Below are 288,358 nucleotides of genomic sequence, written 5' to 3' on the forward strand. Positions count from 1 at the left end.
TCTGCTGGTTACTACTCTTAAGCACCATCTACTGAATTTCAGCCCAAATTATAACACTAAAAATATTTTGCCAGTATACAGCATCTGTAAAACCGAAGGCAAAAATCCAGCCACAAAGATCCTGCACAGAGCATTAGCCCTCTGAAAACAACCAGAAATGAAGCCAACTGACTATACTCAACTTCTATCACAGTTAAAGGAACACTAGCCCTCACACATGAGAAAGAATCAATGCAAAATCTCTGGTAATTCCAAAAACCAGAGTGACCCCTTACCTCCAAATTAACAGACTAGTCCTCTAGCAATGGTTTAAAACCAGGTTGAAATGACAGACATAGAATTCAGAATCTGGATGGCAAGGAAGATAATTGAGATTGAGCAGAAAGTTGCAACCCAATCCAAGGAATCCACTAAAATGATCCATTTTAGGAGCTGAAAGACGAAATAGCTATTTTAAGAAAGAATGAAACTGAGCTTATGGAATTGAAGAATTCACCTCAAGAATTACTAATACAGTTAGTATCATTAAAGCAGAACTGACGAAGGTGAGAAAAGAATATCAGAGATGGAAGACCAGTTTTTCGAATCAATTCAGTCAGACAAAAAAAAAAAAAAAAAAAAAATTAAAGAAATGCGTAAAACCTCCAAAAAAGGTGGAATTATAAAAAGAGACCAAATCTATGACTCACTGGCATTACTTAGAGAAAAAGTAGAGAGAATAAGCAACTTGGAAAACAGGGTTAAGGATATAGTTCATAAAAATTTCCCCAATCTCACCATAGGTGGCCATATAAATTCAAGAAAAAAGAGAACCCCTGTGAGATACTATACAAGACAACCATCCCCAAGGTACATAGTCATCAGATTCACCAAGATGAACATAAAAGAAAAAGTCTTAAAGGCAGCCAGAGAGAGAGGTCAGGAACCTACAAGGGGAACCCAATCATGCTAGCAGGACACCTCTCAGCACAGCATTCTTAAAGAAAAGAAATTCCAAGCAAGAATTTCATATTCCACCAAACTAAGCTTCATAAGTGAAGGAGAAATAAAGTCCTTCTCAGACAAACATATGCTGAGGGAGTATGTTTCAACAAGACCAGACTTACAAGAGGTTCTTAAAGCTTCTAAAGATAGAAACAAAATATTAAATCATGCAATCATAAAAGCACACTAAAACACATAGTCTACAAACAATATAAAGCAATTAATCAAGTCTACAAAACAATCAGCTAACAACATGAGAGCAGGATGAAAATCTTACATATCAACATTAACCCTGTACTTTGTGCTGAATTCAAGAGATATCTCACATACAAAGACATACACAGGCTCAAAATTAAGGGATGGAGGAAAAATTACCAAGCAAATGGAAAGCAGAAGAAAGGAGAGGTTGCAATCCCAGTTTCTGGCAAAATAGACTTTAAACCAACAAAGGACAAAAAAGACAAGGAAGGGCATTACAAAAGCGTAAAGGGTTTGATTTAGCAAGAAGAGCTAACTCTCCTAAATATATATGCACCCAATACAGGAGTGCCCAGATTCATAAAACAAGTTCTTAAAGACCTACTAAGAGACTTAGACCCCCACACAACAATAGTGGGAGACTTTAATACCCCACTATCAGTATTAGACAGATCATTGAGACAGAAGATTAACAAAGATATTCAGGACTAGAACTTAGCTCTGGACCAAGTAGACCTGGTAGATATCCACAGAACTCTCCACCCCCAAAAAACAGAATATCCATTTTTTTTTTTTTGGTGTCACATGATACTTACTCTAAAGTTGATTACATAATTGGAAGTAAAACATTCCTCAGTAAATGAAAAAGAAGTGAAATCATAACAGTCTTTCAGACCACAGTCCAATCAAAATAGATCTCAAAATTAGGAAACCCACTGAAAACCACACAACTACATGGAAATTGAACAACCTGCTCCCGAATGACTTTGGGGTAAATAATGAAATTAAGGCAGAAATCAATCAGTTATTTGAAACCAATGAGAACAAAGTGACAACATACCAGAATCTCTGGGATGCAGCAAAAGCAGTCTTAAGAAGGAAATTTATAGCACCAAATGCATATCAAAAAGCTAGAAAGATTTCAAATTATCACCCTAACATCACAACTAAAAGAGCTAGAGAATTAAGAGCAAATAAACATCAGAGCTAGCAGAAGACAAGAAATTTCCAATCTCAGAGTGGAACTAAAAGAGGCAGAGACATAAAAAAGCCTTCAAACACTCAGTGAATTCAGGAGCTGGTGTTTTGGAAAAAAAAAAATCAATAGATAGACTGCTAGTTAGAGTAATAAAGAAGAAAAGAGACAAGATTCAAATAAACACAATCAGAAATGATAAGGGGGATACCACCACTGACCCCACAGAAATACAAACAACCATCAGAGAATACTAGAAGGTCTCATACTAGCTGACTTCAAATTATACTATAAAGCTATAGTAACCAAAACAGCATGGTACTGGCATAAAAACAGACACATTGACTAATGGAACAGAATGGACAACTCAGAAATATTTCCTTGCACTTACAGTCAACTCATTTTTGACAAAGGTGCCAATAACATATACCGGGGGAAAGAACAGACTCTTTAATAAATCATGCTGGGTAAACTGAATGGCCATATGCAGAAATAAAACTAGATACCTATCTTTCACTATATACAAAAATCAACTCAAAATGGATTACAGACTTAAATGTAAAACCTGAAACTATGAAAATACTAGAAGGAAACATTGGAAAAATGCAATGGGACATTGATCTGAATGAAGATTTTTAAGTAAGACCTCAAAAATACAGGCAATAAAAGCAAAACTAGACAAATGATATTGCATCAAGTAATCTCAATCTAGCTTCATTAAAAAGAAGCTTCTCTGCACAGCAAACAAAATGAGTTAAGAGACAACCTACAAAGTATGAAAAATATTTTCAAACTATTCATCTGACAAAGGATTAATAACTAGAGGAACTCAACTCAACAAAAAATAACACAACTTAAAATAAGCAAAAGATTTGAATATACCCATCTCCAAATAAGACATACAAATGGTCAAGATGTATGTGGAAAAATGCTCAACATCACTAATCATCAGGGAAATGCAAATCAAAACCACGATGAGATGCCATCTATCCTCAGTTATAATGGTTATTATCAAAAAGACCAAAAACCAAAAAACAAAAACAAAAAAAACGAACCACCAAACAAACTAAGTGCTGGTGAGGATATGAAGAAAGAGAAATACTGCACACTGTCGGTGGAAATGTAAAGTAGTATAACCGCTATGAGAAACATAACAAGTTTTCTAAACAAAACTAAAATAGAACTACCACATAATCCAGTAATTCCACTGCTAACTATATTTCCAAAGGAAAGGAAATCAGTGTTTTGAAGAGATACCTGCACTCCCATGTTTACTACAGCACTGTTCGAAAAATCCAAGGTATGGAATCAACCTAAGTGTCTATCAGCACATGAATGGATAAAGAAAATGTGGCATATATATGTAATGGAATACTATACAGACATAAAAAGAAGGAAGTCCTGTTATTTGCACCAACATGGATGGAATGGGAGGTCGTTATGTTAAGTGAAATAAGCCAGGCACAGAAAGATAAATATTGCATGTTTTCACTCACATAGATCTAAAAAAGTGGATCTCATGGAGGCAGAGAGTAGAATCATGGTTACTAGAGGCCAGGAAGGGAAAAGGAGAGGGGAAGATGTAGAGAAATTGGTTATGGGGTACAAAATATAGTTAAAAGGAGTAAGTTCTAGTATCTAGTACAGTAGGAAAATTATAGTTAACAAAATTTTATTGTATATTTCAAAATAGCTAGAAGAGAAGAATTATAATGTTCCTAAAAGAAAAAAAGGTAAATGTTTTAGGTAGTAAATATCCTAATTATCCTGATTTGATCATTACGTATTACATATATGTATAAAAATATCACATGCACCTTAAAAATATGTGCAACTGTTATGTATTAAGGAGAAAATTACAAAAGCAAGTAAGGTGAGCCACTGTAGCTACTTCTATTCAGCATAAATTAAAAAGGAGATCCCTAACCAGTGCACTGTATCAGTCAGCATTCCAACAGGAAATGGATGACATACTTATAATAGAATTCAATGAGAGTTTATTTATAAAGGGGTTATTTTAAAAGAATTAGGCATAGGGAGTCACATGGAAAAATATAGTAATCCAAAGACAGTAGCAGTTGAACTTACTTTAGGGTTGAAGGGTCAAGGAGAGAGAACATTGCTGGAATACAGAAAAAAATAGTCATGTAAAATAAGATGCCTTGAGACAGCTTAAGACAAGCAGATCAAGGTAACCTCATAGGGGAGAAGCCGAGGAGAATAAACCTGAATTCACTTGCTTCCTTCTTATAATCTTCCTCCAGGGTTTCCCATTGGCTCGACCCAATTGCAAGTCAGAAGGAATGAGAGCTTGTTGATTTGGTAATTCCAAGTTAGTATTTTTGTGGTAGAGAAGAGGGGAAGGTGGATCTAAAGAGTCAAAGAGAAGATGTATAATACATGCAATAAAACAAGGAGGAAAAAAGGAAAAGAATTGTAAAGGTCAAAATAAAACTGTTACTATTTATGTATATCTGTAGAAACACCTAAAGAATAAACATATGTTATTGGGATTAATAAATTTAGTAAGATTGCTGGATGTAAGATTAACAAAAAGCTCAGTTTTACTTTGTACAAGCAATTAGATACTAAAATTGTAAGTATTTTATTTACAATAGCATAAAATATGAAATACCTATGAATAAATTTATCAAAAGAGATGTAAACTTTTATGGAAACAATGACTGTACTAAGAGAAATTTTAGAAGATCTAAATAAATGGAGAGGATAACCAATTGGAAATACTCATTTTAAAGCTGTCAAATTTCCCTAAACATCTACAGATTCAACACAATCCCAATAAAAATCCCACTACTGTGTGGTTGTGTGTGTACATGTTTGTATGTTTCTATAACTTGACAAGTCAGTCTAAAAACTGATATGGAAATACACAGGTCCAAGAACAGCTAAGGCACTTTAAAGGAAGAATAAAGTGGAAGAACTTGCTCTACTAGATATTAAGACATTGTAATGCACACTAACTAAGACAGTCTTGTTCTGAAGCAAAGATGGACAAATATACTATATAATTCAAGTAGAGCAATATGGAAGTTATAGTGATTTTACTAAAAGGGGCTTGGTCAACTCAATATCTGACTGGAAGAAAACGAAACTTGATGCCACCTTACACCCTGCACAAAATCAATTCCAGACCAATTGTGGATATAAATGTGAAATGCCACAAACAAACAAACAAAACCAACCCAACCCCCTGCTCTTTAAAAAGGCCAACCACAACGAAACTTTCATGAGATAATATGGAAAACTATGTTTGACTGGGCACAGTGGCTCATGCCTATAATCCCAGCACTTTGAGAGGCCCAGGTGGGAGGATCATTTGAGGTCAGGAGTTTGAGACAAATTTGACCAACATGTTGAAACCCTGTCTCTACTAAAAATACAAAAAATTTAGCCAGGCATAGTAGTGCATGCCTGTAGTCCCACCTACTCAGGAGGCAGGAGAACAGCTTGAACCCGGGAGGTGGAGGTTGCAGTGAGCCGACATGGTGCCACTGCACTCCAACCTGGGCAACAGAGCCAGACTCCATCAAGAGCTTGGGCTAAGGAGAAGCTTCTAAAATACGACACTGGAAATGCTAATCATAAAACAAAAGATTGTTAAATTTGACTACATTAAAATTAATTTCTGTTCATGCAAAAATACAGTTAAGAGGAAGAAAGGGAAGACATAGTGAAAAGACACCTGCAACAAGCATAATCAACAAAAAAGTCAAAACCAGGATATATGGAAAACTGTTACCAATGATTAAGAAAAAGACAAACAATACAATAGAAAAATAAGTCTTTCCAAATGGCCAATAAACAAATGAAAAGATATGCAACTGCCTTAGTAATCAGGAAAAAGCAAAATGAAACTGCAATGATATATTACTATTCACTTATCAAAATGGTTGATGCTAAAGACACTGATAGTAGTAAGCATTGGTAAGCATGTGGAACAACTGGAACTCTTACATACTATTGGTGGGAACGTAAATTAGTATAATCACTTTGGGAAATTGTTTGAAATAATCTACTAAAGCTGAGTAAACACATACTCTATGATCCAGCAATTACTCTTCAAGGTATGCATTCAAGAGAAATGTGTTACCAAAAGACATGTGCAAGAAAGTTTATAGCAAAAAAATTTATAATAGCTCCAATTTGGAAACCACCTGAATTCCCATCAAAAGTGGAATAAATTATGGTCTTCTACACAATGAATACTATACAGCAGGCTTTTCCAACCTGCAGTTTGTGCGCTGCATGTGACCCAGGACAGCGCTGAATAAGGCCCAACACAAATTCATAAACTTTCCTAAAATATTATGAGATTTTTTGCATTTTTTATCATCAGTTATCGCTGTTAGTGTATTTTATGTGTGGCCCAAACAATTCATCTTCCAGCGCGGCCCAGGTGAGCCAAAGGTTGGACACCCCTACCAATTAAAATAAATGAACTAGAGCCACATACGGCAGTATGGATCAATCCCAATGACATAATTTTGAGCATAAGAAACCAGACACAAATGATTACATACTATACGGTTCCCTTTATATACAGTTCAAACGCTGACAAATCTAAACAAAAGTGTTTCATGATTTAGGTTTAGTGATAAATTTTTAAAGAAAAGTGAGAAGATCTTTATCATAAAGGTCATAAAGAATCCCTTTGTGGGAAGTAATAACTGTGAGGGAAAGGATGGGGGCTTCTGGTATGCCGGTCACGTTTTATTTATTTTTTAAAAACTTGAATGGTAGTTACAGGTATGTTTACTTCGTAATAATTCAGTTGTACATACTTTGTTCTATACACTTGCTGTATGTGTGCTGTATTTTACAATAAAGAGAATAAAAAGGTTGTTCTTTTTCTCCAATTCTATACCTGGCACAGCATAAAATTCAGGGGGTCCTCTGGCTTTTCATAGACTAAGTTTTCAGTAATCTGCTGAGAGAGAGAGCATAAGGCATCACATTATGGCTCTGAGAAAAAGTTATGTGGTCAGGTTATATTTGATGCTATCTTTTCCACTAATCTAACACATACCATAGCTTTTGTTTTTTCAGAGATGGGGTCTCACTCTGTCACCCAAGATGGAATGCAGTGGTACTGTCATAGCTCATACATAGTTCACCGCAGCTTCAAACTCCTGGGCTCAAGGGATCCTCCTACCTCAGCCTCCCGAGTAGCTAGGACTATAGGTGCACACCACTATTTCCAGCTCACTATGGTATTTTGAATAAATTCATGTATTTCTAAAAAGTAACAGCTTACTTTATTATTACTAAGAAAGTTAAGCAAATGAAGGTAAAATTTAGAAGAATAAACGTTTTATAATAAATAGCAATGGATATTTTTACTGGTTTCTAAGATCAAAGAGATAGTGAAAAGATTTGGAAGAAAATCTTTGTTTTGAGAATTGTGATCTTGCTAGATTGAGAAATTAATAAGTCATTTGCTTTGAAGAACAGTAAGAGGAAAGCATTTTGAATAAAAAATTTAAAACTGCATAATTTTGCATAGAAACTTGCTTCTGAGGCATTTGATTCTAAATGGTAAAAATGATGTTCAGTACAGCAATATTATGAAGTATATATAAAACTTTAGATTCACTTCAATTTTTTGTTGTTATTGAATAAATTAAAAATTGTAATAAAGCACAATTCTCATTTGCAGAACATAACAATCAGGCAAATTTCAGGATAGAATATTCAGGTCTACTTAATACACCAGCATCATTCCATTATGTATTTTATATTTATTTCTATTGAACACGTATTTGATTGCTATTTTTTCTTACAACAATGTTGCATGCATAAGCATTTTTTCTTCACAGGTGAAGAAAATTATGAAATGATTAAAATTGTACTGTCTCAACAAGTTTCAGCCTTCAGTTTAATAATTTGTAGTTCCTTAATTAAAGCCAGAAACCAGGCCATTAGTACTCTTCCAACCAGAAGACAGTTGAAAAAGGAAAAGGCATAGACCAGGGTTAATGAAGTAGGCTTCATTTATCCTTATTTTATATGAAGAATCTGAGGTTCACAGAAGTTAAGTAATTTTTCCCAAATCACAAAGATAAGATGTGCAAAGTTACAATTTGAGTCTTGGGCTCAGCCCTAACTGCAAAAGATTGTAAAATCTGTGCTGTTTGTTCTATGCTCTACTTTTTTAAATTAAAAAAATTTCAGTATAAAGGTTTTCGTTTGAGGTAAGCCATTCTTGTTTTACACCTTTGTTGTATATGTTCATGTACATTGCTGGGGGTACATAATATTAACATAAAAATAAACATACCAGGCAATTATCTCTTGTGAGGTCAAGGGATATCATAAAGTTCCAGCACCACATCCTGAGATCAATGAGATTTGTAATTTGAAGAATTAGAAGCAATTTTAAAGTATTTCTTTTCCCCTCTAGAGAATGTAGATTCTTAGATGGTCATGAGATTGGTCATCTTTTGAAAGTTTAGTCATGTTCCATATAGAGATGTAAAGATTCTGATGGAGCTGAAAAATTCCTATTGTCCAGTGACGTTGTAGCTGTCTTAACATCATAGTGCAAAACATTACTCACGTGTTTGTGGTGATGCTGGTGTAAACAAATCTATTTTGGTGCCAGTCGTATAAAAATATAGCGCATGAAGTATGTACAGTATGTCATACTTGAAAATAGATGACTATCCTGCTGGTTTATGTACTTACTATGTGATTTATTTAGAAAGTACTATGTCTACCTATTTAAAAAGTTAACTGTAATCCATCAGGGAAGATTTTAGGCGGTATTCCAGAAGAAGGCATTGTTATCACAGGAGATGCAGCTCCATGCATGTTATTGCCTCTGAAGACCTTCCAGTGGGACAAGTTGTGAAGGTGGAAGACAGTGATACTGATGATCCTGACCTTGTGTAAGTGTAGGCTAATGAGTGTATTTGTGTCTTAGTTTTCATAAGAATGTTTAAATAGTAGAAAAATAAAAGTAAAAATAATTAAAAATGGAACCAAGATTATAGAATAAGAATGTAAAGAAAAATATTTTTGTATAGCTATACAATGTGTATTTTAAGCTAAGTGTTATTACAAAACAGAAGATTAAAAAATTTTAAAGTTTATAAAGTAAAAAATCTACAGTAAGCTGTTATTTTTGAAAACACAAAAAGTTTAAAAAAATTTAGTGTAGCCTATGTGTACAATGTTTATAAATTCTACAGTATTGTGTGGTAACATCTGAGACCTTTACACTGACTCACCACTCACTCACTGACTCTCTCAGAGCAACCTGCAGGCCTGCAACCTCCATACATAGTTAAGTAATCCATAAAGGTGTACCATTTTTTATCTTTCGTATGGAAATTTTACTTTATGTTTTCTTTTTTTTTAATTGCATTTTAGGTTTGGGGGTACATGTGAAGAACATGCAAGATTCTATGTTTAGATATGTTTAGATATACAAATACTTCCCATTGTGTTACAACTGCCTACAGTATTCATTATAATAATGTACAACACAGGTTTGTGGCCCAGGAGCAATAGGCTATACCATACAGCCTAAGTGTGTGTTAGGCTATATCATCTAGATTTGTGTTAAGTACACTGATGTTCACACAGTGACAAAATTGCCTCATGATGCATGTTTCAGACCTCTCAGAACATATCCTCATTATTAAGCAACACGTGACAGTATAATACTTCTGCCTGGATTGCCGTTTTCTCTTCTTTTCAATTGATAATATTTTGTCCTTCCTTCCTAGACTGGCTATAAGTTTAACTCTTGGCTAGGTTTTTCCCTATCAGCCAACCTGCCTGCTCTCTAATCCCTCTGAATGGCTTCATATGATGGTATCATCTATTTGGTGTTTATCATTTACTACTACTTACGGTACCTACATTTTAATGCACTTATTGTCTTCTCAATTAGAATATATCCCTTTTTACAGAATACACCCTTTCTTGTACCTCTTGAAAAACTTACAATTATAAAGAGGAATTGAGAGGTTTACCTGGAATATTTGCAGAATGTGGTGTTTTTCCATGTATTGGAGTGAAACTTGATAAGGATCTTCATAAACTATAGAAGGGAACCTCCTATAAGCTTGATTGGATATACGATGACTCTTTCTGCGCTCAGTTTCTGAAAATTCATCCTGAAATTTAAATCCCCCCACCAAAGAGTCCTCAGTAAACCTGAAGGGCCTAGGAATTGTCATTATCAGCGAAATCTGATGTTGATGAGAACTTAACATCATTAGATGGAGAAAAGACACATTTTTATGAGAGACTTCGATAATCCTCCAGGCCTCCAGGTGCAATATAATGTACCTCATGTCCTGGGCCGTACCCTAAGCATTACCAATCTACTTCAAGTACTTTTCCCTCATAGGGATCTCTAATTGACTCCAAATTCCCTTCTCCTGGTAGAAGCCCAGAGAGGGAGAATGACAGTATCACAGAGTTAGCTGCAGAACCAGGACTTAAAATGCAGGTTTCCTGAACCCTGGTTTAGTAATCCTTCCTGAATGGCCTTTGGGTGGTAGAGAAGGACATACTTATCTTTTACTTCCCATCCTTCTCATGCCCTTTCTGAAATTATGGGTCATACCTACCACAACATGTGGGTTTATTCTTTATCCTTGAAGCAATATGTGCCCTTTCATTGTTTACCCCTATTTCTACTCCCCAGGCCCCATCTTGATCTCTGATCTCCCAGGTAGGTTTCAAATGCCCATTTAACTTACAGATTTGGTTACTAAGGCTTGAGCTTTTTCTTGACTGCTGGTATAGTTCAATTTGGATGTAATGGAGGGGAGTCTTTGGAAATGGGCTTGGTCTTTTGCTTGGAAATTACTGGTGAATCTGGCATCAACTGGGTTGCAGGCTGGGATAGTGGTTGCATGTTGAGTTTCCATTTCAGCTGAAAGCTTGGACTTGGGGTCTACTTGGCTATTCTCAAATTTGCAGGATTGTACTCTGCAGTCAGTCTCTTTGTGTTCCTTGCCATTGCCTAACAGGGGAAATGTTCTGCCTTCAGACTGGCCACGTGTTCCATAGTAAGACAGTTGGACTTTGTGATTAGTTTGTCTGTCTGCTAAGTGGTCAATCTGGTAAGTTTCACTGTAGTCAGGGTTGTCAACTGGAAATTGATCAGCATTACTATGAGCTTGGTCAATAGCCTGGTGTTCATCTATTTGAGTGGCTTGGCCATACACTTGGTGGTGAGTCTTCATGGATGTTTTGTGGTCAGCCAGGCCATACAATCTGACGTCAGTCTGCTCAGAAGTTCCTTGGTCAGCTAGGCCAGCCGATCTGTGGTGAATCTTCACAGAAGTTCTTCTCTCAACTTTGCCTGACATTCTGCGGTCAATCTGTACAGAAGGTCTTTGGTCAGATGGTATGGATGATCCACTGTCAATCTTTCCAGAAGTTCTTCCCTCAGATAGGCTGGATAATCTGTGGGGAATCCTCTCAGAAGTTCTTTGCTCAGCCTGGCCAGACATTCTGCGGTCCATCTGCTCAGAAGCTCTTCTCTCCGACTGGCCTGCCATTTTATTGTTGGTCTGTTCAGAACCTCTTTGGTTAGACTGTATAGATAATCTACCACCAGTCTGCTCAGAAGTTCTTCTCTCAGCCTGGCTAGGTAATCTTCGTTCGATCTGTTCAGCCATTCTTTCCTCAGACAGGCCAGACACCTGGCCATCACTCTGTTCAGACTGTACGTTATTAGGTTGGCTAGATGCCTTGCCTTCAGTCTGTTCAGACGCTGTTTGGTCAACCTGATCATATGCTCTAAGCTCAGAAGCATTAGCAGGGTTGGATACTCTGCTGTCAGGCATAGTACCAGGTGTACTATGCCCATTTTGTTCAGCTGCTCCATTGGTAGCTTGGCTAAATATGTTGGATTCAGCCTGGCTAGGCACTCTTAGGACAGACTGGCCAGCTATTCTGTGAGCATTTTGGTTATCTGCCTTCCTTTCGGCCTGGTTCTTCTGGTCGTCTTCTTCCTGGCCATTAGTGTGTCCAGCAGTTGAGGGAGCAGCTGGAATTTCATGTTCCAAGGGTTTATCCGGAGCCTCCTGGGGAGGCTCTTCCATTTCCTGCTGCGTCCTTGACTGGTCTAGGTTGCCAGGCGCCGTGGGTGGGGCTGGGCTGGGTCGTCTAGGCGATCCTCCAGCAGCCGGTAGGATTCCAGCAGGCTTTGTTCGGGCCTTCCTGCACGTATGGAGTGGCCGCTCCACTGCTGAGAGGGGAGGAGAACGCAGGGACGGAGCCATCTCCTGAGAAGAGGCGGTTCCCAGGCTCTGGCAGGTAGCCGGAGCGATCAGGCCACGGGGCTCCATGCAACGCTGCCTAGGACCTTACCATCTTCCCCGTTCGCGGGGGTTCTTGGCAGTGTGTGAGAAAGAGGCCCTCTCTCAGGTACCTCTCCTCTGATTAACATCCCCTACCGCACCCCCAAGTGTTAACAGGTGAACATGCCACCAGCTGCACGAGGACCATAAACCGGAACCGAGGCTGCTGCTGTTGTCAATAACTCAGATTCACACTTTGGTACTGAGTTTGTCTCTCATCACAGATGTAAGCACAGTATGATGTTAGACTGGGCACCGTGCTAGTAAATAGTCTTGCTAAATGTTATTCTTCTTTAGACTCTATTTGGTGTTGAGGCGACATAACCGTATTATATTCTTTTACATTTTTCGGTACTGTCTTTACAGTGCTAGTGCTGTTTTCAGTCACACCAGGAAGAGTTTAGTCTTACTAACACTCACGCTATTAAAATCTTAGGGATCTGCCCTCACAAGAAAAGAGTGTAAAGAAGAGTTTTGCTCTCCATCACCCCCCCACCCCCACCCCATACCCGTTGGCAGTTTATTCCTGCAGGAGCCTCCTCCCCCATCTCAAAGGACAGGTCAGCAGTTATTTTCCATCCCCTCTTGTATAGCTGTCTTGGCAGTGGAAACTCAAGCTCCAAGGTGTTTTCTTTCTGAATTAGACATGTGATCTGGCTGGAGAGCCAGAGAGAGGAGAGAAGATCCAGTGAGAATGGGTTCTAAGATTGCACCATCTAGTGGTCCTGCAGCAGAGAGGAGAGTTAGAAGGAGGCCAAACCAGAGTTCCAGAAAGGAAGAGAGTAAGGAAAGTGGGAGAAAGATACCAGAAGGGATATTTAACAAGTGGAGAATTTCTATTTGATGGGGTTGGCCCTCCCTCTTTGCAATAAACCTTAAGAACGCACCTCAGAGTCAGCAGGCTATCTACTTTCAGGAGTAGGCCAGTACAGAGGTGGTGGTTGATGAGACCTATTACTTTGACCTTGTAAAGCCTAAAATTACCGAGGCAGGCCAAGGGTTGGTAGTGTGATACCAGATATTCCTTTAGTAGGGATTTAATTGCATTAAACAATTAGAAGTGAGACTTAAAATCCAAATGCAAATACTTGTGATCAAAGTGTGACAGGGAGAGTGAATCCAATGGATGCCATACTTAGGAATGGAAAAGGGAATCTAAGCAGGCTGAAGTAAAATCATCTATGTAACAGTGCCTAGAACATAGTAGGTGTTCAATAAGTGTTCGTTGAATGTAATTTTATGAATTATCTACCTTAGTTATTTAAAAATGCACGACACCCTTGGATTCTGTGTTTAGAGTAAAATATGTATTGGGCTATGGCTCGTAGCTTCAAAGGTTATTGGTTTTGTGAATTTATTTTTGCATTTTATAACTTAAATGTAATCATTGTAGAAATATAAAAAAGAAAGCATAAAGAAAAAATTACCCAAACACTTAAGAGAGAACGTTTATTGACATTTTGATGTGTATCCTTCTGGAATTACCCCCATGCAAATCTGTGTCTATATCTATAGGTATGTATACAGATTTTACAAAATGATGATTTATTAATTAGAGATCTTTATTCTTTTTAATGTAGCTGTTTTGTAGTTACAAATTTCCCTCTGAGCTGATGCTTTTGTGGCATCTCACAAGTTTTTGGTGTTATTTTTTCATTAATCTCAAGATACTTTCTCAGTGACTTTTTTCTTTGATACATTGGTTGTTTAAAAGTATGTTGTTTAATTTCCAAATATGTATGAATTTTCCAGTTTTCCTTCTCTTATTGATTTCTAAGTTCATTCTGCTGTGTTCAGAGAATATACTTTGTATGATTTCAATATTTTAAAATATATTAAGCCTTGTTTAGTGGCCTACCTATGGTTTATCTGTGTATTTGCTATTGTTGGGTGGAATGTTCTTCATATGTGTTAAGTCTAATCAGCTGATAGTGTTCAAGTCCTGTATTTTCTTTGTGGTCTTCTGTCTAGATGTTCTATTCATTATTGAAAGTGGGAAACACAAAAAATTAGCTGGGTGTGGTGGCATGGACCTGTGGTTCCAGCTATTCGGTGGGCTGAGGTAGGAGAATTGCTTGAGCTCAGGATGTTTAGGCTATCTGAGCTGTGATTGTGCCACTGCTCTCCAGCCTGGGTCACAGAGTGACACCTTATCTCAAAAAAAAAAAAAAGTAGGATATTAAAATCTTTAACTATTATTGTAGAACTGTCTGCTTTTCCTGTCAAATCTGTCAATGTTTGTTTCATATAACTAGAGCTTGTTGTTTTCTACACCTAATTATTTTCTATAAAATATTATAAACAAGAAAAAATGAGTCTTCCTGTTTAATTGACTCTTTTATCAATATGTAATATACTTCTGTATCTCTCACAATGGTGTTTGACTTAAAGTCTATTTTGTCTGATATTAGTATCACAGGTCCAGCTCTTTTGGTTATTATTTCCATGGAATGTCTTTTCCATAGTTTTATTTTCAACTTATCATGTCTTTGAAACTAAAAAGAATCTCTCACTATATAGTTGGATCACGTTTAAAAAAAATGTATTCTGCCAGTCTGTGTCTTTTCACTGGGAAGCTTAATCCATCTATATTTAAAGTAATTACTGACATGAAAGGACTTACTTCTATCATTTTGCTGTTTATTTTTATATGTTATATATTTTTTGTTCCTCAATTCTTCCATTACTGCCTTCCTTTGTGTTTAATTGATTTTTTGGTAGTGTACCAAGTTGATTCCTTTCTCATTCCTTTTTGATATATATATTTTTAGTTATTGTCTTGGAGGTTACTTGGGGATTACAATTAACCTCCTAAACTTATAACAACCTATTTTGAATTAAAACCATCCTAGCTCAGTAGTATGCAAAACTCTGCTCTTATGTAATACTTGTCTGTCTCTTTTTTTGTGTCTTATTATTGTCACAAATAGCATCTTTGTACATTGTGTGCCTATTAAGATATATTTATTATAATTATTTTATACATCTGTCATTTAAATCATAAGTTCAAATCAGAAGTTCAAACCAAAAATACAATGCTGGCTATTAAATTACCTATATAGGTACCAAAACCAGTATTCTTTATTTCTTCATGTGGCTTCAAGTTACTATATCTTTTATCTCTGCTTGATGATATCCCTTTAGAATTTCTTGTATGGCAGGCCTACTATTGATGAACCGCTTAGGATTTGTTTATCTGGGAATGTTTTAATTTCTTCTTTATTTCTGAAAGGTAGTTTTGCTGAATGTAGTATTTCTGGTTTAAGGTGTATATTTTCAACTGTAAATATGTTGTCTCACTGCTTCCTCACTTCCATGAATTCTGCTGAGAAATTGGCTATTAATCTTCAGGATCTTTATATGTGAGGAGTTACTTCTCTTTTGCTGCTTGCAAGATTTTCTCTTTCAAAAAATTTTTCTTTTTTGGAAGTTTTATTGTCATATATCAGTGTGGATCTTTTTGTGTTATTCTTGGCATTTTCCTCAACAAATGCCAAAAGAATAACACAAAAAGATGTGTGTACATTCATTTCATTTATCAAATTTGTAACATTTTCAGCTATTACTTCATATATATATATATTTTTTTTCTTTCTCTTTCTCTCTCTCCTCTTTTAATGGAGCTTCCACCATGCATACGTGGTACATTTAAGGGTGTCTTAAAGGTTTCTGAGGCTCTATACATTTTTCTTCATTCTTTTGCCTTCTTTTCAGGCTGAATAATTTCAATTGACCTATCTTTCCTTAGCTCTTTGAACATTTTTAAGACAATTGATTTAAAGTTTTGGTCCAATATCTGTGCTTTTTTAGTAGCAGTTTATTTTAATTTCTCCTGGTGATACTTTCTTGATTCTTTACATACTTCATAATAATAAAGTAGAAGGTAAAATCTGGACATTTTGTATATTACATATATCCTTCCCTGGGCATGCATGTACTTATCTGGATATCCAATACATGCAGCAATTTTTGATACACTTATTATTCAAATAATCTCTCTCCTCAGGTTTTCTACCATGATTTTAGTCTTTTTACCCAGATGTCATCAGGTTGCCTTTCAATGTTGTTGACGAATGCCCTCTTTATAGCCACTTTTCCATCCTGAGAGAGTTCTGTTAATGAATACTTAGGTTGTTTCCATACCTTGGCTATTTATTCACAATAATACTGAAATAAACACAGCAGTTTTGATATTTAAGTCTTTCTGAGAATTTGTCCATTTGTATTAGATAATATCTATATATTAGATATATAGATATTAGAAATATATATTAGATATTTTATCTAATATATGTAATGTGTTAGATAATATAGATAACCTATCTGGTAATATCCCTTTTTTCATTACTGAATGTAGTCATTTTTTTTCATGTGGTCAGTCAGTTAAAACCTTGTCAATTTGTTGATATTTTGAAAAACACAGCTTTAAACTTTTTTCTGTCATTTTAATATTCTCCATTATATTAATGTATCTCTAATCTTTATTATTTCATCCTTCTGCTTGGTGTGGGTATAGTTTTCTCCTTTTTTATAGTTTTTTAAGTTGAAAATTAGGTTACTGATTTGGGCCCTTTGTTGTTTTTAAAATATAGGCCTTTATAGCAATAAATTTTGTCTGACAGTAGTGTAGCCACTCCAGCTCTCTTTGATTACTTCATGGATGGCATATTTTTAAAAAGCTTTTTGCTTTCAACCTATTTGTGTCTTTTGATATAAAGTTTGTCTGTTGTAGATAGTACATATGTAGTGGTATAGTTAGATTTTTTTGAGTGGGGGTTCCATTCTGACTATCTCTGCCTTTTGATTTATAAGTAGGATATACATCTTTTATTTTGCTTATTATTTTATATATGTCATATATTTTTTGTTCCTCGTCTTTTTTTCTTTTATTGTTTTAAATAGATATTTCCTAGTGTACCTTTTAAAGTCAATTGCTGTTTATTTTACTATTTGCAGAGTTATTTTTTTACTGATTTATCTGGGTATTATAGTTAGTTTAATCTTAGCTTAAAATAATATTGTTTGGATTTATACTAACATAACTTCAGTATCATACAAAACTTTACTCCAGTATGTCTATGTTCCCTTCAGCATTCTTTGTATTATTATTTTCTTTTTTTTTTTTTTTTTTTTTTCTTTTTTTTTTTTTTGAGACGGAGTTTCGCTCTTGTTACCCAGGCTGGAGTGCAATGGCGCGATCTCGGCTCACCGCAACCTCCGCCTCCTGGGCTCAGGCAATTCTCCTGTCTCGGCTTCCTGAGTAGCTGGGATTACAGGCACGTGCCACCATGCCCAGCTAATTTTTTGTATTTTTAGTAGAGACGGGGTTTCACTATGTTGACCAGGATGGTCTCGATCTCTTGACCTCGTGATCCACCCGCCTCGGCCTCCCAAAGGGAGGCCTCCCTGGGATTACAGGCTTGAGCCACCGTGCCCGGCCTGTATTATTATTTTCATACAAATTACATCTTTACAGATTATAAATCCATTGACACAGCTATTATAATTGATTTATGCTGTTATCTTTTAAAACAGGTAGGAGAAGGAAAGAGTTACATAGAAAAATGTGTTTATAATGTCTTTTGTAATGCAGCATTAGTCTATTTTCACACAGCTGATAAAGACATACCCGAGACTGGGCTATTTACAAAAGAAAGAGTTTTAATGAACTTAAAGTGGCTGGGGAGGCCTCACAATCATGGCAGAAGGCAAAGAGAAGAAAGTCACATCTTATATGGATGGCAGCAGGCAAAAAGAGAGCTTGTGTAGAGAAATTCCTGTTTTAAAACCATCTGATCTCATGAGACTTATTTATGAGAATGGCATGGAAAAGACTCAGCCCCATGATTCAGCTATCTCCCTCCAGGTCCCTCCCACAACACATGGGAATTATGGGAGCTGCAAGGTGAGATTTGGGTGGGGACACAGGGCCAATTCATATCAAATACTTATGTACTTACCTTTACTGGTTCTCTTTATTTCTTTACATGCATTTGAATTATCATCAAGTATGCTTTCACTTTGGCCTGAAGGACTCATTTTAGTATTTTACATGGCAGGTTTCTTTGATAGTGATTATGTCAGTTTTCATTTACCTGGAAATATATAGCCTTTTCCTTCATTTATATTTATTTAATTATTTATTTTGGTAACAGAGTAGGTGTATATATCTATGGGTTAAATGAGATATTTTGATATAGGTATGCAATGTGTAATAATCAGATCAGGGTAAATGGGATATCTATTATCTTAAGCATCGATACTTGTGTCTTAATCCAAATATACTCTTTTAGTTATTTTAAAATGTAGAATTAATTTTTTTTACTATAGTAACCCTGTTGTGCTAGCAAATACTAGGTCTTATTCATTCCTTGTATTTTTTTGTACTCCTTAATCATCCCCATTTTCCCCCAATTCCCCACTATACTTACCAGCCTCTGTTAACCAACCTTCTAGTTTCTATCTCCATGAGTTCATTTGCTTTTATTTCTAGCTCCCACAAATAAATGAGAACATGTGAATTTGCCTTTCTGTGCCTGGTCCATTTCATTTAACCTTATGACCTCCAGTTCCATCTAGGTTATTGCAAATGACAGGATGCTATTTTTTTTTTTCTTGAGATGGAGTCTTGCTGTGTTGCCCAGGCTGGAGTGCAGATCTATCTGCAGGCATATCACTTGAGTTCTTAAGTTCCTTAGGATTACAGGCTTAAGCCACTGAACCTGGCCTCATTCTTTTTTTAGAGGCAAGTAGTACTCCATTGTATATATATCTATGCCAAATTTTAAAAATCCATTAATCTGTTGATGGACACTGAGGTTGCTTCCAGATACTGGCTATTGTGAATAGTGTGGCCATAAACATGGGAGTGAAGATACATTTTTGATATACTGATTTCACTGATTTCCTTTCTTTGGGGTATATACCCAACAGTGGGATTGCTGGATCATATGGTGGCTCAATTTTTAGTTTTTTTTGAGGAACCTCCAAACTTTTCTCCATAGTAGTTGTACTAATTTACATTCTCACCTACAGTGTACAAGGGTTCTCTTTTCTTCACATCCTCACCAGCATTCAGTATTGCCTGTCTTTTGGATAAGAGCCATTTTTGTAATTCCAGCACTTTGGGAGGCTGAGGTGAACGGATCACTTGAGGTCAGGAGTTCCAGATTAGTCTGACCAACATGGCAAAACCCCATCTCTACTAAAAATACAAAAAATAGCCAGGCGTGGTGGCATGCACCTGTAATCCCAGCTATTCAGGAGGCTGAGGCAGGAGAATTGATTGAACTTGGGAGGCGGAGCTTGCAGTGAGCTGAGATCATGCCACTACATTCCAGCCTGGGCAATAGAGTGAGACTCCATCTCAAAAAAAAAAAAAAAAAAAAAAAAAAAAAAAAAAAAAAAAAAAAACCATTTTAACTGGGATAAGATGATATCTCACTGTAGTTTTCATTTGCAGTTCTCTGATGATCAGTGATGTTGAGCACCTTTTTATATTTCTGTTTGCTATTTGTATGTCTTTTTTTGAGAAATGTCTATTCAGATCTTTTGCCTATTTTTAATTGGATTATCAGATTTTTTCCTAAGAGTTGTTTGAGTGCCTTACCTTATATATTCTGGTTATTAATCTCTTTTTCAGATGGGTAGTTTGAAAATATTTTCTCTCATTTTATAGATTGTCTCTTAATTTTTTTTTTTTTCTGTTTGAAAGCTTTTTAACTTGATGTTGTCCATTTGTCTATTTTTGCTTTGGTTTCCTCTGCTTACTCAAGAGCTCTGCTCAGTCCAGTGTACTGAAGAGTTTCCCCAAAGTTTTCGTTTAGTAATTTCATAGTTTGAGGTCTCAGATTTGTCTTTAATCAGTTTTGATTTGATTTTTATATATGGTGAGAGATAGGAGTCAAGTTTCATTCTCCTGCATGTGGATATCCAATTTTCCCAGCACCATTTATTGAATAGACAGTCCTTTCCCCAATGTATGTTCTTGGAAACTGTTAAAAATGAATTCAATCTAGCTGTATAGATTTGCTTCTGGATTTTCTATTCTATTCCTCTGGTCTATGTGTCTGTTTATATGGCAGTACCATGCCATCTTGATTACTATAGATCTGTAGTATAATTTGAAGGCACGTAATGTGATTCCTCCACTTTTCTTTTTGCTTAGGATAGCTTTGGCTATTCTGGGTCTTTTGTTGTTCCATATAAATTTTAGGATTTTAAAAAATTTATGTGAAGAATATTATTGGTATTTTGATAGGGATTACATTATATCTATAGATTACTTTGGGTAGTATGGACATTTAAAAACTAATGATTCTTTCAATCCATGAACATGAAATATTGTTCCATTTTTTGGTGTCCTCCTCAATTTCTTCAGGTTTTATAGCTTTTATTGTAGAAATCTTTCACTTTAGTTAATTCCTAGATATTTAATTTTATTTTTAGTTACTGTAAATGGGATTATTTTCGTGATTTCTTTTTCAGATTGCTTGCTGTTGGCCTATAGAAATGCTACTGACTATGTTGATTTTGTATTCTGCATCTTTACTAAATTTGTTTATCAGTTCTAATAGTTTTTTTGTGAAGTCCTAAGGTTTTTACAAGTGTAAGATTATGTCTGGATCTGCAGACAAAGATCTGAATCTTATTTGTTGATTTTCTGTTTGGAAGATCTGTCCAATGCTGAAAGTGGGATGTTGAAATCTTCAGCTATTATTGTACTGGGGTTTATTTCCCTCTTTACCTCTAATAATATTTGCTTTATATATCTGAGTGCTCCCATGTTAGATGCATATGTATTTATGATTGTTATAGCTTCTTGCTGAATTGACCCCTTTATCTTTCTATAGTGACCTTCTTTGTCTTTTTAAAATAGTTTTTGTCTTGAAATCTATTTTGTCTGATATAAATATAGCCACCCCTGCTCTTTGTTTCATTTCCATGGACATGGAATATCTTTTTCCAGCCCTTTATTTTCAGTCTGTGTGAGCCTTCATAGGTGAAGTGTGTTCCTGTTGACAACAGATCACTGGGTCATGTTTTTCTTTTTATTCATTCAGTCACTCTATGTTTTTTTATTGAGGAGTTAAGTCCATTTACATTCAACATTATTACTGATAAGTAAGGACTTACTTCTGCTGTTTTGTTAATTATCTTCTAGTTGTTCTCTTCCTTCTTTCTTTCCTTTCTGTTTTCTTTTTAGTGAAGGTGATGTTTTTTCTGGTGGTATGATTTAATTTCTTGCTTTAAATTTTTTAAATTTAAATTTTACTTTTTTTTAAGACAAGGTCTTGGTCTGTTGCCCAGACTGGAGTGCAGTGTAGTGATCATGGCTTACTGCAGCCTTAACCTCCTGGACTCAAGCAATCCTCTCATGTCAGCTCCCTGAATAGCTGGGCCTACAGGCATGTGCCACCACACCTGGCTGATTTAAAATTTTTTTTCAGAGACGCAGTCTCACTATATTTCCCAAGCTGGTCTGGAACTCCTGGGCTGAAATGATCCACTTGCCTTGGCTTCCCAAATCATTGAGATTACAGGTGTGAGTCACTGTACATGGTTGCTTTTTATTTTTCGTGTGTCCATTGTATGCTTTTTATTTGAAGTTACCATGAGGCTTGCAAATACTATCTTATAACCAGTTATTTTAAGTTTATAACAACTTAGCAAAGTTGGAATAAGAAAACAAATAGGTAATAAAAACTCTACACCTTAACTTCATCCCCCAGCTTTTTAACTTTTTGTTGTTTCTATTTATATCTTATGGGTACTATCTTTGAAAAGTTATTATTTCTGAATGGTTCAATTTTTAGTTATTATTTTTGATTGGTTTATCTTTTAGTCTTTCTACTTAAGATAAGGGTAGTTTACATACCCCAGTTACAGTGCTATAATATTCTGTGTATTTTTCTGTGTACTTATTATCACCAGCGAATTTTGTACCTTCAGATGAGTTATTTTTCTTTATTACTTAAAAAAAAATCCTGGGATACATGTGTAAAATGTGCTGGTCTGTTACATAGGCATATGTGTGTCATGATCTTTTGCTGCCCCTATCAACTCATCCTCTTAAGTTCCCTCCCCTCACCACCAACCCCAGAATAGGCTCTGGTGGTGTTGTTCCCAACTCTGTGTCCACGTGTTCTCAATGTTCAACTTTTACTTATGAGTGAGAATATGCGGTGTTTGGTTTTCTGTTCCTGTGTTAGTTTGCTGAGGATGGTGGCTTCCAGCTTCATCCATGCCCCTGCAAAGGACACAATCTCATTCATTTTTATGGCTGCATAGTATTCCATGGTTTCATGGTGTATATGGACCACATTTTCTTTATCCAATCTGTTATTGATGATAATTTGGCTTGGTTCCATGTCCTTGCTATTGTAAATAGGGCTGCAATAAAAATACATGTGTATGTGTCTTTATAGTAGAATGAGCTGTTTTTTCATGTTTGTTGGTCATGTAAATGTCTTCTTTAGAGAAGTGTCTGTTCTTTTCCTTTCCCCATTTTTTGATGGGGTTGTTTTTTCTTGTAAATATGTTTAAGTTTCTTGTAAATTCTGGGTATTAGACCTTTGTCAGATGGGTAGATTGCAAATTTTTTTTTCCCATTCTGTAGGTTGCCTGTTCACTCTGATGATAGTTTCTTTTGCTGTGGAGAAGCTCTTTAGTTTAATTAGATCCCATCTGACAATTTTGACTTGTGTTGCAATTGCTTTAGGTGTCTTCGTCATGAAGTCTTTGCCCATGCCTAAGTCCTGAATGGTATTGCATAGGTTTTCTTGCAGGGTTCTTATGGTTTTGGGTTTTATATTTAAGTCTTTAATCCATCTTGAGTTAATTTTTGTATAAGGTATAAAGAAGAGGTTCAGTTTCAGTTTTCCCAGCATCATTTAGTGAATAGGAGATCCTTTCCCTATTGCTTGTTTTTGTTGGGTTTGTCAAAGATCAGATGGTTGTAGATGTGTGGTGTTATTTCTGAGGTCTCTGTTCTGCTCCATTGGTCTCTATGTCTGTTTTGGTATCAGTACCATGCTGGGTAGCCTTGCAGTATAGTTTAAAGTCAGGTAGTGTGATGCCTCCAGCTTTGTTCTTTTTGCTTAGGATTGTCTTGGCTATATGGAGTCTTCTTTGATTCCATATGAAATTTAAAGTAGTTTTTTCCAATTCTGTGAAGAATGTCAATAGTAGTTTGATGGGAATAGCATTGAATCTATGAATTACTTTGGGCAGTGTAACCATTTTCATGATATCCTATTCATGAGAATGGAATGTTTTTCCATTTGTATCCTCTCTTCTTTCCTTGACCATTGTTTTGTATTTCTCCTTGAAAAGATCCTTCACACCCCTTGTCAGCTGTGTTCCTAGGTATTTTATTCTCTTAGTGGCAATTGTGAATGGGAGTTCATGATTTGGCTCTCTGCTTGCCTATTGTTGCAAAAAAAAATGCTTGTAATTTTTGTACATTGATTTTGTATCCTGAGACTTTGCTGAAGTTGCTTATCAGTTCAGGAAGTTTTTCAGCTGAGATGATGAGGTTTTCTTTTTTTTTTGAGACGGAGTTTCGCTCTTGTTACCCAGGCTGGAGTGCACTGGCGTGATCTCGGCTCACCACAACCTCTGCCTCCTGGGTTCAGGCAATTCTCCTGCCTCAGCCTCTTGAGTAGCTGGGATTACAGGCATGCGCCACCATGCCCAGCTAATTGTTTGCATTTTTTTAGTAGAGATGGGGTTTCACCATGTTGACCAGGATGGTCTCGCTCTCTTGACCTCGTGATCCTCCTGCCTCGGCCTCCCAAAGTGCTGGGATTACAGGCTTGAGCCACTGCACCTGGCCCGATGATGAGGTTTTCTAAACACAAAATCATGTCATTTGCAAACAGAAACACTTGACTTCCTGTCTTCCTATTTGAATTTACTTCTTTCTCTTGCCTGGTTGCCCTGGCCAAAAATTCCAATACTATGTTGAATAGGAGTAGTAAAAGATGGCATCCTTGTCTTGTACCAGTTTTCAAAGGGAACGCTTCTGGCTTTTGACTATTCAGTGTGACATTGACTATGGGTTTGTCATAGATAGCTCTTGTTATTTTGAGATATGTTCCATCAATACCTAGTTTATTGAGAGTTTTTAACATGAAGAGATTTTGAATTTTATCAAAGGCCTTTTCTGCAACTATTGAGATAATCATGTGGTTTTTGTCTTTGGTTCTGTTTATGTGATGAATTATGTTTATTGATTTGTATATGTTGAACCAGCCTTACATTCCAGGGATAAAGCCAACTTGATTGTGGTGGATATGTTTCTTGATGCATTATCAGATTCAGTTTGCCAGTATTTTATTGAGAATTTTTGCATCGATGTTTATCAGGGATATCAGCCTGAAGTTTTCTTTTTTTTTGTTGTGTCTCTTCCTGGTCTTGGTATCAGTATGATGCTGGCTTCATAAACTGAGTTAGGGAGGAGTCCCTCCTTTTCGATTGTTTGGTATAGTTTCACAAGGAATAATACCAGCTCCTCTTTGCATTTCTGGTTGACTTTAGCTTTGAATTTGTCTGGGCTTTTTCACTTGGTAAGCTGTTAATTACTGCCTCAATTTCAGAGCTTGTTATTGGTCTATTCAGGGATTCAGCTTCTTTCTGGTTTTGTCTTGATAGGGCGTATGCATCCAGGAATATATCCATTCTAGATTTTCTACTTTATTTGTATAGAGGTGTTTATAGTATTCTCTGTTGGTAGTTTGTATTTCTGTGGAGTCAGTTGTGATATCCCCTTTATCATTTTTATTGTGTCTATTTGATTGTTCTCTTTTTTATTAGTCTAGCTGGTGGTCTATGTATTTTTTAATATATTCAGAAAAACCAGCTCTTGGATTAGTTGGTTTTTTTGGAGTTTTTAAAATCTAGCTCCTTCAATTATTCTCTGATCTTAGTTATTTCTTATCTTCTGGTAGCTTTTGAATTAGTTTACTCTTGTCTCTCTAGCTCTTTTAATTGTGATGTTAGGGTGTCAGTTTGAGAGCTTTCGAGCTTTCTAATGTGGGCATTTTGTACTATAAATTTCCCTCTTAACACTAATTTAGTTGTGTCCCAGACATTCTGACGCATTGTGTCTTTGTTCTCATTGGTTTCAAAGAACTTCTTGATTTCTACCTTAATTTCATTATTTACCCAGGAGTCATTCCAGAGCAGGTTGTTCAATTTCCATGAAATTGTGTGGTTTTGAGTGAGTTTCCTAATCCTGAATTCTAATTTGATTGCACCGTGGTCTTAGAGACTGTTTGTTATGATTTCTGTTCTTTTGCATTTGCTTAGGAGTGTTTTATTTCCAATTATATGGTTGATTTTAGAATAAGTGCTATGTGATGCTGAGAAAAAGGTCTATTCTGTTTATTTGGGGTAGAGAGTTCTGTAGATGTCTACTCAGTCCACTTGATCCAGAGCTGAGTTCAAGTCCTGAATATCTTTGTTAATTTTCTGTCTTGATCTAATAGGAAAGTGGGATGTTAACGTCTCCCACTATTATTGTCTGGGAGTCTAAGTCTCTTTGTAGGTCTCTAAGAACTTTTTTTGTGTGCTCCTGTATTGGGTGCATATGTATTCAGAATAGTCAGCTCTTCTTGTTGAATTGTTTCCTTTATCATTATTTAATACTCTTTTTCTTTTTTGATCTTTTTTGGTTTAAAGTCAGTTCTGTCAGAGACTAGGATTGCAACCCCTGCCTTTTTTTTCCCTTCTTTTTATTTGTTTGGTAAATTTCCCTTTATCTCTTTATTTTGAGCCTGTATGTGTCTTTGCATATAGGATGGGCCTCCTGAGTATAGCATACCAATGAGTCTTGACTCCTTATTTGCCAGCCTGTGTCATTTAATTAGGGCATTTAGCCCAGTTACCTTTTCTTTTTCTTTTCTTTTCTTTTTTTTTCTTTTTTCTTTTTTTTTTTTTTTTGAGACAGGGTCTCACTCTGTCACCCAGGCTGGAGTGAGTATCATGATTTCAGCTCACTGCAACCTCCACCTCCTGGGTTCAAGTGATTCTCCTGCCTCAGCCTCCCTAGTAGCTGGACTATAGGCACCTGCTATTGTACCCAGCTGATTTTTGTATTTTCAGTCGAGACAGAGTTTTGCCATGTTGGCCAGGGTGGACTCAAACTCCTGATTGCAGGTGATTCACCTCCTTGGCCTCCCAAAGTGCTGTGCTGAGATTACAGGTGTGAGCCACTGTGCCCAGCCCCATTTACATTTAAGGTTAGTATTGTTATGTGTGGAGTTTGATCCTGTTTTCATGATGCTATGTGGTTATTTTACATACTAGTTGATGCAGTTTCTTCAAGTATTATTGGTCTTTATATTTTGGTGTGTTTTTGCAGTGGCTGGTACCAGCTTTTCTTTTCTGTATTTAGTGCTTCTTTCGGGAGCTCTTGCAGGGAAGGCATGCTGGTAATGAAATCCCTCCTTATTTGCTTGTCTGAAAAGGATTTTATTTATCCTTTGTTTATGAAGCTTCGTTTGGCTGGATATAAAATTCTGGGCTGAAAACTCTTTTCTTTAAGAATGTTGAATACCGGTCCCCAATCTCTTTTGGTTTGTAGAATTTCTGCTGAGAGGTCTGCTATTAGGCTGATGGGCTTCGCTTTGTAGGAGACCTTCTCTCTGGCTCCCCTTAACAGTTTTTCCTTCATTTCAACTGTGGAGAATCTGATGATTATGTGTCATCGGGTTGATCTTCTCATGGAATATCTTAATGGTATTCTCTATATTTCCTGAATTTGCATGTTGGCAAAGTTGAGGAAGTTCTTCTGGATTTTTCCAGAGATAATATCCTGGGAGGTCTTCCTGAATCATATCCTGAAGGGTGTTTTCCAGCTTGTTTCCATTTTCCCTGTCTCCTTCTGGTACTCCAATCAGTTGTAGATTTGGTCATTTTATGAAGTCCCATATTTCTTGGAGGCTTTTTTCATTCCTTTTCATTCTTTTTTTTTTCTTTCCTATTCTTGTCTGCATGTCTTATTTCAATAAGGCAGTCTTCAAACTCTGATATCCTTTCTTCTGCTTGGTCAATTTGGCTGCTAATATTTGTGTATGCTTCACAAAATTCTTGTGTGTGTTTTTCAGCTCCATCAGGTCATTTATGTTCCTCTCTAAACTGGTTATTCTAGTTAGCAATTCCTCTAACCTTTTATCAAGATTCTTAGCTTCTTTGCATGTGATCCTCCATCCAGTTCTGTGCCCTTGATGGAGAAACACTGCAATAATTTGGAGGAGAAGAGGCACTCTGGCCTTTTAGGTTTTCAGCATTTTTTGATTGATTCTTGTCTCCATGAGTTTGTCTAGTTTTGGTCTTTGAGGCTGCTGACTCTTGGAAGGGGTTTTTATGGAGGCCTTTTTGTTTTGTTTTGTTTTGTTGTTGTTGTTGTTTATGCTGTTTCTGTCACTTTCTGCTTGTTTTTCTTTCAATAGTCACGTACCTCTTCTGTAGTGCTGCTGCAGTTTGCTGGGGATTTGCTTCAGGCCTTGCCTGATTTTCTCCTGTGCCTGAAGATGTCTTTCTAGGAGGCTGGAGAGCAGTAAAGATGGATGCCTGCTCCTTCTGGGATCTCTGACCTTGAGGGGCACCAACCTGATGTATATAGGATTGCTCCTATATAGGGTATCTGACAACCCCTATTGGAGTGTCTTACCCAGTTTGGTTGCACAGGGAACAGGACTCATTTAACTCCACCTTTGTCCCTTAGTGGAGAGACTGTGTTTCACTGGGAGAAAATCCACTTGTCTGGGCTGCCTGGATTCTTGGGAACTACCAGGAGGACCAGCTAAGTGTGCTGGTGCACAGGGACTGCAGCCACTCCTCCCCCAGGGGCTCAGGCCCAGGGAGATCCAAATTCTGTCCCTGAGCCTCTGGCTGGAGTTATTGGAGATCTTGCAGGAAAGCACCACCTACCGAGGAAGGACGGGTTAGGGTTAGACCTGAAGAGGCACTCTGGTTGCTGACTGCCATAGCCAGTGTGTTGGGCTGTGGGGACAAGTCTTGGGACCAAGCTGTCCAGCCTCCTTGGCTACAGCAGGGGGAAAGCATAGCCTGGAGCTATAGAAATGGGTGCCACCCTTCTCCTACCCAGGGAGCTTCGCATATGAGGCAGTTGTGAGTCCCAGTGCTGGCTGCTGACCCTCCCCCAAGGAGCTCAAATTGATTACACAGCAGGTAGCAGCAGCCAGCGCTAGTCACCCCTCCCGTAGGGAGTTCAGTAGGCTTCAGTGGATTCCAGCTGAAAAACTGTAAGAATCCACATGTTCCATTCCAGGGTTGGGACACTAGGCCCTGGTAGCATGGGTTTGCGAGTGGGGTCTTTCAATCCATGGGTTGCATGGTTCCATGGAAAAAGCACAGTTTCCCCAGTTGAGTAGCGTTCTCACTCACTGCTTCCCTTGGCTGAGGAGAGGGGTTCTCCTCCCCATGTGGCTCTCAGATGGGGTGCCACTCCACTTATCTGATAAAATTCTGAATTCCATCTCTATCTCTGTGATAGAATTCTGAATTCCTTCAAAGAAATATCAAATTTCTTTGAGTTTGCTCAACACAGTTATTTTTAATTCTCTGTCTGAATAGTCACATATCTCTTTTTCTCCAAAGTTTGTCCCTGGTGCCTTATTTAGCTTGTCTGTTGAGGTCATGTTTTCCTGGATGGTGTTGATGCTTGTAGATGTTCATTGGCATCAAGTCAGAAGACAGGTATTTACTGTAGTCTTCATGGTCTGGGCTTATTGAACCCATCCTTTTTAGAAAGGTTTTCCCTGTAATCAAAAGGACTTGGGTATTGTGATCCAAGATCCAACATCTGCATTAGGGGGCACCTCGAGCCCAGTAACATTGCGGTTCTTGTAGATTGATAGAGATTTTACCTCAGCAGTCTTGGATATCATCCAGAAGGATTCTCTGGATTACCAGGTAGAGACTCTTGTTTTCTTCTCTTACTTTCTCCCAAACAAACAGTCTCTCTTTCTGTCTGTGCTGAGCTGCCTGGAGCTGGGAGTGGGAAGACACAAGCACCCCTGTGGCCACTACCACTGGGACTGCTTAGTGGGTCAGACTTGAAGCTAACACAGCACTGGGTTATACGTAAGGATGTAACCTCTCCCTGGCTATTGCTTATGTTTGCTCAGGTGGCAAAGCTAGTCAGGGTTGAGTTCTTGTCTTCAGGTCAGTGAGTTACCCTAGGTGCCAGGTGGGTCCAAAGATGCCATCCAGGAGCCAGGAATTGAAGTTGAAAACCTTAGAAATCTACTTGGTGTTCTCTTGTACTGCTGTTGAGCTGGCACTCAAACAGCAGGACACAGTCCTTCCCATTATTTTCATTTTTCTTCATTATTTAGAGGCAAAGACACCTGACCCTGTGGCCATCACCACAGGCCCACAGGGAGTACTGCCAGCATCTATCAATATTCACTTAAGGTGCAAGGGCTCTTCAGGAAGTTTGTGGTGAATGGTACCAGGCTGGGACTCCTTCTTCAGAGTGGTGGGCTCCCCTCTGGCCCAGCATGGGTCCAGAAATGCCACTGAAGAACCAAGACCTGGAATCAGTATTCTTAAGAGCCCACCTGGTACTCTACCTCATTGTGGCTGAGCTGGTACCATTTACTCAGCTGGTATCATTTACGCAAGCCAAAGTCCCTTTACTTTTTCCTCTGCTTTTCTCAGGGAGATGGAGCCTCTCACCATAGCCACCACAGCTGGGAATATGCTGTGTCTCACGTGAAGCTGGCATGGTTTAGACTCACACAGTACTACCTGGGTATCACTGCTGGTTATTCAGTTTCCAAGACCTCTTTAGTCTGCAAGTGATGGGACCTTCAAGGCAGTGGGTTCACTTCTGGCCTAGGGTGTGTCTAGAAACATCTGGGAGCTAGGACCTCATGACTCTGACCAGTGCTCCATCCTAGAGGCTAAGCTGGTACACAAAATGCAAGATGAAGTCCTCTCTTCTTTTCAAGAGGAAGGACGGAGTTTCTTTTGAAGCTATGAGCTTTGCAGCGTGCAGTTGGGAGAGGGGTGGTGTGAGCATCCCTTAGCTGCATGTAGCCTGTAGTTGGGTGAGGGGTGGTGTAAGCATTCCCTTAGCTGCCCTGGCTGATGTTCAGTCATGTGCTCCCCCAGTCCACTGGCTCTGAGCCCAGCTTAGCATTAGGACTCACCTGAAAGTTGCAGTCCTTGTGGCCTAGACTTTCTTTCAAGTTTATTTAGGGCCCCAGTGCCTTTTCAGCCCACAGTGGCAAGAGTTTCTAGAACTTCAGTTCTAACTGTGGGATGGGCCATTTCCCTCTGGCTAGGGCCAGTCCAAATGCTTTCTTTGTGGACAGGCATCAGCTATATACAGTTGGGTTCTGCTTTCTTCTGTGAGAAGGCAGCACTGAGTTCAATGCAAAGTCCTACAATTGCTGCGTTCTCTCTACCCAAGTGCACAGATTTTCCATGCTCTGCAACTGCTGCCAGGGGTTTGGGAAGGGGTAACATCAGCAATTCAAGATGATCTTTCCTGCCCTTTTCAGTGCCTCTTTCAGCAATATGAAATTAAACTCAGGTACTGTGTGATGGCTTACTTGATTTTGGTTTTCATGAAGCTACTTTTTTTGGTGTAAATACTTACTAAATTTGATGTTCCTACATGAGGAACAATTAGTGCAACCTTCTATTCCACCATCTTACTTTACCTCTCTTCTTCATTTTTAAATGAGGTAGTCTCTGGACGTAGAATTCTTAGTTGACTGTCATTTTCTTTTAACACATTGAAGATCTTATCCCACTGTCTTCTGGCCCCCACCGTTTCTTCTAAGAAGTCAGCTATTGCTGAGGATCCCTGTATATGGTAAATTGTTTTTCTCTTGCTGCCTTCAGGATTCTCTCCTTGTGTTTGACTTTGTTCCATTTGACTAGAATATGTCTAGGTGGGAATCTCTTTGAGTTTATTCTGCTTGGAGTTCATTGAGCTTCTTGGATTTATAGATACATATATGTTTATCAATTTAGAGTTTTTAGTCACAAATTTTCATTCTGTTCCATTCTTTTTTTCCTCTTTTTCTTGGGCTTCTGTTATGCGTATGCGGCATACTTGATGGTTTTTTTGAAGATATCTGAGGCTCTGTTCCTCTTCTTTTCATTCTCTTTTCTTTCTTCTCCTCAGACCGAATGATTTCAGTTGACCTATCTTTAAATTTGATAATTATTTCTTCTGCCTGCTCAAATCAGCTGTTTAAATATTATAATAATTTTTATTTTTTTATTTTTTTATTTTTAGACGGAGTTTCGCTCTTGTTACCCAGGCTGGAGTGCAATGGCGCGATCTCGGCTCACCACAACCTCCGCCTCCTGGGTTCAGGCAATTCTCCTGCCTCAGCCTCCTGAGTAGCTGGGATTACAGGCACGCGCCACCATGTCCAGCTAATTTTTTGTATTTTTAGTAGAGATGGGGTTTCACCATGTTGACCTGGATGGTCTCGATCTCTTAACCTCGTGATCCACCCGCCTCGGCCTCCCAAAGTGCTGGGATTACAGGCTTGAGCCACCGCGCCCGGCTTATAATAATTTTTTTATTTCAGTTATTGTACTTCTCAGCTGCAGAATTTTTATTTGGTTCCTGTTAATACTTTTTGTCTTGTTATTCCTATCGTTTATTTGTTGACACATGCTCTTGACTCCAATTAGCTTTTTACTCATGGTTCCTTTGCCTCTTTGGACACACTAATAGTAGCTAATTTAATGTCTTTTTCTACTAAATCCAAAATGGTCCCCTCATGGATATTTTTATTTAGTTGCTTTTTTCAAGGTACATGTGGCAGTTTCCTATTTTTTTTTTTTTAATAAGTGTCGTAATTTTTTGTTGAAAGCTGGACATTTTTGAAAATATATTACAACAACTCTGGTATCAGATTTTTCCACCTCATCAGGTTTCTCATTATTGCCATTTTGGCTGTAGTTTTTCTTGTTGTTGCTTATTTCTGTGTGACTTTTCTATGTTAATTCTGTAGGTCCTGATAATATAGGAGTTATTAAGATATTATTTTTAGGCAGTTAGAAAGGGTAAAATAATTCTCAGTAGAATTTTCCTTTAATAAAAAGCAGCCCCAAACCATTTTTTCTGTAATAGAAAGCAGCCTGAAGAGTAAGGCATAGATATGTAAACTAGGAGATTTTATATATGAATTCTGGCAGCTTTACTTTGAAGCCAGGTATATTCAATATGGCGTCCCTCGCCCTCTTTTCCTTGTCACCATGTGTGCTGATGTCATGGCAACCTACAGGTAAAACCACATGTACAGGTAACATGGCGACCCACCAGTTAGAAGCCACATTTGCATAATAAAAGTTTAGAGTGGGAGGGCCAGTCTTTTCACAGGCTATATAAATGGCAAACCTGGTAAAACTGATCCCCTGATCCCAATGTAAATCAATCACCCCCTCCTAAGCCTCTGTACAAAATTGATTGCATTCCACTGCAAACCACAGACCTTCTCTTGGGAGATCTGCTTTCTCAGCCTGAGGAAGCCTTTTCTCTCTCTCTCTCTCTCTTTTGTCTGTTAAACTTTCCACTTTTAAAACTACACCTCATGTGTGTCTGTGTCATGAATTCTTTCTCCATCAAGACAAAGACCCAGGGTGTATACCCCAGACAAAGAAGCCATTTCACTGATTTCTTGTAATATTGTAGTGTATGACCACAATTCTTTGCTGCTTTTTAAAAAAGTTATTATTTTTGTTTTTAAGCCCTGGCTTTCTAGGGATCATTCTTGGATTAGTATAATTTAGTGGCTAACTGATAATTGTTTAGATTTTCTGAAATGTTTGACAGTAGTCTTTGATCCTTTGCCAAAGGGTTCTTCAGCCTCCAGGCACTTTAAGACTGCTTTATTCCCTGTTTGGACAGGACCTTAAGATCACTCAGAGATAAATGACTGATGTCATCTTTGCCCAATTTTTCCTTGGCATTTGCACAATCTTAGATTTTAGTAACATGTTGAAGCTTTTCAGAATTCCCTATTGTAATCTAGTTCTCAAGAATTTTCTTTTAAATTCCTAGCCAAGCTCTTCTTTGCCCCAACTAACATAATAGGCTTAGGCAGTTGTAATGTTGCCAGCAGCTTGCTATTGTTTTGGTAATTGCCTGAGAATATCCCCACTTCCCCAACCTGCTGAGCTGAGTTCTGAGGAGAACCAGAGTGAGGTAGTCACCATACTCTGAGAATTGAGATTTTTCTGGGAGATGCATGTTAAGACAAAGCATTGACTGGGTTCTGGGGATGGTTCTTTTAATGGATTTCCAAAAGCAGTCAAGTTGCTGTATTTTGGCCTCTGCCCATGAGCTGGAGAGGTTGGAGTCATGAGACCCAAGTTTAAGATGTCACAGACAGCCCTGATATTGTTTGGTTGTGTCCTCAACCAAATCTCTTCTTGAATTTCCATGTGTTGTGGGAGGGACCTGGTAGGAGGTAATTGAATCATGGGGGCAGATAGTTCCTGTGCTGTTTTCATGATACTGAATAAGTCTCATGAGATCTAATGGTTTTAAAAAGGGAAGTTTCCCTGCACAAGCTCTCTTTGCCTGCTGCCATCCATGTAAGATGTGACTTGCTCTTCCTTGCCTTCTTCATGATTGTGGAACCACAAGTCCATTAAACCCTTTTTGGGTTTAATGTGGAACCACATTAAACCAGACATGTGGAACCACAAGTCCATTAAACCCTTTTTTTCTGTGTAAATTACCCAGTCTCGGATGTCTTTATCGGCAGTACGAAAATGGACCAATTCAGTAAATTGATACTGGGAGTGGGGTGCTACTGAAAAGATATTGGAAAATGTGGAATTGACTTTGGAACTGGGTAACAGGCAGAGATTGGAAGAGTTTGGAGGGCTCAGAAGAAGATAGAAAAATGTGGGAAAGTTTGGGATCTTTTAGAGATTCACTGAATGACTTTAACCAAAATGCTGATAATGATATGGACACTGAAATCCAGGCTAAGGTGGTCTCAGATAGAGATGAGGAACTTGTTGGGAACTGAAGCAAATATGACTTTTGTTATGTTTTAGCAAAGAGACTGGTGTCATTTTGCCCTGTCCTAGAGATTTGTGGAACTTTAAACTTGAGAGAGATTATTTAGGCAGAAGAAATTTCTAAGCAGCAAAGCATTTAAGAGATGACTTGGGTTCTGTTAAAGTCATTCAATTTTAAAAGAGAAACAGGGCATAAAGTTTGGAAAATTCACAGCCTGACAATGTGATAGAAAAGAAAATCCCATTTTCTGAGGAGAAATTCAAGCTGGCTGCAGAAATCTGCATACGTAATGAGGAACCGAATGTTAATCACCAAGATTAACATATAGGGAAAATGCCTCCAGGGCATATGAGAGACCTTTGCAGCAGCTCCTCCCATTATAGGCCCAGAGGCCTAGGAGGAAAAAATAGTTCTGTGGGCTGGGTCCAGGGTTCCAGTGCTATGTGCAGCCTAGGGACTTGGAGCTGTGTATCCCAGCTGCTCTAGCAATTGCTGAAAGGGATGAATCTAGAGCTCAGGGCATGACTTCAGAGGGTGCAAGCACCTTGGCAGCTTCCATGTGGTGTTGAGCCTGCAAATACACAGAAGTCAAGAATTAGGGTTTGGGAACCTCCACCTAGATTTCAGAGGATGTATGGACATTCCTGTATGTCCAGGAAGAATTTTACTGCAGGGGTGGGGCCCTCATGGAGAACCTCTGCCAGGACAGTGCAGAAAGGAAATGTGGGGTCAGAACCCCCACACAGAGCCCCTTCTGGGACACTGCCTAGTGGAGCTGTGAGAAGAGGGCAACCATCCTTCAGACCTTAGAATGGTAGATCCACAAACAATTCGCACTGTATACCTGGAAAAGCCACAGACATTCAATGCCAGCTTGTGAAAGCAGCTGGGAAGGAGGCTATACCCTGCAAAGCCACAAAGGCAGAGTTGCCCAAGACCATGCAAACTCACCTCTTGCATTAGTGTGACCCAGATGTGAGACATGGAGTCAAACTAGATCATTTTGGAGCTTTAATATTTGACTGCCCTGTTGGATTTTGGACTTGCATGAGCCCTATAGCCCCTTTGTTTTGGCCAGTTTCTCTCATTTGGAATGGCTATATTTACACAATTTCCGTACCCTCATTGTATCTGGGAAGTAACTAACTTGCTTTTGATTTTACAGACTCATAGGTGGAAGGAATTTGCTTTGTCTCAGATGAGACTTTGGACTGTGGCTTTGGATTAGCGCTGAAATGAGTTAAGACTTTGGGGGACTGTTGGGAAGGTGTAATTGATTTTGATATGTGTGGCCATGAGATTTTGGAGGGACCAGGGGTGGAATTATGTTGCTTGGCTGTGTCCCCACCCAAATCTCATCTTGAATTTTCACATGTTGTGGGAGGGACCTGGTAAGTGATAATTAAATCATGGGGCATGTCTTTCCTGTGCTGTTCTTGTAATAGGGAATAAGTCTCAGGAGATCTGAAGATTTTGAAAAGAGGAGTTTCCCTGCATAAACTTTCTTTGCTTACTGCCATCCATGTAAGACATGACTTGTTCCTCCTTGTCTTCTTTCATTATTCTGAGACTTCCCAAGTCACATGGAACTGTAAATCCATTAAACCCTTTTTCCTCTATAAATTACCCAGTTTCGGGTATGTCTTTGTCAGCACCATGAAAACATACTAATTCTACCCCCTCCCCCATCTTACCAAGATTCAGTAGTTTTTCTTTCTTTTTCTTTTTATGGATATTTTCCAGTTGTTTTTTGGCCTTCATGTATAATCCCCTGAGGGGTTCCTTCTGCACACCGCATAAAGAAAGATCATGAAATTGTAGCAGATAAATAGTTTAATAGACATGGGGCTTGCTATATTATTTGGGAGACGCAGTTTGTACTTAAATCAGCTCATTCAAAGATCATAGGTTAGGACTTTTTAAAGGGCAATTTGGGGAAAGGGGTGGGGCTAGCCAGGTACAGGTGCTTGCTGCTGATTGGTTGGGGCAGAAATGAAATCATGGGGTTGAATCTTTCCTCCTGCAGGCCAAATCACTTCTGGGTGGGGTCACAGGAGTGGGGTTGTTGGTTCAGTAGAGCCATCAGGTCCAGGTGGAGACACGGATATCAGATATGCAAAAAATTCTGGAAAGATATCTCAAAAGGCCAATCTACCATAGTGGTGTTATTTGCAGGAATATTTGGTGAAGTTGCATATCTTACAAGCCCTAGAACAAATTCTGAATCTTAGTAGGACTCAGGCTCCTCTCCTCTCTTCAGCCTGATGGCCTCCTATTAGCTTTACAGAAGCAGTTGAGTTTTGGACAAGGCCTATTATTATTTAAACTGTAGCCTAAATGTCTTCCAAAGTTAACATGGCCCAATAGCCCAGGAATTATTAAGGAAAGGCCAGATGGGGGTTGGCTTAACTTAGTTTACTGTTATAATTTTCTCACCGATATAGCTTCTGCAAAGGTGGTTTTACATGTAGCAAGGCATTGACTCATGTGATTATTAAGATTGAGTAATGCCATGATCTGCTGTTTGCAGGTTGGAGATCCAGGGCATGTTGATATAATTCCATCTGAATCCAAAGGCCTGAGAACCAGGGAGAACCAGTGATGTAAATCCCAGTCCAAGAGCAAGAGACCAATATTTCAGCTCAAGGAAGCAGGCAGGAAAAAAAAGAGCAAATTTCTTCATCTTCTGCCTTTTTCTTCTGTTTAGGACCTCAATAGATTGCATGATGTCCACTTATATTGGGAAGGCTAATTTACATTACTGAGTCTACCAATTCAAATGCTAATCTAATCTAGATCTGCCCTTCCAGACACACCCAGAAATAATGTTTCATCTGAGCACCCTGTTGTGAAATCAAGTTGACACACAAAATTAACCATTACAGTTGTTTGGCCCATAGTTTTATTGTTTAGAGGTAGAATAAATTCACTAAGCTCCTCATTTTGCCATATCAGAAGTAGGACCTTAATTTTTATAATCTTAAGACATACAATGTTTTCCTAAGGCTTTTGTGATAGCAAATAAAGTTTTTCACCACTTTTATAAAGTTTTGAGGGAATCAGCAGACATCAAATGGTAAACGACTGATTTTTTTATCACCTCATTTTGTAAGTTTATATAGATTGTACATTTATTATTTAAGATTTCTCTATTTTTGGAAATATGGAATCATATCAAATTAAAAAGCTTCACAGCAAAGGAAACAACAAAGTGAAGAGACAGCTCAGAGAAAGGGAGAAAATATTTACAACTATTTACCTGACAAGGGATTAGTAACCAGCTTATACAAGGGACTCAAATAACTCTGTAGGAAAAAATCTGATAATACAATTAAAAATAGGCAAAGGATTGGAACAGATATTTCTCAAAAGAAGACATAAAAATGGCAAACAGGTATATGAAAAGGTGTTCAACATCACTGATCATCAGAGAAATGCAAATCAAAACAACAATGAGATATCTCACTTCAGCTAAAATGGCATATATCCAAAGATAGGCAATTAACAAATGCTGCCAAGGATGTGAAGAAAAGGGAACCTTTGTACACTGTTGGTGGAACTGTAAATTAGTACAGCCACTATGGAGAAAGGTTTGGAAGTTCCTCAGAAAACTAAAAATAGAACTACCTCATGATCCAGCAATTCCATTGCTAGGTATATATCCCAAAGCAAAGAAATCAATGTATCAAAGATATAGCTGCACTTTCAAATTTATTGCAGCATTATTTATAATAGCCAATATTTGGAAGCAACCCGAGTGATATGATTTGGATTTGTGTCCCCACCCAAATCTCATATAGCATTCTAAATCCCAGTGTTCAAGGAGGGGCCTGGTGGAGATGATTAAATCATGAGAATGGGCTTCCCCTTTACTGTTGTGATAGTGAGTGATATCTGGTTGTTTTAAAGTGTGTAGCATCTCCCTTTTTGCTCTCTTCCTCCTGCTCCAGCCATGTAGGACATGTCTGCTTCTCCTTTGCTGTCCATCATGATTGTAAGTTTCCTGAGGCCTACCCAGCCATACAGCCTATGGAACTGTGAGCCAATTAAACCTCTTTATAAATTGCCCAGTGTTAGGTAGTTCTTGATAGCAATTCAAGAATGAACTAATACAGAAAATTTGTACCTAAGAGTGGGACATCACTCTAAAGATAACTGAAAATGTGGAAGTGACTTTGAAACTGAGTAACAGGCAAAGGTTGGAATATTTGGGAGGGCTCAGATAAAGACAGGAAGATGAAGGAAAGTTTGGAACTTCTTAGAGACTTGTTGAACTACTGTAATCAAAATGCTGATAGTGATAAGGACAAGGAAGTCCAGACTGAAGTTGTCTCAGAAGGAAATGAGGAATTTATTGGGAACTGTAGCAAAGGTCACTTTTATTATGTGTTATCAAAGAGGTTTGAGGCATTGCGCCCTTGCATTAGAGATCTGTGGACTTTGAACTTGAGAGTGATGATTTAGGGTATCTGGCAGAAGAAATTTCTAAGTGGCAAAATATTCAAAAGTGACCTGGCTACTTCTAACAACCTGTGCATATATTTGTAAGCAAAGAAATGACCTAGAACTGGAACTTACATTTAAAAGGGAAGCAGAGTGTAAAAGTTTGGAAAATTTGCAGCTTGGCCATGTGGTAAAAAGGAAAAGCCCATTTTTCTGGGGAGGAGTTCAAGCTGGCTGCAGAAATTTGCATAAGTAAGGAGGAGCCAAATGTTAATAGCCAAGACCATGGGGAAAATGCCTTGAAGGCATTTCAGAGACTTTTGCAGCAGTCCCTCCCATCACAGTCCTGGAGGCATAGGTTTCATGGGCCATGGGCCTGGCCCAGGGCCCTGCTGCTCTGCACAACATCAGGACATTGCTCCTTGCATCTTAGCTGTTCCAACTCCAGCTGTGGCTAAAGGGCCCCAGATATGTCTTAGGTCACTGCTTCAAAGAATGCAAGCTGTAAGCCTTGGTGGTTTGTACATGTGTTAAGCCTGTGGGTATACAGAGGGTAGGAGTTGAGGCTTGGGAACCTTCACTTAGATTTCAGAAGATGTGTGGAAATGCCTGGATGACCAGGCAGAAGTCTGCTGCAGGGGCAGAGTCCTCATGGAGAACCTCTGCTAGGGAAGTACATAGGGAAAATATGGGGTTTGAGACCCCACACAGAGTCCCCACTGGGGCACTGCCTAGTGAAACTGTGAGAAGAAAGTCATCATCCACCAGACCCCAGAATGGTAGATCCATTGACGGTTTGTACCATGTGCCTGGAAAAGCTGCAGGCATTCAATACGAGCCTCTGAAAGCAGCCACAGGGGCTGTACTCTGCAGAGCCACAGGGAAGAGATGCCCAAGACCTTGGGAACCTACCTCTTGCATCAATGTGGCATGGATGTGAGACATAGAGTCAAAGGAGGTTATTTTGGAGGTTTTAGATTTAATGACTGTCATTCTGGGTTTTGGACTTGCATGGGGCCTGTAGTCCCTGTTTTGGCCAATCTCCTCTTTTTGTAACAGGGGTATTTATCCAATACCTATATCCTCATTGTACCTTGGAAATAACTAACTGGTTTTAAGTTAGGGACTTGCCCTGTCTCAGATGAGACTATAGACTATGGACTTCTGAGTTAATGCCGGGATGAGTTAAGAATTCGGGGGACTATTGGGAAGGCATAATTGTCTTTTCAAACAGGAGAAGGAAATGAGATTTGGGAAGGAGCAGGGGTGGAATGATACGGTTTGTATTTCTGTCCCCACCCAAATCTCATGACAAACTAATCCCCATTGTTGGAGGAGGTGCCTGGTGGGCTGTAACTAGATCATGAGGGTAGACTTCCCTCTTGCTGTTCTCATGGTAGTGAGTGAGTTCTCATGAGATCTGTTTGTTTAAAAGTGTGTAGCACCCCCCCCTTTGCTCTCTTCCTTCTTGTCTAGCCATATAAGACATGTCTGCTTCCCTTTCGCTTTCTGTCATCATTGCAAGTTTCCTGAGGCTTCCTCAGTTATGCTTTCTGTATAGCCTGCAGAACTGTGAGCCAACTAAACCTCTTTTCTTTATAAATTACCCAGTCTCAGTCATTCTTTATAGCAATGTAAGAATGTACTAAAACACCGAGTATCCGTTAACAGACAAATGGATAAAGAAAATGTGGGACATATATACAATGGAATACTATTCAGCCATATAAAGAATGAGGTCCTGTTATTTTTGACAACATGGATAGAACTATAGGTCATTATGTCAAGTGAAGTAAACCAGGCACAGAAAAGCAAATTTCTAAATTATTTGTGGGAGCTAGAAATGAAAACAATTGAACTTATGGACACAGAGGGTAGAAAAATGGTTACCAGAGGCTGGAAAAGGTAGTGGGAAGTTTTGGGGGAAATGGGGATGGTTAATGGGTACAAAAAATAGAAAGAATGAATAAGATCTACTATTCGATACCAAAACTGGGTGACTATAGTCAATAATAACTTAATTGTATCTTTAAACGTAACTTAAAAAGTATAAATGGATTGTTTGAAATATAAATGACAAATGCTTGAGGTGATGGATATTCCATTTACACCAATGTGATTATTATACATTGTATGCCTGTATCAAAATGTCTCATATATCCCATAAATAAATCAGAAGGATGCAGGGAATTACGGCAGACATCCCTCTTAACATGGAAACTTAAATGTACAATCCCTTGGCTCTCTATATATTTTGCATTAGATATGTTTGTAATACAACAAATAAATGCGAGCCAATTTTTTGCCTCTCTGTAGAAAGAGATTCAGAAAGCTTGTTGGTTGGGGTTCAAGGGAAGAATAAAAAAGAAAATAAGTATAATTTGAGTTTTGGAGTAGGAAAGGGTGAAAAGGGACCTCAGCAAAAGGGAGAGGGAATTTAGATCTTTTGTGGTGGTAGGCCAAAGGAATCTAGATTGAGAAAGACCTGGATATGGGCATTGGGAGTGCTCATCCAGACTGAGGAAAGAAACCAGCAAATGTCATCTTACAAGCTGAAGGACTTCAAGTATTTGTGGTTTCCTAATCTGAAAGAGCTTGCAACTTGTTAAACTTCTCATCATTGATGTCAGTGGAGGTTTTAAAATTACTAACAAAAATTGGATGAGTGTGTTACTGTTCTGATAACTTGTTGTAATTGATGCAGATGGCCTACTGCAAGGAGTAATAGAGGAGATAAAGTCAAGGGCTCTGGATGATGGTAGCCATGATGGAAAAGTAGTATCCATCCTATTACCCTAATCCATCTTGATACAACTGTGGGTAATCCCATACAGATTTAGATTGGGGTAGCTCTAGTTCATCCATTCTTATATTAAAGTTTCTGTGTGATTAGTTGGTCTGATGAAATGGTTTCTATTCTAATATTTTGTTATGGCTCCAAATCCTGTACCCAAGAAGGTTTTCCTAAAAGAAACTATTTAAAGTTTTTTTTTAAATATGAAATTTGTATAAGGTTACTATGACATAAAGTTTCTCTTACCCTGTTCTCACCTTTCTCAGGCAAGAATAATAAATGCCTCTGGTGGAACTTTTGCTCTGGTGGAACTGCTTTTCTGGAACTGGCGAGTAACATGACACTGGAAAAGTTTTATTACTATTAGTAGTTGTTATCTCTTATGGCCTGGCTGAGGGAAGGGTTTTTTTTTGTGATACTAACCTCTACTCACATTCTCCTACTACTAAAAAAAATCTTCCATTTCTGAATCCTGGGTAAAATAATTTTTCTTTCAAAAAATATTTATTGAGCACTTGCTATGTGTCAGGCAGTGTGGATTCAATAGGAAATAAGACAGAATTCTTAACCTTGAGAATTCATATGCTGGCGGGTGTGTCTGATAAGAAAATAAGCGATGCAATTATAACACATTGTGTTAAGAGCTATTATGGGAGAAGTATAAACAGTTCTTGATGCCTGCAGAAGAAGCACATAACCCAAAGCTGAAGGGTAAGGAGAAATGACATAAATAATGTAAAATGCATAGTCAGTTTGTTGTTATAGTGCCTTTGGAGTGCTGGAGTTCAGTTGCAGCTACAACATTTACTAGTTCTGTTCATCCTTATACAAGTTTCATAACCTGTTAAAGCTTCAGTTTTCTTATATTTAAAATAGGGACAATAATAGTACCCACCTCATTGGCTAGCTATGAAAATAGATGAGTTAATACATAGAAATTGCTTACCACAGTGCTTTTGTAAATAATAAAAAATGGAAGCTCATTATTACTATGCTGAGATCTGAAGGGTTATTAAGATTTAAGAGTGAATGGGAGTGATCAGTGTCAGGAGAAGTATATTCCATGCAAAGAGAAGAGCATATTACATGCTTGGAGGCAGAACAGATTATGGGGAGTTTGAATAACTAGAAGAAATTTAACATGCTGTAATGTTGAGTGTGAAGGAGCTGAGTAAAAATAGATGAGGCAGGAGAGGTAGATGGGCGACGTATGGAGATGCTTGGCTTTTATTCCGAGAGTCTGCGGAGTCATCAAATTATTTCTTGCAGGGTACTGACACAATTAGACTTGCATTTTAGATCACGCTGTTTGTAATTCAGAAAAACGGATTGAAGGAAGAGATTGGAAATGGGGCTTTTAAGATGACCTTATTATAGAAATTTCTATTGTTCTCTTTCTTTTCTTCTTCTTCTTCTTCTTCTTCTTCTTCTTCTTCTTCTTCTTCTTCTTCTTCTTCTTCTTCTTCTTCTTTTTTTGAGATGGAATCTCACTCTGTCACCAGGCTGGAGTGCAGTGGCACAATCTTGGCTCACTGCAACCTCTGCCTCTTTGGTTCAAGCGATTCTCCTGCCTTTGTCTCTCGAGTAGCTGGGGCTCTTGGCATGCTTTGCAATGCCCAGCTAATTTTTGTATTTTTAGTAGAGATGTTGTTTCACCATGTTGGCCAGGATGGTCTTGATCTCTTGACCTCAGGATCTGCTCACCTCAGCCTCCCAGTGTGCTGGGATTACAGGCATGAGCCACTGTGCCTAGCCAGAAATTTCTATTCTTGAAATAGCTAAGTAAAGATGGTACTGTCCTCCTATTCTTTCAGAAATCAACCCAAGGTAAGAAGAACAAAAACAGAAATGTAAACGTCCATCGTTTTTAAAAAACTAGATGAAACCTATAAACCTTAATCACAATATATGAGGGGGCATTACCAAGAGCAGTTTCGGGTGAAGAGGAGTATAGGCAGATACAGAGAGGTACTGCTTGCATCTGTATACCTCAAGCAAAACTGGGAAAATACCCAACAATTCCTTATTTGGAATAATGGGAAGGTGGTAGTGGAAGCCTCTCTAGCCCACTCAAGTCAATACCAGTAAGAAGCAGGATTGGTAGGAATGAGGGAAAAATCACACTAATAGACTATATCTGAGTTTTACATTTTATTTTATTTGTGGTACAGGGTGGAGGAAAGACACTGTGAGTTGGGTGCAGCACTATAGAAACTGGTCTTTGATGACTTTGGAGAAGTTAAAAAAAAATAACACAAATGTTGACACAGGGTTATATTAACTAGGAAGTCACTGTTAACTGGGAAGGATTTCTGCTAATCCAGACATTCTTGGCTTAGCAGAAAGGAAGGTCTTACCTTCTTCCTCTTATAAACCTCCTGCCAATAGTGATCATAAGAAAAACTCATCACATTCAAACATGAGCAGTAATCAAAGAGGAATTAACACAGGATCTATATAAGTATAAAAAAATAAAGAATGAAAGAAACAGTAGACACCAAAACAAGTAGAGAAAGAAAAACTTATCAGAAAAGAAAGTTGTCATAGATCACATAAAAATTTTGGCCAAGCATGAATTAAAATATAAAACAAAACAACAAACCTTAATGATGTACCCTCTGTAAATATGAACTTAAAACAAAGAACTCCAAGGGCTCAGAGAAGACATACTAAGACCACAGAGGGACTTGAAAAATGAGCTCAGGGAAGAAATGGATAATCAAAATACCATTATAGGAATGAAGGTCTCATTGGAAGAAGCTCAAAGAAAACTAGATATAACTTAAAACACTTTGGAGATGCAGAAGATGGAATGAAGAAATGAAATGCCAAAAAAAAAAAAAACAAAAACCAAAAACAAAAACAGAATCCGCAAAAAGTTTAGAAGTATTAGGGACAAAAATAATTGATAGGAAAGATAGGAGGACCAATATAAAACAATGAGTATAGATTCCATGGACTAAATGTAATACTTAAATATATAATTCAAAAATATTTTCTAGAAACAAAAAATGTCTTAGATATATGTATGGAAATGGTATCCTAGGAAAACTTGACATGAAATTGTTAACATTTATGTTATATTCAAGCAAAATTAGTATTCCTCAAAGATTAAGACTCTTTTATGCAACGAGGCAAAAAATCCTAATTGCATGTGAGAAAACAAATTCAGACTGGCTCAGACTTCTCCACAGTAACAATCAATGCTAGAAAACAATGAAATAATGTTAAAATTCCTCAGGGAGAGAAAGTGTGGACTCCAGAAATGCATTTCCAGATAAGTTATCCTTCTAATAAAAAGGTAGCAGACATCTTTGACAATGCAAAAACCTAGAGAATAGAACTTTCATGAATTTTTATAGCAGATGGAAAACCTCAACAACCACAGGTAAATGGAGAAATTATGGCAAAAAGAGTGGCAGTCAAGTACCAGTATGATTAAATGTGGGTTTAAGGTGAAAATAAACATGGGGGTTACAGTTAGAAAGGAATTTATTTTATAAACTCTGACAAAGTGGAAATAATACAACAAACAAAAGATGGGAAGGGGGAGAAAAATGGGAGGCAGTGTAAATACTTTTTGTAATTACTGTAGAAGCTAAAATTATTTAAAATATAAATGAAGTAATTGAAGGTAAATATATTTAAAACTTTAAAGACAAGTACTAAGATAAATCTTACAATTCACTAACATTAGGTACTGGAGTAAGAAGGAAGTGAAAATGAAATGGAAATAGACTAATTTATTTAATCGTTGTTGATACTATGGAGTCAATAGATACCATCCAATGAAATAGAGAATTAAATATGTTTTACACTTAGGGTTAGCCCACAGATATATTAGTAAATGTGAGAAATAAGGTATATGAAAGGTTGTTTATTGCAACATTATTTGTAAAAGCCAAGGATTGTGAATCAGGGAAGTGCCCATTAATTGGAACCAGTGAAATAAATTATGGCATATCCATTCAATACAGCTCAGGGGTGGGAGGGATACATTTTATTGTATACCTTTTTGTAATTTAACATTTTTTTGTGCCATGTATGTATATGCTTTACTTTTAAAAATAACTTTTATTTTTAAAAAATTTAATTTGTAAAAAGAGGCTATTTAAATCATTTGTATTAGACATGATGATAGCCTGTGTTAGACAAATGGCAGTGGCATGGAAAGAAGTGGATGGATTGGAAGTATTATCAGTTGAATTTGGTGTTAGAATGATGAGAGTAAGGAAGAGAAAGGAGTCAAAGACAACATCTATATTTCTTCTAGTTTGGGTAACAGGATAGATAGAGGTGGCATTCCACAAGATAGGATATACTGATTCTCCGTGGATCTGTCCTCAGGATTCATCTCTCATCTCCCTCTATAGAATTCTATCTAATTCCATTCCATTACTTTAGATATTACATATTTGTGAACAGTTTCCAGGTTTTCAGATGCCCCCTGGATATAACTTACAGCACTTATACTTAACTAAGGACAAGACCCAAGATCATAAATATTAGATCTAAAATGGACCTTAGAAACTCCTCATGGTCCAGCCCTTTTATTTTACCAATGAAAACCCTAAGACACAGAGGCATTATGTGACTTTTGGATTTCTGTTGTAAATTTAAATAAGTTGGAGTATGAAATCAGATATTTTTGATCTCCCTACTTTTTATTTAAATAATAAACTAAAACATTTCTGAGCAGTGAATACTGCAACAATTTTGTCCTTGTGCCATGTGTGGCAAGTAGGCAATGTATGGGAATTAATGAGAAATTGTCTTCATCTCTGTGATCTCTGCCACACTGGCTTCAAAATCTTTCTAGCTGCCTATACTTAAAGCCTCAGAGACGTCCTTATTCTCTTATTCTAAGGATCTTCTCATGTCTAACACTCCACATCAATCCACTGTTGAGTGACTTTGGTTCTCTTTTTCAAACATCTTATATCTGTGTCTTTTTCTCCATTGCCATTATTACAGCTGTGGTTTACATTTTCCTCTCTGGATGATATCAGTGGCCTTCAAATTGATCTCCTTGAATTTAGGCTTTATCTTTTTCCATTTATCTTCTAAACGACAGTAGTTTCTCTTTATCAATACTTTTCTTTTCTGCAGTTTCGGTTACCCACAATTGCAGTCTAAAAATGTTAAATGGAAAATTCCAGAAATGAACAATTTATGTTTTAAGTTGCACAGAGCTCTGAGTAGCATAATGAAATCTCATGTCATCCCACTCTGTCTTACCCGGGATGTGAATCATTCCTTTGTCCAGCATATCATCACTGTACACTCTGCCTACCCATTAGTTTCTTAGTAGATGTCTCAGTTATCAGACAGAGAAAATGCAGTGTACGTTGGGTTCAGTACTACCCAGACTTTCACGCATCTACTGTGAGTCTTATCACCAGTGGATGAGAAGGGACTAATATATAGCAAAATATTTCTTTGTAAAACCATGGATCTTTTTGCGACATTTTGTAAAATTTTCAATGACTTTTCAAAGCAGATAGATAGATCAAAGTCCAGATTTCCTGCTGGCATTCGAGGCCCTCCGTGAGTTTGAACTAGCCCTTGTTTCTGATTTGATTTCTGAATACACTTGCCACTGCAGCCATATCTGACTAGTCATCTTTTCCAAAATCCAAGCCGTACTTTTCCACTCATGTGTAGTTCACCTTTTCCCATCTATTTGAAGTAACTTATTTTTGTTGACAATTTAAGTATCCTTAAAGAGCTTGTTCATCTGCTATCTACTTTAGGAAGCACTTTTAGAGCAAGCTTTCTTTCCCTGTGTTCTCATGTCTCTGAATTTGTATCACCAATAGAATCATGTTTTCAGTTTGCTTTCCATTTTACTTAGTGGTATTGTGCCCATGTCCCTTCCGTCATGCAGAGATGATGTATTTTTCATTTTGGTATACTACACTAACCTTCCCTTTCCCAATTTTTGCACCTTCTCAGGGCTCAGTAAATTTTCTGGATTGAATTGAGAACTCTTTGTGACTCCTCTGCAGAACTTCCGTGATCTGAAATTGGATTAAAATCTGAGGTTAGACACCAGAGGGATTATCCACAAACATTTAAGTAACAGTAGAACAAAAGTACCCTCGAGATTTCTTGTATTTCTAAATGTTATTCTGCACCTGTGACTTTTTCTCCCCAGTTTTCATAACCTATTTATTTTGCAATTTGTTACAACTGGGGCAAATTTTAAAAAGCAAAACATTATACTTAATTTGATTTCCCAAAGGGACTAAATTATGAATGCAAAGAATTTATTACCTGAGATAATAATGCAAGTTTTGAAACTTCTTTTTTGAAAACATATATAAGAGTAGAAAAATTTTGGTTTTTAAAAAAGATATGCCAGCCAATTGAGAACATCACCTTTGTGTGCTTCACATTTTCTTCCACTAGAGAGCAGCAAAGATTCATGATCAAATCAGGCAATAGCTGAAACCGCTTTGGGATTACTTTTGAAATATAATTTCCAATGCTAAATTGCAGAAAATGCCTTTTCCATTAATTAAAAAAATGTATTTTATTGACTTTCTGGCTAACTGGAAATTAAGCCCTGTAAAGGCTTTAAGTTTAGTAAAGCGAATTGTGCTATATGGCAGAACATTTTTCTTACCTTAGTTCTTGGCTTCATTTTTCATTTCATTTATTCATACAGAAAACATGTGTTAATCTCTATTGTGCTAGCCCTGTGCTGTTCTTGAGGGAACAAAACTGAATAAGACATAATCCCTGCTGCAGAGAACCCTGTTTGATGAAAAAAATTGTTTTAGTATTTCTATACTAAATATAATGGAATAGTAGTCACACTCTAAGAAATAAGAATTAGTATTCCCATTTTATTTTATTATTTTATTTTATTTATTTATTATTATTATTATTTTGAGACGGAGTTTCACTCTTGTTACCCAGGCTGGAGTGCAATGGCGCGATCTCGGCTCACCGCAACCTCCGCCTCCTGGGTTCAGGCAATTCTCCTGCCTCAGCCTCCTGAGTAGCTGGGATTACAGGCACGCGCCACCATGCCCAGCTAATTTTTTTGTATTTTTAGTAGAGACGGGGTTTCACCACGTTGACCAGGAGGGTCTCGGTCTCTTGACCTCGTGATCCACCCGACTCAGCCTCCCAAAGTGCTGGGATTACAGGCTTGAGCCACCGAGCCCGGCTAGTATTACAATTTTATAAGTGAGAAGCAGAGGCACAAAAAAGATATTTAATACCCTGTCACACATCACACGACATATAAATGATGGAGTCAGCATTTGAACTAAGGCAATTTTAATACACCTGCATGCTTCATCACTGTGCTGTACTGTTTCCCACATAACTTTGTTCTCAAAAAGAAAACCAAGCTCGCTAGGTGTGGTGACTCACACCTTTAATCCCAGCACTTTGGGAGGCTGAGGTGTGAGCCCAGGAGTTGGAGGCCAGCTTGGGCAATGTGGCAAAACCCTATATCTCTTAAAAAAAAAAAAATTAGCTGAATGTGGTGGCACGTCTGTGGTCCTAGCTACTACTTGGGAGGCTGAGGTGGGAGGATCACTGGAACTTGGGAGATTGAGGCTGCAGTAAGCTGTGTTTGCACCACTGCACTCCAGCCTGGGTGACAGAGCAAAACATTGTTCCCCAAAAAGTCAATCACGTATGGAGAAATGAGACATCCTGGAAAAATAAACAGTATCATATGAAGTAAGTGCTTTCTCTTGAGGTTTGTAATGGAGTCTTAATGAAGGTACCTGGATTCTTAAACAGTGTAAGTAATCAAACAAAAGAGTTGGGCGATGGGGTCAAAATGTCACCCTTTTTACTGATAGAGGCCAAATTGGAGATTTGGTTTTAGATTTGTTAGCCAAATGATACCAAGTCCTCAACTTAGCAGGCTCTCTATCACCCCACCCCAGGAAGGCCAGGTTTGGGATGAGCCACACCCCCAACCTGTGCTTGCTGGGGTACAGTCCCTGGAGGAGTAGTGAAATGTGTGCTCTCCGTTAAGTGGTTTGCTCCCCAGAGGAAAAATGGGAGGTTCTGAGCCAAGCATGCCCAATTTACTCTTCCTATGTTTACCAATAAGATAAACCACTTCATCTCCTGTGAGCAGAGAGAAGCCATAATTATAGTTACTGAGCTCCTCCAGGGAAGGAAATATCAGAAGTAGTGGAGATGATGCATTCCTCCCTAATATTTCCTAACTTCTGACAGCTACTTCCTGTTTACTTTTTTTGAGAAAGCTATTATAGTAGACAAAATAGGGGCTTCCAAAGATGCCTGCATTCCAGTCCTGAAGCTTGTAAATGTCCTGTTACATGGCAAAAGGAAATTAAGGCTGTATATGAAATTAAGTTCATCGACCATCTGACTTTAAAATGAGAGAGTATCCTGGATTGTTTAGGTGGACTGGTGTAATAAATATTAAAAGTAGAAGAGAGATACGGAGAATAATAGAGATGGCAGCATGAGAAAAACTTGGTGCTGAAAATATGAGAAAAGAGCTGTTATAACAAAATTGGAACTTCTGGTCCAGAAGAAGGGATTGTATGCATTTGAAGGAGTAGAGCTCAGTGTCTTGAAAGTTAGAAACTCTTGGCCACCTTCTTTTCCTGTCTTCGAAAAATGAAATTGGGCCTGCAAGAAAGAGGTAGTTATAATTTGCATAAACCAGTCAAGGTCTCTGTTACTCTGTCTGTTTCCCTTTTGATATGCCTTGTCGTTTAGTTAAGGCATGTTTGAATTTCTAGTCTTTCCCCAGTGTGCTACTGGACACAAAGAAAACGTATACGTTCACAGCATGGGGTAGAGAGTTAAATACAAGGTAGCACAACTTCATAACCCGGAGGCAGATATGATGATGTCATTCGTGATCTGCAAGAAGATTCAAAGGCGTGGAAAGAGTCTCAGGATGAAGAAGTGTAGTTCAGTTGCCTTTCTGCATTTGAAGATTCCTTGTTATTTCTGGACTGTATTATCGTTAATGTAGATTGCATTCCATTTTAAGAATTTACAGCCATATATATGTATATGACTGTGTGTGTGTATGTGTGTATGTATGTGTGTGTGTATATATATACGTATATATGATATCATGTGCGTGAATGTATATATGTATATGCATATATGTGTGTGTGTGTGTGTGTATATATATAATATATATATTCTACTTGAAGTCAGAGCCATGTTTCCCACTTCCACGGGTATGCCCAAGAGCCTGGGCCATAGGGATAGACCAGTTAACAAAGCCTTGAGGATGAGTATGCTCACCAGTAGGTTCCCTCCCATCAAGAAGATGCTTGAAAGCTAAGTCACTGTAACCATAATAGAGTTAATTCAATACATCCATTGTTTTCTTAGAGTTACTACTAAGTAATACACATGTGCTAGGTAGTTGCTGGAGTTAAATATAAATAAATAAGTAAAACAGTTTTCATCCTTACGGAGTACTAAGTATACTTGCAAAGAAAGACGTGTAAGTGGATTGTTAGAACACAATATAAGATACGTAAAAAAAATCAGTTTATAAGATGCAATTTTCCATGGGCCCTGAGTATCCTCATATACTCCTTCTGGGTATACTAAGAATGAAAGCTTCTGATTTATCTCTACCTAAGCCATTCTCAGGGTTGGGTTTGCAGCATACAACCTTGAGGGATAAGGTAATTTCTTCCCCCAAGGAATAGACTTGCTTACTGCTCACTGTAAAAGTGCTGAATCTCCAAGTTTAGTGTTCCTCTCCTCTAAGGCAACCTACTGCATGTGTAGGCCATTGTCTCTAACTCATGTTATTTTTTTCTGCAATACTTGGAGGATGTGAGGGACTGGCATGAACATGAAGCTTTGGCTACTACTTTTGCTGTAAGTAATGAAGTCCTTGGTCTCTGTCTAGGAATCTCGTGTCTTCTGCCAGGATCCACGAACAGTAACAGGTTAATTTGTTAGCTTGTAAGTAGGGTAAAATCCTGGATACTTCACAATCCCTGACTATACTCTTCCTTGAGAAAGTAAACTGATATTTTAGCTGAGACTTGAAGAATGAATGTGGATTTTTAGGCTGACACTAAGGTCACCTGTACCATGTCAAATAACAGAGTCAGGCAAAGCTACCCTGTGAATGTTTTAGCTCTCTTGTTAACTCCTTGTATATCTACTTGGTTCATTGTTCAATTCCTGGAAATATGGTGTATATTCTCTTTGTGCCAGATTTTTTAATAGTCTATGGCACTTAGTGTGAAGAAAAAAACCAAAGATTATACATTCTCAAATATGAGCATGAGCCATCCAAAGTGTGTAGGTATCAGATTCAGCTTCTTCTTGTCATTTTCAAATACCAATTTTGTTGGAGTTTTTACTTTAGCTCATGTATCAATGTGAAATTACTTTTTCTAAACTTTTGGAATAGGGTGAGTTTCAGGAAAATTTTTCATAATGTTACAGAGCTCCTTCCTTTATGTGGTGTTAAAAATATAGAGACTTGCTCTCTGAGGTTTTTCTGGCTTTGTTCACCTATGCTACTTTGGAGTAGATTTCTTGTTCCTTTTTTCCTATTCTGTTCAACTTTGATAGCACTCACAGCAGTTTCTCCCTTTGTCCCACCCTTCTCTAGTCCTCCTCTTTTCCAACATCTCCTTCCTGGAAGACGTGAACTGATAAAAGGATTCTGTTGTTATAACTGTCAGAAGGTACCTAATTGCTTCTTTATCTTTCCTATCAAACAAATGCTAATACTATACAGGTTTTCTGGCTGTTAGTGGTTTGGTTCCGGACTACCCATTTTTATGTTGTGATTATAGGAATACCTTGTGGTACTATTACTATCATTAGCTTGGCCAGTATATTTCTGCTATATGTTATACCTCATGAGGTGATTTACCGAGATACTCCACCTTTACGAAAATGTCTCTTAAAATCTCTTAAGATCATATTTTCGGATTGTATCTAGGCTATCTTCTGATCTTAATTGGGGTTCTCCCTTAGAAGTGCTCATATTGATTAGCTGAGATGTATAAATGCTCTTGGATATTCTATTTTTCATGATAAATTATTCATATATTCAATTCAGCCTTCTTTTGGGCCTACTGTCTGTGCCACGCAGTATGAGTTGGAAACAAGAGTCAGAGAGTTGAATAAACCGTGGACCCTACACTGGAAAAGCTCAAAGGCAGATGATTTGTTCGCTGGCATTAGGAAACTGTCTTTACCTCTGATGATGTCAGACCCCTGAAGCAACCTCTCATGAGGAAAAGGAACTTGGGCTTTTTGACTGTCAAAGCTTTATGAAACTATCTAGTGACCTTTCTGAAAAGTGGAGGGAAATAAACTGCTGCTGAGCCTCAAATTCATGTGGAGGACAATATTTTGCTTTCAGTATTGATATTGAAGATACCTGGTAGTTATTAAAGATTCGTCATCCTAAAATATCGTTGGGTATAGTCATTTACAGTCACAAATTTTTCCTAAGAAGTGTTTTCAACCAGAGTAAGTTTAATGGTCTGGAAAAAAAAAAAAGATGGGGGTCTCAGAAGCCCACATATTGAATGGCCAGCAGCTTCTTCAGAGAGTTCTCCATGGTAGTGTGTTTGGCTCAGTCTGAGCTCATTCCATTGACATGAAGCTGATGTAGTGTAATTCCTGGGAAGTGTACAAAAAAAATACAGTGCTAATGATTGAAGGTGACATAGATAGGCATTGCAGGCAGAGGTAGCTCAGCAATCTTTAGTGTCTTCTGTGATGTTATCACAGTGTGTACATTGTTCGATAGGGCATTTTTCTGTTATTCACATTTTAAATATACCTTTGTGTTGATTTATTTTTATTTTTTTGTGTTGACATTTTAATGTACATTCATCCGTTACTTGATGACAGTGGTACTCTCTGAGAAATGCATTGTTAGACAATTTTGTCATTGTTTAAACATCATAGAGTGTACTTACAGAAACCTAGATGTGAGAGTCTACAATATACCTAGGCTAGCTCACACAAATCTAGATGGTATAGCTCTACTAAACACCTAGCCTATTGCTCCTGTGCTACAAAATTGTATAGCATGTACTGAGTACTGTAGGCAATTGTATCAAAATGGTAAGTATTAGTATATCTAAACATAGAAAAAGTACAACAAAAACATGGTATAAAGATTAGAAAATGGTATACCTGTATGAAGCTTGCAGGACTAGAAGTTGCTTTGGGTAAGTTAGTGTGTCAGTGGTGAGTGAAAGTGAAGACCTAGAACATTACCATACACTGCTGTAGACTTTAGAAACACTGTCCATGGCTGGGTGTGGTAGCTCACACCTGTAATCCCAGCACTTTGGGAGGCCGAGATGAGTGGATCATCTGAGGTCAGGAGTTCAAGACCAGCCTGACCAACATGGAGAAAGTCCATCTCTACTAAAAATACAAAAATTAGCCAGGCCTGGAGACACATGCCTGTAACCCCAGCTAACTGGGAGGCTGAGAAAGGAGAACTGCTTGAACCCGGGAGGCTGAGGTTGCAGTGAGCCGAGACTGCGCCACTATACTCCAGCCTGGGTGACAGCGAGACAAGAAAGAAAGAAGGAAAGAAGGAAAGAAAAAAGAAAGAAAGGAAAGAAAAAAAAGAGAAAGAAGAAGGGAGGGAGGGAGGAAGGAAGGGAGGAAGGGAGGGAGGGAGGGGAAGGGAAGAGAAAGCAAAGAAGGAAGGAAGGGAAAGGAAAGGAGGAAGGAAGGAAGGAGAGAAGGAAAAGAAAGAAAAGAAAGGAAGGAAGTTCATCACTTGGGCTACACTAAATTTATTAAATTTTTTTTCTTTAACTTTGTTTAATCTTAACTTATAATATTTTTACTTCAGAAACTTTTTGATTTTATTTTTTTTAACTGCTTTGTATCACTTAGCTTACACTTAGTGCAAACACAGGGCATGGTGGCGCAGACGTGTAATCCCACATACTCAGAAGGCTGAGGCTTGTGAAGCGTTTGAACCTGGAAGGTGGAGGTTGCGGTGAGCCGAGATTGAGACACTGCACTACAGCCTGGGTGACAGAGTGAGACTGCGTCTCATATAAAAACAGAAACAAACAGACAAAAAAACTTACCCGAAACCCAAAACCAAAACCAAAACCAAAAAAAAAAAAAAAAAAAAAGAGAGAGGAAAAAAACACAAGCACATTGTATAGTTGTACAAAAACATTTTCTTTATGTTACACTCTGTAAACTTTTTTCTATTTTTAAATTTTTTTATTTTTATTTTTCTATTTTTAAAAAAACATTCAATATTTATTTTGCATACAGAGAGCACATTCGCAGGTTTATTACATGGAAATGTTGTGTGATGCTGAGGTTTGGAATATGGATCCCATCACCCAGGAAATCAGCACAGTATCTGACAGGATGTTTTGCAACCCAAGCTCCCACTCACTTGTTCCTCTAGTAGTCTTCCGTGTCTGTTCCCATATTTATGTCCATGTGTGCTCAATGTTTAGCTCCCAAGTTATAAGTTGAGAACATGCAGTATTTGATTTTTCTTTTCCTCCATTAACTTGCTTAATATTATGGCCTTCAGCTCCATCTATGTTGCTACAAAGGATATGATTTCATTCTTTTTAGTATTCCATGGTGTATATGTACCACATTTGTTTAATCCAATCTACCATTGATGGGCACCTGGGTTGATTTCATGTCTTTGCTGTTGTGAATAGCACAGCAATAAACAATATGAGTATGTCTTTTTGGCAGAAGGATCTGTTTTCTTTTGGCTATATACACAGTAATGGGATTGCTGGGTCAAATAGTAGTTCTCTTTTAAGTTCTTTGAGAAGTCTTCAGACTGCTTTCCACAGTAGTTGAAGTAATTTACATTCCCATCAGCAGGAAAGAAGCATTCCCTTCTCTCTTCAGCCTTGCCAGAATCTGTTATTTTTTGACTTTTTAATAATAGTCCTTCTGACTGGTGTGAGATGGCATCTCATTGTTGTTTTGATTGACATTTCTCTGATGACTAGTGACGCTGGACATTTTTTCATGTTTATTGGCCACTTGTATGTCTTCTTTTGAGAAGTGTCTATTCATGTCCTTTGTCCATTTTAAAATTTTTGTTGTTGTTGTTGTTAAGTTCCTTGTAGATTCTGGATATTAGACCTTTGCCAGATGCAGAATTTATAAATATCTTCTTCCATTCTGTAGGCCATCTGTTTACTTTGTTGGTGCAGGAGCTCATTAATTAGGTCCTGCTTGTCAATTTTTGCTTTTGTTTTTATAGTTGCTTTTGGGAACTTAGCCAAAAATTCTTTGCCAAGGCCGATGTTAAGAAGAGTATTTCCTAGGTTGTCTTCCAGGATTTTTATAGTTTGAGGACTTAAATTTAAATATTTGATCATTTTGAATTAATTTTTGTATATGGTAAAAGGTAGGCATCAAGCTTTAATCTTCTGAATATGGCTAGCCAGTTATTTGAGCACAATTTATTAAATAGAGAATTCTTTTCCCATTGCTTGTTTTTGTCAACCTTGTCAAAGATTAGATGGTTACAGGTGTGTGGCTTTATTTCTGAGTTTTCTGTTCTGTTCCATTAGTCTGTATGTCTGTTTCTGTACCAGTACCAAATTGTTTTGGTTATTGTGGCTTTATAGAGTAGTTTGAAGTCAGGTAGTGTGATGCCTTACCTTTGTTCTTTTTTTTTTTTTTGAATTGCTTTGGCTATATAGGTTTTTTGTTTTTGTTGTTCCATATGAATTTTAGAATAGTTTTTTCTAATTATGCAAAGAGTGATGTTGGTAGTTTGATAGGAATAGCTTGGAATCTGTAAATTGCTTTGAGCAGTATTGCCATTTTTACAATGTTGATTTTTTCCAATCTATGAGCATGAAATGTTTTTCCATTTATTCATGTCATCTCTGTTTTCTTTCAGCAGTGATTTGTAGTTTTCCTTTGTAGTTTCTTTTCACCTCCTTGGTTAGCTGTATTCCTAGGTATTTCATTTTCTTTATGGCTATTGTAAATGTGTTTTTATTTCACTCTCATCCTGGAGATGGTTAGTATATAGAAATACTACTGATTTTAATACATTGATATTCTATCCTTTTTTGTTTGTATGTTTTTGAGATAGACTCTGGCTCTGTTGCCCAGGCTGGAGTGCAGTGGCATGATCTCAGTTCACTGTAACATCTGCCTCCTGGGTTCAAGTGATTATCCTGCCTCAGCCTCCTGAAGATTTCGGTAAAGTTTAATTTTTTGTTGTTATAAATCTTTGAGCATGCAAACACTTAAGACTAAACATGGCTGAGCATAGTGGCTCACGCCTGTAATCCCAGCACCTTGGGAGGCCAAGGCAAGCAGATTGCCTGAGGTCAGCAGTTTGAGACCAGTCTGGAAAACATGGTGAAACCTGTCTCTACTAAAACCACAAAAATTAGCCAGGCATGGTGGTGGGCACCTGTAATCCCAGCTACTCAGGAGGCTGAGGCAGGAGAATTGCTTGAACCCAAGAGGCGGAGGTTGCAGTGAACTGAGATTGTGCCTCTGCACTCCAGCCTGGGTGACAAGGTAAGACTCAAAAAAAAAAAAAAGCAAGTCTCAAAAAGAAAAGATTAAACATAAACTGAATTTTATATTGCAACCAATGAAACTTACTGTGACATTAATCTGAAATATTTAATGATGAGCATGATTGCTATTGAACTTCATGAAATTTAAAGATAATTATTGAACTTTGTCATAATATGTGGAAGAATAGTAACCCATAAAACATGGGTTACTATTATAGTGGAAGATGTAACCCATAAAACATGTTATTGTATTGACTGTAAGGATGTTATTGAGGATAGGATTTAATTCATTATATATTATCTTCTGTATGAATACTCATAGAAGAATTTTCTCTCAGTTATTAGAACCTAGTTCTACTGCTTATAAACTATTGTTTTGTTTACCTTTTAGAGGCCCTGTATTTTATAACTGATCATATTCCTCTTTGCATTGCCTGCCAGGAAGCTCAGAGCCAAATTTCTGGCCAATCTGTAGTTAAGTGTGGAGGATATTATGGCATGAAGTATATGTACTAACCTCACACTTCATCTTACTTTTATGTTGCCATTTTTTCTTATCTATTACATTTTATAACTTATTATATTGATTTTATTTTTGGTAAATAAATTTGGCCATCAATTTCAATTAACAAGAGGTCTGGATAAATAGAGTGAATATAAATAATTACAAGTGGGAGGTGTTTACATAGTCAAATTTCAGGATTGGAGCTAACTATGGGCAAACTGAATGAAGCAAGAAGTTTTTCTATCTGAGGATCTCAGGACCCTGAATATAGGGGAATTAAAAGATCAGGCTTTATAATTTCTCACATTAGAGTTTCCTACATTTTAGGTAGTCTGGGTACTGTGACCTCAAACTCCCTTTTTTCCTTATTCTTCATTCTCAGTGCTTACCTTGGCCTCACAGGCAAGAAGTGTTTCTTGTCCCAAAATAAATTTCCTAAATTTCCACCAGACACAGATTTATTTGGGCAAGCAAACACCCATGGAAGGAATAAGAATTAAATTTTTCTACCGATCATTCAGAAGTGGGTATGAGTAAGTAATAGCATCATAAAATTGAAAGGGTCTTTAGGAAGCCAAAACAACTCTCATTTTATAAGTAAGGAATTGAGGCTCCCTGTGGTAAAGTAATTTGCCAAAGGGCATACAGTTTGTGTTAAAAACAGGACTAGAATTCCTAAATACAAATCCAGTGTATGTTAGGAAATAGCTTTTTAAAAGAACCATAAGACATGGGACAGTTCTTTATATATATTTAGTCCATACTTAATATATATAAAATACTCTATCAAAGGAGTGTCACCTTTGGAGCTGGTAGGGACCCATGCTGCTCTTGTGGATTCAATACCTATTCACATAGGTATTACTGTCATTATAATGAGAATAGGTATTCAATACCTATTCACATAGGTATTACTGTCATTATAATGAGAATAAAGATCGAGTAGAGCACAAAGAAATAGAACAGGAAAAAGAATATCTGGAACAAGGAGCAATAAAAAGTAGAGAGAAAAGAAGTAAAGGATAAGATTATGAGGAGAGACAAGGAAGATGGAAAGATGGAGACAAAAACTAGAAGTGAAAGAAACAGGATAATAAAAATGAGCAAAAGAGAAACAGAAGAAATATGGGACTATGAGGATGAAAAGTAAGAAAGAGATCATAAGGAATATAATATTAAAGAGATGAAAAATACCCCTTAGACAGCCAAATAATCAACTCTTGTAGATAACAGGTGAAACAACACATGACACAATTAGTGTTTAAAAACACTGAGTATTCATTTTACTTTCCAAGTTATTGAGAGGCATCAATATATTGCCCTAAAATGAAAATTAATATATTGGAAAAAAAAACCAACCAAATAAATCCTGAAACTTTTTGGGTAAAATTTTAGTAGGAAAAAATTCATTAAAATATTCATAGATTTTTGATTTGCAGAAAAGTAGTTAAACTGGGATAAAAAGCAACCCTCACCCTAGGTCTGGGCTGTCTTCCTTTAAAGATGCAAATTAAGCATGGACTTTCAAATAGTACTTAGGATAGGAAAGTTACAATTAGCTGCTATAATAATTGTGCTCTTTGGTTCTTTCTTTGTTTCACAGTGGCTTTAATTAAAGGCCTAGTTATGTAGGAAAGTCACATTAATTATTCATCTGCAAACATTTACATAGACTTCCCTGTTCCCCTTCAATAAATTATCAACTTCACATCTCCATAATTTAATCAAAATGACTAAAAATACACCATCTTAGGCTTCTGCCCCTCCTCTCTGGGCTTTTTCTCTTCAGTGTTACTTGTTATTGCAGGAGACTTCCCACTGTTATTAAGAAAGAAGAGAAGAAAATCTGTCGGCTGTAATTGTGTAGATAGTGTTTACTTTTTGCACACTGTCATATTGATCAGTACAAAGCTGTGGTTTGCAAATTGTCCATTTTTTTTTGGAGTAACATGAGAAGGACTATAGAATTGTGGTATTATTAAAAGCCAACATGATGCTAGAATGTATTAACAGAAGCATATTCAAGAATAAAGAATTTTTTTCCCATAATCCTCAGAGTGTAAAGAATCAAAGCTTCCTTTACTAAGCATAGAAAAATTATAAAAGGGAAACTTCCAGGGTTTCAGCTAAGCAAGTGTAGAGAGTCATATGTAAAACTAGAAATGTGATTTAAGAAAAATTACCTAAGGAGGCAGATGTGCAATTTGATAGATAAATAATTATCTTACTTAGTAGGGCTGCAATTTGACCTAACCCTTTTTTATTTCCTTCTGACTTATTTTAGGTTCAGGGCAGTACATGTGCAGGTTTGTTACATGGGTAAATTGCATGTTGCTGGGGTTTGGTGTACAAATTATTGCATTACCCAGGTAGTGCCCGATAGGTAGTCTTTTGATCCTTATATGATTTTTCTTTTTATGGTTGCATAGTGTTCCATGGTATATATGCATCACATTTTGGTTATCCAGTCCACCATTGATGGAAATCTAGGTTGATTCCTGTCTTTTCTATTGTGAATAGTGCTGCAATAAATGCACGTGCATATGTATCTCTGTGGAAGCATGATTTATATTCCTCTGAGTGTATATACCCAGTAATGGGATTCCTGGGTTGAATGGTAGTTCTCTTTTAACTTCTTTGAGAAATCTCCAAACTGCTTTCCACAGTGGCTGAACTAACTTACATTCCCATCAACAGAGTGTAAGCATTCCTTTTTCTCTGCAAATTTGCCAAAATCTGTTATTTTCTAACTTTTTTTTTTTTTTTTTTTTTTGAGATGGAGTTTTGCTCTTGTCACCCAGGATGGAGTGCAATGGCACAATCTCGGCTCACTGCAATTTCCGTCTCCCCAGTTCAAGCAATTCTCCTGTCTCAGCCTCCCAAGTAGCTGGGATTACAGGTGCCCACCACCATATCCAGCTATTTTTTTTTGTATTTTTAGTAGAGACAGGGTTTTACTATGTTGGCCAGGCTGAAGTCAAACTCCTGACCACAGATGATCTGCCTGCGTTGGCCTCCCAAAGTGCTGGGATTACAGGTGTGAGCCACTGGGCCCAACCTATTTTTTTTTAACTTTTTAATAATAGTCATTCTGACTGGTGTGAGATGGTATCTCATTGTAGTTTTGATTTGCATTTCTCTAATGATTAGTGATATGGAGCATTTTTTCATGTGCTTGTTGGCCACTTATATGTCATCTTTTGAAAAATGTCTTTTTACTTCTCTTCTGTCCTTTGCTGATTTTTAAATGGCGTTATTTGCTTTTTGCTTGTTGATTTGTTTAAATTACCTACAGATTCTGGATATTAGACCATTGTTAGGTAAATAGTTTGTGAATATTCTCTCCCATTCTATAGACTGTTGGTTTACTCTGCTGATAGTTCCATTTGCTTTGCCAAAGCTCTTTAGTTTTGTTAGGTCCCATTTGTCAATTTTTCTTTTTGTTGCAATTGCTTTTGGAGTCTTCATCATGAAATCTTTTCAAGGGCCCATGTCCAGAATGGTATTTCCTAGGTTTTCTTCTAGGGTTTTTATAGTTTTAGGCTTTACATTTAGATGTTTAATCCATCTTGGGTTGATTTTTGTAAATCATGAAAGGAACACATCTAGCTTCAATCTTCTGCATATGGCTAATCAGTTATCCCAGCATCAGTTATTGAATAGAGAATCATTTCCCCATTGCTTGTTGTTGGCAATTTTGTCAAAGATTAGATAGTTGTAGGTATATGGCTTTATTTATGCATTCTCTAACCTGTTCCATTGGTCATGGTCTCTGTTTTTGTGCCAGCACCATGCTGTTTTGGTTAATGCATCCTTGTAGTATAGTACTTGACGTCAGGTAGTATGATGCCTCTGGCTTTGTTCTTTTTCCTTGAGATTGCTTAGGCTACTCAAGTTCTTTTTTGGTTTCATATGAATTTTAGAATAGTTTTTTCTAATTTCATGAAAAATGCCTTAGTTTGATAGGAATAGCATTACATCTGTAAATTGCTCTGGACTGTTTGGCCATATTAAAAATACTGATTGTTTTCTAATCATGAGCAAGGGATGTTTCTTCATTGGTTTGTGCCGTCTCTGATTTCTTTCGGCAGTGTTTTGTAATTCTTGTTGTAGAGTTCTTTCATGTCACTGGTTAGTTTCCTTCCTAGGTATTTTATTCTATTGTGAATGAGATTGCATTCTTGATTTGGCTCTGTGCTTGGACATTATTGATATATGAAAATTCTACCGATTTTTCTACATTGATTTTTATCCCGAAACTTTGTTAAAGTTACATTTGAAATCTAGGAGCTTTTGGATAGAGACTTTGGAGTTTTCTAGATATAGAGTCATATCATTTGTGAGAAGAGATAGCTTGACTTCCTCTCCTTTTTATATGGCTGCCTTTTATTTCTTTCTCTTACCTGATTGCTCTGGCTAGGACTCCAATGCTATGTTGAATAGGAGCTTTTGTCCCTTAAGTATGATGTTGGTTGTGGGTCTGTCATAGATGGCTCTTATTTTGAGGTATATTTCTTTGATACTTGGTTTGTTGAGGGTTTTTAACATGAAGGGATGTTGAATTTTATAAAAAACTTTTTGTGCATCTATGGAGATGATCATGTGGGTTTTGTTTTTAGTTCTGTTTATGTGATAAATCACATTTATTCATTTGTATATGTTGAGCCAATCGTGCATCCCAGGAATAAAGCCTACTTGATCGTGGTGGATTAGCTTTTTGATGTGATGCTGGGTTTGGTTTTCTAGTATTTTGCTGAGGATTTTTGCATCTATGTTCATGAGGGATAATGACCTGAATGGTTTCTGTTGTATCTCTGTTGGGTTTAGAATCAGAACGATGCTGGCCTCACAGAATGAGGTAGGGAGGAGTCCTTCCTCTTTTTTTTTTTTTTTTTGGGATAGTTTCAGTAGGATTGGTACCAGATCTTCTTTTATGTTTGGTAGAATTTAGCTGTGAATACATCTGGTCCAGGATTTTTTCTGGTTGGTACTTTTCTTTTTTAAAATTACTAATTTAATTTTAGAACTCATTATTGGTATCATCAAGGTTTCAATTTCTTCCTAGTTCCATCTTGGGATGTTGTATATTGCCAGGAATATATCTGTTTCTTCTAGGTTTCCTAGTTTGTACGCAGAAGTGTTCAAAGCAGTCCTTGAGGAATTTTTGTATTTATGTGGGGTCTGTGGCAATGTCCGCTTAGACATTTCTAATTGTGTTTATTTGGATCTTCCCTTTTTTCTTTACTTGTCTAGCTAGTGGTATATCTATCTTACTTATTCTTTCAAAGAACCATCTTTTGGTTTTGTTGATTAGTTTTTTTTTGCATTTCCATTTCATTCAGTTCAGTTTTGATTTTGGTTATTTCTTTTCTTTTGCTAGCATTGGCATTGGTTTTTTCTTGTTTTTCTGGTTTCTCTAGGTCTAACATTAAGTCAATTTGAGATCTTTCTAACTTTTTGATGTAGGTGTTTAACACTATAAACTTTACTCTTAACACTACTTTAACTGTGTCCCAGAGATTCTGCTATGTTGTATCTGTATTGTCATTATTTTCAAAGAATTTGCTGATTTCTGTATTAATTTTATTGATTACCCTCAAGTCATTTAGGAGCAGATTGTTTAATTTCCATGTAATTGTATGGTTTTGAGAGACCTTTTTTGGTATTGATTTCTGTTTTTATTGCACTGTGGTCCATGAATATGGTTGGTGTGATTTCTATTTTTTTTAAATTTGTTGAGAACTGCTTTATGATTAAACATATCTTCAATGTTAGAGTATGTGCCATGTGCAGATGAAAAGAATGTATATTCTGTTGTTGTTGGGTGGACTGTTCTGTAGATGTCTGTTAGGTCCATTTGGTCAAATGACAAAGTTAGGTTCCAAATATCTTTGTTAGCTTTTTACCTTGATAATCTGTCTAATATTGTCAGTGTGGTGTTGAAGTCTCCTACTATTATTTTGTGGTTATCTGAGTCTATTTGTAAGTCTCTAAAAGCTTGTTTTATGAATTTGGGTGCTCCAGTGTTGGGTCCATATATATTTAGGTAACCTAACTCTTAAAGATACATACGCAAGCAATTAAAGGAGTCATAAAAGATGGTAGTGGGAAAAATACAGATATTGTAGTTAGCTGGATCTGAGTTCAAATCTCAACTTTGCTCTTTAGTACTGCTCTGATTTTGTGACACTTTCTGATCTTTAAAAAGGCGTATTTGTTAATCTGTATAGATAATACCTTAGCTCACGATCCTTTGCTTGCAAGGAACAGAAACCCACTCAAGCTAGATTAATATAGTGAACTTACTGTATGGAAACAAAGAAATCTCATAGAAGACATGTGCTAAATATAGGCAGACTTTATGGAAATTGGAAAGTTTTCAGGCAGTTTTTCTTTTCTTGGAGTACTCTCCTAGAGTCTCTTATTTCTGATTCCTATGCAACACTTGTATATCCTGAAGAAATTAAAGAATAACTAAATAAGTAGAAGACATTCCATGTTTGAGGTTCAAAAGACTTAATATTTTTAAGATGGCAATACTCTCTAACCTAGAGTTTCAACACAATCCCTCTCAAAGTTCCAGCTGTTTGGTTTTCATTGGCTAGAAATTGGTAAGTGGGTTCGAAAATCCATATGGATATAATGGAGGCCCAGAGTAGCCAAAACAATCTTGGGGAAAAAAATGAAGTGGGAAGACTCACACTTACTGATTCCAAAACCTACTAGAAAGCACTGGAATCAAGACAATGTGTCTCTGGCATTAGGATGGGCATATAGATTAATGGAATATAGTTGAGAGTTCAGAAATTATATATATGCTCATATATATGGTCAATTTATTTTTGACAAGGATGCCCAGTTATCCAATAAGAAAAGAATAGTCTTTTCAACAAATGGTGCTGGGACAACTATATATCCAAATGTAAAATAATGAAGTTGGACCCCTACCTCACACCATATACAAAAATCAACTCAAAATCGATAAAAAACTGAATATAAAAGCTAAAACTATAAAACTCTTAGAAGGGATAATAAGTCTAAATCTTCATGACCTTGGATTAAGAAATGCTTTCTTAAATATGACACCAAAAGCACAGGCAACAACATAAATAATAATTGGACTACATCAAAACTAAAAATATTTGTGCATTAAAGGACAGTATCAAGTGAAAAGACAATATATGAAAAGAATGGGAAAAAACAATTGCAAGTTACGTGAGTAGGACTCTGGCATGGTCATTTATGCCCATTTTGCCTCTTAGCTTTCCCTGCTCTTGCAGAACTTCATCCTCCTCTCAAAAATTTCTTTCAGTTGTTTCATAGAAGCTCCATGATTCTGGTGTTTCACATGTGCTCATAAATACTTCTGTCTGTGCTATTCCACTCTTGTGTAAGCCTCCTAATTGCAAGCCACCTGGGAGACACATTTCTCCCAACAGTTATTTTTTGAGGATGCTGCTTGGATGGGTATTGCTGTTCTCTACCTACTGGGGGCCAAAAATATGTTCATGGTAGAGTTGGAGGAAAGGAAAACTAATCTGTGTGATTCTGTATTGCACATGATCACTTGGACAAGAAGTAGCTATGTTGTGTTCAGAGTCTCCTGTCATGAATGTACTTCCTTTAGCCTTTTGCCCTAATACTGCTCTTGGAGGAATTTGAACCCATCCACCACCTATACATCTCTCCATGTATAGACATGGAGAGAAATGGCACAGCATCTTGATCATTGTCCTCAATTTCCTCTTGTCTTTATTCCACAGGTGCCTCTATACCACTCTATATTCACTTAGGAAAAAAATTCAAAACCCCAAACCTCAAACCAAAACAAAGTAAACATCAACAACAACAAAAAACAAAGAAGGAATGAATAAAAAACATGCACATAAACTCTAAAGATAGATACTTGAAAGTTATCTGCACACCAGAAGATGTGATCCTTAGCTGTCCAGATAGGACACAATTTAATAAATTATCTTAATGTAGCTAAATTTTGAGACTGCATAAAATATCCTTTATCAGTAGTTATTTTGGTATGCTTTCTTAGTTCCACTCCTATCACTTTATATTTTCTTCCCTTATGTATTTCAAATATATATCAATATTTTAATTAGAACAATATTATAATACATTATTTCAGGCATAGGTGTAATTACTAGCAATTCCTATATGCAGGCACCCAGGAAAAGTGGTTGGTTGAAGATTCATTTATTTTTGGTTGAAGATTCATTTAGTTTTGTTTTCAGTTTTCATAATAGTAAGGAAAAAACACATCTGAAATTCTTGTGGAGGGCCTGGGGTTAAAAATTATATGATCTATTTTTTTGATCTAGAACAGGCATCCCCAAACTACTGCCCGTGGGCCGCATGTGGCCCCCTGAGGCCATTTATCCAGCCCCCTGCCACACTTCAGGAAGGGGCACCTCTTTCATTGGTGGTCAGTGAGAGGAGCACAGTATGTGGCGGCCCTCCAATGGTCTGAGGGACAGTGAACTGGCCCCCCGTGTAAAAAGTTTGGGGAGCCTAATCCAGAAGAACTGTCGTAAAGGGAGTAGAGCATGAGCTCTAAAGTACACAACATCTGAATTCCAACTTAACTTCTTATGTATTCTTGATCAAGGTGCATTATGAGCCTGTTTTCTCCTTTGCAAATGGAATATATTTCCCAACGTTAATGATATACTGCAACGTGCCTAGCACCTAGTAGGAGCTCAACAGATGTTACTTCCTCCTACCCATTGCTTTTTCTTACAGAGTTGTCTCATATTCGAGTGAATCATTGCTATACAGGAATTTTAGAACTGGGAAGAAATAGGTCTCAATTTTTATTGCCATGACAACAGAATTCGAGAAGTAAAAAATTTTCTCCTGAAACAGTGAGTGACTGTTAACAAAGTAGCACCTTTTTAATTGGTGGCAAATATGTGATTTCCCCCCCGACTTTTTGCTTCAACTAGTTTTCCTAATTTTGTTTGTTTATTCTGAAAGGACCAAAAAGGGAAGTTGGTTCTTGAATTTCTATTTACTGTGAAATGTTAATAATAATATCTAGCACTTTGAGAGCATCTACCCTGCTGCTTGCAGGATATTGTGGAGGGTACCTGGGGTTTTATTATTATCTGAAAATAGGCCTTTTCATAATCAATGTATGCATTTGTCAGGTATCTTTAAGCCATAATTATATTTTATTCATAAAATCTCAAAGACTACAATGGTCATGTAGTCTTCCTTCACCCTCTCAATAGGATCATTTCCAAAAGGATTTTTCTACTCAGTGTTTTAAAATTTCTAATGTTGACTTAATTAATTTCCATATATATATTTCACTCACTCATTGTTTTTGTGGTCTTGATTACCAACACAGCCTATTAAAATGTAAGCATGTCGTCTGTCGTCCCTCTACCAAAGATACAGAAAATAATCATTGTCACTAGTAAATCATACCTTTTATTCTCCAATTACAAGCTTTACTTAAGAAAGACTTTAAGTTGTGATCTCTTTTTTAGAAGAAATAAATCATTGTCCTGTTATCATGTGAGTCAGGACAAAGCTATTTTTAACTACTGTTCTGTTTAAAACTTATTTTTAAAAAAAGTTACTTTGAAAGCCAGAGTCCCCAAAAGCAGTTTGGCAGAGATCAGTAAATAAATGATTTACAAAAAAAATTCTTATTAGAGAGAGGAATTGAATGGCAGAGAAACATGTTGCCAGTAAAATTATTTCCTTCTCATTGATAAAGGACCACTACAGATATGGAACTTGTGCTGCTTGCATGCAATTGAAATGGCAGAATGTTCTTTGGGCTTTTGATAAGGTACTTGGAGCAGAAAATAATTTTTCTCTGGTGAAATTATAGAGAGTAATTTATTAGTTAGATAAGAAAGAAGCTAAAAGAAGTGCTAAGAATGGAACTGTGGCAGAGATTGCTAGCTGCTCACCTAATATCCATTTTCTCTTTTTCTTTGCTATGAAGTTTTCATGGGGGCAATAATGTATTCAAGTTTAAAATATCACATTTCCAAGCCTCTCTTACAGATAGAAGTTGACAAATAATATGTTTTGGGTCAACACTGTAAACAAATGGAAGTTTATGGTTAGGACTTCTGCAAATACTTCTTAAAAGTTGGCGATCCACTGGTGGTATGCCTTTTCTGCTCTGTGGATGGTTTATTTTCTCCTGCATGGAACATGATAGGCATGGTAGGTGAAGACCCATTTATCTCATAGCAGTGAAGGAAAGCTGAGAGAACCTAAGTAATTCAGCCTGAACCTCAACCTTATAATAGTTTCTTAGATGTAGTCAGTATTGCTTAAGATTGGCTACTCATCAGAATCTACAAGGGATATTGATTTTTACTAATAAGTAAGATGTATATAGATTGCAGCAGGCCAACATTTCCATTGCAATGGCCAGATAAATTAAAATATGTTTTTAAAGGTATCAGATAGCTGTAAGAGCAAGTTTTTAACACTAAAATCCTAGAGCAGGAAGAACCTAGAGAGGGTAGATGGATGAACAAATGCCTCCCTCTGGGGCCTTTGCCTGTTCTAGACATGGGTATGAGTTGAGGACATTGCTTGAGGGACCAAAATACAGAGACCAAAATACATGAAATAAAGTTTTTAGTGGTCATACAGGGTTAAAGAAACTTGAAACACTTAAATATAGATCTGATTTTTCTCCACAGTACATTAGCCAAGTTTTGGTGTTGCACAGGGAGCTGAAGAGCTAAGCTGAAAGCTTCTAAAAGGCAGAGTGAAATTCCCTGCATAGTCTCATTTTATTTGGGAAACAAAGACCCACCAAGGGAAGGGAACTTCCTTAAAGATACAGTTGATCTCCTCCTGAAGACATTTGCTAGATTTTAAAATGTAGGAGGCAAGAGGCTGAAGGTGGGCTGAGGACCTTAGAAGGACAGAGCTAGATCTTCGACAGTTTGTCAGAGCTGAAGAAATGGAAAGCTCGCCAGGATCTCAATAAGAAAGCTCACGAGAGCCTGAGGAAAAGAGGGAAGCCAGAGGTATGCTTGACTTTTATTAACACTGAAACTGAGCTCCAACCCAGCTCAGTAATTGGATTGCAATAATCAGCGAACCACTCATCCTATATGCTAGTACAGGACAGGAGAAACACTTTGGTGAAAGGTAACATTACTTGGAGCTTTGTATTTTATTTTATTTTTAATACATGGAGTTTGGTATACAATAAAAAGCTACTAGACTTACATTGAGGCAAGACAAATAGGACCTATAACGAAGAAAAAAGCAGACAGTTATGCTAGGGCCACACATGGTCCAGATACTGGAATTTACAGACAATAAATTTAAGTAACTATGATTTAGAAAATAAAGGAAAATGTAGACTAATAGATAAGATGATGGAAAATTTTGCCAGAGAATTAGAATCTATAAGAAATGAAATAGATGTATAAAACTAAAAAGTATAATATCTAAAATCAAGAACTCAATAGACAGGTTTTATGGACACAGCAGAATACAGATTAAGTGAATGGAAGACAATTCAAGAGAAAATATCCAAGTTGGAGCACAGCAAGACAAAAGGGTAGACAGAACAAACTAGAATATAGCAAACAGGTATATTGGTATGATGACAATCCAGTTCTCTGGGAAAAATAAAGTATTAACTTGCAGTATTTGCTGGCTGTCATGGTGTAAATACTATCTCCATGGATGATTTCAAACTATCAATGATTTAACAACAATCTCACAGAGTTCCTGAATATTTAACACTTGGCTCTGACAACCTGGTATGAGCTGCTCCAGCACACCACTTTGAATGAATCATACTTAGAGTCTAAAATATGTTTAATTAGAGATCCAGAAAGAGAAGATAGAGATGGGAAAGGAGGAATATTTGAAGAGATTACAGCTGAGAATATTCCAAAACTTTGAAAATAAATCAAGCTACAGATTAAGGATCACAGCAAACTATAAATATGATACATGCAAAAAAGACTATAGTAAGCATATCATCATAAAACTGTTGCAAACAAAGGTTTAATGGGCTGGATGGTGATACCCCAAAAGATATGTCTATGTCCTAACAAATGTTACCTTGTTTGCAGAAAGGATCTTTACAGATGTAATTAAAATGTTGAGATGAGGGGAGATCATCCTGGATCAGTTGATCCAGGTGGGCTCTAACTGTTGTCTGCTTGTTTTACCATGATAAAAAATAAAATACAAATACTTATATTAGTTATGAAAAAGGGGACATTACTATGGATTTTATAGACATCAAAGTTTTGATAAATTATGATGAAATGGATGCATCTTTTAAAAATACAACTAATTGAAGCTGACAGAAGAAATAAAAAACCTGAAGTGTTACGTTTTTTTAAAAGGTTGTCCATTAAAAAAAACAGCCCTCCCATGATGAAAATAATGGATATACAAGTCAATTCTTCTAAGAATTTATGCAAAATTAAATAAGTATTTCAAAATTCTTTTTTTTTTTCCTTTTCTTGAGACAGCTTCTTACTCTGTCGCCTAGACTGGAGTACAGTGATGAGATGTTGGCTCACTGCAGTGTCCACCTCCCGGATTCAAGCAATTCTCCTGTCTCAGCCTCCCAAGTAGCTGGGATTACAGTTGCACACCACCATGCCTGTCTAATTTTTGTAATTTTAGTAGGGCAGGATTTCACCATATTGGTCAGGCTGGTCTTGACCTCCTGACCTCAGGTGATCCACCTGCCTCAGCCTTCCAAAGTGCTGGGATTATGAGTGTGAGACACTGCACCCAGCTGGCTTCTTTGCTTTTTGTGAGGACAGCATAATTTTGATTCTAAAACCTGACAAGGAAATTACAAGGAAAAAAGATTATAGACCACTGTCTCGTGAAAGTAGATTCATTAAAGAAATTCAATTGTATTTAAAAAGCATATCCCATAATGATGACCAGGAAGATTTCACAGACACACTGATGGTTTAGCATTCAAAAAAATCAACGAAGACAATCTATATATTACCAAGAAAAAGTGAGAGATGACATTATCAGAGACAGAGAAGGCATTTGAGAAAATTTAGTGCACATTAATGATCTTTTAACATCTTGGCAAACTTGCAATAAACTGGAATGTTCTTAATTTGATAAAGATATCTATTTAAAACCTACATAATATATTACTTGAAAAGATAAAATATTCAAAACTGTTTTTCTGAAATTGGGCATAAGTCAAAGAGGCCAGGTACCAATACTTACATTCAATGCTTTCTGGCAGTCTCAGGAAGTACAATAAGGCAAGAAATATAAGTGAATGAAGATTGAAAGGGAGGATATAAACTTATTTTCACATGACATGATTGTGTATGTAGACCATTCAAAAGAATCTATAGACAAACTATTAGAATCAATAAGTGAATGTTGTAAGATTTTCAGAAACAAGTTAGATATATGTTATTTTTTTGTATGCCAGCAATAATCAAATAGAAAACTAAATTTAAAAAACAGTACTATTTATCATTGCATCAAATAACATTATATACTGGCAATAAATTTAACTACAAAGGAACAAGAAACTACAAAATATTATTGCAAGAAATGAAATAATACTAAATGCATTGATTGGATTGGGAGCCTTATTATAAAGATATTTTGTCCCAAATTAATCTATAGTTTCAGTACAACCCCAATCAAAATCCCAGAGGTTTTATTGTGGAAATTGAGGTGCTGATTCCAAAATACATATGTAAATAAAAGAAAAATGAGTAGTCGAAGCAATCTTCAGAAGAACAAAGCTGGAGGACTTATACTACCAGACATCAAGACTGATAAACCTATAGTACTTAAGACAGGGTGGTATTGGGAGTAGTATGGAGTAATTGACCAGTGAGAACAGAATAGAATGAAAAACCCTTACACATACTCAGTCATCTCATTTATGACAAAGGCTGTGCTGCAGTTCAGTAAGAAAAGCCTTTTTAACAAATGATGCTTAGTTACATTCAATATTTTGACTATTCCTATCTTATACCATTTATAAAAATTAAATCTATATGGACTGTAGAGATAAATGTGAAACGTAAAGTAAAAAAGCTTTTAGAGTAAAATGTAGGGGAACTTCTTTCTGACTTCGTTGTAGTACATCACCTGTGGTAATTTTAATCCAACTCAGGGTTCCTCATTTTCTTGGCATCTCAGAGTCTCCTTCCTCCTTTCAACCAAGGACTTAACACTACTCTGCACTTTCTGGACCACTATAATGGAACACGTCCAGCTCCATGAGACCATCTGTTTGTCCACCTATCAAGACATTTTCCCAACCATCACTCTTCCACAGCTCATTTGCTTAAATGCAGCAATGCCTCCTTGCACTACTACACATTACAGAGAAAATAAGGATACTCATATTTGACCTTCTGGCCTTCTCTTTCTTTCTCTCCTTTTGTTCCTCTTTGAAAAACTCTTTTCCTTCTTGCTGGGGTTAGAACATCATCTGTATAATATCTTCTGGTTTGAATTCAGGAAGACTTATGATATAACACCTTTGTGCTAATACATCTGACTTGTCTCTAGATAAAGAGAAACTATTGAAATTAAAAACAAACAAAACTATACACTGTAATAACAGGAACACAACAGAAGTAAGAGGTCCCCTCTCTTGAAGCCTGCCGAAAGTATTTTTGCATGGACTGAAACAATGTAACCATTGCACTCAAAGCAGATGACTTCTTTTTTCTAGATACCTGCATTTTTCATGTCTACGCACAAAAACAAAACAAAACAGAACCCTCATGGCTTGTCCTCAGAAGGAAAAATTTGCAAGAAAACATGATTTGCAAAGAGTAATTAAAATGCAGAGTTTTGTTTCAAAGTATCTCCATTTTTTCACCTGTTCCAAAAATTATTCACTTTCCAACCCTCAGTTTTTGTACAGGAATCATGTCTTCAGGGAATTCTTTCCAGCTTTCTTTGATTATGTCAAATTGTTCTGTTATAGGCCCATTCAGAACTCAGCCTCTCTCCTTGATACCACTTTTCACATTTGTTTGTAGGATTACGCAATAAATTTCTGTCTTTTCCACTAGACTGAAGGTTTCATAAAAGCAAAGACCTGTTGATTTTTACTACCTAATGTATTATCATCAGTACCCTGGACAGAGCCTGGGAGACGGTATATTCCCAAAATACTGTAAAACCTTATTACAGTGTACCTCATTAATAATGAGAATGAATATATAATTCTATTGACAATTAATTCTTGTCCTATGTTCAGTCCTTTTCTCATAGTGAGGGAGGGGAGTTAAAGGGAGTGGAGGCTAAAGTGGAGGATGTGGTGGGGTGAATGAAGTTAGAAGGTTAATCCTTCCCAATCCTGCCTTGAGAAGCAGAAGGTGGGTCCCTGTATATAATGGCCCAGTATTCTTGCATCAAGCTGATGAAACAAGTGCCAATTCACTGTTCCTGGTATCACTAATGCAACCCTGGAAGTAACAATCAATATAGGGACCCAGAAACATTTCCATCAATAGCTAAGCTTTAGTTTGAAGTGCCACCAGGTGGTGCTAAACCATAGCTAGGACATAAATAGATACAGATTCAGCAACACGAATTCTGGAATTCTTGGCCATCTTGCTAGGCAACTTATTACCCCAGTCATTTTAGAACCTTACGATAATATGACTATACATTTTGTATCATCTGATTGTTTAGTTTACACTCAACACATCATAGCAGGATTTTTATATAGTTGTTGAATTAATGAAAGCCTGCACAAGAGCAGTGCAAATTCAATGATGGCAGAACAGAGTGGGTTTGGTTATGAGACAAAGGCATTTGCTGAAGTGATAATGTTTTGCAGCCTCTCATTTCAAAGATCTATACAGAGGTATTTTCAGTTTATTCTGTGGAGATATCTTGATTCTAAGCATTAAGGTAATTCAAATATTTGCTTATGGCTGCAAAGTACAACACAGTGAAATGTTTGGGTGGAAATATCAAGTCAGTGGATCTTGTATTCCCATGATGGCAAACTTTCAAATAAAAGCAATTTTACTAATAATGGTAATAATAATAGCAGCTAATCGGACTTGCCAGGCTGCTTATCAGCTAGACTCTGTAATGGGCATTTTCATACACATTACCTGATTTAATTCTAATAACCTGTGAAGTGGGAATTATATTCCATTTTTATAAGGTGGTAGTTGAGACATATAGTGGTTAGGTGACTTTCCAAATTTATTAATAATATATAGAAGAGCTGAAATTAAGCAAACCTTTTATCATTTAGAAGGCCAAATGCAAAGGCTCTATTTTGTTTATTTATCTTATTGGTTCTAGACATCAAGAAATACACACTATAGAGACATACCCAAGTCTCTAGGATAAGAAGTATACTATTATCATAATTTTGATGTATATTTTAAAAGAGCTGGTCACTGGAAAAAAAAACTATAGGTAAATCTTAGTAGGAACCATATAGATAGATACATAAAGTCTATTTAAAGTTAGTTGTCTTAGCTTACATTCCCCTGAAAGTATATTCTGAGCTAAAGGCTGATATAAAGTTAGTTTATTTAAGAAGTAATTTCAGGGAGAAAGAATAATTGATGGGGAAGTGAAAAAGGCAAGAAGAAAAGCCAAAGATGCATTTGTCGTTGGTTGGTTGCTATTGATCATGCCAGGAACTTCTGGGGAGCCTGATGAAACATGGCTAAGAACTGCCACTTGGAGGATGCAAGGGAGAAGGATTATCTATTGACACCCATCCTACGTTGGTCAAGAGTGGCCCCTGTGCTTCCAGGTTGCACGTGTCTATGGCACCAGATTCTTGCTGGTGTCAGACAATCTCTGGAGCAGGAAGAGAGAGGTATTTGAGATGGGCCAAGGCAAAGCAAGACACTGTTAGGTTATACCCATGAGATGCTGATCTAAGCCTGCAGCAGAAACTAGAATAAGAGGTAGGACTGAGAAGTTATGAAATAGTACATAAGAAGAGTCTAATACTGCAGCACCTTTAAGAATACATGATATTAATATGTGGATTTTTGTAATAATGATTAGATATATATTGATTTTTCTAAAAATGATATTAAAGCTATGAACTTATTTATTTGAATTAAAGTATCTTCTAGGCCATCTAATTTTTTTCCTTATTGTGTTACCATAGAAACAGCATAGCTCATTGTTTTTGAGTTCCAATTTTTAAGTTATTCCTGATTTTATTAAAAACATTTAAAATCCAGATATTATTTAGTCTTTCATGTTTACAAAATATAATATTTCTGATTAATTTTTAAAGAGGGTGGTATCTATTTAATTGTATATGTCTGTATCTCTTAAGGAAGAGTGTTCATTAACAGATACAAAAGATAGGCTAAAATTTGAACAAAAGATATTTTAGTATTAAAAGTAGCAGAAAGGTTATCAGTTTCAAATTGTCAATCAGGGTGCTAATTCAAATGGAGGTATCAGCATATAGTAGAAAGAACACTAGCCATAGAGACATAAAACTTTAGTTTTACTTTCTAAACTTTACTATTTATAAGCTGTATCATCTTGACTTTGCAGTTTAAAGCTTCTTTGAATCTCAGTTTTCTTCACCTAGAAAAATGAAGAAAACTACTTATATCACAGAATTGTTGTGAAGATTTAAATAAAACTATGTGTATTAAAGTGTACAGTATAGTTACAGTGCCTGGAACATTGTAAATATGCCATAAATATGGATTAAATTTAAGTGTGAAATGTATACCCCTCACCAGCTCTGATCCACATACTGGTCATATATACTATCAGACTGGAGGCCGTTTTTTCAACCTCTTCTGGTTCTTTTCAGGGTTGTTTCTTCTAATCTTTTGAATCTTTTCTTAGATGTTGCTGGTTTAGAAAGATCTCTGATGGCTCTCATCAGGTAGGACCCTCCTCACCTCTTTTGAAGTATAAGTTAATCAATATCTCCAACTTTCTGGAAAGACAAGAATTTCAGCACACTTTAATCCTAAAGACAATGCTCTTGGATGCAAGTAACAGAAACTGATGGTGGTTCATTAAAGAAGAAAAAGCTGTTAAGTAGCTCATAGAAAAGACGGGAAGTCTAAAGGATCTGAAAATATGCAGCAGCAACCAAAAGAGGATGAATAGCCAAATGACACCATAGAAACACTCTGGTGGGGACTCACTGGACAGCTCCTGGTGCCACCACTACTGCTAGCACCACAACTACAACTGCTTCTGGTCAGTGCACAGTGGAATGAACTTTTCTTCACCTCTTCCTTCGTTAATGTCTTATCATTCATTTCCTTTTCCTTCATATTTCTTTATCCCTAAATTTTTTTTACACATGCTCAAGACTTACAATTCCAGAGACGAGCCTCTCTAGTTGGCTGAAAACTTATGTTATGTGATTGCACCCTAGTCGCTAGGGGATATTTCTGGCCTGTGTAGGGGAAGGTGGACTCTACTTTCCACCAAAAATCAAACTCTGGAAAATTGTCTGAACATTGAAATAAGGTCTTGATGCTTAGCAGAAAAAAAAAGTTTGGCAGTCAATATACCTAGGTTGTAAGTTAATCCAAAATTTGAGAATGTTGTTTTAAAATATTAAGTGGTTCTTTTAGGTCAACATACAATAAACACTTGTTGGTTTGCCTGCTGTCTTACTGTAATGATGCAACTATTTTCTTCTCCGCTTCTTTACTGTTATTTTAGAGTTTTTCCTGACTTTTTGCAAAGAGTGAGGGGGAGGGAGAAGAATTCCTCTCAAAATTTACTCCTAAAAGTACCATGCTGTGCTCTAGACTATATGCTGGCTCTAAGCAGCTGGGTTAAAATATACATAGAATGAGTTACTGGCTCAAACAAGGATCAAACAGGTTTTTCCTAACTTTAAGAATGATGTTCTTATAAAACACTTCATAGACAAATACCGACCAAAACTTAAATGCAATTAACCTTTAATTTATATACATGAATGAAGAGGGATCTGAGGTATTAAAAATTTAAAATAGCTAATTCAAAAATAATTTATACTTAGCATTGGAAATCCTTATAATTCCCTACATTGTTTTTCTTTCTTAATTACGTTCCTCCTAAGCTAATAATAAAGTTAATTTTCCATTCTTAAATGAAGATTAACTGATTGTGCAAAGAGGTGGTCCAGCATTTTGACGGGTTGAGGAGAGAATCTTGCCTAGAATTAAAATGTGAACTTTAGAAGTTGACCTAGTTTCATGTCATCAGTGTTTCTGAGTCAAAGGTGCTATAGCATCTTCTACCAGGGTTCCTTGTCCTGATCATTCCCCTCTCCATTTCTTTCTTGATAAGGCTGACCAACTTTTAGCTCCCCTAGAGATGAGGTGGGGCCTATCTCATCAGAATTTTACAGCTTCTGAGGTGATGTGTGGGTGTGGTACGGATGGTGGTGGAGCAGAGGTGGGATACATGGTTACAAGGCAAGTACAGGGTTACCCTCAGATAACTTTAAGGCACTATGATTTATAATTTTTTAGGAGTTGATCTATAAAGAGATAAAAGAAAAAGACTTCATGGTGTGGTAGGAAAAACTACATGGTAAATGTCAGAAGACCCTCGTTCTACGTCTCCCCATTGATGTCTGCAATCTCTGAGATGTCTCTTGATCTTTTTGAGACTCAGTATTCTCCTGTGTGAAGAGAGGGTCATCATATGCGTCTTACCCCTCCACCCTGGGGTTGCTGTGAAGATCAAATCAGATAACGGTTGTGAAAGCACTTTAAAATTTGTAAAGTGTTATACAAGTATAACATGTTGTCTGTGTCTTTAGTACTCAGAATACTTAAGGGATTTAACGAAATCCTTCTGTAGTCACAAAGCAGATTAGAATAAAAGAGCTGGTGAAACTAATCATTACTAATAAAAAATTACCCAAAGTATATGCCAATGGTATTATCTCCATGAATTTTTTTAAAAATACACTTTTTTTTTTTTGTTTCCTGGGAGAGAGTCCTTGGCAGCCTCCACATACAGCACTTGGAACTTCCAGTACCCCTGATCGGCTTTCTTCTGGTCCACCATCTACCATCTGCCCTGATGCTTCTGGGCAGCTGGATTGCCTCCTGAAATATGATCATCCTCACTCTCCATTCAGAAGCCACGCTCCTTTTTCTATTAAAAGGGTTCCTCCAACCAACTGTGAGCACTGTCCTCTTATTGAGTCAGTAGCTCTTCTCTGGCAAGGCAGAAGTATCCTTAAGTGGCAAAGAGGCAGGACTCTATTTTGCTGATTCGTGATAGTACAAATACAGCCCATATGCAATTGGAACTTATTTGGGGTCAGGGGTCATATTTTTTTTTGGTTTAAACTTCAACCTGGTGCCTGATAAAGTGTAGATACTTGGTAAATAGTTGTTAAATTGATGTGATAAATACATCAGATAACTTGCTTTATCAGGGCTTTTGAGCTCAGATTATTAGATTATTTATTTAAAGGATAAATATTCTGTATCTATATTTATATCTGGGATTATGGTGAAGAATTGCTTTGAGTAGTTCCTATCACTTGACAGCTTCCTTGTTTTTCTTCTTATATTGCTTACTCTAATATCCTGCTTATGACTGGATTAGACTGCAGGAATATGTACAAGAGAGGGTGAGGAATCGATTAGGATGGACAAAAGAAACTCTAGTCCTTACCCTAGAGTTTAAAAGAATGAACGTGAGCCTCATTATGACATAATAGTTCGAAATTTAACCTTATTATTAATATGAAAAACTTTGCTGCCATATCATTCATTTCTTGCCATTAGAGATATAATAGCGAATTCTAGCAAGTTGGGAGTAGTGAGCAATAGTTGAGGCATCTTTAATTCATAATCAAAATTTATCCTTTCAGGATATTCTTGTTAAAAGTCATCAACATTTCTTAACGTTTCCTTTTTTAACCTTAAAAATATCCACATTTTCAAAAAAAAAAGTACATCCATAACTCCACCATCTTGATATTTTAATTTTACATATATCTTCCAATCCTTGTCCAAATGTATGTTTAAAAAATGTTTTACATATTTTTCTCCTGTGCATATTATTTATGTTTCTGAGTTTCCCTGGGAGGACTGTATTTGCCAGACAAGGGCTCAATTTCTGAATGGCTCCAAGAATTCTAATTTTTGCTGCCACAGAAACTGACTAAAATGGCTTGCCATTCCCTCAGCAGGTGTGTCCTCAAATTTAGAAGGCTCAGTTTGGAGGCTGAAGCAGGAAGTGACTAGGAACTGTACAATAAAGAACAGAGCCTAGTATGAAAAGGGAATAAAGGCAGGTTTTATAAGAAAAGATGTAGGTAGATACTTAAAACAATTTCAGATGCCGGGAAAATCTTTCTCCCCATCCAACCCCAAAAAGAAACAACAACAAAAATCCAACTAACAACCATCACAATAAACGCACCTCCCCACTAGTTAACACATACTTAAAATCAGTTTAAGAAAGCACTAACGTTTAAGATGGAAAATTTAAAATATTAGAAGTTGTCATGAGGTTTAGAAAAAGATCAAGAGGAGATGGCAGTCTCTGATAAGAATGAGGAGTGTGGGGCATTACAGCTCCTATCCACTTTTCAAGGAGGAAAGGTGAAAAGGTATTCAGGAAACAGCACAAAACCAAAAAAACAAAACAAACCTGTAAAATTAGGAATTCCTAATTTAGCCAGCGTCAGGTTCTTTGAGATTATGTCGGTTTTAGAAGAGAGTACTGAAAGTCAAATGGCCAAATAGATTATCTGAAAACCGCAACAGGAAAGACTCTGGCAGGCCGTGGAAAAGTCACTCCTAGAGCTCCCCGGGATGCATCAGGCCACCACCACCTGTTCGCCTAGGGGCTCAGAGCAAGGGACGGGTCCTCACTCCGGCGAGGAGCGCGCCCGCCCCGCGGTTCCCGGCGCCGGCGGAGGCGTGCGGGGGAGCCGGCGGCGCGAAGCACAGGTGGCGGGGGCCGCGCCAGCTGCGCGCCGCGCTCTTCTCCGCGGGTGGGCCGCCAGGCGTCGCGCTGGAGCCGCGGTTGCCCTGGAGACCGAGCGAGGCGAGTGGGCGGCGCGGCTAGGAGACTAGCCGCGGCTGGAGTAGCTGGGTGTGAGTTGGGGGGAGTGGCTCCCCGAGCGGAGCGAGGGGTCGGCGGGTCCTGGGGCAGGGCGAGGGGGCCGTGGCGCTGCGGGGCGCGGCTGGCGAGCCCGGGACGCCCCTGGTTACAGCTCCGCGCCCGCGGAGCCAGGCGGCGCTGCAGCTGCACTGGGCTGGTCCGTGCGCCCGACGGTCCCCGCTCCGCCTGAAGGACAGCGGCCCGGCGCTGCGTCTGGGAGGACCAGGCTGCCCCAAGAACCCGGAGAGTCACGCCCGCGCCCCTCCTGCCGCGACCGGGAGCCGGGTAGGCGGCAGGTGCGCTCGTGGCGGCCCCGGGATGACTTCTCGGCGCTCCCCTCTGGCGTCTTTGCTGCTCCTCTCTCTGCACGGTGAGTAGCTCCAGCCCTTTCCTCCCGGTGGGGCCAGGCTGGGTCGGCGGGCCCGGGCGGAGCTGTTTGGGGAAGGCAGAGAGCCTCCTTGCTTTTCCGAGCGCCGGGAGCCCAACTTTCTCGGGGGCCGTGTTCGTTGCCGGGGCCGAGGCTGGCGCGCCCCAGCCGCCGAGCGCCTCAGGTGCTCCTCGTCGGAGAGGTAACTACACTCACCGGCTGCCTCCCGTCCTGGCAGCGCCCGGACTCTCACCTCGCTGGGCTCTGGGGAGGGCAGGATCCCTTGTAAATAACGAAGTCCCTTACTCACTGGTCCAGTTAGAAACTGTATTTAGAATTAGTTGCCGTTACTAGGCGGCCCTAGAAAACTACAGGTACTTTTAAAATCATTTGGAAAACTTTAAATGATAGCTTTAACGTAACCTTTTAGAAGCCTATACACGCTTGGGTCGAAAATAGTCTTTATTTAAAAAATAATTGTATACTGTGCTATACTACATTCGAAAACAAGAATTTATTTATACTCTAGCGTCATCGCCAAAGGACTTAAGTTGTAAGTTGGCTCACCAAAAAAAAAAAAAAAAAAAAAAAAAAAAAAACAATATTGGAACAAAAGACATAAATGTCTTTAAATTTCTTGTTAACGGTTTTAAAAACACCTGTTTATAAATTTGATTTTCTACTCTCTGTTTAATCTTTCTTACATTTTATTTTCGTTGAAGAGCCATCATACTAATTTAGGGCCTGATTTTCATCCTATAAAATGTTAGTTTTTTGTGTGTGCATTGTCCTGTGGAATCAAGTTTTCTGTCCCATTTAATTTATTGCTGAGGTTTACTGAACATTTTTCTAAAGGATGTTATTTAAAAAGCAGCTTCAGTGATTTATGGAACGTTGTGTTAACGCTGTTTTTTTCTGGAGACATCAGTATGTTTCCAGTCATTTTATGGCCTTTTCAAACTGATATTGAAGTGACCTAATTCTAGCCAACTGAAATTGTGCAATTTATTAAATAGGGGAGAAGAGAATACGAAAACTTTTTGCATGTCTTCTTCACAGCAACTAGTGAAGATGTAATCATAAAAATTACAGATAACTTATAGAGTTCAATATATAATTTTTAGTGATGATGTGCAGACGATATCAATATGTACATGTTATGAACTTGTGCTTCCAAATATATTTTATACTGTTACTAGTTTGAGATGGCCAGTGTTTCTCTTTCAAACTACTTTTCAGTGTGAAATAAGAGAGTAAATACGCTTTTTATACAATCCATGGACACAACTGAAAATATTACCAGTATTACAAGAGCAGCCCAAATTTTTGGTAGAACGATCTATTGTTAAACTCTTATATTATAATAAATGCTACTCTTTTTTTGTAATTAGCATTTGCGTAGTTTGTTCTTGATTTATTAGGCAGGGCTTTAAAAGAGTTGATATAATTTGCAGAATTAGCCTTGCAAGGTCATCTGATTTGTTCCTTTTTCTTTCGCAAAACTATTCCCAAGCCATGCAAGAATGTTTTTAAAGATTTCCAAGGACATTTCAGTCTTTGCAATAAACTGTTATGTAAAGGCATTTTCCACTTTCAAAAACAGCGTTCATTTGTTCAACAGATATTTACAGAGCCATCACTCCGTGCATTTGAGTATTTGGTGGAGAAAGGTGGTGGTGGAATACAAAGACACTTGTGAGTGTCTGCAGCCCTTGAGGAGTTTGCATTTTTAAAACAGGCTATAAGCATGCACAAATAATTTGTGATACAGGGAGTATATGATGAGTTCCATTTGTTAATGGTGATATCAAATAAGATTTCTTGGAAAAGTTTACCTTTTTATCTGAATATTGAATGAGTAGTATATGAATTGGCTCAGATGGGAGTGGATGGGCTTTCTTAGCCAAAGGAACAGCCTGAAGGAAGGATATGAAGTGGAACAGGCAGTAGTACATTCTTGAAAGACCAAGCTGCTAGAGCAGGAGATGTGTGCAAGGGAGAGAGGGCCAAAAAGTAGTTGGGGAAAGATTGTAGAGAACCTTGAATGCTGAGTTTGGGCTTTATTCACCTGTCCATGGAAAAAGTGTGGATGTTCAATTTCCTTACTATGGAGAGGAGGAGACGATGAACAGTTAGCATGCCTGTTGGTGCTAGCATACCTATCTCCAGGAGAATATCATGCCCTAACCAAATTTACTTCTTGAACTAGTCAAGGGCAAACTTGGTTTGAATGAATTATGGTTCATCCCTACAACTTTCAATGTGGAATAAGCAGGAGGGATTGAACAAAGTTGGTTCCATTACAAAGGGGTAAAGGGAAATGGATGCTAGATAAATAACTAATAGCAGTGGCCACTGCAATAAAGTAATACTAAAAAGGTAGAAATAGAGAGTCTTTTAAATAAATGAAAGAAAATCTATGTTAATAAGTTTCTGTTTCTATTTGTTTTAATTTTGTTATTTTGTTTATATTTGTGGAGTAAGTTTAAAGGGAATTTGAATTGAAAAGTTGACTTCTATATAGTTCTACCAATGGGTTAGATAGAACTAAAGTGTTTCTCTTACTTGTAATTTCTTGAAATAGCAGATAACTTTCCAGAATTTGAGAAAATGTATTAAAAGAAACGACCATATACAATGAAATGAAAATGAAAAAAGTTGTGAACCTTTTCAGTGTTAACCACTATTAAAAATTTATTGTAAAAATCCAATTTCTGAGCTCTAAATTTAATACTGTAATTGTTTTAGAAGGATTCACCTGTTAGTAAAAATCTCTAGTTTGACCTGTGTGAAAGGTGACAACTACGGGATGAAAATTTCAGAGACCTTAAGCTTATTACACAAATATATTCAACATGGACTATTCAGAAAGCAATTTAAACATTACATTATCAAGCACTTAAAAAGCATCATGCTTAGAATTGTTGTCAGACACAAGGTAATGATGCAAGAGGTAAAAGTACTTGTTTTGGCTTCCCCTCCCCGGGTAACAGTATGTGGCACATTTTGAAATGTGTTTTCACACTTTTATAGTGGAAACATTTATAATGAAAATTCTCATTTGAATCTTCATACTTATGCCATGTGATTTAGTGTCAAACAAGGTGATGGGTTGGTGCAAAAGATTCTTTAGTTGCAGTGAATAATGTAAAACAAGGGACAGGCAGTACTTGCTGATGTGGGAGAAAGTTAAGAAAATTGTGGCCTTCCCACTAAAACTTTTCATCTATAACTCGTTTGTTTGTTTATTTATTTTAGACAGAGTCTGGCTGTTGTCACCCAGGCTGGAGTGCAATGGCGCAATCTTGGGTCACTGCAGCCTCTGCCTCCCGGGTTCCAGCAATTCTCCTGCCTCAGCCTCCTTAGTAGCTGGGATTGCAGACATGTACTACCACACCAGGCTAATTTTTGTATTTTTAGTAGAGATGGGGGTTTTTCCATGTTGACCAGGCTAGTCTCAAACTCCTGACCTCAAGTGATTTGCTCACCTTGTCCTCCGAAAGTACTGGAATTACAGGCCTAAGTCACTGTGCCCGGCCCTATAACTAGTTTATTTAGAATTGGGATTCCAAATCTATTATTATCTAGACTAATGATAATTTTTTATACTCTGTCAACACTTACTTATTTTAGGCAGTTTGAGGAGGGTTTGCTGAATTTCCATTTTCTAATTCACTTCAAGTGAACACAGTTGCCTCAACTTTCTTTTTTTTGTTCGGTGAGGGCTAGCTGGCACTAACACATCTCATCTTTGCATTTTGAGAACTGCCCCCACACCATCTGGAGGATCTGAAATCCTCTCTTGATCATACTTTGTGAGCAACTGGCTTAAGAGAGGTTGTTGGTTCTTGGGTGGTTTTCAAAAAGCCATCTGATTTGAGCTGAGTTTGGTCTTAAAAGTGGAAAGTTAATTAGTTTGCTTATTAGTTAAGCCTATCTTGCTAAACCATGGAAGGATTTTTTTTTTCCTGTTAAAGTTTGGGTAATTAATTTTCTGTGTACCTGGTTTCCTACCATCCAATAAAAAGACCAGAGTAGTAGTTGCATTTGTAATGGCTTTAAATTGTAGAAGTATGAAGTCCACCACAGAGAGAAAATTTAATTGTTTCCAATTTGCAAATAATAAGACTCAGTCAATGATTTACCAGGACATCATTGCCATTATCAGATGTTATATAGGTACAGTATGGCTCTGCCTCACTCATATATTACAGAAAGAATAATAAGTTTCACTAAAATTTTTATTTATAGAATAGGATTAAACCCATACAAATTTACCAGGGCAAACAGTATTTATTCAATAAAGAGTTATTTGAAAAAGTCTACCTACTGATTTGTTTTCATCTAGCAGTTAACTCTCCTGATCTTGAAAGAGATATAAGCTGATGGTATTAGAGGACACTTTTATTTAGAAGAAGATTCCTGGAAAGAAGTTGAGGTGCTAGAAGCACCAAGTTCAGAAAATTCTTGTACCACATAGAGTTCCTTGTGAAGATCTTCAGAGAATTAGATTAATGTTAGCAGCCATGAATGATAGTGGACCAAAGTTGAGGGTTGGAATAGGTGGTTAAAGTATAATAGGTTTGTGGGATTGGAAAGTCAATGCCATTTTTTCACTGAGGGTAACAAATGTGTAATAATAAAATATGACGTTGTGAATGTAACTCTAATGCCATTTGTAGGTTGGTCTTAAAATAATTATCAGTTCAATATTTTTAGAAATTTAAATTTGAATATTTACCAAAGTCTGTTGAAGATTGACAGTGGAAACATGACAGTGTCCTAATGTAGGGAACCCCTCTACTCACTTTTGCCCACAGTTTTACTGTTCACAGCAGTCACACACATAAAACCTTTCTCTCCTCTATTTCCATGAATGATTCTTTTCCCTTTTTACTTGTCATTCTCTCCTTCCATTTTGGAAGATGTTATGTTCTTCTGCCAGCAATAGTAACATCAGGTTCTTCTAAGGTAATCTACTCCTGGTTCTTTCCAATTATTCAGCTCTACCCATTTCAAGGATTGATATTGGGGGGGGGAAGTAACCCTGGAGCCAACCACACAGACACAGAAATCATCACAGAAGCTGGGCATTAGTGGGAGTATGTGAGAGTGTGGGAGTGTGGGCATAGATACATGCTAATATTTTACCCTTGGTTAATGAAGTTAACTTTATAATAGAATTCCCTTTCTGCCCTGCACACTCGCTCTCTCTCTTTCACTCTCTCTCTCTCTCTCTCTCTCTCTCTCATCTCTCTGTCTTTGTCTCTCTCTGTGCATGTTTGTGTGTGTAAATATATTTTCCCCAAAAGGCAGTACTATGTCTGCCATGCCAGGCACTATGGTAATGCTCAGTAGATACTTGTGAATGAAGGTTTACCAATATAGGTGATACTCCTGTGTGTTTAGAGCACCTGTGAAGATTATCGTTTTCTTTTTTTCATATTTTAAACTTTTTATTTTGAAATATAGATTCATAGGAAGTTGCAAAGAAATGTACAAGGAGGTCTCATGCATCCTTCACCCAGCCTCTCCTGATGTTACCATCCCCCAAGACCAGAGTAAAAATCAAAACCAGGAAATTGGTGTTGGTACAGCCCACAGAGTTTATTTAGATTTCTCTAGCTTTAAGTACATTTTCTATTTTAAAGAAAAATAAATTTTTTGTTAAAATTTTCTTTAGGGATTTGGTGTGACTATGTCAGCCTCAACTAATCTTTACACCTTGGGAAATATTTTGTGGAACAGGTGATAGAGAACAATTTTCACAGTTTGTTTTGAAGTTCTATGACTTCTGTGGAAGTTTATTCAAAATTGCAATACTTAAAGATCTTTTGAAATTGATTTTTAACTTTTCTGCAGTCCTAAAGTTTTGAAATATTTTTTTCCTAAGGAATTCTGAAGCTTTTGCTTCATATAGTAAGGAATGATCTTGGACTTTTGGCAATTTCTTTAGAACCTTGAAGTTTGCCATTTTTATGTCTGGTATTCTTAGTCCTGAGGACCTGTGTATTAGAACTAGTCTCCCAAGAACAGAGATAATTAGTTAAAATAACATCTTTTGTAGTCTGAGGCCTCCCTTTTCTCCCTACATTACTGTGTACAAAGTACTGGAAATACTTTTTTTTTTTTTTTTTTTTTTTTTTTTTTTTTTTTTTTTAGAAATAGGAGCATTAACTATAAATCAGCCTTATGTTGGGAGAGTTTGGACAGATTGGCAGTAGTCTGTCTCTTCTGTTCCCTTCCCTTATCCTGAAGTCTGTATATATTTCCATTCATAGTTTATTCCAGCCATGATTTATACCCTTATGGACCATAGTCGCAGTTTGCAGTATTGTTTATGCATCTCTCAAAATGTCAAAAGTTGTTTACTAATTATAAATCCTCAACTATATGCTTAAAGATGGCTTAAATAATAGCAAACATCAAACATCAAGGCCTAATACTTAATCTTTTTTTCTTTGGGTCAGGTCTATCGCTATGAGGTATACAACTTCTGTTAGCCCCCATGAGTCAAGATCATTTTCCAGAACCCAGAATACATGGCAAAAACAGAGGCTGCTGTGCTTCTTCTTGCAGAACATATTCAAATGAGGCTAACATTTTAGGCTGTTATTGGTTAAGAAAGTTTATAGTACAGCTCATTTATGTATATTGCCCATGTGTAAATACAGATAGCCTTGTTGATCAAGACTTAAGATAGTATACAGGGCACGTGAAAAATTGATTAACAGTGTACTGCAAAGATTCTCAAACTTCTGGCCTTAAACTATTATTGGGGCTTTAAAGATTATTGAGGACTGCAGAGCTTTAGTTTATGTGGATGATGTCTATTGATACTTACTATATTAGAAATGAAAAGTGAGAAAATTTAAAAGCATCTGTTCATCTGTTTAGAAACAACAAGGCATCCATTACATGTTAATATAAATGCTTTCATGACAAGTAATGTTTTTTTCCCCAAACTGAATAATATTAGTGAGAGAAGTGGCACCGTTTCATATTTTTGGGACTCTGTTTAATGTCTGGCTTATTAGAAGATAACAGATTCCCCTATTTGCTTTTGCATCTCATTTATTGTGATACATAATCTTGGTTTGGTGGAAAATGTGAAGAATATCTGGTCTCACACTGATACGTAGTATTTTGATAGCATTTTCAAATAATTTTGGATATTCATCTTTGGTATTCTACCGGAACATGATATGCAGTAGTTTCTTAAACACTGGTTGAAATGTGGAACTAGAAACCAAATATCAGTAAAGATTTCCTGCTTGCCATATTAAAATCCATTGGTTTATCTTGTACTTTGAATGGATCTTTTACTTATGCATGATTTTTCATAAATATGTGCATTGAACATTGGAAAATATTGGTTCACACAAATCTTATAAATGTTAATATATTAAGTTATATAACATTTAAAAATTACATTTGTCAATATCACCACTGGGATTATCAGAACAGTCTTTTAAGTATTACGAAGCTGTTAAGCTCACAATGTCAGATATAAGTTTTCCAAAATTTTAATATTTGCTTGAATTTTATCATTGGCAGCAGATGACTGTCAGTTATTTCACTTGAAGTGGTAGTCTCTCATTTTGTAAAGTTTTGAGAAACGTCTGCTAAGTATATAAGTTTGAATGGCCATAGTCTTTGAGTTGTTTATTCAAGCATATAGAAAATGATTAGTTCTTTCAGCTTTGAGCTCAAACAGTTGCACCAGTGCCTTATCTTGGGATGACCATTTTGCTTCAGTATGCGGCTTAAGTGGTTTTATACTAACTATTTTGTCACATAGAATGTTATAAAAGGTCAAGATTTAATGAGATTATTGTTAATGTTTCATTAAAGACATTCTTCAGTGAAACTGGATTTTCTTTTTTAATCGTGAATACATGATGGTGAAGACTATGATGACTACACTCTAATGCCAAGGCCTTGATGTGTGTTAAGGTGCCAGCAGTTTTACCCACTGCTGCTTTTGTACCATCAATGCAAATGTCAACCCAGGGAAAAAGGCATAAAACTCTACTATTAGTAAGAAAATTAGTTTTTACTACACAGACTTTCTGAAAGGGTCTTGGGAATTTGCATCAGTCCATGGACTATATTTGAAATGCTGGTATCCATAATAGAACGTTAGATTTATTATTATTATTTTTTGAAATTGCTGTAGAGACAACTAGCCATACAATAAATCTGTGCTATATGGGGTGGCATTAAATGGAATATACATGTGTTATTTTACAATAAATAATGAACTCATTTGAAATTCTTTATTTTGTATTATAATTTAAAAACATCTAAAAGTAACATATTCTGTGGTAAAATCTCAGTGGCGAAGTGTTTGTGAAAATGGCCATATTGCCCAAAGTAGTTTATAGATTCAATGCTATCCCCATCAAGCTACCATTGACCTTCTTCAGAGCACTGGAGAAAAACGCTTTAAACTTCATATGGAACCAAAAGAGAGCCCACATAGCCAAGACAATTCTAAGCAAAAAGAACAAAACTGGTGGCATCATGCTACCTGACTTCAAACTATACTACAAGGCTACTGTAATCAAAACAACATGGTACTGGTACCAAAACAGAGATAGAGACCAATGGAACAGAACAGAGGCCTTGGAAGTAATGCCACACATCTCCAACCATCTGATCTTTGACAAACCTGACAAAAGCAATGGGGAAAGGATTCCCTGTTTAATAAATGGTATTGGAAAAACTGGCCATCCATGTGCAGAAAGCTGAAACTGGACCCCTTCCTTATACCTTACACTAAAATTAACTTGAGATGGATTAAAGATTTAAACATAAGACCCAACACCATATAAACCCTAGAAGATAACCTAGGCAGAACCATTTAGGACATAGGCATAGGCAAGGACTTCGTGACTAAAACACCAAAAGTAATGGCAACAAAAAGCCAAATAGACAAATAGAATCTAATTAAACTTCAGAGTTTATGCACAGCAAAAGAAACAATCATCAGGGTGAACCAGCAACCAACAGAATGGGAAAAATGTTTTGCAATCTATCCATCTGACAAAGGGCTAATATCCAGAATCTACAAAGAACTAAACAGATTTACAAGAAAAAAATAAACCCATTCAAAAGTGGGCAAAAGATATGAGCAGACCCTTTTCAAAAGAAGACGTTAATGAGGCCAACAAGCATATGAAAAAAATGTTCATCATCAGTGGTTGTTAGAGAAATGCATATCAGAACCACATTGAGATACCATCCCACACCAGTTAGAATGGTGATCATTAAAAAATATGGAGACAACAGATGCTGGAGAGGTTGTGGAGAAATAGGGATACTTTTACACTGTTGGTGGGAGTGTAAATTAGTTCAACCATTGTGGAAGACAGTGTGGCAATTCCTCAAGGATCTAGAAATAGAAATACCATTTGACCCAGCAATCCCATTACTGGGTATATACCCAAAGGATTATAAATCATTCTATTATAATAAAGAAACATGCAAACGTATGTTCATTGTGGCACCGTTTACAATAGCAAAGACTTGGAACCAACCCAAGTGCCCATCAATGATAGACTGGACAAAGAAAATGTGGCACATATACACCATGGAATACTATGCAGCCATCAAAAAGGATCAGTTCATGTCCTTTGTAGGGACATGAATGAATCTGGGAACCATCATTCTCAGCAAACTGACATAAGAACAGAAAACCAAACACTGCATGTTTTCATTCATAGGCGGGTGTTGAACAATGAGAACACATGACCAGAGGGAGGGTAATGTCACACACTGGGGTCTATTGGGGGGGTAAGGGGCTAGGGGAGGGACATCTGGGGAGCGGGGGAGGAGAGGTTGGGGAGGGATAACATTGGGAGAAATGCCTGATGTAGGTGATGAGAGGATGGAGGCAGCAAACCACCATGGCATGTGTGTATCTATGCAACAGTCCTACAAGATCTGCACATGTACCCCAGAACTTAAAGTATATATATATATAAAAGAAATGACTCATGGCCCTACCTCCTCCCACCAAGTACTCTAATTTTACTGTTCATTGTTCCAGACTTTTTCTAATTACAAAGTCTGCACATGCATGTATTTTTTAAACCACAGCATGCCATAAAAAATGTTTTTAAAACATAATTTAATAGAGGCTTTTTTGTTTTTTTGAGACAAAGTCTTGCTCTGTCACCTAGGAGAGTACAGTGGTGTGATCTCAGCTCACTGCAACCTCTGCCTCCTGGGTTCAAGTGATTCTCCTGCCTCAGCCTCTTGAGTAGCTGGGATTATAGGCACATGCCACCACACCCAGCTAATTTTTTTATTTTTAGTAGAGATGGGGTTTCACCAGGTTGGTTAGGCTGCTCTCGAACTCCTGACCTCGTGATCTGCCTGCCTTGGCCTCCTAAGTTCTGGGATTATAGGCATGAGCCACTGTGCCTGGCCTAATACAGGCATCTTATCACATCTGTTACATGGGTCTATCTCATTCTTTTTAATGGAAGTTTAGTATTTCATGGCAAGTATGCCATAATTTTTAGCTATTTCTACATTATGCGCATTTATGTTGTCTCTGATTTTTTCATATTCATAATGTTTTATTGATCATCTTTGTACATATAGCCTATACGTTTGTATGGATATTTCCATAGTTTAGCTGACCCAAAGTGCAGTTGTTTGGATGTACACATTTAACAATTGGGGGGAGACAATAGCATTGTCACAATTCAAATCCAGTATGTCTGACTATACAATCCCATGTAATTAATAACCCTGGAGCCAGCCAGACAGACACAGAAATCATCTTAGAAGCTGGGCATTGGTGGGGGTTATGTGAGAATGTGGGGGTGTGGGCATAGTTATATGCTAATATAGGCATGTAGAAGTTGATGGGCTTTGTAGAGTCTGACATAATGGGTTTGAATTATGACTCATCATTTCCTTGCTCTATGACTTTGAGAATGTTATTTAATGTCCTGAGCTTGAGTTTTTCTTGTGAAATGGAGATGACCTTCTTACTGTGTTGAGAAGTACTAAATTAAATGAAAACTATGATCTCTAAAGTGTCTAGCATAGTGCCTGACATACAGCAAGTGCTCAGTTAGTGGCAGTTATTGTTACAAGGATTGATCAGTCCCAGTTTTTAAGTCAGGAGAGGAGTCTATTCAGGGTGCGCCACTGGAGCTGTCGCCTACGGTGTATCATGTAATTCTCCAGGCCTGCTTTCATTTGCAGAATGAGGGAATTAGACTAGGTAATCTCTTGTTCTTTTCCAGTCTATAATCTTGTGATTCTTTGACATCGTTTCCAGTATTGAAAATATCTGTAATAAGATAAGCTGGAGATATTATGTGGCTGGTTTTAACATGTTTGTAAAACTTTTCCTAAAATAGTTACTTGAATTTCCTCTCTCCTTACCCCTACCAATATAATAAAATGTTATAGTAATTTCTATCCTCAGAATTAAAGCTATTTCCATCTGTGGTAGAAAGATTTTAAAAAGTCATTCAAATATAATCTTATTTTTGAAATTTATTTTAAAATTGATTGGTGCTCACTTTGACTTAGGCTGTGTACACTATTTTTTTCTCCTCAATCCTTTATATCATGGAGAGATCTTGTATGTCAGGAGAGGGTCAGTTCAAAGCAGGCTGTAAGTATAACAGTATCTTCTTTTCACCTCAATCACTGTATTCTAATCCTTTAACTTGATTTCTATGATCTTTCTATGTTTTTCTCTGATAATGAGCTTTGTTTGTCTATGCCAAGCATACATGTCTAAATTTTATCTATACTATATGTCATGATAAATACAGACATTTTACTAGTGTTATTATTGATTAAAAGGGAAAAGCCTGTGAACTTTTAAAAAACAAGTTTTAGGCAGGGATATGGTGATACTTAAAATGAAAGCTTTGGAGGGGTGTGGTTAAGGGCACATCTTAATTTTGATTTTATGTTGTTGTTTATATCGATAGTGTTTCCTAGCTGTTCTTTTTTTTTTTTTTTTTTTTTTTTTTTTTTTTTTTTTTTTTTTTTTTTTTCATTTTCATGAGAGAGGTGGTTTTTGTACAAAGCCAGGTGGTCTCTAAAATGGACAGAGTTGGTTACACTGACAAAACTAAACTAGTTCTGAGATTCATAAACTCACTGCCTAGCATTTTATCTTGGTAAGTAGAATCTGTTTTCAGGTCATTAAATTTTTCCTGATACAACCATATGGATAAGAGATGATTCTTGAATTTTGTACTTTAAAGTATAGTTAAAGAAATTTAAACATGATTAATTTTCATGAGAATATTTTCTAAAATTGATGACTTTTGATTCTTTCTAATTTGTGATTTCATTGTTCTCAGAACAGGACATGTTTTAGTTGCCTGTTGATTAATATGTATTTTCATTTTCAGTCTTAACATTTGCATTACTTTGAAAAAATTAATTGCACTCTTGTCCTCCCAACCCCTTACTCCCACCACAGTTATTTTTGAGTTTAGGGGGTTCAGTTGCCTTTCTCATTAATAAGAAAGTATAATGATGTGAGCCACAGGGAGCTGGACCAGTAAGGTCTCTTAGAGCCCTTTAATTCCATAATGTCCTTGATCTGATGAAGCCGCTCAGTAAATCTCTTCACAATTTCCATGACCAAGCCATCTGCCTGCATTAAAATAAATCAAATCTGCTTACTCCTTCAATGTCTAACAAATATTCTATAAACTGATGATGATGAAGACCATGAACACAAAAATAATTCGCAGTCTTCAGCACTTCCTTTTGAGTTCTCAGCTCAGACTCTCTTGACATAGTGGGAGTTGGTATGTCAGCTTTTTCCTCCACTTGAGTGGAGAGTAGTGAAATCCATTCCCCTAGTCCTTTTCATTATATTTATCCCAACTGTGGCAAGTGAACTAATTCAGCTTTTTCATGTTTAGGTTAAACTTCATAAAACCTTTACTTTTTTTTCTACTTCATGTATGTTAATTAGGTAAACGCACATAGATTTATCTAATTTTATATGTGGCAGTTTACATATATGGGGTGTGGAGGGGTGCATACATGTGCATATGTGTTTTTAAATCTCTGGCAGACTGATTTTCTATCTGGTTCAGGCTTCGGATATGGTCCAGACTTTAGGAGCTATGTCAATTGTAATAGCACTATGCTGTAAAAGTGCATGATCCCATAGCCCATTTGTAGGCAAAAATAGTTATTTTTTTTTTAACATCTTGAAAAGGACTGAATTTTTGAACTATTTCTTCTTTGTGATCTTACTATCCTTTCCTTTCTCACCACATTTTTTTTTTTTTTTTTTTTGAGACAGAGTCACACTGTGTCGCCTACGCTGGAGTGCAGTGGGGCCGTCTTGCCTCACTGCAACCTCTGCCTCCCAGGTTCAAGCAATTCTCCCTGTTTCAGTCATAAAGTAGCTGGGATCACAGGGGTCTGCCATGATTCCTGGCTAATTTTTATGTTTTAAGTGGAGACAGGATTTCACCATGTTGGCCAGGCTGGTCTTGAACTCCTGACATCAGGTGGTTCTCTCGCCTCATTCTCACCTCAGCTTCCCAAAGTGCCAGCATTACAGGTGTGGGCCACTGCGCCCGGACTTCACCACATTCTTATTTAATAGCTTTATCATTTTAAGTTTACATGATTCCAACAGTTTTTTTTAATCTGCTTTTTCTTCTTCTCTTTGATCCATTTACTTTCTGTCAGATTTGTTTTCTGTCAGACACTGCCCTTGTTATATTCCCCCCTTCCTTCCACAATAATAGCAACAGCAGACTCCCAAAATCTTAGTGGATAAATCCCAGAGTTTTTGGATTATCATTCATTGTCTTTTATAGCTTTCTATTCTTCCCTACCTGTTTCCGTAGCCCTTATAACACTCTGTTCATATCTACCTCTGAAGTGCTGTTGCTGTCATTTCCTTTCCTTTTCTGGTTGGTCTAAAATACTTCAACCTCTAACCATGATATCTGTGCCACCTGTCTTTCCAAGGCCTAGCTCAAGTCTGTTCCTCTGAGACTGCCTTACAGTTCTAGTCCAACTTCACTATAAAAGATATTTTTCTTTTATAATGTCCTAAGCAATTAGAGTTTGGGCTGCCCCTGGTGCCCATTCCCAAACTGCTGTGCCTTGTCTTATACTTTCTTACAAGCTCCTTAGGATGTGCATTTTACGCTGTGCCCATGAAAGGTGCTTAAATATTGAGTAAATGAATGAATTTTAGATGTTTGCTTTTTAGCAGCCTTTTGTCTTACGTTAGGTAATAGATAATCCAATATAAAATTCTCTCATTTTATGGGTAAAAAGTTAAAATTCTATACACGAAATTGAGATATTCATATGAATTTTATAATTTTTACTAAAACAGACATTTCTTATTCACAAAAATAGTTTAAAACAGTAGGTTGTTTTATGTTGTGAATTAAAATTACATTTCATTTATGCTCCAATTTTGAAAAGGTTAATGTGGTTTTTCAGCCTTTTCCTTTATATGAACTAAGTTTACTTTAGCCTCCCACTATCTTCTAACATGTTCCTGCTGTCTTTCTTTTCTTGTTTTTTTTTTGTTTTTTTTTTGTTTTTTTTGAGACCGAATTTCACTCTTGTTACCCAGGCTGGAGTGCAATCAGGCAATTCTCCTACCTCAGCCTCCTGAGTCCTGCTGTCTTTCTAGAATTTGTACGTAGTTCACTCTACTGAAGAACATTGACTTATGTATAGTGATTTATTTCAAACTTGCTATAGTTACTGAAAAAGGCAATAGTGGCAGAGTAAAAATTTTTAAAAGTGTAATATACTTAGAAATAGTGTAGAAATCTTTAGAGCACTACTTAATCAATTATCATAAGTGAATATACTTGAGTAAAGACAGTATTACCAGCCTCCAGTACGCCTCCCCCATGACCCTCTCAACCCCTGTACCATTCCTCGCTCCCCCAAGGTAGCACTTTATGACTTCTAATGCTAGAAATCAGCTTATGTGTTTTGGAAATTTATATAAACAGAATAATTCATATTTCTTAAGCATCCTTTTGTGTCTAGCTTTTAAAATTCAGCATAGTTTACGTGGTTTGTATATGATGCTGTGTGTAGCTGTGGTTCCATCTTTATTGCACTATAACATTTCATTGTATGAATGCACCGTGATGTTGATTTATTGATCCTACTGCTGAAAGGCATGTTTTTGTTTGTTTGTTTGTTTGTTTGTTTGTTTTTTTGAGATGGAGCCTCTTTCTCTCACCCAGGCTGGAGTGCAGTGGTGCAATCTCGGCTCACTGCACCCTCGGCCTTCTGGGCTGAAGCGATTTTCTTGCCTCACCCTCCAGAGTAGCTGGGATTACAGCTGCATGTCACCATGCCCACCTAATTTTTTTAAAATTATACTTTAAGTTCTGGGATACATGTGCAGAATGTGCAGGTTTGTTGCATAGGTATACACATGCCATGGTGGTTTACTGTACCCATCAGCCCATCATCTACATTAGGTATTTTTCATAATGATATCCCTCTCCTACCTACCCACTGTACCCTCTTCCACAGGCCCTGGTGTATCATGCTCCCTTCCCTGTGTCCATGTGTTCTCATTGTTCAACACCCACTTATGAGTGAGAACATTTGGTTTTTGGTTTTCTGTTCTGGTGTTAGTTTGCTGAGAGTGATGGTTTCCAGCCTCATCCATGTCCCTGCGAAGGACATGAACCCATCCTTTTCGATGGCTGCATAGTATTCCATGGTGTATATGTGCCACATTTTCTTTATCCAGTCTATCATTGATGGGCATTTGGGTTGGTTCCAAGTCTTTTCTATTATGAATAGTGCTTCAGTAAACATATGTGTGCATGTGTATTTATAGTAAAATGATTTTTCATTCTTTGGGCATATACCCAGTAATGGGATTGCTGGGTAAAATGGTATTTCTAGTTCTAGATCCTTGAGGAATTGCCACACTGTCTTCCACAATGGTTGAACTAATTTACACTCACACCAACAGTGTAAAAGCGTTCATATTTCTCCACATCGTCTCCAGCATCTGTTGTTTTCTGACTTTTTAATTATTGCCATTCTAACTGCCATGATACAGTATCTCATTGTGGTTTTGATTTGCATTTCTCCAATAACCAGTGATGATGAGCTTTTTTTCATTTGTTTGTTGGCCGCATAAATGTCTTCTTTGGAGAAGTGTCTGTTCATATCCTTCACCCACTTTTTGATGGGGTTCTTTTTTTCTTGTAAATTTGTTTAAGTTCTTTGTAGATTCTGGATATTAGCCCTTTGTCAGATGGATAGATTGCAAAAATTTTCTCCCCTTCTGTAGGTTTCCTGTTCACTCTGATGGTAGTTTCTTTTGCTGTGCAGAAGCTCTTTAGTTTAATTAGGTACCATTTGTCAATTTGTATTTTTAGTAGAGAATAAGTTTTGCCCTGTTGGCCAGGCTAGTCTTAAACTCCTGACCTCAAGTTACCCACCCACCTTGGTCTGCTAAAGTGCTGGGATTACAGTCATGAGCTACCATACTCGGCCAAAGACTTTTGTTTTTTTCTAGTTTTGGCCTATGATGAGTAACATTGCTGCAGATGTTCTTGTATGTGTCTTTTGAAGCGTATCAGAATGTGTTTCAGTTGGGTATATCCCTAAGAAAGAAGTTGCATGTATTTAACTTTACTAGGTATGGCCCATTTTCTGAAGTGGCTGTGCTGATCTTTCTCTCACTAGCACTATATGAGAGTTTCATTTCCTTTACATCTTTGTCAGTGAACAGTAGGTATTGTCAATCTATTTTATTGCTTCAGCCATTCTGATAGGTGTGTAATGGTATCTCATTGTGTCTCTGTGTGTATGCATGTAGGTGTTTTATACTTCCCTGATTACTAATGAAGTTACACATCTTTTCCCCTTTTTACTAGCATTTAGGTGTTGTCTTTTACACGTTTTCTGTTCTAGTCTTTTGCCAGTTCTTAAAACAACTTTATTGAGATTTAATTCACAAATCGTATGGTTCACCCATTTAAAGTATACAATCCAATGATTTTTAGTATTTTACATTATTTTAAAAATTTTGGTAAAATATATATGACATAAAATTTAACCACTTTAATCATTTTAAGCATATGATTCAGTGGCATTAATACATTCGCAGTGTTGTGCAGCTATCACCACTATTTTCAACACTTTGACGTTGCCCTAAACTGAAGCTATACCTGTTAAGCAATACCTCCCCATTTCCACTAACCACTGGTAACCTCTAACCTACTTTTTATCTCTATAAATTTGCCTATTCCAATTACCTCATATAAGTAGAATTATACAACATTTATCCTTTTTTGTCTGGCTTATTCCACTTACCATAATGTTTTTGAGGTTCACACATGTAGCATATACCAGAGCTTCATTTCTTCTTATTGCTGAACAATACTTCATTGTGTGAATATACCACATTTTATATGCTCATCTGTTGACGGATACTTGAGCTTCTTTCCAGCTGTTAAAATTAAGGAGTTGGTGTCCCCTCCCACTCCCTTGGTTTCAATAGGTTTATAAAACATGGTTTTTGGAATACCGGCACATTATTGTTTATATATGTTGTGAAATCTCTTACTCTGAAACTTTTTTACTATATTATTTTGATATCTTTTAAAGAACATACGTTTTTAATTTTAGTTGATTAATTTAAGCAACTTTTTTCTTTTTTACTAGCATTTTTTTGTGTCTTGGCTACAATTTTTTTTTTGCCTTTCCCAATGTCATAAAGATATTTCCTGTTATCTTCTGCAAGCTATACTGTTTTACCTTTCATATTCCAACCTACAGCCCACCTGGAATTTATTGTTTTGTATGCAATGAGAGTTGGCGGTTAAGCACAAAAATTTATTTTTTGTGATGGCTACCTTATTTATGTTTAGCCTTTATAGGTAAGTAAGATGTGGTCTTATACTTTGTTACAGTCTTACACTTTGTTTTACCTGTAGAGTCTAGTACAGTGCCTTGCATATGGTGAGTGATCGGTAAACTCTTATTAATAAATAATCAAGTCATGAAGACTCATCTCTCAAAAGATGTATAGAGGCCCAAAGAGAATTCTATGCATGACTGCTTTATAAGCATTATTTTTTTCCTCTTTTTGTTGTCTTCTTCCTCTTCCTCTGTTGCCGCCATCATCTTTATCATTGTCACAGCCTTTTACTTCATTAACATAATCTTTGTATCTGGAGTTGAGGTTAAGGTTTTAATCTCATGATATTTTTCCATTATATGGTAATTAGTTTTAAATGGTCATTTTAGTTTTAAATGACTTTTTATATTTTTGAATCCTTTGCATCATATAACCACTGCCTACATTTGTACTGTACAAGGGATTTTAACTTGTGGCCAAAAGATGGTTTTCAGGGAGGTCACAGAAATTTTATTCCAAATTTAGTGTTATGTGCATTTGACATTTTTCTTTTCCCTCAGGAGAGTTTCTCATCAGTTTAAAAAAATATTTTATTTTCCAACAAACTATTGAGAACCTATTCTGTATACACCACTGTGATTTATGAAGAGATGTTCAATATGGTATCTGGTATTAAGTAACTTTATACTTATACAACTATAGTTAGAATTATAACTGTAACTGTAGTTACAGTTTGGAGATTTATGTGAATCAGAAAAGAAGTAGTTGCAGAATACTTATTGTCAGGATTGTACAGTGAAACAGAAGTATAGATATAGTTAAAATGTCATGTGGAAGAAGATATAGCCAGACAGTTAATATACTTATGTATTTCCTGCCTGGTCTTTATCCCAGGCATGGCGCATTTGATTCTTATGTATTCAGTGGTTCGTAAGGAGAAAAACAACTGAAGGCTTATTATGCTCATCTGGGGATAGAAGAATGACAAATGTGTATGATCCAGTCTTCAAGTTTACAGGAAACTTCCATGATTTGCTCTAAAAGACAAACATGATTTAGCTCATTATGGTGTAATGTGCTACGTTTGTGGAGTGAGTGAAGTATTATTTCCTGCTCAGTTCTCATTCTTGTTCTCACCAAGCCATTTGATTTTCCCAGGTAGTATGGTTCTTTGGAGTGTGTAAGCTGTTCAGCTATACGTGAATATGTAAGAGTGATGACATAGAGGCAGTGGCAGAGAGCAGGTGGAGTCTGAGGCAGTGCTCCTGGTTACTCAGGACTGTTTGAACTGTATGAGAGACCTAATAGTGTCTGTGTGTCCTTGCAGGGGTATTGATAGAGGCGTGTGTTACAATCTAGAGGTCTCTGCAGGGATTTCAAGATCAGTGTCTTCCTCTGTTAAGGCTGCAGTAACAGAATACTATAGACTAGGTGGCTTATGAACAGCAGAAATTTGTTTCTCTCAGTTTTAGAGGCTGGAGAGTCTAAGATTAAGGTGACTTCAGATTTAGTGTCCAGTGAGATCCTTCTTTCTGGCTTATGAACATCTATCTTCTTGCTGTGTCCTCAGATGGTGGAAGGGGCAAAGAGCTCTCTGGGGCCTCTTTTATAATGGCATTAATCTCATTTATGAGAGCTCCACCATCATGACCTAATCATCTCCCAAAGGCTTCTCCTTCAGTTGTCACCACTTGGGGTTTTAGGTTTCAACATAGGAATTTTGTGGGGGATAAAAACACTCAGTCTATAACAATCAGAGACAAATGGCCAGGGTCACAGTATAGGGGTGGGAACCTGCACACACCCACCACTGTTCCTGTTCAATAACAGCAACAATGGAAAGAATACCCTCACAGAGGAGCAATTATATTTTACTGGTTACCAGTCTGGCCTAGTCTGTCAAGATATTCTGCAGCAGAGGCAGGTAGAGAAACCAGAGAACTTGGTGTGGCTATAGGGCCAACTCTTGTCTTTTCTGACTGGGGGTAATTTGAGCACTCTCCTTCATGCAGGAAGATACTGTCTTGAAGTAAAGCAGGACAAAGGGAAAGAAATCTGAAAGAGAATTTTTCTGAGCTATTGAAAAGAGAAATCTAGAGGTTTCTTAGGCTGTGCAAATTCTTGGATCTGCCTGAGATAACTAAATTCATTCTGATCTAATCATCCTCCTGACCCCTGTCACCCATCTAGTATGGGGGTGAGTTGGGGTGTGTGTGAGTGAGAAGTGGTAAGATCAGATCAGTTAGAAAGAAAATAGACTCTGTTTCTTTCCATATGCCTATTTATTAACAAAAAATGTAAATGTACTTACTGCTGTCCTCTTCATAAAATTTGCTATAGATGTATGGCTAATCCCACAGAATCAAGGATCCTTATCTGGCCAGATGCACCAATTTTGACCTCTGTCCTAGTTTTTAACTTAGCTGATATACCAGTGGGGCAGCAAATATAGAAGCAGTTGCAAGAACTGCACTACAATGGTTTATTGAATCTCAATAAGTGATATTTTCTTTTAAGAAAAGCCTCTTTATTCGCTTGATCGCTTGGAGTGCTTTTTAAAAATACTTGGATTTGGCAGGCTTTTTCTGATACTGAGGTGCTCACCGTAAACTGAATGTGGTTAAACAGCTTGGAACACTGGAGTTGAATAGTTTCTGGGCACATGTGCCAGAGGATGGCAAGCCAAGTCTTCTAGCCCCCCAGTGCCAGCTCTGATGAGCTTTAGTTCTGCTGCTGCTACTGCTTCTGCATGCCTCTCTGAGTCTCATACATTTCTTCTTTTAGTGTCACAAGTGTCCAGTTGATGTCAAATTTTCATTAAGGACATAGCTGTCATTATTGGGTACCCACCATGTGCCATGCATTGCCTAGACATTTTATATATGTTTAGTCATTAATCCTTAAACTAAGCCTGTGAGATAGATGAGTATTGGTCCTATTTCCAAGTGAAGAAATAGATGATTCAGTTGTAGAGCAGAATGAACTCCAGTACCTGTAGTTAAGAGCCTGGAAGATTAAGTAAGATAGTAGGTAAAGATAATATGTAATATGTAAAAATAATAAAGTGCTTAATACTGTGTCAGCCTCAGGTGATCAGTAAGCAGATTACATTTTCTTTCATAAGCTCTCCTTTGTGGTGATGTTGTCTGCATTCTGGGGCCTAACTGGAGAATTTGGGAAACATTTACAGGAGTTATGAGCAGATCTTGTAACAGACCTTTAAAACCCTAAACATCAAAAAGCATTAGAATCTTAAGCACTGTGAAGCTGGAAACAGTAAACTGTAAAGTACAGATGAGCAGGTAACACAGTTCTGGTTTTTTATCCTCAAGAGGACCTCTCTCTCTCTCTCTCTCTCTCACTCATCTGCGTCTATCTCTCTGCCTTGCTGATGCCTTAATTCTTTTTGGTGTGCCTATTGAGTAATAAAGCACTAGCTGTGAGAGTTTAACATTTTATTTTAATTTGTATCAAATAAATGGTATCAAATTCAAAGGGGAATTATTAAAAATCGTATTTTTGAGATTACCAGTCAATAGGAAATTGTGCTCAACTGTTGGTTAGACATTGTAGGCAATAGGGAAGAGGTATAAAACTCAGTTCTTGCCTTCACTGAGTTTATACTTTTATAGTAGAGAAGGGAAATGATATTTTTTGAATGCCTGACTAGTCTTTGAGTATGCATTATATAATTAATTTTCACCACAACCTGATATTGTTTTCATTTTATAAACAAGAAAAATGATGATCAGAAAGGTTAAATAAGATAGCACAATGGCTCACTTTCTTTGTTTTCCAAAACCCATCATCCTGCCTCAAGAAACAAAGAGGAAAGTACAGTTACAGTTGTGAGCTGCATGATGACATTTTGATTAACAGTGGACCACACGTACATTGACAGTGGTCCCATGAGATTATAACACCGTACAAATAATTACTGTACCTTTTATATGTTAAATATGTTTAGACACACATACTTAACCATCGTGTTATAATTGCCTACTGTATTCAGTACAGTAACATGCTGTACAGGTTTGTAGTGTAGAAGCTCTACCATATAGCTCAGATGTGTAGTAGGCTATGCCATCTACGTTTGTGTGAGTACCACTCAGTGATGTTCGCACAATGATGAGATCACCTAACGATGCATTTCTCAGAACATATCCCTGTCATTAAGTGAAACATGACTATTTCACCTTCAAATTTCCCTATTTTTCTTTCTGGGCCTGAAAAATAATGCTTATGCTTTAGTACCAGCTTGGATATCATATCCCAAGTGACGTCTTCCCCAGAGTTAGCTTTTTTCCCCCCCTGCATCCATATAACTTGGCTCATACTTTAGCCCATGTCTGTTTACTGTAATTTATGCCCTTAACTGTCTGTTTAACCCTCTTCTTCCTTTCCTAGCCAGTGCTTAGTACACATTTATTTCATAAACAATACATGATAATTGCATTGTCAGGTTAGAAATACAGCCAGAGTCAGAGACTTTGGAACAGTCAGGAACCAATTGAGTCTTGCAGGATCTGAGTGGGATTTAGACTAGCACAGAGGTGGCCTGGCACACAAGACTGGGGAGGGAGGAGGTTAGGGATACTCTCAGAAATAGTCATGGGGAAAGGAGCGTTGCTAGTTCCTGTTAGGAAGTAACTTGAGTTAAATTTGGATTCCATGTTTATCATTTCAGCTCTGAAAACTGCCCCTAATGATATGTCTTTTCTTTTGTTTCCTCGAAATTAATTATTCTCTGGTAGCTATGGTAACTCATTTGAAGCTCTGTTATGCATGTAATCTGTACACATTGAACTATTTGCTTCAGCATTCTAAATTATTTTCTTGCATAGTCAATAATCCTGTATTTACAATATTCTCTTCCTTCTGGTGAAAATTGGTTTTTCCTCTTAGATTTCTAAAGATTATTTTAAAAAGAATTAAGAATGATGGTTTGAATAATAAATTACCATAAATGACCATCATCTTTGTCACTCATGTTCTTGCTGTTATTTGCTGGAATTGACATGTTTCTAGGCAGTTTTTACTTTGAGAATTTTGGAACGCGTGACACATGCCACCTGGCTTCCCCAGCTTTGCAGCTCCCAGGGCCCTTAAAGTCTCGCTCGTGAGGGCTGCCACACCTCTCTTCCTTCTCTTCTGTGCCCCACAGCCCAGTGTGACACCATTTGTGCCTCCTGCCTGGCTCTGGCCCAGCCAGTTACACCTCTGTGTTTGCAGCTCCTATTTCCTTGTGCTGCCTCTTACGTGATCCCTAACCTTCCTAGCTCAGCCTTTCTGCCTGGTCTGCTCAGACTGGTTTTCTTTTATGTCCTGCCTCTCTCTTTCATATGGGCTTTGCACCTGCACCCCAGTTCAGTTGGTTAGACTAGATGGTCCCATATTTTCTTCTCTTTGGTCAGAGTATTGTTTAACCTTGAAAGTGGGACGGGTAATGCCTACCCCACCAAGTGGATAGCCTAGATGAACTGATGGACTTAAGGCACCAGGTGCTTAGTGAATAGGAGTCTCTAACTTTCCTTTCCCCCAGCTTTTAACATTATAAAACAGTTTTTTTTAAATAAAACATTTATTCATTTATTCGGTAAATATTTATTTAGTGCCTGCTTTGTGTTAGGCTGTGTTCTAGGTACTGAGGATATAACAGAGGCAAAAATAGACTAAAGATGTTTTATAACAACATCTAAGGCAGTAAAAAATGAGATAGCACTAAATTGTTTTTTCACAAATCCCTGCGTCTTCTTAAAATGTTTACTTATCTCTAAAACAGAGGCATGCGAAGAATACCATAATACAGAAAAAATATTATGTTAGGTACTTAGGTGTCCTTAAGTCATGGTAAATATACTTTTTAAAGCTTTTACAACCTTTCAGTTTTGTTCGTGTCCTCCAGGTTTATAACGGATTCCTTAGTGAAGTGACAGGGTTGTAGTGGGTAGAGGGTCTCTGTCTCTTGACACCCCTGCAATTAATTGTGTTAAACAAGGTAGATCTTACACCAGCATTGTTTTCGTTTCTAAATAAATGACTGTTTATTGCTAATAGCAGTAATGAAACTTTAATAATTTTGTCTGAGACTATCATTGTCCAGTGTTGCTTATACTGCAGTGCCTTACACAGGGAAGGTATTTAGGAAAGATGTGTGGACCCAGCAAATGTTTATTTCTGGAGGTACTTTTATACTTCCATTTTGGGGCTTTATCAGCAATTACATGTGATGTTTATTTGCAGTAATAAACATCATTCTAGATAATGTCTGTCTCACTTTTATTTTTGTAATTTAGACAAGTAAACTTTTTCTGTTTGAATTGTGTGTATTTTAAAAATAGTTCTAAGTTGTGTTAGTACTAAAAAGGCATTTATTTAACTTACTATAAATCTCTCCTACACTTTCTAGGTACATAAAATATGTATAAATAGGTATTTATTGATTTGCTTCTGAGGGTTTAGTGTTGATAATTCCAAGCCAGAAAGTGAAGATTTTTTCCACTTACAATGGTTTCCTTGTGAAAATTTATATAGCTGTAATACAGCCCTGGAATTGTAGATCTGGAAAATACCTTCAGTCTTCTGGGTTCTCCTCTGTATTCCACTCTTTCCTCTTTCCTCCTCCTGCTTCTATTCTTGCATGTCATTTAATAAAAACCCAGGGAGGTAGAGTGATCTCTCAAAGCCACACAGCATGTAAGTGGCAAAGTTTAGGTCAGAATCCACATTGATGCTCTTTCCAATAACATGAGTGAAATACTAAAATGAAGCAATATTTCAGTTATTTTTTCTGTCTTAGTCAAACTAATTTTAACTTCTTTAGGGTCAAAAATCATTTCTTCTTAGGGTCTTTCTGCCTCTTAACTTTCCATCTCAACAAAATATTACACAAGAAAAATGTGGATGTGCCATGAATATACACAGATGTATTTATGTACTGTGTATAAATAGTGTATGTGCTTGTGTAATTGTGGCAGGGTTATTTAGGCACAAGGGGGATGTTGTGTGATAGAGTAAAATATATATTAGGATACATTGCCTGTAGCTACCTTTTTATGCTTCTGTCATGCCATTGTATTCTAGACTGCGTATGATGAAACAGAAGAAAATACTCAAATTTCATTTCAGAATCTGCAGCAGCTGGAGTGAACGTCAAACAGATGGGCTTTTCCACCCTGATTATCCTAACTTCCTAAATTTAGAAATACATGCTTTAAAAAAATGTAAATTACCCGAGGGGGTGGTGTAGCACATGCCAGGCAGTGCTAACAAGTGCAAATAGATGTCATCTGCTGACTTAGATGACGCTCAGCTTCCACTGCTGGGTTTCTGTTATTTCATCCCCTTTAGATTTGTTTTATGTTGCCGCTTTTCTTTCTGTAAAAGTAGTGTCAAGCCTCTTTTCATATATAGACTAATATTATTTTAAACCATTGAGATGTATATAGTGTCTAAAACCAGAAATGGTGTTGAATCTTATTGCTCAAAATTACTTCAAACTGGTAAATTAGGTTGGAAAGTGAGAGACATTGGATGAGAAAACTCCTGTGTCTTATCTTTGCTATTAACTAGCGGGGTGAATTTGGGCAAAACACTTTGTCCACTGTAAAATGGGTGGATTGGACTCCATGGTCTCTAATGTACCTTTTGTTATAAGTTACAAAGTTCTTTGTTTTTATAAATGAATCTGTGTCTGTAAATTCTTTTGTATACTGTTGTGTCCCCAGAATCTACAACAGTGCCTGGCACACATTTATTAGTAGATGTCCGTTGCCAAAAGAATTGATACTGTTTGCCTTATATTTTCAATTAGCAACATTCATTGGGAAACTTATTTAGGAACTAAGTGTTTTGTGGCCCCTCTGCCACCGCTACAATACATTACTTCTCTCTCTGTTACAGTTAAGTTGAGGAGACCAAAAAAGGGATCCATGGAGATTAAAAATAAAGCAATAAGGAAACAAGTGAGGAGGTTTGTATATGCAGTTCACCTTTCATTGGAGTGTGAGTTTTGTGAGGAATCACTTTTTATACAAATGAATATTTTGACAGAACCACTGTTATTCCAAAGTTCCAAGAGGAAATTGCAGAAAACAATCTGTGAGTCTATTGCTAAAGGAAGTCAGGTTTGCAAGATGAGGGGTAGAAGAAGTGAGTCTAGAAGGATGGACTTGCTGACTTCTGTTTATCCTCCAAGATGTGATTAGTCTTCATAGAACTCCATAGAAGTTCAGGAAGCAAGGAGGTAATGGAGAAAGGAGGAGGCATGGGAGAGTTAGCCTTTCTGGGCACAGAGAATGGGTAAGCAGAGTTACAGAGGCATAAAATAGCCTGGGAGTCACAAGTAGTTCTACATGACTGGAGAGTAGGGTAGGGTTTAAGGGGAGCAGAGGCTAGAGATGGGTCCAGAAGGATAGGCAAGCACCAGATATTTGGACTTTATCCGGTGAGCAGTGGGAAGGCTTCCAAGGTTTTAAACAGAGTAATAAATTGCTTAAATTTGCTTTATTAGCAATTTGACTTTAGCAGCAGTGTGGAGGATGGATTGGAAGTGGACCAGGAGGGAGATGGGAAGATCAGTTGAGGCTGTCATGGTCTTTAAACATCATGCGAGATTCCTCAAAAATGCTGGTAAATTAAGTTTAAGAAGAGAGATGGATTTTCAGTATAGTTTTAAAACACTTATTATAATTTCTGTTTCAAAGCAAAAAAATGGGCGAGTGGAAAACTCCTTAAAAAGATTTCCTTTTAAAATGGGGGAAATGTACAAAGGGAAAAAATGTTGATGGGAATGTATTTAAGAAATGAGAAATGTGAAAAGCTGAGAGGTTCATGTTGTATTGAGACTGAATTCTAGCTATTTTGTACATTTTCTAGTTCTAGTGTTGAAGTCCCAGCCAGACGTTAGAAATCTAGATTGCATGGTAAGACTGGAAATTCAGTTTCAGCTTGCTAAATGCTACACCTCTGAGCACAAACAAAGCCATCTTTTTTTGGAGGGTCGGTATATATATTGCAGACATGTTGAATATAATCCGTAAAATCGTAGTTTAGAACTTATTTGACAAGCTCATGAAAGGTTTGGAGATGCCGTAATAAATAATTCTGAGAATTGTGGACCTTTGTAGTTTTTTTCTTCTGAATTTGCCTTGAGAGACTACTCGCTGATAGTTTGCTAGTTTCTCCATATTTCTCAGAGGTCCCCAAGAATCTGTGACAATCTCTTAAGAGTCTTTTTGGGGATCTTAAGTTGCCTGTGTATCACTTTTCTATCTTATGCTTCCTGGAATGGACCCTTTCGATGCCATTCCTCAACTTTTCTCTAGTGATTCCTCCTAGCGTGCTCTCTCTCTCTCTTCCCCCTCCCCACCTCCACACACATGCATACACACTATATTGCCAGAGAAAAGAATATATGCTTATAAATATGTGTGTCTGCACACACACACACACACACACACACACACAGACACACACACAGAGAGAGAGAGAGAGAGAGAGAGAGAGACAGACAGACAGACAGACAGAACACTGACTAATAAAGCATCTGTTGATTGTCTTTTTCTTTGAGAATGAATCAGATTTTCTTAACTTCTTTTAGAGGAATAATTTTAGATCATACATTCAACATTTTGAATGCTGTATTTTAAGATTCTGGTTTCTGTTTTCTTGATCCAAAGTATGTTGAATATTTTCCTTTGTAAGCAGGCATTTAAGTTGGTTAGACTTAAGCTGCAACCTCTGTCATGCCTGCAGTGGATGGTGACTCACATCTAATTTCAGGCTGCCTTGAGTCTGGCCTGTACATATATGGCTCATTGCTCAGTCAGAGATTTACAGAGTATTTCTCTAAAATTTTGGGTTCCACTTCTCGGGCCCTCTTTTTTCCAGGGTTCCTCTTTCTCTCTCTGGTAGCCTGTGTTGCCTTGGGTCCTGGTTTCTTCTGACAGAAGGATGGCAGATTATTCTACTAAAGTTTCAGCCTTCATGTGCTGTGGCCACAGTAAGTGGTGGCTCTCCTCACAGATTACACTAATTTTGGTTTGCCCCATGCACACATGCTCCAGGGGTCTGCCAGAAACTTGGGCAGAATTTTTATATAGAATTTGATGTTCTCCTTCTCTGGCTCTCTCTTTTCCACGGTTTTTCCTCACTATTTGGGGGCAATGGTTTCTCTGAGTTCTTTCCCTTGGTTCTACAGGCCACTTAGGTGTTTTTTTTTTTTTAAATGGGAGCTTAGCTGCCCAGTGCCACCATCATCACTGTCCTCAGGGAAAAGCTGCAAAAACCTGAAACTGGCCCCATGCCAGTCACTTCCACAGTTTAGACTTTGTTCCCAAACCTGCTGCTTTTGTTCACTTGCCAGAACTTTCAGGTAATTGTTTTTAATATGTTGTCCAAAGTTGTTATTTGTGGAAGGATTAATTTTTTAGAAGCTTATTCTTCCATACGAAACCTTGCGATGATTTTTTTTCTCCAAGCACTTTTTTTTTAGTAACTTCTAAGTAGGATCAATGAATTGAATGAATTCTTAGTTCATTTTAACTAGTATGATTCCTTGAGTCTAAAATTATATTTACTTAAGAGAGTCAGATATCCTGTTTTGGCTGTCATTCTTGAGTACACAGGTGTTAAGAGAAACATCCTTGGTGCTTGCTAACTGGGGAAGGTATACTATTTATCATTCTCCAGAGAAAGGAAACCATTATATAGCTATCTATAGCTAGCTATCTGTCTGTCTGTCTGTCTGTCTATCTAATCTATCTATCTCTATCTATATCTAAGATAGATCTATATCTATATCTATATCTATATCTAATTCTATAAATAGACAGATGGATATAGAGATATGTAGAAAGAGACTTATTATGAGGGATTGGCTCACACAGCTATGGAGGTTGAGAGTCCCATGATCTGCTGGCGGTCAGCTGGAGGCCCGAGAAAGCCAGTGGTGTAGCTCCAGTCTAAGCCTGGAGGCTTGAGAATCAGGGGAGTTTATGTCCAAGGGCAAGAAAGAGGGAAGTCCCAGCTCCAGAAAATCGTTTAGTTCACCCTTCATCTGCCTTTTGTTTTATTTCAACCCTAAATGGATCGGATGATGCCCACTCACTTATGGAAGAGCCATCCTCTTTACTCAGCTTACTAATTGAAATGCTAATTTCTTCCGGAAATACTCTCAGAGACACACCCAGAAATACAATTTACCCACTCTCTGGCTATCCCTTATCCTAGTCAAGGTGACATATACAATTAACCATTGCAGAAGGGCTCTCATCCTTTCCTGCTTTTCTCCTTGTTGTATTTCTATTTTTTATTCCTTTTAAACAAGACAGTGGAGTGAGAAGGTTGCTGGGGAACCCCAGCTGAATTGCAGTAACCTCATGTATACTTCTTTGCCAGAAGGAGTCCTGTTCATGGGTTTGGTTCCTGTAGGAATCTCTGTGGTTCCTGCAGGGAATCCTCCTGGTTCTGAAACAGGAGTCTGGAGGAAAGGAAAACAAATGGACACTTTACAGCATCCCAGAATAAAGCCAATAGGATGACTCTTCTCTGAATGACTTTCTCTACTTTTTTCCATCTGTCTGTCCATTTCTTTTCCTTTTTTTATTACGCCGCTTCTCCTCATTCTGATTATTAATTTTATTAAATTCATATTCAAAATATCAAAATAATATCTTATTCTTTTAGCAAATAAAACATGATTTTATGTTTTAAACTATTTAATTTGTAATCTAGGTATTGTGTAATTCAAGGCAGTTGTTAGGTTCCTTGTAGTAACCTTGCCTTTTCCCAATTTGTGTGGGACTTCAAATAGCATGGCAAAACAGAAATAAGAAAGCAAAAGGCTATGAAACTTCCCAACTATTTGACAATCAAAATAACTATTGAGGCTAAATTTTAAGGAAAATAATCTTTTTATCTGTTAATTCCTGTTGCTTATTGTGTTAGTTAGTTGTCACACTGCTATTAAGATACTACCTGAGGCTGGGTAATTTATAAAGAAAGGTTTAATTGACTTGCAGTTCCACATGGCTGGGGAGGCCTCAGGAAACTTACAATTATGGTGGAAGATGAAGGAAAAACAAGTACCTTCTTCACAAAGCAGCAGGAGAGAGAGAGAATGCAGGGAAAACTGACGCTTTTAAAACTATCAGATCTCATGAGAATTTCCTCACTATGAGAGCAGCATGGGGGAACTTCCCCCATGATCCGGTCATCTCCCACTAGGTCCCTCCCTTGACATTTGGGGATTGCAATTTGAGATAAGATTTGGGGGGGGGGACACAGAGCCAAACTATACGAACTGTTTATAGGTGCTTTGTTTATGGTCTTCATTTTTTTTTTTCTTTTCTTTTTTGTTTTTGGTAACATGGACGTTGCAAAGGGCTTTATGGAAGATGAGGAGAAAGTTTGGGTAACAGAATTTCAAAGGTTTTACTGTATGGTTAGTGGTTGACCTCTAAAATTGAGTCTGAAAGGGTGAACATTGGAGCAAATAGGTTAAAGAATATATATACTCCATGCTCAGATGGTGTTATTAGGATTCACCAGCGAAATATGTGTGTGTGTGTGTGTGTGTGTGTGTGTGTGTGTGTGTAAAGAAATTTAATATAAGTAATTGGGCTTCTGTGAATATGGAGGCTAGCAAGTTCAAAATCTATAGAGGCAGTGTCCTAGTTTGACTCTGAAGGCTGCAAGCTGCTTATAGAACCAGGAATAAGTGATGTACCAGTTGTCAGGAGAATTCTCTCTTGCTCTTGGGAGGTCAGTCTTTCATTCTATTCAGGTCTTCAGCTGATTGGATGAGGCCCACCCACCCATGGAAGACAGTCTTCTTTACTTAGTCTGATGACTTAATTGTTAACCTCATCCAAAAACACCCTCACAAAAATACCCAGAATATTTGACCAAATATCTGGGCACCTCATGGCCCAGTCAAGTTGGCACATTAAATTAACCCTCACAGGTAGGTGATGGGCATGTTTCTTTGTAGAAGAGGTTATACCCTAAATCAGGAATACTGTAGAAACATTCAGAATGACTAAAAATGTGAACTATAAACAATTCACATCTGTAGGGGAGAAGATGTGAACAATTAGCTTTTAGCACTGTTGATTGCTTCCTCTGCCTAAAAACTTTCTCCTCCTCATTTCCCTGATTCTCTTTCTACTTCTCTGAAGAATCCCTAGATTTCTGTGCAGGATCTTTTAATATTCAATTTTAGACTGTGTGCTATAGTGCATGGCAGATGGAGAAGAGGAGAAAAAAATGGCCTTTCCTGAAAAGCCTTCACAGTGGAACTTTATTATTTGGTTTGGAGGTCTTGGAATTCAAAAAGCGCAAGGAAGGCCATATTTCAAAGACAATTGAAATCGGTTTTGGATGAGTTCTTGATATATTCCTATTGACTTCCATTTTAGACAAATGTGGATTTTTATTTTGTGGAGATTTCTGAAATAATCTTGAGCTTTTATTTACTTGTTTTTTTTTTTTTTTTTGTATTTGTTTCTTAACCAAGAAAAGTCTGTTTTTCTGGATGGAAGGCTGTTGAGATTTCAGCCTACAAGATTCACTGTTATATTGGTAAAATTAATCTCTTGTAGGTCTCAGCTTCCTTGTCTGTAGAGGGGAGTGAATGGAGTAGATTAACATGGAGGTCACTTTCACTTTTGAGTTCATCATTAGAAGGATATTAGGGAACTTTCTTAAGGCTATTTTAGTAGAGGATTTGAAGCTGAAGTATTTATTTTCTGAGGGAAGAAGGTAGAGGCTATGGGTATGAATTACATATATAAGCAGCTTGATTAGAAAAAGAAATAGAATAAATAGTTAAAGGAGGAAGCATGATCAAGATACATTCTTCAAAATATCAGAAGATCTTTGGTTTTTTGAAGGCACAAAGCAAGGGGCCAAAGAAAGGGAAAACTTGAAATGTTGATTTGTAGGATGATTGAACAAACAAGATCTTGGTAGAGGTTGGGAGATGGGCTAAAGCAGGATGGGACTTAGCATACTTCCTGTGGGATGGGAGAGAAGGGGAAAGTACAGGTGAAAAAGTGGACACACTGACGTGGTGGGAGGAGAATTCCTTCAATTTATTCTAATAAAGATAAAAAGTGAGGTGTTTGCCAAAGGTTGGAAGGGTGGTGTGTAGGAGTAGAAGTTTAAGAATAATGAATCTTTCGAAGACCTTTTAAAGCCAATGTGTTAGGAACTCAGTGAGGAATGAATGATGGGAGTATACATTTGAATTTAGATGGTTAATCAAGAAGCCAACCCTTTTTGTTCATCTTGTTTTACATTTTTGATTTTTGTCAGTTGCTGGTACTGTAGTCATCTTGCTTTGTTCTCAACTTTTTTGGCCCAAGAGCTTATTTTTTAATTACTGCATTACAAATTAATTTTTAAGAAGCGTTCTGTCATTTTGGTTCTATGAAAGATAATGTTAATAAGATACAGACTTTAAATGGATATTCTATTATTAAGTACAGTATTATGAAGTTTATTTTTAATATATGATTTAATATAGCATTATGAATGAAGAGACATTTTGACTTCATTTAACAAGTGACATACAGTGTGATGAGAAAAATGGAATATTTTCCAAATTTTTCGCTCAGTCACTTCTTAAGGGGCTGTGTCAAGAACCTCATGTTTGGTGTGTTTTTTTCTGAGACCTGAGGAATGAAGGAACCCATTGCTGTTGCTCTTTCAACTATTGTTGGAACATCTAAAGAAAAGGTTTGGGATGAAATTAAATTAACTCTAGAATTTTTATATGTCATACAACTCAATGGGCACATAGTGTGAAGTTTTAAGAGAAGACATAATTATAGCAGTTTCTTTACACACTGGTTTTATCTATGTAATTATATATAACCTACTCATTAAGGAATATGTTTTTGAAAGTCTTCATTTCTTTTAAAATACTCTTATCTATGGTTCAGTTTTTTAAAATGTTATTTATTTTAACCATTTCTTTCTTAGAATAGCTAATACATTCACATGACTCAAATTTCAAAAACTGTAAAAAGATGTTTATTAGTAAGTTTTTCTTGCATCCTGGCCCCATTCACTCAATTTGTTTCCCCACAGGGAATTAGTATTGCTGGATTTTTTTTTTTTTTTTTTTTTTTTGAGACAGAGTTTTTCTCTTGTTGCCCAGGCTGAAGTGCAATGGCACGATCTCGGCTTACTGCAACCTCCGCCTCCTGGGTTCAAGCAATTCTTCTGCCTCAGCCTCCCGAGTAGCTGGGATTACAGGTGCCTGCTACCATGCCCTGCTAATTTTTGTATTTTTAGTAGAGACAGAGTTTCACTATGTTGGCCAGGCTGGTCTCGAACTCCTTACCTCAGGTGATCCACCCGCCTCGGCCTCCCAAAGTGCTGGGATTACAGGTGTGAACCACCACACCTGGCCCAGAATTTTTTTTTTAAAGGATCATTCTAGAGTTATGTTACCCATATACAATCAAATATATTTACATATTCCCCAATGCATTCTCATTTCCTACACAAGAGTAGCACACTATACTCATTTCCTTATTATTAAAAAATGTCTTCATAACATTTCACTGTGTTGATGTAACATAACCTGCACCCTCTATTGATGGATACGTAGATGGTCTCCGTTGTTTTATTATTATAAACAATGCCAAAATGAATAACTTTGTACATACTATAGCTTATGTAAAGATTGCTTAATTTACTTGAACCACATAAAGTAGATACCATTTGTCAAATTTTAAAATCATATGCTTTTGGAAATGAGTGTAGCTTAAAGGGCAATTTGAAATTTAAGGTTATGTTGAGGCATCAAAAATAAATAAAAACCTTGGTCTGTCACACAGTAGTTGAAAGTCTTATATTTTCTGCTTATTTTTGAAAAATAGATTTGGGGCTTTCTTTTAAAATGCAGTAAAATATAACATATTTCAAACTGCTGTTTGCAAACTTCTCTCTCCCTCTCTCTCTCTCTCTTTTTTTTTTTTTTTTTTGCAAATAATACATTGTGGGTGCAGATAATACTTAATCACCAAAAATGAAAAAAAAGTCAGTTTGATGTTATGTTTGCTGCATTTTCATTTTTTTCCCCAGTGGATTTTGAAATACTGGAAACATTTTATGTCTTAAGAAATTTGATCAAATAATACAATATACAGAGCATTTATGTTCTTTATTGAATTCAATAATTAAAATATTTTTTCTATTTAACCAGTAGTCCTTTATAGATACAAAACAATTGATATACAACCAAGCATAAAATCAGTGTAAAACCTTAGGATGGACAAAGTTACCAGGCTATCACCTGTGATCACCTGAATAATAAACCAAATTATTAGATCATAAGCCAACTCATCTGACACTTAGCATTGTACGCATTCCCTGGGTATGTAGGCAGAGGTTCTGAGAAGCTCTGTTTTAAAAGAAAATATATGATTATTTTATATATTGACTTAAAAATCAAAATAGTGGTGTCATTACCAGATTACTGAACTTGACAGGTTTGTATATAGTAGTTAAACACTCATGTTGGGGAAAGTTAAGGAGGAAAAGGGTATTAGATATTATAATCAGTGTCTCCTACATGTGTCTTTGGAAAAGTAATGGTTACTTACTAGAAACCTGGAAGCTCTTAGCATTTGCCATGAACAGTACATTATATTAAATATTTTTGTGTAGCATTAGAGGAAACCTGCAGTAAATTATAATTTTATTATTGTTTGAAAGTCCTTATATCAGTAACATTCTAAGGCAGCTATCTAGCGTCAGTTGAAGAGAGGAATAAAGGTAACTTTTGCACATGTTCTCTAAACTGTTAACTTTCCCTAGACTGAGAAATTGCCTGGTATAGTTGTCAGAATACAGGTTTCCAGGCACCACCCGAGATCTGCTGTCTGAGAGTCAGGTAAGATTCATGATTAACTAATAGAGAAGTCATTTGGAAGTTGGTGAGGACATCAGGGAGCAGGGAGGGCAGAGGTGTTGTGAAAATATTTTGAAGGAAGTGGGCAAATCACAGGCTTTGCTGCCAAATAGCTTCTTGTAAAGATTCCACCACAAATCTAGTGCTAGGTCAGTGGTTTCTGTTGTCCTTGAAATGCTGACCTAGATCTGACCCAGAGCTGCAGAATTCCAGATTAGAGAGACACTTTAATCTTTTTAAGAAGCTGAGCTTGCTTCAAGCTTTGTTAACTTAGTTCATGATTACCTAAAATAGTCTTAGTCCTGTTTACCATAGATAACTCTACTTATTTAGTCTTGAAATAGTGAGGCCAAATGTGAGTTTGGATTCATGTTCCTACTACCAGTTGCCATAGGGTCACCTCATGTACATCCCATAGACACATCAAACCCCAGGATCCTGAAACAAAACTCATCATCTTACTCCGGGCCTGAACCTTTCTCTTATTCTTTTTAAGGATATTTATTGTCTACAGTGTACTAGGCACTGAGTGTCCCAAGATGAATAAAACAAGACATGTTCTTTGTCTTTAAAGGGCAGTGGAAATCCACTGAAGGGTTTTACAGTTTAGAAAGCCAATTTGTGTGTGTAGAATGGTTTGGAGTGAGGCAAGGATAGCAACAAGGAAACTGGATTAAGAGGCTGTTGTAGAAATCAAGGTGTAAGATGATGGTGGCATCGAAGTAGCAGGGTAGCAGTGGTGATGGAAGTGGTGAATAAATGAAACAAATTTTGAGATAGGAGTTGGTGACACTTGGTGAGGGACTGAATGTAGGGAATGTGGAAGAGCAGCTGTCAAAGGTGATTCTGAGGCTTCTGGCTCAAACACCAGCATAACCTGGTGCAATGTACTGAGATGTGAAACTGCTAACACTGGGAACAGGTTTGACGAGGCCAAGAGAGTTCAATTTTGGGAATTACTAAGTTTGCAGTATCTTTAGGTAAGCCAGGTATCCCTGTCCATTTTACCAACAGAGTCCTTTCCCTTCGCCTAAACCATAAATCTGCTGGGTGCGGTGGCTCACACCTGTAATCCCAGCTTTGGGAGGCAGAGGCAGGTGAATCTCCTGAGATGAGGAGTTCGAGACCAGCCTGGCCAACATGGTGAAACTCTGTCTCTACTAAAAATACAAAAAATTAGTTGGGCGCAGTGGCTCACGCCTGTAATCCCAGCACTTTTGGAGGCTGAGGCAGGCAGATCACAAGGTCGGGAGATCGAGACCATCCTGGCTAACACGGTGAAATCCCGTCTCTGCTAAAAATACAAAAAATTAGCTGGGCGTGGTGGCATGTGCCTCTAGTCCCAGCTACTCGGGAGGCTGAGGAAGGAGATTTGCTTGAACCTGAGAGGCAGAGGTTGCAGTGAGCCAAGATTGTGCCACTGCATCCCAGCCTGTGTGACAAAGTGAGACTCTGTCTCTAAAAAATAAAATGAAATAAAATAATAAAGAAATAAACCATAAGCCTGGAAGTCATCCTTGATTCTTTCTTTTCTCATGCTACATCTAGTCAGTCTTGAAATTCTGTCAATTGTTTTTCTAAAAGAGCTTTCTGGACTCAAATCTTTTCTTTTTTGTCTGTCATGTTAGGTACTGAATATTTTACCCCTGGACTATTAAACTGCTTCCTAATTAATCTCCAGTCTCCCATTATTATTAATATCTCTCTTTAGTTCAAATTTTTCCACACCATCTTCTGCAGAGCCTTAGGTGTTCTTCAGTGGTGGAGGCCAGTCGGTGGTCATCGCCTGTATAAGGCTCCAGGCCTTCCAGTGTTGCAAGGTGATTTCCCTATTGCTTTCTTTGTCTGGGGTTACTATGTAACGCTGCATTTGTAAGCACATTAGAAGTGATTACTTAGGTAAATGAAACCTGGAGAACCCTTGTTCTAGTGAATCTTCATTCTGCAGATGATTGGCTAGGATGATACTTCTAGAATAAATCTGATAATTTCTTTTTTTTCTTTTTTTTATTGTATTTTAAGTTTTGGGGTACATAAATCTGATAATTTCATTCACCTGCTTAAAACCCTTCAAAGCCCCCCTGTTGCCTTAGAATAAGGTTTGAAATTTGTAGCATACCCATAATCTAGCTTAAATCCCCAAACTCATATTCTGGCGTTTTTTTGCACTACCCTTTTTGTTCCCAAATTTCTTTCAGCCCTTCAAGTTGCTTTGCTGTTACATACCCCTTTCATTGCCTTGACTGTGGCCTGCTTTCCTTTCTCCATCTTCTTCCCTGTACCATTCCTCTCCTGTCTACCAATCCTTTAAAGCCCTGCTCAGGTATCCTTATTCTTGTGAAACCTTTGTGGGTCATATCAAGATAAAATTAGCTACTCCCTTCTCTGTACCTATTTATCTGCCCCCATGCTTATTCCTGTAGTTTGCACACGGTGTACTGAACTGGAACCATGTGCATATGTATTTGTCTTAGACCCAACAGGCTGTGAAATCCTTGGGTATTAGGCCCACTATTTCTTTTCTTTTTCTTTTTTTGAGACAAGGTCTTGCTCCATAGCCTAGCTGGAGTGCAGTAGTGCCATCTTGGCTCACTGCATGCTCAACCTCCCAGGCTCAAGTGATCCTCCCATCTCAGCCTCCTGAATAGCTGGGGCTATAGTTGTGTGCCACCACACCTGGCTAATTTTGTTTATTTTTGATAGTGATGAGGACTGGCTATGTTGCCCCAGCTGGTCTCAAACTCCTGGGCTCAAGGGATTCTCCTGCCTCAGCCACCCAAAGTGCTGGGATTACAGGCATGAGCTACCATGCCCAGCCCCACTATGTCTTATGTCTTTGTATTCTAGAGATAGTCCTTAGCCAGTGATGGGCCTCAATCAATGTTTACTGAAGTAAATGGAACTAAAACTGGCAGTAAGTGCTATTAGGCTTTGGTATTTTTAGGAATTCATAATGTATAGAATATATATTTTGGGTTCTCTGGTGCCCCCAGAGCCAGTCCAACTCTAGGTTAATGCTTGAGATGTAGACACAGGTCGATAATAGATTAATTGCTCTACTTTGTATGTACCTTGCCTCATCAGGTATCAGGTAGCTTGAGGAACTGCTTTCAGCAGTGTGTAAAGGTTTTCAGTTAGGCATAATGCAAAACTGTTTTATTGACATACAATTTATATACCACAACATTTACCAATGTAAAGTATACAATTTGATTGTTTGCAGTATGTTTAAAGATTTACGTAGCCAGTACCATTATATAATTTGAGAACATTTCTATCACCCTTCAGAAGAAAACTTGTATCTATTAGTATTCACTTCCTGCACCCTTGCACCCTCTCTCAGTGCTTGGAAACCTCTAACCTACTTTCTGTCTATAGAGACTTGCATTTTCTGAACATTTTATATCAATGTAATCATGCCATATGCGGTCTCTTGTGACTGGCTTCTTTCACTTTATATAATGTTTTTGAGGTTCATTTGTGTTTTTGCATTTATCACTACTTTATTCCTTTTTGTTGCTGAATAATATTGCATGTATATATATATGATTCTTTATCTTTCCATTCATAGGTTGATGGATATTTGGTTTGTTTCTACTTTCTGACTATCACGATGTGAACACATACATATGCTATAAATATAGGTTAAAGTTTTTATGTGATATGCTTTTAATTCTCTTGCATATATAACTAAAGGTGAAATTGCTTAGTAATTACAGAATTGACAACTCTGTTTAGACACCAAACAGTTTTCCAAAGTGACTGCACTTGTTTACATTCTCTGCAGAATTGTGTGAGAGTTCCAGTTTCTCCATATCCTTGTTAACACTTGTGATTGTCTTTTTGTTGTAGCCATTCTAATGGATTTGAAATGGTATCTTGTGGTTTTGCATTTTTATAGTGATTAATGATTCTGGATATCTTTCATGTGCTTACCTATTTATTTACTTAATTTATTTGGACCTCGCTCTGTTGCCCAGGCTGGAGTGCAGCGGCACCATCAAGGCTCACTGCATCCTTAAGCTCTTGGGCTCAAATAATCCTCCCACATGAGCCTTTTGTGAGTAGCTGGGACTGCAGGTATGTGCCACCATGCCCAGCTCATTTTTAAATTTTTTGTAGAGCCAGGGTCTTACTGTTTTTCCTAGGCTGGTCTGGAACTCTTGACTTCAAGCAATTCTCCTGCCTTGGCCTCCCAAAGTGCTGGTATTCCAGATGTGATACAGCTGACATTTATCTTTTTGTTACCGAATTTTAAATTTCTTTATATATGCTGGATACAAGTCACTTGTGTGACTTCCATTCTGTTGGCACTCTTCACTTTTTCGGTAGTGTCACATTTGAAAAACGAAAATTCTTAATTTTCATAAAGTTGACCCTCAGTTTTTTCTTTTATCACTTGTGCTTTTGGCATTATATCTAGGAAATAATTGCTTTAACTCTGGTGAAATTTCTTGTGCCTATTTCCTTGACCTTTGTGTTCTTCAACACCAGGGTAGCCATGGAATCATTGTAACTTATTTAAGGACCTGCAAACTTCTATAATTGCAGGATCAGATTCACAAAACCAGATCCTTACATCACATAGGCCATAATTGTGTGTGTGCTTAAAGATTGGAGTGAGGTTGGTGATTATTTGCCCTGCTAGTCTTGAAGAGGTATTTGCAAGAATCTGTTAATCTGGTGAACAGACATTTTTAAAATGTAGATTCAAATGTTGTATCAACAGACTTTGCACTTTCTGCTAAATGTTTAAAGAACACCATCTAAATTAACCATATACTGAAATCCTGGCCTACAGCTTAAAGTTGTATGTGATAAGAAATTTAGAGAGTAGTTGGGTAAAATGTATCAGTATAAGTTGATAGCTGGGAGACTCATAACATCTAGATTTACCTTATGTCTGGTACATGAGTTTCTCAAAATGCTAACAATAGTAATCTTTCTTATTTCTTTCACATTTTGGAATACGGGTTGGGATCATTTTTGGTACATTTCTCTGTTCTTCCTTTTAGTGCCAGTTTAAGGAATTGCTAATTGTCCATTCTTGCTGGAAAGCACTGATTTCCATTTGAATATAACAGTCTTTTTTGCTAAAACTTTCCTATGGTTGATTCGAGCAAATACAGAAGCCTTCTGTTTGTGCACTGAATGTTCAGCCAGCTGTGACGTAGTCACTATTATCAATGAAGCTTATTCATCACTTTCCATGCTACTGCATTGTACGGGACTTGCAGAGGATCTTGGAAACTGTATGGAGAGCTTCTCCTTGCTTACCTCCATACACTGGTGGTATTAACTGATTCTGTTCTCGATCTTTTCCAGACCTTGTGGATAATTAGATCATTTTGTCTTCCATTGATTCCCCATAGTGTCTTGCAGATGGTAGGCACTGATTGAGAATTTGTTCATTTTCTAAAATAAAAAAATGGTAGTTACTGCTCTTAGGAGATTATTTTATGCTCTGTTCTTGTATATGTGATTATCTTATATCCATTGTCATTTACAAAGGTGTAGGCTAATAATGTTTTCACAAAAGAAAACGAAGTGGCAGTTGACTATTTTGTTAAAAGTTTATTACTCTTTAGGTAAAGTAAACTTTTAATATTTAATTTTGTATACTTGTTGAATATTTAGATTAAATTCACAGGTTAATTATGGTATTTCACTTGAATAGATGCAGCTGTGGAGTACAAAAAGGCTTATTTGTCCCAGTTCATGACTAGAATACAGTGGGTGTTGTTATAAAACTAAGCTTATTAAATACTTTCGTAAAATCATGTGCCCTGAAATATAGTAGGCGCTTATGAGAGCCTTGTAAGATTCAGTCAGACCACCATACCATAGATATGGGGTCTGCCCACAACAATAGTGTTATGATAAGTAGTGTTCCCTGTATGTGTTATGGTTACTGTGGGTACAGAATATTCATGATAGGACAATAATTGAATTGTTTCTGACTCCCTCTAATTGTCTGTTACATTTTTAAAAATCCTCCAAGAAGAATGGTATATGTTTGCCCAGTGCTCCCACTTCTGGTCCTTTCTAAGTGAGTTTCAGGGGCTTGCTAAGCCTGTAACCTGTATTCTTAGGAGATGTGATTCCCTGAATCTCTGTGGAGTTTACATCGGATTTGAGAGGGCTATACATTCTCTGCAGACTCGGTGATTCCAGAGGAGCTGTGTGATTCAAGAGATTTCATCCAGGGGACTCATATTTTCCTTGGGAACATTTCAGGAAATATTTCTTCTAAACAAGAAACTCTGCCTTCCTACCTACACATATGTTCATACCCTTCCCCTTTATAGATTCTCTGAACCCACGTAATTTCTCTGGGTTGAAAATGAGTCTTGGTTTGATATCTGCTGAAATAAGTACATCGGGCTTCTGTGGTCTGGAACTAACTTCTAGGTGGAGACCCTCAAGTTGCCCAGGGGTTAGAAACAGTGAAAAGGACTATTATGATTTCCTTTTGTGTTTTCCATAGTGTCTACGATACTGCTCTGTACATAAAATGTGAAAAATAAATGTAATGGCTATAACTCTTTATCCATTTTTCTTCTCATATATATATATATATATATATATATATATATATATTCACATATATATATATGTGAATCTGTGTAAGATTATTAAAACCCATGATTATTCCAGAACTTTATATTTCACTCCCAGGTCTATCTCCTATGTCTCAGTAACTCACTTAGCATCTGTATGTACTGATCTTTCTTTCATATGATCAGGACACTTAATTGAGTGAACAACTATCTAATTACAGATTATGACCCATCCTAAGTAAGGCACATTATACATCCATACCTTTGAAACATTTCTCTGAGCTATTCTTTATGGCCTGATTTCCTTGATATAATGCAGGTTCTCTTCACGTCATACCTAGGTTATTTCAGTATGTTCACAACTGGTCTGCGTTCCTCCCTTTATTCTCTCTCCCTTTCAAATCTCTCTACCACACTGCTGTCAGAATAACTTTGATGAAAACATAAATCTAACCTTCTTTTGCTTATACAACTCTTCAGTGGTTCCCTATTGCATTTTGGGGAAAGCCCAGAGCCTGAACTGTAAAATCATACCAGTCTTTGTGAATCTCCTTGTAACCTAACTTTCTGCACTTGCACTGTTTATTACTGTGCCTCAAAGTTTATTTTTCTAAACATACCATCTACTAGAATGACTCTGAGCCTTTGCAGATGCTCTTCCTCTGCCTGAGGCCTCTCCTGAATATCTCGGGAAAACCCCTACTTACTCTTTGCTGCTCAAAAGTTATCTCCACTTTGAAGCTTTCTTAAATCTCAAATACCATTTCTTTTCATCTGTATTTGTATGGGATAGTATAGCAAATAGTACTTCTGTTATATCACTCTACCCATTGCTCCTTAAACTATTTGTGGACTGATGATTTTGTAAAATGTAATAAAAATCAAATAGTAGAAAAATGAAGTGTAAAAAACAAAATAGCTTCATTTAAAAATTGTTAGCTTCAGCAGACCTAAAATTACTATTAAAATGCTATCTAGGTTTCTATATATTTACTCTCAATGTGTGTATTTAGCCATCTTTGTGTGGATCAACAACCAACAATTTGCAGGTCTGCACTGGTCCAGGGCCACATTTTGAGTCACATTGCTTTATAACATTTATCAAACAGTTTTACAATTCTTTGCTTGTGTATTTGCTTTCCTCACTAGACAAGGATTGTGTCTGATTGATCTTGTGTTTTGCCTTCCCATCTTTTGTTTCCTCCTCTCAAAAACCTTAGGTCTTGACATAGTTCATGACACAGGGTTAGTCAGCAAATGTTTGTTGAATGATTAAGGGTAACATTGGTCTCATTACTCTGTAATCATAACTGGCTTGCATTTTGTTGGGTAGGGTTTTCTTTTGGTTTATATGGGACTTAGAACTTCATGATGTCATAGTAAAAGCCGAATGGAGAAAGCCTTCTAATTCAGTCCGAAGTAGAGATATTAACGTTGTAATATGCTCTAGTTTTGCTGAACTTTGAGAAATACTGAGTTCAGGAAGGAGACATTTCCACATTCTTAGCAGAAGTGATGAAACAGTGCTTTGCTGTAGGAGAATAGAACTAGCAGTGCCATTGAAGTAATTTTTAAATTAAATAGTTGCTGAGTAACAAATGCAATGCTTTTTAAGTTTTTTTTTTTTTTTTTTTACTGACTAACCACACGCAGATGCTACTCTGTCCTCCGAGTTTCCACCCTGAGGACAGCCAGCAGCCATGCACTCCCCTTTCTCATTCACAGATCATTAATCAATATGTCTTTAGAATCTGCACTTTTGAAAGTCATATTTCCTGATTCAGAAGCCTGGAACTTGCCCAGTTTCCTGTGATTTTGGAAAAGTGTTCTGCTATGGTGGAAAACACTGGAAACCTGACTTCCAGCCTAGGTTTTGCAACCAACTAACACTATGACTCTGGGCAGGTCATTCCCCCTTTTTAACATGTGTCCTTATTTGAAATCCAGACTAAATTATCTCTAGGGTAGTTTTTTAACTCTTCCTTTTAGTCCTCACAGGGGTTGATTGACATTTGCTTTCTTTGCTTTTGGTCTTTTAACTCTGGCTAGTAATCTTCATACACTATTATGAACATACTATGCCAGCAATTAGAGTATTATATTGATATTCTGTTTGCGTTTTTCCCCTCCTACAGTCGACTGTACCTTCCTCAAAGATACCTTATTCATCTTTGTATTAGCTGCTCTTGGCCCAGTGTCTTAATTCATGCCCTATTAATGTTGGTTGACTTGAGCTGAACTCTGTCCCTTACTGTTGCTTCAGACCTTTGTTTAGCATTCTGCCTATCAGGTGAGAAAACTTGGATTGGTTGTGCATTTGATACCCAATTAATATGTTACAGAACTTTTTAAGGTTGTAAAAGTAATAAAGCCCAGTTAGAGTAATGCTGAACAGTCATATGCATGTGTCAAACAGATGAAAGTTGTGATTATTCATTCATTGTTTTCCTTAGGAAGGTCTTACTGATTATTAGCTTGATTAAGGATCTGAATTGGTATTCCTCTGTCTGTGCCTTCTTGGCTTCTGGCTACAGGAAAAAAATATGTGAATTTTCTGCCCACAGACTGTCCAGCCCTGCCAAGGCAGCCTGCCAAGTCTCAAGTCACATGCGTAGTGAAATCCTGCTACATTTTTTCTTCCTTGTCTTTTTCAAGGCTACTGATGTTGGGCTTTTTGCCGGGTGTCCCTGAATTGTAGCCCTTTTAGCTTTCTGACTGATGAACTCCAAACATTGTTTAGCAGCAGAAGCAATTTTTGTTGGGACTAGATTACCTCCACTGATTAGGCCAGGCATGTTTTTATGGCTCCACACTACCAGGCAGGACTTCTAGAAGTGGCAGGCTTTGGACTTGGTTTAGTCCTTGCTCCTGAGCTTGAAGCACTGATTCATACCACATCAGTTCTCAATGTCTACCACCTGTTCCTAGTGTCCCCAAACCTAGAACGTGTGTGGGTATCGTGTGAGAGGCAGCTTGTCCTCACCCATTTCCTGGAGAAGAGGTGTTCTCACCTTCTGGGATGGACACAAGAAATAACCCTCACACTTATACTTATCTGGCCTTGCTTTCTAGTTAGACATTCTGTTTTGCATTCCATTCACAGAGTTGAGCCTTGTGTCTCTTTACAGTGTCTTTCAAATACCAGAATGGGAAAGCACCTTTAGGAAGGTTAGTAATTCCAGTTGTATTTGTAGTGATGGTGATGGATTTAACCTGAACTTCTACACGTTTTCCTAGTCCATGTGTTTGTAGATGGGTTGAAAGGGTTTAGTGGACAGATGTCTAGTGGAATGAAGCTAATGAATGCTTAACTTTATGGAACTGCTAACTGTAACTCTCCTTTCACACTGCGTTCTAAGAAACAGTTGTAGTCTAAGAGTGACCTCATTACCTAGAGTCACATATTCTGCTGAGGGATATGGAGAAAAGAGGAAATAGTGAGACTGGAGGAGAACTTAGAACATTTTATTTACTTTGTATCGCCTTTTCTTTCGGCTCAATTTCTGTGTTCTTCTTTTTCTTATGTGAGAAACACTAGTGCATACATGTAAAACCTATATTTCAATATTAACCCATCCTTTCCTGCTAGTTAACCTTGAAAAAGTTTACTATCCCCCTCTGACCTGTAGTTTCCTTCTTTGTGAAAACAGGCTATAGCCACTACGTAATATGCATGGCTATATTAAATGTGAAATAACATGGTGAAAGTATGTACTAGGCACCATGCACTGCTGACCTGGAGAACACTTTAGTAAAAGCTGCTTTCCATTTTCCTGTTAAATTGAGCATAGAAATTATTATTTACTATAAATTCCCCACTCATGCCTATATTAGAAACTAATAGAAAATGTTACAGATAGTATAAAATAGAAATTGAGGCACTTAATGGATAAAATTCAGTTCAGTTCAATGAATATTTATTGCATACCAGTTACTGTGAGTGGAGGAGACAGCTTCTTTTAGAAATTTACAATCTAATGAGGAAAACAGATGAACGAACAGACATTTAAATGGGATGTGATAGGTGCTTTAGAGGCATGACTGGTTGCTGTGCACATAAGGTAGAGGATACTTGCTCTCATCAGGTGGGAGACAGGTGAGGGGTGGCACAAAGTCAGGGAGGTAAAACAATGGATTTTGGAACTGTGGCTCCTTGAAGAGAGGGAACACATTCCAGGCAGAGGGAAGTACATGAGGGAAGATAAAGTATGAAGCTGCATAACAAGTGTAACTGCAAATTGTTGGGGCTTGCTTAATTGCAGATTGTGACATGGCAAGTGTCAGGAAGGGAAGCTATTAATGGCCAGCCCATGGAAGGCCCTTTGTCATGCTGAGAAACTTGATTTATATCCTATAAAGAATGGGGGCCATTCATTCCAAGGCTCTATACTGAAGTTGTGACAAGATCCAATTTGCATTTTTTAAGAATCACTCTGGTGCTGGTGCTCAGAATGTATTGCAGGAAAACAAGGGAGAAGGAGGACTAGACATGTCAAGAAGCTGGTGCTAGGGCTTCAGAGGAGAGATGTTCAGGGCCTGGACTGAAAGAGCAAATGGCAGAGGGATAAAGAGGAGGAGACCAAGTGAGAGTAATTTAGGAGGGAAAATGAGTGATAGTTTCATGTAAAGGATGAAAAAGTGTCAGGGTGAATCTCTTAGGTTCTTTTGTTGGGTATATGTAATTGGAGTAGCAAAGATCAGCTTTGGGGGGAAAGATGATGTTAATAAATTCAGTATCAGACAAATTGAATTTGTTCTGCTTGTGGGATGTTATGCAAGGGGAGGAAAGACCAGCAGGCAGTTTGATAGGTAGGTCTAGGGCTTTACAGCGGTCAAGGCCAGAAATACAGTTTTTTAACCTTAACCTTAATTGATAACAATGACGTTAGTAACAAGTAGAATGATTCCTTTGTCCTTGCATTGTGAGAGGCAGAAATTTAGACTATGTCTCAAACAGGGATGTAGTTAAAAACGTCCAGTAGATTCCCCGCTTCCCTCTTACCTTAATTCTTTCATTAATGGAGATAGAATATTGTTATCTCCCTGTTCTCTTTCAATTCCCATAGTGCCTTTTGATTTGAGATATAGCTTTGAAATTAAACAAGATTGAATTTTGAAGGGTTTTAAATTTTAATGTGATACTTTACATCACTCCAAGCTACATTTTAATGTGGCTCAGCATATTTTCTGATGCCTTTGGGAGTGCTTTAAAGTAATTTATTGTTATTATTATTATTATTAGATCTCAGGCATAAGTTTAGAGAAAATTATTAGAAAAAATCAGGATGTATTCCTTAGACTATGGAAGGGATATATGTAAATGTCTTGGTGGCAGTGGCTTTTTATCTTCTCATGTGACTCATCCTGCCTTCTCTTTCCTGGAAGGGCTCTGTGGCTTTAGATCAGAATCAAGGTGTCACTGAGTGACAGCTTTCAGTGAGTTTTTGGAGCTCTGCATTTTTGGGATAATCTTCTACATCTTCACCTTGTTCCTTTACCATTCTCTCTTCTTTTCTCAGCATGGAGGGCAGACTTTATTTCATGAGATCTTAGCAAATCATATTATTGAATGTTCTTGATGTATTCCTTTACTTTCTATACACATTTTTCCTTAGTTATCCTCTTGTCAATATTGAGATTTATGCCAACCTGTCTCTTCCTAACCTCTTTCATTTGAATGTACATAGAACATCAGCCATTTTGTTCTGGCTCCCTTGAAATTATGGGTTTTGTTTCTCTTCCTTCCTCCTTTCCTCTCTTCTTCCCTTCCTTCTATTTTTTTCTATCCATAAAGGTAAAATATTCCAGGTCTGATCACTATACCTTACCTCCAATTCATATGTATCTTTTAAACCTCTGTAATGTCCTAGCCACATGATCAACCGTTCTTTTCTTAAATGCGTTTTGTATTGATTGGAGGTTCATGGTCTCATATAGCACATTTCATTTTCAGCAACTTTAATTGTTGAAGGGTCTTCTTTATGTAACATGGCGATACCATGATACATTAACCAATGTGCTTTCTGTTCCTATTATTTTCTGTGACTTTCTGATGACTTTACTTTTTCTGGTGATAAGAGAAGGGAAAGGACGCTTCAGCAGTATGTGAAAAAGAGGCATTTTTTTTTTTTTAACTTCAGAAATTACAAAGCCTGGGTCTGGCTATAAAACTGAATTTGAAAAAATAAAAGTCAGAAAAAAAGATTTTGTAGACGAGAAGAGGATGGAAAGCTGGATAGGGAGTTGAATGAACCTAGATATTGCATCGTGTTTGAACCCCCTAGGAAGGTTTGATAAATTCTAGAGGAGAGTGGACGTCTCCCTACCATGACTCACCCCACTTACTGATGGAAGCTAAGAAAGCAGAAATATCTCAGAGGAAAAGTGCCAAGATTAAGTAAGTATCTGCCTCTCAACGAAATAGAGACTCACAACTGAAATTGTTTAGTCATAGAAAAAAATAAAAAGAATTACGTTATCTTTTTTGCCCCTATGATTTATGGACTGGGATTTGCATTTACTGTATCTACATTGAATAACTAACAGTGAGATAGAGTGGAAAATTGCTTAGGCTCTGAAGCCAGATTGATTTGGGTTTAAATACTGGCTCTGTGTAATACCCTAGTTTAATTACTTAATCTCTCTGAGTCTGTTTTCTCGTTTGTGTAACTGGAATAATAATACCCACCTTGTTTGAAGTGTTTTGATGCTTGGATCAGATATATGTGCAATATCTAGAATGCCTAGAATGGTGCCTGGCACATAGTATGTACTCAGAAATACTTTCCTTTGCTTACATTTCAATCTCAGTATTATGTCTTTAAGTTGTGTTCTTTCATATGACAGCTCTACAGATATTTGAGGACCAGCATCCTTAACTGTGTCTTGTATATTTGAGAAGCAGTATGCCACAGTGTATTCTGGAGTACATTTCTTAGATTTGGATCTTAGCTAGCCCACTTACACACTTAGGTAAGTTACTTAACTTCTTTGAACCTCAATTTCTTTATTTGTAAACTGGAGATGATCATAGTAATACCTATCTCCTGGGGTAGCTGTGGATATCAAAGGTGTTTATACAGATAAAGACCTCCAGGCCCATGTTAGTTAGTTATATATAGAGTAAATATCTCATTGTGACAGAGGCAGTGCTGCATGTTCAACTAGTCCTGTCTTGTTTTCATCTTTAGATCCAGACTTAAGCTGTTTTGTTTTTTTCTGTCTTCTTTGCAATTACATTGGGACTGTGTGCTTATTCTAACTGGTAGACTAAAAGTAGAGGTGCTATGTGTCATTTATGAGCCAAAGCCCTTTGCCATGTGAATTGTGGAAGCTACATGTTGAGATGATGGATTCACAAGGTGATACTAGACTGAATTTCCAAATCACCATTTGGAATATAGTTTCTGCATGCATATAGGACATTGTGCGGGCAAGAAATAAACTTGTTTAAAGCTGCTGAGAGTTCATTATTGTGCTGTCAAGGCATAATCTAGCCTATGTAGATTAACATGACTATTATTAATTTTGGTAGGTGAATACTGAATGAAAGAAATTTTTGAGGGGTCATTTTTAGGAATAGGCCTTTTTAGTGAATTTAGGTATTCATTAAGATATTCTCCTTAATTTTATTAAGGAGGAGGGAGGACTTTATCGAAGAAACAGACACAGAGTTAAGAAAGGAACATTAATTTTTCTATTTGAAATGGGTTTTATGTAAATTCATGTTTTGGTGATAAAACCCTTTGTCCTTTATTTTATTTTCCCATATCCTATAATAGAATATTCTTTGTTTAAAGCTTCTTACATTTCTCTAAATGTCAAACAGTTGTAATCTGGAATGGTCATTAATAATTTTATTAGCGAATAAGTTTATCAGCTTATTTTTTGGGGAGGTTTTATTAAAGGGCACGGTGGAGAAAACATAAGAGTTCCAATTAAGTTTTTGAGGAAAGTAGGGCCTTTACATGCAGGCTAAGGATGAAGCACAGTGGATGTTGTATTTTCCTCTAATTTGGTATTGAGTTCTCTCTCTGGAGAGTGGCTAGAAATTCCAGCTCTGCCGTGATGGGGATCCAAGGGAGGTGGTCTAAGATGCTTACTAAGTGACTTTATGTGATACTTCTTTATTCTGGTGGACAGTCTAACCTAAGTGTCTAGCTCATGACCAGGTGTCCCTCTTACAGGGAATTTGATTATACTGGCAGACACCTTTGTGGTTCATGCCTAACTTGTGTCCAGTTTGTGCTTACTGAGATAGCCACTCTCTAGGAGAGCCATGACTGGGTAGAGAGTTAGGTTGGTCAGGTGAGACACAGAGGAGGCATGAAATAACAGAAGCAGTGTATGTTATTTACAGACCCAGAAAGAAGAGGGCAGCACACCTCAGAGCCAGTAGGAGGAAGGGGAGTCATCCAGGACATGTACTCTCAACCAGTGGGCGGGAAGAAGAGAGAAAGAGAGCTGTGGGTCAGAGTCTTTATTGGGGTCCATGGTGTGTTACCCAAGTAGGTTTCCCATAGGGAGTTCTAATTGGTGGGTTTAGAGCAAGCAGGCACAGGTTCTGTGTAGGCATGCTGTGTCTGAGAGGACGTCACTGTGGCATATCTGTACAATCCATGTGGGGTGTGGAGGTCAGTGGGGCAAGTTAAATAGACTGTGTTTAGCTGTCCCACAGAGAGGTGGTCTCCAGGAGGCAGTTGGGTAAGGAAGGTATCTGGATCAGTCACATTGAGGAACAGGGAAGAGATGAAGAACTGGAAACTGTCAACGATGACTTAGCCTTCCCTCTGGTATGAAAAAGTCCAACTTATGTTTAAAATGGATGCCAATGGCTGGGCACAGTGGCTGATTCCAGTACTTTGGGAGGCAGAGGTGAGCAGAGAGTTGAGATCAGGAGTTTGAGACCAACCTGGCCAACATGGTGAAACACCATCTCTACTAAAAAAAAAAAAAAAATTATCCAGGCATGGTGGCATGTGCCCATAGTCCCAGCTACTTGGGAGGCTGAAGCAGGAGAATTGCTTGAACCCAGGAGGTGGAGGTTGCAGTGAGCTGAGATTGCGCCATTGCACTCCAGCCTGGGTGACAGAGTAAGACCCTGTTTCAAAAGCTAAATAAATAAACAATAAATAAATAAATAAAGTGTATGCCAAAGCAACATAAAATTATAAGAATTTCCTACAGTGGAAAATGTAGTGAGCACTCAGTTCACTCATAGACACAAGTGATCCTTGAGGTGAAACTTGGTGAGTGGCAAGGTGTTGTCAACCACAGTCCTAGATATTATTCTGCTTGGCTCACATACCACATAAAATGGTAAATGGGTTTGATTTCTGGGAAATGGGTTTTCAAGTATCTTTAACCACTTAACAAGAAAATGTGACTCTTTACCTCCATATGATCAACTTTATTAGCTCCCATGTATGAGTAAGAACACACAATATTTTTTTGTGCCTGGCTTATTTCCCTTAACATACTGACTTGCAGCATCATCTGTGTTGTGACAAATGACATGATTTCCTTTATTTTTGTGGTCAATAGATTTCCATTGTGTGTGTGTGTATATGTGTGTGTATATACATTTATTTGTTGATATACACCTAGGTTGATTTCCTGTCTTTGCTTTCGTGAATAGTACTGCAGTGAATGGGAGGGCAGAGGTGACCCTTATACTGATTTCTTTTTCCTTTGGATAAATATCTGGTAGTGGGATTGCTGGATTGTATGGTAGTTCTGTTTGTGGTAGTTGTTGTTGTTTTGAATTTCCATACTGTTTTCCATATTGGCTGTGCTAATTTATATTACAACCAACGGTGTATGAGTTCCCTTTTCTCCATGTCCTCACCAACATCTGTTATTTCTTTTTTTTTTTTTTTTTGTTTTTTTCCTCTAAATAGCCATTCTAACTGGAGTCAGATGATATCTCATTGTAGTTTTGATTTGCATTTCCCTATTAGTGATGAGCATTTTTTTCCATATACCTGTTGACCATTTATATGTCTTCTTTTGAAAATTTCTATACATGTCCTTTGACTCTTTTTACATAGTATTATTTTACTGTTGTGTTGAGTCCTTGCATATTCTGGGTATTAGCCCTCTATTGGATGAATATTTTGTAAATATTTTATTCCAGTTGAGAAGTTGCCTCTTCATTCCTTTGATTGTTTCTTTCATTATGCTTTTAAATTTAATATAGTTCCATTTCTCTATTTTTGTTTTTGTTGCCTGTAGTTTTTAGGCCTCATCCATAAAATCTTTGCCTACACCAATGCCCTAAAGAGTTTTCCATAAATTTTCTTCTTGTAGTTTTATAGTTTTGGATTTTACTTTTAAATCTTTAATCCATCTTGAGTTGATTTTTGTATATGGTGAGAGATAGTGTTCTAGTTTCATTCCTTTGCATGGATATCTAGTTTTCCCAGTACCATATATTAAAGAGGTATATCCTTTTTATATTGTTCCTATTTGGGGATCTCTGAACTTCCTATATCTGAATGTCTTAATCTCCTTCTAGACTTGGTAAGTTTTCATCTATTATTTTATTCAATAGTTTTTCTAACTCTTTCATTCTTTTTCTGACTTCTAGGTCACCAATAATTTGAATATTTGGTTGCTTTATTGTGTCCCATATGTCATGAGGACTTTGCTAATTATTATTTACTTACTTTTATTTGATTATGTTATTTCAGAAGACCTTTCTTCACATTCTAAGATTCTTTATTTTGCTTGGTTTAGTCTATCATTAAAACTTTTGAATGTATATTGTATTTAGTTCAATGAATTCTTTGATAGTTTCTGTTTAGTTCTTTTTTTATTATATCTATCTCTTTGGTAAATTTCTAGGTAACATCCTGAATTGTTTTTCTGATTTCTTTGTATTGTTTTTCGGAGTTTTCATATGGCTCATTGAAGTTTTCTTTTTAACGTTTTCAACATTTTGAATTATTTTTCTGAGATTTCATGAATTTCTTTTTGATGGGAATTTATTGCTGGATAATGTGTTTCCTATTTGTTGGAAATGTGTTGCAGGTTTCATATTTCCTTCTGGTTCATGTTTTCGGTGTCTTTACATTGATATCTGTGCATCTGGTGTAACAGCTGCTTCTTCCAGTTTTGTGATTTTGCTTTCATAGGGGAGGACATTTTCCTGAAGATGAATATATGGTGTTAGTTGGGTAGGATACTTTGGCTTTGATTCTGGATACATGCAATAGTGCAGTCTCTGTATGATTTCTTTGACTATAAACCTGCATCAGTGGTGTCTGATTTCCTTGGAGGCTTGTGATACGGTTGTCAGAGAAGGCTGTGGTGAAATTGTGCTTGGGTCCGGGATGCCAGTCTTCAGGCCTCAGTGGTGGCATCAGGGAGCTGACTGTGCTTGCCCTTAGGCCCAAGGTGGCATACACTGACACCAGTGTTAGCGGGTCCAGGCAGGCTGATTCTTTTACTTCCAGGTGGCTTGTTCAGATATCAGGCATGGCAATGGTGGGCTGGGTGGGTTGAAGAGTTCTTGAGTCCCTGGCAGTGGATGTGGCATGAGCACTGGCAGTGGCAGCAGTGATACAACCCTCTGAAACCCAAGTGGTCTGTGCTAGTGTTGGCAGTGGCTGTGACCAGTTGGGTGGGCTGATGACCTGCAGGTGGCATGTGGGGAGTTGGGTGCTGGCTGTGGTGATAGTACCAGGCTGAGTGGACCTGACCTTGGACACTGGGAGGAGTGCTCAGATACCACAGGTGGTGGACTGGACCAGGCAATCTCCAAGCCCCTGAATTGTGTGCTCAAGCACTGTGGAAGGGGTGGAGTCAGGCTGGGCTGTGCCCTCAGGCCCCCCAGTGGTGTGTATAGACTACAGACAGTTGTACACAGTGATGTGAATAGACTAGCTGTTGTATGTGGCAGGCGGGGTAGAGTAGGGTGAACCCCAGGCCACTGGTGGAATGCTCAGGTGGAGGCAGCGGCATCTGTGCTGTGGCCCTGCTATCAGGGACAGCCTAGTTGCTTTTCCTGGAGCCAGCCATAGGCAGGCAGCCAGTGGGTATGAGCTTTTCTTGCACTTCAGCCCACAGCAGTCTATAGCTGCAGTGGTGTGGGCAGTAGAATTGGTCCTCAGGATGTGCAAGAATGCATGGCCACCCCTCTGCTGGGCTGGGGGTGGGATTGTTCCTTGAGACTTCTGACCTGGGCCTGGTTGCAGGGCAGGGTGCAGTCCAGTGTGGGCTGAGCTCTTAAAATGGCACTGTGCTGCAGCTGCTTAGGACTCAGGGGATTGTGGGACTCAGTGTAAGGTCCCCCTCGGGAACAGTGCCTTTGTGTGGTTTCTAGGGCATACCCTATGTTAATCTCAAAGCCTCTGAGGGCCAAGGGGCTTTCCCCTGGCTGGGATTGTTGTAGTTCATGATTGGAATGTAGGCCACTGGGGTCTCTCATGGTTCCAGTTAGAATGGCGATCTTTAAAAAATCCGGAGACAATAGATGCTGGAGAGGATGTGGAGAAATAGGAACACTTTTTTTTTTTTTTTTTTGGAGACGGAGTTTCATTTGTTACCCAGGCTGGAGTGCAATGGTGCAATCTTGGCTCACCGCAACCTCCGCCTCCTGGGTTCAGGCAATTCTCCTGCCTCAGCCTCCTGAGTAGCTGGGATGACAGGCACGTGCCACCATGCCCAGCTAATTTTTTGTATTTTTAGTAGAGACGGGGTTTCACCATGTTGACCAGGATGGTCTCGATCTCTTGACCTTGTGATCCACCCGCTTCGGCCTCCCAAAGTGCTGGGATTACAGGCGTGAGCCACCGCGCCCGGCAATAGGAACACTTTTACACTATTGGTTGGAGTGTAAATTAGTTCAACCATTGTGGAAGACAGTGTGGTGATTCCTCAAGGATCTAGGATTAGAAATTCCATTTGACTCAGCAATCCCATTACTGGGTATATACTCAAAGGATTATAAATCATTCTATTATAAAGACACATGCACATGTATGTTTGTTGTGGCACTGTTCACAATAGCAAAGACTTGGAACCAACCCAAATGCCCATCAGTGATAGACTGGATAAAGAAAATGTGGCATATATGCACCATGGAGTACTATGCAGCCATAAAAAGGATGAGTTCATGTCCTTTGCAGGGACTTGGATAAAGCTGGAAACATCATTCTCAGCAAACCGACACAAGAACAGAAAACCAAACACTGCATGTTCTCACTCATAAGTGGGTGTTGAACAATGAGAACACATGGACACAGGGAGGGGAACATCACACACTGGGGCTTGTTGGGGAGTGGGGGGCTAGGGGACGGATAGCAGGAGGTGGGGGGCTACGGGAGGGATAGCATTAGGAGAAATATGAAATGTGAATGACGGGGTGATGAATGCAGCAAACCACTATGGTACATGTATACCTATGTAACAAACCTGCATGTTTTACACATGTACCACAACTTAAAAGTGTAATAAAAAATAAAAGAAAAACAAATAAATGGGGTAATATATTTTCAGTTGTAAACAAGATTAAATTCAATTGTATATACATATACACACACACAAAATAGTCCACATAGAAATAATATGAGGAATGAAGCAAGAGGCTTATAACTTTGGGGGAAGGAGGGTCGCCTGTTCTGGTTTTCAGAATGTCCTCTGTCTTCAGACTGGAATAAAAGTTTGATTCTATCTCTAGTTTCCCTGGAAGCAGGAATTTCGTTCTTCTTTCCTATACTTACTGTAGCAGCATGGGAACTTTTTTGGAACCCCAGATCGTGGCAGCAGTGGTAGATTGCTACTTTGAGATATTGGGAAGCAGGTGAAGAGAGCTATGGGCACTTCCTTCAGTGATGATGATGGTTTTGGGATCATGCCTTAGGGATTCCCTATATATAAGGTGCTATTTGAAAGTACAGACAATTGCATGAGAAGCAGAAAAGATAACTTTAAGTTTTGAGCCTGTTACCATTAGCCAAAAAGAACAAGTTGGGAAAACAAACTAATTTCTCAGGAGGAGACATTGACTGCATTTTTGGACATTGACTTTGAAGTGATGATTATTAAAATGGTGGCTGGAAGTCTGACACTCCATTTTCATTTTCTTTTTTAAGGTTAAAAAGAGGAATTTAATGGGGCATATAACCAAACCATGAAATGCATACAATTTAAGCTGCCTTTAGGGTTGGTTGGGAACAGATAACTTGAATTTAGTTAAGGTTGGCTCTTCTCTCTATTTCATGCTTCAGTTTTATGTTCTGTTTTATTTATGTTTATTTTTAATAATTTCAGCTTTTTAGATTCAGAGGGTACATGGGCAGCTTTGTTAAAGTCTATCATATGACACTGAGGTTTGGGGTATGAATGATCCTGTCACCCAGGTAGTAGTGAGCATAGTACTCAACAGGTAGTTTTCCAGCCCTTGACTTTATCCCCCTGTCCTCTGGTAGTCCCAGTGTCTGTTGTTCCCATCTTTTTGTCCATATGTACTCAATGTTTAGCTCTCACTTACAAATAAGAACGTTCAGTATTATCTGGTTTTATGTTCCTACATTAATTCTCTTGGGATGATGGCCTCCAGCTGCATCCATGTTGCTGTGAAGGACATGATTTCATTCTTTTTTGTGTGGCGGCGTAGTTTTCCGTGGTGTATATGTGTCACGTTTTCTTTATCTAATCCACTGTTAATGGCCACCTAGGTTGATTCCGTATCTTCGTTATTGTGCGCATACGAGTAGATACTTCATCTTTTGTGAAAAGCTGGGGCTGACAAGGTTTTGGATAGAGACTTTTCGTTAGGCTGAAATTAAAGACCCCTCCCCACAAATTCTTTATTTGATAGAACATATCTTTGAGATTGTATTTCAGGTTTGTGGAAGTATATGACTCCATATATAAACTCCTAACAAACAACTTTTCTATGAGCACATTTTTTTAAATCCAGCAGGGCTTCAAATTTATTTGTCATATATGGTAACATAAACCTATATGCAATGAGTAAATTTTTTAAAGGAAAGATACAATTGAAGGAAATAGAAAATTGGTGGAGTAATATTTAAAAAAAACATATATTTGGCTTTGTGAACAAAATGATTTAATTTAAATTTTTTGTTCAAGGCAAAATCTCTTCAATAAGAGGAGCTAGAGGAGAATTTCTTCTCCAGAGTGTAATCTGTAGCCATCTGCTGCTGTATCTCATTATGTTCGTCATGTAATTAGAGCAATTAGGATGAAGCTTGCACCATATATTGGTCATGGAAGGAGGGTTGAGCTATTTCTAGGCTTGTTTTGAGAGACTGGAGATTAATGGCCTAATCTAGTTTAGCCCCAGGAGTACTCACATCAGGAGTCGCAATTACTTGAGCACATCACAGCCTAATAAAAGCTGATCGAGAAGAATCAGCTCAAGCACTATCCATAACTATTGTACTAGGAATCTATTTTACCTACCTACAAATATCAGAGTATTCAGAAACTTCCTTTACTATTTCTGACGGAATCTACGGCTCTACATTCTTTATAGCTACAGGCTTTCATGGCCTTCATGTTATTATTGGAACCACTTTCCTTGCCACATGATATATTCGCCAACAATTATATCACTTCACATCCAATCACCACTTCGGCTTTGAAGCCGCCACATGATACTGACATTTCGTAGATGTAGTATGACTATTCCTTTATATTTCTATCTACTGATGAGGATCTTACTCTCTTAGTATAACTAGTACCATTGACTTCCAATCAGTAGGCCTCGATAGACTCGAGAGAGTAATTAATCTAGCACTAACCCTAGCGACTCATATTCTTCTAGCTTTACTACTAATTACCATTACATTTTGACTCCCACAATTAAATACGTATACAGAGAAATATAATCCCTTTGAGTGTGGATTTGACCCTACAACCTCTGCCCACATACCCTTTTCTATAAAATTTTTCTTAGTCGCTATCACATTTCTTCTATTTGACCTAGAAATTGCCCTGCTATTGCCTCTGCCATGGGCAACCCAAACAAACAACTTAATTTTAACAATCAACATAATTCTTGCTCTACTTGTTATTCTAATATTGGGGTTAGCCTATGAATGAACTCAAAAGGGGTTAGATTGAGTTGAGTTGGTATATAGGTAAATCAAAACAAGTGATAGGAAGTGAGATATGTTTAAGCAAGGAAATGGAGAAGGGCAATTTTTTTGTTGTTGTCTATTATGTTGCTTTCTTAATCACCATGGTAACTGGGTGTTTTGGCAAATATATTTTTAATGAGATTAACTCATCATGAAGAAAGCGATAGTGATAAAGTGATAAGAAGAAAGATTGTAGAATGAAAAGATGGGCTTCGCGATGTAGTGATATGGTGGAAACCTCATCCACATTTTCGATACTAAACAGTTTGGAAGAAAGGAGGAAGGAGAACTTAAAGGAGAAGGCAAGATTAGAGATATACAAAACTCTCTTTTGGGAAGCCAGTCACAGAATGTGGTTTGTACTGAAGGAGGGCCAGGAGATGAGGTACTGCAACCACAAGTGTGCTGAACCGCTGTGGGATTCTTAGGATAGACTGCAGTGCCACCCGACACCCACGGCAGATTAGCGTGCCATTCCAAATCTTGGAAGAGCCGCCTTCTTACGTCTGACTGTTCTTCCTAATCTCCCTCTCTGCCCTGTTTTCTTAATTGCAATTGCCAACACATTAGTGGTGATTCTCATCGCTAATACTGAACTATTATTCTTCCAATGGATCTTTCTCAGGGTAATTATCTACTTCAGTTCAACCTACTTGTGGCCACCAAATAAATTAAATACTATATTTCTGTCTCTTTTTTTATTCAGATACTAGTAGTAAAGGCTCACATTGCCCTCAATACCATGCCTCTTATCTTGACATCATGGTCACCTGAAGAGAAACCAACCCGTTTTATCTCCTGTAGCTCTTTTGTATGAACCTATTTTCTTTCTTAAAAAATTAAATTTAATCTAAAGTTCTGGGATACATGTGCAAGACATGCAGATTTGTTACATAGGTAAACATGTGCCATGGTGATTTGCCACAACTATCAACTCACCACCTAGGTATTAAGCTCTGCATGCATTAGCTATTTATCCTAATGCTCTTCCTCCCTTGGCCCCTCTGACAAGCCCCAGTGTGTGTTGTTCCTCTCCCTGTGTCCCTGTGTTCTCATTGTTCAGCTCCCACTTATAAGTGAGAACATGCAGTGTTTGTTTTTCTGATAAACCCTATTTTCAATGAGTCTATGTCCTGCCTGTCTTTAAAATAGGTCATGTTTGTCTCTGTCATTGCTTCTTTGCACATATGATTGCTGTTGTTTGGAAACCTCCTTGTTTCTCTAAGTCTTAAATCCTTTAAGGTCCATCTCTGTTCCTCACTATCTTAATTGTATTCTACCGCTTATTTTCTCTTACATTTTTATTTACTAGACCATACAGTGCTTAGCATAGTTGTTTATAGTATAGCAATGCTAAAAGGTTGATGGTAGGGCTTGAAGCATAGGACTTCAAAAGAGACCAACATGGCTTACCTCACTTTGTCTCCCAAGTTGCTGTGGCACCAGGCCTTTGGGAACTGAGACAAGTCAGGTTAGAGAAACGAATGGGTTTTTATTTTACTCCTTTGTTTAATTTTATGTCAAAGCCCTCGTGTCACCAAATTCTACCCAGCTCAGGCACTTGACAGAGAAAATGATTTTCCCCAGTTTTGAGGGGACTTATTCTGGATGCGTTGAATGGATTCAGCTTCTGGGTGCATGCCCAGTGCCTTATGCATGGAACAGTTAATTCTAGGGGATGTCCATGCTCCATTCTGTTCTGATCAGGACTCATTTATGTGTGCCAGACCACTGCTGAGCTTGGCATGTGTTTGTGGGCAGGAGAGGACTGGCTTCTATCTACATATGACAAGCTTTGCTCCCCCTTGGGTGGGTGGGGCATATCCCTGGGTGAGAGATCCTGGGTGAGAGAGCAGCAGAGAGAACAAAACACTGGGAATGAGAGACTGCAAGTAAGCAGTTGAAACAGACATAAAAGGAGATATTAATAGTAGAGGAAATTGGTATCCATATTGCCAGTGGAAACAGTCACGTAGAGCAGGGTCGTAATGTCTTTCTCAGTGTGTGCATCTTTGTCTAGAATTTACCCAGGTCCTAGCATTACCTGAAGGTCACTGACTCCAACTCTATTCGTTTATGGTATGGCCTATGCTTTATCCCAGTGCTACTTGGAGATGTTAATTCTTTATTGAAAATGTCTATACTTTAGTTCCTCAGGGGCTACTTAACTCTTTAATTTGCTTTTCATTTATGCCAGTGAAACCTTGGGCTACGTATCTGAAAATGTTTCATTTATTCTTGAATTATACCTCCCAAGCATTGAGCTATAGCTTCTACAAATTTAATAATGATGTCTGCCCAGAATAACAAGGGTCTGTCTGTCCAGCCCTGTACGCATGTGTTATGTATGAGGCATAGGGATTTTACTGTTTCAAAATGGCAAATTAACGGGGTGTCAGAGTTTGCATAGACTATACAAAATCATTCATTCAGCAACTATTGAGCAATATTCTCTGGCAAACTGAAAAAATAGATCCTTGCCCCTATAGAACCTACAGTTTAGTCAGGAGAGAAGACAACAGACATGAAGCATAATAAGAATAATGCTCCTAATAAGTGGATTAGGAAGTAATAGGTACATTGGAAAACAAAAAGTAGTATGAGCATGAGTTGAAAATACATGAATGAGATTAAATATAGGGTAGTATTTTCCATTTGTATTTTAGATTATGGAACTTAAAGGAAACAGGCATTCAAATCCTTGTATCTGTCTGGATCCTACAGGAATATTTGACCATTTAGTTCTCACCATTTGGGAATTGGAGAGAAGGACAGGAATAAACCTCCAAATTTCAAGTCCAGGTGAAAATGTAGTGAGAGCAACCCCCAAAACAGAGCAGACCCTTGAGTTCTTCCTTTCTGCTCTTATGAACTTGGGAGTTTCTTCTTTAAGATAGAACTGCTTTTTGTTCTAATATTTGTCTTCAATGTAAAGCAGTAATAATTTAAATTTTAGGTGGTTTTGGTTGAATATCTTTGTATTACAGGTGCTTGCCACCATGCCCGGCTATTTTTTTTTTTTTTTTGTATTTTTAGTAGAGACGGGGTTTCACCATCTTGGCCAAGGAGACCTTGAACTCCTGACCTCGTGATCTACCTGCCTTGACCCCCTAAAGTGCTGGGTTTACAGATGAGAGCCACTGTGCGTGGCCCAACTATATTTTCATGTTGTTTATTTTCCCTTTTTCTTCCAGTCACTTCAGGATAATTAATGTTACCTGAATTTTGATGTTCTGTTTTTCATGTTTACACATAAACCTAAAATGTTTTCACTTTGGTATTTATTTTCTGTTACTAGATTGTCACCCCCTGAAGTTTGCTAATCTGATAGAAGCTGACCTAATAATGTAGAATGTAAAAATGTCTCTCTGCTTTCTGCCCCTGTAAATACAGCGTGCCGTAAATGCCCATTGTGTGCTTCAGTTATTCTAGTGCTTTTTGCTCTTTGATACTATAATTGCCTCTTATTTTTCTTCAGGTTATCATCTGGGCAGAGTGTTAGTTCATAAGAGAGCCTGAGGCACATCTATGAGTTCCAAAGCTCAGCAGGATTCACCTCTGGGCTTTGGCAGGGCATGTGAAGCTGGGGCTGGCACCTCATTATTGCCAGCTTTATTGTTGCCTGTTCTGCATCAGCTGCCAATACTGCTGTGACACCACAAAACTATTTTTGTTCTTCTTTTAGCTAAACATTTTTTTTTTTAACTAAAGAATAAGTAACTTATGTACCTATTTCTACAGTGGAAAAGACCATTTAATAGAGAAGTTGGAAGAGAAGAGCAGATTTTAATGTTTTAAGATTTTAAAAACTTTTAAAATTAGTTGTGTTTTCTTTTTTCATAAAATTGTGTAGCTGTTTGAAAGCTAATAGTATTTGAAAACCAGAGTAATGGATGTATTACTGAGAATGCAATAGTACCAACTCCTAGAATGTATTCTTTTTGCTGCTATTTTAAATCATCACCTGAAATGAAGAAAATATGTGAATGTAATTCAAAACCAGATTCAAAACCTTTCCACTTCAAACTGGCTTCTGTTTTCATCATACCAGAATTCCGATATACTTAAAGGCAGGAAACCATGAATTTATTTGATTTTCTTGCTTATGTTGTATCCCCTACTTCCATGGAACATTCCTGCCAATTTTTCCATTTAATATCTCTAGACATACATATTTATTTCATTTCCAAATATTCCTTAGTTCAGGACCTCTTTATGTCTAGTTTATTTTGTTGTGGTAACAATTGGAGTTTTAATCAGTGTCCCTCCCTATTATTATTTCCTATTATATTTACCTTTCTCTGTTGTTTGGAAATCTGAATTACTTTTTCAGGAAAAGATAAACATAGCATGTCTCATACTGCAAAAGAGTTGAATTCTTGACTTATGAATTTTATAAGTCGGATTCCAGGCATGAAGGGAACTGTGATGGAAGAATTAGAATTAGTTCTTTCTGTCCTCAAAAAAGTGGAGCTACGGGTGGTGGCATGCAGATTCCCTGTGCCTAGCATGGCTGGAGAATAGTAGAGATAGCTGTCTAGTTAGATGGACCTGTGGAATTTTGCAAATTTCCCATGGCAAAGGTAAATTAGAAGGTGATGAGGAGATACCTGTATGCCCAGAGGGGCATGGATGTAGCCAACAGAAAGCCAGACTTGCAGAAGGCTTGTGACAGAGATGAAGAAGATGAGGGAAGGAGCTAAGGATCTAGGTAGACCTGCGGATAAACTGTTATGACCTCCACCCATGCTTCCCTTCCTCTACCACGAAAATCTAGCATTTTGTAATCCTTTGAATATACATGCAGCCCACGGGGAAGGGGAAACCAGAAATTGAGATTACCCTTACTTGACAAATTTAATTTTTAGTATTCAGCAGAATAGGAGTTTCAAAACAGAAATTCAGTTCAGTTATACAGAAATAAACTCCCAATTGCTTGCACGCCTGAGTTTGTGCTTTGCCCTAGTACCTGCTACATGAGTTCCTTTACAGTGAAGCCTCTCTAATCTTGCTGCTTTCATCGGGGAAGCTACCATGGCTGTTGGCAGTACACGGCCTGGACGTATTGATTCTTCATAATCTGGGTCCACCTTGTTGTTCCCACTGTTTTCCAACCTGAACCTCTCCTTTAGGCAGCTCAGGCACCCTCATAGCCTTGTGTCTACCAGGAGATGTCTCAGCTTCCTGCCCAACTGCTTTTTCTTTGCATATAGTTTTCCCACTTATATTCAGATGTGACCGGTCCTCTTCCTCTTTTTGTCCTCTTCCTCTTTTGTTGCCAGTATACATCTTACCAGTTTTCATGGTTTAGCCCTGACTGAGCTGCCATTTTAAGACCTTTCTTTATTTTTATAGTCACAACAGTGTTGGATTATTACCATTATTATTTTAATATTTACCACTTAGCACTTACGTAGTGCTTTTTGTTTCTTGATTTTTGTTCTATGGCTGTTATTTTTTTTTTTTCTCCAACTCAGTGATAAGCTTCTTAGGAACATGGGCCCTACCCTGTTTTTTCCTTGTGTTCTCTTGAATGCTAGCATATGGTGGGCATAGAGCAGATACTGAAAAATTACTTGTTAATTAATGGGGTGGAAGCCATTGCTATTTACATTATGTATATGAGATGAATTTTATCTTTATCTGCTTTATTCTTTATGTATTTCAGTATCTCTACCACACTAGCAGTTAAATTAAAGAAGCAAGCAGTGGGTGGATGCGCTGTTCCCATCTCTGACAAGTACAACAAAGCTGACTTGCTCTATTTTTAGAAAGCTTGATGGTGTTAATTTTTCAAATGTCACTTAAAAATAGGTAGCTAAATAAGTCCTCTGAGTGTTTTTAATGCAATGGTATAATTTTCTAAAGGGGCCTCTGGAATATGGGCATCACAGGTTTAACATCTTTAGTTCACGCTTGCTCAACGTTATCAAAGGGATAAAGATAGTTATTGCTCTGTCTTGTGTAATATTTTTTAATTGCTAAGTTATCTGTTGTTAATTAGGATCCCCTTTTTGATGTAGCTTCGGAAGAATGCTTTGTCCTAAATTCTAGTTCAGTGTTTCGTTTATGTGCTTGGATAAGTTTCCTTTCCTGTTCTGGACTTTACTTTCTCTGTCCTGTACTTTACTTTTTAATTAAATATTAAGGACCTTTTCCCAGAATAATTCTTCCCCATTAGGTTTTAGAGAGGCTAGATCTTCTTTTCTCATGTTATTTCTCTGGCTATTATGTGTAATTCCCTGGGGACCCAAAGCAGGCAAGAGACTTGAGAAGGAAGGAACAGAAACCTGAGAGGCCTCAGGCACACAGGAATGCCATTCTGTTCCCCTTCAGCCCCTTCCCCTAGTCGTGCATTGATTTCCCCAGATCCAGAGAGGAATAGAAAACCCATTTTGCAGAAGTAGGCCATACACTTCTCCTTAGGGATGACCTATAAAATATGTATTATTTTTTCACACTTAAAAATTTATAATGTATCTGGTATTTTAAAAAATCTTAGATGGCACCTTACAAATCATTTGAGTTTTTCAATACCCTGCTTATAAGTCACCTTTATCTGAGGTACATTTTCGTTAAGATCTCTAAAACGCACGCACACACACACGCTCACACACACACTGTCTCTGTCTCTGTCTGCGTCTACCTCTCCCCCTTTCCTACTGGAGTGAGCCTGAAACTACCCTGTGTCACATTAAAGTTGTTGGTGAATGTGTCCTTATTGTGAGAATAAGGAAGAATATGCATTGACTTTGGGAAGAATTCCTGCCTTATTCAGTGGCACTGCTTGTCAATGCATAATAAAAAATAAAATAAGATAGAAAAGCTCCTACAAAGAGGAAAACAGTACAACTCTATGTATTCACTTGCTTTCTCATTTGCTTATTTATTTGACATGTTTCAATAAGTGCAGAGAAGAAAATGCACAGGGTACCATGCAAATAAATGGATGGGTGAGGGGGGGTTCCTTTATGAGAAGGGTTCTTAAAGTAATTTCTAAGCTGAGACCTACTGCATTTCAAAGCTTACTTCCTACTTACTAGTAGAAATTCCTACTGAGAAGTCAGTAGGAGCTAAAGAGCAAAAGCATTGAAGAGATTGTTACCATGAAGTTGAAAATAGCCAGGTAGGTTGGAGGACCTGAAGGCTAGACAACAGGGCACAGCAATAGGGGGAGAGTGGCAGGAGATGGAGGTAGCTTCATTTGGAAATGCTTATGTTTAATGTTTGAAAGATGCTTCTTGGGCTCTCGGCAGATAGCTGTGGAAAGTGAAATAGTTTGTTTTGAAGAGTTAATGCAGTTGAAACAGCATAATCCTGTGAAGTTATATCTAAATGTTAACAGAGTATGTAAAGAAAGATTGAGATTTAAAATTTAATGCAGATCATGCCATGTGGTCAGTGACTTTTATAAACTTTTTTACTCAAGTTATGAATGTTACATCTGGGCATTTACTTAAAAGATTCTCTCTCTCTTTCTTTCTTCCCCCACGTGTGTGTGTGTGTGTGTGTGTGTGTGTGTGTGTGTGTGTGTGTATAGATAGCCTTTTGGGTGTTTTTTGGCATCAGTTCTTGAAGCTCAGTTTATTTAGCATCCCCGTATGTTAAGGTACCTTTTATAGCTTATCTCCCTTGAAAATATAACAGTGTATTTAAATTAGAGCCCTCCGTCAAAATCCGGAGTTTACTTTGGAAAGTATATCTTTTTTTTTTCCTCTCCTTTTCCTTTCTTAGCTTATCTTTTAGGTAGAATTACAGAAAGTGGTAGGAGCAGTTGTCTCTTCTAAATGTGGTGCTGTGTTACCACCTCCTGTGCAGGCAGAGCCCTGTATCTTTTAAACATGTCCTGGGAATGGAAACTAGACGAAGGGAGAGGAAGATTGGCTTGGCTAAGCTAAATCAGTTCGTGAAAGGATAAACTAGATATAAAGAATAAGAAGTGACAAATGGTTTTTCCCTTGGCTCTCCTAAACTTAAATCCAAACCTGACCCTTATTAAAGTGATCTGGCTGCTTTAAATTTGGGTAAATATATAATGTTTGATATACTGTATTAATACTGCCTTTGTGCTAACCTGAACCTGGAGATCCTTATAATCGTCACTGAAGATAAATAATATGGAGATGAAAGTTACTTTTTAAAATTTCAGTCGCTAGTAAGCATATTTTTAAATGCTTGATAGGTAAATGCAAATCAGAAAGGCTAGATGTCTTTTGGTAAACTTACCGTACTCTTCTGATATTTAGCTAATGTAGAATATAATTAAAATAAACCAAATAATCAAGCTTGTAAAGGTGCTGTTGTGTAGAAAAAAGCAACATGGAGCCAGGGGCCTTTTAACACCTCAGTTCTGCCACAAAGGAACCATGTGACTTTAGACTGAAAACATGTAAGTTTTCTGAGCTATTTCCTCATCTATGAAATGGAGATAATGCCTACCTTATTAGGGGCATTTGTGAAGCAGATCATACATACGAAAGTGCTTCACACGCACATGGTCCCTAATCTTCAGATGCATTTAATTAAATAATTGTTGATCATACATCTATTATGTGCAGGGTTATGCTGAGCAAGACAGTCCTAGCCCCTGCCTTTGAGCAGTTCACAGTTCAGCAGCTGCGTGACCTGAATCTTTTATAACTGCCTCATGTGTTGTTTGGGTAGCATTAGCAGTGCCATTTCTCTATCATGCTTCAATTCAGTGGCCAGAGGTCACTCACAGGGGCCTGCCTCTGACGGTGGACCACAGGACAGGAAGCAGACTGTTCTGCCACCTTGCTGGATGACATGTGATCAGGCAACATGAGAATCATCTGGTTTGGCTGCGACGCAAGTTGATGAAGTTGGGGTCAGTCCACCAGAGCAGGAAATGTGGAAGAGAGCCTCTGTGATCACATGAATATGCTGAAAACGCAGCGGAGTTGGCATGCATAGATTGCTTGATGAAACTGTGATTAACCCACAGCATAAAGGCTGGTGGTATGTAGTAAGGTGAAATTTACCAAGTGAATGTGTACTTGGTATTGGTTTTGTATTACTCATTATACATTTTGTGTAAAAAAGGAGATAGTATTTTTGTGCACTGACATGCGTTTTGATTACATTTGCATCACACTAGGTTCTTTGATTAACTACTGTTGTGGTTTTGTTCACACAATTCTTTTTATTCTTCTATTTTTTTTCTCCTTTTTGAGGCGTTTTCTTACCTTTCCTTAATCTTGTCTGGTGTTTTCTGAACCCTATGAACTGCTCCACACCCAAAACTCATCCATCCAACTACTGAATATAAAATAAGTTGGCCTTTCCTCATCTTTCTTTCATCCCTCTAAAATGATGCTTATATTGCTATGTAGTAAACATGTTTTAATAGATGCTTCCCTAATTCCAAACAGAATATATATTTTGCAGAGGTTTTAGAAGTGGAGGACAAGTACAAAGAAGAAAATTTAAATTACCCTAATGCTTAGCACCTGGAGCTTACTTCTGCTAGATTTTTAATGCATCTGTTCTAGCTCCTAAAAAATTATTTTGGAAATGTTTGGATTTTCAGTGCAACTCACATATGTTTGTTAGATTTAGGAGATCAGCACCATATTTATTTATAATCTATGGTAATTTTGAATTAATTTTCCTTAAGAATTGTAATTTTTTTTTTACCTCTATCTGACATAAGATGACTATATTTACTAACGTTGATTAACATTGATTCATTTTTGAGCCAAAAAAGAAGCAACAAAGCATACATTAGGAGAGAGAAGAGCTCTTTTATTTAGTAATTCCTGACACATTTTAGACGCTCATCAAATAGTTAATTTTATTTTCATTTCTTCTTATTTTTCTCTCTTTTTATTTTTTATACTCCTTACAGCTCATACATTTAGCTAAGGAGTAGAGTCTCACCGGGTCTCCTTGGAGTGCCTTATGTAGCTCATGTTAGAGTTTGAGTATGGTCCCTTAGAAGACATGCTTTATCTAAATTGAAGTCTCCTGATATGGGATTATTTACATTTTCTAAAAGTATATGCTAAAACATATTTTCTATGTTTATTTTTCTGGGAAGAGGATCAGCCTGTGAGTTTTATCAGATTTTTAAATTATTCTGTGACCAGAAAAAAGATTCAGGATCTGAATCTAAGATCTGCTTGTGGCCAAGCCCTTGAATTCTTGTCAACTCTGGGCAAGGTATATAACCTCTCTGAAAACAGGAGTTACTTGTGCATAAGGTACATGGAAGTTATACAGAATTTAAAAACGATGACAAATTGGGCTTAGTGGTTAGGAAAAAAGTCAAGGGACAGTATATTTCCAATCTGAATCATATCAACTATTGTTATATTCTGAGGCTAACTCTGAGCTATGGAATGTCAAAGACAAGGTAAATACTGCTTTAAACTCTTTAAACTCTTGAATTGAAATTAAAATTTTGATTATACCCATCTAGATTTAGTAGTCTATATGATAGATTTGGTAGACATTTCCTAATAGGAATTTCAAACATTAGAATGAGTTTGTATAATAGTCTTATAAATTTGATAAGATTTTTATTTGAATTAAGTACTTTAGAAGTGATTATTTGAATTTAAAACAATTTTCATTACCTGTGAACTATTCCATATGCTCAGAGTCTAAGAGATCCTAATACCTAGTTAAAAGTGTAAAATGTGACAGATACAGGTGAGGGGACGGAAGACAGCAAACCACACTGCCTTGTGTGTACCTATGCAACAATCTTGCATGTTCTTCACATGTACCCCAAAACCTAAAATGCAATAATAAAATAATAATAATAATACAAAAATGTCTTCCCTTCTTTCTATCTGTATCTACTCCCCTCTGCCTGCTTTTCTTCCTGCAAATAATTTGTGTATTTGCTGGGAAGTGTGTACTTACCTGAAGCTAGTATCTTCAGGCCTCCTTCATAGCTTGTGACACACTGGTGGGAATGCTTCTGTCCTGACCCCTATCTTTCCTTTTTAGCTCTGCATATTCTTCATCCCATCCTCTGACTTGCACTCATTGTCTGCACGTTGGTTAACTGTCTGTGGAACACTATGATTAGTATACATGCACAGATTTAACCCACCTAACTTTCTTGATTTTTTTTTCACTTATTCTTTTATTTAAAAAATCTCTTTAGAACAAAAATATGCAAACCCACAACGTAATGTATACCTGAGTACCATTTTCTCTAAGGTAGTCCAATGTATAGGATGCTGTAGATGAGTCAAAAGGGCATAACTGGAAGAACTCAAGTGAGCAGATCCTTTAGACTTTGGGGGTGGGGGTTGGTAGGTGTAATGATTTGAGAAAATAAGATACAGACTGTTGAACTAAATGGTCTCTCAAGGATCTTTCTGGCTCTGATATTTTGAGACCTAAAAAGCATTGCTTAGGCAGAGATCCCCGAGAACAAAAGGCTTCTCTTCAAATGGAGCTTGTTGTGGTTCTCACTCAGGAAGCTTGGCAGAGAGGCCCATCATAAGACTGTCACCAGTCGATTAAAGTCAATGTCAATTAGAGAATATTAATTAAAATTGTAGCCTCCCTAAGGAAAAAAAACATTGATTCTCTGTCTCTATGTATAGATTTGAAACATTGACTCTTTATTTCAATATAGAAATGAATGGAAATATGGTTCTTTTCCCAACCAAAAGAAAGAAAATAAGTATTTCTGAATACATTTAACAGTAATAATCTAGTCCTTTTAGGTTCTCTGACTTCTTTTCAGCACCTTAGTACTACTAAACAGAACTTTTTCTTTTTTTAAATTCTTGTTTCACAGTTTTCCTGGCCCATAATCCTATCTCCTTGAGTCTCTTAGCTATTTATGAACATAATTATCCCTCAGGACTATAGCATCTCAACCCTCATCAGAATAAAGGTATCACATGATCAAAATGAATTGATGTAAATAAAAAGTATTATTTTTGCCCTTAGTACCTCTGATTATTGCATGTTGATTCTGTAATTGCTGACTTCTACATTGATTTTAGTAATCATGATTTCACATCCTATTTTCAGAAAGAGACAATCCATTGAAGCTCAGAATGTCAGAGATAGAATGGACCTTGAAGAACATGTACTGCAGTCCTCAAATTTTAGCATGCGTAAGAATTACCTGGGGTACTTAGGATACATAGTGTTGAGTTTTACCTCTGAGATTCTGATTTCAGTATCTGAAGTAGGGTCCTTGAGTCAGCATTTTAAGCAGGTGCAGCAGATAATCCTGATGCATGTGGTTCGGGGACCTCATTCTATAGTTCACCAGAGCCCAGAGAATCCCACTAAGGCTCACCTAGGGTGGGCAATGTGGGCTTCTAATTGTGCAATCCTGTGTGTCAGCAGAGTGACCAGGTGTACTACTCTTTGACAACTGTTTTTGCAAAGACTATCAGAGACCTCCTGGTAGCCTAATCCAGTGTGACTGGCTTGCAAGCTTCATGATAAACTAACTGACACATACAAATTGATTTTTATAGCTTTTTATACTTGTGATTCCTTTTTTCTTCCCTGTTTCTCCCTTATCTAGGTGCTTGTCTTGCCTGGAATTCCAGTCATTCCTTCTTATTCTCTTTCTCCAGTTCTCCTTCCTCTGCATACCCCTTATTCACAGGTATGCCCACAGAATTCTGGCTTTTATTTTTGTCTTTTACTTGGATGTTCTGTTGTTCAGTTTCATGACCTTAATGGCCCACTTTTTTTTTTTTTTTTTAAATTTCCAGATCTTGCTCTTTACCTTTATTTATGGCTACGTACTGGACATTTTCACCTGTCTGTCCCTTAGAACCTTCAAACTCAGTGTCTAAAATTGAACCCAAAGTCATTTTCCCCCAAATACTGCCTCCACCTGTATTTCCCATTTTAGTAAATGATCCCGCCAGTGACGTCTCCAGAGTGCTTGACAACCAGAGTAGATTGCTTTTAAACACTCACATTTCCTATACGACAAAATTATTTTCAGTAATAATAATGAAATGAAACAAATAATAATGGCCAGAAAATACTTTTTATTATGGAAATCTGTATGCATAAAATCATATCAGCAACAATGTAAATATTATAGTACAAAAAAGGCAACTTATAAATTAAAGTCATGTGATTATAATAATGTAATAATTGACAAAAGGTAGGGGAGAACTTGTGAAGAAACTTCCAAAAGATTGAACTCTGCAAGTTTCAGAAAATTATTTGCAGGTAGAACAACAAAATGGAAATATCTCAAATTGTGTTTCTTTCTTTCACTGTTTATTTAGAATCTAATCTTTAAGCACAGGAATATGTAGCTGGAGACATATCTGGGTCGGAGACAGAAACTACACCTGAAAGTGAGCTCCGGTTCTTTCCAACAAACATGTATCAGAGGCCAGGCCATATAATTACCTATCTGTAAATCCCATTAATAATCAGTGTTCTTTCTGAAATAACTTTCGTGTGGCGTACCACATTTATTAAAGTATAAGAAATGAGAATGTGTCAGTTCAAAATTTACACATAGACTACGTAGTTATGACTAAAACTTAACAGTAACCATGGCAATTATTGAGCACATAGACCAATACATTTTACAGGGAGTAATTTATTAATGACATTGTTTACAATTGCTCTTTCATAGTGACAACAGGAAGCAAACTGACTTTTGGTGAGCTATACTATTATTTTTAAATTGATTGCAAACAGTGCACCCCATTATTTTATGAACTCACTCCTATGCCCTTAGCATCCACGGGATCTCGCCACTGGAGACTGCCATTTACACACTCACCTTAGGCCAAGAACTTTGTAGAATCATTTAAAAAATTCCTTTTCTTCTATGTTTTTAGACTTTATTTTACTATGCAATTTGTAACTTCTTCATTGTGTGGTTAAGTCATTTACCTTGAGACTTTTCTTTTTGCTAATGTGAACATTTTAAACAAATTGCCCTTTACCACTGTAAAAAAATAACTTTTCTGAGGTATAATTTTTATATAGGAAAATTGCCCCTTTGTGTATTACATGGTACCCTGGGTTTTAAGGAATGAATATAGTGTGGATGTGTGAAAGAGCCTGTGAACTTGCAGAAGCCTAGCTTTGGAGTAGAGCAAGCTCTATGAAGGGATTTCGTGAGCACAGTCAATTGTCTATGACCACAGGCTCCAGTGCAGGTGTCAGCAAGTTTCTCCGAAAAAGCCTGGGACCAGCCACATTTCAGCAGAAAGCGGCCCCAGGAAGAGGGCCACTTTGTAGCTGACAATAGCAGTGATGCCTAGGGACAGCAGCTGGACCAAAGCCCTCCCCATCACCAGAAGGCTCTTGTGAGCCTCCTTATGGATTGTGTCTTTTAATCTTCCTGGGTGGGAGTGGAGCTCTAAGGACTGTCTTGAAGTCCCTGATTCATCCAAACGGGATCATTTAAACCAGCTGTTTTGGCAGGTCAGATTACAAATAAATGAATGTTTAAACCAAAGGATTGTCTAAGCTGGAAAAGCTTGAAATATTGCTGATTAGCAAGTCTGTTTTCCCTCTCTCCACTAGGACGGGGTTCCTAAGGATGATTAAATCAACTGTATAAATGAAAGAAGCTGCATTTTCCTTATACAGATGAATGTTTCAAAAGTAAATTTGTAATATTTTACCACAAAATTATCCCCCATCAAAAAATAGATTTGTAGCCTTATTATGTGATTATAAAAGTAATATATTAAATATACCAACAGTCTCCATCTCTGAGTGGTGGTATTATAGGGGATTTTTACTTTATTTTTCCGGTTTTTTTTTTTTTTTTTTTTTTTAACCTTAAATTGTCTGAAGTAAATTGTCTATGTTGTAGCTAGGAGAAACAATTACTATTAAAGAATCATAATCAACTGGTAAAACAGTAATTTTTATTGGATATATTTGCATCATTGCACACCTGTATAGGATACATTTTATACATACATATATGATAAAATACATCTTATATAATTTTTTATCCTGTTTTTTCATCACCTAATATTATAACATGATCAGTTTCCCTTTTTCCAGTTTTTCAAAGGCAGTTAAAAAATAGCCATATAATAGTTTTTTGATGAATTATTTCTCTGTTGCTGGACATCTGGGTTCTTTTTAAAATTTCACCATCTTAAGTAATGCTGTACTACACACATTTCTTTGTAAATCTTTGCATATTTGATTGTTTTCTTGGTATATATTCCTTGAACTAGAATTACTGGGATAGATAATAGGAACATTTTCCAAGTTTTAGATATTAGACTGTTTTAATGTTCAGTGATCCTTTGAGAGCCTTAACTTAAAGGACTGAGCTACATACATCATTACCTTGGTGTATAACCTTTTTGTTCAATACATTTGTTATTTCTTACAGCAGCAGCAGTAATTAAACACACATGCATACACATGTACAGCTGTTCTATCTAATGAAGACTTCCTCAGGCCACGCCCCCCTAAAAATTTAGGATACCTATTGTCTGTTTTCTTTGAGGAAAATCACTTATTATTCATAGCAGTTGCTTTCCTTCTGTAAATTCAACAGTGACAACTGGTGGTAAGAATGGCTTTGGTAGTCCTGTGTTTGGTGGAGTCACATTATCTATGAATGTTATTACTCACCTATTAATTCTGTCATGAATGACCCTTGACATATCTCTCTGTAAGGAATTTATTACAGTTTCCTTTGTCTAGAGTGTGGTACTACTTACTTGCTGTTTAATTATTATTCTTCCTGTTTTTCCATATCTCACTATTCAAACTGTCCATAGTCTTTCCCTTTTGAGCCAAGCCATGTCTGTCTCTTCTGACATCCAGTAGCACATGCAGTCTCAATCAGGAATCTTATTAGAGGCTTGTATTTTCTCTAAGCAGATTTTCGTCCACAATTCATGGTAGGGAGCATCATAATGGACCTCTGTCTAAAGAAAACTCTTCTACACACATTGCAGAGTGGGCTTTCTATTTGTACTCCTTACCTAATCCGTACACACCTCTGAAGTGCAGCTTTAGCAACTAATAAAATATGATGTATCCAACTTTATATATGAGCGAAACAGCCTTTTCCAGTCCATAGAATTCAGCAGAAGTAGAATTTCTGCCAGAAGGAAGGAGGGGGAGTCTGCACTTGGAATTTATTAAATGACATGATGACTTCTATTAATGTTGAGAATCTCATTTGCTGCTTTTGTGTTCCCCACAATGCTTCACTCAATGCTAAGGGCAAAACTTGCCCTTAATAAATAGTTGTTCTCTGTTTGTCTATACTTCTGTTTCATCATATTATTATAATAATGCCTTTGGTGATAAGTATTGAAGAACATCTATTATAGAACACACTTATTAATCCTTCATGTCACAGACTGACCTTGTCATATCAGCTTTTTACTCACTGCAAGTAAATCTAGCATTCTTCATTTTAGAATTCATTCTAGTGGTGGAAACAATCACAACAATCAAATATTTATATTTCTTGAAGTTTTATAGTGAATATGCATGCATCCCTTTATAGTATTTTTTATTTGCTGCTTATAACATTTCCCATTTTTTTCTACTGACGAGGGAAATTTGGAGACTAATGAAATGCATGGCTACAAGATTCCTGGTTATAGTCTTCATATAAGCATCTCTGAATACAGTGTGACAAGGAAAGGGAAAAATTAACAAATTTAGTGTCAGAATATGCCTATGTTCCCCTTCCTTTTTCACTTTAAAGCACAAATAAATGGTGGTCAGAGTAATGGTAATAACAGTGGTGTCTGGATTCTAGTTTATTGCCATATTTATCAACTTCCATGTATTTCTTTGCTGCTTTTATGGAAGGACAGTAATGATGTTCATCATTGGCAAGGCTAATTGTGAAATTTATTTAACTTTTCTTTTAGTAGACTTTGAACTTTTTCCTACCTCTTCTGAAATACTATACATAAGTTTGGGCGGTTTCAGTAATTCTGAGAAATACAAGAGAAAAGGTAATTTTCAAGTGATTCTAGAATAAGCAGTTTAAGATTTCTTTTTCTTCTGAACTTCCACTTTTGTATTTTAGCACCTTTGATTTTAGGATGGCTTTTAAGCTGCTGTAAACCTGGCTTATTTTGCTAATGTCTTCCTAATCAAATTGGAAATATGTAACAAGTTTGGTAGCCCAGAGAAAGTAGGAAAGATAGAAGTTTGGGGGTTGATGTCCTTTTGGGAGGCAAAGAAAGGAATGCTAGTTACTTTACCCTTGGTCAAGTTGATAACAAAACCAGGTGTTCCAACATTTAGCCTATAGACAGAGCACTTTCTGCTGAAGCCTCTGCTGGCAGTTGACTACTCTTCCAAAGTAGGAATTACTCTCTACTTTACCTTAAAACAGAGGTAAAGTGGGACTAGTAATTGCATTGAAAAATTATGTTTAAAATATGTTGCTTGTGAAATAAATGATGATTGGAGAAAATAAGCTAGCCTACAAGGAGTGGAGAGTGTGGTGGTTAAAAGCATGCATGGGCTCTGGGAGCAGACTTCTTATAGTCAAAATTTGGTTCTGATAAGGGAATACTATTAACAACTCTATGTCGACAAATTTGATAACTTAGGCAAAATGGACCAATTATTTAAAAGACGCAGATTTCCAGAACTCACACAAGAAGAAATAATTTAAACAATCCTGTGTCTGTTAAAGAAATTGAATTAATAATTAACTGTGGTTAATTTTATGCGTAAACTTGAGTGGGCTGTGGGTACCCAGCTTAAACATTTTTTTTCTGAGTGGGTCTTTCTAGCTGAGATTAGCATTTGAATAGTTGGATTGAGAAAAGTAATTGCGCTCCCCAGTGTGAGCAGGCATCATCTAGTCAGTTGAGAGCCTAAATAGAACAAAAAAATGAAAGAAGGAGAAATTCACCTTTTTTTCCTGCCTTACTGCCTAAGTTGACAGTTCTTATCTCATCTTCTGCCCTTGGACAGGGATTTATATCAGGTCCACTGGTTCTTAGGCCTTCAGACTTGTACTGAATTATACCCCAGATCACCACTGAAGAACTTATCCATGTGACCAAACACCACCTCTTCCCCCAAAACCTGTGGAAATCAAAAATTAAATTAAAAAATAAGATCTCAGGAAAAATAACATAAAAATGGGAGTTTTCCAAATGAAATGATTTCACCATTTGATCAGTGCATTCAAAACATTATTAATATAATTCCTTTAAGTGCTTATGTTTTATGGGTCATATTTCAGTTTTAAGATTTCATTTTTACTTCTCATTTTTGTATATCCACAAGTTTTTTGAACAAATCATGGGAAATTCCAGTAATATTTATATGCTAGTTTGACAAATGCTCAATCATCTTTATTTAAAGCTTATTCTATCTTTAAAAAAATGGAGCCTGAAGATGTGATTGAATTGTTGCAATCTTATAATAAAACTTTAGGAGATGAGGAGTTGCTTCCTGTAGATTGGCAAAGAAAATGGTTTCTTGAGATGGAATGTACTCCTGGTAAAGATATTGTGAAGAACATTGAAGTGACAACAAAGGATTTAGAATATTATATAAACTTAGTTGATAAAATGGCATGATTTGAGAGAATTGACTGCAATTTTGAAAGAATTTCTGCTATGGGTAAATGCTATCAAACAGCATTGCCTGCTACAGAGAAGTTTTTCATGAAAGGAGTGTCAAGGTAGCAAACTTCATTGTTGCCTTATTTTTTAAAATTACCACAGCCACGCAGACTGTCAGCAACCATTATCCTGATCATTTATCAACCATCAGCATAGAGATAAGACCTTGTGTTAGCAAAAAGATAATGACTCACTGAAGTCTCAGATAATCATTAGCATTTTAAGCAATAAAGTATTTTTTACTTTAAGATACGTACTTTTTAAATATACTCCTACTCCACACTTAATATACTGTAGTATATTATATGCACTGTGAAACCAAAAAATGTGTATGACTTGCTCTATTGAGATTTCTGCTTTATTTTGGTGGTCTGGCCCCAAATCTTCAATATCTGAGGTATGTCTGTATGTATACAGTCAGCCCTCCATATCTGTGGGTTGTGCATCCATGGATTCAACCAACCACAGATTGAAAATATTTTGGGAAAAAAAATTTTAAAAACCACAAAATAAAAATACAAATAAAAACACAATACTATATTTTTTTTATAGCCTTTATATTGTGTTAGGTATTATATATAATCTAGAGATGATTTTTGAGAGGATATTTGAGAGAATATTTGTAGGTTACATGCAAATACTGTACCATTTTATGTAAGAGATGATTGGGGAGCATTTGGGGATTTTGGTGTCTCGGGGGGGTGTACCCTGGAACCAATCCCAATGGATGCTGATGGGTTGAACTAATAAGGTGAAGAACTTAGAATGGTTCCTGACACATAGTAAATAACCAATAAAGGGATAGATATGGTTAGTCTGTTATTATTTTTTAAAAGAAATATCACTTGAAGCTTTCTTGAAGTGATGTTTTGTGAAAAAGAATCTGAAAAATACCACCACATTTTGTAGGAATAGAAAAGTCAAATGCTTATGTGTGTGTAGTTTGTGTGTGTCTGTGTGTGTGCAAATGTGTATGTGATGGAGAATTAGAACATATTAAGATACAGTGACCAACTGGGGAGTGCCCTGTCTGTAAGTTTCAATTTAGATTAAAAACTGAAATACCATGATCACCAAACCATACTCATTTGTCAGCCAACTTTGGTCTATGAATCCCCAGTTGCAATCCCTGATATAAGGTATACATGCATGAAACATAGCTGAGTCTGTAAAAAGACTGAGTATCTAAAGCTGTACTATCTGTCATGCTAGCCGTTAGCCACATGTAGGCATCTCAATTAAAATTCAGTTCCTCAGTCACATTAGTTATAATTCAGATGCTGAATAGCGACATGTGGCTACTACTGTGTTGGGTGGTGCAGATACAGAACATTTTCATCGTTACAGAAAGTTCTGTTGGATGGAGCTGACCTAATGGCTTATAAACATACTCATTACTGTCAACTTATCCGTTCCTTGGTGAGAAATCACCAAGCCAGAGCTAGTAGACTGGTAATACACAGTAGTGTAAGACACTACTGAGCTGTTAATCTCCTCCCCAGCAGTAGCTTACAAGTTTGTTTTTGAGGTTCCTGCCACCCCGACAAAGCCCTTAGTTTGGTAACTGTAGGCCTCTGGCACTAGCTGATTCTCCAGCTGAGGAGAAAATTCCATGGGGAACAAAGAAGGTTATTTTCCTCCAGGAACTTCAACAGATACATTATTAATATTTTTCCAGGCAAGAAGGGGAAAATTGAATTGGGGTATATACATGCTTGTGTGTATATATTTTTTCGCCCAGTAGGAGAAGTATATCATTGAGAAACTTTAACCCTGAATATTCTCTATGAAATTTATAAAAGGCATATTACTTTAGAAATTTTTTACTATATCATAATACAGTTGTGTCTCATCGTGGCAATCAACATTTGCTATCACTAGAATAATGCTTTATTATTTATTTTTTTATTTTTTATTTATTTATTTTTTTTTTTGAGACGGAGTTTCGCTCTTGTTACCCAGGCTGGAGTGCAATGGCGCGATCTCGGCTCACCGCAACCTCCGCCTCCTGGGCTCAGGCAATTCTCCTGCCTCAGCCTCCTGAGTAGCTGGGATTACAGGCACGCACCACCATGCCCAGCTAATTTTCTGTATTTTTAGTAGAGACGGGGTTTCACCATGTTGACCAGGATGGTCTCGATCTTTCGACCTCGTGATCCACCCACCTCGGCCTCCCAAAGTGCTGGGATTACAGGCTTGAGCCACCGCGCCCGGCCTGCTTTATTATTTATAATGGGAAATAGCACAATGTTAACCTTAATGGTGATTTGAGTAATTTTTACTCTGTTAAAACTTAGCTGGAGAAAGCTTGAGCTGGTGAGGTGATAAAACAGATCAGATCCCTTAGGGCTATTCAAGTTATTGGATAGAATTGTGTCTCTTTTGCCATTCATGATGGAGCCCCACATGTTACTCCTTAAACAGAGAGTATAGAGTGAGCATGTATGTGCTGTGGTTTCCTTAAAAAGACTGGTAGCATCAAGTATTACATGTTTCATGGGGAAGTATAAATTAATACTTCCATTCCTGACTCAGTAAATATTAGGGATAATTCTTTATATTTCCCCTCTTTATTGAGCATTTGCATTGATAATTGTTCCTTCCCTCTCCAGCGTGACCTAATTTATTGTAGGCCTTGGGCTTGAGGACTAAGGCTAATTTTCATTGGTAAATTAATTTCAAATATTACCCTCACATTAGAGTAAATGCATCACTTCTCCCCAAGGGAAGATACGCAGAGGCTTTTTGACTTACCTGGAACAGCTGTTTGCTTAATCCTTTCTCCTGGGGCTATGTGTTACAGTGGAAACATCATGAGACTTGAATTTTAGTCTTTGCTTTGATAAATTTTTTGGATTACTTTATGCAAGCTACTTTATCACTCCAGAGTTTCCTTATTTTGTGTGTAAAATGAAGGTAAGAGCAGCAGTGTCCACCTAATTTACAAGAATGTTGAGAATAATGCATGCAAAAGTGAAACTGCTTAGAGCCCTCAGAGGAAAGATAACAGATCTCAGTTCAGGTTTCATCACATTCAGCTAGTATGCTTCATTGTAAACACCTCTCAGATGTTAACCACTGTGAAATCTGTTTAGATTTCAGAAGAATCTTATCATTCTTGAAGTGGTGTTTGTGTAGATTTTGTGTCTGTGTATGTTTATGTGTTGTATTTCTTTTCAACGATGTGAATGGTCATACTACCCATAGGTTTTTTTTAAGCTTCTGGGCAACTCTGAGGCAGAGTATAATTTTTTTTTTTTTTTCCTGAGGTGGCTGTAGCAATCCTAGTGAGTCAGTGCATGTGTAATAGTAACAGAGAAGTTAAGCAGTTGTGACTTTCTGCTCCAATAATGGAATGGTAAAAATCTTTGTTCTTTTTTTTTTGGTTTCTTGGGACAGATGGTCTTGGTGGCTGTTGACATTTACTGTGAACTCTCTGGTGCCTCTTATGCCCTTTGTCCCCTATGCTACCGTGGTTGAGCCAGGGCCAAAAATATCCCTTTTTGTATGAGAGTTATTTTATGAGATTTATCAGGATGTCTTTGCTTTCTTTATCTTTCTATAAAAAAAAGTGTGCCTTTAAACATAATGGTTGCTTTTTAAGGTTTTTCCAGTTTCTTGTGAGGAACTAGGGATGAATTCCCTGCGTTTGAGCCAGAGTACAGGACAACAAACGGCTGTATGTGCTATAACACCCAACACTGATCCTCCTCATGAATGGTCACCACCCTGTTTCCCAGACCAAAACTTTAGCATACAGACCTGTTCCCTGCTTAGCTTGAGTTTCTGGTCACCTAAGGCACTGGCTGAAAGGCCTTAGGGATTATGTAGCCTCCCATTTTGTGGGAACTTCATTTCTTGTGTTTTGGGGCTCAACATGCTGCTTTCATATCCACTCCTTTCACAAGTCTCAAGTTTTCACGTAGACACAATCCCCTGTGGCCTGCCCTGTCCCAGCCGATTTCCTGCAGATGAGTACTCGTCTGCCTTTTCCTCCCACAGTCCTTGAATTCTTACAGTAATTTCTGAGTGCAACAGTGACGTTACCTTATTTTCAGCTTTTTGGTAACATTCCTTACATTTTATATTTTACCATTTGCAAAGCACTTTCACAGCATGTTTCTATGTATATGTTTAACGTGTATATTTACACATATATGGGATAGATTTGCTGGTTCATAGAATTTGCATATGTTTAGAAAATTGCCATACCACTTTTAAAAAGTGGTTATTTTACAACTGTACATGTGCTTATAACCCGAACGCCAGTCAACAATAGAATGGATGATTAAGTTATGGTGGATTCCTGAATCCAAGTATACTACGTAGTAGTAGAAATAAATGAACTACAGTTATATTTAAAAATCTGTATAAATCTTACCAACAAAAGTTGGAGCAGAAGAAGCCAAACACACACAAATATATACAGTATGATTGTATTTATGTCAAGTTAACAATAGGCAAAACTAAAGTATGGGAGAGGGTAGTGACTAAAAGGGGCACAAAGAGGGCTTATGTAGGAATCTGGTAATGTTCTGTTTCTGGTTTTATACCATGTGCCGGTTACAAAGGTGTGTTCTTTATGAGAAATTATTGAGAAGTATGCTTGAGGTGTGTGTTTTTTCTTTATGTACTTATACTTCAAAATGTTCACATAAAAATGTGAAATTATAGCTAATGTTATCTTATTTATAATAAGTATTGGATTTGTAGTAAATAAAGTCTTTATCCATCAAAGAACATTTTTTAGTTTCACTTCTTGATTTTAACAGAATTATTTCTTGTTATTTGTCAGTCTTATAACCCACACCTCAACAGCCACTTTCTTCACAAAACTTTAAAATTACTGCCCTTTTGTTGATATCTAACCCACATAACTGATTTGATCTCTGTATCCTCAGATTGTACATGTATACATTTGTTGGATGCTTCTATGATTGTTAATTAGTTGCAAGCCATTTTGCACCTAATAATATCTTTGTCACAAAACTACAGACAACTTTGATGAGTAGTGAGTTTTCTGAAGAATTAAATTGGAATGCTGTGAGTCTGTCTCTCTAGTTCTTATTGGACTGGAAGATAGGCCTTGGGTTCAGTATATATGGTGTGCACTGTGCGAAGGAAAGTTGTGGTTGGTGTCCTGGACTTCTGCTGCTTCTGGTCTCAACTGGAGTTGTTTTAGGAGGAGAGAAAAGAAGAGAATAACTTTACAAATTATTTGGAAGGAAATTACTAATATTGTTTAAGTGATTGTAGTACCTTAAATTCTTTACAATTTTCTTAGCCCTTTAACTCAAAAGTCGGTCGAAGCACACATTTTATTGTACACAGCTTTTTTCATTGTGACTAAAGTAGAGATGGATAATTTTCACTCCCAAGCCATCAATCAGACTGTTGCAGAGAGCGGCCAAATTTTTGCAGAAAAATGGTAACTGCATGGACAGTTCTATCTGTCCTTCTTTATGTCTCCAGTTCATTGTCATTTTTTTCTCATGCCATAAAAGGCGTCTTCCACCAGTGTCTCTGAAGATCAGTATGCTCAGAGTTTAAGTCAAATTCCCTCTAAAACTCAGATGGCATTGGCAGGGCAGTGTAAGTGGTGTGGGAGTCCATGGACCCTCTGTGCTGAGGGTCAGAGTCCTAGGACTCCTGGGAAGAGGTGCCTCCTATAGCTCCCCCACTGGGCCCTTGTGTTGGGTTACTGACCACTAACTAGGTTACAGACCTTGGTTCCATGTGATTTTTTTCCTGGGACCTGAGGACTCAGTAGTTTGTTAACAGGCCAGTGGTTCTAGTAGCTATACTGATTAGTGATTGCTCCTCAAATTATAACTAAATCTCACATTCAGAAGTACTTCATCTGAAGAAAAGAGAAGTAAAAATGCTTATCTTCTACATAACATCTTTTACCATGTGTTTACTCAGTTAAGATCTGTATTTCCATTAGATTATAAGTTCCATGAGGGCGAGAACTGCATCTCAGATTTGCCACTCCATTACCATTGCCTGGTCTGTGTAAGTGTAAAATTGGATTGACCTGGGCCCATATAAACAGGTTGCTGAAGTAGAAGAATGAGTGTGTGATCCCAGACCCTTGGCCTCTAGCCATTACTGCCTCTTCCTTCCTCCTTCCCAATCTCTCAAACCACCACATACACAACTGTGACCAGGCCTCAGTTCCCTGACCATTTCTGAATTCAGCTGAACCAGTAATAAGACTTCATTTAGTGAGAAATCTGGGTTGCAAAATATATAAGTAAGTTAGCAGTGAACATCTCAGAATCCCCTATGGGGATACCCTAGTGTAGGCTTCTAACAGATGGTTAGCACCTTCTAAGATGGTCCCTAGGCACCCAGAAGTTAGGAATGAAAACAATGAGAAGAGGTATAATAGTCTGTCCCTCAAAATACTAGGTCTCAAGGGAAACACATTCTTCTAATGTGTTTCCCTTGGAGATTGTTTTCTTAAGTGTTAAGCGATGCCGCGAGGGTGCTGTGCTTTTTCTGATGAAATTATGCTCCCTTATACTCGTCTTGTGGCAGAACTTCTTGATGCAGGAATCTTATATTTTATGTGCATTCGTTAAGCCAAAATAAAGGACCAATGATAACAAACTAGGGAGAGTTGTGCCCAAAGAGTGACTGTACTCTTTTATTGTTTTTACCTGACATAAAAATGCTTGTTAGTGGTGACCCTTTCTAGGTTTTTCTAGTTTTAAACTCAGGAGAATGACTAATCAGGATAAGAAGTGCTTTTCACCAGAAATATGACATATATTGGGCAAAAGTTAAAATCCTATAACATGACTGCTGTATCCATCTTAGTTATTCAGGAGTAGTAAGTGAGGTAAAAGCCCCTTCTTCTAGACTAAACATTGAAAAATCTGTTGGACCTCAGAAGACTCCTTCCTCCCTCCCTCCCTCTCTTCCCTCCCTCCCACCTTCCTTCCTTCCTTCCTTCCTTCCTTCCTTCCTTCCTTCCTTCCTTCCTTCCTTCCTTCCTTCCTTCCTGTTTCCATCATTTCCTCCTTTCCTCTCTCCCATTCTTCCCCTTCCCATCCTCCTCCTCCTTATTTTTTTTTTTTAGCAAAATAGGCTCATTTTAGAGGTTAAATCTGTTGTAAAGTGCTATAAATACATTGCAAATATACAAGCTGTAGAAAAATTGCAATAATACTATGCTAGCCTAGTTTTTTAGTGATTGGTCTTCCATAGCAATATGAAATTTCAGGGGAAGTTAAGTGACTTAAAAAAATCATTACTGAATTCAGCAGTTTTTCAAGGGGTGTGTGTGTGCGTGTGTGTGTGTGTGTGTGTGTCTAGCCAATGGTTAATAATGTCCGTATATTTTTTGTATTCCCAACTATTTGTTGCTACTGCAGTTCTATGGTTGCTATGGAGAAGGTTATGATAAGGAAAAGCACAATAAGGTTAAAAATTCTTCTCTGTATCTGGGACAGAAATAACAATCTCCCACCACAGCATCGTTTTTTACGCCCTCTACCCTCATGTGATGATCTTCGATACTGCAGTGCCTGTTGCTGACAGGTAGATGGTTTGATACTATATTAAAAAAATTGCACAGAGGAGCTAATTCTCTTCTTGTTTGCTTCTTTTAAGGTTTATCACTTTCATCATTTTAGTCTAGGCATGGAATGGAAGGAGACAATAAGCCTATTAGGATGAATTGTCAACCTGGGACATTTCTGGTTTGTGTGGGTAGTATTTTCTTTTAATTTCACTTGTGTGTTTAAAATTTTATTTATTTTCAATTTGCTGATATGAGGTAAGAAAAGCTTAGAGAAGGGACCTGATGTGGAACAGTTGGGATGTGGTTAATCTGCTTAGAAATAACACTAATCTCTAGATCAGATGCTGTCAACAATACAGTGCCTTCTATCCCCATTATCTTCCTCTATTCTTGCCTTGCTTATTCTTCCTGCACTCTGTGGTTTCATTTAGTTTTATCTTTTCATTTCCTACCAATTTTCGTTTTCTAATATTTCTTTCCTACTTTACATTTCACCTTTGAATTTCACCACTGCTTCATCATGGGAAGTTTTTTGACTTTTTTCTTTGAGGTGGCAGGGTGGAAAGCATAGATATGTAATAACTCATATGCCAGAATAAGCTTCTTCCAAAATATGCTTAAGAGTAACTTTGTATTAATTTTAATAATCACAGTTGTGGGTCTGTGTCAAAATAAGAGTATGATCACAATTTTCTTGAGAAGTTTCATGCTGCTGGGATGATTATATGAGTCTATGTGAATACGTGCTATTTTCTTTCCTCTGTTTTCTGTTTTTTTCCCTGCTTATTTGTACATTAGGTTATATTTTGAGATCAAATTCAATTGCTAATTATTAAAAACCTCCTTTGTGCAAGGCGCTTTAATTTCCTCAGAGTAATCTTGTGAGGCAGATATTTTTATGCCTTTTCTTAAGATGCCAAAAAACTAAGGCTCAAGCCAGGCACGGTGGCTCATACCTGTAATCACAGCGCTTTGGGAGGCCAAGGCAGGTGGATCACGAGGTCAAGAGATTGAGACCATCCTGGCCAACATGGTGAAACCCCGTCTCTACTAAAAATACAAAAAATAGCTGGACATGGTAGCGCACGCCTGTAGTCTCAGCCACTATGGAGACTGACGCAGGAGAATCGCTTGAACCCAGGAGGCAGAGGTTGCAGTGAGTCGAGATTGCACCACTGTACTCCAGCCTGGCAACAGAGGGAGACTCTGTCTCAAAACCAAACAAAACAAAAACAAAAAACTAAGTCTCAATGAGTTGAAATAACATGACCCAGGCCACACAATTAATTGTTCAGTAGCTGTACCTGGATTCTAAGTCCTGTTCCCTTTTCAGCATTACTTGGAGGCTGTAAGGGGTAGGAGTTAGGAAAGGCTTTGGAGTCACACTAGATATTGTTTTGAATCCCAGCTCCATTTCTGGGTCTCAGTTTCCTCATCTGTAAATATGGTTAATAATCATGTCACCACCAAGTCTTGTTTTTTATTAAGCTTTATATAAATTGCTTAAAACAATACTCGGCACATAATTCTTGATGCATAGCATCAAATAACATTGAACATCAGATATATTGAACATTTACTGTATTATGGGCTTTGTGTGCTGAGACCTGAGCATACAGGTTCTACTTAGAATCAAATTGAGAAAGGCCTCTATTAAGATAATTTAAAGTGTCAGGACTGTATCAAGGAAGGATAGGGTGCCATGAGGGCATTTAGAAGGGAAAGGTAGTCTGTTCTGGAGGTCAGCAGAATTTTGAAATCTGAAGGATGGGTAGACATTAGAGGGGTTGTGTGTGTGTGTGTGTGTGTGTGTGTGTGCACACGTGTGTGTGTATTTCAAGCTAAGACAATAGACCATACAAATCTTCAGATGGGAGAGCACAGTGTGTTGCTGGACCTGAGAAAAGTCCACTGTGGAAGAAAGTACTATAAGACTCGCTGGAAAAATAGGCAAAGGTCAGATTAAGTAGAGCCTTGAGGGTCATGGAAAGTAATCTTAGATGCATTTTGTCAGAACCTAATGATGATGCTGTATTACCTCTTATCTATATTCCTAGATTTCAAGAGAACTTCTAAAAGGATAATCGAACACTCTACTTCCACGTTTAAAATATTTTCATGTTAAAGACTGAAGACTTCTTTAAACTAATTAAAAGTTAAACTAATACTAACAGAAACATATCTAAGAATCAAGAACAATTTTTAAAATAGTGTTTAATTTGGAAAGAAGCAGTGTTGCTGGTGAACAAGAATAAAATATTTCGATTGAGCTATTTTTAAAAAGAATTTAATTGGTTTCAGAATGTAACATCCTTCCTGATGGTTTCAGATGGCTTTATTTGTTCATAAATAACTCGACTTGTTGATTTAGCCACTTTTGTCATATGAATGCTTCATTAAACAAATGGAGCTTGCTCATTATAGCCAAGTAGAGCTATATTCAACCAAGTGGTGAAGTTGAGAGTACATGCTTGTATTCAACAGCAAAGGCCCTTTATCTGGCCTTTTGCCATCTGGAAACTCTAGATAGCATTTCCCAATATAAATCTCAATGTAGTAACCAGACTGATAAGGACATGCAGCTATAGCATCACAATGTCAGAAAGGCCTACCAAAATATAAAGTGCTCTGTATACAGGAAAGAAAAATATATTTTTCTCACCCTATTCATTATCCAAGTTAAAAACATAGATTTTTACAAGTCCTTTAGAAAGCTAAGCAGCAAGGAATTTTTATTTTATTTTCCCTGAAGAAGGCCGGTCACATATAAGTTCGGATTTGGCTAGAGGGTTATCATTGTAATAAAAGACAATCCTGAAATAGTGAAAAACTAGCCCCTAGATCCTGTCAGTTTTCTCTGCCCATTCTCTGCCTTGTTTTTAAACTATGATTTTTGAAATTTGAAAGCACAGAGATTTTTTTTTTAGGTCCTGTCTAGTGCTTGGGGAATTAAGATTTATTTTTAAACTTTATTTATCATTTCTAGGCTCCACAAAGTTTTGTCAGAAATGTCTACCTGTTTTTTAAAATATCAAGTTGAAGTGTGTGTGTGTGTGTGTGTGTGTGTGTGTGTGTGTGTGTGTATGTATGTATGTATATTGCACTTTAGGTTCTGGGGTACATGTGCAGAACATGCAGGATTGTTGCATAGGTACATACATGGCAATGTGGTTTGCTGCCTCCATCCCCTGTCACCTATATCTGGCATTTCTCCCCATGTTATCCCTCCCTAACTCCCTACCACCTGCTGTCTCTCCCTTAGTCCCCCACAACAGACCCCAGTGTATGATGCTCCCCTCCCGGTGTCTATGTGTTCTCATTGTTCAACACCCGCCTATGAGTGAGAACATGCAATATTTGATTTTCTGTTTTTGTGTCAATTTGCTGAGAATGATGGCTTCTAGATTCATCCATGTCCCTACAAAGGACAGGAACTCATCGTTGTTTTATGGCCGCATAGTATTCCATGGTGTATATGTGCCACATTTTCCTTGTCCAGTGAGACCCTGTTTAAAAAAAGAAAATCAATGTGATAATTATCAATTATTGAGACTCTGTTCTATATGCTGCCGTCTCTCTCATAGAGCCAGAATGCTGGGAGGACCCCTCTGGTCTTCTGTGGAGTAACTGCTTTCTGTTGAAGCCCCTTGTTGAAGCCTACAGGATCCTTTGAAGTCTTGTTGCTCTGCAGCCTCTATGCCTTGTAGGACACATGGAATGTTGTGATAACAGAGCCCTAGTATCCAGGACAGCCATCCTCTTTGAGGCACTGTTATTTCCTTTGTCCTCTGGGCAAAGTAGAGCATGGAGCTCCTCTTGTCAAGGAACTTGGCCAACTTCCATTCCCCTCCCAGTATTTTTTTCCTCCTTTATCAGGCCCAAAGGCAGCCCCTCCCACCTCCTCTGGCCCAGTGTAGTGTTCTCAGTAAGCACAGGCTTCACAAATGACAGGAAGCCCGTTGGTCTCAGTAGTTTCAAGTTTCCACCCTGCAAAGCCCACAAGATAAAGGAATACACAGGGGGCTTGACAAAGATAGGCTTAGAAAAGGTAGGAGACAGGAAGGAAAAAGACATATTTTTTAATGTTTTCATTTATTTCTTGCTATAGTCAGCATAGTCGTATTCATGGCAGGCCATCATATTTTGAATAGTATTTCTATTTGGAGGAATTCCCACATTATGAGTCTTACCTCCCCAGTGTTAGAAATGAGAACTTAAATTTCTGGCCTCTTGTGTATCTTGAACTACGGTGCTTCAGTCAGATTCATGTAGAGAGTCTCTGGCCCTGACTTGAAAGAAGAAACTTGCACATTGATTTTGTATCCTGAGACCTTGCTGAAGTTGCTTATCAGTTTAAGGAGATTTTGGGCTGAGACGATGGGGTCTTCTAAATATACAATCATGTTGTCTGCAAATAGAGACAGTTTGACTTCCTCCTTTCCTAATTGAATACCTTTATTTCTTTTTATTGCATGATAGCTCTGGCTAGAACTTCCAATACTATATTGAATAGGAGTGGTGAGAGAGGGCATCCTTGCCTAGTGCCAGATATCAAAGAGAATGCTTCCAGTTTTTGCCCTTTCAGTATGAGACTGGCTTTGGGTTTGTCCTAAATAGCTTTTATTATTTTGAGATATGTTCCATAAATACCTACTTTATAGAGAGTTTTTAGCATGAAGGGCTGTTGAATATTGTCAAAGGCCTTGTCTGCATCTATGAGATAATCGTGGTTTTTGTCTTTGGTTCTGTTTATGTGGTGAATTACGTTTATAGACTTGCATATGTTGAACCAGCCTTGCATCCCCAGATGCTTCCTACTTGATCATGGTGGATAAGCTTTTTGATGTGCTGTTGCAATTGGTTTGCCAGTATTTTGTTGAAGATTTTTGCATCTATGTTCATCATGGATATTGGCCTGACGTTTTCTTTTATTGTTGATTCTCTGCTGGGTTTTGGTATTATGATGATGTTGGTCTTATAAAATAATTTGAGAAGGATTCTCTCTTTTTGTATTGTTTGGAATAGTTTCAGAAGGAGTGGTACCAGCTCCTCTTTGTACGTCTGGTAGAATTTGGTTGTCAACCCGTCTGGAGCTGGACTTTTTTGGTAGTTTATTAATTGCTGCCTCGACTTAAGCCCTTGTTATTGGTCTATTCAGGGTTTCATCTTTTTCCTGGTTTAGTCTTGGGAGGGTGCAAGTGTCCAGGAATTTATCCATTTCTTCCAGGTTTACTGGTTGATGTGCATAGAGTTGTTTGTAGAAATCACAAGCATTTCTATACACCAGTAACAGACTAACAGAGAGCCAAATCAAGAGCGAACTCCCATTCACAATTGCTACAAAGAGAATAAAATACCTAGGAATACAACAAAGGATATAAAGGACCTCTTGAAGGAGAACTGCAAATCACTGCTCAAGGAAATAAGAGAGGACACAGACAGATGGAGAAACATTTCATGCTTATGGTTAGGAAGAATCAATATCGTGAAAATAGCCATACTGCCCAAAGTAACTTATAGATTCAGCGCTATTCCCATCAAGCTGCCTATGACCCTCTTCACAGAACTGGAAAAAAACCACCTTAAACTTCATATGGAACCAAAAGAGCCTGCATAGCCAAGACAATCCTAAGCAAAAAGAACAAAGCTTGAGGCATCACTCTCTGGACTTCAAACCATACTACAAAGCTACAGTAATCAAAACAGCATGGTACTGGTACCGAAACAGAGATATAGACGAATGGAACAGAACAGAGGCCTCAGAGGCAACGCCACATGTCTCAACCATCTGATCTTTGACAAACCTCACAAAAACTAGCAATGGGGAAAGGATTCCCTGTTTAATAAATGGTGTTGGGATAACTGGCTAGCCATGTGCAGAAAGTAGAAACTGGACCCCTACCTGACACCTTACACTAAAATTAACTCCAGATGGATTGAAGACTTAAACATAAGACATAACACCGTAAAAACCCTAGCATAAGCAAGGACTTCACGACTGAAACATCAAACACTTTGGCAAACTAAGCCAAAATAGACAAATGGGATCTAATTAAACTCTAGAGCTTCTGTGCAGCAAAAGAAACAATTATTAGAGTGAACTGGCAACCAACAGAATGGGAAAGAATTTTTGCAATCTACCCATCTGACAGAGGACTAATATCTAGAATCTACAAAGAACTAAAACAGATTTACAAGAAAAAAACAAACAATCCCATCAAAAAGTGGGCAAAGGATAGGAACAGACACTTTTCAAAAGAAAACATATATGAGGCCAACAAACATGAAAAAATGCTAATCATCACTGGTCATTAGAGAAATGCAAATCAAAACTACATTGAGATACTATCTCAGTGTTAGAGTGATGATCATTAAAAAATCTGGAGACAACAGTTTCTGGAGAGGATGTGGAGAAATAGGAACACTTTTACACTGTTGGTGGGAGTATAAATTAGCTCAACCATTTTGGAAGACAGTGTGGCAATTCCTCAAGGATCTAGAAATAGAAATTCCATTTGACCCAGCAATCTCATTACTGGGTATATACCCAAAGAATTCGAAATCATTCTATTATAAAGACACATGCACACATATGTTCCCTGTGGCAGTGTTTACAATAGAAAAGACCTGAAACCAACCCAAATGCCCATCAATGATAGACTGGACAAGGAAAATGTCGCACATACTATTTCATAGTTCATGGAATACTATGCAGACATCAAAAATGATGAGTTCATGTCCTTTGTAGGGACATGGATGAATCTGGAAACCACCATTCTCAGCAAACTGACATAAGAACAGAAAATCAAACACTGCATCTTCCCCCACTCATAGGCAAGTATTGAACAATGAGAACACATGGTCATAAGGAGGGGAGCATCACACACTGGTGTCTGTTGGTGGAGTAGGGGAGGGATAGCTGGGGGGTGGGGAGGTTGGGGAGGGATAACATGAGGAGAAATGCCAAATATAGGTGATGGCGGATGGAGGCAGCCAGCCACCTTGCCATGTAAGTACCTGTGCAACAACCCTGCATTATCTGCACATGTACCCCGTCTACATACAATAAAAAAAAAAAAAAGAAAGAAGAAACTTGGTAGGAGAAACATGACAGAACAAGCTCTATGTTGAACTTCTATTGCCAGCATAGATAGCAGCATAAGAGTAATTGCTTTACAGGATGATAGTGTTGTAGTGTTAAGTGCCTGATACAGCACTGGGACATCATTCACAGTTGCAGTAAAGTTCTGGCATTTGGGGTTTGCCCATTTATGTATGAATCTATTTCTGGACTCTCTGTATGTCCTTACAGCAGTGCTACTTTATCTATATTTCTTTATGACTTATTTTCTTTCTGCAAATTTGCCTATTCTAATATTCACTTTTGTACATACATTTCAGAAGTCATTTGGCTATTTATACAAAACAGCTTACTGAAAATTTGATTTGGATTCTATTAAATCTAAAGATAAATTTCAGTTCACTTGACCTCTTAACAGTACTGAGTCTTTTGGTAATAGTTTGTCTTTCCATGCGGTAAAGTCTTTAAATTTCTCTCAGGAAATATTTGTAATTTTCATGTTTTTGATGCTATTATAAGTGGCATCATTTTAAATTTTAATTTCCAGATATTCATTGCGACTATATAGAAAAACAGTTGCTATTTGTATATTGTCCTTAATTTCTGAAACTTTGCTAAACTCATTTATTAGAATTAGTTGTTGTTTTGTAGACTTATAAGAATTTTTAATGTAGGTAATTGTGTTATCTGCAAATAAATACAATTTTACTTTTTAATTTTCAATCTATGTCTTTTAATTCTTATTCTTATTGCAGTGGCTGTGATTTCCATGTTGAATAGAAGTGTCAGGAGCAGGCATCCTCACCTTTTCCTTATCATAGGAGGAAAATATTTTATCATTAAATATGTTAGCTGTCTGAGTTATTGGTACTGATAATGTCTCTTTGTTCTTCTTTTAATATCTGTAGGATCTGTAATTATGTCCCCTCTTTCATATCTGATATTGACAATTTGTGTGTTTTCTCTTTGTTCTTGGTCAGTCTGGTTAGAGATTTATACATTTTATTGACTTCAGAGAACTAAAATTTGATCTTATTGAATTAGCCTGTTTTTTTGTGTGTGCGTTTGTTGTTACTGAATTCTACTTTATATTGATACTTTGCTTCTGTATACCTGCATTTGATCTAATTTATATTACTTTTCTTAGTTTCTTAAAGTGGAAACTTAGGTCATTGATTATAAACCTTTCTTCTTTTCTAATATGCACATTCAGATTCGATTATTACTTTTCTCTAAGTAATGCTTTGGTTGCTTCCCCATAAATTTTGATAGGTTGTGTTTTCATATTCATATAATTAAAATATTTTCTAGTCTTCCTTGTGATTTCTTCTTTGACCTGTGAATTATTTAGAAGTGATTTTTTTTTTTTTTTTTTTGAGACAGAGTCTCTCTCTGTCACCCAGGCTGGAGTACAGTGGTGTGATCTTTGCTCACTGCAGCCTCCGCCTCTGGGGTTCAAGCAATTCTCCTACCTCAGCCTCCCGAGTAGGTGAGGTGCATGCCACCACACCTGGCTGATTTTTGTATTTTTAGTAGAGATGGGGTTTCATTATTTGGCCAGTCTGATCTTCAACTTCTGACCTGATGATCCACCCGCCTCAACCTCTCGAAGTTCTGGGCTTATAGGCATGAGCCACTGTGCTTGTCCAGAAGTGATTTTTAAAAAAATACATGATGATTTTCTAGATTTCTTCCTGTTAATTGAGTTTAGTTTAACTCATGTTCTTTGTATAACTTTAATTATTTAAAAAGTTTTAAAGTTCATTTTATAATCCAGAATATGTTCTGCCTTGGTGCACGTTCCATGTCTACTTTAAAATCATGTATATTCTATGATGTTAGGTAGAAGGTCCTAAAGTTTTCATTTATATTAAGTTCATTGTTCTCATCTTCTGTGTTTTTACTGTTTTTATCTGTTCTATAAATTGAGGACAAAGACGTGTTTCAGTCACCAACCATAATTGCATCTTTTTCACTTTTTTTCCTTTTAGTTCTGTCAGTGTTTGTTTCATGTACTTTCAAGCTCTGCTGTTAGGTGCATGCACAGGACTGTTAAGTTCTTGATGAATCAGCCCGCCCTTTTATCATTATGTAATATCCCTCTTTATGCCTGTTTTAGCTATCTGACTCTTCTATCTTCACACGCAACTACGTTTCCAAACTTTTTGCTTTCCCAAGCTGTATTATATAATAATAGTTACCTCATAATTAGCTGTCCAGCCTCTCCTTAGTCAAATGCTGATTCCTGGTAGTATCACTTGTAGCCAGGATGTGAATAAGATCCTGTGTCATAAACTGTAGTGACTGAGGTTCAAGGAATTGCTTCTTTCTCCTTTTTCTGAAGGCAGTTTTGAGTGTGGTAGCAACCATAGTATCATGTCCATCATAACACTGCAAAACCTGGTTCTGCTTTTGTGCCTTGGTTCTTTATGGCTCCTTATAATCACATTACTTGCTTAGTTTTAAATAAGGGGTTACGAGCATAAATATACCCATAGGAGTCAGGGAGGTAACATGACTGAATAAGGTGGGTTATATTGTGGAATAACAAGAAGTGGGTGGGGATTCTGACAATGTGGAAACCTCTGCTTTGTCTAAAGGGGCAGCACTAATCAATTGCCATGAGAAATGCAGGCCTGGTGTTACTAACTGCCTTCTACCCTGCGCCGCAATGCGATTCTCAGATGGAATAGAATACATAAGCTGATAGCCAGACATGAAATCAGGAGGAAGTGATAATAATAGAAAACTTGCTGAAGAAAATTCTGATAAAGTTTAGAGCAAGTTTTAGGAGAGATTGCTAAGTTAATGCCACCTCCGTAATGTATATGCCGTGGCATGTAGGAGTCAAATAAGCATGTATACATATGCATATGTATATATACATATACATATGTACCCACACATACATATAGACACACACACATATATATGTAGAGAGAGATCTATTGAAAAGTGATAATTTAGAAAGTGTGCATTAGTTCAGTATGAGGCATGCTGTTTGCCCTTGGGATGGTCCCTGAGGAATGTTTGTGGTTGAAAGGGAGAAGTCAATGAGAAATCACTGAAATTATGTCTAAAGGGAAACTGCAGTACCATAGAAATAGAATACAATTACAAATTCCAGCCAGACTATTACATATTACATAGACTATGTAATGAATGTTTAATGCTTCAGCCAGAAAATGAAGACATATAATTTTATGGTAGCTTGCCATCGTATACTAACCATAAAATATATTGTGTGATATGATATAAAATGATGTAGAAATTTGGCAGCAATCCTGTAAATTGATTAATGTAGATGACCGATATGTAATAGAGCCATCTATGTTGATAAATTAGTCAGATATTACTCTTCATTTCACTTAGCACTGAGTAGATGGCCAAAATATAATTGAATTTTAGCTAACACAAACTATTTTTTTCAGTTGAGATGACAGTTTGTAAAAAGATTATATGATTAAGTATAAAGGTAGATTATTTCATCTAATTAAGATTTGGTTAAAATATGAAGGGAGAGTGATTTGTTTAACAAGTTACTACAGGCTGGGTGTGGTGGCTCATGCCTGTAATCCCAGCACTTTGGGAGGCTGAGGTGGGCAGATCACAAGGTCAGGAGTTAGACACTAGCCTGGCCAACATGGTGAAACCCTGTCTGCACTAAAAAAGTACAAATATTAGCAGGGTGTGGTGGTGTGTGCATGTAATTCCAGCTACTCTGGAGGCTGAGGTAGGAGAATCTCTTGAACCCAGAAGGTGGAGGTTGCAGTGAGCCAAGATTGCACCACTGCACTCCAGCCTGGATGACAGAGTAAGACTTCGTTAAAAAAAAAAAAAAAAAAAAAAAAAAAAAAAAAAAAAAAATTACCACAATACCAGCAAATTGTGATATTCCTTAGTTTCCTTCAGAAAACAAGTAGCATAGTGTAGGAATTTTACTTTTTGAATTTATTTCAGTCTGATAAACCGTAAAACTTAATTTGACAGGTTAAATAAATTTGTATTACATGTCTTATATGTAAGAAGTACTTATGAGATCATATGGGATGATATAAGCCAATAAGCATTTTGTGACCGCTGTTATTAAAATTTTAGGCAGAAGGATAACATAAGTGCCCGTAAGGTCTTTTTGATGCCTTGGTGATTATATTCCCAGAGGGTGTTCTGGCAGTTGGGCTGATTCTGAAACATGAGCACTTGCTCCATAGACATCAGAAAACACTATTGTGAAGTGAAATCTCCATTGGATTGCTTGATTGTGAACTTCTGATGTTCTACCTCTGATGCATTTGCAGGGGAGATTTCATGCCTTTTGAGTCCAGCAGTAGGCAGATTACTGTAAAACGTCCTTTGTCTGTTCTCTTGGCTGTGTAGTATGGATGGTACCTCCTAGGATTTTTAAGGATTCTTTGTTGCCAGCTTCATTTCCTCTAACTTGTACCAAGAGGTTTGAGAGAATGTGAACGCCTTTCTGCTTTAAATCTTAGGAAACAGGAGACTAAAGAAAGATTATAGATAACTGTATTTATGACTAACTCCTAAGAGGAAATATGACCATGTACTTTATGTCTTTTTTATGTAATTGCTGCGAGTCATTCAGAATTCATGAGTTGACTTAATTTTTTGGGAGGTAAAAGTACAAAGAAGATTCAAGTGCAAAATACTGTCAATTTGACTCTAAAATTATGCATTTTACATGTAAACATTGCAAATTGTAAGGTGTTTTAAGTAGTTTTTTCTTCTTTCTTTTTTTTGAGATGGAATCTCACTCTGTTGCCCAGGTTGGAGTGCGGTGGCGCAACCTCCACTCACTGCAACCTCCACCTCCCAAGTTAAAGTGATTCTCCTGTCTCAGCCTCCCTAGTAGCTGGGACTACAAGTGCCTGCCACCATGCCCGGCTGATTTTTGTAACTTTGGTAGAGATGGGGTTTTACCATGTTGGCCAGGCTGGTCTTGAAATCCTGACCTCAAGTCATCTGCCTGCCTCGGCCTCCCAAAGTTCTGGGATTACAGGCATGAGCTACTGTACCTGGCCTAAGTGGATTTTTAATCTAATATTTAGCATTGAAATTTAAATTCTTGCCTAGAATTTCAAACATGGAAATATACTTTAAAAGGAAATAGGGTTTTTGGTTTTTTTAGTAGGATAGAAAAAAAATGAAGTATCAGAAATGCAAACACACACACACACACACAAACACACACACACACACATTTCCATCCTTCTTACACTAAGAACCTTTTTGTTACACATAGTTCTATCAATATGTTAAAGAGGAACCATGAGACACAATCACAGAGCAACTTAATTTTGTCTTCTGCAGACCTTTAAATTTATTCATGAGTCAGTTCTTTCCCTAGGTGAGAACAAACCAGGTCATACAACTATTCTGATTACTTTGAATTTAAAAAATGAAACAAAACAAGAAAATCTTAATTTATATACAGAATTATATGTTTGGTTCCCTGACTGCCAGTGAAACACCCTCTAGGAGTCCAGATACCTGGCTTCAGCTCTCCTCTACTGAGGGCCCATCAGCGAGCCCTCTTGTTAGAGTCTGGGATGACTCGGCACCAGCTTTCATGTGTGTTCACCTCTGATCCATTGAATACTCAAACATCCTTGACCTACAGGAGAGGAATAGAATGAGTGAGTCTTATAGTGTGCCACAGCTCTAATTTAAAAGTTCTCTCCACAAAGCCTCTTTACATTTATTCCCTTTCTGTAGTCCTCAAAGTTACATAACCCACTTTTCAGCCATCTTCCTCATGCAAATTCTTTTGGGTAGTTTGTCTTAAAACTCTCTATGGTATCTGATATATCATATCTTAGAGTCTCGGATGGCTTTGTTTTAAAATCCTGTAGAGAATTCTGGTAACAAAAGAGACTAATAGCTTTTTAAAATGTTAAATGTTTCTGTCTACATTAGATAGAATGGAGCAGTGTATTTACAAATAAATTTTTATTGCTTAGTATCAGTCCTGGTAAAGAAATGTCCTTTCACAAGCAAGTAACTTCATCACTTGTTTTCTGAGACATGATCTGTGGAAGAGTTTGGTATAGTAAAAAAGAAGTCAGAAGATGGAATCCTAATGTTACGACCTTAGGCTAACCTGTCTCTTTAGACCAGGAGTCCCCAAACTTTTTACACAGGGGGCCAGTTCACTGTCCCTCAGGCCATTGGAGGGCCGCCACATACTGTGCTCCTCCCACTGACCACCAATGAAAGAGGTGCCCCTTCCTGAAGTGCGGCAGGGGCCGGATAAATGGCCTCAGGGGGCCGCATGCAGCCCGCGGGCCGTAGTTTGGGGATGCCTGCTTTAGACCCTGATTTTTTCACGTGGAAATTGAAGGAATTGGATTAGATCAATTTAGCAACATGTATTTGTTGAGTTCTCATGGTGTGCTTTCTTAGACCATACAGTATACTGGTGAGGATTTGTTAAATAATCACACTAATGAGTGAGTCTTATAGTATACCACAGCTTGGTTATGATTAAAAACTTGATGGTGGGCCGGGCGCGGGGGCTCACGCCTGTAATCCCAGCACTTTGGGAGGCCGAGGCGGGTGGATCACGAGGTCAAGAGATCGAGACCATCCTGGTCAACATGGTGAAACCCCGTCTCTACTAAAAATACAAAAAATTAGCTGGGCATGGTGGTGCGTGCCTGTAATCCCAGCTACTCAGGAGGCTGAGGCAGGAGAATTGCCTGAACCCAGGAGGTGGGGGTTGCAGTGAGCCGAGATCACACCATTGTACTCCAGCCTGGGTAACAAGAGCAAAACTCCATCTCAAACAAAACAAAACAAAACAAAACAAAACAAAAAAACAAGCAAACAAACAAAAAAAACTTGATGGTGTTCTGACACTTCTTTGTGAGACCCTGACCTAGAATGAGAGGTCAGGGAAGGCTTTTCTTGGAGAAGGTAACACTTGAGCTATTGTGAAGGATGAGTAGGTTACTAAGTAAAGATGTTGGGGTCTATAAGTAGGTCACTAAGTAAAGAAGTTGAGGTTTGGAACAAAGCAAACCTGACAGAGGAAAGACAGAGAACAGAGCAAAGGCTCTGATTCCAGGACTCAAGAGAAATTTAATCTGTAAAATGTATCAGATTTGATCATCATGGTTTGGGAGATGATGAAAGAGTAGACTTAAAGATTTCTAAATGTCTGGCTTGTCCAGCTTGGCACTGTTTGAGCCATTCACAACTATAGGGAATGTCAGGAAGGAGCCAAAATATATTTGGGAGGTGGACATGCAAAGGAATAGTTTGATCTTGAACAAGCTGACTTTTGAGGTGTCTTTCAGGTAGCCACATGGTGAAGTCTAGGAGGCAATTGGATGTAAGAGGAGAGGGTTGGATTTGAGATATACATTTGAAAGCCATTAGCATTTGTATGAGAATTGAATTTGTGATGGTAAATGAAATTCTGTGGGGAGATAGTTTAGAATAAAACATGAAGCACTTTCAGAAATACCAACATTTAATAACCATGTGGAAAAGAATAAAACAGCAAGAGAAAGTGACAAGTGTCCAGAGAGTTAGGAAGAAAACCAGAAGTGAATTATATTAACATCACTGAAGCTAAGGGAAAGGTGTACTTCAAGGAGGAGGGAAGGGTCATCTCTGTCAGATGTTTACCAGAGTCCGAGAATGATTACAAGTGTCATACAGCCACAGGCAGTCTCTGGGAAGTTAGGGAAAATTGTTTTTAAGAAGTGATTGTGGCAGAAGTAGATTGAAAACTTTGGAGTCGGAATAGATTCTGTGGAGACAGTGCTGTCAGTATAGACAGTGCTTCCAGAAAGATTAACATGAAGTATCAGAGAGCTAGGGCTTCCTTGGTGAGGACTGTAGGGTGTAGGGAGTTAAGAATTTTGTTTTCAGTTTAAATACTTGAGGATGTTTAAATGCTATCAGGAAGTCTCCAGTGCAGAGAGAGGGGTTGAAGTTACAGAAGAGGGCAGTCTATGATAAGGTCACTAGAGGGGCCAAGCAGATGATACTTAAAGCTCACATTTGGAGTTGGTCCTAGATAAACTCCTAATCTGTTAGGAGAGAGGGAGATGAAGGTGAGGCAGAGTGAAACTCATTTGCAGATTTTGAAGCAGGAAGTAGAGGAGTTTCTAATAGCTTTAAGTGAAAGTCCATTCTAATTTTAATTTTGGTCATCATGTAATATGGTAGTGATAATAATAACAAACACATATGGAGTGATTTCTGTGTGTTGAGTTATGTGTAGTAGTAAAATGTGTGCGCTTTGTAGACTAACTGCCTGGGTTTGAATCTAGACCTTACCACCTCCTAGCTTTATGACTGTGTGACCTTGAGCTGTGTTTTTAATTCTCTGTTTTTCTATTCTTCTGTAAAATGAAAATAATGTCAGTAAGTACCTTATAGGATTAAATGAGTGTGTGTGTGTGTGTGTGTGTGTGTGTATGTAGTATGTTATATAGAGAGAGAACTTAACGTGGACTTGGTGTTGTTAGTGTGCCCTAAATGTTAACTAGCAATAGTAGTGGTAGTGGTTGTCATCCTCAGCATCTGGTACTGTCCTCATCATACCCTTTGTATAATGTGATGATAATATTTAGCTCTGTTTTACAGATAAAGCAACTGACTTAGAGTAAGTTACTTGTTTAGGGCCATGCAGCTAAGTAGATGAAAGAACCACATGTCAAACCCGATCTGTACAGCTTCAGACCTATACCTTTGCAAATTTTGAAAGCAGCTCATCGAGAATATTTCTTCTGCAGCTATTTCAGAATGTGAGATTTTAGGGTCAACCTTATGTGAAAATGTGAAGTAAGTGAAGTTGGCCTTTCACAGCTTCTGCTGCCTGAAGGCTTGATAAATGCCAGCAGTCCTGTTGCTTCCTTGGCTCCCAGCTCTGTCCTGCACAGCTCGTTGTCCTCTGATCACCCTATTGTAGTTGCTTTCTCTTTCTCTTTCATTCTTAGTTCATATTGATCATTTAAAAAATTTTGTATCAAAATTTATTTGAGTTAAGCTTGAAATTAATGAATTGCTGGTGGAGGGTACTTACAATCCTGGACAGATTAAGGTGGGATCATATTCCCTTTACCTCTTCCTTGGAGTATTGCCTGAAGAATGCAGTGCTGGAGGTTCTGGCACCAGCCTGGCTTCTACATTTATTCTTAAAAACATTTCTATGAGCACTTATTGTAAATTTATCATAACCTTATAACAAATACATTCCCTAACCCACTTCTACCTTATGAGATACCTTATTCTATTCATTGCCTGCTCCATGATCAAATAACCTTCCCTTTCTGCTGCTAATTCCTGAGGTTCTTTCAACTTCTTTTTAAAAATTTAGAGACTTCCCCTAATGTTATTTATCTTAGAAACTTTTCCTGATGTCATCAAGTGCTTTATATTATATCACAGACAATTTGCAAAACATTTTATTCTGCCAGTTTAACTCCTGAAAACATCATCAGGCTGTATGTGAAGAACATGAAGTTCTATAGAAGGAAGGTGTTAGGTGTGTTTATTTTTTAAACTAATTGTAATCATAACAGTATGTTATTACGTTACTTTTATGGGAGAGATACTATCACTTCAAAGTAAAACAGTTTGAGATACTATCAAAGACTTAATGTATTTTTCATGATCAAAATAACTTCTTTGTAGGGTTTCCATGGCCTATTTTGATCCCCTGTTATTTCCATTCTGTTTCATTGTACCAGGAAGGAGGCATTCTTTGCAGAAGAGATAACAGTTATTTTGACTTCCCATGAGTTGGCTCTGGTGAATCAGTTTTCTCTTTTAGAATTTTAAATGTTATTGACATATAATTTATATTCCATAAAATTTATTCCTTTGAAGTATAAAATTCAGTGACTTCTACTAAACTTGCAGAGTTGTACAGCCATCACAGGAATCTAGTTTTAGTTTTCCATCACTAAAACGTCCCACTGAGTCTATTCACAAGCCCCTGCACCATCCTGTGTATCCCTGGGTGGTACTATTTTACTTTCTGTCTCTATAGATTTCCTTTTCTAGACATTTCATATGTGTGGAATCATATATTATGCGGTGTTTTGCATCTGGCTTCCTCGAGAAATGTGTTTAGGGAGGCTCATGCGTGTTGTAAAATGTATTAATAGTTTGATGCTTTTTGTTTCTGAACAGTATTCTGTTGTATGGATATATCACATTTTGTTTGTCCATTCACTAGTTGATGGATATTTGTATTATTTCCTTTTCAGGACATGGTGTGAATAATGCTGCTATCAACATTCATGGACAAGTCTTTTTCATTCATAAATGAAATTGCTGTTTGTATGTTATGATTATGTTTAACTTTTTAAGAAACAATTTTCCAAAGTGGCTGCACCATTTTATATTCTCACTAGCAATGTATAAGATTGCAGTTTCTCCACAGCCTTGTCAGTACTTGGACTTGTCTTGATTATAGCCATTCCAGTGGATGTGTAGTAGTGTCTTACTGGCTTTAATATATATTTTCCTGCTGAGTAGTGATATTGAGTATCATTCCATGTGCTTTTAAGCCTTTGTTGAAGGGTTTATGCAGATCTTTTGCTCATTTTAAAATTAGGTTGTCTTTTAAATTATCAAGTTGTAATAGTTCTTTTTGTATTCTGGATATAAGTCCTTTATCATACATATGATTTGTAATATTTTCTCCCAGTCTGACTCTTGACTTTTTATTTTCTTAAGTCTTTTGAAGCATAAAAGTTTAAAAATTTTAACAAAGTCCAATATATTAATTTGTTTTTCTTTTATGATTCATGATTTTGGTGACATATCTAAAATCTCTTTGACTAACCCAAGATCATTAAGATTTTCTCTATGTTTGCTTGCAGACATTTCATAGTTTTGGCTCTTTTCTTTAGGCCTGTGAACATTTTATGTTGATTTTTATTTAGGTCTATGATCATTTTCTATTGATTTTATATTCTGAATATTTAATTTTTGGCATATTACTGTCAGATTATCCAAGCACCATTTGTTGAAAAGACTATTTTTTGTCTCATGTAATTTTCTTGTACCTTTATTGAGAAGCATTTGACAATAAATGCAAAGATTTATTTCAGTACTCTCAACCTTGTGACATTTATCTGTATGTCTATCCTTAAAAGGCTAGTACCATAATGTCCTACTACAGCTGTATAGCAAGTTTTAAAATTAGGTAGTGTGAATTCTCCATCTTTTTTCTTCTTTTTCAGTATTCTTTGGGCTATTCTATGCCTTTGTCTTTCTGTATGTTTTAGAATTTGTCAATATCTGCAGAAAAGACTACTGGGATTTTGATTGGGCTGCGTCTGAATCTATAGATCAGTTTAGGGACAATTGGCATCTTAAGATTGACTTTTCCAATTCATGAATGTTATATGTCTCTGCATTTGTTTAGTCTTACTGATTTCTTATATTAGTGTTGCATACATTTCTGTGTATGGGTGCTGTACATATTTTGTTAGATTTATAAGTAAGCATTTAATTTTGCAGTGTGCTAATGAAACAACACTTTGAAAATTCCATTTATTTCTAATCTTCCATCACCATTGCAAATTTTGCTCGAACCCCATCAGTTGACTTCATCTGTGTCATATTTAAATCTGGCCACATATCAGATAGCATCTTCCAAAAGAGAGTAAATGGCTTCTGATATTTTTCTATTGTAGTTTCCAAGAGGTAAAGGGGTGGACCGTTTTCATTATTTTGACTCAGTGACTGGTCAGCCATTGTTTAGTAAGACTATCATGTCAGTCTACTCAACCATGATCAATAATAATATGATAACGTAAAACACACAAACCTTCCTGAAGGAGTTTGGACTGTGGGGAAAAGGTGAGCATATAACCTTCCTGTTCCTTCTTCTGTAGGTGTTGCAGCATCCCTGGAAGTGTCAGAGAGCCCTGGGAGTATCCAGGTGGCCCGGGGTCAGACAGCAGTCCTGCCCTGCACTTTCACTACCAGCGCTGCCCTCATTAACCTCAATGTCATTTGGATGGTCATTCCTCTCTCCAATGCCAACCAGCCTGAACAGGTACTTCTGTTCCATCCTGTGCTACCTCTAAAAGGTTAATCTTTTCAGAGGAGGTGGGTAGGGAAGCATCCTGAGTACATCTTTGGTTTCAAGAATAAGGTGGCATTTCCAATGTGCGTCTGCTCTTTTAAGGCCTACTCCTCTGCCTTGTCAGTCAACTATCAGAAGAGGCTATCCTCTTTTTAAAAAGGTAACAGATGTTAAGAGTATCCTTCTGAGAGTTTATGTAGGAACCTGGAATTTTATCAAAAACATTGCTAACAGGCAATTGTGGCCAGAAGGGACTGGCATCAACACAGATGGTTGAGAGCGTACTTTGAAAAGATAAGTGATAATAGTGTGGAAGTAATATTAGGTTGTACTACTTGGTTTCTTTAAAGTTAATTTAACTAGTATTTCAAAGTAAAACATGACTAGCCATGTTAGCCAGTGTAAATAGTCTCATATAAATTATTAATAGAATGTGTACATGAAAGAATGTACATGACAATGGAAGCTACTCCCCAGTAAGCTGTTTCTATTACAGGAAAAAGACCCATAATTTGTAGAACTCACTGCAGAAAATAATGCTCAGGAAATTAATGAATCGTGCCAATGGTTACACGTTTATTTACAATGATAATGGAGTTTTTTTTTTTTCTTGTTACTATATATCACTATCCTCTTCCTTCAGTAAGCTTATTATTACTTCAAAATATTTTATAAGCTAAATTTTCTGATATGAAATTCAATAGAAGCTTCCTTTTGTTTCTTTAAAGAATTTTTGTAGTTAGACGCAGTCTTCAAGATCATTCAATCTTATTATTTTAGGAGGCAAGGATGGAGCTAAAGAAGCAGAGAAAGAACTTGTCTAGAGTTACTAAACACATTACAGGTAGAGCTTGAATAGAACCTAGTCCTTCATTCACAGCCCAAAGGGCTGTTTGTTAAGTCATTCTGAGTCTTCCATGAAGACCTAACTTTGATAATGGAGGCTGACATAAGAATAGCAATCATGGATTTGTAACTCTTCTTCCCTTTTGTGACATTTACTTACGTTCAGTCTATACCTATAATCTATCATTGTGTGAACTAGTAAGCATGAGAATGGCAGTGCTAATATTTTTAAAATTTTATTTTGGAATCAATTTTTTGAAATGGTAAAAATATTTATGAACTAATAGTAGGGTGGGTAGCATCAAAGAAGTTTTCTATGTTTTGATGAGTTAGGTAAGGAAAAAATACTATTCTAATTTGGTATGTGAGAATTTAAAACTCCAAGATACCTGTGAACAAGTACAGTAAAAAAAATGTTGGTGATAATTCTTATATTAGAAATAAAATTTTCTAACATTTGGTGCAGTATTTGGTACTGTCCACCATATAGTTACTGTTTTGTGTCTAGGAGAGGATACAATGGCCAGTTTATTTATTTTGCTTTCTTTTGCAGGTCATCCTGTATCAGGGTGGACAGACGTTTGATGGTGCCCCCCGGTTCCATGGTAGGGTAGGATTTACAGGCACCATGCCAGCTACCAATGTCTCTATCTTCATTAATAACACTCAGTTATCAGATACAGGCACCTACCAGTGTCTGGTCAACAACCTTCCAGACAGAGGGGGCAGGAACATTGGGGTCACCGGTCTCACGGTGTTAGGTGAGTGACAGAAGAGTCCTGGGCAGTTGGGCTTTACTTATGAATCTCCTCTCAAGTGTACTTACTTCTGCCCTTCATTCTACACCCTCAGTCCTCTTATGTTCTTTTTCTGTCTTCTCTCAGTTCTACCTCTTCTCTGCTTCTCTGTGCTTTCTACAGATAGTCTACCCATTCCTTTCTGGTGGTCTCTAAAACTTACTTCTTTAATGACATTTTCTGAAGGTGAAGAAAGATGGTATCAAATACTATCAGAAGTGGTCTCTCACTTTTCTTAAGCTTCTACAGGACAGAACTTATTGTTGAGAGCAAATTTAATCAATAATTACTTGGGTACACAGCAGAAGTTTTAGCATGTGTGAGAATAATACTATTACTTCATATCTATGTAACACCAAGTGGGGTTACCACAGTTCTTGGCTTGCACCTGTTGTCCTGATGTAATTGTAGTAACACCTTTTCCTCCCACAAGTATCCTCATTTGAAGAATAAATCACAGTATCATCTTAATACTGAGACCAAATAGTTTTAGGGTTTTTTCCCACAGATTACGTAGAAAATAAACAGCAAAGTTTATATTAAAATTTAGCTCTTCTTACTCAAACCAGCACTCTTTCCATTACACCATGTTATTAGACTATCTCATGCTAAATTGTATCCATTATAAACATGTTTTATTTTTCAGTTCTTCTGTCTCTAATATGAAATACTGCTTTCTAAATGAATACTTGTGGTAGAGGTAGCTAAACTCAGTTCATCTGGGGAGATGGAAAAAGTACTTAGAGAAGATTGATGTTCTTGATTCTCCTCCATCCTGCTCAAGTCTCAGAACCTACTGTTGTAGTACTTGTCAGACTCCACCCCGCTTTCTTTTTCCTTCATTGTTGAGTTATTTAAGAATAGAGGTGTTGTGAATTCCTGTCATTTTCCCTCTTTAAGAATACACTATAGCCCCTAGTGCTTTTTTCTCCCAGCCTTCAAACAGAATGAGAAAAATGAGAAAACTAATGACCAAGTCGGGGATTTCTATTCTCAAAATCATATTCACTTAAAAGATTGTGTAGACCCTAAAATACTCTGAGTACGGAGTGTAGAGTTCTAATGGAATTAAATATTCTGATACTTATACCTGTAAGTTAGGTGACTTGCTTTCCATATTATCCAACCTTACTTCTTTTTTGTTTGTCCAGACTTCTCAGCGTGGTTTTTTTTTTTTTTTTTTTTTTTTTTTTTTTTAAAGAAGACAGAAGCCCTTAATTTATTTTATAATTAGCACTACTGCCAAAGAATTATTTTGGGTTTCTCTTCCTGGCATCACAGTGGCAATGACAAAGGCAACCGAAGATTGGTCTGCCCCACCACAGTAGTTAGGGTTCTCTAGGATTTTTGTTCTTTCTACCTATGCCCTTTTATTTTTCTCTCTTCCTCTACCCACTCTTTTTTATATGATTCCTCTGTATACTTTGCGTTCATTTTTTTCATTCATTCATTTTGGAAAGGGTGAACATATTTACTGAAAAGTCATTAGCATTACAAATAAATCATAAATTGGATGTAAACACTACTGTCTGCATTCCCCAAGCTATGGGCTTAGTTTATGTTTTTTTTTCTTTCTTGTTACTGTAACACCTTCTTCCTTTAGTGTTCTTTTTGGTAATTTTTGTTCCATATTTTTTGTGTCCTGTCTTAATGATCATGAAATGTCCACTGCATTATCATCAACTTTGCTTTTACTTGAACCTTAGTTTAACTTTCCCCAGCATAAAGCAGAATTTGGTGTAAAGTGGGTCTGTCCAGTTTTTGTTTGGAAAGGAACACAGGACCTTGTTAAGGTGGTCTTAGCTGGAGAATAGTTGGCAGGGTAAGGGTTACTTTTCTCTTACCCTGCCAACTCTAAATGTGGCTTTTCCCTTGCCCTGCCAAATCTCTAAAGGTAGCCTCTTTCAGCAATGTTTTTAAAAGCAACATGATGACACAATGGATCTTAAGAATTCTTCTTTAGGTGAAGCAGAGTGAAAGGAAGATCTTAAGATACCTTGAAAATACAGTCAAAGGGTGAAGGTCCTTTGTACATATTTCCCCCCTGCTTACCCAAGTTGCAGGCCTGCACCTGTGCCTGAGCCTCGTGAATGGGTACATGACTCCTCTGGTTTCAGGCATGAGGCTGTCTGTCTCCTATGTTCCCAAAACAATGTAATCTAAGGGTCCAGTGTACTGAATGTTGATGTCTCCTCCATCATCACTTGGCTCACAGTAAAATGTGTACTTTATTGCTTACTCTTCCTATTATAGTTCCCCCTTCTGCCCCACACTGCCAAATCCAAGGATCCCAGGATATTGGCAGCGATGTCATCCTGCTCTGTAGCTCCGAGGAAGGCATTCCTCGACCAACTTACCTTTGGGAGAAGTTAGACAATACCCTCAAACTACCTCCAACAGCCACTCAGGGTATGTACAGTGCTGCTTTACCCATTTTATTAGTTATCATGGACAATTCTGATTCTAAGATTCAAAGAGTAATTAACTTTAATAGGTTTGAAAAATAACACCCTATAACTGCTGAAAAGCTTTCTGGATCATTTTGTGTTTTCAGCTTTAAAGTGAATAAAAAATGTACTCTCTCTTCTCTTTGTTGCCTTTATGAAATGTATTTCATCCAGTGGTAACTATACATGGAAACTCTGGTCCCAGTCACGTGAAGATTTAAAGCATCTAAATGATAACTTCTTTGCATTAACTGTAAGATAATTCCTTAAGTTTGTGTCTAAGAATACACTTCCTGCTTGAGGTAGAGCTGCCTGTTTTACTAGGAGAAACATGAGCATAGTGTCAAGAGGTTGATCCTCCTGTTTTCAGTCTCAAATCTGGTTAGATAAGGAAGATAGGAAAGAGTAAAGGAAAAGGCCTCAGGTCACAGCAGATCCAGGAATTGGTCAGCCTAGACAGGTAATAATGGAAGAAGCCTGTGTATCATGGATGATTTCTACATGTAAACCCAGCTCTTTAAATTTAATTTAAAAGAGGACATCCTTAAAAAAAATGAAGAGATTTTGTCAGATAAAATGAGGAGAAGATATAGAATCATATAAAATACTCTGGTTCAAGAAAATAAAATTTAGCAGCTTTAGGTATTGTATCATCTATAATACAGAAAATGTTTCTTGTAGTATTCTCAGAGTAGATTTACAAATCTGAAATTTAAACATAAAGTGTTAGCAGTTAATGCAGAGGCCCCAAACCACCTTAATTATGCTTGATAAATCTGAATTATATTGTTGGTCCACATCTGTCATGGAAAAGGAAAGTCCTAAGTTGTAGTAAAATTATTCATAATAACGAGCCAGTGCCACAAGCCTCTAAAGAGCCTATACATTTCCACTAATAATCCTAACTAATATTGATGGACTTTCCCATCATCTTTTAATTAACCTAGCCTCAAATTCATCATTATGAAAAAAACTTCTTTTCAACATAATAACTTTTTATTACTGAAAGAATGATTGCTGCAGTACTGTTGTTTATTGCTAAATGTTTCAGACACACAGTTGGCTAAATCGCTGCTTTTGTGGACTGATTTGTCTATCTCACCATTGTAAATGGCATGATTGAAATAGCTCTTGTCTTGACGTATTGAAAATGGTATTCAGATTTTTGACTTTTTTTTTTTTTAATAAAGGGGCTAACAATAACTTTAAGGTCCTCTGTGGCAGCATTTTGTTTTTTTATTTATAATATCTCTGTGGAATATTGGATGGAATTTGGAATTTTAAATGAAGAGTTGACAGTGGTAGTTGAGAAATAGCTATAGAAAGAGCCTTCCATAACCTCTTTATTTCTGGATAAGTGTATTTCAGTCACATTTCTTGATACCATATCCTCTTTTCAACTTGAATATTCTGCAACTTTAGGTATAAAAGTGAACTTGAATGACAAGGATGAAAACTTTGTCTTTTATAATTTAAACTCTGGATTGATTATCATAATTACTTTGGATAACCATATCTATCATAATCATGTACATTAAATGGTAATATTTTTATTTCAAATTTATCTCTTGATATCCATATTAATAAAGTAGATCTCAAAATAGAATATTACCCCAAAATAACTTAGATTTTTTTCCAGAGAGTTTACTTTACTGATTATGTTTACAATTGCTTAATATAAACTCATGATGCATTCTCTGAAAAAAGAATATTTGACAGCAGGAAAGTGCACCCCAGAAGTCTGGTTGGTGACAAGGGAATAATATTTTGAGATTAGAATTTCTTTTATATATAGGGACTAGCTTGAGGGAACTCCCTCTGGCCAAATATGGGACAATTTGAACATTAAAATAAATATATAGTCCATAGAATAAAATATGAATCACCAAATCCCTACAGGTAAACATAAATAAATGGAGTCAAAGAGCAAGCATTTTTTCCCCCACAGTCTGATGCCATAGTGTGTATACAAGGAATAATGGAGTTAGAAAATTGTCATTGAGTGAAAACAGTGAACAAAAGTTTGATGGGAAACAGGCTATTAAATTACAGAGTATGTCCCCACAAATTGCTTATTAATGACAAAAAAGTAACTATAAGGGAGAGACCTGTTGGATACTCTTTTAACCAAGTGATCAAAGTAAACTTCACCAATATTGTGACAAACTGATATCACATACCTCCTAATATATGTACTGAGAAGGACACATCATTTCTGTGTTATTACTGTCAAAAACACATAACCTAAATCTTATGAGGAAACCACAAACAAATGTGAAGGCCAAACTGTCCATAATGAGAAAGACTAAGGATTTAACTCATTTATGCCTGAGGTTGTAATTTTTTGATTTTTTTTGCGATCAGACCTTGGCAATGACCTTGAGCAGTAGGATATAAATTACTCCCACATGCTTAGCATTCCAGTAATGGAACACTGAGCATAAATGGGTTAAAATGACTAGATGTAATGAAGAATATTGGCTTACCATCTGAATAGGTAAACAAGTAGCTATAAAAGACATTGTGGAGATAACTGATGAAGCTGAATGTAAACTATAGATTAGTGAATGCTATTAGATCAGAGTTAAATTTCTCGACTTTGATGCATGTACTGTGATGATATAAAACCTGTCTTTGTTTTTAGGAAGTATTCACTAAAGTACTTAGTGGTAAAAAGGCATGATGTCCTCAACCTTATAAAAGAGACCCAGTGCACTAGCTAGTCCCTTTCACCAAGTGAGGACTGTGAAGCAGATTCACTCTGACTGGTTACTTGCCCGAGTTTCATGAGACAGAACATTCATATACAAAATGAGTTTCATGAAGTGAATTTATTACTTAATAGGCAGCAAAGGACAACAGAAGCCTAGCATTCATTGAAAACCAGTTCCACAAGGCTCAGAAATGCTGCCTGGAGCAGATAGAGTCTTGTCTGCACATGCCCTCTTGTGTATCAGCTGAGAGAACCCAGAAAGCAGCTCACCCTGAGTTTTAAACCCAGGTGTCACTGCACTAAAGTGTTGAAGGACATCCTGTTTTTAGGAGGGTCTGGAGCAGAACCTGAGGTGTTCCAGTCAGTTCCTCCATAACTCAGGATATTGTTTTCCTAGCATGTTCTATAGATATTCTTGAGAACAGTGAGCAAGAAAATGGGAAGAACTGAGTTGATTCCAGACCACCCAAAGAACTGTCTTGTAAGGGCAGAGCAAGAAGACATTATCATCTAGACACCAGGAAATGGGCTCTTAACAGACACTAAATCCACAGGGGCCTTAATTTTGGACTTCCCAGCCTCCAGAACTATGAGAAATAAATTCTGTTGCTTATAAAGTACCCAGTCCATGGTGTTTTGTTATTAGCAGCCTAAACAAACTAAGACAATGAGGAGTCTAAAGTAGTTGAACTTGTAGAAGCAGAAAATAAAATGGTGGTTTCCAAGGGCTGGGAAGTGGGAGACATGGGGAGATGTGGGTTAAAGGGTACAAAGTTTCAGTTATTCAGGATGAATAAATTCTGGAAATCTAATGTACAGCATAATGGCTATATTTAGCATTACTGTATAGTATACTAGAAATTTGCTGAGAGTAGATCTTAATGGTTCTCAACCACACACACGTAAGTAGTTATGTAGTGTGATTGACATATTAGCTTGGTTGTGGTAAACTTTTTACAGTATATATGTATATCAAAATATCATACCACATACCATAAATATACACAATTTTTGTTAGTCATTTGTGCTTCAGTAAAGTTGGGGAAAAAGAAGGAATTGTATAATGCACAAGGAAAGCCCTCCTAACAAAGAATTATCTGGGCCCAAGTTTCAATAAATCAATTACATTTAACATTTTCTATTGTTAAAACATCCCTGCATTTATGGAATAAAGTTTCCTTGATTGAGGTTTAAAAACACAAATTGTTCCATGGGGTTTGCTACTATTTTAAGAAAATATTTGTATCAATGATCCCAAGTGAGAATGGCCTATAGGTTTTTTTTTCTGTCTTCTATTGTCCTAGTTCAATTTTAGTATCATATAATACCAAATAATCTTATAAAATGAGTTTTGTAGCTTTTCTTTTTTCTATTCTTTGAAATAGTATGAATAAGTTGGGCATCACGATGATTCTATAGAATTTGCCTATGAAAGTTTGCCTAGCTCTTATGTTTTGTTGGTAGATTTTTGACTACTGATTTAGTTTCTCTAATGGTACAGATTTTCCGTATCTTCCATATTTTTCCGGAAAAGTCTTTTTTGTCCAAGTTATACATATCATCATCAAGATGTTCATAGAATTCTCTGTGCAGAAGCAGAATAATGTATTTAAGAGTGTAAGTTCTGGAATCGGTGGACATAGTTTTGAACCTTGAATCCACTGGGTATGTGACCTAGTGTCTTAGTTTTCTTATTTGTAACATGGAGATAATTATCATAACTAACTTATGGTTGGACAAAGGTTAAATGAATAAGCATGGAAGATGTGCAGAATGGCAGCTGGCATGTGTAAGCCCCTACTAAATATTAATATTTAAATTATCATCATTATTATTCTCTTACGAAGTTTTAAACTCTGTATTTAGTCCCCTTTTCATTCCTAATACTGTTTATATGTGACTTTCCTCTATTTTTAAAATCTATCTTGCTAAACCCAGATTTCGATTTTATCTAACCTCTTGTAACTTGCATAAATTTCTGTACTTCATTCATTCATTCATTCAACAGATGTTTGTTAAGCACCTATCAGGTGCTGGAAACCGTTCTAGGTGCTGAAGTTACATTGGTGAACAGAATAGATATTCTTCTCTTTGTAGAGCTTACATTCTAATGGGTGGAGATGAAATATAATCAGTAAATTGCAGAATTTGTGATAAGGTGCAACGTTCTGTGGGGAAAGATTACATCACAGTAAAATAGATTAGGGGACGAGGAACAACAATTTTGAGTAAGGTGCTTAGCTAAGCCTCATTATATTCTAGCAAATATTTAAAGATAATGAAGGAATGAGCCATGTGGATATGGGGACTGGAGAGCATTCTAGCCAGAGGGAATGGACATATGAAGGCTTTGAGGTGGACATGTGCCCATGTATTTGATGAATATCAAAGGGGCCAGTGTATTTGTAGTGGAGCCAGCAAGATGGAGAATTTAAGAGCCATTATGTTCAGTTGCAGGTGTTAGAGTATGTATTTGTACATGCATTGCATATAAAGTGTGGTAATTGTGTTATTCAGTATACTATATCTTGAGCAATATTTTACATGCATTGGCTCTGATTTTATGAGAAATTTGTGTTTAAAAATCATACTGTAAGACTGTGGATTTGTCAATTTGTTCTTAAAGTTATGCTAGTTTTTCTTTATTTATTTTTAGCCCGGGTCATTAGGTGCTTACAGATTTGTTATACCTCATTGTTTCTCTATGTTTAAAAAGCTACAGTGGCTTTCTTTGGCTAATTCTTGTTGGCACATTTCTATTCTTTGGTTCATTGGCTTTCAGTTTTCCATGCCTTGTGTTTTGGTGTATTACTTATAGACAACATATATCTGGATTTCGTTTGGTTTTCAATCCATAATCTGAGAGCTTCTGTCCTTTGAGTTCATTTATATTAATGATTATGGGTATAGTTCAATTTCTAGCATTTTATTTGAGGTTTTCTATTTATCAAGGTTTTTTCTTTATGTCCCCTCTTCCCATCGTTCCTACTGATTATTCAAATATTCTTTATAATAATATTTTTTCTCCTCTACTTTTGAAGTTATAAGTGTATTTCTCTTAGTGCTATTCTTGAAATTATTAAATGTATACTTGATTTAATGTAGTCCAGAAGTAAAAAAACTCTACCGTCTATCCAAATAATAGGACCATAGAAAGCTTTATTTCTTCCATTTCCCCTAATCTGTGTGAATATTTCATCTCATTAGTTCTCTCTCTTTTCTCCTATTAGCCATTTTTTGGATATTTTTATTCTATCCATCATGACTCTCAACTTCTCTCTCATATGTTTAAGTTCTGTACTTTTATTGTCTGTGTTTTAGTTCTTTTCTTGGCTTTAGTGTATTCCACCTTATTTTTAACTTTTCTCCTCATTAATCATCCTGATTTTTGTCATTGTTTATGGACATTTCAGTTTTATTTAGATTTACCCCGAAGTCTGCCAGTTTTTTTGCTCAGCATTGCTTCTTTCATCACAGTCAGTTTTTCTCTCTTCCATTTTCTTATATTGAAGTACACCCACCATTCAGTAGGTATTACATTGATGATCTATGAGTGTTAAGTTGTTCTTGGGTTCGTTTTTCTGAAAATATATTTTTCCCTACACTCTTGAATGCAGTTTAGTTAGTATAGAATGCTAGATTATTAGTTATCATTCCTCAAGAATTTGAAAATGTTCCATTTTATTCCAGCCTTTCTTGTTTCTATTGAGAAATCTGCCGGTAATCTGTAGGCATTTGCATTTTCCTTATTTTGCTTTTTGCATTTTTTTTTGTACTTGGTGTTCTATAGATCCCAGAATATAGTTTAGGTATGTGTTAATTTTTATTAATTCTGCTATGGGCTTGTGGTGCTTCTTAAATTGAGAGATTGTGTTTTTTGTCGCTTTTGGAAAATTCTCTGTCCTTATATTTTTGAATATAGCCTTTTCTCTTTTTTCTTTATCATTTCCTGTTTGCTCTTGGTTTACTCTTTTAATTCTGTATGCCATGTTTTTTTAACCCTTTGCTTATCAGTAAATTTCTTTACCTTTCTGTGTGGCATTCTGTTTTTTGTTTTTGTTTTTGTTTTTAAAATTTTTCCAGATCACCAGTTCTTTCTTCTGCTCTGAAGGCTGTTCAGCCTATCCCTGAATTTTAAAATTTATTTTCTTATTTTCTTTCCTCTTTTTTTTTTTTTAAGAGATGGAGTCTCATTCTGTCATCCAGGCTGCAGTGCAGTGGCACCGTCACAGCTCACTGTACCTTCAAACTCTTGGCCTTAAGCAATCCTCCTACCCCAGCCTCCTGAGTAGCTGGGATTACAGGTGTGAATCACAGCACCTGGCTGTTTCTGTGTTGCTTTTGGGTCTTTTATTATGGTGACTATTCTGTATTAATAATTTTAAGCATACCAATTTTATAGTCACCTTCACATAACTTTGTGCTCTTTGTATGCTAATCTTCCTGTTCGTTGTGTAGTTAACTTTTCTTCATGATGACATCCCTTTCCTGTTGTCCTCATGTAAACTTTTCACCTGGATGGTTCTTCTGTAGTTTCTCTAAAACCGTGAGTTATATTTTCTGTTTGTTTCTGCCAACATCTCTAGAGGTTTTGGGAAGATGAAGGGATGAGCAAAACAAGAAAGGGATGATTGTCAATGCAGTGAGGGTGGTCAGGCGGCTGGGCCCTGTGATGTTGAGTGAGATGATTGGAGATGTGAGACACCATGGGGTTTGTTCTGCAGCAATTGAAAATTCGGGGCTGGAGCTAGCTCACAGGAACTGCGTATCAAGCCGTAGACTGGGATTCCTTTCTGAAGTGACACCCACTCTCCAAGCCTGCAGTTTCTTGGCAACCAAGGATGGAGATTAGCACAGTTGTTTCTCACGATAGTTCGGTAAAACTTGAACTCAGCAAGGAAAGCTGAGGGATAATTAGGGGAAAAACAACTCCTTTCTGACTTCAAGGGGAGAATAACCTTCACACTTTAAAGATACACAGAGAACTTTAAAATGTGTTTTTTAAAATTATGTGTAAATAATGGCAATCAATTTTCCATCCATTCTTTATCTTGGTAAATATAAAGTGTGGTGTATTTATTTTTATTATTAATGGTTCACATTTTCTGAATCCAGATTGTACATTTTTCTTTCATGGTTTATAAGAAATCCTCTGTTTTCCTCATCCTTTCATAATTTAATACAGTGAAGAGAGATCATTAACTCTCCTGCTTGCCTGAGAACTCTGTGTATATCTTTAGAGATCATAGCTGTAGCAGGAGAGTATCTTAAATATTACCATGGTCCCACTCTCATGTTAAAGGGAGAAGACCGAGGTTCCAAGAAGAGACTAGGTTTGCCCAGAACCGATAAGAAGGACTACAGTTCTTCTGGCGTGCTTGTAACACTCAGGAATCTTGATACTCTCTCTCTCCCCCGCCCTGCCCCCCGTCTCCATTCTCTCTTTCCTCTTCTCTCTCCTCTCTCATTTTTCAGAGACAAAGTGTTGCTCTGTTACCCAGGCTGGAGTGCAGTGGCGTGATGACAGCTTACCATAACCTCACACTCCTGGGCTCAAGTTATCTTCCTGCCTTAGTGTGCTGAGTAGCTAGGACTACAGGCAGATGCCAGCATGCCTAACAAATTTTGTATACATACAGTAGAAATGCGGCCTTGCTATGTTGACCAAGCTGGTCTCAAATGCCTTGGCCTCCCAAAGTGCTGGGATTATAGGTGTGAGCCACCAGATACAGCCTGATTCTGTCTCTTGAACTGACAGTGCTATTTCCCTTCCCAGTAAGAGTGCTCCCATAAATTTTTTTCATGGGGAGCAGAAAAATTTTCACCCACTAAAGGTGCTGAATAAATGAGTGCTGATTTCTGCTTCATCAAGATGTTATTCTAACTGAAGATGAGTTTTTTCCCTTATTTTTGCCTTTTGACATAAAGAAACAAATCCTATATAATGTTCGTATTTTCTCTGTTTTAAAAGATTGAATGCCAACAATTGTAACTATATTAATTTGTTTATTCATTTATTTTTAAATGTGTATATATGCAAATATGCACTTTATTCTGTGCAACTGCTTTAGAGCAGACTGTTGGGAAAGGTGGAGAAATACAAAGAGACGTGTCTCTGTCCTAGAGCTCAGTTTTAAAGAGACAGTCATAGTACTACACGTTTAATGCTACAAAAATGTATGCAGTGCCATAAAATTTAAATTATAGAAATATTACTTCTCCCTGAGGAGTCCAGGAAGAACATTATAGGGAAAAGGGTTCCTAAGCAGGAAAGGGATCTTAAATGATGGACAGAAGTTTCACTGGGTAAAAGTGGGTATTACAGGGAACCATGCTCTCAAAATCTTGCAAGTGTGAAAGTTTGACATTTTTAAGTGAGAAGATCTGTGAAGCTGACATAAAGGTTCATGGAGGTTTCTCCAGAGAGGAGCTCGAAAAGGTGAAGTCCAGATCGTGAAAGGCTTTATGTAATATGCAAGGAATTTGGATGTTATCTCTATCTATAGAGATGCACTGACATTTATAAAGAAGAGAATATCACTAGATGTGCATTTTAAAAACTGTGTCAGTAAACACGCTGAAAGATTGGCAGCTAGTCATGAATGGAAGGCTTTGATAATAGCCCCACCAAGAAATGAAGAGGACCTCAACTAAGTCCCTAGTGACAGGGATGGAGAAAGTACAGTGGGGAAGGGTAAGACTTGAGAGAGATTGAAGAAAAAATTACAATATATTGAGCTTGATTAGATGTTTGAACTCAGAAGAGTCAGAGTTAACTCAGATTCCTGTTGTGGGCCACTGAAGCAACAGTAACCATCTTAACTCAGAAGAGGAATTTGTAGAGGTTTGCTCGAGGAAGGGCAGTGAGTTAGGGGTCTCCTGGGACCTCTAGATGGGGTTTGGAATAATGATAATGGTAACATTTCTTGAGCACCATGTGCCATTTGTTGAGAATTAGGGAGCTACAGTCAACATAGAGAGATACTGATTCAGAATAATCTATTAATGTCCAGTTAAAAGTAAAAGCAGTATCAACAGAAGTGGGTAGGAGAGAAGCAGTCAAAATCTAATTGGTCTTGCTTGTAGCTTTTGCCATGTGATGAGTATGTGTAGCCCCACCAAGTCTTGTATGTCTTAGAGTGTTGCTAATGGTGAATCATTCTTGCAAGAAAATACTAATGTATTTGTACACACTACATTATTCAAATATTGCTGAGTAATGTTCATTGGTATTTTCGCACATTTGAATATTTGCTGTAGCCTTCAGCTCTTTGTGAATACTTGAATGGCAGAAATGCAAATAGAAGAGGATGAGAATGTTGCTCTGAAATATACTAACGTGAGATCAGAAATGAATTTAAAATCTGATTTGGCAAACACAATATCTATTTCAATGGCAAAACCAAAATCAGGGCAAACAGACAAAATATTTTTATCACTGACCAAAAAAACTGATCTGCTGTGAAGCAGTATGTATCCTAACATCCATCGAGAAGGTGCCCTTGGACATTCTATTAATGGGAACTGGTTCTTTCCCTGTCCCACCTCCGTCTCTGTCTTAATTCAGCCAGTATCAACACACAATGAAATAAAATGTTCTGTGTCCAATGTTGTATTTTAAATTTAAGAGTAATAGAGTTTAAAATTAAGTAGCTATGATATTATCTTTAAGTTTTTTCACAGATTTTAATTTGTCATTTATTTTGTATTAATTTTCCCTTTATTAACCATTTTAAAAAAATTAACAAATATCTTTTTCAGGTTAGGATAATTTTTACATATTATTGAAATATATAATTTTCATGTCATATATTCATTCAAATAACAATAAAGTATATATCCACTGTTATATAGTCTACAGAATACTTCTAAAACTTTTATGTATGTTCAGTTTATTATAGTCACTCATTTAAAATATATACATGCTATGAAATATATAATTTATGACTTAAGAATTCTTATCTGTCACTCTTCAAATCCCGAAGATCAATATCTATTGGGAATTAATATCTATTGGGAGACACTAGACATTTTTCATATATCTTGACTGAATATTTTTTATTATTCAGAAACATATATCAGTTCCCCTAGAAGTACCAGGAAGGAATTCCCGCATGGAAACATTCCCAGGTACTATAGTAACCTCTCATTTAGTCCTCTCAGTAACCTACCATATGTAGGCACTTTGGTAGCTCCATATTACAGATGAGGAAATCAAAATGTATGAAGGAAAACAGTTAACATACTCAAGACCATGACTAGTAGGAGGTAGAATAGATTCAAACTTAGCCTGTCTAATTGGAAAACATGCTTTTAGCATCACCTACTAGGCACCCAGAGGCGGCATTCTGGAACTAAGGAGAAAGGATGGAACTGGAAATGTGTACACTGACATTTGGGTTTCTGTAATTCAGAAGGGCCTTCTATGCCAGTTATGTAGCTGCTGAACCAGGTGCATAGTTGCTGTGAACTGAAACAGTGGGGTGTGATGCCCTTTGAGCTTCCCAAATTTTGTGGTTTCATGCCATTGAACTTTCCCTACTCTTTAAAAGCAGTTCAAAAGAATATTTATTCTCTTAACTATATTTCAGAAAACTACTTTCCTGCCCGGGCAGCCCAAGTGAAATGACAGATTGAGGAATTAGCCGGTTAGTTTCAGAAAGGGCTGTGTGTTTTGTGGCTGCAAACAGTCTGCTGTTAGCTGAAGTTGCTCCCATCTTCATTTTGCCTTGTCTACATAAACAGGGCTATTTTGTTCTGGTTAATCTTCTCTTATCAATGTACCTGTCTCATTCCCTGATTATATTCCAAGTTAACTCTACCATAGTATATCAACCTCATTTCATAATATTTTCTTACAGAAGCATGCTCATGATGTTGGCATCTGTAGAGACAAAAGGAAGAACAACGACTTCACTTTTAAAAATAACATTTTAAAGCAAGAATCTTCAGAATTTACCTCTTTCTACATGGCAGAATGTTGTGTAGAGGAGCTGTTTATAATTTCCCAGATTGTCTCTGGAAATGTCAACAAAATTACTGGTTTGGTGTGAGCTCATCAAATTTTTAGAATTCCGGAACTTAGGGGGAAAACACCCCACCACTACCAACAAAAACCCCAGGAACACAAACCGTATGGTTGATTTGCAGGAGATTATGATTTTCTTGCATTGATGATATTAGAACATGTGTTGAAGAGGGAGCTAGGCAGATGGCTTAGTTTATAAATACAGCATTGGAACATTTATTAGTCAGGAAATATTCTATAGCTGCACCCTGTAGAATAATATGGCTTTAAGCGCCGTGCTAGAGTGCCAAACATATGTATGGTGAGTATAAACTTTGGACTTGGACAAACCTCATTTTATAGATTGCTGCTACTTGTTTACTTTGTGATCTTGGACAAATGCATGGCTTCTCTGAGCTGTCTCACCTTTGTAAAGTAGGGAATATAGAATGTAAGCTTGTTATGAAGATTAAATGAAGCACATTTAATGCTCTTAGTACAGTGTATGAGGTACACAACAGACACTAAAGAGTAGACAACCCTTTTATTTGTTGATCACCTTTATTTATTAAGCACCTTTCTGTGTGCCTGATAGTTTCTGAGACAACAATTGTTTTCTCCTCCCCTGTAGCCTATTTGATTTCTCAGTCCTCATTAGATGTCTCTCCTGTCTGTTCCCCATCGCCCTCTGTCCTCTAGCCATGGCTGGCACTTACCCATTTATTGTAATTCTATGCATACTTGTCTCATTAGGGCAAGGGACTGGGCCTGTCTTGTTCATTATTGTATCACCATCCTTAGAAAACCAAGCACAAAGGAAGATGCTCAATACATATTTATTTATTAAATGAATGAATTAAATGCATGCACACATTGCTGACCCCTCCTCTCTGCTTCTGCCTTTTATCTTGATAGAGATGATGGTTGCCAGCAGAAAACAGTTAACTAAATCTTAGTTCCATCTAAAAATAAGTAACCCAGGGTGGGGATAGCTCCAGGTGTTGCCCCAGGCATACTTTTGGACTTTTGTGTCAGAATATTTTTTTACTTGTCCTATTAGGAGGCTTTTCTGTTTACTTCTAAATTTGCAGCTATTTTGAATGGTTGAGATGACTAAATGTATTATCTTTCCTGTATAAGGGAGGCAATGAAGCCTAGAGCTTAGAGGTAAGACAGCCCCTTCATCCAACTGAATTTCCTAACAGCCAGCTGTGTAATCTTATTACACATCTAAAGCTTCAGTCTCCTTGATTGTTCAATGAGATTAATAATAAAAATACCTCAGGGTTATTTGTAAACATTGAAATAATGCATACAAAAGCTAACCCAATGCTTGGCACATATTAGTAACCATAAACTTTTAAAAATTATTCCTGTAAATCATTTATATTTTATAGGAATAAATAATCAAACTATGCTAATATTGACGAATTACTAAAATGTGAACTATTGAATCATTTCTTGGCAATACCAGTGCAGTGGCCTTGAAAATGTATTGTTCATACTCCTGATGTGGAGAACGTAATTGACTGAAAGCCCTGCTGCTTCCCCTCTAGATCCACCACTACTTCACACCAAGGCCAAGCTTCACCTGGGCTCTTCCTCGCCAGTGATGAGCCACAGTAGGGCTACTAGTGCAGGCCTATTTCTGCAAAGCATGGGACTCCCTTAACAGGTGACTTTGGCTCAAGGACTTCCCATCTGCCTGGTGGACACTTCCATAAAAGTGTGTTGCAGCTTGAGACTCTTCTTACCCAATCTTCCTTGCTTCCCTCTCCTTTTGACAGTGAGTGGTGAGACCTACACCAAAGTCTGAGGCTCTCCCTGCCTTCTGCATCTTCCTCTCACATCTCGTTTACTGGTATTTCCTCCAGTAAACCTCATGCTTGTCTTGGTGCCTGTTTCTTGGAGGCTCTGAGCTAACACAAACAACTGTAAATAGATGTTGTTAGGGAGTAACAGTCTATACCTTAGAGTGCAGATTTGATATTTTCTTCATCAATCATGAAGTTAAAATTATTATAAGTTTAACATGATCTTGATGTTATTGCAGTTCCTCAGAACTAGAGTTTGATGTTACCTTAAATTCTCTAGGTTAAGTATTAGCCACCATTTCCTCAAGGAAGTCTACTAACACTTAGGACCTTACATGCTAACCTGCAGATTCAGTTTTAAGATTGTTCTTATTTAGGACAGCCCTCCAAAGTTACAGGTCTTTAAAGTGAGATAATGATTTTAGTCTTTAATGTGTATGAACCAATAATATCTCGCCCTACCCCCCCAAAAGAAATTTATTGATAGGTCTCAAGTATTCATCTGTTTTTATAGTATTCTGCTGATTTATTTGGTTTTGCTATTATTCCTGCCAAATCCTCACTCAGTTATTATTTTTGTGACAGACCAGGTCCAGGGAACAGTCACCATCCGGAACATCAGTGCCCTGTCTTCAGGTTTGTACCAGTGTGTGGCTTCTAATGCTATTGGAACCAGCACCTGTCTTCTGGATCTCCAGGTTATTTCACGTAAGCTTATGGAAATTCTGATATCAACTCTGGGTCTGAAACTCTAAGATCTTTGTTAAACCAGAAAATGAAGCGTTCTGCTGAATTGTCTTAAGGTTGTCTGAAGATTAAATAGAAATTCTTTTGGTTTTATTGAAAATAGTTTGTAAATATGTCAGCAATATGGTGCTTTCTAGCCTCAGTAATATGGTAATCTTTATGGCAAAGTATCTTTCTCCTTAGTATTGTTAGAATTGAACCAGTTTTTATTGTATAATGTTACAGACATTATAAAAACTATAATAATCTTATGGGTATAGCAAGACCTTCTTGTGTTTCTTTCTAATTTCTTTTATCTGCATGATTTTTGGGTGTCTAGGTTATAAATGGCAGTGTAGAAAACTTTTCTTTAGTAGAGAATTCTGGGATATTTGAATTCTGGTTGCAAAAGGAAGTTATCTGATTGGGTTGAGGTAGAAAGATATCCCCTAATTTTCAGCGTTCATTTAGGGTGGATCAGGCAAGTTAGATTGGTGCTATTTCCTAAAGTAGGTATTGTTCTCCTAAAATGTGTAAGCCATGTTATTGTTTATTCATTCAAAGTACGTTCAGAGCCTACTATATGTTAGTCCTAGCCACTAACAATATAGAAAGTTAATTGAGGCTTAACTTTATATAGATGAAAGATTTTAGACAGTTTGATACATTTTAAGCAGATTCTTTAGGAACCTTATGTGCTTATTACAGTTGCATGGGTATATGCTATTTCTTGATTTCTCTTTTCTTTAAATATCCCTTAAATATATTTTGCAGCCCAGCCCAGGAACATTGGACTAATAGCTGGAGCCATTGGCACTGGTGCAGTTATTATCATTTTTTGCATTGCACTAATTTTAGGGGCATTCTTTTACTGGAGAAGCAAAAATAAAGAGGAGGAGGAAGAAGAAATTCCCAATGAAATAAGGTTTGTGTGTTTGATTTTTTTTTATTGGTCCTGAATAGCCAATGTATATTTCTATTCATTTTTGGCAGTTAAGATATATCTGCTAATCATAAAACTTTGATGGGCACAATAATTAAAGTGGCTAAATGATACTTTCTTGTATGTCACTTTTCTTCATGGTACTATTCAACCTTCTTCACTGGATCGTGAAGGTGGGAAATGTCCAGCATGTGCCCAACTAGGAGGATACAAATGAAGAATTCCCCTTCTCTTCTGTATCTCCAGGGTAGGCAGGGTTAGGTGGCTGCCACAATGGGAAAGGTAAAACGTGTCTAAAACATGTGTTTACTATTGACATTTGTAATAGACATGAAGATAGAGCAGGAAGGAATACCACAAGAGCATACCAGTGCCTGTATACAGACAGGCCACAGCACTATGGCTCAGAAAGGCAGTTTGGCTCAGAAAGGTTAGTTCAGATAAGGATATGAACATTTAAAGAAAACAGTGCCAAAATGATCTTTAAAGAAAAGTGACTCCTGTCATATTGGGGAAATTTGAGGGTTCAGGCCCAGTCTCAGATTTTATCATGGCATATCCTTTTTGAAAAGGCTATAATGACTCTAGTCTCCTTAGTGAGACATACCACAGCCTTTCAGGGTCTGATCCTTGCGTGCTTATCTTCTGTCTTACCACTCTCAGCTCACTTTGTCTTCCAGTCTGTCCCGCATTTTCCCTTTGCTCAGGGCTTTGGCACAAGCCCCTGCCTTCTTTCTGGACCATGCCCCTCATTTGATCCATCTCTTTACTAAATTCCTTGATCTGATTCTAGATTAGGCCAGACAGCACCTCCTCACATACGTTGTCTTTAGCCCTTGCCTAACCGTTCAAACTTGTGAAATTCTTGCATTGATCACTACCCTCATTGACTATAGATTTCTTAGGTGTAGGGCTTGTTGTCTTTTTTACATGAAATGTATTTTAAAGTGTACTCAATAGATATTAAATAAATTGGCTAACATCTTAAATAAATGACTTCTTTTAGCCTCTTGTAATTCTTAAGAGTTTGGACCATATGCAGGGATAGAGTCTACCCCAGGATAAAATTACTGAAGAAAGCCTCCATCAGCATACGACAGTGATTTCTCAAACTCCAAAGGGCAATAAAATCAGGCCAACTCTAATTATTTCTTGAAGTTCTGCTACTTATAGTTTGATTTCCCAGCTATTTTATGGCACCTAGTGTGGTAGATTTCTTCTTGGACTAATTTCCTACTTATAGTAAATATATATATGTGAATAAAAATATGTTTACTATATATAAATATTTAAATATACATAAAGCAAGATATTATATATTTACTATAAATATATAAAAAGCAGGATTTGTTAAATATGTACTTACCATATGATATATATTTATGTGAATTTTATTTACATACATATATTTAGAAGTTGTATTGGAAGAGATACTATTCTCTGAGAGTTCTGAGATTTCCTTTTCTACTGTTGGGAGACTGAGAAGCTGAGGAGAGATTTTCTTGACTGTTGTCTCAAAGGGAATGGATGGCAAGCTGAGGCCATCCAGGGTTGCCCCATGCTTGCTTTCACAGGGGAGTAGTCTCTCCTGGATTTGTTTTTCAGATGTATAAGCCTTAACATGAAAAGAAAGATTCCAGGGTAGGAGATAACCTGAAGTAAATCCTAATGACAACTTTATTTTGTTCCTTTCAGAGAGGATGATCTTCCACCCAAGAGTTCTTCTGCCAAAGCATTTCACACTGAGATTTCCTCCTCGAACAACACACTAACCTCTTCCAATACCTACAACAGTCGATACTGGAGCAACAATCCAAAAGTTCATAGAAACGCAGAGTCATTCAACCACTTCAGTGACTTGGGCCATTCTTTCTCCCTCCACTCAGGCAATGCCAACATACCATCCATTTATGCTAATGGGAGCCATCTGGTGCCGGGTCAACACAAGACTCTGGTAGTGACAGCCAACAGAGGGTCATCACCTCAGGTGATGCCCAGGAGCAATGGTTCAGTCAGTAGAAAGCCTCGGTCTCCACACACTCATTCCTACACCATAAGCCACGCAACGCTGGAGCGAATTGGTGCAGTGCCGGTCATGGTACCTGCCCAGAGTCGGGCTGGGTCCCTGGTATAGGACATAAGGAATTGTTGTGTTCAGATATGAATAAACAGAATGCCCTCACACAAGGGGGAGGGTAGGGTGGGCGAGTGCTGGGAAAGAAATACTTTCTTATATTAGTAAAATGCACAAAGAAGAAGGCAATGCTGTTACTTGGCCACTAAGATGTGTAAGATGGACTGGAATGATCCATCATGAAGACTTGCTTCCCCACCAAAGATGTCCTAGAATTCTGTTTGAAAAGCTGGATCTCAAAGATGTGCCAAGCCAAGGAAAAAGATATAAGAACAGAATAGCACTTAAAATCCAAACTGCCGCCCAGATGGGCTTGTTCTTCATGCCTAACTTAATAATTTTTAAGAGGACTAAAGTGCCAGATGGAGTTTATTGAAATTATTTTAAAAGGTAGGTGTCTTTAAGAAAATAATGAGCAACCCTGTGATATGTTCAGTCTCTCCCAATTCCCTCGTTATGTAGAGGGCTTAATGGTATAAATGGTTAATATTGGTCCCAACAGGGCTGACTCTTCTATCATATAATCAAAACTTTTTACATGAACAAAATTCAGTACGAAATGGGGAAAACAAAGGAAACTTCTTTGAGAAGCCCCTTCATATTTATTTATTTAGCTATCTCTTCCTGAACCACGAATTTCATATTTGGAATATTGCGATATTGACAGATTCTTGCCTGTCTGTGTTATTCTAGGATCTGTTACAGGTCCATGGCAATTACTGTTTATTTTTTCCTGGAAAAATATTTTTTTATGAAAGATTTTTTTAAAAAATATTTGAGAGGCATTGGGTTAAGAAAGAAAAAACTGTTGTATAACACCTTGTTCAATGGTTGTATTTAGTGAGCCCATAGAGGTCCATCATACCATGAACGAGCTAGGTTGTGTGGGCAGGAAGGTAGGGCTAAGGGGTTGTGGCCTTGCTGAGCACCCTAACAGAGCAAAGTTGTTTGGATCTCCCTTGCTATTACAGTAGGTCAGTCTTAACGAGAGCAGCACTTGATGCCTTTTGTATTGGGATAGGTAACTTTCTCCTTATTTGACAAGTAAAAGTTAACTTGTCAGGGAGGGCAGAAGTTGTTTTGTTTTTGTTTTTTTCAAAATAGTTCTTTTTGCAAAAGAGATAACACTGAGACAAAAGGTATGTATATCTTCAGGTGTGCTCCTGGGAGTGTCTGCCCTCCATTTTTGTCAGCTCAGGGTTGCACTGTTGCCCAATAGCATTTTACACCACTGTAAAGAGACTCCTTTTGTGGTTACTACCTGGCTTGGCTGGACTTGTGGTTCACCAGATTAATTTACAAACTCCCCCACTTTATTTTGTGCTATGTAGATCTGGCCGTACTTGTATTGGTGACTGTCTTGCCTTAACCACACTTTAAGCAACCCACAAATGTCTTTCCAGATTTGTTTTCTAGATTATTTATGATATCCCATGTCTCAAGAAGAGTGTCTTTTCTTTCTGTATATGTTCTCTCACTTCCTCTTACTACCATGCTTTTTGTTCTCTTTTTCCTGCAAGTGTAGTCTTCACAGGGAGTGGCCTCCTGACGTTTTTTCTTTCAGTTATTTGAATGAATGGAAATGAACAGCTGCTACAGACACTGTTCTTCCAAGAAGGCTACACTCAGAACCTAACCATTGCCATTTCAATATTGATAAAAAGCTGAATTTACTGTAGCATTACTTATTATTTTTTCCATTTGATGGTTCTTACTTTGTAAAAATTTAAATAAATGAATGTCTATACTTTTTATAAAGAAAAGTGAAAATACTATGACACTGAAAAGGTGATGCTATCAGATGCTGTTTAGAAAGCATTTATCTTGCATTTCTTTATTCTTTCTAATTATCTAAAATTCAATAAAATTTTATTCATATAAAACAAATTGTCATTAATTGTCTATACTAATGAGTATGTCATTTTAAAGCTTAATGTTCTCCTTAATGTTACAAGCTTTTCTCCATCCTATTAAATAATATTTATAATCATTTTAATAGGCATATGGTATTCCAAAAATTACTTAACCTTTTTCTTACTATTAGAAATTTAGTCTGATTCCAGTTCTTATCCATATGACTGAAGATGTAGTGACCCTCTTTATAGATTGAGCTATTTTCCCATTTCCTAGACTGAAAGTTCATGAACACAGTCTCTATGCCTGCCTTTTTCACCACTGAATCTCTGTCATCTACCACAGTGCCTTATGTGGGTTTTGAGCAATAAATGCTGATTTCAGAATTGAATTTGCTAAGTCAAGTTATGAGCATGATTGTAGCTCTTGATGTGTACTAGATCATTCCTTTGTTTTAACTTTTTGTTTTGAGATAATTATACTTTTACATGCAGTTTTGAGAAATAACAGAGATCTCATATACATCTTACCTAATTTCTCCCAATGATAACATCTTGCATAATTATTGTACAGTATCACAAGTTGATGGATATAATCTATCAACCATATTGAGATTTCAACACTTGTACATGCACTTGTGTGTATGTGTGTGCACATTTAGTTACATACAGTTTTATCACATGTGTAGATTTCATGTGACCAATACCAAAGTTAGGATACAGGATCCCTGATGGTGCCCTTTCAGTCATAGCCACCACCCTCCTAAATTCTCCCATCACTGTCTGTTCTTCATCTCTGCAGTCTTGTCTTTTTGAGAATACTGTATAAATGGAATGCAGTATGAGGATTGGCTTTGCTTAAATTTTTTTTTTTTTTGCTCAGAATAATTTCTTTGAGATCCATCCAAGTTGTAGTATATATCAATAATTTGTTACATTTTATTGCTGAGTGGTTTCCCTTGGTACAGAAGAGGTATCACAGTTTATTTTACCCATTGGAGGATATTAAGGATATTTGGGTTGTTTCTAGTTTTTGGCTGTTAGGAATAAATTTGCTATAAACATTTATGCATAAGTTTGTATGTGAATATAAGTTTTCATTTTTCTGGGATAAATGTCCAGGAGTGCAGTTTCTGGGTTGCATGTGGTAAGTACATGTTTAATTCTGAAAGAAAATGACATACCCTTTTCTGGGGTGGCCGTATAAGTTTACATTTCTTCCAGTAGTCTGAGTGATCCAGTTTTCCTGAATACTTGACAGCATTTGGTATTATCAGTATTTTTAAACATGGCCATTTTGATAGATATGTAGTGATAGCATATCTTATAGTGGTTTTAAAAATGTATTTTTAATTATTGGTACATAATAGTTATACATATTTATAGGGTACATGTGATGTTTTGATACAAGCACACAATGTATGATGATCAAATCAGGGTAATTGGGGTATCCATCATCTCAAGCATTTATTATTTCTTTGTGTTAAGAACATTCAAATTCTATTCCTTTTTAGTTATTTTAAAAGGTAACAGTAAATTATTGTTGATTATAGACAACCTGTTGTGCTGTCAAATACCAGATCTTACTCATTCTAACTATATTTTTGCACCTAAACCATTTCCACTTTCCCCCACTACCTGCTCCCCTTCCTAGCCTCTGATCATCATCATTCTACTTTCTGCCTTTCAGAGAACAGTCGTTTTAATTTGTAACTCATTTTGACTCCAATGAGTGAGAACATGTGAACTTTGTGATAATGGTTTAAATTCACACTTCCCTGATGGCTTAGCACATCTTTTCATGGGCTTGTTTGTCATCTCTGTGTCCTCTTCAGTAAATACCGGCTTGTGTCTTTTGCCCATCTTCCAAAAAAACAAAACAAAACAAAATGCACCAGAATGCTTTTTTTGTTTGTTTTTTACTGTTGACAAGTAAAAGTTGAGTTTGGAAAGGTTTTTACATATTCTAGATACAGATCCTTTACTGAATATATTGTTTGCAAATATTTTCTTCCAGTGTATAGCCTGTCTTTTCATTCTCTTCAGTTTTTCATAAAGCAAAATTTTTAAATTTTGATGAGACATGATTTAATTTTTCCTTTTGTGGATTGTGCCTTTGATGTCAAGTCTAAACTTTTTACCTGGACCTGCCTGGGTCCTGAAGATTTTCGCCTATTGTTTTTTTCCTGAAAGTTTTATAGTTTTACATTTAATTCTGTGATCCACTTTTAGTTAATTTTTTAAATAATAAGGTTTAGGTTGAGGTTCATATTTTTGTCTACGGATGCCCAGTTGCTCCAGCAACATATATTGAAGCCTGTCCTTTCTTCCACGAATTGCTTTTGCACCTTTGTAAAAAAATCACTTAGACATAATTGTGTGAATCTCTTTCAGAGGCCTCTGGCTCTTCCATTGATTTTTGTGTGTGTGTCAGTCCTTCCACCAATACTGTGCTGATAATCGTAGCTATTTAGTTAGCCTTAACATCTGGTAGAGTGGTTTCTCCCACTTGGTTCTATTTTTTCAAAGTTACATTACCTATTCTGGGTCCTGTGCCTTTATAAATTTTAGAAATAAGGTGGTGTGTGTCTACAAAACACCTTGCCATTTTCGTATGAATTACATTGAAGCCTGTAGAATCCATTTTGGGAAGAATTGACATCTTTACTATGTCGGGGTTTCTTATCCATGAACACAATGTCTCTTCATTCATTAAGTCTTCTTTAGTTTTATTTGATTAGCATTTTATAACTTTTATGATACAGATATGATACATGTTTTATTGGACTTCTACATAAGTATTTCATTTTATGACGCAATTATAAATTATTGTTTTTTAAATATTGGTTTCTATATATTTGTTGTTTTACTAATCAGATATTTACTTCAATTTTGTGTTTTGCAACCTTGCTGATTTATTTATTCTGAGGTTATATATTTTTTTTAAACTTCTTTATAGATTACTTGGGATTTTCTACATACAATATCATGTCATTTGAAAATCGGTGTAGTTTTGTTTCTTCCTCTTCAAACTGTGTGCCTTTTATTTCTTTTTCCTACCATTTTGCAATGTCTAGAACTTAACAGTACTATGCTAGATAAAAGTGGTGTTCCCTTTTTCCAATCTTAGGGGATAGGCATTCATTCTTCCACCATTAAATATGATGTTAGGTGTAGGTTTTGACAGATGTTTTTTAATCAGTTGAGGATGTTTCACTCTATTAGTTTTCTGGGAGTTTTAGTCATAAATGGGTGTTGAATTTTGTTAAGTGCTTTTCTGCATTTACTTACATAATTATAGGATTTTTTTTTCTCTGGTGTGTTGATAGTCTGAGTTATATTGATTGATGTTTGAATGAAGCAGCCTGGCATACCTGGAATAAATCCCATTTGGTCATGGTGTATAATTCTTTTTAAGCATGGCTATATTTGATTTGTTAATATTTTGATGAGGATTTTGTGTGTGTGTATGTTTATGGAATTCTCTAGTAAAATCTGTACCTGGAGATTTCTGTTTCAGTTTTTAAATGACTAATACCATTTCTTTAGTGGTTATAGGACTATTAAGGTTTGCCTAGTTTGTATTTCATCTAGTTTGTGGTTTCCAAGATACTTATTTTATTCTAGGCTGTCAGTTTTGTGAGCATAAAATTGTATTATTTTCTTACTGTCTTTGTAATCAGAGCAGGATCAGTCTTTCTCCCTCAGCTTCTCATTATCTGTTTTGCTTTCTTGTCTTCTTTTGGGTTACTTGAATAACTTGTGGAATTCCATCTTGATTTATTTAGAGTGTTTTTAGTATATTGCTTTATATATATATAATATATATTAATATATACTATATATTTTATGTAATATGTATATTTAGTATTTGTTCTGGGTATTAAAACATGGACACATAATATATGCCAGTCTATTTGTATCAATGTTTTACCACTTTGACATGTGGAAACTTAATTCCATTTATATCCCATTTCTTTCTCTATTTTTAAATATCTTTTTTGTTAGCATAAGGTGTTGTACAATTATTGTTTTAATCATCTGATATGGTTTTTAAAACTGATGAGGAGAAGTCCATTGTACGCTCCCATACTTCTGGGTTTATTTTGTTCTTCCTTCCTTCCTGATTGTCTGAGATTCCTTTTTCTGCCATTTCCTTTGAAGAAAACTCTTCAGCCGATCTTTAAAAATAGATGTACTGGCAACAAATTCTGTTAATCTTTCTTTGACAGAGAATGTCTTTGTTTCCCCTTCATCCCTCACTGGATATTGTAATCATGGTTGACAATTCTTTTCTTTCAGCAGTTGAAAAATTTGGGATTGTTCAGCTGTTATCTTTTAAAATACTCTCATATCTTTCCTCAGTCTAATGATGGATCTTCGTTATTATCTGTTTTTTTTTCAGTCTGTTCTACCTCTGTTGTTCAGACTGTATAAATTCTATTTAGCTGACTTCAGATTTACTAATTCTCTCCTCTGTCATTTCCATTATACTGTTGAGCCCAGGCAACAAGGTTTTATTTGAGTTATTGAATTTTTTAGTTCGATGACATTCCTTTTTTAGACAAAATGTAATTACTAATTTAAATTACACTGAGATATAATTTACATACCATAAAGTTCATTCAAATAAACTATACATTTCAGTAGTTTTTAGTAGGTATGCAGAGTTGTAGAAACATCACTATAATCTAATATTTGAACATTTTCAATACCCCAGAAAGAGAACTGTACCCACTAACAGACAGTCCTTATTCCATGCCACCTTTAGCCCCAGAAACTAACCTACTTTCTGTCTCTGTAGATTTGCCTATTCTGGACGTTTCTTAAAAATCGTATTATATGTGAGTTTTGTTTTTATGTGTGTATGTGTGTGTGGCTTATTTCACTTAGCATAATTTTTTTACATTTATCCATATATATATATATCTGTATATCATTTCATTTCTATTTCTTTACTGCCATTTTATAATTTTTCAGTTTAAGAGAATTTATAATTGGTGAAGCAATTTTATGGCTGCATTAAAATACCTTGTCAGATACTTTCAACATCTGATTGTGATCTTGATGTTGGCAGGTATGGATTGTTCTTTTCAGGTTGTGATTTTTCTAGTTCTTGGGGTGACTATTTTCTCTTTGACATTTTGGATATTATTGGATTCTGGATCTGTATATGTTGAGTCTGCAATTGGGTCTCACTGACACTACCCCCTCAGAAGTGGACTGTTTATACTGCCTCAGTGCAGATGAACAGGGTAGAAAGATAGCTTCTCCCCGGCTCTGCTTATACCTTCTTGGTGAAAGTGTGGCACCAAGTTGCACCACATTGTTGCTTCGAAGAGGAAATACAAACTGGGTCCTGGTGACACCACACCACTTGTTGCTATAGGGTAGGGGTAGAAACTCAATGTCATGCTTCCCTGTTGACACCAGTGGAGCAGGGGAGGGAAGTGGAGTGCCACTTGATTTGGTCTTCCTGATGGTTGGTGGAGGTGGAGGCTTATCTCTGCATTGGCAGGAACCAGGGGAAGGAGGAAGCAGTGCCACCTGCCCTGCTTTACAGCAACGCTTTGCACTTTGTTAATGCTAAGTGTGAGTAGTGGCTCAGCTCCTCACTGGGGGAATCCCAACTTCCTGAGGAAGTCCACCTTCTTTCTGCTCTTTAGGGTCTTCCCATGCTTGCTTGTTGTGTTTTGTCAATTTTGTGTTAATTGTAGGAGGCAAGACCATCTTAAAATGGGAGTTTGTAATGGGCCTATCCTATCTTGGCTGGAACCAGAAATCCTGAATCACTACTTTTTGAAATAATCATCAGTTAAACATATCTCATAGTACCCTACTATTTGTAAGCTTTAAGTTGTGTATTAAATAAAATGGTTACTCCTTGCCTTGACTTACTCAGTTTCTTCCACAAATAGTTCACTGCCTTTTTCATTCTCATTCGTTCTCTTTTTCATTCTACTCTACATGCAAACTTTGCTCCAGACCTGTTCACCTTCCCTTGAAGTAAATTTCTTCTTTTTAATTTTTTCCCCCTACACCTTCCAGCTATATTCTCCACCCAAATGGTACTGCAAATACAATTCAAATACATTGTTCTCTATAAATTCTCTTTTTCAGTCTAAGAAGAAGAAATGACTGCCCTCTCCAATGAGCTATAGCATTTACTACCTGTAACAGAATTGCCATAGTTTGTATTGTATTATATTTCTGTATTTGTGCACATGGTTGATCCCTCCTGCTGGACTGTAAATGAATTATTCCACAATCATTTTTGATCCTTAATGTGCTGAGCATTGTTCTGGGTGTTGAAAGTAAAAACACAGAAGTAGCTGCAGCCATATCCTCAGAAAGTCCATATTGCAGGAGGGATCCAGATCTGTGAGCAGCACGTAGTTGCAAGTCGTATATGAGTGGATGTTTACAAGTTCAAGCAAGTGGAGCTACTTCTGTATCTGTCTTGGTTGTGGTCGCAACACTTAGCATGTTGCTTTATTCAGAGAAAGTGCTTGAAGGATATGTTAAATTAAGGAAACTGAAAACATATGATTTATTTGGTCACTTCAGTGTTAAAAGTAGCAATCAAATATTAGAATATTCCCTAAGCAAGTCCACATCAGAGTCATTTACCCAGGTGGCAAATGATTATGCCAGTTCCCTGGGGGCATTTCATGTTATATTAGCGATGCAGCATTCGTTGGGAGATAACATACTTAATGCAGTGGTTTGGAAGAATCTTAAGTAATTATGAAGGGTTTTGTATAAAGATAATATCTGTTGTGCTTACTACATGGCAGTGTGTGAAAAAATGCATTTCAAGTACTAATTTAATCTCATCACAATCCTGCTTAGAAGATACCACTCATATTTTACAAGTCCAGAAACGGAGGCTAAGAGTGGTTAAACAATTTTCCCAGACTAGTCAGTAATCTGTCAGTTGCTTTTCTCTGTAGGTATTTCTAACTGACTAAACCAATGTCTAAAAATAAATATCTGGGATCCTAGTTGTTTTGCCTTCTAATAGCCCTCTTTTGGACAAATCACTTGTGTTAAGTAAGGTAATACTCAACTTTACAGAAAAAAATGCTAAGAAGATAAATGCAATCCAAAGAAGAGTTGACTTGTAAATTTCATGTGTATATAGATACTTATAGCTTTTCCTCACAGCATCCTTGTGAAGAATGAATTATTTCCCTATTTTAGGTAAAGGCAGGGCACAAAATGCTGACTTAATTATAAGACATTAATGATAGAGACAAATTTATTAAAGCAATAAGTATAGGTGCCTACTATGTATTTAACACAGTGAAGTCAGTTGATACCTGATTAATTTTAGTAGGTTAGATTCGAAAAGATAATTTGACTTATTACAACTTACCTTAAAGCTATATTTCTGTATCATCCATCAGTTGCTCCCTCAGTTTATCAGATTTGCATTTGGGGTTTGGACAAGATTGTATGCCTATATATATAATATGTATATATATATATAAATGAGTTTCAGTTGTCCCTTACACTGGACAAACTACAAAATTCTCTAAGGCTCAGTTTCATCTACAAGATAGAAATAATAATAGCTATATTCAAGGTTGTGAGTACTAAATAAAATAATGTACATAAAATGAATAGCATGGTGTCTGGTAATAGTAAACACTTGATATTGCCATTAGTAGTAGTTCAGAAGCTTTAACTTTCTAGGCAATAGCTATGTAATTTACACCTACTCAGTGTTCCAGCTCTTTTTGCCAGAAGTACTATTTGAGTGCTACTGCATGTGAAATAGCACTTTGGGACATTTTTTACTTAAGAGAAAGGAGAACACATAGTAATCCAAATCCTTTCTTGTGTTTCCCTTTTTCTCACATTTTATTCCAAAATAACACACTTAAGTTCTGATTACTATCAATTTCAAATCACGGAGGATAATTTAAGAGGGTGGGAAAACATCAAAATTTATAGAGCACCTACTCTATGCTAGACAGCATACTGGTCACTGTGTATATCCCATATAATCAACACTTTCAAGTTCAATACTGTATTATGCTAATTGTACAGATGAAGAAATAGGCTTTCATGGGTTAAGTACTTTGCTCAAGGTCATAAAGCCTGTAAGATCTAGAGCCAAGGGTGTTGCTCCTCTGTTGCCATATACTCTCCTTCTATTAAGATAGCTAGTAAATAGTAAAGGTCTTGGTACTGCCTCAAATTTGGCCTGGCATAGACAGAGTTCTTTATTCTTTCTAGTCATTCTTTGCCCATTAAAAATTATTTAATAAAATTTCCATCTCTGACTTCTAAGACTATTAGAATATTTTTCCATGCAGTCAAGCTTTTTGAGCTTTCCTCCTCTTAATTTCTACACACTGGGGAGTCTCACAGCCATTTAATTCTTTCTCATCACTTTCCTAGGGCATTCACAATTTGCATAAAACACTAGTTCCCTTACCACCTTCAGCTCAGTAGTTAGAGCTATTGCCAGGGGAGGGTGAGTTTGAGGAAATTGTCATAGGCAAGAAGTTTTGAGGGGGATACAGAGGTCTTCTCTGAAGACATGGTGAATTTGGAGGAAATTGCTACCTGGAAGGATACCGTGTGCTACCCTGGGCCTGCCCTTCAGTCCCTACTCCGTCCCTTCTAACTGACTCTAGGCAAGCTGTTTAGCTTCTCTGGGGATATAAAATGGGGATTATAATTCCTGCATCATAGGTCTGTGGACTCAGTTAGATAATGTATATAAAATGGCATAATTATAGATAAATTGTAGCTGTTACTGGTTTGCTTAAGTCATGTATTTGAATTTCATAAGGAGAAAAAAGGAAGTTCCACCGGAGAGATTAGAGAAGACCTGAGCCTCATATACAACCAGCTTACAATTCTTTTCTTCGCCTCCTTTCTCCCGGTCATTCAGAGATCAAGGTGTGTTCACCCTTCCAACTTCACAGTGCCGATCCTATGTTATGATGTGAGTAGAGGCTGTGATTTCTGCACCCCAATCCTTTTCGTACAGAGATCACATCCTGAAATGTCTGTAAAGGTAAAGTAAATGAGAGAACTAGGCCAGATGGGGAGTATGGTGACTTGACTTTTACGCCCTGCCCAAAGCGGTTAGCAGCTACTCGGCTCCCACCAAGAGTGGTCAGTAGCAGTTGGGTCAGGATGGCCAGGTCTCTTGAATCTTCAAGAGAAGCCAAAAATGCTGATTTGTGTCACTCTTGGATTGTATATGTTGGCAATGATTTTTTTTAAAAGTTAAATCCTGCTTGCTTATACATGCCTGTGGATCTACGTGGCCTGTGGTCCAGTCTTAGAATCTCTGTTACAGAGCAGACTTGTTTCCAGCGCATCATGGGTTGGATCCAGCTTGGAGCATTCCTTTTCTGAATAGTATCCGGTAACAAACTACATGCCAAGGGCTGTTCTAAGCACTTTACATCTGTTAAATCATTTTAATCCTCACAGCCACTCTGTGAGATAGGTACAAATAGTGTCCCATTTTGCAGATGATAACACAGGTACAAGTGATAAGTAATTAGCCTAAGGTAATATGGGCAGACCTGGGACCTGGATTCAAATGTAGACAACCTGGCTCCCAACTGCTATATAGTATTTTCTAATGTTTGTGCTTTCAGAAGAAAAAGAAAAGGTGCATTTCTGGGCATTTTACATTTTTTAGGAGTATTTCAATGATTAAGTTAAGTACACTACTCTCCCTAGTTCTCAAAACAATCTGGACTTACATTTTGGAAAGAGGGGAAAAGGCCAATTCTCTCATCAGGCTTCTTGGGCAAAGCTCTTCTGAAGTCAGTGGAGCTGAAAGCCCCCATTGTGTAAACTCTCAGCCCACCCCTCCCCACAGCGAGAAGTCATAAGCAAGTCTTGAGTCTCCACATAACTCTAGAGTTCTATAGAGGAAACTCTTCATTAACAAGGCATTGATTTGTGACCACACTTTTATAAAAAGAACAGCATTCTTAGAATCCTCTGCAGCTTTTTTTTTTTTTTTTTTTTTTTAAGTGTAGTGTGTCTGGTTACTTGCAAAGCACTAAAGAGAAGTTAACTTTTAGATGGGTACAAGGAATATTCAGAAGTGCTGCTGCTAGCACTTTTTTTCCCCATTGAGTATAAGAGTGAAAAAAATATTACATTTCAGAGAGGATTATCAGGAAAGAGAGTTTCTTCTGGATTGATGGAACACAGCCGAAAGGGGAAAATCTTTCACCCAGTTCTGACTTTATTCCACAGGATGAAAAAAATTCCTCTCTTATCTGAAAAAGAAATCAAAAACTTGTTATTTTAGTCTTGTACTAGAAAACTTATAAATATGATTGAGGGGAAAACAGAGCTGGGTAGAAATTTTTGCTCAGACAATGAGAGGGTTTGGGCTTTAGTCGCTCACTTCCAGGGAGAGGAAGTGATTTCTGAGAGCCTACCATGTGCCAGACACAATCCGTACATTATCTTATTTATTCTCACTTCAACTCCATGAGGCATTATTTTTCCTGAAGTGTTGGAAAGGCAGTCATTCTTAATTCCCTTCCACCTCTGTGTCTCATTTCTTTGCCCCCAGACACTCATTACGACTTTAGAGAGAAGAACTACTTAGAGACAACAATCTATTGGAAAGTGTGCAGGATGGAGGAAGGAAGGGTGGAGGATTTTTCCTATGATTCTTTTAGCACCGACAGTATCTGTTTTTATTTAACCTATGCATTTAGGAAGGATGCAGGATATCATGGGGGGTTCAACCCCCTGATCCAAACCACCCTTTTGCGCCATCCCTGCCTCTATATTAAGTCCGGACTGTGTACTTGACATTTCAATATCCTTCCTCACCTCTGGATTCCACCTGCTTTTCCTCTAGCCTGTTTTGCCCTTATTCACTTGGACCACCGTGATAGTTCCTTTGGCTGGATCTCTTGCTTTCAATCTTGTCCACTTCCAATCCATTCTCCACACTGTATCTGATTGAAAATGTGTTACTACACCTCTGCTTACTGCATTCCTTAACTGGCTCCTCACTGCCTACACAAAGAGGTTGAGTAAAAAAGTAAAACATGGCAAATCTCATCAAGGGCCAGCTAATTAGTGTTACTGGGGGTGAGCTAGCCATCTGTTGTCTTTAAAGCTGCACAGGCTATGTGTGGCCCAGAGTGTCCAGCCTCCTTGGCACTGTACACAAGGCCGTCCATGATTTTGCCTGCACTCAGTTCTCCAGACTCCCTTTTCAGCCCCACCCCACCTTATCTTATGCTCCAATTGTGGCAGTATGCCTGCTAAGTCCTGAATTTACCACAAAGGTTCACCCTTCTCTATGCGCCTTCTTTCTATCTGAACTGCTCTACTTTTCTTCCTTGACTTCCTGGTGGAAACCCACCTTTAGCCTCAGCTCAGGCATTATCTCCCAATGGAGATGAGCACTCTCTCTCTTCTGGCCCCCCATTGTCCATCATCTGTCCATCATCTGCACCACTAGTGCATTTATTTGTTCAAATATCTGCCTTCACATGATAGATTTGGAACACCTTCATGTTTTATAGTTCTGAGCACACAGTATTTATAGCCAATATTGTTTATTGAATAAGATGAATACTTTTATTTTTCTTTTAAATGAGACAGGGTCTCACTTTGTCACCCAGGCTGGAGTGCAGTAGTGTGATCTTGGCTTACTGCAGCCTTGACCTCTGAGACTCAAGCGATCATCCCACTTTAGCCCCCCAGGTAGCTGGGACTACAGGCATGTGCCACAAGGCCCAGCTAATTTTTTCATTTTTTGTAGATGTGGGGTTTTGCCATGTTACCCAGGGTGGTCTCGAATTCCTGGACTCAAGTGATCTGCCTGCCTGGGCCTCCCAAAGTGCTAGGTTTACAGGCATGAGCCACTGCACCCAGCCAAATAAAATAAATACATTTTACAATTAATCCAAGGGTACACAGGACTCCAGGATTGTCTGGATCGCATGCTCTTCTGCCATGCTCCCTGCAAGAAACTGTGGCATAGCAATATTAGGCAAATTGTTGACCACAGTGGAGCACCCTTTGTGTTCGCAGTGGCCCCAGAGGACCATCCCAATGCACATATACCTTAGAAAATATTAAAATCAGGCTCTGTAGACAATTGGTACCTTGCTTTATATCACTGTTGTATTAATACATTCTTGTTTGATTATTAAGAAATACTTACATAGGCCGGGCGCGGTGGCTCAAGCCTGTAATCCCAGCACTTTGGGAGGCCGAGGCGGGTGGATCATGCGGTCAAGAGATCGAGACCATCATGGTCAACATGGTGAAACCCCGTCTCTACTAAAAATACAAAAATAAAAATTAGCTGGGCATGGTGGTGCGTGCCTGTAATCCCAGCTACTCAGGAGGCTGAGGCAGGAGAATTGCCTGAACCCAGGAGGCGGAGGTTGTGATGAGCCGAGATCATGCCATTGCACTCCAGCCTGGGTAACAAGAGTGAAACTCCGTCTCAAAAAAAAAAAAAAAAAAAAAAAAAGAAATATGTAGCTAAATAACATTCCATTATACTATGATCATATTTTAAATCTAGTGTTTTTCAAACAGTGGCTCACAATACATTAATTGTTAGGTTTAGTGAGTTGTGATTAGCATTTTAAAAAATGAAATTGTATGCATTGTATGTAGTTAAAAATATGTATTGTCCAAAATTAACCAAGTGTGGTGGTGCACACCTATAATCCCAAGTACTCAGGGAGCTTAGGCAGAAGAATCGCTTGAACCGGGGATGCAGAGGTTGTGGAGAGCCGAGATTACCCCACTGCACTCCAGCCTGGGCAACAAGAATGAATCTCCATCTTAAAGAAATGACGTATTGTCTCATGAAGATTTTATTTCAGGTCTCTCCACACAGACACACAAACAAAAATACATATTTGCTGTATGAATATAGATAAATGGTGCAATTGAGTTATAATACACCTTTTATTTCCTAATGAGGATCATAGTCAAAAAAGTTTGAAAGTTGCTGTTTAAAACATGCTGCAGCAGGAGGAAATTTAGGTCATTGTATTTTTTACTATTATAAATAACACTGCAATGGATTTCCCAATGAACAATTTCTTAAGTTTGTTTCCTTAGAAAGGATAGATAGGACAAATAATTGGGCCAGAGAATATGAGCTTTTAGTCTTCTGATATCTGTTGCCAAATGATTTTCTAGAAAGATTACAGCAAGTTATACTACCAGCAACATCATATGTGCTCAGGTGAATTTTTTAGTATTGGGACCTGACCAGTGAGCATTCTCAGGCATTAGAGGAGGGAGGAATGCACATTCCGGGGCTGAGAAACCAGAATAATCAAGGAATTGAGATGGAGTTGTTGAAAGTGTTTATTAACTTTGATTATAGCAGGTAGTGTTGTTCATGGATAGTTGGTTAAAGAGAGCAGTAAGATAGTCACATAGTTGAGGGCTAGAGTTCAGAGGTTTTACATGCACTGCTAAGTTTTTGTCCTTTATTCTTGGGAACTGAAGCACTGTAAGGTTTGAAAGCAGAAAGTGGAGTGGTGAGGTAAGCCCTATATTACAGAATGACAAAATGGAGGAGAAACTAAGTTTCATAAACTAGCTGGAAGATTGTTTCAATAATTCAGGCAAGAAATGCATGTGCCTGGGAACCCAGTCTTGCTTTTCAATGGAGAAATCAGATGACAAACTGCCCAGTACACTCCGTGAGACTCTAGAGTACTCTCCTAGCCTCTAGCCCCAAGGCAGTGGTGGAAATCCTGATAGCCTGGGTTTGGTGGTATTTCTGGAGCAATTTCATCATGGGATGGGATGGGACACAATCCCAAGTATAGGGCCATTGCAAAACATACTTTAAAAACTACGGCATATTCTTCTCTAAACTCAGAAAGCCATTCCTGATGGACAAAGCTTGGAAACTTAACTCTCTTGTGGGATGAGAGTGGGGGCAGGAATTCCCTTTGAGCGTGGATTGAAGATTCTGATTTGAAGGACCATGAATGACTTTTTGAATATGACATTTATGAAAACTGGGGAAATAACAAGGGCTCAGGGAATGCAGGAATGCCTACTGCTAAACGTCTCCTTTGTTCTGTAGTTCTGTTTATTGAATAGAATCAGATATGTAATGGAAGATACATGCCTCTATATATTAAGTGAACGAGGCAAACTTAGCTGAATTATGCAAAGCCACAGTGTGCACATTTTCACTATTCTTCCTTTCCACTTTGCTTTTCTCAGGATTTTATTATTTTTTCAACAAATATTTTAAATTTTTAAATATTTAAAACGAATTACCAGTGAAGTACTTCCTATGTGCCTGGGACTGTTCCAGATGCTGGAGATGCAGAAGAAAACCAAAGTCTGTCTCCTCAAACTTAACCTTCTAGAAACCCCAACATAAGTCAAGATTAGGAAAGCCAGTCTAGCAGTTTCAAATCATAGATATATGTGTGGCACTCTCAACCAGAAAGTTCTGTTCTTTCCCATTCTAGACTGTAGATTAATGGGAGATTATGATTTTGTGGCTATTGAGACTATTGAGGTTGATTATCCTCTTTCAGTCAAAATCTACATAGTATGGAACACACATAAGTTATGCTAATATGTATATGAGACCCTGGTTCCTCTTTAACAATAGCAGAATGTGTTCTGGGGATGGCTCTGGGAAATACTGTCCTTCCTTGAGCTGACCAACTGTGTAACCTTAGTCAATTGACAACCTCTCTAGCCTAGTTCCACTTTTCTAAAATGAGGACAATATCTGCCCTATTCATTATACCAGGTAGTTAGAAATTTCAAATAAGATTACAGACATTTTAAAAAATTTCTTTGAAAAGTACAAGGAGTAAAACAAATACGAGGTTCCTATTATCCCCCATGTTTTAAAATAGACCTAAAAAAACGCTTGTCCAGCTATAAAAATCAGCCATGTTCATTATGGTTGTTGATCCGGGAAGGAGCAAAGAAGGTAGGAGAGGACAGTTAGGGACAGCTTTGCATCAAGATCCTACTCTGAGGGATAGTCATAAGGACTTGGGCATATCAAAACAACAGAACAAGTAACACTTTTGAAAATTCTGCTTTAACAGTCCGCCACTCTGCAGCAATTAGCACATAACCATGTCACGACGACACTTCCTAATGAATAGGGGGTCAAGAGGTTGCAGTGGGGAGAGAGAAGCCACAAAAACAGGCATCTGCAGTGCGGCATGAAATGGTGCAATGTTTTTTTCTTTTGTTTCGTGTTGTTTTATTTAGGCTAAAATGTAGACGATGTTATATGATGTGCATTACACTTTTTCACTTCCTTGATACTTTTAGATCTGGAGCATCGATTGTTCAGTAGCTGTAGGGTGACACTTACTGCAAATTCTATGAAACTGCAGCCCCTAAAAATTCAACATTTGGGTTGAATATTTGAAGTGTGATGAATTAGTAATGACAGATCCTAAAAGTACCTCATGAAAATCAGTTTCACTGTGCCTTGGAATATCCGTTCTTCTTTAATTGATGTGCACTTGTAAATGGAAAGCCAGTTATGAAGTATCCTTGAGGGCTCACACTGTGCCATGTGCTGCTCCCTGGTGGTGAAGGAGGCAATGGGAAGACTGGGTGGTGCACTGGATTGGAATGATCAGATTGCCAGACACGGAGTTGTAGCTCGGCTGCTCTTTAGCTTTCTGTGAGTCATAAACCCGACCTTTCCTACACAACTGGGTTGTTATGTGGATTAAATATCATGCAGGTAAAAACTCCATAAACTCTGTGCATTAAGTGGTTTTACTAAGATATCTTCAGGGACCTTGCACCCTAGTGGAGTGTAATATAAGCAATACATGATAACCATGTAAAACTTACACACAATATTGGTAGCAGTAACAATAATAATAGCTAATGCTTTGAGATGGTTTTATACTGTGACAATGTAGCTAAGCTGGGACTATTTCTCAGGATTTCTTCCTTTGTGGTTCTGTGTTAGGGTTGGCCACGAGAGAAATTCATGCAATATTTGGAAGGCAGAAGTGAAACAGCAATTTCTTACACTCAGAAAGGTGGTGTAGGACTCCAGGTTCACTGCAGCTCATGCTGTTGTTGCTTACGCGATTCAAATTTGTTGGAGTCAAGCAGTCACTGGGCCTATGACTTCACCTAGGTCCCCTTTGTGGCCCCTGATGAGTGACTCTTCTCTAATCCTCCTCCAGCTTTCCCCTTGCAGACTCTTACCTCTCCCACCATGAAAACCCTTACTGTATATCCGTCATACGGGTTCTGCTCCCTGATCCACCCTTTTATGATACACACTTATAGGGACTCCTTTAAGCATTTTGCATATATTTATAGATCTTACACAACAAGCCTGGTAAGTTATATTTTATCCATATGTTAAAGACAAAAGAAAGCATAGGAAGATTACGTAATTGGTCCAACATCACAGAGCCACTAAGTGGCAGAGCTGGATTTGAATCCCAGCTTCAATATGGTTCCAAAGTCTATGTTGTTTTCCTTTATGCTATACAATCTCTCTGTGTTATTTTTTTTATTGCTATTATTATCAGAGTTCAGTGTTAGGAAAGTGCCATGAGGAGTGAGGTTGCCTCTCAAAGGCTACTATAGTTGAATGAAGGAGCAGAGCCTAAGATGAATCATCCTGAGCTTCAGAGCAAATGTGAGCTCCACAAAGGAAAAAAAAGGAAAGGGCACATGGACAAAATGAAATCTAAGCTCCAAGGGGCCTGAGGGAGGAACAGGGTTAGACCCTCAGAGGAATCCCACCCACACTGGCAAGGATCTGGCCACAGGCATTGAGAAGCTGGTTAAATGGACTTACAGATTCAAAAGTGGGAATCCAGTGGAATTCCACTCCTGTGACACTATGATTATGGTGTAAGTAGAAAAAGAACTGGTCGTCAAGGTGTGACTGGATGGACAGCTATTAATACCAACCTTTCTAATCTCCCTTGCCTTGGAATTGCGTGGAATCCAGGGTCTCTGGGCTGTTTAAATCTAAAAGTGGCAGTTAAATGGATGTATGTGATGTGTACCACATCCTTTCTTTTGGAGACCCATTTTCCTTGATTCTGTGTGGCTCAGGGGGCGCTGAGCAGCCTCCTCATTCCACCCTTAGGTCCAGAGAGGTGCATATGGCCAGGCCCGGGCAATCAGAGCTTTGTTTGCCTGAGCTATTGAAAACAATGTTGACTAGAGTTGATTCCATTCCCCTGACCTCAGTAATTGATTTGTGGATAATCATGTGACATCATCAGGGCCATTTGTAGCTATTGAAATTGCATTGTCTTTTCTTCCGTGACTGTGAGGTGTAAGCACAAAATAAGTTGCAACTACAGGTGAGCTGTCTTCCTAGTCAAAGTATCTTTGTGGAGAGGATGAGCCTAACATACAAGGAAATGCAAAACTTAGCACACACCAAACTATATGTGTTTCTGGATTCAGCCTTATGTCAGGGGTTTACCTTTAGATTTGCAATGCTTAATATGACTGCCATTGGCACATGTGGCTATTGAGCTCATAAAATATAGCTAGGCCAAGTTGAGATGGCTGGAAATGTAAAATACATACCACATTTTGAAGATGTCGTACACATATTTTCAAATGTCTCAATTTTAACATTCTGATTACATGCTGAAAGTAGAATAATTTTGTATAAACAATTAAAAAATATATTCCTAAAATTAATTTTACCTTGATGCTTCAACTTTTTAAAATGTGTGTGCTGACACTTTTTAAATTACATGTGTGTCTCACACTATATTGGTTAGTGCGTCTCTAGACTTCAGATACAAGAGCCAGTTGCCTTTTTTTTCACTGATTTCAATTTGATTTGAGTTTTTGTCACTTGCAAATGCCAGAGTTGGGACAGGCACATATTGGGTCCCAGCTTGGGAGGTTAGGAAGACACAGGACTGGGAAGCAGAGTCCTGCCTAAGTCATCAGGTGGAGGCCGCAGAACATTTGGCTCTCCATGTACGTGGTTTTTGTGACCTCCAAAATCACATCACTTTTCCTCATTTTCTTCTGAGTTCTAGGCAAAAATTTCCAGATGCCGGTTAGATCTTTCCCTTTATCCATTCCACCACCACACAGTCCATATGTGCATAAGCAAGCCTCCACGTCCCTCTGGTCAACCGTACTCAAAGATTCAGTCATGCTTGACTTCACCACCTTCCCCTGCCTTTTGATTTTCAATCAAAACAGACTTTTGTGCCAGGATGAACTTTAATTTCCTCTAGTTGGGTATAATCTCATTTCATAGATATAAAAACTGATGAATCAGAAAGCCAGTGGAATCATTCTCCACGCTCTTTGCCTGCCATGGCCCTTCCCCAGTGACAGAAGCAGGCAATTTCTTTATTTCTGTCTCTACCTCTCCCTGTCTCCCTCTGACTTCTTTTATAGCTGCTTGGGTTAAACAATCTGCTTGATCGTACTGCCCCCTTGTGGCACCAACAAATGTCGGTTAGTAGTGCTGAGCAGAGAAACCCAGGAAAAGTGGGGTCAAGGATTAGAGAAGCTGTATTTATTTTATCTCTGTTTGCTTATTTATTGTTATGCAGGAAGAGGCATATAACATTGGACTCATTTACTTAAATTAGTGTTAGAGAACAAGCCATATTCAATAAGTTAAAGATAGTTTCTACTTCAAAGAGTGAAAGAGAAGAAAGAAATGAGGAGTAAGAGATGAGGACAGACCTCACGAGTGAGACAGAGAAAGAATAACAAAAGGATATTTTCAAAAGAGAGAGACAAGGAAAGATGCTGTGAGAAGCACAGAGACACACAGAAAAAGAGACCTTTAGATGAAAAAAGTAGTCACTGCAGAGGCCAGTGCTGTCTTCCCAAGAAAGATTTCTAGAGGGTCAAGATAAGGGCTGGGGGTCCTTTTCGGGTGGTGACTAAATAAATGGACCTGCTGAGGGAAATTGTAAAGAGGACTTAGGGAAATTGCAGATTCTGGACAAAGCCAGGCGGGCAGGGCAGGGTAGACGGTTTCAAGTACAACCTGATGTTCTTCCCTCTCATAGCTCCTGAGACTTAGTGCCAAAGGGCTGTCTCTAAACTTCCTGTGGGGGGCAATGTAAGAGATGGAGGATGGAGGTTACCAATGGAAGGGTGCACTAGAAGCCAGTGACAAAGCACGTCCCTCCTGTGTCGAAACACACTTGTCAGCTCCAGCTGCCATAACCATCTGCCATGGACTTGGTGGCTTAAACAGCAGAAATTAATTTTCTCACAGTTCTGGAGGCTGGAAGTCCAACATCAAAATGCCAGCAGGGTTGGTTTCTGGGAGGCTTCTCTTCCCGACTTGCACGTGGCCGCCTTCTCCCGTGCCTCTCATGGCCTTCCTTCTGCATGCACGTGGAAGGGGAGTGATCTCCAGGGTCTCTTCCTCTTCTTGTAGAGACACGAGTCCTATCAGAATAGGGTCCCACCCCTATGACTTCATTTAACCTTAATTACCTCCTTAAAGGTTCTGTCTCCAAATACAGTCACATTTGGGGTAGGGCTTCTACATATGAATTGAGGCAGGGGGTGGACAATTTAGTTCACACTGGGGACCACGTTAGAACCTTGGAACCTTTGTGGTGAGAAAGTCTCTCCCACCTCCACGGTGTGGCTGGCATAGGAAAGAGCAGCAAAACAGCAGGGGATGGAGGGATGTGACAAAGAAGTAGGTAGCAAGGGGCTGGAGGAGGTGGCTGGGGGACGAGGTCTGCTACTTCGGACATGGTCAGTTCCTCACATCATCTGCCATGCAATAGTGATAGGAAGAACAGGGTAACTTCAGCCCTGGGAGGATTCAGAGGTGGAATTTTCTCCACTACCATAAAAATGAACTTACAGTGACTCTCAAGCACAATGACCACTCAAGAGCTCTGTCATGGACAGGGAGGAGGTCTGGCAGAATGCGGCTCTAGCATTTTCACAACTAAGCTCTTTCCCTGGCAGAGGCTTAGTTTTGTGTTAAAAATTGTGCAAACCTTTCTCAGGCTTGTGAGAGAAAATCTGCACCACTATCTTTTTGTCTCCTAATCTGCTTCAGTCCTCACCTGTCTATCGGCCCCCATCACTTGCTGTTTGTTTACCTTCCAAGTGATGGGGGCTGACAGACAGGTTAGGATTAGCCAAGGGGAGTAGGAGAGAGATGAAGAGCCAACCATGGCCCCTGACCACAGGTGTGCCCCCTCAGCACACACAGATGAGCCCCACGTAGATATGCTAATGAGCCTGACGTACTTTCCATAGCGGAGAATCTTCACCACCTGGCCTTCTGGTTGAGCATTGTTAAAGTCCCTAATACCACGTGGTGTTTTCCCAGTTACATTGTGGGGGGAACTGTGTCTCTTGATCCTTGGCCCTGAGATATAGATAGTATTGGGATCTACTTTTAGGACTGGGAGTTCCTCTGCATTCACTCATGATTCAGCAAAGCTGGCAGAAAGCCAGCTGGAGGACCCTCTCACGGTGAGAAGTGGTTAGTTCCAAATGTACTCAGACCAGCCTCTCTTTAAACCCATGAGGAATGTAATAGAGCAGAATTATAATTAGTGTGATTACATATCAGATACAGTTGGTAGAAGAGAAGCAGATGGTGACCAGGAGTTCACACTCAAGAGAGGCTGGGCTTTTTTGCAATTGGAAGAGCAAAGACCACAAAGGGGCTGAGAACTGGTGAAAATAATCAAGTTGCCATTTAAGTTCAAACACCTTGCAGGTCCTGCCTAAGCCATTTAGAAAGCAGGCACATCCAGGCCAGTTTCACAGAGTTCAGCGTCTCCTGGCAGTAGCCACTAACCGAGGCATGGATAGGAGAAGAGGCAGCAGAAAATCTTCGGAAGTGCAGCATATCCACAACAAGGTAACTCGCGGACACCCCTAAGGCTTGTCTCTTCCCTCCCTTACATGCAGACCCATGAGCTAGAATGTAAGCAAAGCCCGTTCAGTAGCAGAATGACCCGAGTAATCCACTGTACTCTGTGGAGGGTTTGCATCCAAGTGGCTAAGAGCTACTTCAGAGCTGAGGCAGCAGGTGGAAAAAACAGGATTTTAGAGATTTCCATGAGAGAAAAGTAAGAGGATCAGTGTCAGGCATTTCAGAGAAGCTGTCTTGCTCAAATGTGAAAAGCAGAAACGGCCTTTCTGCCTTAGTGGTCAGTGAGCTCAGAGGAGAAGCTGAGCTCTTCTTTCCTGGACTGTCTGCTTCCTAGGGTTCTCACCTTCCCAGAGTCCATTTGTGGCTGTTGCTTTGTCTGAGATAGAGTTGAAAGCTCAATACTTCGGGGAGAAGGTTGTTTTTTTGCAAGGTTTATGACAATTAGTTGTAGCGGTTTTTAAGATGGCTATCGCAGTGTTCAGAGTTTCAAGGTTAATGTGTCTCTGAGTCACACTCCATGTGCCACAACTCCTTATGAGACGAGCAGCCAGTGCTGGGTCTCTGAAATTGTGGCTGGTGCCTCTGAAGACACTTGTCTCCTGAGATTCTGCAGGCCAGATGGTTCCGCCTTTGCCTTACAATCACAGCAACCCCAGAGACTCAACTGACATTTTGTGACTTACTTATATTGCATGAGAAGCAATTCATCAGGACCTGCTCACAGAACTAAATTGTCATGGAATTTTACGGAGTTCAATTTTTTTTTTTTTTTTATTATTTAACTTTAGGGTAGGAGGGTTGGCATACCTTTTTTGTAAAGGACCAGGTAAAAATAGTTTAGGCTTTGTGGACGAGTTTCTGTTGCAATAGCTCATTTCTAACAAAGTAGCCATAAACAATCTGTAAATGAATGAACATGGTTATGTTCCAATAAAACTCTATTTACAAAAACAGGGAGCTGGCTGGATTCAGCACACAGGCTATAGTTTGCTGACCCCTAAAGTACAACATTAAAAAAATTACTCTCTTCTTTACCTAATGTAATCACCAGAACAGCCTATATTCCATAATTACCAAGAGAGATGTGAGAAACTTAAAAAATAAAACTAAATATATTTTGGTTGGGCACAGTGGCTCACACCTGTATTCCTAACGCTTTGGGAGGCTGAAGTGTGAAGTTGAATTGAGCCCAGGAGTTCAAGATTAGCCTGAGCAACATGGCGAAACCTCCTCTCTATAAAATACACAAAAATTAGCCAGGCATGGTGGTGCACCTCAGCTACTCAGAAAGCTGAGGTGGGAGGATTGCTTGAACCCAGGATGTGGAGGTTGCAGTGAACTATGATTGCATCACTGCCCTCCAGCCTGGGCCACAAAGTGAGACCCTGTCTCAAATTCTTTTTTTTTTTTTTTTTTTTTTTTTTTTTTTTTTTTTAATTTTGTGGCTCACTAGATTTTGGCCTTTGATAAGAAGTGGTGTGCATTCCTGATCAATCAGCATTTGAAAGCCCTTTTGGAAAGAGTTACTGACAGGCACTTTAGGTGTGCTCCCTGTTCTTCATCAGTAGAAAAGTCAAACACTAAGATTACATGACTCTACCTTGCAAATATGGGCATGATGGAACAATTTAACTCCAACTGTACCCTACTTATAAAATGAGTCTCAAAAAGTTTCCCAGGTAAAAATAGAAGTAGGGATATCATGAACTATTTCTTTGTCATTTCTCTGTCTAGATATCTGTCCAATGCTGAAAGTGGGGTGTTGAAGTCTCCAGCTATTATTGAATTAGGGTCTATCTCTATCTTTAATAATATTTGCTTTATAAATCTGGGTGCTCCAGTGTTGGATATATATTTGTAATTGTTATATCCTTTTGTTGAATTTACTGCTTTATTACTATATAGTGACCTTCTTTGTCTCTTTTTAAAGTTTTGTCTTGAAATATATCTTTCAAGACCATGTGAGTATAGCTATTTCAGCTCGTTTTTTTTTGTTTCTACTTGCATGGAATATCTTTTTCCATCCTTTTATTTTTAATCTATGCATGTCTTTATAGGTGAAGTGTGTTTCTTATAGGCAACAGATCAATGGACCTTGCTTTTTAATCCATTGAGCCATTCTATGTGTTCTGATTGGAGAGTTTAGTCTATTTGCATTCAATGTTATTACTACTAAATGAGGATTTACTCCTGCCATTTTATTTGTTTGCTGGTTGGTTTGTGGTCTTCTTTCTTTTCTTCCTTCCTGTCTTCCTTTTAGTGCAGGTGTTTTTCTCTATTAGTATGCTTTAATTTCTTGCTTTTTATTTATTTTTATTTTTTTGCATATCTCTTGTTTTAAATTTTATGGTTACCGTGAGGCTTACAAATAATACAGAGTAGTACGATGGTTACCAGAGGCTGGGAAGGGTAGTGGGTGGAAGAGTTGGAGTGGATATAGTTAATGGGTACAAAAATGTAGTTAGAATGAATAAGATCTAGTATTTGATAGCGTAACACTTGACTATAGTAAATAGTAACTTATTTATATTTAAAGTAACTAAAAGTATAATTGCATTGTTTGTAATAGAAAGGATAAATGCTTGAGGTGATGGATACCTCATCTACCCTGATGTAATTATTATGGATTGTATACTTGTATCAAAATTTCTCATGTACTTCGTAAATATATACACTGAATATATAGCTACAAAATTTGAAAATAAATAATAATAAAAAAGATTCTCAGTCAGACCATTAACACATTAGTAGCTTAAAAAAAAGAACCCAATCAAACAGAAAAACCCATCCTGCTTTCAGTATCCTAGGAGATCCTGAAATCCTCATCCGTGGAGTTGGCTTTAAATATGTTCTTATCACTAGAGAATCTCATCTCTCTAAACTACCTCAGTTATCACATTTTACCTGGGAGACCTGGCAGCTTGTTACATTTGCTTCTGAGCTTGTTGTTATGTTGACCCTCAACTCTGAAGGGATTCTGTCCTGGCCTGACTTCCCTCTGCAATCTCGGACCCACACCTAAAACCTGTGCCACAGTTGTACACTTGTTTAGTCCTTGTGTTTGGGAATACTCTCAGCTGAGGCAGGATTCAGTTATTCACAGAATAGAAGAGAGATATAAGCACCACCAGTCTCTAGAGTCACTGTAGGATTCAAAGACACTCAAGTTCACGTGAACAAGGCCTGAGAATTCAAGCCAGCAACCCTCGGGTGTGTTGTTGATGACAGCACATCCTTTGCAGCAAACCACGTAGGGATTAATAGTGACTTCCCCTCTGAGGCTTCTACCCTTTGCAGCAATAATGCTGTCACTTCCCTGGAATTATAGATTTCTACAGTGCATCTGCTTAGTCCCATACAGAACCAACACGGTTTCTCACTGCCATGCTGCGATCCTCTTTCCAAAGCCTTTACAAAGACAGCATCTCCATCCCCAGCCTTTTTTTCTCCTTGACCAGGCAGCCTGGTGAAAATGTGCAACTGTTGTAGCAAAGAGGTATAGAGATACTGATTCATTTTATTTAGGCTGAAACTGGGCTTATAGTGACATCCAGTCACAATTTTATCTTGTCTTTTTTGGCTTCCCAAAGGCTTAGCTTCTTTCTATTTATAGAAATCTGCATATCAAAGGAGAGAATAAGGGTGATTTTCTTGTGTTATGGCTCTTCGCAAGAATTTACAGATGGTGCATACTTTTCCCTTTCATGGAAGATACACAGTCTTTCTTTGCGAAAGGGTACAAAAAGACCAAGCTACACCTTTCTAGCAGGTAACCATTATTTATTCAACTTAGTCCCATCAGAAGAACTCCTTATATGATAGTGCCGGGAGATCTAGGCCCCATTTAGGACAGTTTTTGGAGAATATCTCACACAGCATTTAACGTAAGTATGTTGTGACCTAATCCAGAGCCCTTTTACAAAAAATTCTCAGGCAATTAATTTCATTGGACATAAATATAATTGGTTCATTTTCTCCCTTTCAGCACTCTAAGAATTATGGTTTTTGTTTTTTTAATCAAAGAAATAGTTTATTTGAAATTTAACATGGAAACAGTTAAATTGGGCCTCTGTGAGGGGCATAATCTAAGTTATCTGGAGTCTATTTCTTACTCCAGCTCTATTGCCGAAAGCACATCTTTAGATCTTCAGTTGTTGTTTGGGCCCTGGGGTAATATAGAAACCCACTGCTTACATCATGTGGCTTCCTATTTAGGACTTAAAAGAGAAAGGAACTGCAGTTCCTTTTCTATGTGTTACACTATTTTTGATTCTTTTTGTTTTTCTCCAGCTATTTTCTTCCACTTGTGTATGCAGTATTTCTTTTACGAACCAGATGCCCTGCTCGTTTTAAACTGAGATTGTTTTACCCAATTATTCAGCTTCTGCCCCTCCTTACAGTGCATTCCTATGTTGTAGCCACATTGCATTATTAAGTATATTCACAATAAGCAATTCAGAGGAGGATTCAAAATTAAAAACATTCATCCTGAGGCAAATAGGAGCTCTAGTTTATTGGGATGTGCTTTAACAATAATCTGATGTTTTGTGCTTTAACAATAATCTGATGTTTCTCAGAAGAAGAAGGTTATTAAATTCCAATCTGAGTTTCTGGGTGATAGAGCTCTTTTTAGGATCTCACTGCCTAGTTACCCTCTCCTAATTTGCCATTGGTTCTCAGCAGGTTGGTTCTTGCTAAAGCTTCTTTGATTGCAACAGATGATATTTTTTTATTAGAAAGTTTTCCCTAACTTCTCTTTCTGTCCACATCTCTTTGAGAAATAGGAGCAAGCTGGCTTCCTCCCTCGTCCATAAATTCTAGGTGAACTGCATTGTACTATTGTATTAATTAAAGTGGGCATTTGTAATAATGTGCCAAGCTTAGCATTGTGTAAACGAACAGGAAAATTCTCACTATTTTTGGAAGAATTTAAAAAATCTTCTTACCTCTTGAGACACTCTCAAATCTTTCATTTCATTATATGCTTCTTAAGTAAATGACATTGCCTTAAAAGTGCTGTTTTCCTCCTCTGCCCAAGCCTACCTTTTAAGTGACAAAATTGCAAAAATGGAAAATTAATTGCTTCCTGTATCCTCCAAGGCTTCACAGTTCATATTTTAGTACTTCTGTTTCTCAAGAGCAAAATGAAGATAATAGTTTACAGCATTTAAGATGTGAAGCTCTTAGAACAGTCACTGAAACATTATTCAATGCACACTGACCATTATCACTATTATTTGAAAGGTCTCGTTGTTATAAATACATATTTTTAAAAGCGTGCAAAGTCAACATTGTATTTAAGACCATTGCATTCCCCCAGTGCCACAGTACCACTAATTGAATTGTGATTTAGGTTTCTCCAGGCAGAACCCAAGGCTGTGACTGGATTTAATACCATCTAGATATTGCATTTTTTACCTGACTTGCTGAGTCTTAGCTATCCTGTATTCTTTTTTGATGGTCTCTGCCTACCTATTGAGATAGCCTCTGATTTTACCTGTGCTCCTCCTCCTCTTTCTCTCCCAGCCACTGGTGAATATTTACATGGACTAAGATTTAAGAGTGCTACAGATTAGGAAGTTTTGTTGGCATTAGGGGTTGATTCATTTTCCCCAGTGCCTGTCCCCGATAGCTGTGCTGAGTGCTGTCCTGGACTCTCCTCTCTGGACACATCCTGTTCTAAGTAATGGTCCATTCAGATGTGATCCTAGTCTCACTGTTATAGTCCCTTTGTTTTGCTAATTACAAAATACAACAGACAGGATAATTTATAAACAATAGAAATTTATTTCTTAGAGTTCTGGAGGCTGGGCAGGTCAAGATAAGGGCACCGGCATTCAGTGTCTGGTGAGGACCTTCTTGCTGTATCCGCACATGTTTTAGGGCCAAAAAGGCAAAAGGACCCTAAACCATTTCCCTTCAGATCTTCTACAAGGCACTAATCCATTTATGAGAGGAGAAACCTCATGACTAATCATCTCCTAAAGTCCCTACCTCATAACACCTCCACCATGGGGATTAAGTTTCAACACTGAATTCTGAAAAACATGCAGACAATAGAACTTAAAATTTAAAAGTTGCTTAATTTCAAGGCCAAAAATTAATCTTAAATTTCAGAATATTATTCAAAAATCCCTCACAAGCAGTTTAACCTCAGTATGATACAGGAAGACCAATGGTCATTATAAAGTATGTTGTTAGAAGTTTTACTATTTTCCATGACTGGAAATACAGCCTTACACTAGAGTGACCCTAATACCAGCACACTCAGATTAGTCTCAGTTTGTCTATGTAGCCTAGGAATTATTAATTGTGTTCATTGATTACTCTCAGAGGGTCTTAATTTGGGCAGTAAGTTTCTAAGGTCACCATAGCTTGAAATGTTCTCAAGTAATCACCTTTCAAATTATTTTATGCCAGAAGTTCACAATCTAACATCAGTTTTACATAGATCTTCACATCCATATTATAGCTCTGTTGACTCTTTCAGCATCTCTATTTTAATAGCTCTGAGACAAAACTTCAGGAGAGTTATGTTGCTTATCTTAGAACCCTAACTTTCATGGTGAAAGGATATGATGAAAATAGGATAGGAATCTCCACCACAGAAGAATAGAAAAATCTTTTCCTAGGTGACATCTTTTCCTGAAGCTTTCCTTGATTGCCCAAAACAGGAAAATAAATCTTCTGTGATTATATAAGATACTGTATACTTATTATTTGAATATCATATCATATTCAAGTTAATTTTGTCCTGTGGACTATGCTCCTTGAAGGTGAGAACTATTTTTTAATTACTTGTGCTTTTCCAGGCCTCACACATGGTACATAGCAGATGCTAAAAAAATGTTTGTGGATCTGAATATTGGAACTCTATTGAACTCAAGACTATTTTTATCAACTCTTCTATTGATGAAAGTTGATAGTATATACTAGAAGTTGCTGATGATAAAACTAATCTGATGTGTTATTGGTCATGTAGGCCACCTACCCAGTCTAGCCTTCCAATCTACCATGCGTAAAACATTCTCTTCCTTCCACTTTATGTGGAGGTAGGTGAAATTTTTTCTCTATTCATTCTTTCAGTAAGTCTCATGACTTGCCATGTTCCTGGTCATCTGATCCCAAGGAAACACTCTATTAGTAAATCCTCACACTGTTTTAAAGAACTACCGAAGACAGTAATTTATGAAGAAATGAGATTTAGTTGACTCACAGTTCCACAGGCTGTATAGAAAGTATGATTAGGAGGCCTCAGAAAACTTACAGTCATGGTAGAAGATGAAGGGGAAGCAAGGCACATCTTCCCATGGCAGAGCAGGAGAGAGAGTGGGAAAGTGTCACACTTTTAAACTATCAGATCTCATGAGAACTCACCCACTGTCATGAGAACAACAAGGGGGAAATCCAGCCCCTTGTGATCCAATCAGCTCCTCCCAGGTCCCTTCCCCAACATTGTGGATTCTAATTTGTCAAGCGATTTGGGTGGAAACAGAGTTTTCTGCCCTTGGTTCCCTACCCCACACCAAATCTCATGTCCTTCTCACATTCCAAAACCAATTATGCCTTCCCAACAGTCCCACAAAGTCTTAACTCATTCCAGCATTAACCCAAAATTCAAGTCCAAAGTCTAATCTGAGATAAGGCAAGTCCCTTATGCCTATGAGCCTGTAAAATAAAAAAACAATTTAGTTACTTCCAAGATACAGTGGAGGTACAGGCATTGGGCAAATGCTCTTATCTCAAATGGGAGAAATTGGCCAAAAACAAAGGGGCTGTAAGCCCCATGCAAGTCTAAAACACAGAGGGGCAGTCATTAAGTCTTAAAATTCCTAAATAATCTCCTTCGACCCATGTCTTACATCCAGGGCACACTGATGCAAGGGGTTGGCTTGCAAGGACTTGGGCAGCTCTGCCTCCATGGCTCTGCAAGGTATAGCCACCTTGGTTGCTTTCATGAGCTAGCATTGTGAGCCTATGGCTTCAGCACTGGATTTACCATTCTGGGGCCTGGTGGTCCTCTTCTGACAGCTCCACTAGGCTGGGCCCCAGTGGGGACTCTGTGTGGTGGCTCCAACCTTACATTTCCTCTCTGTACTTCCCTAGTAGAGGTTCTCTGTGAGGTGCTCTGCCCCTGCAGCAGACTTCTGCCTAGACATCCAGGCATTTCCATACCACTCTGAAATCTAGGCAGTGGCTCTAAGCCTCAACTCTTGTCTTTTGTGACCCACAGGCCCAATACCACGTGTAAGCCACCAAGGCTTGGGGCTTGCACCCTCTGAAGTAATGGCTCCAGCTGTACTTGGCCCCTTTAAGCCATGGCTGGAGCTGGAGCCGCTGGGTTGTAGAGCACCGCGTCCTAAAGTTCACAGAGCAGTGGGACCCTGGGCCTGGCCCAGAAAACCATTTTTCCATCCTAGGCCTCCAGGTCTGTGATGGGAGAAGCCATCACAAAGGCCTCTGAAATGACCTGGAGGCATTTTCCCTGTTGCTTTGGCCATTAAACTTTGGCTCCTCTTTATTATGCAAACTTCTGCAGCCTTGAATTTTTCCCTAGAAAGTGGATCTTTCTTTTCTACCACATGGTCAGGCTGCACTTTTTTTTTTTTCTGACTTTTACGCTTTGCTTTCCTTTTAAATGTAAGTTTCAATTTCAGACCATTTCTTTGTTAATGCATATGAATGTATGTTGTTAGCAGCTAGGCCAGAACACTTTGCTGCTTAGAAATTTCTTCTGTCAGATACCCTAAATCATCCCTCTCGAGTCCAGAGTTCCACAGATCCCTAGAGCAGGGCACAATGCCACCAGTCTCTTTGCTAAAGCATAGCAAGAGTGACCTTTACTCCAGTTCCCAATAAGATCTTTATCTCCACCTGAAATCACCTCAGCCTGGACTTCACTGTCCATATCACTGTCATTGTTTGGTCACAACCATTCAACAAGTCTCTAGGAAGTTCCAGACTTTTTCTCATCTTCCTGTCTTCTTCTGAGCCCTCCAAACACTTCCAACCTCTGCCAGTTACCCAGTTTCAAAGTTACTTCAGTATTTTCAGGTATCTTTATAGCAATGCCCCACTTCTCTGGTACCAATTTTCTGTATTAGTCTGTTCTAACACTGCTATAAAAAACTACCTGGGACTCTATAATTTATGAAGAGAAGAGGTTTGATTGAATTAAAGTTCCACAGGTTGTATAGGAAGCATGGCTGGGGGGCTTAGGAAACTTAGAACCACAGTGAAAGGTGAAGAGGAAACAAGTACATTTTATCATGGCAGAACAGGAGAGAGAGCAAACGGGAGGTGTTACACACTTTTAAACAACCAGATCCCTGAGGACTAACCCATTATAATGAGAACACCAACGGGGAAATCCATCCCTATGATCCAATCACCTCCCACCCAGTCCTTCTTTCAACATTGGGGATTCCAATTTAGCATGAGATTTGGGTGGGAAGGCAGAGACAACCCATATTAAACACCTACCTTGGTGAGGAATGTTTAGTAATGTCCAGTTATGGACTGTAACCAATCCCAGAGAGATACCGCCCTAAAACCCACAAGTGGTCAATGGTTACACTGGCCAGAGTCATGAGTCTGAGATAATAACATTCTCGACAAAAGAGAATGATCAAATAAAGAAAAACCAATTAGAACTTCTTCTTAGAGTAATTCTCATTCTCTGTCTGTAATTCTGTTAAAATATTTGAAAGTGGTTTCTCATACACGATGTTTAGACTCAGTAGATTTGAATGACCCAAGCTATTCTTATCTTGCTTTACAATGAATAATTGAGATTTAGGCATGTAGTTGGATAAAAAGATTGTTTCAAAATTCAAAGCCACTATAGCGGTTTCTGCCTTTTAAGTGGGGTAGAGATGACATACTTCATGTCAGAGAAAAATTAGATGTCTGTACAACTTCCTTCTACTTACAGAGGCCAGAAGGCAAGAAAGACAGGAATGGATGAAACTTCAAAGTTGCTGCAAGTTTTTCTGGGGTACCAAAGGTTGAGAGCAAGAGTAACTTTTATTGGAGGACATAAATTAATCTTTATATATGCAAATGTGAGCATAGAGCCTGGTTGTGGGTGGAGAACTAAGTTAGTCTGAAAACTGAAATGAGAAGAATTGAGATGTGAGATTTGGGAATAAGAGGTAGTCAGCAACAGTCAAGATGGTCCAAAGAGGCTGAGCATGGTGGCTCATGCCTGTAATCTTAGCACTTTGGGAGGCCAAGGCTGGCAGATCACTTGAGGTCAGGAGATTGAGACCAGCCTGGCCAACATGGTGAAACCCTGTCTCTATCAAAAACATACAAAAATTAGCTGGGTGTGGTGGTTGGTACATGCTTGTAGTCCCAGCTACTTGGGAGGCTGAGGTGGAGAATTGCTTGAACCCAGGAGGTGGATGTTGCTGTGAGCCAAGATTCTGCTACTGCATTCTAGCCTAGGTGACAGACTGACACCCTGTCTTAAAACAAAACAAAACAAAAATCGTCCAAAGACCTCTACATTTAGGGGCAGCTAATATGCAATTATAAAATATAGGCATTGCTTCTGTATAAACCCCTCCACATGATCAAATCTGTAATAGAACCCATTATTCCTACCGTGCTTTTTCTGGAAAACCAAGAAGAAACTCAGTTTCATATCTACATTGTCTGCATTGATTATAGTAGAGCTTCTTAAACTATAATATACGTGCAAATCACTGGGGATCTTGTTAAACTTGCAGATTTTGAATACATCTGGGGTTGAGGATTCTGCATTATTAACCAGACCCAGGTGTTACCAACATGCCACTCTCAAGACCACACTTCAACTGTCAAGGAGAGAGGCAAGAATCACAGGCTTGAGAAATGCAGGAAAAATGTCATGTTTAGTAGATCGAGAAACTTCGAATCTAAAATCTTTGAGAGCATAAACCTTAGAGATTCTCAGATATCTTGCAGTAAAGTATTAGACTACCCACAGAGCTCATGGAAGAAGTGTAGAGCCACTTTTACCAAATCTCAGATTACAGGGAGAAGGAAGCCAATACCTGAGTTATAAGCACCTGAGTTACATTTTGTGTTTTAGGATTGACATTTTCTTGATGTGCTTTTCATGGTCATTTTACCTTTTTTTTTTCTTTTTCCCCCAATTCTCTGCTGTTTCTTCTTTTCTCATTCTGATCTGCATTTTGCTCACATCCAATGCACAGTTTCAACTGGAATCTGAAGAAGAAAAGTCAAACTTGCCCTGAAAGTGTCACCCCTAATTAATATCCTAGAAGGCCACCCTTTCATTAGTATTCAGACTCTGTTTCAGCCCAAATCATTAATGGACTCTTTTCTCTGAGGATGATAATTATGTGTGATGCTGATGTTCCCTGCCAGTCTAGGGATCTGAAGAGCTTTATCACTGTGGCAGACTCATTGGAGAGTTAAATGGCATGGCTGAAAGCTGTTCCACCACAAAAACATCTGACACTGTAAGCAAAGTTTTAGCCATTACCAAAGCTGATGTTGCTGTATAACCTCATGTGAGGTTCATGTCATTTCTGACAGCATGAGACTGTTAGATCTGCCATTTGCTTAAGTAGTATCTGATAAACACTATCTGTTGTGCTCAGCTCCTCTGAATCACCCATGGGTATAACAAAAATGAAAGTTCCTCCTCTAAAAGCAGTATTAATCTAGATGCTCTGCATTCTGACTTAGTTAATATGACCTCTGAAATTGTAAATCCCATGATGTTGTAGTCTGAATGTTTGTGTCTTCCTCCAGAATTCATGTTTTAAAATTCAAATCCCCCCGAGGTGATGGTAACAGAAGGTGGGGTCTTTGGGAGGTGATTAGATTTTAAAGGCAGAACCCTCAGGATTGGGATTATTGCCCTTATAATAGAGAACACAGTGACATCAACACAGTGACTGACTAGAAGGCCCTTGAATTCATCTCCCTCACAAAGATCAGCAGAACAGTGAATAAACAACTATATTTTAATAAAAATGACAGGGAGAGTGCTAGGGTATATGAGAAGAGAAAAATCCCTAATAAGTACAGAAATTTGGGATGGTCACACAGAAAAAAGAAGGAAATGCTGGGCCTCCCTGACCCCATTTCCCAAACAGGATCAGTTGGGAATGAGAAGGAACTTCTCCCTATGGTGATAAGGCAAGCAAGATAATCCCAGTGACCCCCATCAACACCTTGGATACCTACAGACCTCACCACTGGGGTCTCTTGCAGTTTTAGCTATCCAGGGTCTTTTGTGATTCCAAATAAATTTTAAGAAAGCAATCTCATTTGCAATAACTACAAAAAATTAAATATCTAGAAATAAATTTAACAAAGGTGGTGAATGGTTTCTACAAGAAACACTATAAAACACTGATGAAAGAAATTGAAGAGCACACAAAACAAAAAATGGAAAGATATATCATATTTATAGATTGGAGGAAAATTGTGAAAGTGACCATACTACCAAAAGTGATCTACAGATTTAATGGAATCCCTATCAAAATACTACTGACAGTCTTCACAGAAATAGAAAAAAAAATCTTAAAATTTATATGGAACCACAAAAGACTTTGAATAGCCAAAGAAATTCTAATAAAGAGAATAAACCAGGAGGCCTCATACTATCAGACTTTAAAATATACTACAAAGCTATAGTCAACTAAACAGCATAGTACTGGAATAAAAATAGGTCCACAGACCTGTTGAACAGAATACAGAAGCCAGAAATAAATGCATTTATTTTCAGAAAACCAATTTTTGATAAAGTTTCCAAGAACATACATTGGTGAAGGAACAATATCTCCAATAAATTGTGCTGGTAAAACTGGACATTTGTATGCATAAAAATGAAACTAGACTCATATCTCTCAGCATACACAAAAATTAACCAAAATGAATTAAAGATTTATTTGTGAAACCTGAAATGATGAAACTATTAGAAAAAAACATGGGAGAGAGATTTGTCAGGAGCAAAATGGTAGAATAGAAAGATTAACCAATCATACTCCCTTTAAGGACACCAATTTAACAACTATCTACACAGAAAAGGGCACCTTCATAATAACAAAAAATCAGTTAGCCCTCATGGTACTTGGTTTTAACTCTGTATGACTGAAAGAAGCACTGAAGAGATAGAAAAAACAGTCCTGGAGTGCAACACTTGAGGGGATAGATTCATTATTCTCCATGATGTGATTATTTCACATTGCATGTCTGTATCAAAACATCTCATGTACCCCATAAATACATACACCTTCTATATTAGTCTACTATGACACTGCTGATAAAGACATACCCGAGACTGGGAAGAAAAGAGAGGTTTGATTGGACTTATAGTTCTAAATGGCTGGGAAGTTCTCAGAATCATGGCAGGAGGCAAAAGGCATGTCTTACATGGCAGTGGCAAGAGAAAGTAGGAAGATACAAAAGCGGAAACCCCTGATAAAAGCAACCTATAAAAGCTTTTATAAGACTTATTTACTACAATGAGAACAGTATGGGGGAAACTGTCTCCATGATTCAAATTATCTCCCATGGAGCCCCTCCCACAACATGTGGGAATTATGAAAGTACAATTCAAGATGACATTTGGGTGGAGACACAGGGCCAAACCATATCACCTACTATGCACTTACAAAAAGAAAATATGGGAGAAATCCTTTTATTTTATTTTAAAGAAAATATGGGAGAAATGCTTCAGGATATTGGTCTAGGCAAAAGTTTTTATGGGTAAGGCTTCAATAGCATAGGCAACAAAAACAAATACAAATACAAATGAGGCTCTATCAAAGTAAAATGCTTCTTGCACAGCAAAACAAACAAGCAAAAAATCAACTAAGTGAAGAGACAACATGCAGAGTTAAATATTTGCAAACTATTCTTCCAATAAGGGATTAATATTGAGAATATGCAAAGAACTCAACTCAATATATAAAAAAGAAGTAATTGATTAAAAAATGGGCCAATCAGCTGAATAGACATCTCTTAAAAGAAAACATACAAATGATGTATACTAACAGGTATATGAGAAAAGGCTTATCAGGGAAATTCAAATCAAAGACATAATGAGCTATCATCTCACCCTAGTTAGAATGCCTATTATCCAAAAGAGCCCCACCCCCACCCCCGCCAAAATGCTAGCGAGAATGTAGAGAAAGGAGAACTCGGTGGAAATGTAAATTGTTACAGTCAGTATGAAAAACATTATGGAGAATCCTCAACAAAACTAAAAATAGAACTACCATATGATGCAGCAATCCCATTACTGGGCATATATCCAAAGGACAGAATGTCAGTATGTCAAAAAGATATCTGCATTCCCATGTTTATCTCAGTAGTATTCGCAATAGCCAAGATATGGAATCAACCTAAGTGTCCATCAACAGATAAAATAATAAAAAAAATGTGGTGTATATACACAATGGGAATATTATTTAGCTGTAAAAAAGAACAAAATTCTGGCATTTGTAACAACACAGATGGACTTGGAGGACATTATATTAAGTGAAATAAGCCAGGGACAGAAAGACAAATATCTCATATGTGGAAGCTAAAAAAGTTGATCTCATGGAAGTAGTGAGTAGAATAGTGGTTTCCAGAGGTAGGGAAGAGTGGGGCTAGGAAAGGATAGCCATAGATTGGTTAATGAATACAAAAGTACAGCCAGATAAGAGGAGTAAGTTTTAGTGTTTCGTAGCACTATAGGGTGACTATAATTAACAATTTGTTGTTTATTTTTAAATTCAATTTTGAATTTTCCCACATGAATTCTTCAGCTTATGTATACACTAATTACCCTGAATTGATCATTACACACTGTATACATATACAAAAATATTACACTGTACCCCATAAACATGTGCAATTATTATATTTTAATTGAAAATAGTAATAAGACAAAAAGAAAGGTCCTATAAAGCTAGCTAATCCCAGGTAAGGACCCAGTGAGAAGGCACCACTTAATGAATCAGGAAATGGGACCTCACCAGACATCAGATCTGCCAGCATTCTGATCCTGGACTTTCCAGATTTACAGAACTGTGAGAAATAAGTTTTTGTTGTTTATAAGCCACACAGTCCATGATGTTTTGTTACAGTAGCTGAAATGAACTAAGACACATGATGTTTCCAAAAACATCATTTTTTAAATCAAACTTTCATTCTTCAACCATTCATTTTCCTCCAATCTAGCATTTTAAAGCTTTGCATATATCAAAGAACTTCTACATATACATGTATATCTCAGAGATACTGCCTACTCAATTTTAGACCACCACAGTAAACTGAATATCACAATAATATGTCACACACTTTTTTTTGGTTTCCCAGTAGATATAAAACTTATGTACCCTATATTGTAGCCCATTCAGTGTGCAATAGCATCATGTTTTAATAACAATGAAGATACTTTAATTAAAAATGTTTGATAGCATTTTTAGCCACAGCAGAACTTCTTTTGAATTTGGACTCTTTTCTCTCAAACCTTGCTACTGCTTTATTGACTTTTACCTAATATTCTCAATCATTTGTTGTCATTTCAACAATGTTCACAGCATCTTCACCAGGAGTAGGTTACTTCTCAAGAAACCACCTTATTCTCTTATCCATAAGAAGCAACTCCTCATTTTTTAGTTTTATCATGAGATTACAGAAATTCAGTCACATCTTCCTACTTCACCTCTAATAACTTTCCTGCTATTTCCACCACATTTGAAGTGACTTCCTCCACTGAAGTCTTGAGTCCCTCACAGTTACCTGTCAAGGTTGAAATCAGCTTGTTCCAAATTCCCACTGATTTTGGTATTTAGACCTCCTACCATGAATCACAAGTGTTCTTAATGGCATCTGGGATGGCAAATCATTTTCAGGAGGTTTTCAATTAACTTTTCCCAGATCAATCAAATGAATCACTATGGCAGCTATTACCTTATAAAATATATTTCTTAAAATGTAAGACTTGAATGTAAAACTTACTTCTTGATCCATTGACTGCAGAATGGATGGCATGAAACAACCTTAATCTTGTACATCTCCATCAGAGCTCCTGGATTACCAGGTGGATTATCAATGAGTAATAATAATTTGAAAGGATTCTTTTTTTTCTGAGCAGTATATCTCAACAGTAGACTTAAAATATTGAGTAAAGCATGTTGTAAAGAGGTGTGTTATCATCTGGGCTTTGTTGTTTTATTTATAGAGCACAGGTAGAGTAGATTTTTACATAATTGTTAAGGGACTAAGAATTAACTCTAGATGGATTAAAGCTTTAAACATAAGACCTAAAACAATAAAAACCCTAGAGGAAAACCTAGGCAAAACCATTTAGGACATAGGCATAGGCAAGGACTTCATGACTAAAACATCAAAAGCAATGGCAACAAAAGCCAAAATAGACAAATGGGATCTAATTAAACTTCAGAGCTTCTTTACAGCAAAAGAAACAATCATTAGATTGAACCAGCAACCAACATAATGGAAAAAATTTTTGCAATCTACTCATCTGACAGGGCTAATAGCCAGAATCTACAAAGAACTAAAACAGATTTACAAGAAAAAAAAAAAACACATCCAAAAGTGGGCAAAGGATATGAACAGACACTTTTCAAAAGAAGACATATATGAGGCCAACAAACATATGAAAAGATGCTCATCATCACTGGTCATTAGAGAAATGCAAATCAAAACCATGCTGAGATACCATCTCACACCTGTTAGACTAGTGATCATTAAAAAATCTGGAGACAACAGATGTGGGAGAGGGTGTGGAGAAATAGGAACACCTTTACACCGTTGGTGGGAGTGTAAATTAGTTCAACCATTGTGGAAGACAGTGTGGCACCTCCTCAAGGATCTAGAAATAGAAATTCCATTTGACCCAGCAATCCCATTACTTGATATATACTCAAAGGATTATAAATCGTTTTATTATAAGACACATGCACAATGAACTGTTGCATTCAACTGTTGCATTCATTGCAGCACTGTTTACAATAGCAAAGACCCAGAACCAACCCAAATACCTGTCAATGATAGACTGGACAAGGAAAATGTGGCACATATACACCATGGAATACTATGCAGCCATAAAAAATGATGAGTTCATATCCTTTGCAGGGATGTGGATGAATCTGGAAACCATTCTCAGCAAACTTGACACAAGAATAGAAAATCAAACACCGCATGTTCTCACTCGGAGGTGGGTGTTGAACAATGAGAACACATGAGCACGGGGAGGGGAGCATCACACACTGGAGTCTGAGGGGGATGCTACGGGAAAGAGAGCAGGCAGTAGGGAGGTTGAGGAGGGATAACATGGGGAAAAATGCCAAACATAGGTGATGGGGGATGGAGGCAACAAACCACATTGCCATGTATGTACCGATGTAACAATCCCACATGATCTGCACATGTACCCCAGAATCTAAAGTACTATTAAAAAAAAAAATTTTTGAAATGATAACTGAACACTGGCTTCAACTTAGAGTCATTAGCTACATTAGCTCCTAACAGGAGAGCATGTTTTTTGAAGCTTTGAAGTCAGGTATTGCCTTCTCCTTTCTAGCTATGGAAATCCTTGATAGCATCTCATTTCAATGGACGGCTGTTTCAGCTACATTGAAGATCTGTTGTTGAGTGTAGCCACCTTTATTAATGATCTTAGTTATGTCTCCTAGATAACTTGCTACAGCTTCTCCATCAGTACTTGCTGCTTCACTTTGTACTTTTATGTTATGGGACAGCTCTTTTTCGTGAAACTTATCAAGCACCTTCTACTAGCTTCAGACTTTTCTTCTTTAGCCTTCTAACTTCTCTCAGCCTTTATACAACTGAAGAGAGCTAGGGTCTTGTTGTAGATTAGGCTTTGGCTTAAGGAAATATTTGCTGATTTGATCTTTTATCCAGACCATTAAAACTTTCTCCATATTAGCAATAAGGCTAGATATGGTTTAGCTCTGTGTCCCCACCCAAATCTCATCTCAAATTCTAATCCCCAAATGTCAAGGGAGGGACCTGTTGGGAGTTGATTGGATCATGGGGGCACCATGCTGTTCTCCTGATAGTGAGTGAGTTCTCACAAGATCCGATGGTTTAAAAGTATCAATTTGCCTTTCACTCTCTCTTTCTCCTGCCATCATGTAAGACATGCCTTGCTTCCCAGCCATGTGGAACTGTGAGTCAATCGAACCTCTTTCCTTTATAAATTACCCAGTCTCAGGTCTTTCTTTACAGTAGTGTGAAAACTGATACAAGGCGGTTTCCCTTTCTTATCATTTGTGTTTCCACTGGAGTAATACTTTTGATTTCCTTCACTTGCTTTTCCTTTTCATTCACAACTTGGCTAACTGATGTTACAAGAAGTCTAGCTTTAGGCATAGCTTGGCTTTGACATGTGTTCCTCATTAAGCTTAATCACTTCTAGCTTTTGATTTGAAATGAAAGATGTGCGACTCTTCCTTTCACTTGAACACTAAGAGGTCATTGTAGGGTTACTAACTGGTCTAATTTCAATATTGTTTTGCCTCAGGGAATAGGGAGGTCCAAGGAAAAGGGTAGAGACAGGGGAATGACTAGTCAATGAAATAGTTAGGACACATGTAACAGTTTTTGATTAAGTTGGCTATCTTATATGGGCACAGTCAGTGGTGCTCTAAAACAATTAGAATTGTCGCATCAAAGATAACAGAATGCAGATTACCGTAACAGATATAACAATAATAATGAAAAAGTTAAAAATATTGTGAGAGTTGCCAAAATATGACATGAAAAGATGAAGCGAGTGGATGCTGATGGAAAAATAGAGCTGATAGAATTACTATATGCAGGTTTGGCACAAAACTTCAGTTGTAAAAAATGCAATATCTGTAGAGCGTAATAACATGAAGCATAATAAAACAAAGTATGCCTGTATTCTTATTTAGTGCATATGCCATTATCCTTCTGTAATTTTCCTTTATTGCTTTATTACCTTCCCACTGAAAAATTACCTGTCACTTGGCCTGGCTTATATCCGTAGGATAATGTATTTCACAATATTTTGTACATATTTTCCTCACCCTTACTGATATTTCTTAGCGCTATGACTACATCTGTCATTCTGGGTAATGGGCAGCAGCTTTTCTTATGGAACAGGTCAGTGATTAATCTGAAGCTTGGAGCATAGATCAAGGATGAGAAACATGCCACAGAGCAGGTAAGAAACCATGTAGGCAAGTTTGATTTGGGCCACACTTTCCTGAAAAGCAAAGCAATGCATGTAGTATACCATACAGGAAAAGGGTGGGTACTCATACTTCTGCAGAAGCAGAAGAGGTAGAGAAAAGCAAACAAGAAAACCAAGGGTTATAAGACGGCTGCAAAAGTGGTGTCTAATGAAGCCATTTTCAGTCCCAGAAGTTTATAGATCTTTTTGGTTAAGCTCAAATCTCTTCCTTGGAATGGCTGCCTCTGGACCTGCAGGTGGTAGTGAATGAAACAACCATGTGGAGTAGAGGGTGGGATGGAAGCTAAAGGAACAAAAGAAGGTCAATTTCTGGTGTAGACACAATATTTATGCAATTTTGGATATCTCCTGTATCTAAAATTACAGGACAACTCAGAAGCACTGCTGTCTGGAAGAGACAGCTGCAATCATGTTGCAATTTAGATTTTAGACACATTATATGGAGCCACTATGAACTTTACTGCTAACTGAAATCCTAGTAACCAGCACAAGGTGGGCACTAAATTTATGTTTGTTGAGTTGAGCTAGACCAATATATGAGAAGGCTGTAACTTGACCAAGTAGGAGTTCTGTGTGAATCAAATAGGAGGGAATTAATATTCATTTTTAAAAATGGTAGGAATGTTGAGAAAATAGAAGTTAGTAATAATGGAAGGCTGCATAATGGAAGAGAAGAAGGAATATTAAAAAAAGAAAGAAAAGTAACAGTGTAAGAAATCCAGAGGTGGAGCGTACTCAGAGGAGATTAATTCAGTAGCTCACTAATGTCAAGAACGGCCAGCTTCTTTCATTCTTTTCATCTTCTTCTTTAGTGGGATGCTTGATCTTCAGGGTTACCATTCCCATGGTGACAAGATGTTTGCCACTGTTCCATAATTGTGTACAGACATAACCACCAGAAGGAGATTATAAGAAGTAGCCCTTCCAGGTTCTGTTTCTTCATAGAGAGATCCCAGCACACCTCTTCTCATATTTCTTTGGCAAGAAGTAGGTCCCTTTTTTCTCCTAAATCAATCACTGAAGCGAAATGAGATTTTTGTTACTGGCATATATTGTGCTAAGCAGTATATATTCTTTGGGGCTGGGGGACTGGAGATGAAGGTATGCTTTCTTTAAACACAAGGTAGAAGTGAGTTGATGAATCAGTGAGTTTGAATAGGTAGTCTTATCGTACCTGGGGTAGTTGGGGAGTTGGAAAGCTCTTGGAACTGGCCAAGGTTTAAGGTCTGGTGTGAATGTTACACTGATCTCACTTCTGATAGAGCACATGTGTATTCTGAATCGCTCAACTGGGGTCGGTGTTGAAGAGCATTCACACAAGTGGTTCGTGAAAGGATGGGAGGGGAGAGACTGCATCCCCAAGTCATGGTCTTTTATGGAGAAACCCACCTGTTCCCTTTGATATAGGTATGTGTCAGGGGATCCTTCTTTGGGGGGGATTGCTCTTAACCTGGTTCATCACATAACTCTACTGATGATCCACAAGAAATGTTTCTCTTGGTCAAGTGACTATTCTGTATGGTCTTAAAGACTAACAGTGCAGATGTTCATTCCCCAGATGTCAAATCCCTCTCTCCTTATTATCTAGATGTCTTTCCACAGCAATGTCTGCCCTATCCACCCTAATTTCCTTATTATAAGCCCAGGCTCATGTACTTTCTAAGATTAGCTTCAAACACATATGGAAGATGCATTTCTGTCTGGGACTTTCAGCCAAACCCGAGGGGAAGTTAGGAGTAGGACACCTCTCTCATGACACCTCTTGTCCTACTAGATAACTATGCTATCCAGTCTATCTCCTCCAAACATTTGTTCTTCTACATGTATTTCAAGTTCGAAGAAGCCAAAGAGAATGATGCTTTCTTCCTAAGCAACTTTGAATTGTGTTTTCACTTAAGGTGGTTGCTACATTCATGGGGCAATGTAGGTTTAGTTTTGGAAGGCTATCGCATTTCTATTTCATCCTTTACACCTTAGTAGCACTTAGTTAGACATTCTATAGTTAAATTCAATTGGAAAATGAGATTTCCCTTATCTTATTCTCAGTTTCGTTATGTGAGAAAATCACAAAAGGCACTTTTTATGTTCTGTCTCCTGAGGTTTAAAAGCTGGTCTAACCTCTTGTGCCCTTGACACATTGTCCCAAGATGATTGGACGATGGAGACATTTTGATGCCATAGGATATTTCATAACTTTAAATATTTTATAACAAATTAAATGTTAATTATATGCTGGTCAGGGAAGAAAATCACTGAAGTATTTAATTAACATTTAATTTATTAGTCATCAAATATTTAAGTAGCGCCTATCTGAGGGACTTTTTCTCCTCATTAGTTGTAAGTGAGTAACAAGTTATCATTGTTAGTTGTTACAGCTTCTACTGTTCCAAGTATGAATGGCTTTTCTGGATTTCTTTGAAAAGATCTTTGCATACATGTACAGGCAGACCCCCCAAAAGGAAGACTTATATTTCTAAAGCCTTTTTGTTTTTTCTAAAGTCTTTTCATGAGTTCAGTTGATTGCTACTTGGATACATTTTCTTACAGAAATCCTATGCTTGCATGGTACTTCATAATTTGAAAACTGCTATAATCTCCATGACCTCAACTGGCTTGATTGTTAGTAACAACTTTTATAAAATTTGTAGGGTGGGTAGAATCAGCATTAATTTATTAACCAATAGATAAAATAGAATACTAAAAGTATTTAATCCAAATGAGTATTCTTTTAAAGTTTTTGCTGGTTTGTTAAAGTTGATATTTATTTCATTTGTCACTCCTTTTTAATTTGCAAGTTCTACTATACCATTCTCTTTTGTATTATTCAAACTCATGCACATATTTCTCTACTATTTAATTTTTAAACATTTTGCCTATTTCCCTTATCAAGACTCTGTATCCTCTCTTTTATTCTCTTACCATTATGCCAATAAAATAAAACTTTAAGAATATGTTAACTTTCATCATGTAATAAATTCACAGCCCCAACCCAAGTGACACTTTGGAATACATCAACGTTCTCTTTGCTGTCTGTACTACTGACCTTAACGTTTTGCCGAAATAGTTTAGTATTTTTTATTCTTAGGCATTATTAAAATTCTCGATGTTTATTTCTTCTATTTTAATAATCCTCATTTAGTCCCTACATCACTCATTCCCATAGTTTATCAGTATCCATTTATTGTTTTCTCTGTATCTCTCTCTCTCTCTCTCTCACACACACACACACACACACACACACACACACACACACAGAGCCCACAAATCTTGATATTCATTATTGTTTCCTCTCCTCTTCATTATGTTACATATTAAGTTTTCTGTTATGATTCTTTTTTTATTATAGTGCTTTCTTGAGCAATTTATTTTGGTGAAATATGAATGACATGCATATCTGTAAATTATTATTTTTTTCCTTCTGCCGGTTAAATAATATCAGGGTTGGGTACAGAATTCCTGGGTTGTAATTCTTTCCTTTCAGTAGTTTTATAGATAATACACCAACATCTAGTTTCCAATGTGGTCGATAAGGAGTTTTATACTAGTTCAGTAGATAATAAATTCTTTTTAGAAACTTATACTATTTTCTGTTATCCTTCGAATTCAGCAGTTTTAACAGGATATGCTCAACAATATATCTTTTTCAGTCAGATTTGTCTATAATTTATTGTATACTTTTAATCTAAAATTTTGAGTTTTTCTTCATGTCAGGAAGTCCTCTTTTATTTTTTTTTAAACTTTAATTATTTCTTCTCATCCCTGTATTTCATCTGTGATTTCTGTAACTCCTATTATTGGCATTTTGGTTCTCTTGAATTTATCCTTTAAGTCTTTCATCTTTCCTCTAACCATTTTTCTTTTTCTGTGCTTTGAGGTTGTTCTTATAATTGGCGTCCCAGGGAATTAATTTGGGTCTCACTGTTAACTGCTTCTCTATCAATTAATTTACTGAGATATTTAGTTCAAAAATCAATGTTTCCAGCCTCTACTGATCTTTTGTGGATGTGGGTATGCTGTGCTTAAATTTTATGAAGTGCTAGTGGTAGGCTTTGGTCAGCTGTCACGTGTCTCCTCGGAAGGTACCATTTTGCTGGGTGCCTAGTTTGTTTGGTCTTGCCCCTGTGGAACCACTAGGTGTGTTGTTGCTTTACTTTGCATGTCTTTGGGACTCAGCTCTAATTACTGGAGTATCCTAAATGGTGGCAGTCTCGCTGGTAGTGAGAGCTTGTGCCCCCTCTATGTTGTGAATGATGTAGTAGAAATAGCAGTCTAGAACATCTGAAGAAAGTTACCCTTTCCCCAAACTTAGAAACTCTTCTCAAAGAGTGGTGGGGATATCTCAGCCCCATAGTTCAGCACATCTCAGCTTCTTGGGGGACCTGAGAGTTCTCTCACAAGAAGCCAGTGTTGACCTTATGCTTAGGGAGGTGTGTTAATCTGTTTTCTATTGTTTATTATGGAATAGCTGAAACTGGGTTATTTATAAAGAAAATAAATTTATTTCCTACAGTTATGGAGCCTGGTAAGTCCAAGATCAAAGGGTCATATCTGGTGAGAGCTTTCTTGCTGGTGGAAGCTCTTCAGAGTCCTGAGGCAGCAAAGAATATCATGCCTGGCAAGGGACAGGGTATGCTAACATGCCAGCTCAGATCTCATTCTCTCTTCTTAGGAAGTCACCAGTTTATCTCCCATGATGACCCATTAATCCATAAATGGATTAATTTATTTATAAAAGCAGAGGCAGAGCTCTGCTTTCATCTGTGATTTCTAGAACTCCTATTATTGGCATTTTGGTTCTCTTGAATTTATCCTTTAAGTCTGATGATCCCATCACCTCTGAAAGGACCTGCCTGTCAATTCTGCCACATTGGGAATTAAGTTTCAATATGAGTTTTGGAGGGGACAAATATTCAAATCATAGCAGGCAGTGAAATCTCTGGGCACCAAGCTACTTCAAGGACACAATTATTGCCCCAGCTCTTTGACCTTGGTCTTTGAATGTCCCCTGAGCTTTCCCCATTGGACATGAATTGTATACCAATACCTTCTGGCACTCAACTATCTGCCCCTGCAACTGACTGGGGCAGGAACAGAGCAGATCGCATAAATTTGGGAGGAGAAGGGAGACATGTACCAGGTTGCCATGATCTCAGACTTCCCCTTCTTATGGAAGCTTGAAAAAACCCACATTGATTCTGCACAAAAGTACCAAGCGCAATGAGAATAGAATTTGAAAGAAAATAAATGGAAATAAAATGTATGTACATATTTCAGTTGTTAACCTGAGAACAAAGGAAGACTTTTAGAGGATGGGGGCACATTTGGGACGTTTTATACTTCTAGTATTGTATTAAGTTTTCCTATTGCTCATTGATTAATAATTTCTAGTGATTTGGTATGGAAAACGTAATAAGTAAAATAAGGAGTGATAGTAGCTTTTGCTCTGGTTTGAATGTGTTCCCCAAAGAGCATGTATTTGAAACTTAATCCTCAGTGAAACAATGTTGGGAGGAAGGCCCTAATGGTAGGTAATTAGGCCATAAGAGCTCTGCCTTTATGAATGGATTAATGTCATTTTTGAGGGAGTGGGTTCCTTATGAAAGAATGAGTTTTGTTCTCTCTTGCTCTGTCTTACTGTCTCTTTGCTATGTTCCTGTGGGTTGACACAGCAAGGAGGCCCTCATAAGATGCTGGTCCCTTGATCTTGGACTTTCCAGCCTCTAGAACCATAAACCAATACATTTCTGTTCATTACAAATTACCCAGTCTGTGGTATTTTGCTAGAACAGTGCAACATGGAATAATATGGCCTTATGTAATATATGTCCTTGGTGACAACTTAATATCTTGCTTTAACCCATCTCAGATGTTCCTGTAGGCAATAGTTTTGAGGAGCTAAACTAGTCATCTCTTAGATTTTAATTTTATTTATAAAGTTGCAAACAAGGATGTGAAAGGTGGCTTTATAAAAGATTGAGTTTTTTGGGATATACTACTGGAATATTCTTTTGAGAAAGAACAACCATACAAGGGAAAAAGAATAATCAGGGTAATTTTAGTCTATTGGGAGCTCATGACTCATCTTGGAACCATTTTTTCTTTCTTTGCTTTGTGTTCAAACATGAGTAAACAGTCAGGTCTAAGGGTGTTGATTGGCCCATATTACCTGAAATTGAGCCTTGGTGAGAGGAGTAAGGGTAAACCTATTCCTTTGCTTCTTTTTTCCTCCTGGGAAGAGCTTACCTGCCTTGATGTATAAGCTTGGATGGTAGGAAGAAATGATTTCCTTCCTTTGTCTTGGTGTGCTTTTCTTTGGAATTGCTTTTCCTTCCCATTAGAGTGGTAATATACAGAGGATTAAGATGTGAGTGTCAGCTTATGGGAAAGGGACCTAGGAGGTCTCTGAGTTTGCTGTGTTTATATGCCTCTTAGGCAAAAGGGGTCTTCCATATGGTTGAGTTTGGTCAACAAGAACCACACTGGGATTGGGGTAAACAATTCATGGTAATGAAAATCATGCATTTTTGATTTTGTTCTATCTATCAGTCATCTTAGGAACCTTGCTGGAATAGTGGGGTGAGGGTCATAGAGGACAGTATTTAGGCATTTATGGATATTAGAGACTTGGCTGTTTCTCTTAGTTGCTCTCATTTTTAATAGGATTTATAACCTAGGGCCTAGATCTGATCTGGGCAGTTTTAGGAGACCTCTTATGCCTTTTATATTCTTGGGAAATCCCCATCTTCTTCAGGGGCTACTGGGGCTGAATGTTGGGGGTCCTTTGAGATAGGAAAGAGCATAGTGGAAGTCTCTGAACCTCCATAATTTTCCAATGTGGAAAACCTCAGGTCAAGGGAGGGATAGGGGCTTGGTGTCAGTCATTAGGCTACTGTGTCTTACCTCCAAAGCCACCCTCCTACCCTTGGCTTTGTGATACTCTGCCAATGACATTTATGCTTTGCAGGTTGGTTCCTTATTCATGTTGTCAGAAGGAGGCCCTAAGAGGGAGATTGACAGGCTAAAGAGAGAAGTGACTTAACTCCTTTCTGTTTGCTTTTTATTCCTTTGGGCATCACTCAGTAAAGCTTCTCCACCCTGGCAGCAGCAGTTCCTTTTTGTAGCAGTACCTGAATTTGGTTTACAGATTTTCCAATAAGATCAGTTTTATTATAACCCCTCAGAGACAATAGCACTGTTCAGCTGGCACCCCTCCCCCCGCAAAGGTCTGTGTTCGTCCCGTAATTTTTTTCCTTCATTAAGTTTTAATAATAACAAATTCCTTTTTTCTTCCATCCGTAGAGATGGTAGCTGTTTCCTGCAGTTGCTGCCTCCATAATACCTTAATGTTCTTTCATTGTTTGTTTCTTGGTTAGTAGCCTTATACCATTCTTTATATTAAATTTGCTCTATTCACATTTCTTCTATGCATTCTGTCTCCTGATTGTATTTTAACTGATATAAAATCTTACCTGAGCTTGTGCTTGGAACTGTAGTGAGGATTCTAAGACAAGGCTAATATAGGAGCCCTTGAGATTCATAGACTTTACCAGAATATAGAAAAAGACATGAGCCTTTGCAGTTTCCTGGATCCTCTGTGAAAAAGGATCACAGGAATCCTGCCTTATACAATGGTTCCCATCAAGAGCTACCCCTTCTTCAGGATGATAACCTGGGTTATCAGAAATTACTTACTTCTAGGGCAGGGATATCTGAGCTGAGACAACCTGGGCAAGATCCTGGGAACCCAGAAAACAAAGCAGTGATACAGGGGAATGATCTTTAGCTTACTGAGAGTCTGCAAAACCAGCTAAGACGGATTGGGTCTAGAATGGAAGGTGTTAACGCTGAAGCCCTCTCTGGGGTTGGTGGCCAGCGGAGCCTCAGTAACTGGTGCTTCAGTAGCTGCTCTAGGTCAGATGATTGGATTTATGGAAATCCAGAGAACGCTTGATCTATAAATAACAATCTGAGCAAAGTTTTTAATGATGGTTGGAATATGGAAATTAATAGCATCTTCAATTTTTTGCATGCTTACTATTTCTCAAATACTTCAGAGGTATGTTTAATCCTTACAACAACCCATTTTGTAGATGAGAAAACAGTTTTGAAAAGATTCAGTAATTTTCCTAATCATGCAGTCATGTAATGGTTAATGTTGGGAAATGGGCTTTAGATCCAGATTTATAAATCTATCTGGAATCTAGAACTCCTAAGCACTACTCTTTATCCCCTTAATATGCAGAAATTTTAAAGGAGAAGAAGTCAATATTCCAAGTAGTAGAAAGAGCATAACCCCTTTTTGGGCTATAACTGCCTAGTTCCTACTCCTCCCTATCAGTCTGAAATTAGTTGTAATAAAAATAATGTTAACTTAAAAGAATAATAATTGATGTTTGCTTTACCTCTATGCAGTCCAAAGTTTTTTCACCTTTGGTTCAGCTTGCATTTACGTCTTTGATAACCTGAGGTATCACTTCAGGGAACAAATTACTTTTCTTTATTCTGTTTTCTCTCTACTACTCCTGCCTGTAAACCACTTTCACACAATTCCTTTACATTTTTTTTTGTATTTTTGAGAAAGGGTCTCACTCTGTCATCCAGGCTGGTATGCTGTGATGCCACCTCTGCTCACTGCAACCTCTGCCTTCTGGGCTCTAGCAATCCTCCCACCTCAGCCTCCCAAGTAGCTGGGACCACAGACATAGGCCACCATGCCTGGATAATTTTGTAGTTTTTTTTTAAGAGACAGAGTTCTGCCATGTTGCCCTGGCTAGTCTTGAACTCCTGGGCTCAAGCCATCCTCCCACCTTGGCCTCCCAAAGTGCTAGGGGATTACAGGCATGAGCCACTGTGCACAGCCTAATTAGTTGATTTTTAAGCAAAGCTGGGCCCATTTTTTTTTTTCTGTGACTGTAGAAAGATTCCTGATCCACCCTCAATTATTTAGCATGTATGTACATAGAATTAATCTTACAATTGGGCTATTGGAGAGGAATGCAGTAGAGAGAAGTAGCAGGAGAGGGTATCAATATTTTCTCTCCTACCATTAGATAACACACTCTTGGAAAACAACTATGTTTAAGAGTCTACACTGCCTAATAACCAATGTTGTTAACTGGCATTAAATAAATGACCTAGGACTTCTGTTTTAATATATTGCATAAACTTTTCTATAAGAGCAACATACCTAGCCATCTACACATATTTTGGCCAGCCTGTCTTCATGCCTGATGTTATTGGTGGTGATCCAAGTGGAGCCATTTGATGGGTTTACTGCCCAGTCCACAAGTGGGTTGGTGGTGCTTTGCTATAAGAAATAACACTGCTCGAGCTGAGATTGTGCCACTGCACTCCAGCCTGGTGCCTGGAGACAAAGTGAGACTCTTGTCTTAAAAAAGAAAAAAGAAAAAAAAGAAATGAAAATTGTACACTGGAGTTTTCTAGGAGGCCCTGAGAAACAGCATCCCCTCTTTTCCAAGACTCACAAGGGTTCCCATATTTACACACTGCAAATGTGGACAGGAAACCTGGTCCTTGAGTTGGACAGTGATGCAGAATTATTAATGTCACTACTCATTAACGGATAATTTTTTATAAAAAAATAAAATTTTATTTAAATTGCATAATGTCGGAATATTTAAATTCCAACCTAGTGGCAATCATACATCTGAAAAAGGGGCTTTTCAGGACAATATCATGGACAGAACATGTGCCAACAGAAAGAGCACTGAACTTGGAGTCAGCAGATTTGAATCTGAGCCTTTGTTTCATCGGTAACTACCTATGTGCTCTTGTGTTACATAAAATATTAGAGCTTCACAGTCAGCTCTAAAATGAAGAGAGAACATTTAATCAAACAACCTCACTTAGTAACTATATCAATTAGGATCAAATCAGTCACAAGTAAAAGAAAATCAAATTAGCTTAAGTTATCAAAAAAATTTATTAGCTCTTGTAATCAGAGGTCTAGAACTATGGTGAGCTTCAGAATGGGTGTGATGCAGCAGACCACACGTCATTGTATTTCTTTTTCTCTCTGTCCTTTTTTGCCGTCCCATGTGCCAACCTCACCCTGAGATTAATTCTGCATCACTGTCCAACTCAAGGACCAGGTTTCTTGTCCACATTTGCAGTGTGTAAATATGGGAACCCGTGTGAGTGTTGGAAAAGAGGGGATGCTGTTTCTCAGGGCCTCCTAGAAAACTCCAGTGTACAATTTTCATGGGCCCACATTGTGCTATATTCCTGGCCTTGAACCACTAACTGCGGCCTAGGGACAGGATAACACTTATTTTTCTACATGCTCCAAATCTAGAATCAGGTGTGCCTTAGTTTCCACCAAAGCACATGGGCTACTGCAGGCAGGGTGTGGGTTCTAGAATGAGAATCTCGGTGTTTACCAAGAGGAGAGGAAAGAGAAGGAGGCAACCATAACCATGATAGTAAGTAGAGTATAAAATCAGACAATTTATGGCTATGGTTATTAAAATTCTCTGTCGAATTCAGCCTCAAGGGCCACCTCAAAGGATGTGAGGGAATGAGAAATGAGACACTCAGCTCCAACCTGCCCCTAACACACATACCTTCAACCAAAGCAGTGTTGACCAATGGACTATGGGAAATTGTTAGTAACCTATAAAGCAAGAGGGACTGGTTTCATGGAAGACAGTTTTTCCATAGCCGTGGGGGTTGGAGGGAGATGTTTTCCGATGAAACTGTTCCACCTCAGATCATCAGGCATTAGATTCTCATGAGGAGTATGCAACCTAGATCCCTTGCACGTGCAGTTCACAATAGGGTTTGCACTCCTATGAGAATCGAATGCTGCCACTAATCTAACAGGAGGCGGAGCTCAGGTGCCCGCCACTCACCCCCTGCTGTGGGGCCTGGTCCTAACAGGCCACAGACTGGTGCAGGCTCGTGGCTCAGGACTTGGGGACCCCTGCTATAAAGCACTACAGAAGTTATTATTATTAATAACAACAATAACAAAACTAGTATAGTCTTAACTGGTTTAGATTTGTATCCTATAGACTTTGCTATTTGCTATCTGTTTAACTTAGAAAAAAAAAATCATTTTGTATCCTGCCAAAGTCTAAAGAATGTTGAGTAATGTTCATCCTTCTAAACTTATGTCATTCTCTGCTTATAATATATTTGAAAGTACCTTTTTTGCACCTGCAAATGCAGATTGGTTTCTGTTTACTGTTGCAAGAGATACATTTTATTAAGATGTGAGCAGAGTGGAAATAAAATTATAGAAGAAATCTTCAGTTTTGACCTTCTTGACTTTGTTGCTAATAAACTGTCAAGATAACACATTACTTTATACAGAACACCTTAAAATATTCAAGACTCTACTGGTCAAATTCCTTAACCAAAGGAAAGATAAATCTATGTATAAACAGGTAGATTACCAATTTGTATTGTGTGTTTCTTCTTATCAGTCATTGAAGTTCAAGGCCACAATAGCTTGACATTATTCTGTATGAAAGGTTAACTCAGTGTTTTAGGGTAAGAACTCAGCTCTTTAGTCTCTTGACTTTGGAATGTCATTTGAACTACAGAATCTCCCTCTAATGTGCCCTCAATTATTCAAAATGCCTTTAATCTTACAAATTAACCAAATCCGTTCCACTGCCCTTGCCCAGGGCTCAGGGTAGACCTTTATCAGTTAATGAAATTTGACTTGAAAATTTTGAGGTTTTTATCATTTACGTTTAATTTTAAACTCTTTTTTTTTCTTTATCTCGAGTGAAAGCTATAGTGAAGAGCAGACTTGCCTGAAAGTCTGACAGTATTATTTTAAAACAATAGATTTTATTGAAATTCCAACCAATAGAATAAAAGTGTCCCATCACATATGGGCTGGCCTTGGATATGCAATTTCTTCATCTAAAGGATTTAATTTAGGAGCCCTTGCCTCCTTCCTCCGTCTTTCTCTTCCTCTTTCTCTTCTTTCCCTTCTTCATTTCTTCTTCTCTCCTTCCTTTCTTTCCTTCCCACAGCCTCATCTCCCTCCTCAAGTGCTTTAAGACAGAGTTTTGCCCTTCTCATCTGCACTGATTGGGTTTCTAGACTGCCCTGTGGGTTTCTGGCTGAAATAATTTTGTTCATGAGATATACTTTTCTATACTGAATTTCATGATGAATATGGCATTGGGGGCAGGTGTGTAACATTCCTTCCCATTCCCTGCACCACAGCCCCAAATCTTAAATCCCCCCACTCTAACCCTTTGACCTAACCCCATGCTGTAATTCATCTCAAGTATTCTCTTCAAGCCGTCCTTGATGTCCCACGCAGGCCATTCCCCATTGGGAATGTCCTCAGCCGGTGCACCCCTCTCAAAACAGAGCAGATCTCCTCTGCTGGTGTCTGCTTCTTTGCAGCACAGAAAATCTGGGTATAGATGACTGGAACCTCTTACTTACTGGAGTAATTGGGTTTTGCCCACCTTTGAGGACTGCCTGGTGTGACCGGGTTCAGGCAGGTGCTGTAAAAGTTGCTTTTACCCCATTCCATGGATGCTTTCACTCCTTAACACCCCCACAGGCCTTCTTCCAAAGATCATTCAGGGCTGACTGGGCTTGTCCGTCAAATCCCAACTAGGTAAATAGCTTTCCTATGGTTTAATCTCTACCTAGGAGCTTTTGCCTCTGAATTGCCAAGGGCTGCTACACCAACCAGACTCCTTGGGCTTCCACAGGGAGCTTGTGGTCAGTTGTCACCTGCTGCGGCTGATGCAGGGCCTCCCGCCACTGGGCTGACCTGCATTATGCACTCTGTCTCTGCAGCACAGGCTCAGCCTGAGGGGCTGGAGGGAGATGCCCATCCTAGGAGTCAGCACAGAGCACGCTATGGCCACCTCTTGTGTCAGCATGTGTCCCCTCTGGTCACTGTTACCCAACTAGGCTTTTTTACCATTCACAACAAGAACTGGATAAATACCCTGATGGAATTTTTAGTTCCTTTTCTGTCTCAGGCAGAATGTACAAATTGAACTCAAAAGATTCTGCTTGCTAAACTGACCCCAGGAAGGGCTGTAGACTGTTGTGGCACATACAGCTCACCTTCCCAGTGAGCTTGGCTGCTTCTCTGTTAAGGTGCTTCTCTGCCTCTCTGCCACTGTCTTGCATCAGTGTTTGTAGAGCAGAAAATACTTTCTGTACTCAGACTGTCTGCGTTCTGATCTCGGCTGCTCTGTATGCCTCTGGACAAGTTAACTTCGCTTTCCTGGGCTTCAATTTCCTCAGCTATAAAATTAGGGGTATGTGAGTATCTCCCTCAGAGGGTTCCTAGAAGGTTTAAACAACCTAATGTCTATTTAAGTACTTAACCCCATACCTGGCACATTACAAATGCTCAATAAACAACTGTAATAATTATTACAATGATACCTGTGTTTGGTTACACTTCTATTCTCTGTCAGTGTTTTCATACTCATTATATGATTTAAACTACTCAGCGATTTTGCGAGGCAGAAATTATTGTGTCTTTTTTTAACATATGCAGAAACCAAAGCTCAGGGGCATTCAGTAATTTGTCTGAAGTTATGAAGCTAAAACATGAGAAGCTTGCTCATTTGGACACTGGTCTGTGTGGGCTCTAAAGCTTCAGCTCTTCTGACTGTTCCCTGCCTCACAGCTGGATGACCCAGCCCAGTGAAGCTTCTAGTATTCTTCTCGGGCTGTTCCCCATTGGGAAGGTCCTTAGCCTGTGTACCCCTCCCAGAAATCCCTTCTTTCAGAATCCCATATTTCTGGGAGATCTCCTCCAGGCCTCTGAGTTCTGCCCCAGGCCTAACCAAGTCCCTGTGGCTCCAGATGTGGGACTCCTGAACACTGGTTCCCATCCCCCGTCCCTCATCTTCCAGGTGGGAAGCCTTGCCTGATCACCCCGGGCTATGCATCACCATGACCACTCCTGGGATATGCGTCACTATTTGCCACTTCCTTTTGTTCACATCAGGGGCTTCTGTGCATGCTGTGGTCGTACAATAAAAAAGGAAAGCTGGCAGGGGAGACCTAAGTGCAGGTCACCACGATCAGGCCTGGGAAGCCCATGTCCTAAGCATTCAGGAATACCTCATGAGAGGATGGGCCCAGTGAAGGTTCCCATGTTATTTTCTTTTGGTGCTAGCCAAGTACCTTCAAAATGAGCCCAGCTGACGGTTTAATATAGTCATTTAAAGGTTTTGAAATGTGGATAAACATGGCAAAGATACCAGGACTTTTATGAGCACATGAAAAATTCAGGTATAACCTTTAAACTGGGATTAACTTACCCTTCTTTCTCCTATGGCTTATGCTTATTATATATAGTCTGAGGGTGCTAATAGATGTTGCGAAACTCTCTGAGCTAATAAGAATCCATGGCCAAAATTATGTTTGCAGAGTCCTGGATTAAACACGTTTCTCTGATGGAAGACAGAGAGTGTGAGGGAGAAAGTGCAGAGTGAAAATGGCTCCCCAAATGATTCCATTAAATAAAGCACTGCAATGCGATTTGTTTTAAGAAAACAAAACCTACTCAGGCAGATGCAGCCTTTAAGTAGATGTACTTGGCTGAAGGCATGCACTGGATGCCCCAGAGAGGCTTCCTGGTCCCATTTTCTGTTTGTAGACTAGCTCTTGAACTCTCAGATGAAAGCCACTCCCCACACCTCCTCACGTCACTCTGTTCTTCTAGTTAACTTGTTGCTCACCTTCCTGTCTTACAATTATGTGGATAACTCCTTATCATACATTCTCAAGAATTTGCCTGGCATGTGGAAGAGTAGGCATGAAAATCAACTGGAGAGTGGCCAGGTGCAGTGACTCACGCCTGTAATCCTAGCACTTTGGGAGGCTGAGATATGTGGATCACCTGAGGTCAGGAGTTGGAGACCAGCCTGACCAAGGTGGTGAAACCCCATCTCTACTAAAAATACAAAAGAATTAGTTGGGCATAGTGGCATGTGCCTGTAATCCCAGCTACTCGGGAGACTGAGACAGGAAAATTCCTTGAAGAGGTTGCAGTGAGCCGAGATCATGCCACTGCACTCCAACCTGGGTGACTGAGCAAGATGCTGCTAATAAACAAAACAAAAACAAGGAAACAAAAAACTGGAAAGCCTGATAAATGTGCATATCCCCAGGTGCTGTCCCTAGGGATGCATGCCTGGGTGGAGCTCAGGTGTCTGAGTTTTAACTGGGCATTGAGTGATGCTGATGCAGGTGAGCCAAGCACCTTTATATCTTACCACCCAAAGTGTGATCCCTGGAATGAACAGCAACGTTGGCATCACTTGCAAACTTACTAGCAATGCAGACTCTCAGGCCCACCTCCAACCTTCAAAATCAGTATCTGCAGTTTAACAAGATCTGAGTTCAGTTGCACAGTAAATTTGAGAAGCCCTGCTCTAGGTGGTGCAGCAAAACTGACCTCCATTGTCTCTCATTATGAATTTCGGAGAAGTCAAGGGCCTGCCTTGGGTCCTTGGGGGTGCTGGGTATTTCTTGCTGTAATTTTGTTCAGTTTTATTTGCATAAACCGGCTCAGACTCTGCTCCTCCTTTCTCCTGTGCCCTGAGTAGGATGGGCACATCCTTGGGAAACAGAAAGGCCCCAGGGAGAGACTGATGAATTTCTCTTTCTCTGGGCAGGAGAGAGTGCCTGAACATTCCCGCTTCTTCTTGCCCCTCAGGAGACCCCTCTGCCTGCTGCAGTTTTATTGCTTTTAAAATCTATTTCCTATTCCATTATGTGATTCCACTGTCCTCCCTCTCATTCAGCTGTTGTACATGCTACATTCTAATCTAGGTTCAGAACATTTCATCAGATGGTCTCCGATTAAAATCCAATAAAATTTAAAGCAGGGGAAAGAAAGTCCAGAATAAAGGAGATGCCCTATAACACACAGAACCTGAATGCAATTCTGTTTCAAGCCTTCTGAACACATTTTGGGTACCACATCTGAGGTCTGTGTTAAAAATGAAACAAAATAATAAAAACCACCCCCCCTGCCTCTTGTCAAACAACTTCTTTTGTGTCTTTTACCTTAGTAAGCAAATGTTGTCTCTGAGGACCTCAAGTTCTTAGTACACTTATTAAATACCTATTATGTGCTAGTTGTGTATGCCAAATATTCTTTCTTTCTATTTACATATCTATCACCAGTCCCCCATCTCTCCCCCACCAACCATCTTTCTATTTGTTATCTGTTTTGTATCACAACTGCAGTCTCCAGGCCCTTGGAATCAATCTTTTTTTAATTTTTAATTTTTATTTTTGAGACAAAGTCTGGCTCTTTTGCCCAGGCTAGAGTGCAAGGTGTGATCTCAGCTCACTGAAACCTCTGCCTCCTGACTTCAGGTGATTCTCCTGTCTCAGCCTCCTGAGTAGCTGGGACTACAGGCACACACCACCACACCCAGCTAATTTTTGTATTTTTGGTAGAGACAGGATTTCACCATGTTGGTCAGTCTGGTCTCGAACTCCTGACCTCAGGTGATCTGCCCGCCTCCGCCTCCCAAAGTGCTGGGATTACAGGCATGAGCCACCGAGCCCACCCTGAAATTAATCTTTATGTCCCATGCACCAGCGTGTTCCCTGACCACCTTCTTCCCTGCCCGCTCTCCTCCTAGCCGTCCCTGCTGTATGACTCTGCCCCTGCAGGTGGTGCTTTCTCTGCTTGGCACCATTTCTCTCCTCTCACAGGCAGCATCACTGCAGCCACTAACAGTTAGGGCAAAAACCAGCCAGCAGTAGGGAGTTGAAAGAGCTCTATTCTGTTTATCCACAACGAAGTGCCTATTATGGAAGATAGATTGTCAACCCATTTGCAACAAATGTTTTCTTGTCACATTTCTAAATATATGTAATTAGATGCATCCAACTTATATTTACTCTCTGCCCCTTCATAATTATGTTCCCTCCCATTTTGGGAAGAAGAACGCATCCTTCACATAATTCGCTTTCCTTTATAATAGCAAAAAAATGCTGCACTCAGGCACACTGTGACGTGCACGCTGACACCTTCACTCAGAATCTCCATTATAATTCTCAGCATAAAAAATTTTTGCTTTATGCAGCATTTCTTTTTCTAGGAACTTAAGGAATTGTCATAATTACCAGGGACAAAGCATGGGCATTGTGGTAGGAGAGGCAGAGTGCAATTAGTTTTGTCATTGATTTGGGGATGGTCCCCTTCCCTGGTCAAGTAGGCTAGCACATTCCTCCATCTTGTCTTAACATACATTAAAATGAGAGTGTTAAGAGGTGGGGGTGGCAAGAAGGCGTAAGTGCAGGAATGCAGTCATACAATTTACCTGCAATTATTTTCTGTATAGGCTACCAGAGTGGGTGTGAGGGAAGGGAGCTGAGCTAAACCTCAGGTTGGTTGCTTTTGTTGTTTGCTAAACTGGAGGAGGAGACCTGCAGGGAGGTTCTGTATTGGCTGTTATTCAGTTTTAAATATTTCAATTATACTTCTCCATTGGTATGGAAAATTGAGAGTTGGCTATAAAATGCTTGTAAAAATAATTGTACGTGGAGCAGTTTAATTACTTTAATGAAATGGAGACAAATATTTGTAAGCGAAGAGCATGCTTATAGATAATGCAAGTAGAGTACATGTATTATTCAGTAAATGATTTAATTAGTTTTTAATTAGTAGAAATTACAATAATTTTTTAGCATATCTTTTATTGGAATGGTTTTTAATATTAAAAAAGTGTGTGGGTATCCTTCATAGAAAGTCATTTACTGCAAAGTAGGATAACAGATTTGTTGTTTCAGCTAGAAAAATTTCGGTTCTATTATAAGCCAATTATAGTTCAACTTGTTTTGGCAATGCTCAACATAGGTTTCCTGTATGTCGTTTGTAGTAGGTACACATCCAAATACATGAAGCAACTTGAAGATGCCTTAGTTTCTAGATTCTATCACCTTTTGAAAATCTATAGGTTTCCACCTGTCCATCCATCATTTCATACATTCATCATTCACTCATGCATGCATTTAATATTTATAGCATGCTAGGAATAGTACAAGGTATTGGAGATTTAAGAGTTTCTAAGACCCAGAGCTTTTGAAAAGTTCAAAATCCAATAGGGAAGACACACATATAAATGAATAATTATAATTAATTTAGTAAATGGCACCCTACAGCCAGGTATCAAGTGGTTTTAAAATAAAAATGAAGACACAATCAATTCTTACTCGGGGCTTCAAAGAGTGCCACTGGAAGAACTGATTTTCAGGTTCTTGTAAGGCTTCCAAGCTGTCAGACATTAAGAAGAAAAGCATGGGAATCTGGAAATGCCTGGTGTATTTAGGAAACAATCAGGGCTAGAAGGGAGAAGCTAGAGCAAAGTTTTCCAGGGATGTGAATGTAATGTACTTTAAATTAATGTGTCTCTAATTATTAAAGTAATAATGATCATTATGGAAAGTCTGGAAAAACAAGTATTATAAAGAGTGAAATAAAAATCACTTGTAAGCTTATATATTGTTCACAGTTTGGTACTTTAATATTTTTTCTCTGCTACAAACTCACTTTAAAAATGATGAGATCGTGCTATATAAATAGCTTTATATTCTACTTCTTTTACTTAGTGCATTGTAAGCATTTCCCCATGTCATTCCAATTCCTTGTAAATGTAATTTTTAATGACTATGTAACAGTCCACAATATGCAGGTATGTGTGGCCTGTAATTTATTTAAGCAGTTCTCTGTCATGGCTTCCATTTATTACTATAATAAATAGTGCTATGATAAACATATTTGCACATAAATTTGGCTGCATTTCTGATGATTTCCTTAGGTTAGTTATCTAGAATTGAGAAATTACTAAGTCAAAGAGCATGAAAATTTTAAGATTTTTCATACATATTATCTTAGTGTTTTCACAATGGGTGGGGGGCCAATTGCAATATAAAATATGTAAGTGCTGCTGGACAATAGGGCATTTTAATAATGTTTTCATGGTTTTAATATTTTCAAGCCTGACAGAGACAAAAAGAATATTTCATTGCTGACTAGTTTCCATTACCTCAATAATAATTACTTTTATTTAACATATTTTTAGCAGGTACTAGTCATGGGCCCTGTGGTTTTCACAGTCACTTTTATTTGTGTGTTGAAATTGTCTATGTTTTTAATCTATTTTCCTGTAGCATTTTCATATATTCATTATTAGTTTATTATTTTATTAAAATATAAACTAGAAACAAAGATAGCAAAAATATTCTTTGAGATGTCTTTCATTCATTAAGGTTCTTAATATTGTTTGACCTGGAGTTCTCAGGATTTCTCAGGGAGCCTTGCTACCATATGTCAATAGGTTTTTCAGTCTTTGCTATGTGAAAACATATCCTTCATCTGTGAACAGTGTGGTCTAATTGATTATATATATATATATATATACACACACACACACATACATACATGTGTGTGTGATATATGTATACACATATATGAGTTATAAAAATGAAAAAGAGAACGAATTCTTAAGATGTTCATTAGCTTTATATTGTATTATATCATCAGAATGTTTGCATATTGGCTACTTTGTAAAATTTTGCTTAGAGATTGGGAAGCCCACTTCGTGGAGACCTAGAAGAAAAAAGGAAAAATTGATTGAATGTGATTACTGTCAATCCTCTGGAGTACAACTGGGGCTATGATTTCTCAAGGAAGAGATGAAGGGACCGGGTCATGTCCTAGGCAGTTGAATATAGTTGCACCTAGGCCAGCCTGTAGTATATGTGGTGTGTGTGTGTGTGTGTGTGTGTGCGTGCGTGTGTGTGGACATGTGTCTTCAGTTTGGCTCAGGTCTGTGAAACGGTTCAAGGAGAAGTGATATCTGATGACATCTTAATGTTATCTTTAGTAGAAAAAAAGGAACTTTGTTAAAAATATGTCTGATCGGTATCTGGGCCTTTCAATCACTGCCTGTTGATCCCTATTAATTAATTTGGGGGCAAGCAAGGATAAGAGAATATTGATCTTTAGACAAAAATTCTCCTAAATCTTCTGATTCTAGTAATCTATATCAAATAACTTCATCAAATTAAAAGGCAAATAATAAACAGGAAAAATATTTGGAATAACTATTTAATACCCTGAAGAAAAAGTTCCCCATTCTTTCTTTAAGGTATTTAAAAATATATTCTTATCTGTTCATTTTTCCAAATAAGATTTAGAATAATTTATCAAGCTTTACACCCTTTCCTTCAAAAAAATCCAATACAAAATAAATAGAAATGGCAGAAAAGATTAATATATACATTTTTTATAGTAAGTATGTTTATTATAGATTTGGTGAATTGTCATTTGAGATCAATGAGATTAATGCTTAATGAACACACAACCCTTCAAATGTCTCATGGTATCACACCAAAATAAGACATCAAGTAAGCCCTCTCTCAAATGGGACAGGTGAGCACCCCATCCCTGACATAGCTCTCACTAAAAGCATAGTCTAAAAAGATTGACAAACGCATGTTATTCCAGCATGAACCAGGGCACAGGCCTAGTAGGAAGATTGTATATAGAATTAGTTTTTGCTAAATGAGGTACTGTGGCTCAGTCCAAAGAGAGAGATGAAAATAATGTCTCTGATATTTGTGGACAGGAGCTCACACAAGAAATTGCAAGCAGATTTTGGACAACTTGGGATTGGGGTGAGGTGGTCTGATTTGGATGATATGATTACTTCAAATGCAGTGTGATGAGGTCAGCTTGGCAAAAATGTTTTCTATGTAAACATGTTGGCCTTGAAGGACTTAGTGATGACTCAACACATTGGGCATGGCATGGGTCTGGCCCAGTGGTCCAGACAATTGTGGCTGCCTATTTCATGGGGCATTTGTTGCCACAATTCTATTCATTTTTGAACTCTAGCATGTCTTTGCTGAGAAATCAACTGCTTAGAAGTTGTTTAGAAGTGAACAGACCATTTACTTGACTGGCTCTTGATCCTAATTCTTTTACCTTTTTGGCATACTCATCTTTATGATATCCACAGTTCCCAAGAAGGCTTAAAAATTTCTGAGCTTTCTCTGGAAGCTTCACAATTAAATTCACAGTTAATGCTTAATATAAATGAACTTCTTTCCTTGTCTGTGAAATGGGATCAATGTACTGTCTGCCTAAGTCACAGTGTTGTTTTGATAATAAAATAAAATTATGTGTGTGAAAATGCTACACAAATGTGAGATACTCTCATATCTCAATATTATGTTTTAGCATTCATCAGTAAAGATACACTTGAAATGCACCAGAGGACTGACCTCGTTTTGCATTTTGCCCTCTCTGGGACAAAACAATCATGCTCTTTTAAAAGTAGTCTATTTTAGTCAAAATAGCCATCATCACTTTGGTGCTGAAATTCTGGAGCCTTGTGATTTTTATCCAACATTATTTTACCTCCCCCGCAAAGGTATGTTTTAATATACATAGTGCTACCTCGTGAGTTCCTGCTCCTCACCACAAGGTGGTGCTAGTGTATCCAATAAGACAGTACTCAGCTACTGAATCAAAAATCTTCTCAGCCCTAATTTATGATCAGGATTTACAACCCATTTCCGTAACTTTACCTTTCCTAAGCCATCAATTCTGTTTCTCTTTTAAAGATTCTTTTCTTATGAAACTTCCTTTTTTTTTTTTTTTTTTTTTTGAAGATTAAGTTGGCTTAGTGACAACATCATGCCTACATTTTGAATTATTGACTGTGGATATCCTCAGGGGTCAGTGCTGGCTTTTCTTCACTGAGATTCTGCAAGACCCAGTGTTGGACTTATTTGCAGAATGTCATTGTCAGGGTCTGATCTTAAATGTGTTGTGACGAATGGTCAAATGGGTGGAGGGTGTGAAGGCATTTTCTGGGCTGCTGAGCTATTGCTCTGTGAAGGAGCTGCAGGGTCCATACCAGAAGACCTGTGTGACCTTTCTGAGGCTCAGTTCATCATGTCTGAAATGGCAATCATGGTAACAGCAATCTCTTTGGACTCTTATGGAGACTGAGTCCAAGCGATAATGTCTTTTCTTACCTGTAAAATGGTATAATAAGAGTTCCTTCTTAGGGTGGTAGACAGTAGACAAGAGAAAACATGCAAAACTCATAAGAAACATATCTGCAACTTAAAAATGTTCAGTGAACATTTTAGTGACTATTGTTATCACTAATGTCATCACATGCCAGAGATTCTGTGCATGGAGCTGGGGTCCAGCTGGAGGAACTCTGAGACCTCTGTTCTTATGGTGCTCCATGATTGTAGATAACTATTTCCCTGTTAGGCATGAAGCTGGTCATCTTACTGCATTTGAAGTGGTAGGAGGTTTTGTCTTTTCATTTTCCTATTCATTTTTTCACTTTTTTACTTAAAAGAAGAATAAATTATTTCCATGTCAACATTCCTCCTTTTTAAGGATGTGAATTTCAGCTGTAAAAACACCTGAATAAGAGGGCAGGGGACCTAGTTTTTCTCCTAGCAGTGTTGTGAAGGAGCCTTGTGAGGTTAGAGAGAGCTGGCCTGGAAGCCAGGGGACTCCAGATCTAGAGACTTGGAAATGAAATTTCTTGTAAATTTAATGACTAGCATTCTCTGATTTGATGATTATTCAAAATGATAATGGTAATATTTTTTACTCCTATCAGATAGGAATGTTATAGAGGTTAAAACAAACATGCAAGATGTGAATGATAATATTGAGGTTCCAGATGTTAGTGCTACAGACAGAGGTTATTGGTATCTGATAGTAGGTGTGTGCTGAGTGAGATAGGTCATGCTTTGTGAATGCTGACTGAACGGAATATGATTGACCCTGCAGTTTCTGTGATAAAATCATGAAGTGAGGGCTTTGCGTGTTCTCTCTTTCTTTCTCTGTCACTCACACACACATATGCACCCTCCACACCCTAGTTTCAGTTTAAAATATAGGACAATTATTTGTCCCAATGGAATTGAAAATGGAACAAACACTAAAATATGGGTCATTACTGACTGTGTTTGGGATACCTAGTAATTTTGCCCTTGGAGAAACATGAACATTATTTTCTAGGGCAGGGATCAGCCCATGGCCTCTCCTTAAGAAATCTAGTGGTACAAAACCTGCCTAAACCTGAGTAGGTATGAGGCATGGAAGAAAGCAAAGAGCAGATAATAAAAAAAGGAAAGAAAGTGGGAATGAGAGACAAAGAAGAAGAAGGCAGAGAAAGGACAAAGAGAGAGTGGTAAATTGTTTCGAGTGAAGACAGTTACCAGCCCTGTTTAGATGTGGGGTAGAGGAAAGACTAGAAGCTTGGGAGTTAGGAGAATGGGGGCAGGAATCTCAGTTGTGCTTCCTGGTGACCCTGTGGCCCTAAACAATTTACTTAACCATCTTGCTGATCAGTTCCCTTAGTTGTAAGGTGGGATTAATAATATCAGTCTTTGCATGGTTGTTCTAAGTTTAGCAGGACACAACATCCTAGTACTAATTTGTGGGTGTTTGTGAGTGCCTGTGTGCTCTTCCCCAGGGATCTGGTGGTCTCCCACTGTGAGAAAAGCAGTAGCAGTCTTCCATTATGTTGCTCAGTGTCCTTTTTCCCATTGCTAGCTGTTCTCCATCTTATTTCCATCATGGAAAAGTAATCCTGGGAGCCGAGAGTGATGGCAGCTTTGGATATTACAGAAAAGCATCCCAAGGAGAATGTACAGGTGAGTCCAAACAAGATGGAGTTACATCTGCCCTACCCGTCTAGAGAGTGTCCCTTCAAAGCCCAGCTCTGCTGAAGCCTAGGCAAATTGCTGTGTGTTGTTGTCATATGCAAAGACTTCCCTTGAGAGCATCCATTCTTGTCAAAATGTGCAAAACATATAGTCCAAAACCAGTAGTCTCCAGACTCCCTTTCAAGCTAATTTTGAACACAAAATTAACACTACCTGGGGTTAATTTTTCGGACAGACATGACTAGACCTACTCATGCCGTTAGTCTTTGATGTAGTTTGAACGTTTGTTCCCCCCAGTTCTCATTGTTGAAATGTGATCCTCAGTGTTGGGTAGGGCCTGGTGGGAGGTGTCTGGATCATGGAGGTGGATCCCTCCTGAATGGCTTGGTGCATCCCCTTGGTAATTAGTGAGTTCTCAGTTAGTTCATGTGAGAATTGATTGTTAAAAAAGAGTGTGGCACTTCCCATTTCTCTCCTGCTCCCTCTCTGGCCATGTGACATGCCTGCTCCCTGTTTACCCTTCACCGTGAATAAAAGCTTCCTGAGGCCTCACTAGAAGCCAAGCAGATGCTGGTGCCATGCTTGCACAGCCTGCAGAAACATGAGCCAAGTAAACTGCTTTTCTTTATAAGCTACTTGGTCTCAGATATTTCTTTATAATAATGCAAAATGGACTTATACAGTCTCCATCTCACCATTCAAACAATAAGGGTATATTGGAGAATATTAAATATTTTGCTGAAATTAAGGCATACTAAGTTTGCAATTTTCCTAAAGTTCTTTAGCTTAGTGAGTAATTCTTATTTTTGTTTTTATTTTTATTTTAAAAATTATTTGGTCTACAGATGAATACCCTGGTAAATAATTCTAACAAATACATTGTGTCTTGAATATTTTGAAATCATTTTTCATAAAGTATGTGCTAAATTTTCTTAGAATTGATAAGTAATGTATTGTTCTCTAGTTTAGTAGAAACGTTCTTTTTCTTCCTTTTAAAAACTTAAGAGTTATTCCATATTCAGTCTTCTTATACATTGTCTGTTCTTTGAGATTTTATCATAGTAACAGCATAGCTCTGAAAAACAGATGCAAATTCCTTTTGCACCTGAGATATAATGAGTCTGAGTTCCACTGCAAGCTTTTTTTCCTTTTAAAAATACAATAGTAATTCTTTATTAGAATAGGAATAACCCTAGCTAAATTTGAAGTTTGACTTAAAAATTTTAAAGTACTTCCAGATGCATTATCTTGTGTGATCCTACAACCACTTGTGAGATTTGTAGCACTGGTGTTATTGTCTATTTTAAAGACATGGAAACAGACTTAGGGAGCCTGGGTTACTTGCTCAAAGATGACACTGTGACCAGTTGGCAGAACGTGGTTCGGCATACTATAGATCTCTGACCTGACTTTTGAATGTCTTGTTACAGATGTGTTTTATTGTATGCCTGTTAGTTTCAAAAGAAACTAATCCACACATAGACAAGAATACACACATAACACCTAGACACACAGACTCCCCCCCTGCCCTACACACACACACGATGTTGTCCAATAGAATATTCTGTGATGATGGAAATTGTTCTATGTCTGTACTATTCATTTATGGTAGCCATTAGCCACACATAGCTATAAAGCACTTAAAATGTGGCCAGTGTGACTGAGAAATTGATTTTTCATTTATTTAGTTTTGATTGAAATATCGACATGTTAAGTCCTTGCCCAGGAGTAAGTGGGCCAAGGCTCCTTATCCACAAGTCCTTTCCCCAGAGTTAGGGCAACAGGTAATTCTGCCCTCTGGGGGAAGGGAAGGAGAACAATGAAGGGGCTACCGCTGAATATCAACCCCAAGGAGACTGTTTTAAACCACAAGTGATTGCTTGCTGGCTTTACAGGGGCAGGCAAATGAAAATGGGGGCTCGAGAGTATAGGGAATTAAGTTCCATGTCTGCACATCTGAGTCATAATGTGCAAATTTTAAATTCACTGCATGAGCAAACCTCAGGCCCTTTGGGGCTTTTTCTCTGCTGAATTGTTCTTATAGGGTTGTGCAGTCCTGTGTACGAATCTTTGGTTATGTGCTCCACTGCTTTCTAATTCCGCATGTCTCAAAGCGTGGATCTCATCAGGGAGTTCTCCATATAAGCAATTGGAATCATTGAAACTGCTCAGAACAGAAGGTTTCCTGACCACCGTCAGCATCCCACAGCCTGGGGCCCTACAAGGAAGCAGATGTGTTGTGAAGAGCTTGGGCTGTGACACCAGGCTGCTTAGGTTCACATCCCTGCTCTGCCATTTATTAGCTGCATGACCTTGGGCAATCACTGAAGGGCTCTGTGCCTCCATTTCCTCATCTGTAAAATGGAGTTGATCAGTCATAGTGCCCACCTCATAGGGTGAATATATTTACTAGTACCCAGCACAGTGAATACCATATCAGTATTTATTGTTGATATGGTTGTTTTAGGTTGAGCTCTACTTTGGTTTCAAGGGCCAATTGTGTTTCTAGGAAAGGCATGGAGATGTAAGGAACACTGTCTTTTCTTTCAGCAGCTGTGCTATGAGAGCTTTACTGCAAGGCCTGGCCTACACAACAGGGTGATTATCTAGTTCCTAGAGCCTTATCCTGGGTGCTCAGACCCCATGAGGCAGTCTCTAGCTACAGCAAGACTTTTTCAGGCCTGACCCCTGTCTGACCGCTGGTGGCTAATGCCAAACTCTTACGATGCTCAAGCAAACTGCATGCACTTCTGCTGTCGAATTCTAAAAGCTTGGTCTACCTGCCCCACTCTGGTGGGTTTGTCTATTTTCCAGGTTCCAACATCTTGGTTGTCTGCCCACTCTGGCCTCTCAGCATGTTTCCTTTTTATTTTAAATAGGCATTATTTTGGGGGTCTCCAATGCGCCAGACACTGTGCTAGATGCTGGAGACACAGATTTTCATAATTTTTGGAGTCTCCAAAAATGGTTGCTAATTTGCGCTCTAAAGGATGAGGCATAGAGTGTTACCACTACCTTGGATAGTAACTTTACCTTTAGAGAGACACATCTCAATGGCCATCGCTGGGAAGGAAAAAGGAAGCTAAAATTAGCTTCTGGTCTGGGGCACGTTCAGGCTGCTTGGTGCCAGGGGGCTGCCTGGAAGCCAAAATTTAAAAGCTGACATTACCAGGATTTCTGTCTCTTAGTTCGCGTTTGTCCTGCTTCCTGACTCCATCTACCTGCCCTATGCAAAGGATGGTGTGCAGTCAGGATGAGATGAATGGAATCCCTAATCTTATCTACAGCAGTCCATGGGAGTGATACGGTGTATCAGAACTCCCCAATTTTGCAATGTGTATGTAAGTCTCCAGTTTTGAAATGCATATGTGAAATCTTGAGTGTATACATTAGATTCTTGTTTCAGATCTATGACTCTGCTTGTTCCTAGTCTAATCAGTTATTCAATAAAAATGTACAGAAAGAATCATGAAGACACACACCCACAAACATGCCTTTTTGGTTTATTTTCTTTCTCAAATATAAGCAGTTTAACCTGGACATTATTTACCAGGTACTATCTTTGAGGAAAGAGATGTAAGTTAGAAAAATTTATTGGCTCAGGAAGTTCAGTCCAAGCTGGAGGAACCCAAGAGGGCAGTGGTGGAAGCTTCAAGGTTGGAAGGTGACTGTGGGTGAAGGAAAATGTCAACTCTACTGAATATTACACTATTAAGACATGCCAATACTTGGAACAGAGTAGAGAAACAAACAGAAGGAATAAGAACAAAAGGAAAAAAACCAACCCTGGTTGTTAATACGTATATTTTACATGGCATCTTTGAAGATGAAGCTGCTGCTTACATTGCTTTCCTCCAATTCACTGAGTTTTACAAGACCACAGGGGGACGTGTTCCAGTTTGAACAAGCTGAAAATGTCTTAAAGTTGACAGAATAATGAGTATTTTTTCTTTGTTTAATATTTTTGATCCATATCGGGTAACTGTGGTTTCTGTCATTTCTATCCAATATGCCTTTTGCTATTTTTTTAGCTATGTTTCTTTGACTTACTAGAACATTTAATTTCTTGCATGTTTAAAAGAAAGCCAAATAAAGACAATTATTTCAAGTTATTATTAAAAATTTCCAAAATCATGCATTGAATATTTGATTTTCGGGCTAGCTAATGTTAAAACTGATGGTTTTGATGGAATATTTTTCTCTCTCTTTTTTTTTTTTACTTTGTTCTAGCTGTATTTCTATTCTTGATTTGAAGATTAAACTGACACTGATGTTTGATCTTCCACAACTAGATAACCAAAAAGGGACAGAGGGAAAACTTTTCAAGATAAAGGTGTATCTAGATAAGCCCATATGGGATTAGATTTGAAATAGGTAACTGACATGGTTTGACTCTGTGTCCCCGCCAAATTTTATCTTGAGTAGCTCCCCACCTGTAGAGGGAAGGATCTGGAGGGAGGTGGTTGCATCATGGGGGCGGTTCTCTCATGTTGTTCTCATAGTGAGGGAGTTCTCATGAGATCTGAAATCTAATCACTTTAATAGTGGCAGTTTCCCCTGTGCTTTTTCTCTCTCCTGGGCCTTGTGAAGAAGGTCCTCCTTCCCCTTCTCCTTCAGCCATGATTGTAAGTTTCCCAAGGCCTTCCCAGCTATACAGAACTATGAGTCAATTAAACCTCTTTTGATATAAATTACCCAGTCTCAGGTAGTATCTTTATAGCATTATAGCAGTGTGAAAATGGACTAATAGAGTAACAGAGTGAACACATGGAAAATGAATTTCTTGTTTTTGCTGGCCCTGAGATGACCGATTTTCAGAGAGAACTTTATTGATGGCATATTTGTTATTACTATTCGATATTGCAATTTATTAATTTCCTAATGTGTGCTATGGAAATGAGGTTCAGAGAAGTTAGGTAATTTGTCTGAGGTCACTCAGCTGCTGTGAAAACCAAGCTTTATTTGTTTCCAAAGCCTGTTCTTGTTTCACAGTGAACTTTCTCTGTTTTTAAACTTGGGGACTTTATATCAGAAATCCCCTAAAGACCTAGATATTTTTGCTTCCAGGTACTAGTGATTGTGATGATCATAGTTATAGTACTGTTATGGACTGAATGTTTGTTTCCCCAAAATGTGTATATTGAAATCTCTTCTTGTTCCTAGTCTAATCAGTTAGTAAAAATGTACAGAAAGAGTCATGAAGACACAAACCAACAAACATACCTTTTTGGTTTATTTGCTTTTTCAAATATAAGCAGTTTAACTTGGGCATGATTTACCAGGTACTGTCTTTGAGAGGAAAAAGATATGATGGTATTAGGAGGTAGGCCTTTGGAACGTATTAGGTCATGAGGGTGGAGTTTTGTGTTTTGAGGAAGTGACATGGCTTGACTGTGTCCCCACCCAAATCTCATCTTGAATTACAGCTCCCATAACTCCCACATGTTGTGGGAGGGACCCAGTGGGAGATAATTGAATCATGAAGGTGGTTTCCCTCACACTGTACTTGTGGTAGTGAATAAGTCTCATAAGAGCTGATGGTTTTATAAGGGGAAATCCCTTGTTCTCAGTTCTCATTCTCTTTCATACCCGCCACCACGTAAGACGTGCCTCTCGCCTTCTCCATAATTATAAGGCCTCCCCAGCCATGCGGAACTGTGAGTTCGTTAAAATTCTTTTTCTTTATCAGTTACCCAGTTTCATGTATCTTTTTATCAGTAGTGTGAAAACGGGCTGATACAAACAGGTTCTGGATCTGTCATCTAGGCTGGAGTGAAGTGGAACCATCACAGCTCACTACAACCTCTGCCTCCCAGGCTCAAGCCAGTCTCTGACCTCAGCCTTCTGAGTAGCTGGGACTACAGGCGTGTACCAACATGCTTGGCTAATTTTCGTGTTTTTTACGGAGATGGGGTTTCACCATGTTGTCCCGGGTGGTCTCAAACTCCTGAGCTCAAGTGATCTGCCCACCTCAGCCTCCCAAACTGTTGGGACTACAGACATGAGCCACTGTGCTTGGCCTTGGGTGGAGCTTTGATGAATGACATTAGTACCCTTAAAAAGGGGACCAGTGAGAGCTCTATACAGTCCTCTTTCCTCCATATAAGGATACAATGAGAAGTCAGCAGCCTGCAACCCAAAGTGGCCCCTCACCAGAATCTGACCATGCTGGAACCCTGATGGTGGGTGTTCCAGCCTCCAGGGCTTTGAGGAGTACATTTCTGTTGGTTGTAAGTCACCTAGTTTATGGTACTTCCTTATAGAAGTCCTAACTGACCAAGACAAGTGCCATTTTGCTCTTCTTTGTAATTTACAAAGAAGTTAATGTGCCTTCATTTTTATTGGGCAGGAGTATTTGATTCAATTTTACAGATGAGAACTGAGAAGCTAGAATATATTCTAGAATCTGTTGTCTTTTCCATCTCTTTGGGCACAAGAACACATGTGCCAGACCTTGTACCTTGTACCTGTCTAGGAGCATCAAACCAGGAGAGAGGCCCTAGGCCAGCCTCTCACCCTCATCCTCTGGAGCTTCCTGTGCAGTCTCATTTGGCTTCTCTGTCCCTGCTATTGCTCTCTGCTGGTGTTGCTTACCTGTGAGTCAAGACCTATTGCAGCTCTGCTGATTGCATCCTGTGTATGCATCAGTATTCCACACTCGTCAAGTGTCAAGTCTTCATTCCTATCCTTCCCATCTCGTTAGGCTTCATTCTGTTTCCTTTATCATTGTTTGCTGGTTGCAACAGCAGCTCACTGCCCAGCTGCACTCTGTGGCATTTCAGGGGTGTGATGAGGCAGATAGGGAGGAAAAGAAAACTAACTTGGAGACTGGGACTCTGGTCTCAGTGGCTGGGTAGTCCTGAGAGTTCTTTTTTTCCTCTCTGTGCCCCATTCTTTTATTGTTACAATAGGATCACTGAGTTTCTCCCTGGTACTAACTAATACGCTCTGGCTCAAATGTGATGTTTGTGGAAGGTTAGAGACTCACCTCTTCAACTTTCTGGGCATGCTTATTTTGTTGCTTAGAACAGGTAATGCTAAGGATAGTCAGGAGCTTTATATTTTATTTTCTTTTTCTGTCAGAGAAGAGAAAACTTGCATTTCTCTAAAATGTTGACACCCCAAGGGATGCTGCATTTATCTGTGTTGCTATCTGCCCTTGATGGAACACAACAGAAATGAGAAGTCCCCAAAATGCAGTGCAGTTTGCCAGTGCCTAAAGCAAAAGTTAAATACAAAACACCCCACAAAGCCAATTCCACAAGCTCAAACTTGGTTGCAAGGAAGAAAAAGCTAGGAATAAGGGCCAACTCTAGGGGGATTTTTATTACCTTTTTTTTTTTCTTTTTTAAATGTAAAAGTTGTGGAAAGCAGAGTTCTATTTTTCACCTAGAGGATAGCAGAAAGACTGGACAATAAACCCTTTAGGTGTTATAAACTTGTAAATATGGCACAAAAATTCTGTATAAAATGTTGACAATTTTTCCTTGAGGTTGCAATCCTGATTTGGATTTTTGTCACCCATTTTCCTCTCTCTACTGTCATTCTTGTGAAAGAGGGTGGGAATGCCCTATTTTCTCAAGCTTTTACCTTATATATGTTTACAACTTTTTTCCTGGAATCCCAATGTCAACACTTTTTCACTTTTTAAAAAATTCTATTTTATAATTTTTTATTTCCATAGTCTTTTGGGGAACCGGTATTCAGTTACATGAGTAAGTTCTTTAGTGGTGATGTCTTAGATTTTCATGTGCCCATCCCATGAGCAGTATACACTGAACCCAATTTGTAGTCTTTTATTATCCCTCACGCTCCCATCCTTGCCCTCAAGGAAAAGGGAGTTTTTGTGCCATACAATGGCATGAAATGTCCAATGTATCATTCTTATGCCTTTATATCCTCCCAGCTTAGCTCCCACTTACAAGTGAGAACATAACGATGTTTGGTTTTCCATTCCTGAGTTACTTCACTTAAAATAATAGTCTCCAATTCCACCCAGGTTGCTGTGACTACCATTGATTCATTCCTCTTCATGGCTGAGTAGTATTCCATCGTATGTTTATGTACCACAATTTCTTTATCCACTTGTTGACTGATGGGCATTTGGACTGATTCCATATTTTTGCAATTGTGAATTGTGGTGCTATAAATATGCACGTGCAAATATATTTTTAGTATATGTATTTGCACATGCATGTTTATACTTTTCCTCTGGGTAGATACCCAGTAGTGGGACTTTAAATGGTAGTTCTACTTTTAGTTCTTTAAGAAATCTCCACACTGTTTTCCATAGTGGTTGTACTGGTTTACATTACAGCAGCAGTGCAGAAGTGTTCCCTTTTCAATGCATCCATGCCAACATCTTTTGTTTTTTGGTTTTTGTAATTATGGCCATTCTCACACGAGTAAGGTGGCATAGCATTGTGATTTTGATTTGCATTTCCCTCATCATTAGTGACTCATTATTGTTTCTCGTTTGCTTCTTGCTGGGTTCTCTTGTGTCTCTACCACTAAGTTCTGACCTGCTCCCATCATTGTCCTCCCAGAGACAAATGTATGCATCTGGAACTAGCCCTAAAGTCAGGTCTCATTTAGAAACACGAAGGGTTAACTTTATTAGTACTTCAAAGGTCTCCTGAATGTCTCCCATAGTAGAATCCCACGTATCAATCTATTAATTATATCAAATAAGGAATAGCTCCTTTCTCTTTATGGAGTATTGGAGTCTGAGAGAATCCAAAGAAATAATGGTTGAAGGAGAGGAGATACTGAGATACTAATAACTTTTTGAACAAATGCATTAAAGAGATCTCTTTAAATCTTTCTTTCCTCCAGAATAATTTCAGGCAGTTTTCAATAAGGCTCATATATACAATGTTCATGTCTTTTCAACTTGCCTAGTGCAGTGCTCTTAATGGCAGAGGTGAATAGGTAGGCAATGTTCTCAGGAGGCTTTGGGGGGAAACCCAGAATGATCAAAATTTGCTTTCCAATTCACAATGTTTGTATGAATATTAAGAATTTTTAAATTACCTAACTTTGAATACATTGGCATTGCCAGATATATGAGCAACCTTTAACTCGTGACTTCCTGGATGCCACAGCACACCATGGCATAACTTGGGGAGATGAGTACTTTATTGTGAGAAGCATGGCCACAGAACTTTCAAATAGATATAAAAGGCAGGAGTCAGACACTTTAAAAAAGGGAGACAGAATTCCTAAAGACAAAATTAACCTCTGAGCTCTCTACCAGCAAAGACAAAACATAATATCTCAAATTATACTTAAATAAATCAAGCCTAAGACTTTTGGAGGCAAATTTATTTTCTCTTTTGTTGAAGCATAATCAAAGAAAATCGTTGAGTCACTCAGTATAGATTTTCTAGTACTCTTTATAATTGGTGGCTCTGAATATCTGTTGACTATCTGTTTGCTTTTTGACCCAGGTATGACAAGGTGGGTGTTCACTTTCATTTTTCTGAGTATGTTCTGGTAGTTTTCATGCCTTCTTACATGTTAGAATCACCTGGAGAGTTAAGAAAAATTAAACATCTAGGGTGCACCTGGTGCCAATTAAATTAGAATCTCTGGAGATAGGAGAGGAATTAGGAACCAGCCATCAGCATTTTTTAAAAAAAATTTTATAGGATATTAGAATACGCAGCTAAATTTGAGATCCAGTGTTACAGACCAGTGGTTCTCAAGCTTGAGCATATGTAAGAATCACCTGGAAGCCTTGCTGAACTACAGATTCTGGGTTCTACCTTCTAGATTTTCTGGAGGCTTAAGATTGCGCTCAAGAATTTTTGTTCTCACAAGTTCCCAGGTGATGCCAGTGTTACTGACCTGGGGATTATAGTTGGAGAAACATCGTCTTAGAGTTTCAGGTATGTTAATACTACCAGAATGGGTGGGATGGAAATATTCAGGTTATAATGATGAATTCGGCTTAGTTGGTAAAACCGGGTGGTGTAACAGGGCTTGGGAAAGATTTGTAGAGCCATGCTCTTCTGCTACAATGGCTATATTTAAAATCAGTTGACAACATGTTTGGTTTCCATTGGATTTAGCCCAGGTCTTGGACACTCAGCCTATTTCCTATGGGTTAAAACTGTTTCATAAATTCAAATGAAGAAAAACCTTGGTCTAATACTTGTTACCTAACACAGGTGTCCTGTGAGATGTCATGGTGCCCCATGAATGCTGCCTCCTTACTCTCTCCATTTGTCAGCTACAGTGGATGTGATGGAAGCTTTCAAAAGAGTGATAAATGTCCTTTCTCTAGGACTAGAACTTTTTCTTTATTGGGCTTAATAGTTCCCAGCCAGTCTGGCCATCTCCTGTTTCCACTTAGTGCATAGTTTCTTTTCTTCTTCTATTATAAATATTATCTGCACAACTCTCTTAGCTTTCCTAGTGCCATTAACGTGTCATTAGGTTTCCCATTAGCAGCTACTGTTGATGGTTTCCCGTAGAGGCCTCAGCATGGGCCCTCTTGCTATGAATTTGAGCTGGGGTAGAACAAGAGAAGAGGGAAGTGTGGCGACTCCACTAATACTACCTTCCAACTTCAAAACACAAACACTAGGCTGGAAGCAGTCTTCATTTGTCAGCCAAGGTTGGGGGCAGGTAAAACAAAATTTGTGTATTTGTTCCCCAGTCCCCAAACAGCAACTTTTGTTTAATTTATTTGCTTTTTTTTTTTTTGATATTTTAAAAATATAAAAACAAATCAACAAAGTATCCAGTTCAATCTGAGTCACTTTTTTACATCCCCTACCTTGTGTCAGTTACCAATACTTCATGCAGTTTTCAGTCGGCTGCCAGTTTACCTGCAGTACTCGGTCTCCGATTAATTAAACTGACTCAGGTATGGAGGACTAGATGGCCCATAGATGAGAGGCAGAGTCCCAGAGCCAATGGGACATTTATTTTCCTCAACTTTGCTCTTCTTATAAAAAATAATCTTTTGTATGAAATTCCCCATTATGTGGAATTCATTAAACACTCTGTGAAAAATACAATCAGTAAAATTTAAAGACACATGAAACCTAGGTTCAGCTATAAAACTTGCTTATTCACTGCTTCTATTGATTAATATCAGTCCTCTTAAAAGTCCATAACTTTAAAGAAATAGTGTTATCACTTTAGAATTTGAGATCAGAAGTCCCTTTAAATGGCCCTTCCCCAGGCTGCAGGTGTCTTCAGTTTTTCTTTACCAAGACAATTATCAAGGCTTAACCTGTCCACAGGTAAGAAACAAAGTCATCTTCTGGAAGTCTTCGCTTCTTTTTCCTCAGATGCCCACCTTTTCTTTCTTACGGTCTGCAGGAAAAAAAGATCCCAGTTAGACAAACTAGCTCCATTTACCTGCCCTACTTCACCATGATTGTGCTTTTCTGATTAAGAGAAAATTTGCTTTCTTTGACTGCTTCTTAGATTTATCTCTCTGCCCTTTCCAGCTGGGTGAGAGAGTCCTAATTTACACTGAATACATACACTTAGTCATTGCTACTAAATGTTACAACTTTTTGTTGAGAATCTCCTGAAACTCTTCTGTCTGGCTTTTGGTACAGCCTGGTTTCTTTTAAGGGTCTTCACTGAAGTTTGAACCTATCACTCAATATGATCATTCAGTTAGGATTGGGAGTGAATTTTTTCCACTAGAAGAGGTGGTTTCCTGGCCTCTGGACGCACTGAATGGAGATCACAGGGATCTGGAAGGTTGAAAGTGATGCATTTGCTAGAGGGAACAAGGCAGGGCCATACTTCCATGTAGTTTGCATTGGCAAGCTGTTCAACCCTTCAAGAAAATTATGTGTAGACCCAAAGGAAGCTTTTTAAAAGCTGACCTACACTTGCCAAGCTTTCTGGAATGACAAAACTTGCTCTTTCCTCTGTATAAATGGGGCATTGTGAAAAACATGGCTGTGCTGCAGCCAAGCAGGCATAGGGCAGCAGGCATGGCCGAGGTAAACAGCCTAAATGACTCAGCAGGATTGGGCGCAAGTGCACAGTCCCGTGTCTTATATAATCATAGCCATGTGGACATAACATAGAGAATCTCACCATCTGGCTCTCAGCCACTATTGTCTGTGTACTGTAATAAATGTAACACTGACCCTGTGAAGGGGCTGCTGAATAAAGCCATGTCTCATCTACCTGCTTCGTCTTGAGTGTTCTTCCAGCAGCTCCCTGCCCCATGTCCACTCACTCCACTCAGCTCTCAGCTGGAGCTGGAACCTGACCCTGAACATAGGCCTTGGCATAGTCGCTGGCAGGATGAGGTAGGTGAGTTTCAGGCCTTGGGGGTCCTGGGTTGGCTCTATGACAGAAGCATGGGCTGTGGTACTCAGTGGCAGAGGTACTGCTTGGGTGGGTCCCAGTGGAAATGTGGGAAGCAGTGGCTGGGTCTCCCGTGAGTGTGGAGAAGACACTGAAGCAGCTGGAAGCTCATAGCACCAATAAGGAACGCACCTTTGCTGGCAGAGTTGGATCGGCATTTCTGACCACAGTACATGAAATACATACATGCTTAGTCCCTGCAGGACACAGCAGAGGTAAGGGACCTTCAGGCACACTTGCGTTCCTGGGAGCCCAAATGCACAGCTTGGAGTAAAACCTGGGGGTGAAGGACCTCCAGACGCAAGCAGGGCACTTAGACGTTTAGATAAATAGCCTGGATCAGGAGTTGGAAACAGCTTTTACCGCGACCTTGAGCCAGTCCTCCAGGCTGGACATTCCCATTTGGTCTGATGCAAAGAAGGAGGAGGCTTCTCTGCTGTGGGCTCAACCTTTGATCCGTTAGAAGGTAGAATGTGAGCAGCCAATGGGACCCCAGGGGAGAGCCCAGGGGCCCCTCACAGTGGTAAAACACACCTCTTATAGTGCTTATACACCCCCTGAATTGTGGGAGTTAGGTAAGCAACGCAGGCAGTGCTCAGGGGAGCCCCCCGCCGCCACCCACCCCGAGCCTGGTTACTCTGTCTTTGGGATGAGAGGGCTGACAGCATTTCTTGCTCTGCCTCTGAGATGGAGAAGCTGGCTTTTATCACAACTCACCCCTCCCTTCATCAGTGGCTGCAGCTGTGCCAATGGTTGGCACAAGGGCAACGTGACTACAAGTTGAGTGGCTGATGGCAGCTATATGGACTGTTTGGCATGATGCTGGTGAGATACCAGAAACTGTGAGTAAATGTCAATCATACACGGGTACAGGTACTCTGGGAGATGGGTGTGCAGCTAACGCAGCCTTCCTGGTAGCCAAGCAGGCTATTTACCATGCATAAGCCCTGCTGGTAGTTGACCACAGGTATCTGTTTAAGTTAGATATGCACATGACCACAGATAGTTTTAGTTAGGACCTATGGTAGCACACAGAGCACTGGAGTAAGTCAATAGGCTTTTGGTCCTAACTATGGAAGGTAGCTGAGCTCTGGTATTCCTTGATAAAGAAGCAGTTAGTAATAGCAGGATGGGTGTGTTCATGGATAACCACTCCCCAGAGGGAAAGCAGTTAGTAACTGTATATGGTACCCTTCAAGCTCATAAAAGCAGGACAGGCTATAGCCATCATGAAGATGACTTACCCAATAGCAGGATGGGTGCGCTCATGGACAGCAATTGCCCTGGATAGGGATGGCACCAACATCCACCTTAGCGAGGTGGGGCACCTACTCAGATCAGCAGAGTATGCTGAGTATAAGTCCCTTAGCAGCAGAGTTACAAGAGGTTTTAGGGCCTGTAGTCCTACTGCAAGATAAGGCCATGGGGCCTGAGGCACCCCTACACCCTGAACCTTCCCTGTCAGGAGGGACGTTGCCCCATTCGTAATTGGGCATGATATGCAGATGGGTCTAGCCGGGATGCTACTGCTGCTTAGACTGTTGTCACAGCCCAGCCTAGTACTAAAACCATATGGTTTGAAACCAGGTACAGGCAAAGTAGCTAATGAGCTAAATTCAGAGCGAGGTAGATGGTGATCATCAAGGAAGTGACACCTCTGGTAATCTGCACCACTGCTGGGCAGTTTATTGAGGCTTAACCTTGTGGTTAATTACCTGAAAGTTACAAATGTTAGTGCGTTAGTCACTGACTCCTGTAGGGCCAGGCCATGTGGCCAGATGTATTAGAGGAAGAATGACCTTCTCCAACCAGGTAAGGGGATGAATGGCAATCTATTATTACCTGCCCGCCAAGCCCCTCATTGCAGATGACTGGCTATCATAGCCCCCTGGGGGGAGGGTCTACATTATAACTTACGGGTCTTGGGTATTTAATGTGTGTCCTCCATGACTGACTGTTCATAGGGAATGGCAGGGAAAGGACCCTCCTCTGGGGAACATATGTACCGACTGTGTGACCCATTATGAGCTCCCCTGTGACATCGGCACAGGTATAGGACCCGAAAGAACGATGGAGAGCTGAGAAGATGTGGTATCATTGCCCAGGGCAGAAGCCCTTGGCAGCTGTGTTGTTATTCAGAGATGAAAAGTTGGCCTGTATTTTGCCTGAGGGACGTAATTTGCTTCCGTTAGTACCTGTACCTGCTTTGTCATTCAGCCGTAGGTTGGCAGGCTCCAACAGCACTGTGGACTGTGCCCACAACTATGCCTAGGTGACTAATGTCTCCAACTGCTGGATCTGCACCGCCCTCCCAGCAGCAGCTGCGAAGGCTGTCCCTGGCATGCACATCCAGCTTCTGTGCAGAACTGAACATGGCTAGAGTCTTGGGGTTCCACGGACAATGGGTGGGATGGAACATGGTGCGTTTTGGACAGGGTGTGTCACAAAACCAATGGCAAGCCTGCCCCCTGGCTGACTTGTAGTGTCCATGATGGATGGGGCTGGCTAATGAGAGAACATGTGGTGCCCCCATTGCAGGTACCACTGGTTACCTGCATAGAGCAGCACGTGGGTAAAGTCACTGTTGGATGGTTGCCTGCTGAGATTTGTGCAAATATTACATGTGTCCCCACATCTAGGGTGTGGTGGAACAAGCTGCCTTACCAAGGGTGTGTCTCCATGAACTTTGTGCCCCCTAGGAGTTTATAGTTCTATGGGAACACAGGATGGCCATGTCTGCCAGCCAGTTGGACTGAACGTTGTACCTGAGGCTGGCTCTATGTGCCTGCCACTGTGCTTCCCAGATTGCCTAGTCACCTGCATAACTGGGAGGCACAGCATTCCTGCTTTTTGCGAGTGTGGCTTGGCCCCTGGTAGTTTCATCCATTAGCTATTACTATCCTTGGAGCAGGTATCATTACTGTAGAAAAGCAGGTTACAGCCTTTGCAGAGAACATAGCTCAAGCCTTGAATTACACCTGAGTTGCCTTCGTTTTGTTAACTGATGAAATTGATCAGATCAGGAAGGTAGTGCTGCAAAATCAGATGGCCTTAGAGTCACAGCTATCCAAGCTGGCACCTGTGCCCTTGTAGGGCCACAATGTTGTACATTTATCCCTAACAACCACCAGAATATAATGGCAGCTTTACAAGGGGTGTCTCAGGAGATTTAGGTAATTGAGCACCTTGCTGATGACCCACTGCAGAGATAGTGGGTGTCTCTGGGCTTGGGCCTATGTTGGGCTCTCATAATCATAGGTAGCATAGCAGGAATATTAGTGGTAGGTTGTTGCTCTCTGTATTGTTGTGGCCTATGGGTCCAGGGTGCTGCCTTATGTGCACGAGTCCTTACCAAGAGGAACCCCTCAGCCCAAGGGGTGGAGTATAAGGAACATGGCTGTGCTGTAGCCAAGCAGGCATAGGGCAGCAGTCACAGGCCAAGGTAAACAGCCTAGATGACCCAGCAGGATTGGGGTGCAAGCACATAGTCCCATGTCTTATATAATCATAGCCATGTGGACGTAACAGAGAATCTCGCCACCTGGCTCTCAGCCACTCTTGTCTGTGTAGTGCATAAATGTTAACACTGACCCTGTGAAGGGGCTACTGAATAAAGCCATGTCTCATCTGCCTGCCATCTCTCCAGTGTTCTTCCAGCTCCCTGCCCCACATCCACCCACTCCCCTCAGACCTCAGCTGGGGCTGGAACCTGGCCCTGAACATAACAGGCACCATTGGAGTTGGGGCAATACCCCTGGCATTTTAACTCCCGTGGATGACCTTTCCACCTCTCAAGAGTCAGCTGCATTTGTAGCAAAGTTTTAAATGCCAATTGTATTTGCTATTATAATTATATAATTTTTAAAATAAATATTACATAAATAGATGGGATATTAATGCAAGGAAAAAGCATTTCTATGAAAACTAAGCTTCTTTGGAAAGATTTAAATACAAGTTGTGAATAAGAATTGTTATCAAATTAGGAATGGACAAAACATCTGCAAAAAGTTAAAAAAGTTATAAAAGTCTAGGAGAATTCTGCATTGATTGTTTTTCATTCCATCTAAAGAAATCAGGTGCTACGTGATGGATGCAGTTTATGCAAGAAAGACGATAGAGGATTCACATCAACAGGCTCATGGTAGAAGTAGCAGCCTGGACTCCACATTAATATACTGGTGAATACATTATGCCAGGTGTGGTGGTTCATGCCTGTAATCCTAGCACTTTGGAAGGCTGAGGCCAGTGGATCACCTGAGTGCAGGAGTTTGAGACTAACTAGCCTGGCCAACATGGCGAAACTCCATCGCTACTAAAAATACAAAAATTAGCTGGGTGTGGTGGCATGTGCCTGTAGTCCCAGCTACTAGGGAGGCTGTGGCAGGAGAATCTCTTGAACCAGGGAGGTAGAGGTTGCAGTGAGCTGATATCATGCCATTGCATTCCAGCCTGGGCAACAAGAAAGAAACTCTGTCTTAAAAAAAAAAAAATTACAGGGTTAAGTTTGAATAAAATTCAGGAACACTGATTGCGTTTTATGATTAACCAATCAACTGTCAATACATATTATATTCACTTTTTTTAAAAACCCAAGCATGAACTGGGTGTTTCTGTTCCTTTAGAATTATAGGACATTGTCCTTAAAGTTCCACACCTGGCCCAGGAATTTGAGAATTCCTGGGGGACTTACGTGTTTGTGGTCACTGTTGGCTCTAACCTTCTGGTTCCCTGTGTTTTAGTTTTTGCACCATTATTTGTCCTTTGTGTATTTTTTTTTGTTCTCTGTCACTTAGCTCTGGCTGTGAACTCCCTAATTTCTATGTATTAAAAAAATTACATAAAGCAGTTGCATGAATAGTAGACTTGACTGAAGAGGGAGAAAAGAAGGACTTTATAATGTAGAAACAAAAATAATTTCAAATTGAGAATCAGATATCCTTGTTCTTACAAGTCCTTTGGCCACCTTGCTACAGGGAAGGGAATTTGACCATTAACCCCAACATAGTACCCCGGCCATTCATTATCTGCCTACTTTCTTTGAATTTCACTTGTTTCTTTTCTCTCTTCTGTTTTTCTTTCTATTCATTTTATATCAAAGGCAGAGCTGTTTGGCTAATCCCTACTCTTGGGTAGGATCTCACCTTCCTACTTGCCTCTACTCAGGTAGCTTATATGTAGGGTGTGTGTGTGTGTGTGTGTGTGTGTGTCTGTAGAGAGAGAGAGAGAGTGTGTCAATAGGGTGACTATACCCTGGGAACTGGAACAACTGTGAAAGTTAAAGTGGAGAGTATTAATAATTTTCCTTGGATAAAAGGCAAAATTTTGAATTGTTCTGGATAAATCAAAATCTGCTATTGATCAAGGTATTTTTCTAACCATGGGCAATTTTCTCCATAGGGAGAATTGTGGTGTTAGCGGATAAAACTTTTTTCAGCCCATTACGTATGTGTGTGTGTGTCTGTGTATATGTATAATATATGTGTGTGTGTATATATATATATATATATATATGTGTGTGTGTATATATATATATATATACACACACACACACACACACACACACACATCTATCTATCTATCTATCTATCTATCTATCTATCTATCTATCTATCTATATTTCCCAAATCTGGTTAATTGCAAATAGCCAATTCCTTGCCTCCTTAGGGGAGTGTGTTGTTAACTGAAACAAAGCATGCTCTTTTACCTGCTTGGTGTTAACTGTTCTTTGTACTTTACCCTCTTCAAGCTCAGTTTTCCATCAATGAAATGGAGATGATTGCCTGCTAAGGGACTTGAATAAAAAAAAAATAGTAAGACATTTTAAAGGGATTAAATTATAGAAATGTAAGGTTTATAGTAATCACTGTTTGTTTTAGATGATAGCAAGGGTCAAAAGTCACAGGAACTATGATCGATGTGGAGTTACATCAGCCCTGATTG

At 38.0% G+C, this 288,358-nt stretch overlaps 2 protein-coding genes across 6 annotated transcripts; one reads left to right on the plus strand and one right to left on the minus strand.

Annotated features, from left to right (window-relative positions):
- Positions 1-7,037: 7,037 nt before the first annotated feature.
- TEX55 (testis expressed 55) lies at positions 7,038-12,246 on the minus strand. Its single transcript, XM_003935425.4, has 3 exons — positions 10,894-12,246; positions 10,159-10,302; positions 7,038-7,106 (listed from the first exon to the last, which is right to left on the minus strand). The coding sequence occupies exons 1-3, from the start codon at positions 12,244-12,246 to the stop codon at positions 7,038-7,040; spliced, it is 1,566 nt and encodes a 521-aa protein (XP_003935474.3).
- Positions 12,247-79,807: 67,561 nt separating this feature from the next.
- On the plus strand, positions 79,808-206,307 carry IGSF11 (immunoglobulin superfamily member 11). Of its 5 annotated transcripts, none has more exons than XM_074404328.1 (7): positions 79,808-80,247; positions 182,800-182,963; positions 184,393-184,600; positions 186,890-187,045; positions 201,203-201,325; positions 202,202-202,268; positions 203,982-206,307. In XM_074404328.1, exons 1-7 carry the CDS (start codon positions 80,196-80,198, stop codon positions 204,418-204,420), a joined length of 1,209 nt encoding a protein of 402 aa, XP_074260429.1. In that variant the 5' UTR covers positions 79,808-80,195; the 3' UTR covers positions 204,421-206,307. The 5 variants fall into 5 exon arrangements, with proteins under 5 accessions (XP_074260429.1, XP_074260428.1, XP_074260430.1 ...); XM_074404327.1 differs by having other exon boundaries at positions 201,203-201,253; positions 202,118-202,268; XM_010345959.3 differs by having other exon boundaries at positions 79,809-80,247; positions 202,118-202,268.
- Positions 206,308-288,358: the final 82,051 nt, after the last annotated feature.

This window comes from Saimiri boliviensis, chromosome 8, assembly GCF_048565385.1.
Source record: "Saimiri boliviensis isolate mSaiBol1 chromosome 8, mSaiBol1.pri, whole genome shotgun sequence".
NCBI classification, from domain to species: domain Eukaryota; kingdom Metazoa; phylum Chordata; class Mammalia; order Primates; family Cebidae; genus Saimiri; species Saimiri boliviensis.

Excerpts from the sequence above, each read along its gene's own strand:
- IGSF11 (XM_010345959.3), top strand. The coding sequence starts at position 80,196 with ATGACTTCTCGGCGCTCCCCTCTGGCGTCTTTGCTGCTCCTCTCTCTG. Across the intron at positions 182,964-184,392 it reads ATGCCAACCAGCCTGAACAG|GTCATCCTGTATCAGGGTGG; the intron begins GTACTTCTGTTC and ends TTTCTTTTGCAG. Across the intron at positions 184,601-186,889 it reads CACCGGTCTCACGGTGTTAG|TTCCCCCTTCTGCCCCACAC; the intron begins GTGAGTGACAGA and ends TTCCTATTATAG.
- TEX55 (XM_003935425.4), bottom strand. The coding sequence starts at position 12,246 with ATGGAAGAGCCTCCCCAGGAGGCTCCGGATAAACCCTTGGAACATGAA. Across the intron at positions 10,303-10,893 it reads AAGCCTTAGTAACCAAATCT|GATGAATTTTCAGAAACTGA; the intron begins GTAAGTTAAATG and ends TTTAAATTTCAG. Across the intron at positions 7,107-10,158 it reads ACATTCTGCAAATATTCCAG|CAGATTACTGAAAACTTAGT; the intron begins GTAAACCTCTCA and ends TCTCTCTCTCAG.